We start from the raw sequence: 250000 nt of genomic DNA on the forward strand, positions 1-250000 counted from the left end.
AATTTCAAAACAGATTCAACTTGAAATCATCTGAACGCAGAATAAACTTGATCCCCTTTGCTCTTTCCTCTCCTCGCCGCCCTTTACATCCTCCGCCTCCCTTTTCCCCTCCCTTTCGTTCTGTTTCTCGGAGAGATGCTATCGTTTCTCCCGCAGACTACATTTCTATGGTGACTTCAAAGCTTGTTCTCTAAGTGTTTAGAAGAATGCGATGGAAACAGGAAAATAATGTTCTGATTTCTGTAAACTTGACGACATCTGCTTTTGTTTAGCTCCGGTGCTGTGTGTTCGGGGAGAGGCAGCTCGGCTCCACACTGCTTTAAGTTTGAGACATTTTTCCCACAGTTTAAACAGCACCTCACACGCTGTGCACTGTGGAGTGAGAGAGAGGGGTGAGAAAGAGAGAGAGGAGAGAGGAAGGAGCGGGGAAAGAGAGGGGAAAGAGGGGAAGGAGAGAGGGGAGAGAGAGGAAAGAGAGGGGTGAGAAAGAGAGAGAGGAGAGAGGAAAGAGTGGGGAAAGAGGAGTGAGCGAGGGAGAGCGATAGAGAGGGGAGACAAAGAGAGCGGAGAGAGAGGGGTGTGAAAGAGAGAAAGGAGAGAGGAAAGACGGGAAGGAAAGAGGGGAGAGAGGAAGGAGAGAGGGGAGAAAGAGAGAAAGCAGAGGGGAAAGAGAGGAAGGAGAGGGGAGAGAGAAAGAGAGGAAAGAGAGAGGAAGGAGAGAGAGGAAAGAGGGGAGAGAGAGGAGAGGAAGGAGAGAGAGAAAAAGAGAGGAGAGAGGCGGGAGAGAAAAATGAGAGTAGAGCGAGAAAAAAGAGGAAAGAGAGGGGTGAGAGGGGAAAGAGAGGAAAGAGGGGGAAGAGGGCAAGAGAGAGGGACGAGAGGGGAGAGAGAGGGGAAAGAGAGGGGATAGAGAGAAGAGGGGAAAGAGAGGAAAGAGGAAAGAGGGGAGGGGAGAGAGAGGGGAGAGAGAAAAAAAGGAGGGGAGAGAAGAGGGAGAGAAAAATGAGAGGAGAGAGAAAAGAGGAAAGAGAGGGGCGAGAGGGGAAAGAGGGGCGAGAGAGGAGAAAGAGAGGAAGGAGAGAAAAAAAGGAAAGAGAGGAGAGAGAGACAGAGGAAAGAGGAGAGAGAGACAGAGGAAAGAGGAGAGAGAGACAGAGGAAAGAAAGTGAGGGGAGACAGAGGAAAGAAAGTGAGGGGAGAGAGAGAGGAAAGAGAGGGGAGAGAGAGAGGAAAGAGAGGGGAGAGAGACAGAGGAAAGAGGAGAGAGAGACGGAGGAAAGAGGAAAGAGAGACGGAGGAAAGAGGAAAGAGAGACAGAGGAAAGAGAGACAGAGGAAAGAGAGACAGAGGAAAGAGAGACAGAGGAAAGAGGAGAGAGAGACAGAGGAAAGAGGGAAGAGACAAGAGGAAAGAGGGAAGAGAAGAGAAAAGAGCAGAAAGGGAGAGGAAAGAGGGGAGAGAGACAGAGGAAAGAGGAGAGAGAGACAGAGGAAAGAGGAGAGAGAGACAGAGGAAAGAGGAGAGAGAGACAGAGGAAAGAGGAGAGAGAGACAGAGGAAAGAGGAGAGAGAGACAGAGGAAAGAGGAGAGAGAGACAGAGGAAAGAGGAGAGAGAGACAGAGGAAAGAGGAGAGAGAGACAGAGGAAAGAGGAGAGAGAGACAGAGGAAAGAGGAGAGAGAGACAGAGGAGAGAGAGACAGAGGAAAGAGAGACAGAGGAAAGAGAGACAGAGGAAAGAGAGACAGAGGAAAGAGAGACAGGGAAGAGAGACAGAGGAAAGAGAGACAGAGGAAAGAGAGACAGAGGAAAGAGGGAAGAGACAAGAGAAAAGAGCAGAAAGGGAGAGGAAAGAGGGGAGAGAGAGGAGAGAGCGGAAAGAGGGGAAATAGAGGAGAGGGGAAAGAGGGGAGAGAGAGAGGAGAGGGGAGAGGGGAAAGAGTAAAGAGAGGAAGGAGAGAGGAAAGAGGGGAGAAAGGAGGGGGAGAAAAAAAGAGGAGAGCGAGAAAAAAGAGAAGAGGAAAGAGGGGAGAGAGACCGAGGAAAGAGCGGAAAGGGAGAGGAAAGAGACCGAGGAAAGAGCGGAAAGGGAGAGGAAAGAGGGGAGAGAGAGAGAGGAGGGAGAGGAGAGAGAGATGGGAGAGAAAGAGAGAGGGGGAGAGAGGGGAGAGAGCAGAAAGAGAGGAAAGAGAGGGGAGAGCGCGGAAAGAGAGAGGAGAGAGAGAGGAGAGAGGAAAGAGAGGAGAGAGAGGTGAGAGAGAGCGAGAGAGGGGAGAGAGGAAAGGGGAAAGGGGAGAGAGGAGAGAGGAAAGGGGAGAGAGGAGAGAGGGAAGGGGAGAGAGGAAAGGGGAGAGAGGAGAGAGGAAAGGGGAGAGAGGAGAGAGGAGAAAGAGGGGAGAGAGAGGTGGGAGAGAGGGGAGAGAGGAAAGAGAAAGAGAGGAATGAGAGAGGAAAGAGGGGAGAACGGAGGGGGAGAAAAAAGAGGGGAGAGAGACAGAGTAAAGAGAGACAGAGGAAAGAGGGGAGAGAGACAGAGGAAAGAGCGGAAAGGGAGAGGAAAGATGGGAGAGAAAGAGAGAGGGAGGGTGAGAGAGGGGAGACAGCGCAGAAAGAGGGGAGAGTGCGGAAAGAGAGGAGAGAGAGGAAAGAGGGGCGAGAGAGAGGGGCGAGAGAGAGGGAGGCGAGAGAGAAAGGGAGAGAGGAGAGAGGGCAAGAGAGAGGGGAGAGAGAGGGGAGAGAGGAAAGAGAGGGGAGAGAGGAGAGAGGGGAAAGAGGGGAGAGAGGAGAGAGGGGAAAGAGGGGAGTGGGGAGAGAGGGGAAAGAGGGGAGTGGGGAGAGAGAGGGGGAGAGAGGGGAGTGGGGAGAGAGAGTGGGGAGAGAGAGTGGGGAGAGAGGAGAGAGAGGGCAAGAGAGAGGGGAGAGAGGGGAAAGAGGGGAGAAAGGAGAGAGAGGAAAGGGGAGAGGGGAGAGAGAGGAGAGAGAGGAAAGGGGAGAGAGGAGAGAGAGGAAAGGGAGAGAGGAGAGAGAGGAAAGGGGGAGAGAGGGAGAGAGGAGAGGGGGAGAGGGGAGAGAGGAAAGAGGGGAGAACGGAGGGGAGAAAAAAGAGAGCGAGAAAAAAGAGAGAGAGGGTAGAGAGGGGAAAGAGTAAAGAGAGGAAGGAGAGAGAGGAAAGAGGGGGAACAGAGGGGGAGAAAAGAGGGGAGAGAGGGAGAAAAGAGAGACAGAGGAAAGAGGGGAGAGAGACAGAGGAAAGAGTGGAAAGGGAGAGGAAAGAGGGGAGAGAAAGAGAGAGGGAGGGTGAGAGAGGGGAGAGAGCGGAAAGAGAGGGGAGACAGCGCGGAAAGAGGGGAGAGAGAGGAGAGAGGGGAAAGAGGGGAGAGAGGAAAGAGAGGGGCGAGAGAGAGGGGAGAGAGAGAGGGGAGAGAGAGAGGGGAGAGAGAGGGGAAAGAGAGGAGAGAGAGTGGCGAGAGAGAGGGGAGAGGACAGAGAGGAGAGAGAGGGGCGAGAGAGAGGGGAAAGAGGGGAGAGAGGAAAGAGAGGAGAGAGGAGAGGACAGAGAGGAGAGAGAGGGGTGAGAGAGAGGGGAAAGAGGGGAGAGAGGAAAGAGAGGAGAGGGAGAGAGGAAAGAGAGGAAAGAGAGAGGAATGAGAGGGAAAGAGTAAAGAGAGGAAGGAGAGAGAGGAAAGAGGGGAGAACGGAGGGGGAGAAAAAGAGAGGAGAGCGAGAAAAAAGAGAGGAGAGAGGGTAGAGAGGGGAAAGAGTAAAGAGAGGAAGGAGAGAGAGGAAAGAGGGGAGAAAGGAGGGGGAGAAAAAGGAGAGAGAGAGAGAGAAAAAGAGAGGAAATAGGGGGGAACAGAGGGGGAGAAAAGAGGGGGAACAGAGGGGGAGAAAAGAGGGGAGAGAGACAGAGAAAAGAGAGACAGAGGAAAGAGGGGAGAGAGACAAAGAAAAGAGAGACAGAGGAAAGAGTGGAAAGGGAGAGGAAAGAGGGGAGAGAAAGAGAGAGGGAGGGTGAGAGAGGGGAGAGAGCGGAAAGAGAGGGGAGACAGCGCGGAAAGAGGGGAGAGTGCGGAAAGAGAGAGGAGAGAGAGAGGGGCGAGAGAGAGAGGGGGGAGAGAGAGGGGAAAGAGAGGAGAGAGAGTGGCGAGAGAGAGGGGAGAGGACAGAGAGGAGAGAGAGGGGCGAGAGAGAGGGGAAAGAGGGGAGAGGAAAGAGAGGAGAGAGGAGAGGACAGAGAGGAGAGAGAGGGGTGAGAGAGAGGGGAAAGAGGGGAGAGAGGAAAGAGAGAGGAATGAGAGGGGAAAGAGTAAAGAGAGGAAGGAGAGAGAGGAAAGAGGGGAGAACGGAGGGGGAGAAAAAAAGAGGAGAGCGAGAAAAAAGAGAGGAGAGAGGGTAGAGAGGGGAAAGAGTAAAGAGAGGAAGGAGAGAGAGGAAAGAGGGGAGAAAGGGGGGGAGAAAAAAGAGGAGAGAGAGAAAAAAGAGAAGAGGGTAGAGAGGGGAGAGAGACAGAGGAAAGAGCAGAAAGGGAGAGGAAAGAGGGGAGAGAGAGAGGGGAAAGAGGGGAGAGAGGAAAGAGAGGAGAAAGAGAGGAGAGGGGGAGAAAGAGAGGAGAGGGGGAGAATGGAGAAAGAGAGGAGAGGGGAGAGAGAGGGGAGAGAGGAAATAGAGGAGAGAAAGAAAGGGGAGGGGGAGAAGGGAGAAAGAGAGAGGGAGGAAAGCGAGAGGAAAGAGAGAGGAAATAGAGGAGAGAGGCCGGAGATAGGGGAGAGAGGGGAGAGGGGGAGAGAGGAAAAAGAGAGGAGAGGAAAGAGAGAGAAGAGAAAAGAGGAGTGAGAGGAAAGGAAAGAGAGGAGAGAGGAAAAAGAGAGAGAGGAAAAAGAGAGGAGAGGGGAGAAGAAAGAGAATGAGAGGGAATGAGAGAGAGAGGAGAGAGAGGAGATGGGAAAGAGGGGAGAGAGAGGAGAAAGAGAGTAGAGAGGAAATAGAAGAGAGAGGGGAGGGGGAGGGGAGAAGGTAGAGAAAGAGGGAGGGAGGAAAGAGAGAATGAGAGAGAGAGAGGAGAGAGGGGAAAGAGGAGAGAGGGGAAAGAGGAAAGAGAGGAGAGGGGAAAGAGAGGAGAAAGGAAAGAGAGGAAAGGGAGAGGAGAGAGAGCTGAGAGGAAAGAGAGAGGAGAGAGGAAAGAGAGGAAAGAGAGGAAAGAGAATGAGAAAGAGAGGAGAGGGAATGAGAAGGAGGAGAGAGAGGAGAGAAAGGAAAGACAGGAGCGGGAGAGAAAAAAGAGAGGAAAGAGAGAGGAGATGGGAAGAGAGGAAAGGGAGAGGGGAGGGGAGAGAAAGAGAGGGAGGAAAGTGAGGGGAGAGGGGAAAGAGAGGAAAGAGAGGGGAGAGCGCGGAAAGAGAGAGGAGAGAGAGAGGAGAGAGGAAAGAGAGGAGAGAGAGGTGAGAGAGAGGGAGAGAGGGGAGAGAGGAAAGGGGAAAGGGGAGAGAGGAGAGAGGAAAGGGGAGAGAGGAGAGAGGAAAGGGGAGAGAGGAGAGAGGAAAGGGGACAGAGGAAAGGGGACAGAGGAAAGGGGAGAGAGGAGAGAGGAAAGGGGAGAGAGGAGAGAGAGGTGGGAGAGAGGGGAGAGAGGAAAGAGAAAGAGAGGAATGAGAGAGGAAAGAGGGGAGAACGGAGGGGGAGAAAAAGAGGGAGAGAGACAGAGTAAAGAGAGACAGAGGAAAGAGGGGAGAGAGACAGAGGAAAGAGCGGAAAGGGAGAGGAAAGAGGGGAGAGAAAGAGAGAGGGAGGGTGAGAGAGGGGAGACAGCGCAGAAAGAGGGGAGAGTGCGGAACGAGAGGAGAGAGAGGAAAGAGGGGCGAGAGAGAGGGGCGAGAGAGAGGGGGCAAGAGAGGGGGCGAGAGAGAGGGGAGAGAGGAGAGAGGAAAGAGAGGAAAGAGAGGAGAGAGAGGGGCGAGAGAGAGGGGAAAGAGGGGAGAGAGGAGAGAGGGGAAAGAGGAGAGAGGGGAAAGAGGAGAGAGGGGAAAGAGGAGAGAGGGGAAAGAGGGGAAAGAGGGGAAAGAGTGGGGAGAGAGAGTGGGGAGAGTGGGGAGAGAGAGTGGGGAGAGAGAGTGGGGAGAGAGAGTGGGGAGAGAGAGTGGGGAGAGAGAGTGGGGAGAGAGAGTGGGGAGAGAGAGTGGGGAGAGAGAGTGGGGAGAGAGAGTGGGGAGAGAGAGTGGGGAGAGAGGCAAGAGAGAGGGGAGAGAGAGGAAAGAGAGGAGAGAGAGGGGAAAGGGGAGAGAGGAGAGAGAGGAGAGAGAGGAGAGGGGGAGAGAGGAGAGAGAGGAAAGGGGAGAGAGGAGAGAGAGGAAAGGGGAGAGAGGAGAGAGAGGAAAGGGGAGAGAGAGAGAGAGGAGAGGGGGAGAGGGGAAGAGAGGAAAGAGGGGAGAACGGAGGGGGAGAAAAAAAGAGAGCGAGAAAAAAGAGAGAGAGGGTAGAGAGGGTAGAGGGGAAAGAGTAAAGAGAGGAAGGAGAGAGAGGAAAGACGGGGGAACAGAGGGGGAGAAAAGAGGGGAGAGAGGGAGAAAAGAGAGACAGAGGAAAGAGGGGAGAGAGACAGAGGAAAGAGTGGAAAGGGAGAGGAAAGAGGGGAGAGAAAGAGAGAGGGAGGGTGAGAGAGGGGAGAGAGCGGAAAGAGAGGGGAGACAGCGCGGAAAGAGGGGAGAGTGCGGAAAGAGAGAGGAGAGAGAGGAGAGAGAGGAAAGAGAGGGGCGAGAGAGAGGGGAGAGAGAGAGGGGAGAGAGAGAGGGGAAAGAGGGGAGAGAGAGTGGCGAGAGAGAGGGGAGAGGACAGAGAGGAGAGAGAGGGGCGAGAGAGAGAGAGAGAGAGGGGAGAGAGGAAAGAGTAAAGAGAGGAAGGAGAGAGAGGAAAGAGGGGAGAAAGGAGGGGGAGAAAAAAGGAGAGGAGAGAGAGAAAAAAGAGAGGAAATAGGGGGAACAGAGGGGGAGAAAAGAGGGGAGAGAGACAGAGGAAAGAGGGGAGAGAGACAGGAAAGCGTGGAAAGGGAGAGGAAAGAGGGGAGAGAAAGAGAGAGGGAGGGTGAGAGAGGGGAGAGAGCGGAAAGAGAGGGGAGACAGCGGGAAAGAGGGGAGATTATGGAAAGAGAGAGGAGAGAGAGGAGAGAGAGGAAAGAGAGGGGCGAGAGAGGAAAGAGAGGGAGAGGGGCGAGAGAGAGAGGGGGAGAGAGAGAGGGGGGGAGAGAGAGGGGAAAGAGAGGAGAGAGAGTGGCAAGAGAGAGGGGAGAGGACAGAGAGGAGAGAGAGGGGCGAGAGAGAGGGGAAAGAGGGGAGAGAGGAAAGAGAGGAGAGAGGAGAGGACAGAGAGGAGAGAGAGGGGTGAGAGAGAGGGGAAAGAGGGGAGAGAGGAAAGAGAGAGGAATGAGAGGGGAAAGAGTAAAGAGAGGAAGGAGAGAGAGGAAAGAGGGGAGAACGGAGGGGGAGAAAAAAAGAGGAGAGCGAGAAAAAAAGAGAGGAGAGAGGGTAGAGAGGGGAAAGAGTAAAGAGAGGAAGGAGAGAGAGGAAAGAGGGGAGAAAGGAGGGGGAGAAAAAAGAGGAGAGAGGAGAGAGAGAAAAAGAGAAGAGGGTAGAGAGGGGAGAGAGACAGAGGAAAGAGCAGAAAGGGAGAGGAAAGAGGGGAGAGAGAGAGGGGAAAGAGGGGAGAGAGGAAAGAGAGGAGAAAGAGAGGAGAGGGGGAGAAAGAGAGGAGAGGGGGAGAATGGAGAAAGAGAGGAGAGGGGAGAGAGAGGGGAGAGAGGAAAGAGAGGAGAGAAAGAAAGGGGAGGGGGAGAAGGGAGAAAGAGAGAGGGAGGAAAGCGAGGAGAGAGGCCGGAGATAGGGGAGAGAGGGGAGAGGGGGAGAGAGGAAAAAGAGAGGAGAGGAAAGAGAGAGGAGAGGAAAGAGAGGAGTGAGAGGAAAGGAAAGAGAGGAGAGAGGAAAAAGCGAGAGAGGAAAAAGAGAGGAGAGGGGAGAAGAAAGAGAATGAGAGGGAATGAGAGAGAGAGGGAGAGAGAGGAGATGGGAAAGAGGGAGAGAGAGGAGAAAGAGAGTAGAGAGGAAATAGAAGAGAGAGGGAGGGGGAGGGGAGAAGGTAGAGAAAGAGGGAGGGAGGAAAGAGAGAATGAGAGAGAGAGGAGAGAGGGGAAAGAGGAGAGAGGGGAAAGAGGAAAGAGAGGAGAGGGGAAAGAGAGGAGAAAGGAAAGAGAGGAAAGGGAGAGGAGAGAGAGCTGAGAGGAAAGAGAGAGAGAGAGAGCTGAGAGGAAAGAGAGAGGAGAGAGGAAAGAGAGGAAAGAGAGGAAAGAGAATGAGAAAGAGAGGAGAGGGAATGAGAAGGAGGAGAGAGAGGAGAGAAAGGAAAGACAGGAGCGGGAGAGAAAAAAGAGAGGAAAGAGAGAGGAGATGGGAAGAGAGGAAAGGGAGAGGGGAGGGGAGAGAAAGAGAGGGAGGAAAGTGAGGGGAGAGGGGAAAGAGGGGAAAGAGAGGAGAAAGAGAGTAGAGAGGAAATAGAAGAGAGAGGGGAGGGGGAGGGGAGAAGGTAGAGAAAGAGGGAGGGAGGAAAGAGAGAATGAGAGAGAGAGGAGAGAGGGGAAAGAGGAGAGAGGGGAAAGAGGAAAGAGAGGAGAGGGGAAAGAGAGGAGAAAGGAAAGAGAGGAAAGGGAGAGGAGAGAGAGCTGAGAGGAAAGAGAGAGGAGAGAGGAAAGAGAGGAAAGAGAGGAAAGAGAATGAGAAAGAGAGGAGAGGGAATGAGAAGGAGGAGAGAGAGGAGAGAAAGGAAAGACAGGAGCGGGAGAGAAAAAAGAGAGGAAAGAGAGAGGAGATGGGAAGAGAGGAAAGGGAGAGGGGAGGGGAGAGAAAGAGAGGGAGGAAAGTGAGGGGAGAGGGGAAAGAGGGGAAAGAGAGGAAAGAGAGAGAGGAAAGTGAGGGGAGAGGGGAAAGAGAGAGAATGAGAGAGGAGAAAGAGAGGAAAGAGAGAAGAGAGAAAAAAGAGGAAAGAGGAGAGAAAAAAGAGGAAGAGAGGAGAGAAAAAAAGAGGAAAGAGAGAGGAGAGAAGAAAGAGGAAAGGAAAGAGAAGAGAGAATGAGAGAGAGAGAGAAAGAGGAGAGATAATATGAGAGAGAGAATGAGAGATGAGCGAGAGCGAGACACTTGACTTTTCCTCTCTAACAGTATCACTATGCAACAGCAGGACTGCTGAAAACCCCTTAAGCCTCGGAATAAGGACATTTAAATGATGTTGTAAAGCCTTATCCATTATAAAAAGGGATATGTGTCTATGAAATGGGACATATAGAAAAGGGGAAGCACACTAAGATAGTTCCACAAGGCCTACAACCAAAATAATATACATGGCACCACACAAGCTCCATGTACACAATATGCCAATCAGGTTAGGCAGACCAAATAATTCCATCACAATCTCCCCTCTACTGACTGGGCTAGCATTACAAGACCGCCGTGTACACACACACACACACACACACACACACACACACACACACACACACACACACACACACACACACACACACACACACACACACACACACACACACACACACACACACACACACACACACACACACACACACACACACACACGTGTACATACACAGGATCCGAGTAGCTAGATGGCACTGCAGCCTGAGGGCTCCCTGCTCTTTCCCCTCTTAACTCAATCATACTAAAGTTTCACTCTCGCCCATCCGAGCCTAACTCACTTCCTCTCCTCATCCCTTTCCTTGTTCACCCACCCCCAACACCCCTCAAGCCCGAGCCTCCATCACTCCACAGAAATCAGCCAAATCAGAACCAAACACAAACCATAGAAAAAAACACATTTGGCCACAATATCTACTGAAAACATGGCAAAAAAAGTTCAAATCATCCCAAAAAGGATTGTGTGGCTTAATGACTTGGATTGAAGTTTCTTGGAGATGATTTGGGCATGACATTTAAAACATGCTAATATCAGGTTGAGTTACAGTCGCTATTGGTTGAAAAAAAATGCTCAATTTAGCGGATGCCGGCAGTGACCATTTAAACAAACAGAGCATGAAACATCCAGAGGGGTACAGAACCAAACTAAAGGGCTACGCAAGTCAGGCTAGGCTGCAAGCGAAGGACCGCAAAACCTCATCATTGTTAGCGTCTCCCTTCCCTGTGAGGTTGAACATACGTCCACTCCGTATCTACAGTGGGGAGAACAAGTATTTGATGCACTGACGATTTTGCAGGTTTTCCTACTTACAAAGCATGTAGAGGTCTGTAATTTTTTTATCATAGGTACACTTCAACTGTGAGAGACGGAATCCAAAACAAAAATCCAGAAAATCACATTGTATAATTTTTAAGTAATTAATTTGCATTTTATTGCATGACATTAAGTATTTGATACATCAGAAAAGGTACAGAAACCTTTGTTTGCAATTACAGAGATCATACGTTTCCTGTAGTTCATGACCAAGTTTGCACACAATGCAGCAGGGATTTTGGCCCACGCCACGACCCATCTTCAATGCTCTTACTGAGGGAAGGAGGTTGTTTGCCAAGATCTCGCGATACATGGCCCCATCCATCCTCCCCTCAATACGGTGCAGTCGTTCTGTCCCTTTTGCAGAAAAGCATCCCCAAAGAATGATGTTTCCACCTCCATGCTTCACGGTTGGGATGGTGTTCAAATCAAATCAAATGTATTTATATAGCCCTTTGTACATCAGCTGATATCTCAAAATGCTGTACAGAAACCCAGCCTAAAACCCCAAACAGCAAGCAATTCTGGTGTAGAAGCACGGTGGCTAGGAAAAACTCCCTAGAAAGGCCAGAACCTAGGAAGAAACCTAGAGAGGAACCAGGCTATGTGGGGTGGCTAGTCCTCTTCTGGCTGTGCCGGGTGGAGATTATAAGGGGTTGTACTCATCCTTCTTCTTCCTCCAAACACGGCGAGTGGAGATTAGACCAAAAAGCTATATTTTTGTCTCATCAGACCACATGACCTTCTCCCATTCCTCCTCTGGATCATCCAGATGGTCATTGGCAAACTTCAGACGGGCCTGGACATGCGCTGGCTTGAGCAGGGGGACCTTGCATGTGCTGCAGGATTTTAATCCATGGCGGCGTAGTGTGTTACTAATGGTTTTCTTTGAGGCTGTGGTCCCAACTCTCTTCAGGTCATTGACCAGGTCCTGACGTGTAGTTCTGGGCTGATCCCTCACCTTCCTCATGATCATTGATGCCCCATGAGGTGAGATCTTGCATGGAGCCCCAGACCGAGGGTGATTGACCGTCATCTTGAACTTCTTCCATTTTCTAATAATTGCGCCAACATTTGTTGCCTTCTCACCAAGCTGTTTGCCTATTGTCCTGTAGCCCATCCCAACCTTGTGCAGGTCAACAATTTTATCCCTGATGTCCTTACACAGCTCTCTGGTCTTGGCCATTGTGGAGAGGTTGGAGTCTGTTTGATTGAGTGTCTGGACAGGTGTCTTTTATACAGGTAACGAGTTCAAACAGGTGCAGTTAATACAGATAATGAGTGGAGAACAGGAGGGCTTCTTAAAGAAAAACTATGTCTGTGAGAGCCGAAATTCTTACTGGTTAGTAGGTGATCAAATACTTATGTCATGCAATAAAATGCAAATTAATTCCTTAAAAATCATACAATGTGATTTTCTGGATTTTTTGTTTTAGATTCCATCTCTCACAGTTGAAGTGTAGCAATGATAAAAAATTACAGACCTCTACATGCTTTCTAAGTAGGAAAACCTGCAAAATCGGCAGTGTATCAAATACTTGTTCTCCCCACTGTACTTCCCGAACCTTGCTCTGTTCTCTGTTATAGGACTTTGACACTACACATCCACTCTGGGCTGTTACAACGATGCCGTTTTGTTTACGGCCGCGTTGTATTGTACATGCTCAGAAAGGTTAATGACTAGCAGATGCACCGTTGGTTATGTTCTAGCTGCGATCGGGGGGGGGGGGGTCAGGCGTGTTGTGTTGTAGGGTTCAATGCAACATGCCAGGCTCGCTGCTTCTTGGTGAACAGAACAGAACCCGCCAACAGCCCAATGGAGCAGAGGGTGTTCGGCACCGTGTGTGAGCGCTGTGCACCACCAGTGTTTGGTTGGCTCTGAAATGTATGAGCAACATCATTTCATGCACAAGCGGCAAGGAATCTCACTCACATCTCCCACATTGCTAAGAGTAGGACTGTGTGTGTGCGTGTGTGTGTGTGTAGGCTGGTTTACGCAAGCATCACTCCAACGCAAAGCTGCTGGAACAGTTTCCAAGTATTTGTGTAAGTCTTTTCCACACATCCCCCCAGCGGTTCCTGCTAGAAAAACAGCAAATGAGGGGAAAATAAACGGGGAGGAAAAAGCAGCAAAAACTAATTAAGGTGAGCGACACTGAGTAGAGAAGGACACCCTCCTAGGTAATACCACACAATCCCAGATCAACCCATAGCCCCCAACCCCTACAGTTGAGCTACCTGTGTCGCTCTATGCAATACGGTGAGAATTCCATCTTACCATCTGATCTATCTTCTCAGATCGATCTTCTCAGATCGATCACGGCCACAAGTGGGTCTATTTGCTTCTTGTTTTTTTATTCCTTGATGTGTAAGTGACAGAGTAACACGTCTGGGAGAGTCTGCAAGGGCACACTCTCAACCTGCGGCGAGAAAGCACAGGAACACAGGGTAGGGAAGCTCGGCGCCGACAGGGACACTATTTCTTCGCGGTCAGACTGTCAGCGAGGAGAGGCGGAGGGGTTTGACAGTCAGGGCAGGTCATTTGGCAACCATCCATGTCACGCCCCGTTGGACTCAGGTTGTGTCTCTTAATTGGTCGGGGGGGGGGAGTGACACCCTCCATCAACACCCAACGACTAATAGCCTGGTAGTCATTAGTGCACAAAACGTAGCAAAACGTTTCAGCAATGGAAAAACAAAACGCACGTGTTTCTTATTGAACAGTCCCTCGTCCCTCTCTAAAGTCTATTTTCCTCCCTTTGGTGCCTATTGAATACGACCCTGCTACAAGCCACAGCCCTGGCCATTTATTTCCTGCCACTGCCTCTTGCCGCCCAGCCCGGACCAGTACAATGATGAATGGCCACAAGCTCCATTCAATTACGCCCAAAGTGCGAAGAGGCAGGAACAATGGAGACTGTCCTGGACTGTGCTGCCGTGAGCGCGGCAGGCGCAGGGCCGTCCTGGGCACAGGCCAGCCCCCTCTTGCATTCTTTGCGACAATTTAGGCTAATTAGCATCAACTCCTGCTTCATCCATCATCCTCCTCAAGAAACATAAACCAAGTGTCAGCTCTAGCGTAACAAACAGATCGCCCAGCTACTTAACACAAATTATTCTTACATGAAACGCCGCTTCTCAGGCAACATCCCCCCCCCCCCCTTTAGGCCATCTGGGGCGAACAGAGAGAGAGAGAGAGAGACAGAGAGAGACAGAGAGAGAGAGAACTATTAAAATTGAAGACATATGTTTCAGTCAAGTTCAACTCCCCAGACTAGCTGTGGCTGACGCGGTGACAGTTTCCCCCCATCAGTGGGAGGGGTGTGGGTGTGTGTGTGTGTGTGTGTGTGTGTGTGTGTGTGTGTGTGTGTGTGTGTGTGTGTGTGTGTGTGTGTGTGTGTGTGTGTGTGTGTGTGTGTGTGGTGTGTGTGTGTGTCTAAGGCTGATGGATTGCAACCTGTTGTAATAAAATGTAAATAAAGTGTCCAGGTAAAAGTACAAAGTGGCTGAGCTTAGTCCCCGGATGCTGGAGCTTGGACACCCCCTCCCCGATTGACACCTCTGGGTAAGTTACTGTGACTATAGAGAAGACGGAGTGCTGTCTGTCAATGTTTTATTGGCTTTCAGAAGTACCAGCCATTTTGAGTCAAATGACAATTTGATACAGAGAGAGAGAGATATGACATAATATAAACCTTAATCTTAAGCCTGTATAAAGGCCCACCATACAAGTTATAAAGCATTATATAAAGGCTTGAAGTTTTTTTTAAAGGGAGAGAAAATAAGGAGGGACAAGCTTTGTCAATGTGGTATTAATGACACTCGAGAACTGACACATTAAGACATTTTAAGTGGGCCCAGAAATGTGCCCCTAAAAAAAGAATTGAAATAAATCACCATTTAAAGAACCCAGACATTGTTTGATCAAATTTACAGGGTTTATTTGAATTAAAACTAAAAGGAGCCGGTTGATCACCTGGAAATTCCCCAACAAAATGTAAAACATACTAATACTGTTTAAGAATCAACATTCAAGACGTTGCGGTTTCATTAAAATGCAATTCTACACATATCTTTCAATCTGATCTCAACTCTTACCATCAGTTATGGGGCCTAACTGATAAACAAATGGAAACTAATTGACATGAATTCATTTAGAGTAAATAATGCGTCTTAGATTGAAGGCAATGCAAAACACTGCTGACTCTGCATTGCTGATATGTGTGAATGTACCCGAGGTAGGTTGTGAAAATTATTTGAATTACTATCAAACCCCCTCCCTTGTGTTGAAGCCTTATTTTAAAACGGATTATATAGTTTATTCCCTTCATCAAGCTACAGAAAATACCCTATAATGACAAAGCAAAAAAACTGGGTTATAGAATATTTCCAGATGTGACTCTTGGCATTCAGTCCAAAGAGTTCAATCTTGGTTTCATCAGACCAAATAATCTTGTTTCTCATGGTCAGAAAGTCTTTAGGTGCCTTTTGGCAAACTCCAAGTGGGCTGTCATGTGCCTTTTACTGAAGAGTGGCTTCCGTCTGGCCACTCTACCATAAAGGCCTGATTGGTAGAGTGCTGCAGAGATGGTTGTTCTTCTGGAAGGTTCTCCCCATCACCACAGATGAACTCTAGAGCTCTGTCAGAGTGACCATTGGGTTCTTGGTCACCTCCCTGACCAAGGCCCTTCTCCCCCGATTGCCCATTTTGGCCATGCGGCAAGCTCTAGGAAGAGTCTTGGTGGTTCCAAACTTCTCCCATTTAAGAATTAGGGCCACTGTGGTCTTGGGGGGCCTTCAAAGCTGCAGAAGTTTTGTGCCTCGACACAATCGTGTCTCGGAGCTCTTTGGACAATTCCTTCGACCTCATAGCTTGGTTTTTACAATGACATGCACGGTCAACTGTGTGACCTTATATAGACAGGTGTCTGCCTCTCCAAATCATGTCCAATCAATTGCATTTACCACAGGTGGACTCCAACCAAGTTATAGAAACTTCGAGGATGATCAATGGAAACAGAATGCACCTGAGCTCAATTTCGAGTCTTATAACAAAGGGTCTGAATACTGAACAAGCAAATAAGTAATAAGAGTTCTGGGTTGTGTTTTTTGCAAAAATGTCTAAAAACTTATTTTAGCTTTGTCATTATGGCGTATTGTGTGTAGATTGATTAGGATTTTTTGTATTTAATCAATTTTAGAATAAGGCTGTAATGTAATAAAATGTGGAAAAAATAAAGGGGTCTGAATGCATTCCGAATGCACTACGGCACCAAAAGTATGTGGACACCTGCTTGTCAAACATCTCATTCCAAAATCATGGACATTAATATGGAGTTGATCTCCCCTTTGCTGCTAGAACAGCCTCCACTCTTGATTTGCTCAGTGACCTGCTTCCATTCAGCCCCAAGAGCATTAGTGAGGTCGGGCACTGATGTTGGGTGATTAGGCCTGGCTCGCAGTCAGCGTTTCAAATTCTCCCAAAGATGTTCGATGGGGTTGAGGTCAGGAATCTGTGCAAGTCAGTCAAGTTCTTCCAAACAAAACATTTCTGTATGGACCTGCTGAAACAGGAAAGGGCCTTCACAAAACTGTTGTCACAAAGTTGGAAGCACAGAATTGTCTAGATTCTCATTGTATGCTGTAGTGTTAAGATGTACCTTCAACGGAACTAAGGGGCCTAGTCTGAACCATGAAAAACAGCCTCAGATCATTATTCCTCCTCCACCAAACTTTACAGTTGGCACTATGCATTGGGCCAGGTAGCGTTCTCCTAGCATCCAACAAAACCAGATATTCCGTTGGACTGCCAGATGGTGAAGCTCCACTGCCCCAGAGGCCAATGACTGCGACCTTTACACCACTACAGCCGACACTTGGCATTGCGCATGGTGATTTTAAACTTGGTGCGGCTGCTCGGCCATGGAAACCCATGTCATGAAGCTCCAGATGAACTGTTCTTGAGCTCACGTTGCTCCCAGAGGCAGTTTGGAACTCAGTAGTGAGTGTTGCAACCGAGGACAGACCATTTGTATGCGCTACATGCTTCAGCACTCAACGGTCCCATTCTGTGAGCTTGTGTGGCCAACGCCTTCGCGGTTGAGCAATCGTTGCTCCCAGTCGTTTTCACTTCACAATAACAACACTTACAGTTGACCGGGGCAGCTTTAGCAGGGAAGAAATTTGAAGGTCACTGAACTCTTCAGTGGGGCCATTCTACTGCCAATGTTTGTCTATGGAGATTGCATGTCTGTGTGCTCGATTTTATACACCTGTCAGCAATGGGTGTGGCTGAAATAGCCGAATACACTAATTTGAATGTGTCCACATACTTTTGTATATATAGTGTATACACACACACAGACACGCTTACATTGGTCAATTTTCCATTTCCTTTTTGATGTGATGCAGCGTGTGACATACTCAGCTAATTAGCGAGGACGTTTGGCAGGAGAGGCTTGTGGTTGTTAGAGGGCCGATGGCAAACCTCTCGCTCCCACCAGCACAGCATTGCTTGCTAACTATGAACTCTGCAAACTCACAATGACAAATAAACCCCTCCTCTGCTATGTTTCAAATGACATGGGGCCCTGGTCAAAAGTAGTGTGCCGTGTAGGGAATAGGGTGCCGCTCAACAGCTAAAAATGCCACTTTACAAAAGAACAAAAATGGAGCTAAATCAAAACGACAGTGGGTCATCTCTCTTTCCTCTCGACATTTTATTCCACAGTGAAACGCACCACGGTGAGACGGGGGAAAGATTCACAGAACCAGTCTGACCTTGGTTATAATATTATTTGAAATAATTTTTATTCGCTGGGCTTAATCGAGCTTTCCTGTTGGAATGAGACCAATAGAAAATCCCCAAAAGTGTAAAAGTAGGATTTAAGGAGGTGGCAACTCCAGGCAAGCTAAAGAAAATACAAGTATTTGAAAGCTTTCAAATGTTATTTTAACCCAGGTCTGGAACCAGTTCTGACAGGTATGTAGCCTATGGCAGCATCCCAAATGGCATCCTATTCCCTGCATAATGAACTACCTTTGACCTGAGCCCTATGGGGAATAGGGCCACTATAGAGGGCAGTGGTTCCCAAACTGGGGGTCCAGGTGGGTCACGGGACGACATTGTGTGTTGGAAAAATATACAGTACCAAGTCAAAAGTTTGGACACACCTACTCAGTCAATGGTTTTCTATATTTGTACTATTTTCTACATTGTGGAATAATAGTGAAGACATCAAAACTATGAAATAACGCATATGGAATCATGTAGTAACCAAAAAATGTGGGAAACAAATCTAAATATATTTCATATTGGAAATTCTTCAAAGTATTGACCCTTTGCCTTGATGACAGCTTTGCACACTCTTGGCATTCTCTCAACCAGCTTCATTGAGGTAGTCACCTGGAATGCATTTCATTTAACAGGTGTGCCTTCTTAAAAGCTCATTTGTGGAATTTCTTTCCTTCTTAATGCATTTGAGCCAATCAGTTGTGTTGTGACAAGGTAATGGTGGTATACAGAAGATTGCCCTATTTGGGTAAAAGACCAAGTCCATATTATGGCAAGAACAGCTCAAATAAGCGAAGAGAAACGACAGTCCATCATTACTTTGAGACAGGAAGGTCAGTCAATGCGGACAATTTCAAGAACATTGAAAGTTTCTTCAAGTGCAGTCGCAAAAACCATCAAGCGCTATGAAACCTGCTCTCATGAGGACCGCCACAGGAAAGGAAGACCCAGAGTTACCTACAATCAGCAAAATAAAAGGCCGCCATTCATAAAAAATATATATGTTTAAGCATAAGAACATAGCTGTCAAAATAGGAAATTTGCTTTTTTAATTTTTTAAAACTTATTCTTTGTTCTGCGTATGTTTTTTCCACCTCTTAAAACCTATGGTGGATCGTGACTCAAAAGACACTGAAATTGACGAGTCACAAAGCAAAAAAAAGTTGGGAAACCCCTGATATAAGCAATGGGGTGCCATTTGGGACGCAGCGTATAGAAGAGGAGTGGGCTTAGTTCCTAGCCGAGGTGAGAGTGGAAGATTAGAACAGTCAAGCTCATTCCCGCCAAACCTCAACCTCAGGATGATGAAACACACCGTTTGCCCTTGAGACATGCCTGGCCGAGAGCCAACAATAATTCTCATTCAGTCTTGAATAAGGCAAATATGAGCTCCTTTTTTCTCACTCTTACAGTACCCTAAGATCAACTGCAATGGGAAAAAATGAAAATAAAGGCAAAAAAAATATTATAATCGTGTATCTGTTCCAAATGGCATCCTATTCCCTATACAGATCCCTATGGGCCCTGGTCAAAACTAGTGTACTACATAGGGAATTAGGGTGCCATTTGGGACTTCAACATAGCTCTGCTCTGGAAGGACTAATAAATGAACTGGTTTTTGTCGTTTAGTCAGCTCACTGCTTCACTTGGAATGACGCTCGATTCGACCCACGCGCAAAACACCCATTTCCCTCTCCGCACGCTCGCACACTCCATTTCTTTCCCACCAACCTCAATATTTCATGCAGGTTTTTTTTTGTTGGTATGTCGCTCTTTTTCCGCCCTGTTCTTTTCTGATTGATATCACCAGTGGCGTACCTCAGTTTCGCGAGGCCCCCCCCATAAGGTCTGAAAAAAGCCAAACCCACCGCCAAAACGCCTGTGGGCCCCCCTGTCTCACACACAACATGTTAGGCTTCTGAACACCTCTCTGTCAGCATTCCAAATGGCACACTATTCCTTATTATAGTGCACTACTTTTGACCAGCGCTCTCGCCAAAGGTAGGGGCCTGCATAGGGAATAGGAATTGGGATGCAATCTGACTGAATGACTCTCATATCATTAAACGCAACAGCGGACCACGAGCAACGCAGCCCGCAGGACAATCCAGTCTCTCCTGCTTCCATATTCATGAAACGTCTCTTCCGCTCCTCCCTCCCCCTCTCACTTTCTTCCTGAATAGCTCTATCGGCCAACACTCGCCTCTCCCTCTGTATCGGTGCCATTTCATCCCCCTCTCCCTGTCTGTCTGACCTGGTCCCTGATCTGAAATACTGTTCCCCTCTCGATCTGTCATTTTCTAGCTGTTCTCTGTCCAGCTCCCGCTCAAAATCAGACAGAAGTCTGGGAAGTGGGAGCAAATGCAGAGCACATGCAGAGCACATGACCAATGTGCTTGGAGAAAAGATTCTTAAAGTAAAGAAAATTAACTGAATTTCAAAAGTATAGAGAATTTAATTAAAGAAGAGAATTGTGTATTCCATTTTGAGGATGGGAAATGTGCTCCAGAAAATAAATACTATCATTACTATTACAATAATGTCTTGTGTGTATGAGTACTGTATACAGTGTGCATGTGTACTGTATACAGTGTGTATGTGTACTGTATACAGTGTGTATGTGTACTGTATACAGTGTGTATGTGTACTGTATACAGTGCAGTATGTGTTAAGGACTTAAAAGCACTACTACACTTGCATGCGTGAGCATGTGTTTGAGGAAGGAGGGGGCGTCCTCTGGGCTGACACTTGGGGGGGTGGATTCAGGTGCTGCTCATTTGTCAGAACTTTCAGAGGCAGATTTCCAGGGAAAGAAAACAAAGCCCGATCCATTTCCTCACAAACGGCTCCCCGCGAGCGGGCAGGGCCGTGGAGCTAGGCTGGGGGGGGGGGGATTCCAGAAGAAGGTTGAGCCACCCCAGCCCGAGCCTCGTACCCTAGGACGAGGATGTTTTGGTTAGAAAACACACTCCCTCAGCCTCCTCCCTCTGATTGACCCGGTCCCCTTTCCACTTATTTAGAAAAGTCAACAGCCATCTTATCAAGTCTAAAATGTGTATTAATAATAATTTATGATAAAATGTATAAGTAATACAAGTTTACATTACTCATATGTAAAAAAAAAAATGCATTACAATAATTTATATATTTAGGTAATTATTCTTCTATAACAATATTTTTTAATTTACTGTTTGTTATGCATTTACTTAATTTCATTTAAAAAATGTAATGCAATCTGCCTGTTCAAAAAGAAAAGTTTTATTGTATCAAACTTTGCCAGAAATGTACAACTACAAGGCATAACAATTCCACTTTCGCTACAGATGCATTTCTGAACAACTAGAATATAAAAACAATATTACATTTGGGTACAAAATGTAGATTTGACTAAACAAAACATTTCCTCAAATAAATCAGAACAAAATCAGAGCATAGAAAAGAGAAATGGTCTGTGTAGAACCACGTGACGACATTACCTTTAAGAAAAACCTCGCTATCAACTCAGTCATTTTAGAAAATCATGACGGGTGTGTGTGTGTGTCTAGTGTTTCTCTATGGGTGTGTGCGCGCGCATGTGTGATTATGCATGCTTGCGTCTCCGTTTCGATGCATCCTTGAGTGTGTCAGTCTGCATTGGTGTGGATATGAGCTGATAAATTGGTGGCTGGTGCAGATTGTCCCCTGGGCCCCATATGTTGAGGCTGCTGCAGCACAGAGAGCAGAGAGATCCGTTATGAAATGCACCCCAGTGAACAGCCATTCAGAGGAGAACATAGCACTGGGCTCCACTGAAGTCCGCTTCCTGGGGGGCAGCTAGCCAGAGTGAAGACGGAAAATCCTAATGCAGCAAAGGAAGACGTTTAGTTTGGGAGTCATCACCTCCCCTGCAACAAACACACACACGTACAGTACCAGTCAAAGGTTTGGACACACCTACTCATTCAAGGGGTTTCCTTTATTTGGACTATTTTCTACATTTGCAGAATAATAGTGAGGACATCAAGACTACAAAATCACATCTGGAATCGTGTAGTAACCGGAGCGTTAACCCAATCAAAACATATTTTATATTTAAGATTCTTTCAAGTAGCCACCCTTTGCCTTGATGACAGCTTTGCACATTCTTGGCATTCTCTCAACCAGCTTCACCTGGAATGCTTTTCCAACCGTCTTGATTGAGTTCCCACATATGCTGAGAACTTGTTGGCCGCTTTTCCTTCACTCTGCCGTCCAACTCATCCCAAACCATCTGATCCAGCACTCCATCACTCTTCTTCTTGGTCAAATAGCCTTTACACAGCCTGGAGGTTCTCCTGTAGAAAAACAAATTATAGTCCCACTAAAAGCAAACAAGATGAGCAAAATTTGGACTCATCGGACCAAAGGACAGATTTCCAGCGTTTGTGTGTTTCTTGGCCCAAGCAAGTCTCTTCTTCTTATTGCTGTCCTTTAGTAGTGGTTTCTTTGCAGCAGTTCAACCATGAAGGTCTGATTCATGCAGTCTCCTCAGAACAGTTGATGTTGAGATGTGCCTGTTACTTGAACTCTGTGAACCATTTATTTGGGCTGTACTCCAATGAACTTATCCTCTGCAGCAGAGGTAACTCTGGGTTTTCCTTTCCTGTGGCGGTCCTCATGAGAGCCAGTTTCATCATAGTGCTTGATGGTTGTTGCCACTGCACTTGAAGAAACATTCAAAGTTCTTGAAATGAGCTGAAATGAGCTGTTCTTGCCATAATATGGACCTGGTCTTTTACCCAAATAGGGATATCTTCTGTATACCACCCCTACCTTGTCACAACACAACTGATTGGCTCAAATGCAATAAGAAGGAAAGAAATTATATAAATTAACAAGTAACAAGACACACCTGTTAATAGAAATGCATTCCAGGTGACAACTTTGTGAGGCTGGTTGAGAGAATGCCAAGAGTGTGCAAAACAGTCATCAAGGCAAAGGGCAGCTATTTGGAAGAATCTCAAATATAAAATATATTTTGATTTGTTTAACACTTTTTTGGTTACTACATGATTCCATATGTGTTATTTCATAGTTCTGAGGTCTTCACTATTATTCTACAATGTAGAAAATAGTAAAAAGAAAAGAAAAACCCTTGAATGAGTAGCTGTTCTAGACCTTTGGACCGGTAGTGTATGTACGTACACACATGCACACACACACCTGAACTTAAGTGTTAGGATATAAAATCACCTCCCCCGCGGATCCACATGAAGAACATTTGGAATCTCCCTTGTAAGAGACCAGTCATATTTTCCCCCTTTTGAAGACATTAACATCAATATTTCACCCCGGCCCCATCCAGCCCCTTGACTTAGCGTGTCCCAAATGGCACCCTATTCCCTTTGTCATGCAATGAGGGCCCTGGTCAAAAGTGGTGCACTATAAAGGGAATACGGTGCCATTTGGGACGCAGCCACAATGGAAACGGCGCCTCACCGACCTGTGTGTTCTGTCCTGCCAAAGGCTTCTGGGGGATTCTTCCTATCGAGAAAGCATCTGTCACGGATCTCATCATCGCAGAGGAGAGCAGACCGGCTGAGCAGAGAGGTCTTTAGTAGGCACACGTGCAAACACGAGCGCTCAGTGGTTGGTCAGCCCACTGAGCACACAAAACACTGATAATTTAACCTTGCTCAACCCCCCCCCCCCCCATCCATTGCTCTCTTCCGCCCTCCTTCCTCCTCTCCTCCCTTGTCCACTACTCTTCTTCTCCCCCCTGGACCCAAACAGCTCCTGGGCTCCCTTCCCTGTGTGGTCTGTCCACTACTTCCTAACATACTGATCACAGTGTGAATTCCCGTTGTTGGAAAACCATACAGGTAATAGATCAATATGAACAGAAAACTGGATAGGTTTGGAGTCCGATTAGTAGGAAAGGAAAAGGCATGTAATCTCACATTGTTTGATGTGGATTTGCGAGCCATTGCAAGCCATTGCGAGCCATACCGAGACTTTCCCAGTAGGACACGTCAAATGATGTGCGACTTGACACAGCTGGTGAAGACATATGTGAGCCTTTCAACGCCTCACAGTCGCACAGCAGTAGCTACCGACCGGGACTGAAGATTAGGCGAAAGCCCTTGGAACCATTGACCTGACACCTGCAGCGTAATGGAATGTCTTTTCTCTGTGATGAACTCACATTACACATGGGATGTAATCTGGTGTGACAATACTGTAGTCTTTCAGGGACAAGAAGAGGGGTGAGGCATACCCACGGTGGTACCGCAACAAGGATGGGAAGTCGTTTGCATTGCTTTTAACATTTACATTTAAGTCATTTAGCAGACGCTCTTATCCAGACCGACTTACAAATTGGACATCTTTGTCAGTTGATATACAAAAGGAATAACATTGTATCACATTGACAGCTATACCGCACCCCCCGTAAATCTGTGTGTTTGGAGGCCTCTCGTGATTTTGGCGAAAACTCAAGTCAATGTCATGCCCTGAAAAATGTTAACGGGTGTACAAGTGCGCTCCTGATGCAAAGCAAGTAGTGTTTCGCCATCAACATAGCTCTCTTCTGCCCTCTAGACTCACAGAGAATGTTAGTCAAAAGGGTGACTTGGGTTGCTAGCGTAATGGTTGGCTTATAGCTTATGCTACATTTAAGCTAAGCGTAAACCAAAGCACAGTAATGGTGTAAAAATCTATGGTGTGATTTCCTCCAGACCTTTCAATTTCTTTCAATGTCCAGATTGTAACACACAGCGACTAAGTCTGAATACGGCCTTCAACCAATTGTAACTGAATTCATCCAAAATAAAATGCTAATTTTCATTTTTTCCATTGCAAAACATTTTATAGAGCTTTGCTACAGCCCAGTGCTCTGAAGACAGCCCAGAGGTGAGTCAGTCCAATCACATTGACAGTAGCTGTAAACAATAGGTACAACCCAGTTGGTTACTAACTACTTAAGTTGAATCAATGTACTGATTGTAAGTCGCTCTGGATAAGAGCCTCTGTCAGATGTTTAAAATGTAATGTAACAATAGCTAGAGTACATTAGAGTTGAGTCAGTCCCCCCCCTCTGCCCGAGGGTCCCAGCCCCACCCTATAGGAGACACTGAACACTGGGGAACACAGAACACGAGGGAGGGGTGAAAACCACCGTGACAGAACCTGCTCATTTCCATGACCCAGCAACAGCTTTATATCTTCATATCCAGAGCATATTGGCTTTATTTCACAAAATAAAGCTGAGTCGCTGCCTTTGTCTTCACATGCACTTTCACGATTGTGACATTTGCGTTTGCCTTGATTTCACTGCGAGGCTCTTGCCCTCCTTGAAAGGAAAATGAAATTGTAAACAAATTCCAAATGAGTTCAGTTTTGTTCCTCACTATCAAATGTTACCTCTTCCTCCGCCAACGTCCTCCTCTTAAACCCATGTCATTCTCTACCAACTCAAGATCACACATAATCTAAAGTGTGTGTAAAAGTTGGAGCTTCCCCTAATCAAAGCCTGGTGGCAAGATCCTCTTTGACACACGCAAACAAAAGCTCACCCAGCGACCAGGCACACGGGATATTTTCCCCATGCAGTTAAGGTAAAAATTGGCTCACGGGCACAACAAATCACATTATGATTACTGCACTGGCCCAAACACTCATCTTGATACAGTTAACAAAGGGGGGAGGGAGGGAGGGAGAGGAGGCTGTATGCATGGTGAGAGCTCGTTTTTAAAACGGGATTTACATCTTGGCAGAGGATTACTGTAAAACACATTCTACCATCTTATCCAGAGAAACACACACACACACACACACACACACACACACACACACACACACACACACACACACACACACACACACACACAGGGAAAGTACATGATGCGCACTGACAAACACACAAGAGCACACACACAAACTCACTTTATACACACACACACACACCCCACAGTGCCATGTAATTCAAGGGTTGTTTCTTTTGGGCTTTTTTTGTTTGTGTTTTTTTGAGAGTACTTATTATGTTTATTTATATTTCTGTACTTCCAGTAGAAACAAGGTTTGTAATTATCTGAACTTTAGATTTTTTTGCATCAAATTCAGTTGCCTTAGTTAGATTTTATCTGACACAAAATGTTAAGAACAAACAAAAATCGGCTTTTGGCAATCACATCTATATCTGAACAATCACTGATAATACACATTACAAACTGGTTGGTTTGGCTCCTGGATGCTGACTGGCTGAAAGTCGTGGTATATCAGACCGTATACCATGGTTATTACCCCAAAAATATTTGTGCTAATCTAATTACGTTGGTAACCAGTTTATAATAGCAATAAGGCACCTTGGGGGTTTGTGGTATATGGCCAGGCACTCTGAGTTGCATTGTGCATACGAACAGCCCATAGCCGTGGTATACAGCCGTAGCCATATATCATACTCCCTCATCAATTATTGCTTAATTATACCATGGAATTGTTGAATACTCATTTCTGATTGGCTTGAAGGGCATTCTAGAGAGTGCATTATTTCCCTATAAAGCACGGAATAATTCAATGGCTATCGTTCATTCTTAGCCTACATGTTCTATGTTTGAGCTGCTTTTGAAAGCAAAAGTCAAATTGACAACATTATCGGCATTGTTCAATTCTATTTTTATAGCAAGCTAGGACTGATGGTTTGGTTAACTCACCTAGGAAGTCTGTTTGGTTACCAAGGGGCAATTCCACAATAATGGAATTACACCGACTGAGATTTTTCACTTTAAAATATATGCGCAACAAAAGTTTAAACCATGCAAGTCCGTGCACAATGACTACTTTGAAAAAAAATCTGCACAGAAAATGTCACAAAAACACATTTAGTGGGAGAACCGGCGCAGATGCAAAGTTTGGTAACAGAATTAAGGTAAAATCTCCCTCAGTGTTTTTATGCGACTACGTTTCCCAAAAACTGCTCCGAATGAAGATTGGAAGATGTATGCAGAAAGAACAAGGGTGTCAGCTGTGGAATGACACCCTGAATTTGAAGAAATGCCTTTTGGTTATTGAACTACCGTGGAATGACACCCTGAATTTGAAGAAATGCCTTTTGGTTATTGAACTACTGTGGAATGACACCCTGAATTTGAAGAAATGCCTTTTGGTTATTGAACTACCGTGGAATGACACCCTGAATTTGAAGAAATGCCTTTTGGTTATTGAACTACCGTGGAATGACACCCTGAATTTGAAGAAATGCCTTTTGGTTATTGAACTACCGTGGAATGACACCCGGTAAACGGAATTACATCATGGGTTCCCGATCTGTACTATACAGAAATACATCATTATGGATATGAATATTATTCTCTTCGTGGTGATGTATCCTAAACACAAGGTATAAATATGCAATATTCTTCTTTTGCATAAATTGGCTATTATATTCTATAAATTGGCTATTATATTCTATAAATTGGCTATTATATTCTATAAATTGGCTATTATATTCTATAAATTGGCTATTATATTCTATAAATTGGCTATTATTTTACATTCTACATTCCGGACCAAATCTGAAACAATCATAGATGTCCAAACTTGTGAAATGTAGACATCACAGTGAGGCACAGTGCAGTAGAGCACATCACAGTAAAGGACTCTACTCTAGAGTGCTCTACTGCACTGCACTCAAATATACTTTACTGTTATGTCCAAACTTGTGAAACATAGATGTCTATGATCGGTACAGGTATGTTCCGGGCCAGGGTGGACTGACCCAAATTTCAACATCCGTCAACGTTCAGTGTCGGCCGTTACTCAGTGGGCGAGGACGCTCGTTACAGGGAGGAGAGGGTAGGTATCATGGTAGTCAGAAAGAGCCAGGAGAAGTGAGATTTACTGGAGAGAGAAGAAAGAGCCAGGAGAAGTGAGATTTACTGGAGAGAGAAGAAAGAGCCAGGAGAAGTGAGATTTACTGGAGAGAGAAGAGAGAAAGAGAGAAAGAGAAAGAGAGAGAGAGAGAGAGAGAGAGAGAGAGAGAGAGACCGGCAGAGAGAGGGGTTGTCCAGACTGTTTTCACAGTCTTGCTTTGACCATCAGATGACAGAAAGAGAGAAGAAAAAACAAACTGTTATGAGCTGAACATAACAGTATGCCAATGAAAAGGAGAACAGTACCAGGTGATGCAACTGTGTTCTTAAAAAAACTGTAATACAGATTTGTTAACAGAATTACACGTTTTAAATCACTTAATAATATCAGTAAAAACCTTGACTAAAATCGTTAGGTCTGCCCTTACATGTTACTTCTGAACTTTCATTATTCTCCCTCCTCACGAGGGAGAGAAATGAGAAAATACGTGGGTTTTTGGTAACGGAATTACAAGGCAATGTCTCTTTAAGTCACAGAAGGCAAATCGTTTCTCCAAAATAAATAAGTGTTGATATTAGCTGGCAGGGGTCTTTACGTCAACATGTATTTCTAATACCTTTTAATAATATTTCTGGTAGATGTTGACGAAGACCCCTTTTCCATCTGTTTGACCAGAAATCAAACCTTTGCGTATTACTCATTTTCAGCATGGAAAATGGTTGGAGAAAAAAAATATGACTTCATTTCTTAAAAATATAGACTCTTAGCTTTCATTTGACATTCTCCTATGACCTTCACATTTTGCTGCTCATGAGTCCTTTTAGATGGAAATTCCCCAAGGCAACTACTGTAGCTACCTAGTAAACTCCCTAGCTACTTCAGTGGATGTTGAACACATTCAAACCACCAAATTAACACATTTCTTGTTGCAAATGTGTTAAGTTACAGCCGCGTTAAAAGCAGGATAATCAACTCTGGGCTCTCTGGAAAATAATGAGACTCCGTGGAAGGTTAGTTCCACTCCACCAGCACATCGTGGAACATAGCTTCCGCGTTGTGCATTCATTTCCATAGAAAGCATAGCTCCTTGCTGATTATCCCTTACGTAGTGGTCTCTAGTACAGTATAACAGATGCTACAGATTAGCAAGTTCATTGTCAAATAATAACTCACTTCCAAGGCATTGAGTCTGGTTTGCAGGCTTTGGCGATGGCAGGACAGAGCAGAGGGGATGGCAACATGGATGAAGATCTTGCTATAGACTAGCATCTGAAGTGGAGTGTTCTGTTTTATTAAAATGAAACCCAGCTAGCCGGATGGTGATGATCAGGGCGCGGTGCTGCCAAACACCACTCTTCTCAGGGAGCCTATACAGTACTTATTTTCCATTGTTACTTAATTAAATGGGTTCAGAAACAAAAGACTGGGCCTGCCTGTGCCTGGACAGGAGTGGTCTTACTGAAATATAGAGCTCTTCAAAACACAAAGAACATACGACAAAGACACAACGTGCACACACACACGGGCGTAGTCGTATACACACAGGGGCGCATGCACACACACAGAGAGAAGGGAACACACACTTTCTTCCAGGGTCACTCTAGCCTTGCCCCTTGACTACTTAGACTAAGTGCTCAATTAAGCATAGCTTGTTTAGCCGATTTCCTCATAGTTACCATATGCTGTAGTATGTATGCCTTCACATTTCTATTACAGAGGAATTCACTGAGATGGTCTGGCTGTTTCCTTAACATCTGTCCTCTTCTCCCCATTTACATTACCGGTGCAATTTCTTCAGAATGGAATATATTACTCCCCAAAAATATTTGGTTTCTGTCATTGAGTGCAGCGCTACAAACGGTGGAGTAAGTAGTAGAGGTCGGCCGAATAATTAGGTCCGATTTCATAACAATCGGAAATCGGTCATTTTGGAAGCAAATATATATATATATTTTTACACCTTTATTTAAATCTTTATTTAACTAGGCAAGTCAGTTAAGAACACATTCTTATTTTCAATGATGGCCTAGGAACAGTGGGTTAATTCAGTCTTGTTCAGGGGCAGAACGACAGATTTGACCTTGTCAGTTCAGGGATTCAATCTTGCAACCTTACTGTTAACTAGTCCAATGCTCTTAACCACCTGCCTCACGAGGAGCCTGCCTGTTACGTGAATGCAGTAAGAAGACAAGGTAAGTTGCTAGCTAGCATTAAACTTAAACTAGTAATATTGATTATGATTGATTTATCTAGCGTGTCCTGCGCTGCATATAAAATCGATGCAGTGCGCATTCGCGAAAAAGGACTGTCGTTGCTCCAACGTGTACCTCACCATAAACACCAATGCCTTTCTTAAAATCAATACACAGAAGTATATATTTTTAAACCTGCATATTTAGTTAAAAGAAATCCAGGTTAGCAGGCAATATTAACCAGGTGAAATTGTGTCACTTCTCTTGCATTCATTGCACGCAGAGTCAGGGTATATGCAACAGTTTGGCTCATTGTGAGCTAATTTGTCCGAATTTTACGTAATTATGACATAACATTGAAGGTTGTGCAATGAAACAGGAATATTTAGACTGATGCATGCCACCCTTTAGATAAAATACGGAACGGTTCCGTATTTCACTGAAATAATATGTCTTGTTTTCGAGATGTTAGTTTACGTATTCGACCATATTAATGACCTAAGGCTCGCATGTGTGTGTTATTATGTTATAATTAAGTCTATGATTTGATAGTCAGACTGCTGAGTGATGGTAGGCACCAGCAGGCTCGTAAGCATTCATTCAAACAGCACTTTCGTGCATTTTCCAGCAGCTCTGCTGTTTATGGGGGGGGGGGGGGGGGGGGTAATAGCGTTTCAAACATCACTCGCTCTGAGACTTGGGAGTAGTTGTTCCCCTTGCTCTGCATGGGTAACGCTGCTTCGAGGGTGTCTGTTGTCGTTGTGTTCCTGGTCCGAGTCCAGGTAGGAGCGAGGAGAGGTACGGAAGCTATACTGTTACACTGGCAATACCAAAGTGCCAAAACATCCAATAGTCAAAGGTATATGAAAAACAAATGGTATAGAGAGAAATAGTCTTATAATTCCTATAATAACTACAACCTAAAACTTCTTACCTTGGAATATTGAAGACTCCTGTTAAAAGGAACCACCAACTTTCATATGTTCTCATGTTCTGAGCAAGGAACTTAAATGTTAGCTTTCTTACATGGCACATATTGGACTTTTACTTTCTTCTCCAACATTTTGTTTTTGCATTATTTAAACCAAATTGAAAATGTCTCATTATTTATTTGAGGCTAAATTGTTTTATTGATGTATTATATTAAGTTAAAATAAGTGTTCATTCAGTGTTGTTTAATTGTCATTATTACAAATACATTTTTTAAATCGGCCGATTAAATCAGTATCTGCTTTTTTTGACCTCCAATAATCAGTATCGGCGTTGAAAAAATCATAAAATCGGTCGACCTCTAGTAAGTAGTGGATTTGCTGAGCATGGTTGAGGAGGATGTAATGTCATGCTGACCCAACCGAAGATTATTCACTAGACGTCAGAGAGGACATAAAAAGCATCATTACAATATTATACCCCATACAAAACGTTGTCACTGCACGCTACAGCCACCTCGACTGGATGAGTGCCCTCGTAATAATTGTACCGTGGTAAATGAGACTAGCGATAGTCCAGGGACAGCCTCCCATTTCGAAAAATCATAATTATCCTGCAGATTCTGCTCCTGTGTGTGTGTGTGTGTGTGTGTGTGTGTGTGTGTGTGTGTGTGTGTGTGTGTGTGTGTGTGTGTGTGTGTGTGTGTGTGTGTGTGTGCCTGTATTTGAGAGTGAATGTGTTTAATGCTAACTCTTCAGCATCACAATAAAGAAGTTTCCTCCTACACACTGCATCCTGTGGTCCCCCACTCAGTCAGTGAGGCAGTTCCATAAATCACCTTATTAAGATAACGTCAGCAGCTGGTCTGAGGGTCGTACATTACAGCACAGACTAAATCTCCACTAGACCACCCAACCGCTCTCTCATACACACAACTGCTGATTAAGAGGTAGCCTACGGTCCTCTTTTATGTTGACATTAGATACCTATTGAATGGCACATCATCTTCTTTGAGACAGAAATTGACGACCAAATTACTGCATAGGGCTGGGAATTGCCAGGGACCTCCCGATACGATTTTATCACGATACTTAGGTGACGATACGATATGAATTGCACTTCGAAACGCATCACGATTTTATGTGTATTGCGATTCGATACTGCGATTTTAAACTGTGATTCCATGTTCCAAACATATTGCTCACCATATGTCTGCTGCAGAGGGACAAGAGAGAAAATACGTTTTGATCGGTCATGGAAATAATCCAAATAAGTGTTGAAAACATAATATAATAATAATATATGCCATTTAGCAGACGCTTTTATCCAAAGCGACTTACAGTCATGTGTGCATACATTCTACGTATGGGTGGTCCCGGGAATCGAACCCACTACCCTGGCGTTACAAGCGCCATGCTCTACCAACTGAGCTACAGAAACATGTTGGCTCACCATTTAAAAAGATAATTGAGACCAGAAGGAGAAACACTGGAGTTTTGGTACAGGTATAGCCGACTAGCTAATGTTAACTACCTAGAAAAATATTCACTGAACAAAAAAAACGCAAGAAGTGTTGGTCCCATGGTTCAGGAGCTGAAATAAAAGATCCCAGAAATGTTCCATATGTACAAAAAGTTTCTCTCTCTCAAATGTTGTGCACAAATTGCATTTACATCCCTGTGAGTGAACATTTCCCCTTTGTCAAGATAATCTATCCACCAAACAGGTGTGGCATATCAAGAAACTGATTAAACAGAATGATCATTACAAAGGTGCACCTTGTGCTGGGTGACAAAAGGTCACTCTAAAATGGGCAGTTTTGTCACAACATAATTGGCATGCTGAATTTGTATTGTCCAACAGAGCTGTTGCTAGATAGGGAAATGAACATTAAATTATCATAAGCCTCATCCAATGTCTTTGTAGAGAAATCGGCAGTATATCCAACCGTCCTCACAACCGTAGAACATGTGAACCATGCAAGCCACGGACCTCCACATCCGGCTACATCCATAGCTTATGCCTGCCCATACCATAACCTCACCGCCACCATGGGGCACTCTGTTCACAACATTGACATCGGCAAACCGCTCACCCACACGACGCCATACACTCTCTCTGCTATCGTCCCGGTACAGTTGAAACTGTGATTTATCCACAAAGAGCACAGGTCTCCAGCTTGCCAGTGGCCATGGAAGGTGAGCATTTTCCCACTGAAGTCGGTTACGATGCCTAACTGCAGTCAGGTCAAGACCCCAGTGAGGACGACAAGCACGCAATTGAGCTTCCGAGACAGTTTCTGGCAGTTTGTGCAGAAATTATTTGGTTGTGCAAACCCACAGTTTCATCAGCTGTCTGGGTGGCTGGTCTCAGACAATCCCGCAGGTGAAAAAGCCAGATGTGGAGGTCCTGGGCTGACGTGGTTACACGTGGTCTGCGGTTGTGAGGTCGTTTGGACGTGCCGCCAAAATCTCTAAAACGACGTAGATAAATAAACATTCAAATCTCTGGCAACAGCTATGGTGAACATCTGCAGCCTTTTAGAGTGGCCTTTTATTGTCCCCTGCACAAGGTGCACCTGTGTAATGAACATGCTGTTTAATCAGCTTATTGCTATGCCACATCTGTCAGATGGATGGATTATCTTGGCAAAGGATAAATGCTCTCGAACAGGGATGTAAACAAAAATGCTTTTTGTGCATAATGAACCATTTCTGGGGTCTTTTATTTCAGCTCATGAAACATGGGACCAACACTTTACATGTTGTCGTTTTCTTATTTTTGTTCAGTTGTTCGTGCACACAACATCTTTTCTGGAGGCAAGCTGCCGAAGTCTACACCCCTTCGTCGGCGATTGGTCAACAGTAGGGATTCTTCAATAAAGTCTTTGTCGTCATTCAACGAGAGACGATTCATTTTCATGCCAATTTTTCCATTGAAGAATAATGCATGAAATATCTTAGGTGTAGAATTGCATGACTAAGAGCTCAGAAAAAACATGGAAATTATAGATTTCCTAGATTAATTCAGAACATTTTTAGTAAGTGTATACGGACTACGACGTCTCAAAAACAGACAAATAGTACTATTGCCACTTTTCCTCATTTTTTGAGCGAAGGTCTTTCAAGGGAGTATGCAAGCACATTCGTTCGGGTCAACCAGCCGAACTGAGGGATGCTGACGCCTTAAGACCACAGGGACATATCAAATCTATTTTGGGAAGCACAGGGTCCATGGGGCCATTTGTTCCCATTACCCTTCATGCATGGTTGCAGTCAACTGATTTCTACTGACGTTATGATCCTTCACATTTCCTGACTACAGTAATTAGGGGGACTAGGACAATAAATCTTTTGTTTATTTTTTTAAATGTTTGGTTGTGTTTTAATTGACCCCCCCCTCCCAATTCTAAAATGAGGGGAGTTTCTATCAGTTAGGCTACACACGAAGATGGAGGCAGTATCCCAAATGGGACCCTACTCCGTATGTAGTGAACTACTTTTGACCAGAGCCCATGGTGCTCTACAGTCAGAGTAACATAATGGAATGGCTGCTTCATAAAGGAACAACATCAGAATAATGGATTCCCTCGGAGAGATTTAAATCTTTTAATGAAATCCCTTCTATCCAAACTAAATGTCTTACTGAGAAAGACTTAAATCTACAACAGTCTGTTACGAAGAATGTCGCGTTGGTGTCTGGATAGCTAATTATCTATAGATGGAATTCAGACAATGTGGTGTTTATTAGACACGTCTTTCAGAATTATGTTGATGGTATGTCATACGCCTCAGTAAAACACACACACAGAGAGAGGAAGAGACAGAATATATCACACCACCAGTATCCATCCTTCAACACTGTCATGCTTCATTTTCACCCAGCGCCCCCCCACAAGACATCTGTCAGTCAAAGAAATAGGAACATAAATATCTTCTCTTCCTTCCCAGTCGAAACACCGCCCGACCGTGTGTGTGTGTGTGTTCTGAAGGATGCACCTCTCCCTGCCCTCGCTGTATCAGACGCACAGTCACGCGAAGAGCGCTGGGGGGGTTCGGAGGGCGGTGATTTAGAGAAAACTGCAAAGCAGCACCCCATCCAAAATCAACATTACTTCAAACATGAGGTCATCTAAACATCTGTCTACAGCATGTCCGCCGGGAGTTCAATCAAAGCGCCCGCTACAACATGTACAATTGTTTCTGGAAATAAATATCAGGCCTACAGTAATTCAGCTCTGATTGTGGCAGGCAATCCAATCGCAAACCTGGTCTAGTCTGGAAGTGTAAGGAAAAGGAACGCTCATTTGTAATGGACTCTCTCTTCGTCATCCTCATGGAGTTCCACCACTCACTTTGATTGGTTCTATTTATTTGATTTCCTCCATCTTTTCTTCTTCTTCTTCTTCTTTATTTAAACAAAGTGGGATTTATTTGCCGCCTCATGTTAGGTTCACAGTTTAAAACCAATTCAAATGAAGTATGTTTTAAGTAAGATTCTGACAGTCTACTACATGGACGTCATCTGGGAGTGTATCTAATCATACTTAGGGTGTCTGTCTGATATCGACACGCTCCATTTGCTAAGGATGGATGGTTTACCCAGCCGTTAACGAAAACTGCAAATGTTATGAAGTTACAGGAAATAATCAATACCAGAAACATGAGTAGTTATTCACAGGCAAAGCATTCACTTTTGGGGGCACCTTGGGAGCATCATATCTACTTCTCTTAAAACATCAATATTTGATATATAATTACATTTACATTACATTTAAGTCATTTAGCAGTATTTCTCACATCATACATTCGCAATACTTCACATCAGACAAAAGTCAATGTAATTTTGCAATGTGTATAAGCACGAAAATGATCCTGAACACACACACACACACACACACACACACACACACACACACACACACACACACACACACACACACACACACACACACACACACATACGTTGCCGCTATATGCTACAGACATCCACGAAGTGTTATATTTGCAAGCCAAACTCAGGTTAAGAAACAGCAGAAAGTTATACTGTACCCTCCTGTTGAAAAGTGAAAGAGTAGGTAATTGCTGCCCCATTGTGGTGAAAAGACTGAATTGAAACCATGCCACTTCTCGTTAATTCTTCAGGATTGGTGGGTCCACTGCGGGATGGTTGAGCTAACGTGGGCTAATGCGATTAGCATGAAGTTGTAAGTAACAAGAACATTCCCAGGACATAGACCTATCTGATATTGGCAGAAATCTTAAATTCTTGTTAATCTAACTGCACTGTCCAATTTACAGTAGCTATGATAGTGAAAGAATGCCATGATATTGTTTGAGGAGAGTGCACAGTTTTGAACATGAAAAGTTATTAATAAACAAATTAGGCACATTTGGGCAGTCTTGATACAACATTTTGAACAGAAATGCAAAAACTTTTCCCATACACTACTGCCATCTAGTGGCCAATATCTAAATTGCACATGGGCTGGAATAATACATTATGGCCTTTCTCTTGCATTTCAAAAATGATGGTGCAAAAAAACAAAACAAATTGGCTTTTTCTTTGGATTATATTTTACCAGATCTAATGTGTTATATTCTCCTATATTCATTTCACATCTCCAAACTTCAAAGTATTTCCTTTCAAATGGTACCAAGAAAATCCATATCCTTGCTTCAGGCAGTTAGATTTGGGTGTCATTTTAGATCTTTTTTTTTCTTTAAAGGGCCGATGCCATTGCCACAAACAGCACTGCAGAGATGGTGATGAGCACGATGCAACACTTTCCTCTCACACAGTCAAACACATGTGCAGAGGTTCCCTTCACACTGCTACAACATGGTAGCTATGGGACCAAAACAGCAGAGAAGTTTAGCCACGCACTTCAAGTTTCTTAGTTGTTGCGGAAATTGACCCACTAGTGCCGTTTACTTTGTGCATGTAAGTCACCTTGCGGAGTCTACTTTTAAGTCCATCTATGGGTGAAATGCACTGCCTGCCTCACCTTCAAAAACAACTACATCCCCCACCTCTGAAGAAATATGATGTCAACATCAATCTTCCTCGTTGAACAGAGTGATGATTTAAAAAAATGTCATTGATATAATAGAATATAACTTTATTGTCCATCCAAGGATGGATATTTTCCCTTGGCGTCACCGTACAAGAATAAAGCAATCACATACACAACACACATAGAATCCAGTCAGCCTTGTAAAAACACGTAGAAGACCTGGACACATTCATTCATAACTGGCCACTGCCCTTATCGGAAGGATTATTATTCATCCACTATTGAGGCATCATGATACATACTGTGGGGCTGGCACAATAATCAGATTATTGACTATTAGGGTGGGGTGGGGGGTCCAACTTCCTCTTCAAGTAGATAGGCCTATTGTTTGTTTACCCATTTTTACATGAAAAAAAGTAATGTTGGAAATTTCTCAACAAAGACAGTACTCATTATACGAGTAGTAGGACACTGTCGAGGGGGGAAGCGCCATTTCCCAAAGCTCCAAGCTGTCAAAACCATTCGGGGTGTCACCAAAGCAGTTCTGACGTTTTCGTCTTTTGAGCTTCTAGTCATGAAATCTATGCAGCCTACTCAATCACTTTATTGCTCCTGTTTACAGCCCTCCTGGGCCATATACAGCGTTCCTCACTGAGTTCCCGGAATTCCTATCGGACCTTGTAGTCGGCAAGACGGAGCTGCTCTTCCTCCCGGGGAAGGAGTGCCCGTTCCATGATCTCGCCATCACGGTTGACAACTCCATTGTGTCCTCTTCCCAGAGCGCTAAGAACCTTGGCGTGATCCTGGACAACACCCTGTCGTTCTCAACCAACATCAAGGCGGTGGCCCGTTCCTGTAGGTTCATGCTCTACAACATCCGCAGAGTATGACCCTGCCTCAAACAGGAAGCGGCGCAGGTCCTAATCCAGGCACTTGTCATCTCCCGTCTGGATTACTGCAACTCGCTGTTGGCTGGGCTCCCTGCCTGTGCCATTAAACCCCTTCAACTCATCCAGAACGCCGCAGCCCGTCTGGTGTTCAACCTTCCCAAGTTCTCTCACGTCACCCCGCTCCTCCGTTCTCTCCACTGGCTTCCAGTTGAAGCTCGCATCCGCTACAAGACCATGGTGCTTGCCTACGGAGCTGTGAGGGGAACGGCACCTCAGTACCTCCAGGCTCTGATCAGGCCCTACACCCAAACAAGGGCACTGCGTTCATCCACCTCTGGCCTGCTCGCCTCCCTACCACTGAGGAAGTACAGCTCCCGCTCAGCCCAGTCAAAACTGTTCGCTGCTCTGGCCCCCCAATGGTGGAACAAACTCCCTCACGACGCCAGGACAGCGGAGTCAATCACCACCTTCCGGAGACACCTGAAACCCCACCTCTTTAAGGAATACCTAGGATAGGACAAGTAATCCCTCTCACCCCCCCTTTAAGATTTAGATGCACTATTGTAAAGTGACTGTTCCACTGGATGTCATAAGGTGAATGCACCAATTTGTAAGTCGCTCTGGATAAGAGCGTCTGCTAAATGACTTAAATGTAATGTAAATGTAGTCATAGCAGATAATATTCTAAACTTTGGTGACTTTAATATTCACATGGAAAAGTCCACAGACCCACTCCAAAAGGCTTTCGGAGCCATCATCGACTCAGTGGGTTTTGTCCAACATGTCTCTGGACCCACTCACTGTCACAGTCATACTCTGGACCTAGTTTTGTCCCATGGAATAAATGTGGTGGATCTTAATGTTTTTCCTCATAATCCTGGACTATCGGACCACCATTTTATTATGTTTGCAATTGCAACAAATAATCTGCTCAGACCCCAACTAAGGAACATCAAAAGTCGTGCTATAAATTCACAGAAAACACAAAGATTCCTTGATGTCCTTCCAGATTCCCTCTGTCTACCCAAGGACAAAAATCAGTTAACCACCTAACTGAGGAACTCAATTTAACCTTGTGCAATACCCTAGATGCAGTTACACCCCTAAAAACTAAAAACATTTATCATAAGAAACTAGCTCCCTGGTACACAGAAAATACCCGAGTTCTGAAGCAAGCTTCCAGAAAATTGGAACGGAAATGGCGCCACACCAAACTGGAAGTCTTCAGACTAGCTTGGAAAGACAGTACCGAAGAGCCCTTACTGCTGCTCGATCATCCTATTTTTCTAACTTAATTGAGGAAAATAAGAACAATCCGAAATTTATTTTTGATACTGTGGCAAACCTAACTAAAAAGCAGCATTCCCCAGTGAGGATGGCTTTCACTTCAGCAGTGATAAATTCATGAACTTCTTTGAGGAAAGGATCATGATTATTAGAAAGCAAATTATGGACTCCTCTTTAAATCTGCGTATTCCTTCAAAGCTCAGTTGTCCTGAGTCTGCATCACTCTGCCAGGACCTAGGATCAAGAGAGACGCTCAAGTGTTTTTGTACTACATCTCTTGACACAATGATGAAAATAATCATGGCCTCTAAACCTTCAAGCTGCATACTGGACCCTATTCCAACTAAACTACTGAAAGAGCTGCTTCCTGTGCTTGGCCCTCCTATGTTGAACATAATAAACGGCTCTCTATCCACCGGATGTGTACCAAACTCACTAAAAGTGGCAGCAATAAAGCCTCTCTTGAAAAAGCCCAACCTTTGACCCAGAAAATATTTTTTAAACTATCGGCCTATATCGAATCTTCCATTCTTCTCAACATTTTTTGAAAAGGCTGTTTCGCAGCAACTCACTGCCTTCCTGAAGGCAAACAATGTATACGAAATGCTTCAGTCTGGTTTTAGACCCCATCATAGCACCGAGACTGCACTTGTGAAGGTGGTAAAATACCTTTTAATGGCATCAGACCGAGGATCTGCATCTGTCCTCGATGCTCCTAGACCTTAGTGCTGCTTTTGATACCATCGATCACCACATTCTTTTGGAGAGATTGGAAACCCAAATTAGTCTACACGGACAAGTTCTGGCCTGGTTTAGATCTTATCTGTCGGAAAGATATCAGTTTGTCTCTGTGAATGGTTTGTCCTCTGACAAATCAACTGTAAATTTCGGTGTAAATTTCCATTTTAGGACCACTATTGTTTTCACTATATATTTTACCTCTTGGGGATGTCATTCGAAAACATAATGTTAACTTTCACTGCTATGCGGATGACACACAGCTGTACATTTCAATGAAACATGGTGAAGCCCCAAAATTGCCCTCGCTAGAAGCATGTGTTTCAGACATAAGGAAGTGGATGGCTGCAAACTTTCTACTTTTAAACTCTGACAAAACAGAGATGCTTGTTCTAGGTCCCAAGATACAAAGAGATCTTCTGTTGAATCTGACAATTAATCTTAATGGTTGTACAGTCGTCTCAAGTAAAACGTGAAGGACCTCGCGTTACTCTGGACCCTGATCTCTCTTTTGAAGAACATATCAAGACCATTTCAAGGACAGCTTTTTTTCAATCTACGTAACATTGCAAAAATCAGAAACGTTCTGTCCAAAAATGATGCAGAAAAATGTATCCATGCTTTTGTCACTTCAAGGTTAGACTACTGCAATGCTCTACTTTCCGGCTACCCGGATAAAGCACTAAATAAACTTCAGTTAAGGCTAAATACGGCTGCTAGAATCCTGACTAGAACCAAAAAATGTGATCATATTACTCCAGTGCTAGCATCCCTACACTGGCTTCCTGTCAAGGCAAGGGCTGATTTCAAGGTTTTACTGCTAACCTACAAAGCATTACATGGGCTTGCTCCTACCCCTCTGTCTGATTTGGTCCTGCCGTACCCATGTAAGAGACGCAAACTCGGTCACAACCTTTAAGTCTTTACTGAAGACTTCTCTTCAGTGGGTCATATGATTGAGTGTAGTCTGGCCCAGGAGTGGGAAGGTGAACGGAAAGACTCTGGAGCAACGAACCGCCCTTGCCGTCTCTGCCTTGCCGGTTCCCCTCTTTCCACTTGGATTCTCTGCCTCTAACCTAATTACAGGGGCTGAGTCACTGGCTTACTGGGGCTCTTTCATACCGTCCCTTGGAGGGGTGCATCACTGATGTGATCTTCCTGTCTGGGTTGGCGCCCCCCCAAGTGTTGTGCCATGGCGGAGATCTTTGTGGGCTATACTCGGCCTTGTCTCAGGATGGTAAGTTGTTGTTTGAAGATATCCCTCTCATGGTGTGGGGGCTGTGCTTTGGCAAAGTGGGTGGGGTTATATCCTTCCTGTTTGGCCCTGTCCGGGGGTGTCCTCGAATGGGGCCACAGTGTCTCCTGACCCCTCCTGTCTCAGCCTCCAGTATTTATGCTGCAGTAGTTTATGTGTCGGGGGGCTAGGGTCAGTTTGTTATATCTGGAGTACTTCTCATGTCTTATCCGGTGTCCTGTGTGAATTTAAGTGTGCTCTCTCTAATTCTCTCTTTCTTTCTCTCTCTCAGAGGACCTGAGCCCTGGGACCATGCTTCAGGACTACCTGACATGATGACTCCTTGCTGTCCCCAGTCCACCTGGCCGTGTTGCTGCTCCAGTTTCAACTGTTCTGCCTTATTATTATAATTATTATTGTGTTTTAACTCATCAATCTACACACAATACCCCATAATGACAAAGCAAAAACAGATTCAGACATTTTTGTTAATTTATACCATTTTGAAATATAAAATTTACATAAGTACTCAGAACCTTGTTGAAACATCTTTGGCAGCGATTACAGCCTCAGGTCTTCTTGGGTATGACGCTACAAGCTTGGCACACCTGTATTTGGGGAGTTTCCCGCATTCTTCTCCGATGATCCTCTAAAGCTCTGCCAGGTTGGATGCAGAGCATCGCTGCACAGATTTTTCTCAGGTCTCTCCAGAGAGGTTCGATCGGGTTCAAGTCCGGGCTCTGACTGGGCCACTCAAGGACATTCAGAGACTTGTCCAAAAGCCACTCCTGCATTGTCCTGTTGGAAGGTGAACATTTGTCCAAGTCTTAGGTCCTGAGCACTCTGGAGCAAGTTCATCAAGGATCTCTGTCTACATTGCTCCGTTCATCTTCCCCTCGATCCTGACTAGTCTCCCAGTCCCTGGGTGGGAAAACATCCCCACTGTATGATGCTGCCAACACCATGCTTCACTGTAGGGATGGTGCCAGGTTCCCTCCAGATGTGATGCATGGCATTCCCTCCAAAGAGTTCCATCTTGGTTTCATCAGACCAGAGAATCTAGTTTCTCATGGTCTAAATCCTTTATGTGCCTTTTGGCAAACTCCAAGCAGGCTGTCATGTGCCTTTTCCTGAGGAGTGGCTTCCGTCTGGCCACTCTACCACGAAGGCCTGTATACTGTCTTCCATGAGTTACTGTGCATATCTTGACAGCAGGATAAACGCCTTCACATCAATAACCCTCAAAGCATGATCTCCATGGTCACAAGATTTATTGAGTTGAAACAGTGTGAAACTGAAACAAAGACAACAAATGCCTGCATAAAACAATGTAATTTGTCCTAAAATACAAAGTAGATATGAACTTAACCTGATATTTTGCTCACACGGAAAACTAGCAAAAGCTAGTTTGTAACCTAACATATTGTAGCAATGAAGCTGGTGCTATCCATCTATTCCACAAAGTAAACATACACATCTAAATTCCACAAATAATGCACTGAAACGAAAGATTATTGCAAAAGGATTGAAAATACTCAGACAAAGCTTCCACAAAACAACAAACAGAGCACTCTGAGCTCTCCATGAGGCAACAATGACCAACTTCCTCTTAACAGGTCAAATGACAAGTCATTTTCTAGCTAAAGGAAAATACTCCAGAGCAACAATAGGGGGAGCCAAATGCAAGGTAAGTAATAAGTAAGTACTATAAATAAAAACAGAACAGTCTGATTGGTGGAGTGCTGCATAGATGATTGTCCTTCTGGAAGGTTCTCCCATCTCCACAGAGGAATTCTGGAGCTCTGTCATAGTGACCATCGGATTCTTGGTCAACTCCCTGACCAAGGCCCTTCTCCCCCGATTGCACAGCTAGGCCGGTCAGCCACCTCTAGGAAGAGCCTTGGTGGTTCCAAACGTCTTCCATTTAAGAATAGGGCTCCCAAGTGGCGCAGCTGTCTAAGGCACTGCATCTCAGTGCAAGAGGCGTCACTACTGTCCTTGGTTTGAATCCAGGCTGTATCACATCTGGCCGTGATTGGGAGTCCCATAATTGGCCCAGTGTCGTCCGGGTTTGGCTGGGGTAGGCCATCATAGTAAATAAGAATTTGTTCTTAACTGACTTGCCTAGTTAAATGTTTTTAAAAAAATGGAGGCCACTGTTCTTGGGGACCTTCAATGGTTCAGACATTTTTTGGTACCCTTCCCCAGATCTGTACATCGACACAATCCTGTATCGAAACTCGACGGACAATTCCTTTGACCTCATGGCTTGGTGTTTGCTCTGACATGCACTGTCAACTGTGGTACCTTATATAGACAGGAGCGATAAAATGGCGCCGGGGCAAATGGCAAAAGTTTTACTGGCACGTAACCAATTGTGCTATTATGTAGGGGGTTTTCGCATTGTTTGTAACTTATTTTGTACATAATGTTTCTGCCACCATATCTTACAGAAAAAAAGCTTCACGATATCAGGACAGCGATCACTCACCTCAGATTACACAAAGATGTTTTCTTCAACAAGCAGGAAGCACAGGATGTAATTCGAACACCTGACAAGGCCAACATCCCCGTCATTGGCAAGAGAAAGAGATGCCGGTACAGAGGACACGGAGCAAGGTGCCTCGCAAGGATCCGCAGACGGCGAGTGTGAAAGCTGCCATTACTGTCAGTATTACTTGCCAACGTACAATCAAAGGACAATAAATTACACGAGGTACGATCACGAATATCCTACCAATGGGACATCAGAAATTGTAACATCTTATGTTTCACACAATCGTGGCTGAATGATGACATGGATATTCATGCTAGCGGGTAATACGCTGCACCGGCTAGATAGAACAGCACACTCCGGTAAGATGGGGGGGGGGGGTCTGTGCATATTTGTCAACAACAGCTGGTGCATGAAATCTAAGGAAGTCTCTAGATTTTGCTTGCCTGAAGTAGAATATCTTATGTAAAGCTGTAGACCACACTATTTGCCAAGTGAGTTTTCTATACTTTTCGTGGCTGTTTATTTACCACCACAGACAGACGATGGCACTAAGACACCACTCAAGTCAGCTGTATAAGGAAATAAGCAAACAGGAAACCACTCACCCAGAGGCAGCGCTCCTAGTGGCCGGGGACTATAATGCAGGGAAACTTAAATCAGTTTTACCTCATTTCTATCAACATGTTAAATGCGCCACCAGAGGGAGAAAAATGCTAGATCCCCTGTACTCCACACACAGAGACGCATACAAAGCTCTCCCTCACCCTCCATTTGATAAATCTGACCACAATTCTATCCTCCTCATTCAAATCAAATCAAATTTTATTTGTCACATACACATGGTTAGCAGATGTTAATGCGAGTGTAGCGAAATGCTTGTGCTTCTAGTTCCGACAATGCAGTGATAACCAACAAGTAATCTAACTAACAATTCCAAAACTACTGTCTTATACACAGTGTAAGGGGATAAGGAACATGTACATAAGGATATATGAATGAGTGATGGTACAGAGCAGCATACAGTAGATGGTATCGAGTACAGTATATACATATGAGATGAGTGTGTAGACAAAGTAAACAAAGTGGCATAGTTAAAGTGGCTAGTGATACATGTGTTACATAAGGATGCAGTCGATGTTGTAGAGTACAGTATATACATATGCATATGAGATGAATAATGTAGGGTAAGTAACATTATATAAGGTAGCATTGTTTAAAGTGGCTAGTGATATATTTACATCATTTCCATCAATTCCCATTATTAAAATGGCTGGAGTTGGGTCAGTGTCAATGACAGTGTGTTGGCAGCAGCCACTCAATGTTAGTGGTGGCTATTTAACAGTCTGATGGCCTTGAGATAGAAGCTGTTTTTCAGTCTCTCGGTCCCAGCTTTGATGCACCTGTACTGACCTCGCCTTCTGGATGATAGCGGGGTGAACAGGTAGTGGTTCGGGTGGTTGATGTCCTTGATGATCTTTATGGCCTTCCTGTAACAACGGGTGGTGTAGGTGTCCTGGAGGGCAGGTAGTTTGCCCCCGGTGATGCGTTGTGCAGTCCTCACTACCCTCTGGAGAGCCTTACGGTTGAGGGCGGAGCAGTTGCCGTACCAGGCGGTGATACAGCCCGCCAGGATGCTCTCGATTGTGCATCTGTAGAAGTTTGTGAGTGCTTTTGGTGACAAGCCGAATTTCTTCAGCCTCCTGAGGTTGAATAGGCGCTGCTGCGCCTTCTTCACGACGCTGTCAGTGTGAGTGGACCAATTCAGTTTGTCTGTGATGTGTATGCCGAGGAACTTAAAACTAGCTACCCTCTCCACTACTGTTCCATCGATGTGGATAGGGGGTGTTCCCTCTGCTGTTTCCTGAAGTCCACAATCATCTCCTTAGTTTTGTTGACGTTGAGTGTGAGGTTATTTTCCTGACACCACACTCCAAGGGCCCTCACCTCCTCCCTGTAGGCCGTCTCGTCGTTGTTGGTAATCAAGCCTACCACTGTTGTGTCGTCCGCAAACTTGATGATTGAGTTGGAGGCGTGCGTGGCCACGCAGTCGTGGGTGAACAGGGAGTACAGGAGAGGGCTCAGAACGCACCCTTGTGGGGCCCCGTGTTGAGGATCAGCGGGGAGGAGATGTTGTTGCCTACCCTCACCACCTGGGGGCGGCCCGTCAGGAAGTCCAGTACCCAGTTGCACAGGGCGGGGTCGAGACCCAGGGTCTCGAGCTTGATGACGAGCTTGGAGGGTACTATGGTGTTGAATGCCGAGCTGTAGTCGATGAACAGCATTCTCACATAGGTATTCCTCTTGTCCAGGTGGGTTATGGCAGTGTGCAGTGTGGTTGAGATTGCATCGTCTGTGGACCTATTTGGGCGGTAAGCAAATTGGAGTGGGTCTAGGGTGTCAGGTAGGGTGGAGGTGATATGGTCCTTGACTAGTCTCTCAAAGCACTTCATGATGACGGAAGTGAGTGCTACGGGGCGGTAGTCGTTTAGCTCAGTTACCTTAGCTTTCTTGGGAACAGGAACAATGGTGGCCCTCTTGAAGCATGTGGGAACAGCAGACTGGTATAGGGATTGATTGAATATGTCCGTAAACACACCGGCCAGCTGGTCTGCGCATGCTCGGAGGGCGCGGCTGGGGATGCCGTCTGGGCCTGCAGCCTTGCGAGGGTTAACACGTTTAAATGTCTTACTCACCTCGGCTGCAGTGAAGGAGAGACTGCATGTTTCCGTTGCAGGCCGTGTCAGTGGCACTGTATTGTCCTCAAAGCGGGCAAAAAGTTATTTAGTCTGCCTGGGAGCAAGACATCCTGGTCCGTGACTGGGATGGATTTCATCTTGTAGTCCGTGATTGACTGTAGACCCTGCCACATGCCTCTTGTGTCTGAGCCATTGAATTGAGATTCCACTTTGTCTCTGTACTGACGCTTAGCTTGTTTGATAGCCTTACGGAGGGAATAGCTGCACTGTTTGTATTCAGTCATGTTGCCAGACACCTTGCCCTGATTAAAAGCAGTGGTTCGCGCTTTCAGTTTCACGCGAATGCTGCCATCAATCCACGGTTTCTGGTTAGGGAATGTTTTTATCGTTGCTATGGGAACGACATCTTCGACGCACGTTCTAATGAACTCGCACACCGAATCAGCGTATTCGTCAATATTCCCATCTGACGCAATACGAAACATGTCCCAGTCCACGTGATGGAAGCAGTCTTGGAGTGTGGAGTCAGCTTGGTCTGACCAGCGTTGGACAGACCTCAGCGTGGGAGCCTCTTGTTTTAATTTCTGTCTGTAGGCAGGGATCAGCAAAATGGAGTCGTGGTCAGCTTTTCCGAAAGGGGGGCGGGGCAGGGCCTTATATGCGTCGCGGAAGTTAGAGTAACAATGATCCAAGGTTTTACCACCCCTGGTTGCGCAATCGATATGCTGATAAAATTTAGGGAGTCTTGTTTTCAGATTGGCTTTGTTAAAATCCCCAGCTACAATGAATGCAGCCTCCAAATAAAGTTCGTTCAGAGCCATCGATGTGTCTGCTTGGGGGGGATATATACGGCTGTGATTATAATCGAAGAGAATTCTCTTGGAAGATAATGCGGTCTACATTTGATTGTGAGGAATTCTAAATCAGGTGAACAGAAGGATTTGAGTTCCTGCTTACAAGCGAAAATTAAAGCAGGAAGCACCAGTGATTCGGTCAATAAAAAAAGTGGTCAGATGAAGCAGATGCTAAACTACAGGACTATGCTGGAATGGTCCAAACACACCAAGACAGTTGTTTCTTGGAGTGGCATAACAAAGCCTATTCCCCCTCAGGAAACTGAAAAGATTTGGCATGGGTCCTCAGATCCTCAAAAGGTTCTACAACTGCAACAACGAGAGCATGGTACGACTCATCGCCTGGTACGGCAACTGCTCGGCCTCCGACCCCAAGGCACTACAGAGGGTAGCGCGTACGGCCCAGTACATCAAGCTTCCAGCCATCCAGGACCTCTATACCATGCGGTGTCAGAGGAAGGCCCTAAAAATGGTCAAGGACCCCAGCCACCCCAGTTATAGACTGTTCTCTCTGCTACAGCATGGCAAAAGATACCAGAGCTCCAAGTCTAGGACCAAAAGGCTTCTCAACAGCTTTTACCACCAAACCATAAGACTCCTGAAAAAGTAATCAAATGGCTACCCAGACTATTTGCATCGTCCCGCCCCCACAACCCCTCTTTTACACTGCTGCTACTTTGTTTATAAACTATGCATAGTCACTTTAACTATACATTCATGTACAGTGGGGCAAAAAAGTATTTAGTCAGCCACCAATTGTGCAAGTTCTCCCACTTAAAAAGATGAGAGGCCTGTCATTTTCATCATAGGTAAACTATGACAGACAAAATGAGAAAAAAATAAGAGAAAAATCACATTGTAGGATTTTGTATGAATTTATTTGCAAATTATGGTGGAAAATAAGTATTTGGTCACCTACAAACAAGCAAGATTTCTGGCTCTCACAGACCTGTAACTTCTTCTTTAAGAGGCTCCTCTATCCTCCACTCGTTACCTGTATTAATGGAACCTGTTTGAACTTGTTATCAGTATAAAAGACACCTGTCCACAATCTCAAACAGTCACACTCCAAACTCCACTATGGCCAAGACCAAAGAGCTGTCAAAGGACACCAGAAACAAAATTGTAGACCTGCACCAGGCTGGGAAGACTGAATCTGCAATAGGTAAGCAGCTTGGTTTGAAGAAATCAAATGTGGGAGCAATTATTAGGAAATGGAAGACATACAAGATCACTGATAATCTCCCTCGATCTGGGGCTCCACGCAAGATCTCACCCCGTGGGGTCAAAACGGTGAGCAAAAATCCCCGAACCACACGGGGGGACCTAGTGAATGACCTGCAGAGAGCTGGGACCAAAGTAACAAAGCCTACCATCAGTAACACACTACGCCGCCAGGGACTCAAATCCTGCCGTGCCAGACGTGTCCCCCTGCTTAAGCCAGTACATGTCCAGGCCAGTCTGAAGTTTACTAGAGAGCATTTGGATGATCCAGAAGAAGATTGGGAGAATGTCATATGGTCAGATGAAACCAAAATATAACTTTTTGGTAAAAACTCTACTCGTCGTGTTTGGAGGACAAAGAATGCTGAGTTGCATCCAAAGAACACCATACCTACTGTGAAGCATGGGGGTGGAAACGTCATGCTTTGGGGCTGTTTTTCTGCAAAGGGACCAGGATGACTGATCCGTGTAAAGGAAAGAATGAATGGGGCCATGGATCGTGAGATTTTGAGTGAAAACCTCCTTCCATCAGCAAGGGCATTGAAGATGAAACATGGCTGGGTCTTTCAGCATGACAATGATCCCAAACACACCGCCCGGGCAACGAAGGAGTGGCTTCGTAAAAAGCATTTCAAGGTCCTGGAGTGTCCTAGCCAGTCTCCAGATCTCAACCCAATAGAAAATCTTTGGAGGGAGTTGAAAGTCAGTGTTGCCCAGCAACAGCCCCAAAACGTCGCTGCTCTAGAGGAGAACTGCATGGAGGAATGGGCCGAAATACCAGCAACAGTGTGAAAACCTTGTGAAGACTTACAGAAAACGTTTGACCTCTGTTATATACCCTTTGTTGGCAATGACAAAGTATTGAGATAAACTTTTGTTCTTGACCAAATGCTTATTTTCCACCATAATTTGCAAATAAATTCATTAAAAATCCTAGAATGTGATTTTCTGTTAAACAAATTCTCATTTTGTCTGTCATAGTTGAAGTGTACCTATGATGAAAATTACAGGCCTCATCTTTTTAAGTGGGAGAACTTGCACAATTGGTGGCTGACTAAACATTTTTGCCCCACTGTACATACTAACCGGTGACCCCGCACATTGGCTACCCGGACTATCTGCATTGTGTCCTGCCACCCACCAACCCCTCTTTTACGCTACTGCTACTCTCTGTTTATCATAAAGCTTACAGACTGAATAATTGCAGAAGAGCACTGTCGTCAGATGAACAAATAATAGTTTGACATACAATTCAAATAGTTCAATGTAGAAAAGTGTCTGTATTTTTTTTTTTCAAGGTCCACTGTTTAACATTGTGTCTAGAGTGAAATAGACATTTAAAGACATTGTAACCGTTCTTTGCATAATGCTCAGCCGTGTTATAGTAGTTCGCTAAACTACAGAGTATGCTGTCCATTGAAGTAGTTGTTTCTGGCTCATTTGATATCCAATTCAGAATGAATAATAACAAGGTTTGTGGTAGTTTGAAAGGGTTTAATCCACCTTTGGCCAGGAGTGTTTCCAATTCACATAACCTGACAAGAAAACTCCCAACCCTATAGTCATAGCACAGATTAAAAGGTTAGCAAGCTATCTATAATAATAATAATAATACACATATTTTGACATAGCCTATGAATAGGAGCCTATGAATAGGACCCAGAGTTTTACCTGACCAGATCATTAGATCAGAAAAAACTCCAGGCCCCAGAAAAGACTAGTACACATTTTGCCACACCACTTTGGAACCGGTGGTGCCACCTCTGTGCCTATAACATAAGCTACACACAGAACAAATAGGCTACAATATATAGATTAGAGTGTAAAGAATATTTTCAGTATTTCGGCATCTATTTTTAATCAATAATGAAATCCTATTATTTCAGCCAAAAATGCTTGACTACAATTAAAAGGAAAAATCTACCCAAAACCACTCATTCCTTTCATTTACAGTGTTAAATAACACCAATATGTGGGAACAATATTTTTGTTGTGAACAAATGTTTCATTTTGGCATTATAGTAAGGTTTGTAGCAACATGGAGAATCAGTCTAGTGAGAGTGACTATCACAGTGCTACGTCATACCGGATGGATTTCTGCCTTCTTGAAATGGCAATAACTCAGATAAACAGGGAATCAATAGAAGCATAGTGGGGGTGATGAGGGTGGGGTAGAGAGAATGTCTGCTAATAGAGGAATATTAAAGGCCCAGTGTACTGCTTTAGTGAATAAAATATATATACCGTAATTGCTGGACTATAAGCCGCTACTTTATTCCCACGCTTTGAACCTCGGGGTTTATACAATGACGCGGCTAATTTATGGATTTTTCCCGCTTTCACAAGATTCATGCCGCCAAAAAACTGAGCACAGTCACATGACGTAAAATCGAGCGCGCTCAAACTTCCCATCATTCTGATTACAGTAGTAATTTTGTCACCCTCATCATGGCAAAGACACGGAGAAATGCATATGATGCAGCTTTCAAGTTGAAGGCGATCGATCTGGCTGTTGGAAAAGGAAAGAGAGCTGCTGCACGGGAGCTTGGCCTTAATGAGTCGATGATAAGACGTTGGAAACCGCAGCGTGAGGAACTGACTCAGTGCAGAAAGACAACAAAAGCTTTCAGAGGGAAGAAAAGCAGATGGCCCAAAGTAATTTGCAGCCACTCGACATCAGTTTAAAATCGTGCATTTAAGGTGGCGCTCCTTGTTCAGTGGGAGGCTTGGATGACAAGTGGGGAGAAATCCTTCACTAAAACGGGCCGCATGCGAAGAGCAACTTATGGTCAAGTCTGCCAGTGGGTCCTGACAGCGTGGAGCATTGTCAAAAAATCCACTATCATCAACGGGTTTCGAAAGGCTGGACTGCTGCGTGTTGAAGGGGCAGCATGAGCTCAGCGGGGTATTTGCCTCCGTATGAAAGTGACGAGAGCGACAATGAAAACGATCCAACATCGGATGAAGCAATTCTGAGGCTATTCATCTCCGACACCGAAGGAGATGACTTCAGTGGTTTCAGTGGACAGGAGGAAGATAGTGACCAAGTTAATTTGTTTCAATGTACCGGTAGGCACCTGCGGCTTATAGACATGTGCGGCGTATTTATGTACAAAATAGATATTTTTTTATAATTCAGTGGGTGCGGTTTATATTCAGGTGCGCTTAATAGTCCAGCAATTACGGTAAACAAAATTCAACGCACACTTAACCAGCATGGCTACCACAGCATTCTGCAGCGATACGCCATCCCATCTGCTTTGCGCTTAGTGGGACTATCATTTGTTTTTCAACAGGACAATGACCCAACACACCTCCAGGCTGTGTAAGGTTGATTTGACCAAGAAGGAGAGTGATGGAGTGCTGCAGATGACCTGGCCTCCACAATCACCTAACCTCAACCCAATTAAGATGGTTTGAGATTAGCTGGACCGCAGAGTGAAAGAAAAACAGCCAACAAGTGCTCAGCATTTGTGGAAACTCCTTCAAGACTGTAGGAAAATCATTCCAGGTGATGCCGGTTGAGAGAATCCCAAGAGTGTGCAAAGCTGTCATCAAGGCAAAGGGTGGCTACTTTGAAGAATCTCAAACATATTTTGGTTACTACATGATTACATGTGTTATTTCATAGTTTTGATGTCTCCACTGTTATTCTAGATTGTAGAAAATAGTAAAAAATAAAGAAAAACCCTTGAATGAGTACGTGACTCCAAACTTTTGACTGGTTCTGTACAGTTGAAGTTTACATATACCTTAGCCAAATATATTTAAACTCAGTTGCACAATTCTAGACATTTAATCCTTGTAAAAATCCCTGTCTTAGGTCAATTAGGATCACCATTTTATTTTAAGAATGTGAAATGCCAGAATAATAGAGTGAATGATTTCTTTCAGCTTTTATTTCTTTCATCACATTCCCACTGGGTCAGAAGTTTACATACACGGAACTAGTATTTGGTAGCATTACCTTTCAATTGTTTAACTTGGGTCAAACATTTCAGGTAGCCTTCCACAAGCTTCCCACAATAAGTTGGGTGAACTTTGGCCCATTCCTCCTGACAGAGCTGGTGTAACTGAGTCAGGTTTGTAGGCCTACTTGCTCCGACACGCTTTTTCAGTTCTGACCACACATTTTCTATAGGATTGAGGTCATGGCTTTGTGATGGCCACTCCAATACCTTGACTTGGTTCTCCTTAAGCCATTTTGCCACAACTTTGGAAGTATGCTTGGGGTCATTGTCCATTTGGAAGACCCATTTGCAACCAAGCTTTAACTTCCTGACAGATTTCTTGAGATGTTGCTTCAATATATCCACATCATTTTCCTCGTGATGCCAACTATTTTCTGAAGTGCACCAGTCCCTCCTGCAGCAAAGCACCTCCACAACATGATGCTGCCACCCCCGTGCTTCACGGTTGGGATGGTGTTCTTTGGCTTGCAAGCCTCCACCTTTTTCCTCCAAACATAACAATGGTCATTATGGTCAAACAGTTCTATTTTTGTTTCATCAGGGCAGAGGACATTTTTTCAAAAAGTACGATCTTTGTCCCCATGTGCAGTTGCAAACCGTAGTCTGGCTTTTTTATGGCAGTTCTGGAGCAGTGGCTTCTTCCTTGCTGAGCAGCCTTTCAGGTTATGTCAATATGGGACTCGCTTTACTTTGGATATAGATACTTTAGTAGCGGTTTCCTCCAGCATCTTCACAAGGTCCTTTGCTGTTGTTCTGGGATTGATTTGCACTTTACGCACCAAAGTATGTTAATCTCTAGGAGACGCGTCTCCTTCCTGAGAGGTATGACGGCTGCGTGGTCCCATGGTATTTATACTAGCGTACTATTGTTTGTACAGATGAACGTCGTAACTTCAGGCGTTTGGAAATTGCTCCCAAGAATGAACCAGACTTGTGGAGGTCTACAATTTTTTTCAGAGGTCTTGGCTGAAGCAAAGAGTCACTGAGTTTGAAGGTAGGCCTTGAAACACATCCACAGGTACACCTCCAATTGACTCAAATGATCTCAAATCAGGAGCTTCTTAAGCCATGACATAATTTTCTGGAATTTTCCAAGTTGTTTAAAGGCACAGTCAATTTAGTGTATGTAAACGTCTGACACACTGGAATTGTGAAACATTGGATTATAAGTGAAATAACCTGTCTAAACAATTCTTGGAAAAATTATTTTTTTGTCATGCACAAAGTAGATGTCCTAACCAACTTGCCAAAACTATAGTTTATTAACAAGAAATTTGTGGAGTGGTTGAAAAACGAGTTTTAATGACTCCAACCTAAGTGTATGTAAACTTCCAACTTCAACTGTATATATATATATTTTTTTTGGGGGGGGTGATTGAATTCAAGAGGCGTTGACGGGAGAGGGACTTGCATGCACACATTTTCATAAACCAACAAGCAGCCGCATACTGTATTTTGAAAGGAATCTGGAATGCGGAACCCAATGCGGACAGTAATGTTTTCAGAAGGCATAAAAGGCAAAAAAAAAAGGAGACCATCCGGTACGAAACTGTTTGAATAGTTCAGAGTTCATCACAACAATGATATCACTTCTTGAATGATGTCTACAGTAAAAACAACTATTCAGATAGACATTATGGAAAGCAATATTCCCACTAAAACTGACATTCTACAGTAGGCATGTTGGAAAATTTACTTAAACAAGCGCAGCCGCTTATTCATTTGAACCATTACAACCGATTGTAGACCATATTTCACATACTAAAAGTGTTACTAACCTAAAGTTTGTCTTACCTGCTGATCCACCGGCAATGATCTGGTGAGATGCCTCCCGTAATAAACCTTGCTTTTTGGGGGATGTCATGTTGTTTCGTTAGTCTGCCTGCAAAAGCACACATCACATCAACATGAGTTCACTGACATACCTTCCAGAAAAACGCGATACAAAATCTACAGTAAGTTCATTTCAACGTGGTGAAATACAATGTGTAACTATGACCTAGTGATTTTTTGGGGGGTTGACCAAAATGTCGAGTATGTCCCAAACACGGGCAACTGCAACTGGAATTTCAGGCTATTCAAACTTCGGGTTTACCTGTTAGTGGATCAGAAATGACAGTTTGGGCATATTCATAAAACCGATTCTGTTGAAAAACGTGTTTTAAACGGAAGAACACGAAACGGGGCGGGACCTACCTGAATTTATCCAATAGAAACTCTCTATGGACATATTCTGCCTCTTGTCAATTTCGCTTCGAGCTTAACGTTGACCAGCGCAATAGCAAAATGATGCATTTCCGAGTTGTGTAGCCCATAGAGATAGATAGAGAACTCCTTTGCAACTGTGCAGAATGGGTATCGGGAGGGATCAGCCAATGAAGTTGGAAGTCCCACCCAGTTGGCTACGTTAAAATGGAAGCCCTAAATGGCGCTAAAATGACCTTCTGTCCACAAGAGGCCTCTATCATTCTCTATGGTGTAGCCCTACTCGACAAACTCAATTTAATTTTAACCTTGACGATGGTAAGGTTTCTACGGTAGTGGTGCATGATGTAACAGCATAGCCTACAAGAAAAACTCAAAACATATAATGTATTTGGAAATACACGTGGAAAGATACTCAAATACACTGACTCAAATACACTCCCATGCATTTAACCCATGTATTTGAAAATACTCTCAAATAGGGTTAGTATTTGTTAAGTTACTAACATAGTGTGATACCTAAGCTGTCATGGTGCGGCAGGTAGCCTAGTGGTAAGAGCGTTGGGCCCCGAGCAGACAAGGTAAAAGATATGTCGTTCTGCCCCTGAACAAGGCAGTTAACCCACCGTTCCTAGGACGTCATTTGTAAATAATAATTTGTTCTTAACTGACTTGCCTAGTTAAATAAATAAAACATGTGTGCAATACGTCGTTTTTGTAACAGCCTAAACATTATGAAACTTATATTCGATCAAATAAGCCTCACATAAATTCAACAGTCTCTCCATAGACCTCCATCCGAAAAAGGGCCTATCTCACTCTGACAGATTTTGGGCGGAGTACTATCTTCTTGCGTCACCCCCTCTCTGTAAACGGGTTCAATGGGTATGCCGTCATCATAGTGGGCGTGGCACACGTCTCAAGCGGCATAATATTAAATAATGATATAGTTACATTTGAGGTTAAAGATCTGCTCTCACACTTTTGGGAAAGGGCTTGTGAAGAAAAATCTTATTGCAAGAACTGGGAGCTCTTTAAATTTGAGGTGTCCAAATATCTTAGAAAATATGGTAGTAATCTTGCTAAGACCAGAAGAACTGAGGAGGAAAATGTGATCATTAAGATCACTTCCCTTTCTCAGAGGTCTCCAGCTGACCTCTTGGGGGAGGAGAAGATGGAACTAATTGAGTTACAAAATAAACTGGATAATATATATAAATTAAAAGCAGAAGGAGCCTTTATTAGATCTAGGAAAAAATGGATTCAGGAGGGAGAACAGAATTCATCCTATTTCTTTAGACTTGAGAAATTTCACTCTAAAAATAACACTATCCATATGTTAAACATTGATGGTGTTATTACAGATGACCAAAATTAATCGCTAAATACTGCAGCAATTTTTTCAGAAAATTGTATAGCTCTACGTACTGTCAGGAATCCACAGATATGTTGTTTAACTCACTGAATAATGTTCACTCTATCAGTGATATAGAATCTAAACAGTGTGATGAACCCATCAAAGTTGAAGAGATTATAGAGTCTATCAAACATCTAAAGAACAATAAATCACCAGGTGTTGATGGAATTACATCAGAATTTTACAAATTATTTTCTGAACAAGTAGCTCCCTTCCTATTTGAAGTCTTTTTAGAGAGTATTAAAAACAATGTTCTCCCTCCTACAATGAGTCAGGGGTTAATAACACTGATACCTAAGCCTAAAAAAGAAGTACTGCTCATCGATAACTGGCGTCCAATTTGTCTTCTTAATAATGACTATAAGATATTAGCCTCACTACTTGCAAAAATAATTAAAGAAGTTCTGGATGCAATCATTGATGAAACACAGTCTGGCTTCATGAGGAACAGACATATTTCTAACAATGTCACATTAGTATTAGACGTACTTGACTACTCAGACCTAATAACTGAGGATAGCTTCATATTATTTTTAGATTCTTATAAAGCATTTGACACAGTAGAGCATCAGTTTCTCTTCCACTCCCTTGAGAGACTTGGCTTTGGGGATTTTTTCTGTAAGGCTATTAAGACTCTCTATGCAAATGGTAACAGCTCTATCAAATTGAAATATGGCACCTCACCTAGATTTGAGTTAAAGAGAGGAATTAGGAAAGGTTGTCCTATCTCTCCGTACCTGTTTTTATTAATCACCCAACTTCTTGCAAATTCTTTAAATAATAGTCCTGTACAAGGTATTTCCATAGCTGGTAAAGAAATTATTATAAGCCAGCTGGCTGACGATACTACACTTTTTCTGACAGACGCTAACCAAATTCCCATATCGATCAATGTGATACAATCCTTTTCCAAAGCGTCTGGTCTATTTCTTAACATTAAGAAATGTGAACTCATGGCTGTCAAAGATTGTGTGACACCTTCATATAATGGTATTCCAGTAAAAGAAGAACTTACATATGTAGGCATAACCATTACAAAGGATCAGCAGTCTAGAAGTCTAGAGGCTTACTAAATTTTAACCCTCTTAAAACCCAGAAGAAACTAAATCAATGGCTACAGAGGGACTTATCTTTAAAAGGTAGAGTCCTAATAACCAAGGCTGAAGGTATCTCTAGACTAACATATGGTGCTCTATCTTTATATCTTGACCGTAATATAAGCAAGGAGATAGACCAGATGCTTGTCAACTTTCTTTGGAGAAACCGTACCCATTACATTAGGAAAACTGTTGTAATGAACACTTATGAGAATGGTGGACTGAATTTTCTGGATTTTATTACTTTAAATAATACTTTAAAGATCAATTGGATAAAACAATTCCTAAGAAGACCCACTTCTATCTGGAATTTTATTCCTCATCATCTCTTCTCTACTTTTGGTGGCCTTAACTTCATGTTGTTTTGCAATTATAATATTGAAGTGAAACTTTCTGCTTTTCATCGGCAGATTTTCTTGTCATGGTCCTTAATTTATAAACACAATTTTTCTCCACACAGATATTATATATGGAATAATCGGGATATATTGTATAAAAATACCTCTCTGTTTTTAGAATATTGGTTCAGAAATAATATCCTATTGGTGAGCCAACTGGTAAATGCAGAGGGTCTTTTAGTCAGTTATAAAGAATTCTTATCACTTTACAAGGTCCCTGTAACACCTAAAGATTTTGCAATTATTTTAGATGCCTTTCCCTCAGGTGTTGCTCTGTTATTCAGGAACATGTCAAGACCTGACCCTCAGAGCCTACCTTCTATTGACCCTGTTGACTCAACAGTAGGAAAGATTTGTTTCTCTTTTGGTCCAATCAACAACAGAGCGATACGATCCTTGTTTCAGCAGGATGTTGTATCTATCTACCTTATGTCATGCCTTATTGGAATGGATTTATTGATAATATCTGTTGGAAAAAAGTTTGAATGTTGCCACAAACATACCTACTTGTTAACAAAATTAAGGAAGTTTCCTTTAAAATTATTCAGAAATATTATCCTGCCAACCACTATATGAAGAAGTTTAAGGAAAACATCAACTCAAATTGCTCCTTTTGTAATGATCACCCAGAAACAGTTGTGTATCTTTTTTGGCATTGTATGCATGTAAGAAAACTGTGGCTAGACATCAGTAGGTTTATAATTGAACACATTTATGAAGATTTTACACTATTGTGGAGAGATGTACTGTTTGGATTCTTTACATACAATAGAAATAAGCGGAATCATTTTTATGTAATTAATTTAATTATTCTTTTGGACAAATTTCATATACACAAATGTAAATTTACAAACAGAAAACCACATTTTCGTATCCTACAAAAAGAAATTGAACTGTATTTTAAGACGGTTAAATGCTCTACTAACAAAAAAGCTGTTAGAATTGTAAGTATATGCATGTCCCTTAAGGTCCTTGTGTAATTGTAATGTGATATTGTACCCCCTAGCTTGATTGTCCATTGTTTGTAATCTGTGTATGCTTGTGTTCCCTCATGTGCTTTATGTATTGATTTGTTGTTAATAAAAAAAAACATATACAAAAAAATAATAATAAAAATAAAAAATAAAAATAATAATAGTAAGTAAAATGATACATAGCCTTCTGAGGTAAACAATGCTAAGGCTATGAAAAAAACTAAGAAAGGATATTCAGTGTCTCATTACAACATATTTTGTAATGGGATGTAATTGTGAATCAAAATGACTATTTTCTTAATACTCTCACCTTTTTTAGAATATTGTCCCTGTTACTGTCAAATAATGGAGAATTTTTGGGGGAGGTTTGTGAAATACATGTTTCTTAACAGAAATCAATTTTTTAAATAGGATCAATTTAATTTTCCTCAAATTTGCAATCAGCTAGCTTGATAGTGAAAGCTAGCGTAGCTGGATTTTACTTAGAAAGATATGACTTCACCAACTTTAAAAAACCCTAGCAAGCTATATTCATAATCATACAGGTATATGACTAAAAACGTTTATTTTGAAGTATCTGACTAGGGTGACAATAAAACAGTCATTGGAATTGTTGAGGGGTGAGGGGGTCTTTCTGGTTGCATTCAACAAAATGTCCACTAGAGTTTAATGTTGAGAATGTTGAGCTGATAAGCCTAAATGTATAATGAACTAAAATATAAACACAACATGCAACAATTTACAATGATTTTACTGAGCTACAATTCATATAAGGAAATCAGTCAATTGAAATATATTATTTTGGCACTAATCTATGGATTTCACAAGACTGGGCAGACTGGGCAGGGGCGGAGCCATGGGTGGGCCTGGGACGGCATAGGCCCACCTACTGGGGAGCCAGGCCCAGCCAGTCAGAATTAGTTTTTCCCCACAAAGGGCTTTATTACAGACAAAAATAATCCTCAGTTTTCATCAGCTGGCTGGGTGGCTGGTCTCACACAATCTCGCAGGTGAAGAAACCAGATGTTGAGGTCCTGGGCTGGAGTGGTAACATGTGGTCTGCATGTGGTGGACATTCATGCAGTCAGCATGAAATTGCACACTCCCACACTCCCTCAAAACGAAACATGTGTGGCATTGTGTTGTGTGACAATACAGCACATTTTTGAGTGGCCTTTAATTGTCCCCAGCACAAGGTGCACCTGTGTAATAATGATGCTGTTTAATCAGCTTCTTGATATACCACATCTGTCAGGTTGATGGATTCTCTTGGCTAAGGAGAAATGCTCACTACCAGGGATGTAAACACAATATGTGCACAACATTTGAGAGAAATAAGCTTTTTGTGCATATGGAACATTTCTGGGATCTTTTATTTCAGCACATGAAACATGGGACCAACACTTTACATGTAGTGTTTAGATTTTTATTCAGTATAATTCATGTAATACATTTATAGGCTACACAATTTCTACATAATATAATTATATTAAAGTATGATGATATTAATAATACTAATTCAATATTAATACTAACAATAAATGACAATGATTATTGTTCCACAAAAATAGCTAATTTCCAAAAATATATATTTAATTTGTATTAATTATTTTATTTTATCATTGAAATATAGAAATAACTCATATACGCTCATTTCTCCTTCTTTACAATAAATAATTGTGTCCCATTTTTGCTAATCAAGTTGTCCAAATTTCTCAATATTGGCTGAAAAAATACAATATTTTGTATAGTGTAGTAGAGTTCTTAAGCTATTTAGAATGGTATCATGTTGGGGGTTAAAAAGATGAGAGAGGCCTGTAATTTTCATCATAGGTACACTTCAACTATGACAGACAAAATGAGAAAAAAATCCAGAAAATCACATTGTAGGATTTTTTTATGAATGTATTTGCAAACTATGGTGGGAAATAAGTATAGTTATTTGCATGTCATAGTTGAAGTGTACCTATGATGAAAATTACAGGCCTCTCTCATCTTTTTAAGTGGGAGAACTTGCACAATTGGTGGCTGATTAAATACTTTTTTGCCCCACTGTATCTCACTGGTCATCCCCAAAGCAAACACCTACTTTGGCCGCCTTTCCTTTCAGTTCTCTGCTGCCAATGACTGGAACAAATTGCAAAAAATACTGAAGTTGAAGACTTATATCTCCCTCACTAACTTCAAGCATTGGATGTCAGAGCAGCTTACTGATCACTGCAGCTGTACACAGCCCATCTGTAAATAGCCAATCTAACCAACTACAGTGCCTTGCGAAAGTATTCGGCCCCCTTGAACTTTGCGACCTTTTGCCACATTTCAGGCTTCAAACATAAAGATATAAAACTGTATTTTTTTGTGAAGAATCAACAACAAGTGGGACACAAACATGAAGTGGAACGACATTTATTGGATATTTCAAACTTTTTTAACAAATCAAAAACTGAAAAATTGGGCGTTCAAGGGGGCCGAATACTTTCGCAAGGCACTGTACCTACCTCATCCCCATATTTGTTTTTAGTTTTTTTCTGCTCTTTTTTTTGCACACCAGTATTTCTACTTGCACATCCTCATCTGCACATCTTTCACTCCAGTGTCAATTGTTAAATTGTAATAACTTCGCCACTATTGGCCTATTTATTGCCTTACCTCCTTACTTCATTTGCACATACTGTATACAGACTTTCTATTGTGTTATTGACTGTACGTTTGTTTATCCCATGTGTAACTATGTGTTGTTGTTTTTTGTCTCACTGCTTTGCTTTATCTTGGCTAGGTCGCACTTGTAAATGAAAACTTGTTCTCAACTGGCCTACTGTCACGGCTGATTTCCTCCTCTTCCTCTGAAGAGGTGAAACAAGGATCGGACCAAAATGCAGCGTGGTAAGTGTCCATGGTTTTAATAGGAAAACTCAACATGAACAACTACAAAACAAGAAACGTGAAAACCCGAAACAGTCCCGTGTGGCACAAACACTGACACAGGAAACAATCACCCACAAAATACCCAAAGAATATGGCTGCCTAAATATGGTTCCCAATCAGAGACAACGATAGACAGCTGCCTCTAATTGAGAACCAATCTAGGCAACCATAGACATACAATTTACCTAGATAGGAAATAACCCCATAAACATACAAACCCCTAGACAAGACAAGACAAAACACATAAAAACCCCCATGTCACACCCTGACCTAACCAAAATAATAAAGAAAACAAAAATAACTAAAGCCAGGGCGTGACAGTACCCCCCCAAAAAAAAGGTGCAGACTCCCGCCCCCACACCAAACCCATAGGGGAGGGTCTGTGTGGGCGTCTGTCCATGGTGGCGGCTCTGGCGCGAGACATGGACCCCACTCCACCATAGTCTTAGTCCGCAAAATAATAAAGAAAACAAAGATAACTAAGGCCAGGGCGTGACACCTACCTGGTTAAATAAAGGTGAAATAAATAAATAATAATACATTTGGTTTTTATAACCATTTACATATTCAAATAAAATTATTTGTTTTGGGCTGTATATTAAATACATATGTGCAGTGCATTCGGAAATTATTCAGACCCCTTAACCTTTTCCACGTTACAGCCTTATTCTAAAATGGATTAAATTATTGTTTTCCCTTATAATTCTACACACCGTACCCTATAATAACAAAGTGAAAACAGTTTTTTAGAATTATTGCTAATTTATTTTAAAAAAAAGCAGAAATACATTTTTTACATAAGTATTCAGACCCTTTGCTATGAGACTTGGGCTGCATCCTGTTTCCAAACTTGATTGGATTCAACCTGTGGTAAATTCAATGATTGGACATGATTTGGAAAGGCACACACCTGTCTATATAAGGTCCCACGGTTGACAGTTGCATGTCAGAGCAAAAACCAAGCCATGAGGTCAAAGAAATTGTCCGTGGAGCTCAGAGACAGGATTGTGTTGAGGCACAGAACTGGGGAAGGGTACTGTTAAGGGATTTTTTATATCAATAATATAATAATAATAATATATGCCATTTAGCAGACGCTTTTATCCAAAGCGACTTACAGTCATGTGTGCATACATTCTACGTATGGGTGGTCCCGGGAATCGAACCCACTACCCTGGCGTTACAAGCGCCATGCTCTACCAACTGAGCTACAGAAGGACCATAATGACTAATTATGTATACATTTCAATCAGGACTGATAGATGTATGAATTTTATTTTAATCCTAGTACTGAATATAATGTGTGTAATTATAATCAAGAATTAGAACAATGACTGTCTGTTCCTTGGTAGAAACGAATGAACTGGCTAGAATGCTTATCAACACAGGAAGACCTTGGCTCAGTCATAAATTATATATACTGGTGGGAGTCAATTTAGGAAGGCTTGAGAACTATACTGCCATTGTACCAGAGTGGAGAAGAGATGGGACAGTTCGCAAACGAATGACGTCATTTTCAGTTTATAACCTGTGGTAAATTGTATCGTGTTCAGTACTCTCGAGACATTCTTCTTGCCAATGTCCAGTCTCTTGACAACAAGGTTGATGAAATCCGAGCAAGGGTAGCATTCCAGAGGGACATCAGAGACTGCAACGTTCTCTGCTTCACGGAAACATGGCTTACTGGGAAGACGCTATCCGATGCGGTGCAGCCAACGGGTTTCTCCACGCATCGCGCCGACAGAAACAAACATCTTTCTGGTAAGAAGAGTGGCGGGGGCGTATGCCTCATGACTAACGAGACATGGTGTGATGAAGGAAACATACAGGAACTCAAATCCTTCTGTTCACCTGATTTAGAATTCCTCACAATCAAATGTAGACCGCATTATCTTCCAAGAGAATTCTCTTCGATTATAATCACAGCCGTATATATCCCCCCCCCAAGCAGACACATCGATGGCTCTGAACGAACTTTATTTAACACTTTGCAAACTGGAAACCATTTATCCGGAGGCTGCATTCATTGTAGCTGGGGATTTTAACAAAGCTAATCTGAGAACAAGACTCCCTAAATTTTATCAGCATATCGATTGCGCAACCAGGGGTGGTAAAACCTTGGATCATTGTTACTCTAACTTCCGCGACGCATATAAGGCCCTGCCCCGCCCTCCTTTCGGAAAAGCTGACCACGACTCCATTTTGTTGATCCCTGCCTACAGGCAGAAACTGGTCAGACCAAGCTGACTCCACACTCCAAGACTGCTTCCATCACGTGGACTGGGACATGTTTCGTATTGCGTCAGATAAAAATATTGACGAATACGCTGATTCGGTGTGCGAGTTCATTAGAACGTGCGTTGAAGATGTCGTTCCCATAGCAATGATAAAAACATTCCCTAACCAGAAACCGTGGATTGATGGCAGCATTCGCGTGAAACTGAAAGCGCGAACCACTGCTTTTAATCAGGGCAAGGTGTCTGGCAACATGACCGAATACAAACAGTGCAGCTATTCCCTCCGCAAGGCTATTAAACAAGCTAAGCGTCAGTACAGAGACAAAGTAGAATCTCAATTCAATGGCTCAGACACAAGAGGCATGTGGCAGGGTCTACAGTCAATCACGGACTACAAGAAGAAACCCAGCCCAGTCACGGACCAGGATGTCTTGCTCCCAGGCAGACTAAATAACTTTTTTTCCCTCTTACAGTGCCACTGACACGGCCTGCAACGAAAACATGCGTTCTCTCCTTCACTGCAGCCGAGGTGAGTAAGACATTTAAACGTGTTAACCCTCGCAAGGCTGCAGGCCCAGACGGCATCCCCAGCCGCGCCCTCAGAGCATGCGCAGACCAGCTGGCCGGTGTGTTTACGGACATATTCAATCAATCCCTATACCAGTCTGCTGTTCCCACATGCTTCAAGAGGGCCACCATTGTTCCTGTTCCCAAGAACGCTAAGGTAACTGAGCTAAACGACTACCGCCCCGTAGCACTCACTTCCGTCATCATGAAGTGCTTTGAGAGACTAGTCAAGGACCATATCACCTCCACCCTACCTGACACCCTAGACCCACTCCAATTTGCTTACCGCCCAAATAGGTCCACAGACGATGCAATCTCAACCACACTGCACACTGCCCTAACCCACCTGGACAAGAGGAATACCTATGTGAGAATGCTGTTCATCGACTACAGCTCGGCATTCAACACCAATAGTACCCTCCAAGCTCGTCATCAAGCTCGAGACCCTGGGTCTCGACCCCGCCCTTTGCAACTGGGTACTGGACTTCCTGACGGGCCGCCCCCAGGTGGTGAGGGTAGGCAACAACATCTCCTCCCCGCTGATCCTCAACACGGGGGCCCCACAAGGGTGCGTTCTGAGCCCTCTCCTGTACTCCCTGTTCACCCACGACTGCGTGGCCACGCACGCCTCCAACTCAATCATCAAGTTTGCGGACGACACAACAGTGGTAGGCTTGATTACCAACAACGACGAGACGGCCTACAGGGAGGAGGTGAGGGCCCTCGGAGTGTGGTGTCACACTCAACGTCAACAAAACTAAGGAGATGATTGTGGACTTCAGGAAACAGCAGAGGGAACACCCCCCTATCCACATCGATGGAACAGTAGTGGAGAGGGTAGCAAGTTTTAAGTTCCTCGGCATACACATCACAGACAAACTGAATTGGTCCACTCACACTGACAGCGTCGTGAAGAAGGCGCAGCCACGCCTCTTCAACCTCAGGAGGCTGAAGAAATTCGGCTTGTCACCAAAAGCACTCACAAACTTCTACAGATGCACAATCGAGAGCATCCTGGCGGGCTGTATCACCGCCTGGTACGGCAACTGCTCCGCCCTCAAACGTAAGGCTCTCCAGAGGGTAGTGAGGTCTGCACAACGCATCACCGGGGGCAAACTACCTGCCCTCCAGGACACCTACACCACCCGATGTTACAGGAAGGCCATAAAGATCATTAAGGACATCAACCACCTGAACCACTGCCTGTTCACCCCGCTATCATCCAGAAGGCGAGGTCAGTACAGGTGCTTCAAAGCTGGGACCGAGAGACTGAAAAACAGCTTCTATCTCAAGGCCATCAGACTACTAAACAGACACCACTAACATTGAGTGGCTGCTGCCAACACACTGTCATTGACACTGACCCAACTCCAGCCACTTTAATAATGGGAATTGATGGGAAATGATGTAAATATATCACTAGCCACTTTAAACAATGCTACCTTATATAATGTTACTTACCCTACATTATTCATCTCATATGCATACGTATATACTGTACTCTACATCATCGACTGCATCCTTATGTAATACATGTATCACTAGCCACTTTAACTATGCCACTTTGTTTACTTTGTCTACATACTCATCTCATATGTATATACTGTACTCGATACCATCTACTGTATGCTGCTCTGTACCATCACTCATTCATATATCCTTATGTACATATCCCAATTTGTAAGTCGCTCTGGATAAGAGCGTCTGCTAAATGACTTAAATGTAAATGTAAAATATTCTTTATCCCCTTACACTGTGTATAAGACAGTAGTTTTGGAATTGTTAGTTAGATTACTTGTTGGTTATCACTGCATTGTCGGAACTAGAAGCACAAGCATTTCGCTACACTCGCATTAACATCTGCTAACCATGTGTATGTGACAAATAAAATTTGATTTGATTTACTGATTGATTTTGAGACTGGTCGCTGTCCATTTTATGCAAATAAGGGTCTTACAAATTCTTAGGAGTGGGCAGAGTGTTTAATTGAATTGGTTAAATAAAACATAAAGGAATTGAATTCCTGTAACAGGTACCAAAACATTTCTGCAGCATTGAAGGCCCCTAAGAACACAGTGGCCTCCATCATTCTTAAATGGAAGAATTTTGGAACCACTAAGACTTTTCCTAGAGCTGGCTTCCCAGCCAAACTGAGCAATTGAGGGAGAAGGGCCTTGGTCAGGGAGGTGACCAAGAATCCAATGGTCACTCTGACAGAGTCTACTGGAAAAAAATAGAGCTTTTACGCACAAACCCCAAAAAGTTGGTTTGATTCATTCTGAAAGTTGCCACGTTCAGTTCATCAATGGTAACATTGGAAGTAATGTAGCCTACACTATATTTATACTATGGAGAATAGCATGCAATGGTACGATATAATAAATATACCCTAATTGCCTGCACTGATCATGGAACTGTGTGATGGCAAATGCCAAGTCTTGTACCATGCGTCAAGTTCAGGTTTGAGCGCCATAATGAGCTCCATAATGAGCTCCATAATGATTTATTAAACCTACATGTCCACATTCATTTTTTTACTATAATTTGTATTTGGCCTAGTATCCACTATTACTTGACCCTCAGCCAAAACCACAAGGATGTGACAGTGTTTTACAGAGGAAAGAAATAAAGGTTGGCTGAATCAAACAATGTAATGGAATGATACTAATGCAGGGAAGGGAACAAAAACTAAATGAAAACTTATATATAAATGGTTATTACATAAGGCCGCTACTGATAGCGGCTAATAATATTTAACATAGCCTATAGCCTAGACATTTAAGGAAACAGTTGGGGTATATGATTAAAACATTTGGCATGTCTCTTTGCCTTGTTGACATTTACCCCCATGCATAGGTTCAAGGTCCGAAACGCATAGGGAGAAAAGTGCAGAAAAGGGGGACCAGTTCCATTTATACATGCGCAACTTTGGTCTGAATTTCCCCCATAGGGCCTAAAGCAAAACACTGCTATTTAAAATCATAAAGGCTAAAATAGAGACAAACACAAAAGCAACGTTACGGAATGGCCAAACCTACAACAAGCTATCCTCTTCAACAGAGAGCAAAAACAATGACAAACAATTGTCTTTTTCCTAAGTTGGCAGTGTCCGGTAATTACTATCATTTTTGGTCATATTAGAGTAACTACAAAAACAGGAGGTTTTGAGAAATCATTCAAGAAAAAGAGAAAGATGTATAGCAATGCTGTTGGCAGCAAAACATCATTACCACGTTGACCTGTTTGGATGAAGCAAATCAGAGCAACTACCATCCTAGCTACCAAACCCCACCTTACGTCAACATATGCACAATGCATAGCCTACTGTACATCACACTGGCACATTTGCCAATGTATGTGGATAGTTTGGGTGTAAAATAAAACCAAAAAAACAAGATAAGAACAAGCGTATTGTATTCGCCAGTATGTTTGATGTCTTTCGAAATGTTTCCTAGGTCAAAGCCATGCCAAATTCCATCATACTGGATATAAGCACTTTCAACGTCAACATATTTTCCAATTAGGGTATAAATGTAGGATTATTTCCACATTGAGAAATAATTATGGGGCTCAATGTCCCTTGAAAGTGGAATTGAAAATGTATCACACAAAACAGTTGTGTAGATCGTACGGTTTATTTTACTTTAAACACAGGATCTCAATAACAGCTAAGCACATCGTATATAAATCTGTTTCATTGACTTAACATCCCTAATTCGCAAATCATACTGCATTCATACAGTGTAAAACTGTCAAGTTAAACTATTTAGATACTTTAGACAAAACAAAGTCATTGTCAGTTTTGAATGTTTCAGTTGAAAACCTAACCGGTCTGCCAAACATAATTTACAGCATTAAAAAAAAAGCCACAAAATGCCAAAAATGAAATAAATACAAAAAACAAGTGGTTTGATCCAAAACAATTCAAGTCACTAAATAACATTTGAATATCTGTAATCGTACCAGTCGTATGTGTCTGGTCCTCTCCATGTAATCTGTCCCACCTGGCTGTGTTCTCATGACCTTCCATTGTATTGTCGTAGCGTTGTTCGTTTCAATTTTGGTGTTGCTGTTCCTGTCCATTAGTGTTCTGTATTATGTCACGTTCTACGTTTTGTGTGGCCCCCAGAAAGAACAGCTGCTGATTCTTCAGTAGGAACATGCCACCCAATGAGTTCATACATCTGACAGACATCACACATTGTATTCCATCTCTACTTCTATTCTACACTATAACCCTTAAAAAATATATTGATAACCATTATGTGGTCAAAATGGTTATAAAAACATTGCTTGGTCAGAATGGTACAATCATCACTTGTATTATACGTTATAGAGCTTTGATGGTTCCTCCTCAGATCCTGGCCTGGTGTTTTCTATAAAAGTCAGACATTTTGTTCAATTCTTTGATGAAAAAAAATCAAGTACAATTTGATTTCTTGAATATTATAATTATTTTGTACTGGTTTAATGTTAAATAACGTTAGTCCAATCCATATTAGGTACCAAAGAGCCAGAAGAAATCAACAGTATTTTCCTCTTTTTTTAAAAACAGCTTTTTCCCCCCTTTAACAAAAGACAGTGGATGCGTTGCATGTAGTGGACTAGAAAGGGAATAGGGTGCCATTTGGCATACACTGTCTGGAACAGACAACGGTGGGGGTGTGGGAGAGTTGAGGTTTAAATGAGGAGGGAGAAGCTTATTATTTCTCATTGTATAGCTAATGGCCAGACTACCAAGGTCAACAAGTTGTGGGTGTTGGTCCTTTATACTGATCCCACACTGTAAATCTCATTTTTCAAGGCTCAATTGTTTTTGAAATAGTCCGCAAACGTGAGCATATTTTTTGTAAATTAAGCAGAGGTGAACACTTGTTACAGGAATAAACAACAATCTAAAGACTAAAATACAGACATTCGAAGAGCGACATCTTCATATGAACCACAAACGATATCCTCTCCCACTTCTTCCGACCAACTGTTACCCCTTTTATCTATGGTCCCCTTCCACAAACGACCATCTCCCATTCATCATGGTTAAAAATAAATGTCACGTGTATATGCAACAGAATCCACTCCTGGCCAGAGGGAATGAGGGCAAAATAAAACAATGGCCATTTTCAGGTGTAACATAATGTATGTGGAGCTAAATATCTTCTGTACCACAACTCCCACAATACCCTGTAGTTTCTCAGTCCTGGATCATGTTCAGTAGGGTACACCGTCGCAAAATCGTTTGAAATGGAAAACTAAAATGAGCATTTCTTATTTGACATGTCCAGGTATAGATCCTCCTTGTTTCAGTCAGTTTTCTTCCATTCATTGACTAAGGAACATGACCATGTTTTCCCAGAGATGCACTGGAACAGGGGGTTGATTGTTGTTTCTGTATTCACAGTAGAGTGGGTCCTTTGGTTGTGTAGGTCATGGAGGGAAAGTGTCTGCTATCCACGTCCCACATCTTCCTGGCCTCAGCCCCAGCTTCACGGGGCCCCAGAGGGGAGCAGGGTCCTGGGGACTGGTTCTGGGCCCCAGGGAGGATGGGGGTCCAGTAGTTAATATAGCTGGCCATTAACAGAGTCAACTCCAGGATCTGGGAGGAGAGAAGAGGGAGGGAGGACAGGAGGAGACCGTGCAGGGGAGAGAGAGGAGGAGAGAGCAGAGGACAGAAGGAGAAGGCGGGAGGGGAGAGGAGAAGACAGAGTAAGGAGGGGGAATTGTTTAACCATTTTAAATGATTGAATTTCATTTGATCCAAGGGAGCTTAGATGCCCATATGCTCACATTTAAAAGTTCAGTTTAAAGCCAATGAGAATACCATAGAAATAACATGAGATTGAGCAACCTGTCACGAATACAGCAGGGCCTTATTAGCACGTCCTACAGTAGTAAATTGACTCTACTGTATGCTTAGGCCAGGCATCAACCCACCACAGATTAACAACTGATGGCTCAAACCAAAATCACCTTTTAAAGACGATTTCAGTGAACTGGTCATTTATTTGTGTTTCTTTGAATCGCTCCATTTGGCTCCTCTGAGGCAGAAATAGATGAAATAAAATCGAGGATCAACCTGCTTTCTACATCTGCCCAAGGCAGTGGAGGGTAACCTTGCTATTATATCACGTAATATGAGATTTTATCCAAAGCTATTTAAGGTATAGTGATGTGATCCCTGTGCGAAATTGAACCCATGACCCTCTGGTTGCTGCTTGTGGACCGCGCAACATAGCAGGAGCTCACCAACTTTTCACACTGGCTTTCGGCACGGTAAGATCCTATTGACTGACTGAAAGTTGGCAGAGCTGTTGTGGTCCATGACGATAATTATCCACTAATTGTTTTCACTGACCACTTGCACTTGGCCAGAGGTAAAGCCAAACTGTCAGTCTTACCTATAGAAATACACTGAACATTAATATAAACGCAACAGGTAAAGTGTTGGTCCCATGTTTCATGAGCTGAAATAAAAGATCCCAGAAATGTTCCATATGCACAAAAAGCTTACTTCTCTCAAATGTGGTGCACAAATTGTGCATTTGTCCTTTGCCAAGAAAATCCGTCCACCTGACTGGTGTGGCATATCAAGAAGCTGATTAAACAGCATGATCATTACACAGGTGCACCTTGTGCTGGGGACAATAAAAGGCCAATCTAAAATGTGCCCCGTGGTGGCGAGTTGGCTATAGTATGGGCAGGCATAAGCCACGGACAACGAACACTATTGTATTTTATTGGATGGCAATTTGAATGCGCAGAGATACCGCGACGAGATCCTGAGGCCCATTGTTGTGCCATTCATACGTCGCCATCACCTCATGTTTCAGCGTGATAATAATGCACGACACCATGTCGCAAAAGACCTGTACACAATTCCTGGAAACTGAAAATTTCCCGGTTCCAGTAGCGGTACATGGGTAAAATCACTGGGGAAGCCAACCCAGAAAAAATGCCATATTATAACCTATGTGTTGTGATAAATGCATTGTTTGCTCTATAACCTGTTAATTCATATGCCTTGCAACCGTGATATACACTACCGTTCAAAAGTTGGGGGTCACTTAGAAATGTCCTTGTTTTTGAAAGAAAAGCAAAAAAAAAAAATCCATTAAAATAACATCAAGTTGATCAGAAATACAGTGTAGACATTGTTAATGTTGTAAATTACTATTGTAGCTGGAAACGCCTGATTTTTAATGGAATGTCTACATAGGCGTACAGAGGCACATTATCAGCAACCATCACTCCTGTGTTCCAATAGCACATTGTGTTAGCTAATCTAAGTTTATAATTTTAAAAGGCTAATTGATCATTAGAAAACCCTTTTGAAATTATGTTAGCACAGCTGAAAACTGTTGTACTGATTAAAAAAGCAATACAACTGGCCTTTTTTTAGACTAGTTGAGTATCTGGAGCATCAGCATTTTTGGATTCGATTATAGGCTCAAAATGTCCAGAAACAAAGATTTTCTTCTGAAACTCGTCAGTCTATTCTTGTTCTGAGAAATGACGGCTATTTCATGCGAGAAATTGCCAAGAAACTGAAGATATTGTAAAACGCTGTGTATTACTCCCTTCACAGAACAGCATAAACGGGCTCTAACCAGAATAGAAAGAGGAGTGGGAGGCCCCGGGTGCACAACTGAGCAAGAGGACAAGTACATTGTCTAGTTTGAGAAACAGACGCCTCACAAGTCCTCAACTGGCAGCTTCATTAAATAGTACCCGCAAAACACCAGTCTCAACGTCAACAGTGAAGAGGCAACTCCGGGATGCTGGCCGTCTAGGCAGTTGCAAAGAAAAAGCCATATCTCAGACTGGCCAATACAAATACATGATTAAGATGGGCAAAAGAACACAGAAACTGGACAGAAGAAGATTGGAAAAAAGTGTTATGGACAAACGAATCTAAGTTTGAGGTGTTCGGATCACAAAGAAGAACATTTGTGAGACGGGCAGAAAAAATGAAAAGATCTGATCTCAACCCTATTGAGCTGTTGTGGGAGGTGCTTCAGGAAACTTGGGGTGAAATCTCTTCAGATTACCTCAACAAATTGACAACTAGAATGCCAAAGTTCTGCAAGGCTGTAATTGCTGCAAATGGAGAATTCTTTGACACAAGCAAAGTTTGAAGGACACAATTATTATTTCAACTACAAATCATTATTTATAACCTTGTCAACGTCTTGACTATATTTCATATTCATTTTGCAACTCATTTCATGTATGTTTTCATGGAAAACAAGGACATTTCTAAGTCACCCCAAACTTTTGAACGGTAGTGTATAGTCTAATAGGCCGACACAATAAGAAGACACAGTGGCAGAATAAATTCAACCACAACATTGTTTCATCACAAAACCGTAGAGCAACCTCTGTCTGGTGAAGGCCACAATTCATATTGCATGTAACAAACAGTTACATGACCTACAGCATGGTCAAGCATGTTAATGTTTACGACATTTCAGACCACTAAACAACTAACGTTATTTGATTTACAACCACGGAGAATTACTGCAAGTCGCAAAGAAAACAGGAGCTGCCTCCACTAATTCCAGCACCATTTCAACTATGCTCAGTCGAATACAGTGACAACTAAAAGATACCAAAAACAATTGAGTCCAATCAACGTAAGCTAAATATGTGGCTGTCCATGTTTCTGATTTCTGTGTGCATTTGTGTAAGTAGAAAAAAACATGTCGACTCACACTACTTGTATGGCCAATGCCATTCTCCTCTCTTTCATGTTGACAAAATGGTCTCTATCAATCTGTCACACAGTACACGCTTTTATTTTTGTTGTCGAAGGCTACCTGTCAAAAATGTTTGGTCGCTAGCCTAACTTCCTTTCATTGGCAACGTTAGCTAGTTAGCATTTGCCTTCTACATCTAGCTACATATTGAACTTCCATCCTCTCAGGCCAGGGGCACAATATATGAATTTATGATTGGATCAGAATTACCATTATAATCATTGGCCAGTATGGATAATTAGTAAGTCCAAATCCCTATCTCCTTCCATGGCTAATATAGGTAAGTGCCAATTTTACCAAGCTAGCTAGCCACTGGAGGACAACAACACAACGAGATGCAACAGTTCAATTTGTTTCTGTCCATGACGTATGCTCTCAATGCAATTTGATAGGAGTTACGCCAAATCCAAGATGGCTTCCCTTATAACCCTTTTTTTTGGTGGGCCAGGATCATTCACAGTTGAGCTCGCTCAGTTTAGCTCAACGCTGATTGGGTATTATTTTATACTTTTTTTTGTCAAGGGATCCCAAATGCCCGCTGGCTTCCCTTGCATTCAATGCTACGGGTGGCAACAATGTCATACTCATTATGACCAGACAGCATCAGATAGATGGCCTACACATATAGAAACAGAGGGCCGCTGTTTTGCTCACTCGGACGCGTTCTCCAGTGAGATACATTCAGCATTTAAGGAAAATCATGAACCACAGGGAGACGAAAGATTAATTATTTGGTACATTTTGGGGGGAAGCCTGTCTTCCTTGGCATACATGAATACAAACCACTAACCAGTTCTTCCATAGCCTGCATACTCACCAGAAATGTCACCCATTGAGCATGATTGGAATGCTTTGGATCGACAGCGTATTCTAGTTCCCGCCAATATTCAGCAACTTCGCACAGCCATTGAAGAAGAGTGGGACATTCCACAGGCCACAATCAACAGCCTGATCAATGCTGCATGAGGTAAATGGTGGTCACACCAGATACTGACTGGTTTTCTGATTTACTCACCTACTTTTTGTTAAGGTATATGTGACCAACATATGCATATCTGTATTCCCAGACATGTGAAATAAACCTTGGGTTTAGCAATAGAGACGACTAGGTATCTTTACCTTGGGTTTAGCCATAGCGAAGACCAGTTTCTCCACACTCTTCTTCCCTCCACCCTGCTCTTTGGTCTGGCTCACTACCACCATCAGGTCGTCACGGCAACCGCCAAAGGTGATTACTGATTGGTAGGAGTACATGACCAGAAGGTCCTGTAAAGGAATGGATAATTTATTTCAGTTGTTTAAATACAGTACCAGTCAAACGTTTTGACACAGCTACTCATTCCAGGGTTTTTCTTAATTTGTACTATTTTCTACATTGTGGAATAATAGTGAAGACATCGAAACTATGACATAGCACATATGGAATCGTGTAGTAACCATTAAAGTGTTAAACAAATCTAAATATGTTTTAGATTCTTCAAAGTAGCCACCCTTTTGCCTTGATGACAGCTTTGCAAACTCTTGGCGTTTGATGTCTTCACTATAATTCTACAATGTAGAAAATAGTCTAAATAAAATAAAGACCCTTGAAGTAGGTGTGTCCAAACTTTTGACTGGTACTGTCTGTATGTGAATAGGAAAACAAATTGTACTCTTTTGACTTTGATGTCTCTGACCGTTTCACGTTTGGTTTGTTCGGTTCAGTAGTGTAAAAAGCCCTTAAAAGGAAAATACCACTCAAAAACAATATTTTGGTATTTGTTTAATTAGTCCACTGTTGATACTGTCCCAAAATGATGATGCAAAACACATCATACTGTGACACTTTCTGTATTTTGAAAGTTGATTGCTGACATGCAAAACATTTTGGGACTGTATCAACAGTGGACTGATGAAACAAGTACCAAAAGACAGTTTTTGAGTGGAATTTTCCTTTAAGTTATCTGTCTCATCTCTCTTCCTGGTACAGGCCAGAGGATCCTTTCTTTGGGAATTGTTTTTTTATTATTGTTTTCTCAAGAGGCAAATTGAGCATGAACCAATGAAGCAGCCAGACATAATTTCTTATGCTTTATTGTGTATTTTCCTTATTTTCTCCCTAAGAACTAGTAAATGTATTGGAGCACGAACGGACGCCAAACCAGAAATGACAGAGGAATACGGCTAAGATAATTATAGTGTTTTAAGTTTAACATTGTTTATATCTCAGTCAGCATTTTGATCTCCGGGTAGACCCAGATCTGGTTTCATATACTATTTGAAATCTTTCAAATACTTTGGCCCTTTTCTCTAGACTGCCTTAAGAACCAGATGGGTGGGATTTGCACTTTTGTGTCATTTTCATTGGTTTTATAAAACCAGGCCAGGTTAATCAAGCCCAGCTTAAGTATTTCAAATGCTTTCAAATAGTATTTGAATTGAACCCATGTCTGGTAAAATTGTAGGCCAGCAGTTTCTGTTTCCCTGTGGGGATCTGGTGTTTGAAACGCTGCAGTAGAAAATCATTCCAGACCAGTAGATCAACAAGCTTCTGCCCCTGTGGTCTGGCAACAGGCAGACTGGTAAAGAGAGAAGAGAAACCCCAAACCTTAAGTGCTCTGAATATAAACTAAGATTGTGCCCGATTAAAAAAGGAATTAGAGAATACCAGCATAAAGCTTTTGGTTGGATTCTGAAAGGTTGTTGTCTTAAAAAAAAAGTGTAATGAAGGTAATTAATGGTTGAAATATGATGTCATTATCTGTTCAAGAGCTTTCTTCTGATGGTGGTCCTCTGACCACTGGCTGTGGGTACTGAAGCAACGAAACACGCCCCCCCCTTGTGGCCACTTTTAGTACCAGTAATGCCACATGGTTGGATTACGGTTAATAATCACTTACTCCATGGTAAATGAGCTAAGGAAGCAGACATATAAACATGTAGATAAACACACACTTACCATGGTATAGTCAAGCACACACAGTCCATCCTCATTGACGGCTAGCCAAACCTGGGACCGCTCCACAGACGAGGGAGGTATAGGCTGCAGACAGAGACGGAGGAGAGACAGATGGTATACAGAGACAGTAGCTCAAGCCTAAAGTTTTTTGTTTTAATGTCACATGCACAAGCACAGTGAAATGCCTTTTCTTGCCACCTAAAACCCGACAATGCAGTAATCAATGTCAATGTAGCGCTAAAAATAACATAAGGTAGAACCAAAAACACACAAGAAAAAAAAAGAAGAATGCGAGAAGCTACACTACGTGACCAAAAGTATGTGGACACCTACTCATCGAACATCTCGTTCCAAAAATCATGGCCATTCAAATGAAGTTGGTCTCCCCTTTGCTGCTATAACAGCCTCCACTCTTCTTGGAAGGCTTTTCCACTAGATGTTGGAACATTGCTGCGGGGTCTTGCTTCCATTCAGCCACAGGAGCATTAGTGAGGTCGGGCACTGATGTTGGGCCTTTAGGCCTGGCTCAAGGGAATTGGAAACACAGAGACGTCTAGGATGTCATTGCATGCTGTAGCGTTAAGACTTCCCTTCACTGGAACTAAGGGGCCAATTATTAGACCATTATTCCTCCTCCACCAAACTTTACAGTTGACGTTGGGGCAGGTAACGTTCTCTTGGCATCCGTCAAACCCAGATTTGACAGCCAGATGGTGAAGTGTGATTCAGCGTTCCAGAAAACGCTTTTCCACCACTCCATAGTCCAATGGTGGCGAGCTTTATACCACTCCCGCCGATGCTTGGCATTGGGCATAGTGATCTTAGGTTTGTGAAACTCCCAACAAACAGTTGTTGTGCTGACGTTCCTCCCAGAGGCAGTTTGGAACGTGGTAGTGAGTGTTGCAACGGAGGACAGACGATTTTTAACGCGCTACGCGCTTCAGCACTCTGCGGTCCTGTTCTGTGAGCTTATGTGGCCTACCACTTGGCAGCTGAGCAGTTAGCCGTATCCACTTCTAGACGGTTCCTACATGTTTCCACTTCACAATAACTGCACTTACAGTTGGCCGGAGCAGCTCTAGCAGGGCAGAAATTCTACTAACTGACTTGTTGGAAAGGTGGCATCCTATGAAAGTGCCATGTTGAAAGTCACTGAGCACTTCTACTGCCCATGTTTGTCTATGGAGATTGCATGGGGGTGTGCTCAATTTTATACACCGATCAGCAACGGGTATGGCTAAATAGCTGAATCTACTAACTTGAAGGGGTGTCCAAATACCTTTTGTATATGCAATGTCAGTTCCAGTACCATATTTACAATGTGAAGGGATACTGGAGTGATAGAGGTAGATACTGTATGTGGGTGACTAGGCATCAGGTGTCACGATTGTGTGGAAAGACGGACCAAGGTGCAGCGTGATTTGAGTTCCACATATTTATTTAAAGTGAAACTTCTAAACTTAACAATAACCACCTACCGTGAACAAACGTAGTGCTACATGCACTCACTCAAAAAACAATATCCCACAAAGCAGCTGGGAGAAAGGGCTTCCTAAATATGATACCCAATTAGAGGCAACGATTACCAGCTGCCTCTAATTGGGAACCATACAAACCAGCCACATAGAAAATAAATGACTAGAACACCCCCCTAGTCACGCTCTGACCTAAACACCATAGAGAATGGAGGGCTCTCTATGGTCAGGGCGTGACATCGGGATATATGATCAAATCAAATGTATTTTATAGACCTTTGTACATCAGCTGATATCTCAAAGTGCTGTACAGAAACCCAGCCTAAAACCCCAAACAGCAAGCAATGCAGGTGTAGAAGCATGGGTAGCAGCAGCGTAAACTATGATTGTATGTGTGTAGAGTCAGTATAAATGTGTGTGCATGTTATGTGTGTGTTGGAGTGTCATGGCGTGCGAGTCCTGTGAGTATGCATAGAGAATAAAGTACAAGGGTCAACTCAGACAGAGGGTAGTGCATACGGCCCAGTACATCACTGGGGCCAAGCTTCCTGCCATCCAGGACCTACCAGGCGGTGTCAGAGGAAGGCACTATAAATTGTCAAAGACTCCAGCCACCCTAATCATAGACTGTTCTCTCTGCTACCGCACGGCAACCGGTACCGGAGCGCCATGTCTAGGTCCAAAAGGCTTCTAAACAGCTTCTAACATCTAATCAAATGGCTACCCAGACTATCCCCCCCCTTCCTTTTACACTGCTGCTACTCTCTGTTGTTATCATCTATGGATAGTCACTTTAATAACTCTACCTACATGTACATATTACTTCAACTGACCGGTGCCCCGCACATTGACCGGTACCCCCCAGTATATAGTCTCGCTATTGTTATTTTACTGCTGCTCTTTAATTACTTGTTAATTTTATTTCTTATTCTTATCCATATTTTTCTAAACTGCATTGTTGGTTAGGGGCTCGTAAGTAAGCATTTCACTGTAAGGTCTACACCCGCTGTACTGGCACGCAATGTGACTAATAAAATTTGATTTGATGAAAATCTGTTAGCTATTTAGCAGATTTATGGCTTGGTGATAGAAGCTGTTCAGGAGCCTGTCGGTGTCAGACTTGATACACCGGTACCTGCTCCATGTATATCGGTGCCACTAGCGGTTTCAATAGGAATGGGCTATTGTCTGGGTAAATACTGAAACACTTGGCCTTCCAAAAAGAGGAAAGAGGACAGAAACATTATTTGATTATAGAGAGACCTTCCACGTCACTGGAGACACAGATTCAGCAAAAGCTGGAAACATACAGCACAGATACACTATGCTGGACCCTTGCAGTAGAATTCTCGTTCAGGAACGCGGTAGAGGTTGTTCAGTCTACTTGCATCCCCACGTACCTTAGCACTGAAGAGCTTGGCACCGAACAACGGCCACTTCCTAGCGACGGTCAAGTAGATTCTGACACACTCTGAGGCACTGCAGCCACGCAGGACTGACCACTTAGTGGCCAGGCACTCTGATAGGTCTCTGAGGGGAGTTGAAGAAATAATTAGTCTTGTCTGTGTCTGTATAGGCATCTTTATCTGAGTATAATGTGTGCACGTGGCCAGTATTGCCCGAGTTGACCCATGCTGCAGTCCTGTTAGTAGCGTTTGTGGGGTAGAAGCCTGTGTCTTACTTCATCTGTGTGTGAGGGTAATGCATCACCTGAGCTGGTCGTGCGTATGGGCGGATTACCTGAATTGGTCCATGCTGCAGTCCTGTTTGTAGCGTTTGGGGTAGAAGCGCTCCAGGGCCTGTACGAGGATCTGTTGGGTTTTGGGCTGAGGAGAGTTGCAGCTAGGGGAGTTCTGTTGGGCTTTAGGCTGAGGAGAGGAGCTACTGCTGGGGGAGAAGGGAGCCGGACGGTCCAGGTCACCATGCTCTACCTGGGGAGGGAGAGGGTGTGATTTGTAATAAAAACACATTTGAAGTCAATCGTATTAGACCATTAATAAAAAATAAAAAAACCTTTGGCGTGATGTGCTTCAGTTCCCATAATGCCCCTCTCCTTACCAAAGCACTACCAACCTGAGCCATGAGAGCAGCCACTTCCAGAGCCAACTCCTTGTTGACGGGGAAGTGTCCCTGGTGGACCTCATCATTCACCTGGTAGGCCAGCAGGAGGCGCTCACGGTCCATTTCCCCTTTAGCCTGGGCCCGGAAACACAACCTACACAACAGACATCACAATGGTTAACGCATGATGTGTGTGGCACTGAGTGATACGTTATTTGTAAAAATCAAAATCAAACATGGTCTGGTCTGCACCTCGTCATCCATTTTGGGTGTCAACAATGAAACACATCAAGGAACTAAAACAAGGCAAAGCCTACCTGCTCTTGTATGTCAGACGGACGATGCGTGTCCCCTCATATTTCCCAGGATGCAGCTCTTTCAGGGCCTGTTCCCACTTGGAGATGACATCACAGATCTGTTGGCAGAGGTGAGAGTTAAAAGATCAATTAGTTAATTGTCTTCTACTTTGGAGCCAGGAGTTTTCCTGACTGTGCAAACTGACCAGGCAGACCCATTGACAGATACAGGACTCACTGTGGATCAAACCTGTTATAATATGGACGTGGAAAATTGAGTGCTTCCACCATTTTAAAGTAGTCACGTGGGTGGGGATTCCTACGAGTTGGGCGCAATCAGCCAACGAAGAAGAAGACAATTGACTACTTTACAATGGAGATATCCTCAATGGCGCTGCCCATGCTGTCACAGATGCTATAACGGCACCGATAAAAAGATGAGTCCTCTATCTATCTCTACGGGCAGACCCTGCTCTCTTGTACATTATTCCCTGTTCCCTGTTCTGATTCCCGTCTACCCGTCTGTTTACAGCCTTATACTTAGTTGCGGGCACTAAAAGGTTTGATTGTGCGGTATTAGAACAACTGCCACAATGCATGTGCAGGTATATAATCAGAGTATGTTAGTCCACACTGACCTTGACGCTGGGCTGTAGGCAGTGCTCCAGGTCTTTCCCTGAGGGGTCGTCAGTGAAGAGGGCGAAGCCAGACAGGTGTGGTTTCCTCATGCCCACCCTCTGGGTCAGGGTGCTCAGGAACTCGTCTACCGTAGTGGAGCCATCGAAGCCTACAACCTAGAGGACGGGTGACTTCTTAAATGATTGGGCGTAACAGAACGTGTGCTTTTTCATAGTTTATTGTCCAGTGGTCTGCACTTTGTCAACGTTTTGTATGTGCCTCTCCATCTTTCTGACTTGGTAGGTGTTTGATTGTTTGCGTGCTAGTTGGCTGCGTGTCTGCGTTTAGTGGGTTACCTGGTAGGTGTTGTTCATAAAGTGGACAGGGATGCTGAAGGGTAGCGAGTGGTGGTAGGGATTCCTGAGTAGGATGGACAGGATCTCCATACGTGACGGTTTGGCCTCTCGCTCCCCGTTCTGTAGGGTACGCTCCACAGACCTCTGACAGTACACTGCATACTTCCCCACCTCACTCCTACACACACACACACACACACACACACACACACACACACACACACACACACACACACACACACACACACACACACACACACACACACACACACACACACACACACACACACACACACACACACACACACACACGGGGTCATCAACAATGATCATACTCTTCTGTAGTTGGATTATCTTTGACAGTGGATTATCATTAATTGATTGGTTTCGTGTGTGTGTGTGTGTGTGTGTGTTCGTGCATCGCTGTGTATACCTGGGGTCTGCATGACGCTGCAGATACTGTCTGAGGTACCACAGGAAGTGTTGCTGAGGCAGAAAGAGAGCCACACACACAGACAACAGCTGCCAGCACTGAGGAGAGGAGAACACACTATTCACAACAACTCATACAACACTAAAGCAACCAAGCATAACATTTAACAAGTGACAGGAAGATCTGCTCACCAGAACCAAACTGTGCTAACTCGGATATATGCTTACCAGATAGTGCTTTTCGACACTTAGTGGATGTGTAACCAGGCCAGCCATGCTGAGAAGTGGAAAGGGGTTCCGGTCTCTAACATACCTGGGTGAGGGAGTAGTTGTGTGGCGTGCGTCGGTTGGTCTGCTTGATCAGCTGACAGTACATCTCGTTCTGGAGCTCGGAGTGCGTCAGGCACACCTGCAATGCATTCTGGGCAAGGGATGTGTGGTAGTCGATGGAGGGAGACTCTACCAGCACGTTGATGAATAGCTGACAGGACTGAAGAAAGGAGGGATAAAGAGGATAAAGAAGGTTTTACTTGCAATGATTGTGATACATGTAAACTCAGCAGAAACACAAATGTCCTCTCACTGTCAACTGCGTTTATTTTGAGCAAACTTAACATGTGTAAATATTTGCATGAACATAACAAGATTCAACAACTGAGACATAACCTGAACAAGTTCCAAAGACACTGAATAATGTATCCCTGAACAAAGGCGAGGGGGAGGGGTCAAAATCAAAAGTAACAGTCAGTATCTGGTGTGGCCACCAGCTGCATTAAATACTGCAGTGCATCTCCTCCTTATGGACTGCACCAGATTTGCCAGTTCTTGCTGTGAGATGTTACCCCACTCTTTCACCAAGGCACCTGCATGTTCCCGGACATTTCTGAGGGGAATGGCCCTAGCCCTCACCCTCCGATCCAACAGGTCCCAGACATGCTCAATGTCATTGAGATCCGGGCTCTTCGCTGGCCATGGCAGAACACTGACATTCCTGTCTTGCAGACCCTGGGCACCTTTCTTTTGGTGTTTTTCAGAGTCAGTAGAAAGGCCTCTTTAGTGTCCTAAGTTTTCATAACTGTGACCTTAATTGCCTACCGTCTGTAAGCTGTTAGTGTCTTAACGACCGTTCCACAGGTGCATGTTCATTAATTGTTTATGGTTCATTGAACAAGTATGGGAAACAGTGTTTAAACCCTTTACAATGAATATCTGTGAAGTTTTGGGGATTTTTATCTTTGAAAGACAGGGTCCTGAAAAAGGGACGTTTCTTTTCTGCTGAGTTTATGTGTTGAGGAACAATATAATCAATGTATTTAAGGGTATAAGCAAGGGGTAGAATCGGTAGTCTTGAGCACATAATGAGTAGTTACTTTGGATGTATTTTAAGAAGGTTGATTTGTAGATCAGTGGCTCTGTGCAGTCAGACCGCGAAGTCAATCTAAAACACCTGCAATGATATGTCAGCATAATACCACCTTCCTACCAGCAGGTGGAGGCAAATACATACGGTTGTGAGACTACCTAACTCAGGTAGAAAATTGTAATGAAACATGCCGCAACATGATGGTGTTTCCTACTTGGAGACTGATTACTATTCTAATGAAACCAAGTCAGGGTGCAGCCGTCAAACAAGCCTGTCATGTCATGGCTGGAGGGCAACAAGAGAATGTTCACCATCAGGATCAAGGCACTGTATAAATGAATATTGTGAAAATGAAAGGGCCTTTCACTAACCCAGTCGTGTCGGATCAGGGACTATACTTCAAAGATGGGGAGGACAGAAGAGAAGGGTGCATGTTCAAAGTATTTGAACAGGAACAGAGACTTTAAAGGGTTGCGAGTGAGCTCAATTCATCCATTCCTCTATATATGGAACACCAAATCAGACAAAGCCACCCGAAATGTGGGGCAGAGGGAAAGCTCAGTAAAGCATAGAGAGAAGGAGAGGGGGGAGGCGGACTGGGCGGCCGGGTTGAACAGAGAGGAACAGGATACATCGAGATCAAGGTCCATCCTCCTCCAGATCCACTTTATTACCCCCGTCCCTGTCCCACTCCCTTCTCCCAACTACTCCTCACATTCACCGTGCTGTCTGTCTGTCACACTCCCTCCTCATTCGATTACATCCATCTACCGTCCAACAAGGACAAGTACTAGAAGAAAGGGTCCATTCAATCAGATGAGATGATCACCCCCATTACCGCTCTAATGAGCCCGAGACTCCTACTGTGAGGCTTTGATCTCTGAGCGACGGTAGGGTAGAGGGCCATGGAGTAGGGGGCCATGAGAGGAAAAGGAGGGATGCCTCAAACAGACAGACAGAATGGCTGGGAGCCTCAGTCAGAGCAGTAGACATGAATGCAGCCAGGAGAGGTGAAAGAGAGGAGGGACGTGAGGAAATACAAAAAGGAAGAGAAAGCAAAGGGACTGAAAGAAAGGAAGGAAGTTGGAAGCAAAGGAGAGGAGGAGAGAGAGATGAAGGGACCAACCTTGAAGAGTTTGAGGGCTTCAGTCTGCAGAGCTTCAGAGGGTAGCGTGGTGAGAGGGGAGCGCAGGCCGTCTTTACAGAAACATAGAGACTCACTCCTCCACAACGCAGAGTCTGAGAACACAATCGCACGCACACACACACACACACACACACACACACACACACACACACACACACACACACACACACACACACACACACACACACACACACACACACACACACACACACACACACACAGAGAGAGATTGGGTTACAAACTCAAGTGGTGCAACAGCTGACCAGGAACAGCCCTACTAGAGCCCAGTCATAAACACTGTCTGCAGATTGACGACTGGATAAAGACGTTTCAATAGTCAGTCCTCCTGGTTGAAAATAACATTAAAGAGCCCCTGACTAAATCCTTGGATCCTTGGCATCTGATACAGATCTTTTAAGGTAAACTGCTGTTAGTCAGTAGCCCTCTCATGTGTCATATTTTGTGATGTCAGACATACAGACTGATTGATTGGATGGCTGACTGACCGACTGATTTGGTGACTGCAGATGTCTTACCTGGGTCACCCTCTACGTCCAGTAGGTTCCCGACTAGTTGCTCGTACTCTGTGCCCACCTTGAAGCTGGCACTGCTGCCCGCTGCCACCGCCAAATGATACAGCCAGGTGTCCTGGACAGGAACGAATGGGAAAGAATAGAGATAGGTAAGTGCCAAAGTGTGACCGTGTATTATGTTTAAACATTAAGGCCGGAGGGGGTGTGGTATATATTGCCAATATACCATCGCTAAGGGCTGTTCTGGATACAGCCCTTCGTCGTGGTATTTGGCTATATACCACAAACCCCCAAGGTGACTTATTGCTATTATAAACTGGTTACCAATGTAATTGGAGCAGTAAAAATAAACATTTTGTCATCCCCATGGTATACGGTCGGATATACCACGGTTGTCAGCCATTCAGGGCTCGAACCACCCAGTTTATAATATGGAGGTAGCTAACTGCCAAAATGAACTGCCTGAATGACTACCGGCCCGTAGCCCTCCCATCTGTAGCCATGAAGTTCTTTGAAAGGCTGGTCATGGCTCACATCAACACCATCATCCCAGGAACCCTAGACCCACTACAATTCGCCTACCGCCCCAACAGATCCACAAATGACGCAATCTCTATTGTACTCCAAACTGCCCTTTCCCACCTGGACAAAAGGAACACTTACGTGAGAACGCTATTCGTTGACTACAGCTCAGCATTCAACACCATAGTGCCCTCAAAGCTCAGTCATAGACTGTTCTCTCTGCTACTGCACGCAGTAGCGGATGCCCACGTCTAGGTCCAAAAGCTTCCTTTAACAGATTCGACCCCCAAGCCATAAGACTGCTAAACAGCTAATCAAATCGCTACCTGGACTATTTGCATTGACCCCCTTTTCTACTCTGCTGCTACTTGCTGTTTGTTATCTATGCATAGTAACTTTAACCCTGCCTACATGTACATATTAACTGAATTACCTCGACTAACCTGTACCCCCGCACACTGACTCGGTACCGGTACCCCCTGTATATAGCCCCGTTATTGTTATTTTATTGTGTTACCTTTTTCCACTTTAGTTTATTTTATTTTTTATAAATGTTTTGAGCAAATATTTTCTTACTTTTCAAACTATGCTGCATTGTTGGTTAAGGGCTTGTAAGCACACTTGTCACGGTACGGTCTACACTGTTGTATTCGGCGCATGTGACAAATCACATTTGATTTGATTTGTCTGTGGATTGCGATTTACATTTGAGTATTGTGTTTCCTGTTTACAAATATTGTGAGTTGCACTGTACTTATTTACATAATACTGGCACTTATCTACCTCCATAGGAAGAGTTCATAGGTTAGGGTTAGTGTGGAGTTTTACTTGGCGCCTATTAGCATATAGGTGAGGGGGTGTGTGGGTAATGTAGTTTTAGAGTGCTGCACATTCTGTTGCTTGGTGCCTATGAGCAGGTAGGTGAGGGGGTGTATGGGTGGTGTAGTTTTAGAGTGCTGTACCTTCTCTTGCTTGGTGCCTATGAGCAGGTAGGTGAGGGGGTGTATGGGTTGTGTAGTTTTAGAGTGCTGTACCTTCTCTTGCTTGGTGCCTATGAGCAGGTAGGTGGGGCTCTGCTCTCTGGGGTGCACCACTAGGGTACAGTGGGACGACAAGAAGCCACGCCCACTGGCCTCGTAGTCCTCGTCCGAGTCACATGACCTGTCCACCTCCTCCACCGCCGCCTCGCGCATCCGCAGCTGGCCTAGGGGGAGCTGACACGCACACACACATTAGGGAATATATTCAAATATGATATAGAGCAGAGCCAACCAAACTAGGGTGATGTCTGATTTGGCCCTCCAGGACCACTAAGGGGCCCCCGACCAAAAAAACAAATACATGTGCTAGTGCATCAGCAGTGTTCCTCATGTTATGTCAGTCACTGACAGTCAATCAATTAGCCCATGTCAGCTAACATTTTCTAGATAAGTTAGTCTAGCCAGCTATCTAAGCCTCGTAGTAATCATTTCTGAATTACTGACCGGGCACCCAAAGCGTGTGCCCAGGGGTCCTGACCTCCAGGGGGCCCCCATTGATTTACTTTCTTAGTCACTCTCACTCAGATATCATTTGAACATGGCATAAGTCATGGCAAAATATGTAGAAATGCAGGGAATTAGCATCAAAACTGCAAAAACAAAACTCCATCCCATGGCAAAATATGTGGAATTGCAGGACATTAAAGGTGCTACTCTACACATAGGACTGTTTAGAATTTTTGCATTTCAGAACATGTCCATAATATATCAGCAGTAATAGTGGAATGATAGTGTTTCACAGTATAACTTAGCCTCCATTGTTGTGATTGGCTGGGATATTCACCTATTGATTTCTCCCGCCGGAGTGGCGTCTGTTGTCGAAATGGGAAAGCTGTTCTGACTATGTGGCTGTGTTATCTAGTGGAAATAACTCATTTCCTGGTTGCTAGAATTCTAAGCTTTTCCCTCAATTTCAAAACAAGCACTGAATGGTGTAGTGAAAGGAAAGGGGGATACCTAGTCACTCAACTGAATGCATTTTCCACATTTAACCTCTGAATCAGAGAGGTGCGGGGGCTGCCTAAATCAACACCCACATCATCAGCGCCCAGGGAACAGTGGGTTAACTGCTTTGCTCAGGGACAGAACAACAGATTTTTATCTTGTCAGCTCAGGGATTTGATCCAGCAACCATTTGGTTTCTGGCCCAGATCTCCTACCTGCCATATTATCTAAACCGCTATGAAATATATTTTCAACAACTGAAAATATTGTTTTTGAAGCTGGTGGACCAAAAGTGCTTCAAACAGCCATAGTAACACATTTGTTTTGTTATTGGAAAGATATTTGACAGCGATTTAAACAGCACAATGATTCCTTACACTATTCAGTGCTCGTTTTCTCACAAACTGAAAATGAGCGAACAGTGTGGAATTTTAGCAACCAGGAAATGACAGAGACTTTCACTAGATAACCCAGCCACAAAGTCGGAACGGTTTCCCATTTTGACAACGGATGCTGCTCCCGCGAGAGAAATCAACAAGCGAATCACAACAATGGCGGTTAAGTGATACTGTGAAACACTATCATTCCACTATTAGCGCCTGATACATTATGGACATTTTCTGAAATTACAATGCAAACATTATACAAAATCCTGTGTGTAGCACCTTCAACTTGAACGCTACAGTTGTTTTTAGTTTTATGAACATAGAAACGTTGTTGCAGTTTCTATACTATAATTGTAAAAATGTGAATAAATCTTTAATACTGGTAATCAGAGTGTCAAAATATATGGCTACAATTTGATTCATGTTTGAAGTGTAATTGTATGATTACATTTTTAAAAAGCTATTGATTCAAGACCCTAAAAAGCTATTGCTTACCTTTTATTTTTCTGAATAAATGTGTAGAAATATTTTGCTCACCCTTTATTGTTCGGCCTGCCCCCCACCAAGCCCAAAAATGTGAGCACCCCTGATATAGAGACAGGCAACAATTGAGGACACTTGAGGGTAAGTTTATGAGGAGAAAGGGAAGAGAGTACCTTGTCATCCTGGTTCCTGTAGTAATAAAACACCTTGCTGACCAGAGAACACCACATCAGCTTAGAGTGACCATGCTTCACCTAGAGGACAGAGAGCGAGAGGGAGAAAGAGAGTGAGAGAAAGAAAGAGAAAAAGAGAGCAAGGAGAAAGTACTGAGGGTCATACACTCATTAACCACTGACTGTATCGCATATATCTCCTTTGAACACCAGGTGGCACTAGAGAGTGGGTGTGTATGTGTCTGTGGATTCCTGGCCACATGTCATCATGACTCATAATCCCAGCTGTACATCTCTTCATCGGGGTCAAAGGTCAAATATGCAGCGAGAGAGGTAGTGAACCAACAGTACATAACTATAGAGCTCTGAGGTGTACAACGTCATCGTGTCGAGATCAAAGCCTATTTAAAGGAAGAGCAGAGGGAGGTTTCACCTGTCAGTCAGCCATAACAGACACCCCTCTGATGTTAGAAGGTTGCCAAGCCCCCTGTATTAACCATACTGACAGATACACCTCAGTGGAGAGAGACAAGAAAGAGCCAGAGGGGGATGGAGTGAAAGGGAGGATATCACTCAAACATTCCATCATACCCTGACCAGTAAGGGGTGCTAACCATAGCCGTGTCCCAACGCAAATGAGCTTTCCAGCAATCTTGCCGAAAGTGAAAGCCTTCTGTCAAACTGTGACTTGCAGTCGAAAGAATGGTTCGTTTAAACGTTCCTGTGTCCCAGTATGAAACATATGGTGGATATAACAGGTCTCTCTCTCTATGTTGGGCGAGAATAGCTGTATTGTTCTGTATTGTCTCCCGTTAAAAAGACAAGTTAAAAGCTTCCATGACAACTGTGTGTTTGAAAGGATCGCCTGAGCAAGGCTGTGTCCAGAATCTGTGATCTACAAACCATCCTGCTTTACATTCCCAATGAACCGCCCATCATGTCATCAAGATAAGTCATTCTGTACCTCGCCTTGCTCAAGCCAATCCCCTTAAACGTGCTGCCTGTTTCTCATCTCCATAACCCTCATATCTTAGGCCCCACCTCCAGCCTAGTGATGCATTGACCCCTGACCTTAGTGAGCCAGCCCTTCACAGTAGGTTTGGCTGCAGTGGTCTCCATTGGGACGGGGCTGCTGGCCTGGACCTTGAGAATGTTCTGTAGAACTCTGATCCACTCCTCTAAGATGTTGGGAGAGTCAGCCGTCAGGTAGAACGTCTTCTTCTCCGTTATCAACTGATTAGAACAGGAGATGGAGAAAATATGAGAGAAATGCATTATTGAGTGTGAATGCATGCCGGTGAAAGTGTGCCTGTGCAAGCAGGTAGGCACAGACACGTACCTGTAAGCAAGCACACACACACACACAGGCGCACAAATCAAATCAAATACAATTTCATTTTTCACATGCTTCATTAACAACAGGTGTGGACTAACAGTGAAATGCTTACTAATGGGCCCTTCCCATCAATGCAGAGAGAAAGGAAATAGATCAATCATTTTATAAAGTGAAACACGTAATAATAAAAGTAATAATAAATACACAATGAGTAATGATGACTTGGTTATATACACGGGGTACCTGTACTGAGTCCATGTGCAGGGGTACGAGGTAATTGAGGTATAAATGTACCTATAACTAGGAATAACGTGACAGACAATAAACAGCAGCGTCTGTGATGAGTCAACAAAGTTTGTTCAAAAAGGGTCAATTCTGATTATCCGGGTAGCTATTTGGTTAACTGAAGCTGTTTAGGGTTCTGTTGGTTCCAGAATTGGTGCATCGCTACTGCTTTCCAAGATAACAGTATATGACTAGGGTGGCTGGGGACTTTGACAATTTGTAGGGCCTTCCTCTGACACCACCTGTTATAGAGGTCCTGGATGTCAGGGAGCTTGGCCCCAGTGATATACTACCCTCTGTGATGCACTCCCCTCCGTAGAGCCATGCGGTTGGATGCCGAGCAGTTGCCATACCAAGCGGTGATGAAGCCAGTCAAGATGCTCTCAATGGTGCAGCTGTAGAACTTTTTGATGACAAATATTTTCAGCCACCTGCGGGATAAGAGGCCCTCGTGCCCTCTTCACGACTGTGTTGGTATGTTTGGATCATGTTGGTATGTTTGGATCAGCTCTTTTGTCTTGCTGACATTGAGACATTGAGGCAGAGGTTGTTGTCCTGGCACCACACTGCCAGGGGCCTGTGACCTCCTCCCTATAGACGGTCTCATTGTCGTCGGTGGTCAGGCCTACCACCGTTGTGCCATTGACAAACTTAATGATGGTGTTGGAGTCGTGCACGGCCATGCAGTCGTGGGTGAACAGGGAGTACAACAGGAGGGGAATAAGCATGGCGTGTCAGGAATAAGCGTCGCGTCAGGAAATCCACGATCCAGTTGCAGAGGAAGATGTTCAGTCTTAGCTTAGTGATGAGCTTGGAGGCCACTATGGAGTTGAACGCTGAGCTGTCGTCCATGAATAGCATTTTCCCATAGGTGTTCCTTTTGTCCAAGGAATGTGGAGTGCAATAGAGATTGCATCATCTGTGGATCTGTTGGGCCGGTATGTGAATTGGAGTGGGTCTCTAGGGTGTCTGGGATGATGATATTGATGTGATCCATGACCAGCCTTTCAAAGCACTTCATGGCTACAGATGTGAGTGCTACGTGGCGATAGTCATTTAGACAACTTGGCGTTTTTGGGCACAGGGACTATGATGATCTGCTTCAAACATGTTGGTATTACAGACTGGGTCAAAGAGAGGTTGAAAATGTCAGTGAAGATGCTTGCCAGCTGGTCAGTGCATGCTCTGAGTACGCACCCTGATCCAGCCTTGTGAATGTTGACCTGTTTAAAGGTCTTACTCACATTGGCTGCGGAAAGCTTGATGATAAAATCATCCAGATCAGCTGGTGCTGTCATGCATGGTTCAGTGTTGCTTGCTTCGAAGCAAACATAGAATGCATCGAGCTTGTCTGGCGGGCTCAGGTCACTGGGCAGCTCGCGGCCGGGTTTTCCTTTGTAACCGTGATAGTTTGCAAGCCCAGCCATATTTGTCGATTGTCAGTGCCAGTGTAGTAGGATTTTGATCTTAGTCTTTTATTGACACGCTGCCTTCAAATGGTTCATCGGAAGGCATAGTAGGATTTCTTTAAAGCGTGCGGGTTAGTGTACCGCTCCTTGAAAGTGGCAGCTCTAGCCTTTAGTTTAGTTCAGTGCGGATGTTGCCTGTAATCCATGGCTTCTGGTTGGGATATGTACAAACGGTCACTGTGGGGATGACATCATCAATTCACTTATTAATGAAACCGGTGACTAATGTGGTAAACTTCTCAATGCTATCGGCTGAGTCCCGGAACATATTCCAGTCCTGGAGCTTAGCATTCACATCATCGGACCACTTCTGTATTGAGCGCGTCACTGGTACTTCCTGTTTGAGATTTCCTTTTAAGCAGGAATCAGGAGGATAAAGTAATGGTCAGAGAGAGCTTTGTATGCATCACTGTATGTGGCGTAAAGGTGATCTAGAGTATTTTTCGCCTCTAGTTGCACAGATGACATGCTGGTAGAAATGAGGTAAAACGGATTTAAGTTTTATCTCACTGGCCTCTAGGAGCATCGCCTCTGGATGAACATTTTGTTGTTAGTTTTTGGCCCTATACAGCTTGTTGAGTGCGGTCTTAGTGCTAGCATCGGTTTGTGGTGGTAAAAAGACAGCTATGAAAAATATAGATGAAAATTCTCTTGGTAAATAGTATGGTCTACAATTTATCATGAGGTATTCTAACTCAGGTGAGCAGAGCCTCGAGACTTCCTTAATATCAGAGATTACGCACCAACTGTTGTTAACAAAGAGACACACACCACCCACCTTGAGCTTACCCGACGCTGCCGTTCTGTCCTGCCGATGCATAGAAAAACCAGCTAGAACATGATCCATGTCCTTGTTCAGCTAAGTTTCCGAGAAGCAAAGGATATTACAGTTCTTCAGGTCCCGTTGATAGGATAGAGCTTGTCCAGCTTGTCCCGTGTGATTGTACATTTGGCAACACTTACTCGCCGCCATTCATCGGGGTGCCCACATGTTCATCAGTGTACCCACATATTTATCAGGGTACCCACACGTTCATCAGGGTACCCACATATTTATCAGGGTACCCACACGTTCATCAGGGTACCCACACGTTCATCAGGGTACCCATACGTTCATCAGGGTACCCACACGTTCATCAGGGTACCCATACGTTCATCAGGGGACCCACACGTTCATCAGGGTACCCACACACTGATCAGGGTACACACACATTTATCAGGGTACCCACACATTCATCAGGGTATCCACACATTCTTCAGGGTACCCACACATTCATCAGGGTACCCACACATTCATCAGGGAACCAATACGTTCATCAGGGGACCCACACGTTCATCAGGGTACCCACACACTGATCAGGGTACACACACATTTATCAGGGTACCCACACATTCATCAGGGTATCCACACATTCATCAGGGTACCCACACATTCATCAGGGTACCCACACATTCATCAGGGTACCCACACATTCATCAGGGTACCCACACATTCATCAGGGTACCCACATATTCATCAGGGTACCCACACGTTCATCAGGGTACCCATTCGTTCATCAGGGGACTCACACGTTCATCAGGGTACCCACACACTGATCAGGGTACACACACATTTATCAGGGTACCCACACATTCATCAGGGTATCCACACATTCACCAGGGTACCCACACATTCATCAGGGTATCCATACATTCATCAGGGTACCCACACACTGATCAGGGTATCCACACACTGATCAGGGTACCTACACCGTTCATCATGGTACCCACATATTCATCAGGGTACCCACACGTTCATCAGGGTACCCATACGTTCATCATCAGGGTACCCACACACTGATCAGGGTACACACACATTTATCAGGGTACCCACACATTCATCAGGGTATCCACACATTCACCAGGGTACCCACACATTCATCAGGGTATCCACACATTCACCAGGGTACCCACACATTCATCAGGGTATCCATACATTCATCAGGGTACCCACACACTGATCAGGGTATCCACACACTGATCAGGGTACCTACACCGTTCATCAGGGTACCCACAGGTTCACCAGGGTACCTACACGTTCACCAGGGTACCCACACATTCATCAGGGTACCTACACGTTCATCAGGGTACCTACACGTTCATCAGGGTACCCACAAGTTCATCAGGGTACCCACACATTCATCAGGTTATCTACACGTTCACCAGGGTACCCACATATTCATCAGGGTACCCACATGTTCATCAGGTCAACCACACATTCATCAGGGTACCCACACGTTCACCAGGGTATCCACACGTTCATCAGGGTACCCTCACGTTCATCAGTGTACCCACAAATTCATCAGGGTACCCACAAGTTCATCAGGGTACCTACACGTTGCCCCTATATCGCCGTCTCTTTCCCTTCCGAGTGTCAGAGACTAGGAACTGATCCGGAGTGACCAGTATGTCCTGTGCCGCCGACTCATTGAAGTAGAAATTGCCATCCGAATCTAGGTTAGTGATTACTGTTCTGATTTCCAGAAGCTCTTCTTGGTCATAGGAAATGATGGTGGAAACATTATGCAAAAAAAACACACAACATAACAGAACTGGTCAGGAGCCCAAAAAAACAGCCGCTATACATTCCAGCGGCGTTCTTCACACGGATGCACGCCACGCGCACACGCACGCACGCACGCACAGCAGACACACAAACAAACACACCAGATCACCAGATCAGTACAGATGAGAATCAGCTTTAGAACACAACATTCCATTCCCTGCAAGGCTATCCCTTATGATGTTAAGCCCCTCTAGAGGAATGCTGCCCTTTCTCTTTGACCCAGTTTGGTAATGGTGGTAGGTTAGTGTGTGTGCATGTGTACGTGTGTAGAGGTCCTCTCGGAACCAGAATTTTATTTTTGGTTTTCAGTCCCTCTTCAATATCACTCACCTGGAATGTCTGTGCTCCTTCTCCACGGACGATCCTGCAGGAGGAGTTCAGCTCCATCTGACCCTGAGGCTTCCGTATAACGTCGCTCTGAAAGACCACGAGGAAGACCATTAGGAGTTGGCAATACAGCTCAAACAGATCTGGGACCAGGCTATTGTTGAACTACTTCTGTCAGAAAAGCACATAGTGGTGACGTGTGGGCGACTCACGGGAGACTTGTAGTAGAGTATCTCTCCGTTCCTCAGGATGAACCAGCGTCTTTTCCAAGCCTTCACCTGACTGCCCATCTTCAGCAGGTACCCTGACTTCTCTAGCATCTCCTGTATGGTCACCTCCAGCATTGTTATATTGTATGGTATGGTATGATTTTGTTTAATTTTTGCATTGTATTGTAGGGTAAATGGACACTCACGGGCTCTCGCAGGCTCTCACAGGAGTATGAGGATGTTCTCTGGACTTTGTGCTCCGGCTCAGAGTAGTCAGAGTCCAGGGAGTAGGCATCAGGTGGGATGGCGTAGTCACTCTCAGAGCTGATGGACGACATGGACACACCTGGAGAAATCAAAGGTCAGAGGTCAACAAATTGACAGACAGGTGACTCAGATGACCGACAGCTGACGGACTTATTGACATACTCTCAACTGGTCCTCAGGATGTTGCTGTATGGTCCCTTAGATGCTTAGCTAGCCAAGCACTCATTTAGTACTAGTTTAGTATTAGTTTACATGTAAGCAGGCCTCCATGTGTAACTCTGTGTTGTTGTCTGTTCACACTGCTATGCTTTATCTTGGCCAGGTCGCAGTTGTAAATGAGAACTTGTTCTCAACTAGCCTACCTGGTTAAATAAAGGTGAAATAAAAAATAAATAAAAAATAGAGAAGAACCATAGCTTGTTGGTCCCTGGTACAGTACAAAAAAGTTGAGAAAACCTGTAACTACACTATATATAACAAAAGTATGTGGACACCCCTTCAAATTAGTGGATTTGGCTATTTCAGCCACACCTGTTGCTATCAGGTGTATATAATCGAGCACACTGCCATGCTATCTCCATAGACAAACATTGGCAGTAGAAGGGCCTTACTGAAGAGCTCAGTGACTTTCAACGTGGCACCGTCATATGATGCCACCTTTCCAACAAGTCAGTTCGTCAAATTTCTGCCCTGCTGGTGCTGCCCCCGTCAACTGTAAGTGCTGTTATTGTGAAGTGGAAACATCTAGCGCACAGAACAGGACCGCCGAGTGCTGACGCGCGTAGCGCGTCCTCGGTTGCAACACTCACTACCGAGTTCCAAACTGCCTCTGGAAGCAACGTCAGCACAATAACTGTTTGTCGGGAGCTTCATGAAATGGGTTTCCATGGTCGAGCAGCCACACACAAGCCTAAGATCACCATCCGCAATGCCAAGCATCGGCTGGAGTGGTGTAAAGGTCGCCGCCATTGGACTCTGGAGCAGTGGAAACGTGTTCTTTGGATTGATGAATCACGCTTCACCATCAGGAAGTCCGACTGACGAATCTGGGTTTGGCGGATGCCCGGTGAACGCTACCTGCCCCAATACATAATGCCAACTGTCAAGTTTGGTGGAGGAGGAATAATGGCCTGGGACAGTTTTTCATGGTTCGGGCTAGGCCCCTTAGTTCCAGTGAAGGAAAATCTTAATGCTACAGCATACATTGACATTCTAGACTATTCTGTGCTTCCAACTTTGTGGCAACAGTTTGGGGAAGGCCCTTTCCTGTTTCAGCAAGTCCCCGCAGCAATGTTCCAACATCTAGTGGAATGCCTTCCAAGAGGAGTGGAGGCTGTTATAGCAGCAAAGGGGGGACCAACATCCATATTAATGCCCATGATCATGGAATGAGATGTTTGACGAGCAGGTTTCAACATACTTTTGGTCATGTAGTATATGTTTCTTCTTCTGTCAGGGACCAACAACCGATAGTTATTCCTAGTTGGAAGACCGTTTACATTAAAATAAGCACCGGAGAACAGACTAAATCAGGGTCAGTGAACTATGAAGGATAACAACGCTGATGTAGCAATGCTCACCCCTCTTGACGGCGCGGGGGCTCCCAGGGGTGCTTCCCTTCCTGTCTGGGCCAAGGGTGGAGGTCCTGAGGCTGGCCAGAGAGCCACTGTCGTCCTCCGAACCAGAGTCATCATCATGCAGGGGCACACTGCTGATCTGAGTGGCTTTCTGCAGACACACACACAGGAGAGACTTTTAGATATTCCTCGGCACATACCACAGTCCACAGGAAGTCGATATGTCCTTGTCAGTCTGTCACAACTCGAGCTACTGTAGAGTATGGTACTTACCCCTTTGAGTGTGGTATACACGGGCACACTGATATTCTTGTAAATCAGGTGAGTGAACGGTCCTGTGGAGGGGTACTGCGGTAAGCTGGATCCTGCGGAAAGCACGAGATGTATGTGATCCAGAGAGAACGCAAAGGTGATAATTCTAGCTGTGTGTCTTACTGCGTGTAAGTCCCATTGTTTCATCACAGCCGATGGGGGGGAAAAAAACAAGGTTTCCGTCCTTACACATCTCTTCGGAGAGCTCATAAAAGCTTCCCGGATCGCACCTGCACAGGTGTTACTTCGCCCGGTCTGCTGAGAGGATGTTACCATCAAAAGGAGCACTGACAGATCCCATACTGTAACCCCCCACAGACACAGGGAGTCTTTTCCAACATAAGCAGGGTAACTCACCTCGTCCAGGACCTCTGGCTCCTGCAGTCGCCTCTGATACTCTCATCCCCGACTTGGCCACAGCATAGATACGGCTCTCCTGTAGAGCACATAGATCAATGTGCAAGCATGAGTGTGTGTTTGTGTTCCACAGATGTGGTCAAAGATATTGGCAATAGAGCTCTCGCTCTCTCTCTCTCTCTCTCTCTCTCTCTCTCTCTCTCTCTCTTCTTACCCTGAAACTTACCACAGGTGAGATAGATTAGCAGTTGACAAGAATCACTTGCCTCCAACCAAATTCATTTGAATGATAAATTATTAAGTCATTTATTTTGAACTTTGAAGTGAAAAATCTCAACTTCAGTTTGCAATATTTTTTTTTTTTGGGGGGGGTCCTGTGCACATGTAAATAAAACAAATAAACATATGAACAATGAAAGTTTTTTCAATTCCAACTTATTTTAGAAGACAGGGTGGCAGGGTGTCAATATATTTGACCTCATCTGTATAACAATACTTTGGCTGCTCTCAGCCACTCTACAGGAACACACACATACACAGATATGAGACAACTGCAAAAAACACTTAGAAATACAGCATATATTACATATTACTCGTTACATTTAACAAAAGTAACGCATTACTTTACAATATTACTTGGTGTGGAAAGTAACATGGCATATTAGTTTGCGTTACTTTCATGAAAAAAGATAAGTTACTTACTAACGCAGGTTTGATCACTAGCTTCTTTTATCTGTGGCGCTGCTTTCCTGTGCTAGTCTACAAGTACTGCATTATATATATCTATATAGGGGCTGTTTAATTAGCCATAATATACTGTAAGCCAAACATCTGGACAGATTTCCTATCTTTTCATTCAAAATGTTTCTCTCGAGCCACTAGTTCTGGTTAGAGACCACACACTTGACACTAGACGGGAAAGCCCTGCTATCACAGAAGTGATCCATGGCAATGATCAGCGGTGCGTCCTCTATACATTTATATGGACAGCACCTGTTACGACATTTCTCTCCAAACAGCCCTTCTCCGCTCGCTCGGGAACTTAAATGAGGAAACAAGTCGAGATCGGATCATGGAAACACAAAGCGACTGTAATAATATTACCCAACTTGAAAAAGTAACACGTTACTTTCCTCCGTTGCTCATGAAAGTAATCTGATTACTATATTGATAGTGATTCCTTTTGTAACGCGTTACCCTATTGATTCCTTTTGTAACGCGTTACCCTCGACACTGATCTTACCCAGGAAGGGAACCGGTGGAGAGGAGGGGTGGGGGGTTTCAGGACATCTGGGTCCAGCAGTTCCAGATCCTCAGCCAACCTAACAAACACTTGTTCCTCGGGAGGACCTTTGTCCCCGGCCCCCTCCACCACCCCCTCCATACCGTCAGGCAGCCCGTCATCTATGTCTGTCTCTTCCAGGACATGGTTGCAGTTGGAAGGGGACACAGGGCTCTACAGGGTGCAGAAGATGCAAATACAACAAACAAATGCTACAATTGAAACTACATCAAGTGAGTGAGGTCAGGTCCTCTTTTTTGTCCCGTTGTTACGTGACAGACGGTTGACTTCAGGCACCCTCTCACTGTTTTTGGACAACAGGATAGAGTTGAGCAGGCTCCCTCTCTTTACCTGGGTGCTGGAGGCCATCATGTTTATGGGGACATTGATGTGGTGCAGCCGGTCCAGACCTCCAGGCTGGGGCTGGCTGTAGTGTTTCTTCACCAGCTGGACGCTATCGCGGGGGGTCAGGGGCGTCCGCAACTGTTAGTTCACAAATAAAGATGACATGACTGATTGAAATTTGATTGATAGATTGATGTGGTTCAAGTTCAACTAAGTTTATTAACGGGTTTTACATCCCAGAGCGGCCATCGCACATAGGTACAGTCAAACAGTGCAGGAATTCTTGAAAGTTGGGACAATCCTTGTCTGATTTTGTAACATTATTTGAGCTTAAAAATTACATTTAGGGCAATTCTATAAGGGGAAAGATTTGTTTTTAGAATGTTCAAAATGTTTTCGATAGTATTCATTTCCATGTCGGCTCTATGCCTGGAAATGCCCTTGTCCGAAGCAAAGGATCCCAATTCTCCCCCCAAAAGGTGTTTAGAATTCTAGAAACGGCCATTAATGAATATGAACTGAACTCTCTAACTTTAAGCAATATTTTTCTCGTCAGATGTGTCTAAAATCCTAAATGAAATCAGGAATGAGCAGGGTTCGCTCCCCCTTAAGTACCCCTTGTTCATGTCCTCACTACATGTCATGCAACAAGATCACTCAAGGTCTGTAAAGTTCTCTTCGTGCCATTTAAAAAAAATCACCATGGTTACAAGCATAAACTGTCAACTCCAGCTCCGGATAGATTAAGATAAAATAGAATTTTGGTTCAAATGTGTTGATTTTAATGAGGTTTTAGTCATAACGCCACTCTACATTGACACTTTGTTTTATGCCACTTGAAATGAAGAAGAAAAATGACATTTTTGTCAACTCTGTAAAATACAAACCCTGTCAGGTTTTTGCTTAACTTCAATTCTGTCAGATTGCTGAAAGATCTGAGAGAATGGTTCAGTTTCACTGGGGATTTTAACAAATGCTTATTTTCAACTTTTATATTTAGAGGCCAAAATGTGTCTGCTTTGAGTATTTGTTGTCAACTCCGTCACTGATGGCTAACCCCCCTAAGATCTTTTTTTACCACTGTTCCGCAACATATGCTTAAACTATTGAAGTATTTGCTGTGCTTGATCTGAGGCAGAATGTTTGCTTTATAAATGTTGATTCAAGTTCTGAATCTAGAAAAACATGCCTAAATACTCATTAAATTAGCCCTGGAGCATTATATACTGAGTGTACAAAACATTAGGAACACCTTCTTAATATGGAGTTGCACCCCCCTTTCGCCTCCAGAACAGCCTCAATTTGCCGGGGCGTGGACTTTACAAGATGTTGAAAGCCTTCCACAGGGATACTGTTCCATTTTTACTCCAATGCTTTCCACAGTTGTGTCAAGTTGGCTGGATGTCTTTTGGGTGGAGGACCATTCTTGATACACACGGGAAACTGTAGAGCGTGAAAAACCCCTGCAGCGTTGCAGTTATTGACACACTCAAACCGGTGCACCTGGGTACCTACTACCATATCCCGTTCAAAGGCACTTGAGTCTTTTGTCTGGCCCATTCACCCTCTCAATGGCACACACACACACACACACACACACACACACACACACACACACACACACACACACACACACACACACACACACACACACACACACACACACACACACACACACACACACACACACACACACACACACACACACACACACACACACACACACACACACACACACACACACACAACCCATGTCTCAATTGTCTCAAGGCTTAAGCATCCTTCTTTAATAACCTGTCTCCTCCCCTTCATCTACACTGATTGAAGTGGATTTAACAAGTGACACCAATAAGGGATCGTAGGTTTCACCTGGATTCACATGGTCAGTCTATGTCAAGGAAAGAGCAGGTGTTCCTAATGATTTGGACACTCAGTGTATAGGCTATTAAACAATACAAAAATACGTATTTGTATTCAGAGATTTGTATTACATATTAAGTTAGACTTATTTGTATTACATATTAAGTTAGACTTATTTGTATTACATATTAAGTTAGACTTATTTGTATTACATATTAAGTTAGACTTATTTGTATTACATATTAAGTTAGACTTATTTGTATTACATATTATGTTAGACTTATTTGTATTACATATTAAGTTAGACTTATTTGTATTACATATTAAGTTAGACTTATTTGTATTACATATTAAGTTAGACTTATTTGTATTACATATTAAGTTAGACTTATTTGTATTACATATTAAGTTAGACTTATTTGTATTACATATAATGTCAGAATTAAACAATCAAGGCCTATGTAAATGTAAAATGAAATGCCTTTTATGGTGTCTGACGGAGAATTAGGAGGTTGTTCCTTTACATTGTGTGATAGCCGATACTTTGGTCTATCAAAATACATACAGTATTTCAAATGTTGTTAATATTAAGAAACAATGTGGGGGGAAAAAGTACAGATCGTTCCGTTTTCCAAGAATCCCCGAGTCACAAGGAATGTACGACACAGGTGCACAGATACAAGCAAGGGAAAGAGCACTGTAATGACAGGTGATTAAGGGCCACTAGTTAGGAATGTAGAACGTGTCACACCTTGGGTAAGGTCATGCTGGTCCCAGGATGGGAGGGTAGAGCCAGGGTCTGGGCGGTGGTCTGGAAGGGGTGGGAGTTAGACGGAGAACGGCAGAGGAGAGGGCTTTTAGGGGTGGAGGTGGGGGTAGGGGTGTCAGGGATACCGGGACCCCCGTGGGTTGTTTCATAGGTGGAGGAAGAGGAGGAGGAGGAAGAGGAGGAGGAGCGGAGACTTTGGCAGCGGAACTTGCTGCTGAGCTCGTCCGAGGAGTGGTCTCTGGGAGTAGCACCACCTAGTGGTTGGTCTTGACCTCGAGTGGTTGGAACAGGACTACCAGGTCCAGCCCTAGTCTCCCTGCCCCTGCTGCCCAGACAGGGAGTGTTTGACAGGGTTACTGTCACTGTGCCGTGGCCTGTTGTGTCTCTGTCCCCTCGGTCACCGCTCCGTTTACAGGGCTGCTCTGACCTGTCCCCTATGCCTGTCTGTCTTCCCCAGCTTGTATCCTCCTGGACTGGCGGGGTCCCTGGACATCTTGGGGGGTATAAGGGGCTGCAGGGTACCTGGTGGGTGTCTGTGGAAGGAGAGGTGGGTGGTCCAGGAGATGAAGGGTTCTCCAAGATAGCTATTGAACAAGAGGGGAAAATATAGTCAATCTAGCGACACAACTGCAGCTTTTGGCAATATCACAACATGCTCTGTAGAACATAGGCCAACATACTATCAAAGTGACATAGGGTGTTACTATCAAAGTAACATAGGGTGTGCTCCATGGCTCTGTGCTGGGCCCCCTTCTCTTCATAATCTACATACTCCCACTCGGACAGATCCTTGTAGTTGTTATTGCGGGGAAAACAGTTGACTAGCAGCTGGCAAGCATCCAAGGCCACTGGGCGAGGGTGTCTGTCTATTAAAACAGAGTGTGGCACTCTCAGAGAGTATTCTGGGTAGATCAACTGAAGTTCCCATGAGTTTTGTACAGCTGTGGTGGAAGGAGGATCACCTTGGAGTTTGTCCTGGAGCATCATGATCTGTTCTGCCTGCTTCAGGTTGGACACCTTCAGTTGCTGGTTCTCAATCTCCATCTGAAGAACCGTACAGAAAGAAGATAACAAAGAGTAGACGTTCTGAGTGAATTGTTCTCATTGTCTCTATCAACTGATCATGACCCTATGTTTGTGTTACAGTTGAAATAATGGCAAAGAAATCTGTGACTTGGCTGGTCCATATAGGATTTACATGTACTGTAGACGATGCCAGTATTGTGATACTGAAATGTTCCTTGCCAAAAAGAGAACATACAAAGCAGGCTAAACTCGGATGGTCCTTCAAAAACAAAAATGTATCTGCATTATAATCCACATAATAATTCAAATGTCCTGTTGCTGGAGGATCTTTTTCCTCCAAACTGTGTCGAAAAGACGTCCTACATCTGTACCGTGCAAAGTAAACAAATGTGACACTGGGTGACGACACAAGGCTGTTTTTTCCCTACATTAGGACTATTTTCCTCAGGAAATTAAGTCCAATTCACGTTTTGTGTCCTTTTCTTCCTTACTTCATAGTATTGTGATACACACTGGTATCGTGACAACAATACTGCATGCTGTATTTGAGCTTACCTCTCGTAGCTTGAATGTAACCCAGTCTTTGATTTTAGCAGCCTTCTCCTCAATGATCTTAGCCTCCTGGGCTCTGACTAAGATCTATAGGCCAAGAAAACAGGGCTTTAGGGTTAGTCAGGGGTTTATCAAAACCCACATCATTATGAACATAAATGGACATGTATGTTCCTTATCTATGGTTGCTTCTCAAATGGCACCATATTCTCTATGTAGTGCACTGCTTTGGACCAGGGGCCATAGAGCTCTGCTCAAAAGTAGTGCACTATATAAGGGATAGGAAACCATTTGTGACTCACCCTATAACTTCCATACCTGTTTTTCCAGCTGCACCTCTAATCTCTTTATCACAGCATCTTTCTCCTGCACCTGATTGGTCAGCTCCTGGTACCTTCTGTACAACGAGTTCTCTGATTCGCTGGGTTGTAGCATGTTTGCAGATTTCAGCTTCTCTTCCATGACATGGACCTGTAATAGATCATTAACTACAATAGGATGACATGCTCACAGACTCGCAAGGCAGACGGGAATAAGCGGGCTCTTTCTCTGACTCTCGGTAGAGGAGACAAAAAAAGTAGAGCCTCGAAGTTTATACGGAGCATAGTTGCGGAACTTAGAGGAACGAGAGCGAGACAAAGACAGAGGAAGAAGGTGAAGGAGAGAGAAAGTTCTGAACATCTCTTTTGACTTGTGTGTAGTGGAGACGAGCCTGACTCTGGGCAGACTGTTGCTGCAGCGACTTGAGGCGACTGAAGCTTCTCCAGTAACTGAAGCCGTGGTTTTAAAGCTCTGCCGTACCCGTTTCTCGGCGCTCTCAGCCCGTTGGTCAGACTCTGTAACCCTCTGCTCCAGCTCTTGCATCTAGGGGACAAAAAGGTTGCCATGGTTACTCCTTCTTACGGGTCAGCTGTGTCAGTATGGGGTCCAAGAGGGTCACTGGAAAATCCTGTGTGTGCGTGTGGTTGTGTAAGAGAGAGTTTGCACTGTCCTCCTTTTGAGGGGTAACTATTGAGCCTCCACAATCACAATTGTTAGCTCTAGTGCTTACACAAACTCAACAACTCAACTCAGAGACGCTGCCATGCACAGGTTCAGACAAGACACATCTTGCAATGTAGGCTAACACACACACACACACACACACACACACACACACACACACACACACACACACACACACACACACACACACACACACACACACACACACACACACACACACACACACACACACACACACACACACAGCTCTATAGACCACAAACAAACACACACTCTGTTAACAAATGCACACACACACACACACACACACACACACACACACACACACACACACACACACACACACACACACACACACACACACACACACACACACACACACACACACACACACACACACACACACACACTCTGTTAGCTCTATAGACCACAAACAAACACACACTCTGTTAACAAACACACACACACACACACACACACACACACACACACACACACACACACACACACACACACACACACACACACACACACACACACACACACACACACACACACACACACACACACACACACACACACACACACACACACACTCTGTTAGCTCTATAGACCACAAACAAACACACACTCTGTTAACAAATACACACACACACACACACACACACACACACACACACACACACACACACACACACACACACACACACACACACACACACACACACACACACACACACACACACACACACACACACACACACACACACACACACACACACTCTGTTAGCTCTATAGACCACAAACAAACACACAACAAATACACACACACACACACACACACACACAGCTGTGGGGGGGTCTGGGAGAGAGGTGAGCGGGGGTAGAGGAGGGAGGACCCTTGGTTTGTCAACCTTGTGAAAGTCATTGCACGATACCAATTCAACTCAGACATTTCTCTTCACAGCATGCAATTCTACTGAACAATAAAACCTTGAACATTATCAGGCACGTTCATCAGAGGGTTTTCAGGAAACACTGAACCTAACTTCATCCTATAGTGGAGGGTGGTCCCGAAATTGCCATACACTGAGCTCATCAGAGGGGGCTACAGTCTGTGTGTGTCTGTGTATTTTTTGGTTTTACTATCCTTGATGGGACCTCACAATGATCGTAAAACAATGTAACGGTGGGGACATTTTGACAGTCCCCACAAGGAAAAAGGCTAGTTTAGGCTTAGGTTTAGGGTTACAATTAGGGTTAAGGGTTAGGGTTTAGGGTTAGGTTTAGGATTTGGAGTTAGGTTAAGGGTTAGGTTTAAGGATAGGGGTTAGGGAAAATAGGACTTTGAATGGGAATCAATTGCTTGGTCCCCACAAGGATAGTGTGTGTGTGTGTGTGTGTGTGTGTGTGTGTGTGTGTGTGTGTGTGTGTGTGTGTGTGTGTGTGTGTGTGTGTGTGTGTGTGTGTGTGTGTGTGTGTGTGTGTGTGTGTGTGTGTGTGTGTGTGTGTGTGTGTGTGTGTGACAGGAGTCTCGGAGGAATTATCTGTGGTGAGATCAGATGTTTTTACATTTCTAGAGGACTGGTACTTAGACACTGGAGCATGATGAGCTAAACATAGAGCACAACGATTGAGATACACGTCAGTTAAAGCTTAGCTGTGGAAACCTCGCAAAGACTGCCTCGACCTCTGACATTAATACTAGAATAAGGATACGTTTTGCCCATATACAGTTGAAGTCGGAAGTTTACATACACTTAGGTTGGAGTCATTAAACCTAGTTTTGGTAAGTCGGTTAGGACATCTACTTTGTGCATGAGTGATTTTTCCAACAATAGTTTACAGACAGATTATTTCACTTGTAATTCACTGTATCACAATTCCAGTGGGTCAGAAGTTTACATATACTAAGTTGACTGTGCCTTTAAACAGCTTGGAAAATTCCAGAAAAGGATGTCATGGCTTTAGAAGCTTCTGATAGGCTAACTGACATCATTTGAGTCAATTGGAGGTGTACCTGTGTATGTATTTCAAGGCCTAACTTCAAACTCAGTGCCTCTTTGCTTAACATCATGTGGAAAATCAAAAGAAATCAGCCAAGACCTCAGAAAAGAATTGTAGACCTCTTCAAGTCTGGTTCATCCCTGGAAGAAATTTCCAAATGCCTGAAGGTACCACGTTCATCTGTACAAACAATAGTATGCAAGTATAAACACCATGGGACCACGCAGCCGTCATACCGCTCAGGAAGGAGACGCGTTCTGTCTCCTAGAGATGAACGTACTTTGGTGCGAAAAGTGCAAATCAATCCCAGAACAACAGCAAAGGACCTTGTGAAGATGCTGGAGGAAACAGGTACAGACGTATCTATCTCCACAGTAAAACAAATCCTATATCAACATAACCTGAAAGGCTGCTCAGCAAGGAAGAAGCCACTGCTCCAAAATCGCCATAAAAAAAGTCAGACTACGGTTTGCAACTGCACATGGGGACAAAGATCATACTTTTTGGAGAAATGTCTGATGAAACAAAAATAGAACTGTTTGGCCATAATGACCATTGTTGTGTTTGGATGGGGAGGCTTGCAAGCCAAAGAACACCATCCCAACCATGAAGCAGCCTCATGTTGTGGGGGTGCTTTGCTGCAGGACGGACTGGTGAACTTCACAAAATAGATGGTGTCATGCGGTAGGAAAATGATGTGGATATATTGAAGCAACATCTCAAGACATCAGTCAGGAAGTTAAAGCTTGGTCGAAAATGGGTCTTCCAAATGGACAATGACCCCAAGCATACTTCCAAAGTTGTGGCAAAATGGCTTAAGGACAACAAAGTCAAGGTATTGGAGTGGCCATCACAAATCCATGACCTCAATCCTATAGGAAATTTGTGGGCAGAACTGAAAAAGTGTGTGCGAGCAAGGAGGCCTACAAACCTGACACAGTTACACCAGCTCTGTGAGGAGGAATGGGCCAAAATTCACCCAAATTATTGCGGGAAGCTTGTGGAAGGCTACCCGAAACATTTTACCCAAGTTAAACAATTTAAACGCAATGCTCCCAAATACTAATTGAGTGCATGTAAACTTCTGACCCACTCAGAAGAAATTAAAGCTGAAATAAATCATTCTCTCTACTATTAATCTGACATTTCACCTTCTTAAAATAAAGTGGTGATCCTAACTGACCTAAAACAGGGAATTTTTACTGGATTAAATGTCAGGAATTGTGAAAAACTGAGTTTAAATGTATTTGGCTAAGGTGTGTGTAAACTTCAGACTTCAACTGTATGTATGTGCACTGTTTTTGACCAGGGCTTACAGGGCTCTGGTCAAAACTAGTGCACTATATAGGGAATATGACGCCATTTAGGAAACAGATTTAGTCACTCACGGCTGGATTAACACTGACTAAATCTAGGGGAGAAGGGGGGGAACAGAGGGAAGGAGTGGGCGTAGGGTGTTAGTGGTTAGTGGTGAAGTGACTCTTCACCTCAAGGTCAAAACCTTGAGAATGAGTCCAAAGAAAGGCATTACTGGCCGAGTGAGAAAGGAGTCAGAAAAGTAAACAAAGTCTTCACCACACATTAACCAGTAGTAAAAAGCATATGGTTAGCTTATAGTCACAAGTCTCTCAGGAAGATTTTAAGCAGGCAAATATGACAACGAGGGGACATAGGAGGTACTTATAAAATGGAATGAACATTAAAGTATCTGACACATCCAAGTAAAGCTTACTACAAGCTCTATGGAGATCTATTAAGATTCAGAGCATAGTCCTGTCTGGTCCAGCGATGGTGGGTTTGTGCCTATAGGTGACGTTGTTGCCGGTGGTGTCTGGTGAGGACCTGCCTTGTAACAGGCCTACAAGCCCTCAGTCCAGCCTCTTTCAGCCTATTGAGGACAGCCTGAACACTGATGGAGGGATTGTGCGTTCCTGGTGTAACTCGGGCAGTTGTTGTTGCCATCCTGTACCTGTGCAAGTGTTTTTATACGTGGTCTGCCACTGCGAGGACGATCAGCTGTTCGTCCTGTCTCTCTGTAGCGCTGTGTTAGGCATCTCACAGTACGGGCATGGAAATTTATTGCCCTGGCCACATCTGCAGTCCTCATGCCTCCTTGCAGCATGCCTAAGGCACGTTCACGCAGATTAGAAGGGACCCTAGGCATCTTTCTTTTGGTGTTTTTCAGAGTCGGTAGAAAGGCCTCTTTAGTGTCCTAAGTTTTCATAACTGTGTTATAACCTTAATTGCCTACCGTCTGTAAGCTGTTAGTGTCTTAACGACCGTTCCACAGGTGCATGTTCATGAATTGTTTATGGTTCATTGAACAAGCATGGGAAACAGTGTTTAAACCCTTTACAATGAAGATCTGTGAAGTTATTTGGATTTTTACAAATTACCCTTGAAAGACAGGGTCCTGAAAAATGTCAGTTTCTTTTTTTTGCCGAGTTTATATACTCTCCGGCGTTCAACATACTTTTGTACTCGCTGAAAATTGAGACGTGCCGTATCATCTCTGGGGGCAGTGTTGTCGTTTGGTTCCTTGATCTGATCTCCAGTATATCTGATCATCAGAATAGCCAAATATAATCCCAGCGACAGTTCAAACAGTAAACCAACCAAAAATAATCCAAGTATTAACTAAGAAGAAGCTACTGGAGCCAACTAGCTAGCCATGTGCTTTTTTTTCTCCGTGAACAAAACATGATGATGTTGTATTTTTAGCTGATATGGGAATAAATACATAAGCAGCATGGGATAATGTTTTAGGTTACACCGGCAAGGATACAAATATTTGCCAAGGCATATTGTTTTAATTATAAATCGTATTATTTCACATGGAGATGTGGGGAGCTAAAAAGGCTAATGTTTTTAGCCAGTCTAAAGCCAGCTAGCCAGGCTGCCAGCTAGCTACTACTAGCTAGTGAAGTGACTCTTTCACAAAATAATATGACAAGAAGAAAAACCTTTGCTGTCGCCACCTTTTGAATGTGTATGCCGCTCACGAAATCCCACTTTACCCACGCGAACGCACGTGGATCAACGGAGTGGAGCTTGTAGTAACCTTTAGAAAACAAAGGAGGTCAGAGCAGGTTAGAAGTTGAAGGAGCTGGGAAAGGGAATCAACTTGAGTCACGGGATTGAAGGCTGACATTACTGTGTTTTGTACGTGTGTATGTGTGCTTGTGTGTGTGTGTGTGTGTGTGTGTCTGTGTGTGTGTGTGTGTGTGTGTGTGTGGGGGGGGGGGGGTCCACTGACCAGGCATGAGACAACTACAGTACAGTATCTCAAGTATCCAGCAACTGTTGTTCACTCTGACTGACTTCAGAATCATCTTTCTGCTACAATTTAATACATATTTCACCAAGTACCTCAACCAAGTTACTTGTAAGAGCATAGAATCTAAGATGAATATATGTATTACATGTTTATTTAAATGCTTAGTATTCCTTTGTGTGGAAGATAAAATAGCCTAGATTTTCTTTTCAAAATGGAGTCTTGTGTTTCGAAAGTTGAGCTGAGCGGAGTTGTAAATGCTGTAAGGTTGGAAGGTGGGTCGGGTGATGGTATAGTACTCCTCTCCTCTCTTAACACTGAGGAATCCAGAGGGGCTGATAGTATCCAGGGAGGGAGGTGGACAGAGAGAGTGGCAGACAGGATAACCGACTGGACGAGACACAGTGGGTCATCTCATCCACTAACAGCTGATAGCTTCGTCATAGACAACAGCGCAGTTAACATACTCCTGCTGCAACTATCTGAAGAAAATCTGGACATGAGTAAAGAAATAGAGAAACTAGGTCACTTTTGTAACCTCGGTTCTCTGAGAAGATGAGTGAGATGCCCCACAATGGGATTTGCTGATAGGAGGATCACTACAAGAAGAACCAATAACACAATGTCTGTCGGAGACCCTCTGGTTATTCTCAAGCATGTCTCTCTTCTTTGCCCTCTTGCTAGCAGAGAAATGCACTGGGACATCTCACTCATCCTCAGAGTACAGGGGGTTACAAAAGTAACCTTGAGTTCTCTTTCAAATACTCATTTTGATGACTCACAATGGGTTATGGCCGACTCTCGCATCACAAACATGTTCTCCCGAAGCCAGGGTAGTCCCAACAATATCACCCCTCAGAGCAGTGGTGTCGTGGAGGGTATGCGCAGGTATACACGGGGTACCCACTTAATCTTTCAGTGGGCGTTGCGTATACTCACTTCTTAGTCCCCACAATGTGTGTCGAAGTAGTGTAGGGGAGGTCTACGATTAATAAGGCTGATGGAACAGATCAGAATGTTTCGCTCTGACCTATTATTTATTCACATTTTAGGCCCAGCGAAGTGAACGCGGCGGTAGGCCAACACGCAAATGTTCCAAAATAACATTTGTGGGAAAACACCGTTCTTAAATGCACTCTCTGCACACGCGAGCGGTTTCATGAACAGAGATGGAAGGATCTGTTCTAAATTTAGAAAGAGGGGAGATCTAAAGATGCAACAGCTATCATGGGTTGATAATATGACTAAGATAATACCTTTGGCTGCTAGACAATGAAAGAATGTTGAAAGGAAACCAATAGTACAGGAGAATGCATATGAGGAAGTCTGTAAAATAATTGCATCCACGTTTCTATGGTGGGATTTTGGCTATAGGCTACTTTGAAGCAACGTAAGACATGCCTCATTATAGGATGTAAAACGTCCAGGTTTCAAACAATTAGCGACGCTAATATAGCGACGCTTATGACAGAGGGAAAGGCTTCCCAAAAACCTTCTCAATGAAATTTTAAATAGCTACAAAGTCGCCTATGCCTAACTGGCAAAATGATATCATGATGATTTGCATCAATCCAGTGGCCATTGGTTTTGGAAACGACATCTCATGTGCTACAGAAACACCGCTAAGCAAACAGCAGTGCCTGTGCACTTGAATTGAAGGGTAATTACACACGCAAAAACAAATCTACATTTATTGGATTTTTCCCAGACCTCAAAAATGGTCTCCTGATGTTTTTCTATTGACGTGTGACTTTGAGAGCAAAAACCTGAAAGAAATGTGAAAAATCAGAAATCTATCAATTTCTCCTGACTCAGTTGAGTCTCATTTACTGTATCTGTTTAGGCCTACTATTTACCTACTTGCACAGTACAGCTTGGGTTGTTGGCCTGACTCTGAAAGACCAATATGGGATTTATAACTGTTTCTCATAAGAACTTTCACACAGGATGCCTTTCCTTTTTTTTAAAAGCTAAATTGAAGTGTACCCACTTCTCTAGGCACCACTTCACCACTGCCTCGGAGGCTTTGTCACCGAGGACAGGATGCACCAACAAAGGTGCAGTGACATCCAGTTGGTAAAACCTCATAAATGTGTGAGAGGTGGCCCAACATGCTGTATCGCAAATCTCTCGCAAAGAGATGCATTTGAACAGGGCCCAAGGAGATACCTCCAGTGGAATGAGCCCTCAGGCCGTCCGGGGTCCATAAACCATTGGTATTATAAGACAATTATAATAGCCTCCACTGTCCAATGGAATAGCCGTTGACGAGAGAAGCGCCGACCCTTGTAGGGAGGTGCCCAAGAAACGAAGAGTTGCTCTTGTTCTATCCAAGTAAGTGTGCAAAGCGTGTTATGGACACAAACTGTAGAGACAATTTTCCTCCGTAGAAGAGAAGAGTGGCGGGTGGAAACCAAAAGCCAATTAAGTAACCCTTGGATAACCCGGGGCAAACTGTAGGCACGAATTGGGGACGGACAGTGCGTGCAGCTCACTCACTCGCTTTGCAGGTGTGCAATCAGCAAAGCAGTTTTAATAAGGGAGAGATATGTAAGTCCGCTCCCACATTTAGCACGCCTGAGACAAGTCGAGTGTAGTGAGAGCAGGTCTGCTTCATAGAATAATATTGACAGCTCATCTGTGTAGACGCAGAGAGCGAGCGCCACCCGGGCAGTTGATGCATGCCAAATCAAATCAAATCAAATTTCAAAATCAAATCAAATCAAATTTTATTTGTCACATACACATGGTTAGCAGATGTTAATGCGAGTGTAGCGAAATGCTTGTGCTTCTAGTTCCGACAATGCCGTGATAACCAACAAGTAATCTAACTAACAATTCCAAAACTACTGTCTTATACACAGTGTAAGGGGATAAGGAACATGTACATAAGGATATATGAATGAGTGATGGTACAGAGCAGCATACAGTAGATGGTATCGAGTACAGTATATACATATGAGATGAGTGTGTAGACAAAGTAAACAAAGTGGCATAGTTAAAGTGGCTAGTGATACATGTGTTACATAAGGATGCAGTCGATGTTGTAGAGTACAGTATATACATATGCATATGAGATGAATAATGTAGGGTAAGTAACATTATATAAGGTAGCATTGTTTAAAGTGGCTAGTGATATATTTACATCATTTCCCATCAATTCCCATTATTAAAATGGCTGGAGTTGGGTCAGTGTCAATGACAGTGTGTTGGCAGCAGCCACTCAATGTTAGTGGTGGCTATTTAACAGTCTGATGGCCTTGAGATAGAAGCTGTTTTTCAGTCTCTCTGTCCCAGCTTTGATGCACCTGTACTGACCTCGCCTTCTGGATGATAGCGGGGTGAACAGGCAGTGGTTCGGGTGGTTGATGTCCTTGATGATCTTTATGGCCTTCCTGTAACAACGGGTGGTGTAGGTGTCCTGGAGGGCAGGTAGTTTGCCCCCGGTGATGCGTTGTGCAGTCCTCACTACCCTCTTGAGAGCCTTACGGTTGAGGGCGGAGCAGTTGCCGTACCAGGCGGTGATACAGCCCGCCAGGATGCTCTCGATTGTGCATCTGTAGAAGTTTGTGAGTGCTTTTGGTGACAAGCCAAATTTCTTCAGCCTCCTGAGGTTGAATAGGCGCTGCTGCGCCTTCTTCACGACGCTGTCAGTGTGAGTGGACCAATTCAGTTTGTCTGTGATGTGTATGCCGAGGAACTTAAAACTAGCTACCCTCTCCACTACTGTTCCATCGATGTGGATAGGGGGTGTTCCCTCTGCTGTTTCCTGAAGTCCACAATCATCTCCTTAGTTTTGTTGACGTTGAGTGTGAGGTTATTTTCCTGACACCACACTCCAAGGGCCCTCACCTCCTCCCTGTAGGCCGTCTCGTCGTTGTTGATAATCAAGCCTACCACTGTTGTGTCGTCCGCAAACTTGATGATTGAGTTGGAGGCGTGCGTGGCCACGCAGTCGTGGGTGAACAGGGAGTACAGGAGAGGGCTCAGAACGCACCCTTGTGGGGCCCCCGTGTTGAGGATCAGCGGGGAGGAGATGTTGTTGCCTACCCTCACCACCTGGGGGCGGCCAGTCAGGAAGTCCAGTACCCAGTTGCACAGGGCGGGGTCGAGACCCAGGGTCTCGAGCTTGATGACGAGCTTGGAGGGTACTATGGTGTTGAATGCCGAGCTGTAGTCGATGAACAGCATTCTCACATAGGTATTCCTCTTGTCCAGGTGGGTTAGGGCAGTGTGCAGTGTGGTTGAGATTGCATCGTCTGTGGACCTATTTGGGCGGTAAGCAAATTGGAGGGGGTCTAGGGTGTCAGGTAGGGTGGAGGTGATATGGTCCTTGACTAGTCTCTCAAAGCACTTCATGATGACGGAAGTGAGTGCTACGGGGCGGTAGTCGTTTAGCTCAGTTACCTTAGCTTTCTTGGGAACAGGAACAATGGTGGCCCTCTTGAAGCATGTGGGAACAGCAGACTGGTATAGGGATTGATTGAATATGTCCGTAAACACACCGGCCAGCTGGTCTGCGCATGCTCGGAGGGCGCGGCTGGGGATGCCGTCTGGGCCTGCAGCCTTGCGAGGGTTAACACGTTTAAATGTCTTACTCACCTCGGCTGCAGTGAAGGAGAGACTGCATGTTTCCGTTGCAGGCCGTGTCAGTGGCACTGTATTGTCCTCAAAGCGGGCAAAAAAGTTATTTAGTCTGCCTGGGAGCAAGACATCCTGGTCCGTGACTGGGCTGGATTTCATCTTGTAGTCCGTGATTGACTGTAGACCCTGCCACATGCCTCTTGTGTCTGAGCCATTGAATTGAGATTCCACTTTGTCTCTGTACTGACGCTTAGCTTGTTTGATAGCCTTACGGAGGGAATAGCTGCACTGTTTGTATTCAGTCATGTTGCCAGACACCTTGCCCTGATTAAAAGCAGTGGTTCGCGCTTTCAGTTTCACGCGAATGCTGCCATCAATCCACGGTTTCTGGTTAGGGAATGTTTTTATCGTTGCTATGTGAACGACATCTTCGACGAACGTTCTAATGAACTCGCACACCGAATCAGCGTATTCGTCAATATTCCCATCTGACGCAATACGAAACATGTCCCAGTCCACGTGATGGAAGCAGTCTTGGAGTGTAGAGTCAGCTTGGTCTGACCAGCGTTGGACAGACCTCAGCGTGGGAGCCTCTTGTTTTAATTTCTGTCTGTAGGCAGGGATCAGCAAAATGGAGTCGTGGTCAGCTTTTCCGAAAGGCCACCACAGTCGTATTGGACCTTTCTTTTTCTTTGATATTTTTCCTTATTATTTTGTCTTTTTTTATTTTTATTTACCCCATCTCTCCCCAATTTCATGGTATTCAATTGGTAGTTAGTTACAGTCTTGTCCCATCGCTGCAACTCCCGTACGGACTCAGGAGAGGCGAAGGTCAAGAGACGCGCGTCCTCCGAAACACAACCCAGCAAAGCCGCACTGCTTCTTGACACAATGCCTGCTTAACCTGGAAGCCAGCCGCACCAATATCTCAGAGGAAACACCGTACACCTGGCAGCCGTGTCAGCGTGCACCGCGCCCAGCCCGCCACAGGAGTCGCTAGAGCGCAATGGGACAAGGACATCCCTGCCGGCCAAACCCTCCCCTAACCCAGGCGACGCTGGGCCAATTGTGCGCTGCCCCCATGGGTCTCCCGGTCGCAGCCGGCTGAGACAGAGCCTGAACTCCAACCAGAATCTCTAGTGGCACAGCTAGCACTGCGATGCAGTGCCTTAGACCACTGCGCAACTCAGGAGGCCCTAGGATGTGACAATTCTGAAGGAAAGGCTGAAAGTGTTTCAATGAAAGGAACAATGTCAGCAGTTTGACGCAGTTTATAATAGCATGGCGTAACTGTGGGGACCCCAATCCGTATACTGGTCTTCCTTTGTAAAACTGTGCCGCCCCACACCGTGAGTGTGCCTGTTATCACCACTTTCCTCATTGATACTAACCGTAGGGGAGTGCCTGAGTCGAAGATCGAGAGGCTTCTCCAATGTCGGAGAGCCGAGAGTCATTCTGTGGTCACCCTTAACTTTCTATTGAGGTGTCGTGGTGTGCACAGATGCTGGGCAGATACCCAATGCTGGAGGTCTCTCATCCTCAGTAGTCTTAGTGGTACTATGGAGATGGTGGGCGCCATCAACCCCCAACACTCAGTCCCCTGATTACTCGGGGGTGCTAGAGCTGTCCAACACACTTGCTGAACGTCCGTGGAGCGTGTGCTAGCCCGAAGGAGACAACAAGATATTTATAGGCTGTGCCCTGAAAGGAAAACCTGAGAAGCGTCCTGTGTGCTGGTAGAATGCTAATGTGAAAATAAGCATACGGAACATGAGCTTCCTCCAGTTGTGTAAAGCAAAATAATGTAAAGTAGTTCTTAAGTAGTTTTTTAGGTAATGTACACTTTACATGACTATTTATATTCTTAACAACTTTCACTTTTACTCCACTACATTCCTAAAGAAAAGAATGCACTTTTTACATTTTTCCTGACACCCAAAACTACTTGTTACATTTTGAACGATTGGCTTGGTCCGCGGTCAAAACCACTGTTACCCATCCTGCATCCCTAAATGGTTGCGTTGTTCGACTTTGGGCTGATATTCTCTCATGAACGTAATGCAGTGAGGCTCAACCGGTCTGTCTAGTTAACACAAACAAGTGAATGTAGAGAAAGAGGAGAAAGGTAAAAGCTAAAAAAAAAAAAAACTATAAACCTAGCTAATTAGCACAATGTCAGCTGGAGAAAGCATGTGCTTTCTTTGTCTCTCAATGAACAAAGCGTTGCTCTTGACAGTCGAGCTGTGAAGCTAGGTCAGTCAGTCTACTCAACACGTCACGAGGGAAAGTGGGTTGAACTAAATGAGAGAGGAGAGCTAGCATTTTTACAGTCTGGCTAGGAAAGCTAGTTTGGTGGTTTAGCTGGCCTTGCGGCAATGGTTGCTGCAACATTTTTCCATAAAACTGAGCAATTTTGATCGATTTTTTTGGGAATCTTCCAATCAGAGAACAGATATTGGTCATGTGATGAGTCTGCCATTCTAAAATACATGGCAGATGTTTTTGAGCTGAGTTGAGAGAAAATCAACTCCTGTTTTGGAGTGAATATGTTGGCCATTCACTTCTCAAATGTTTCCTCATTACAATATTTGATAATGATGCGTTAATATACTGTACATAATGTATTCAGTTCGTCATGTTTCACTGACAAAAATATCCAGGCTGGGGTGCATGCTAATCGATTAGCATGCTAACCTAAACTCATTGGGACAAGCTGGCAAATTCACTAGCCTTTTTTGTATGTTTAAAGGTACAATACATAGGATCTTTGCTTTGGAATTTCTGAAAATGTTCAAAATATATATATATGAAGTGTCTGCAGTAATAGTGAAATGATAGTGTTTCACAGTATTGAGATATTTGCCTATTAATTTCTCCCGCCGGAGCAGCATCTGTCAAAATGGGAAAGCTGTTCTGACTTCTTCTAGTGGAAATCGCTCGGTCCTTTTCTGGTTGCAAAAATTCTATACTGTTTGCTCAATTTCAGTTTATGTGAGAAAACAAGCACTGATTAGTGTAGGGAATCATTGTAACATCTAAATCGCTGTGAAATATCTTTTCAAATACAAAAAAAATATATATATATATTTTTTTACAGCTGTTTGAAGCTGGTGGACCAAAACTAAAAAGTAAAAGGTTCATGCACCTGCAGGAACCCCTCTTCATACTTATAGTGGTCCATTTTTAAGCTAGGCCTACAGTACACAGGCAGGGGCGGGGGCGCGGGCGGGGCGCGGGCGCTCCAGTACAGTAGGTGGTATTGCCACATGCAGGAACCCCTCTTCATACTTATAGTGGTCCATTTTTAAGCTAGGCCTCCAGTACACAGGCAGGGGCGGGGGGGCGCGGGCGCTCCAGTACAGTAGGTGGTATTGCCACATGCAGGAACCCCTCTTCATACTTATAGTGGTCCATTTTTAAGCTAGGCCTCCAGTACACAGGCAGGGGCGGGGGCGGGGGCGCAATCACAGGCTTTTGAGAAAGAGAGCGAGAATAACCAGCGGTGGGGCGACTGGCAGGGAAGGACTCGCCGCTTTTGCCACTCAACCCGGTCTGTCTCCCTGACAGGAGTTGTGTGATTGGTTCCTCCTGTAGTGATCCGCCTATCAGGGAATCCCATAGTGAGACATCCAAACAAGTATTTGAAAGAGGACCTGGAAATGCAGCTAGCAGTAAACATACATCTAAGAATACTCCCATGAATGTATGCCTGCATTCTACACCTTTTTTGCAGACCCTCAGAAAGCTGCTGCTGGTCTGTAGGTTAGCCTTACCTGCAACTTATACTCTATTGTCTTAATACCAAAGAGAGAGAGAGAGAGAGAGAAAGCGCAGGCTGTTCTTCGCCAAACTCCAACATCCATCTACCTCGGTGTTTCAGCTGCAACTGACTACAGTATAATCATTAACCCAGTGATATGGCTGTTAATGGTTAGTGAGAGCCATTGTTACTGTTGATGGTTTCGTGAAATGTTGGCTCAATCATTAAGTGGACATCCAGAGGTCAACATGTTACATGAGGAAAGATAAACAAAGGGAAGATGGGTGTGAGAGACAGAGAACGAGTCCTTTCTCTCTAATCTTCCAGTCCAAAAGCTTATTTCAGATCTCTTCCCAAAGTCCAGTGAGACCTAATTTGGTTGGAGAACACAGCTTCTAGTCTCCTTTGCACTATACTCATCCTATGTTTTTAGGCTCCACACGTTTGGTTCCAGTACTATAAAATCAACAAACTAACCCAACAAATCATGTTTATATGTGCAGTGCACTCAGAGCCAGTAGCCTTTTGCCTTCTATAGACTTCCTCTCTGGGGTGGCCATTGACCTGCATCACATGATAGAGCACACGTCTCCACTTCTTAGGGCCATTAGGAAGACATTCATAGTTACATGAATTTCTTCCTAAGTCCACATGTCTCGTGTTTACTTACTGTAGCCAATCCATCACTAATAGAAAACAGCTCTTCTATAAAGAGCAAACGAGGCATATTTCACACACACACACACACACACACACACAAGGATGGTGGGTGGAGGTCTGTGTTGTTTCGGAGTGTGTTCTCTCTGGGGAGGGGGAGGGTGTTGAGTGCTAATCGGCCATGTTATTGCTGTTTGGAATGATTGCCTCACACCCCTGCCACACACACGCGACACCGACAGACAGACAGAACTCGCAGACTGGGAACCGACCGTCTGACCTGCCAAACAACACACAGTGATTAACACACACACACACACACACACACACACACACACACACACACACACACACACACACACACACACACACACACACACACACACACACACACACACACACACACACACACACACACACACACACACACACACACACACACACACACACACACACACACACACACAAGGATGGTGGGTGGAGGTCTGTGTTGTTGCTGAGTGTGTTCTCTCTGGGGAGGGGGAGGGTGTTGAGTGCTAATCGGCCATGTTATTGCTGTTTGGAATGATTGCCTCACACCCCTGCCACACACACGTGACACCGACAGACAGACAGAACTCGCAGACTGGTAACCGACCGTCTGACCTGCCAAACAACACACACACACACACACACACACACACACACACACACACACACACACACACACACACACACACACACACACACACACACACACACACACACACACACACACACACACACACACACACACACACACACACACACACAGAGAGTGAGAGTGAAGGTAGAGGACTGATAGGTTGACAAGAGACAGAAAAGTAAATCCTACAGAGGCCACTGGGCAACAGAGAGACTTTATGATCTTATCATTAATCCTAAATTTGCCCTGTAAACATCCGGCTGACTGACCTACAGCAGCAGGAGGATAAGGGCTGAAACTTAAAATGACAGTCCTCCTTACCAAAACAATGCAAATATACTTGGTTTTATACTCCCTTACAGCTAGCAAGAAGCAGCCCCAGAGCAAAATGACTTTCAAAAGGTTGCTTAAGAACAACGTTACTCCGAACACTAAGCAAGTGACTAAATAATAAATGATCTCTGCCTTTTTTGTTGCTCCAACAATGTTTTGCCTTGAATTAGTGTTTTTGGAAGTTTTTCTTGGTTAGCCCTTTTTTTTACATACTCTGAACATTATTAGAATGTTTTGAAACAAGCAAGGAAAAATGTTTGTTTCATGGTACAATTAAAAATGTTAAGAACTATCCCTCGTAAATGTTTCTATACTGTTTCTGGAAGGATTTTATAAGGAACTTTCTCAGAACACTTACGCAGGAGGTTGGTGGCACCTTCATTGGGGAGGACGGGCTCGTGGTAATGGCTGGAGCAGAGTCAGCGGAATGGTATCAAATACATGGTTTCCATGCGTTTAATGCCATTTCATTTGTTCCGTTCAAGCCGTTCTTATGAGCCGTCCTCCCCTCAGCAGCCTCCCTGATACACACACACACACACACACACACACACACACACACACACACACACACACACACACACACACACACACACACACACACACACACACACACACACACACACACACACACACACACACACACACACACACACACACACACACACACCTGTATTTTCCCTCAGGCACTCATTCACACAAGTCAGCAGTTTACTTGCTTTCATGCAGGGCTGTTTGGAACAGACAAGGAACAGACAGTTAACCATTTTTTGCTACACAGAGGTCAATGCAGCATGACAGAGTCTAGAGGACGACAAAAGCACCAAAGGGAGAGACAGAGGGATAGGAGGAGGGAGGTTGTAGGTGTTCATTCACAGGTAGTCTTTTGTGTCAGTGTGGCAACTGGCCAAGGAGGAATACTCAAAGAAAATGTTCTTGAACCAGCCGGTTCTACTAAATCAACACAAATGATCATCATCATAGCATAACCAGATCCCACACGGTCTGTGTCTGTTGGCTGTATAATGGTAAACAAACGGTGCATTTTGGACATAGTACAGTTCATTCATGCACAGCCAAATCAATGTCAGGTCAAAACACACACTGGCAAGGCTGCCCCGTGGGTGGGAAACATAATCTGGTACTTTATGTTATGTGATGACAGAATCATGTAGATTTGGGTACAACTGTTTGTTCTTTTCCATCAGACCAGTGTTTCTTTATCCTGGTCTTGGGAACTCAAATACAGCTAAGTGCACAGTTTGTTTTTGCCCAAGCACTACACAGCTGATTCTACTAATCAAAGGTTTGATGATGTGTTGATTAGTAGAATCAGGTCTAGTGCTAGGGCAAAAACGCTGCCTTAGACAGTACAAAGTAGCAACGGCACGTGATGGTGGATATACTACATTAGCCATGATGCCCCCCCTCTCTCACCTTCTCAGCCAGCAGCTCTCGGATCTTCCCCGCCTGCAGACGGAACCTGAGCAGCTGCATCTCCAAGGCAACGCAATGCTTCTGCCAATCCACGCTGCCGGCTCCTCCTACAGAGCCTGCTCCCGCCCCGCCGCTCTCCAAGACGTCCGCCATCTTGACCGCTGACCGACAGAACTCGCAGACTGGTAGCCGACCGACTGACCCGGACCTGCCAAACAACACACAGTGATTACAGTTTTTCGATTGCTAAACGACAGTGGACACAACTGGAGTCACGTGCAAAACTCTAACTACAGTCTGCACAGCAGCAGTTCATGTGGACCAAACTCTAGTTCGTTTTTCATTGCTTGAACACAGTTTTCAAAACTCTACACACTTATCCCATGTCTTTAAACACAACATGCACAACACTGTGGATTTACAGCACTTTGTTCAAATGCTAACACACTGCTGTCAAAACTGTGACCCACACATTCAAAACGGAATAGATTTCAGCCTTGTGCCTTTCAAACACTGCTGATTGCAATTTCAGCTGAAAGGCTAAGCAGGTATCTTGTTTTAGACTTGTTAGTGAACACACACACATATTACAGTATATATAGGTAGAGCTCAGAAAGACTCATTTTGGAAATGGAACAAGGAAGATGAGTTCGTGGAGGGAGAAGGGTGGCAGGGAGAGGGCGGATGCGTGGAGGAAGACAAAGAAGACAAAGAGCTGTTATTTCAGATGAAATAAGGGCTACACTTATAGACCATGTCGTGAACCATGGTCTCTCATTGAGAGAGGCAGGGTTGAGGGTGCAACCCAATCTGCAAAGATCCACAGTGGCATCTGTAATGCGAATTTTCCATCATGCAAACAGGTGAGAGTTACATCCTTACAGTAAATGAAAACATTACAGGAATCTATTTTGTATTGCAATTATATAATATTTACACAGATATATATTACAGTAAGTTTGACTGTAAAATATATTTTTACAACAGGACCCAAAGGCTGCCCTCAACAGGGGGAAGAGGAAAAATATTTTCAGATGCGCAGGGGAGATTCAAGATAGAGTGCTGGCTGATAATGATATATTTGAAAATGTTAATTCTGTCAGCACAACAACTATTGCTTGAGTACTAAAGAAACACCAAGTTACAATGAAACAGTTATACACTGTACCGTTCGAGCGAAACAGTGAACGGGTAAAAGAGCAAAGATACCAATATGTCCAGGTAAGACGTCTGAGGTTACGTACACAGCTATACAAAATATTTACAGTAAAAAAACACTATCATTTCTACAGTAAAACTGTGCACTTACTGTTTTTCAGAGAGTAATGGAGGTGGAAGCACTGGAAAGACAACATTCATTTGTATTTATCGATGAAGCTGGATTTAACCTTGCCAAAACACGGCGCAGAGGAAGGAATGTTATAGGTCAAAGGGCCACTGTGGAGGTTCCAGGCCAAAGGGGGGGAAATATCACCATGTGTGCTGCAATGGCCAATGATGGTTTGCTTCTCAACACACCACTCATTGGCCCATACAACACAGAAAGGCTTATAGCTTTCCTAGAACAGCTCTATGCTCAGCTAGTGCCAGCAGAACAGGGGGAGCCAGTAAAAAAAAAAAAGTTTTTGTCATAGTTTGCGATAACGTTGCTTTTCACCACTCTGCAGCTGTCACAGATTGGTTTGCAGCACATCACAGGTTTATGGTTTTGTACCTGCCTGCATATTCACCCTTCCTCAACCCAATAGAGGAGTTTTTCTCTGCCTGGAGGTGGAAAGTGTTTGGTCACTACCCACATGACCAAATGTCTCTTTTGGAAGCCATGCGTGCCGGATGTGAGGACACGAGTCCAGAGGACTGCCAGGGATGGATAAGGCACTCCAGAAGGTTCTTCCCCAGGTGCATGGCAAGAGAAAACATTAGATGTGATGTTGAAGAAAACCGGATTAGCAGGATTAGCCCCTCAATTATTTGTTTGAATTACAGTATGTACTTTTAGTTTCTACCTTTTTTTCTCATTACTGTAATTCCGTAAATTACTACAGACTATTGAAGCAAACTGCTAATTTTCATTTACCTTAAAGAATTGTTATGTTCTAAAAAATGTAATATATCATGTGAAAGAATGTCACTCTTTTCTTTGAAGAAAATATTACTTTGTATGAAGTCACTGAAATTGTTCAAACTGTAAAGATTAAAAGTTTGTATTTTCTGTATTGGTGTTTGATGCTAGCGTTTTTACTCTCAGTGTGTTCTGAGTGACAGTGTGTGTTATCTCATTGAGGGTTGTGCATAGTGTTTGGCTGCACTGAGCGTGTTTTGAGCCATGTGTTAAGAGTTGTGTTGCTTGGAATGAGTTTTGCAGGTGATGTGAACTGTTTAGCTCAGGTGACTGTTGGTAGTGCAGACTGTAGTTAGAGTTTTGCACATGTGACTCCAGTTGTGCCCACTGTCGTTTAGCAATCGAAAAAAACTGTAGCACACACACACACACACACACACACACACACACACACACACACACACACACACACACACACACACACACACACACACACACACACACACACACACACACACACACACACACACACACACACACACACACACACACACACACACACACACGACATTACAAATGCATATTAAGCAGACACAACACATAACACCACATCTCTCACACAAAGAGATATCAAGCGTCAGGCCACAGGAATGGATGAGTAGATAGCTACAGATGGAGCTTCTCAATAACACTGCAGGACTAGCGTTGGGGTAGCTACAGATGGAGCTTCTTAATAATACTGCAGGACTAGTGTTGGCGTAGCTACAGATGGAGCTTCTCAATAAAACTGCAGGACTAGCGTTGGGGTAGCTACAGATGGAGCTTCTTAATAATACTGCAGGACTAGTGTTGGGGTAGCTACAGATGGAGCTTCTCAATAACACTGCAGGACTAGCGTTGGGGTAGCTACAGATGGAGCTTCTCAATAACACTGCAGGACTAGCGTTGGGGTAGCTACAGATGGAGCTTCTTAATAATACTGCAGGACTAGTGTTGGGGTAGCTACAGATGGAGATTCTCAATAACACTGCAGGACTAGCGTTTGGGTAGCTACAGATGGAGCTTCTAAATAACACTGCAGGACTAGCGTTGGGGTAGCTACAGATGGAGCTTCTTAATAATACTGCAGGACTAGTGTTGATGTAGCTACAGATGGAGCTTCTTAATAATACTGCAGGACTAGTGTTGGGGTAGCTACAGATGGAGCTTCTCAATAACACTGCAGGACTAGCGTTGGCGTAGCTACAGATGGAGATTCTTAATAATACTGCAGGACTAGTGTTGGGGGTACAGCAAGATCACCCGTGGTACAAGTCAGTATTCGACGTCCATCCATGTCTGAGGACATTGGGAGATGATGTGAAAACCAGACACTTGGGGCACCAGTGAGTGCTGTTCCTTTCAAGCAGGTTTTGCTAGGGTTTTGAAGGGATGGTTGAAGGGATGGTGGATCGGTGTGTAAGCGTCTGCTTCTGTTTCCAAAGGTTGCATGTTCAAATCCAGCGATAGTTGTTTTTAATATATTTTTGTTTTATGCCTATCCAAACCTTAACTTAACCATTCAGAGTTAATGCCTAAACTTAACCTTAAACACTTTGAAATTTGACGTTTGGTACAACCTCTACATTTTACGTTTGGACAAACACGAATGAACTTCTAATTCTGACGTGAGCCTGTGAGAGATTGTTGGGGGGGGGGGGGGGTAATGACTGTGGGTAATTTGAGCTGGATCCTGCTGGATCATGATCGAGCACCTCTCGTTTTCGTCCCTGAACCTATTTGCCGGGATTCGGTACCTCTTGTGGCATGAACAATTTTTTTTCACTGAGAGGTGAAAATCTGAATAAAAGCGAATGTTGATGTAGATTTTCAGCCCGTTCCTGATATTGTAAGAATTGATTTGGGTTGGTCGGCCCGGGTTTATGGTTTGCACAACATTGTAGCCTAGAGACCAATGTGTGGCCATTGCTGTGGTGAGAGAGAGAAGCATGCCTGCAGCCTATCTCTCACAGAACTAGAATGAGATGAACGTTCTATTATCTCTCTCCCTCTCTCTGTTCTGATAGACATGAGCCTGCAACTACCATCTCTCTATAGAATCCTAGCTGTGGGAATGGTACTGCAGCACCACTGATCAAATGAAATACATTTGCCAAATGTATAGAATTACTGCTGTCTGTTCAGAAAGAAATGTAATAATTCAGAATACTACACCGGGAGTAGAGGCCTATAATTTAGCCACGGAAGATCAATTGGTTTTTGTTGTTGTTGTCTTTTATTGCCTAGCTGTGGATTGTGTGTATCCCAATCACAAGGTCACATAGTCTACAGTCCAGAATGGCGGAAAATCTGTCAGTGAACAGAAGGTCTGGACAATATGGCCAAAATATCATATCATGGTATGATTGACAGTATGACGGTATTTGACAGTATTTTATGTTTTTGATTAATAAAAGTTCTAAATTTGCTTTATGAGGAGTGTGTAGGGTGGCAACACATATATTCTAAATGATTTCAATGGGTCTGTCTCCATTCTGATTGTTTTATACTGTTCAATTCAACTTCAACCTAAAATAATTTCCTGCATTTCCACCAATTTCTGCATTTCCTGCACTCATTTGAGATCATTTCCACACTGCCACGATATGGGCAAAAATACGAGGCCTTATTTTTAACCAAATGTTGCAATTGTGATTTGAACTTTTGGAATCGTGGAAATAGAAATCAATTCTATAGTTAGTTAACTAATAGTGGGCACTTTGAATATAGTGCTGTTTGACATGACAACGAATGAAAATGCCATGGACGAGTTATTGTGACAGGGTAGGAACCAAGGTGATGATCAGTGGACTCTATAATCTTTGGCTATATTAAATCTTCATTTATATAGGCAACATAATCATGCTTTGCCTATTGCTCTTTGATTTAGAATATACTGTTGCACAAACAACATGCTAGCCAGCTAACTAGCGATTATCATTAGTGGCTAACACAATTTAGCTAAACTTGCAAAGAAGATACAAACTAGCTGTTTGCAGATGTAAGAAACACAAAGGAATGTTGTAATTATAGAATGCCTGTGGATTTATATTAGGATCAAAGTAGAAACAGCCTCGTTGTCATCAACATTGTTGCATGTGCTGCATTGACCATGCAGACTGAACGCAAGTGTCTCGTTGTCAAGCAACAACAAACGCGCTTCTTGAGTGACGGGGGCGGGGTTAGGTCTGTGTGGAAAGCGGCATGGAGAGAGAGAGAGCGGAGAGGGATGACTCAAGTAGCGGTGTAAACTATAAAAATGGACGTTAAACATGGCGCATTACATTTACCAAACCAAACATTAAAATGCCATTGTTGAAGGTAAAGTAAAAACCCAAACCGGTCCGTGCATAAATACCGGTTGTTTCAATATGCTTTGTGTTGTAGTCACGACAGACAAAGATAGATAGTTAAGCAAACTTTACTAGGCATGTTGTCAACCAGCACATGAATGAAGTAAGTAACAACTGGTTTCCGTTTCCTGTGTATCATCAATATGAGTAACATCAATATTGCTACATGTTCTCTTTTTTTCCTTTTTTTCCAACAAGGGGAGACTCCACCTAACTTTGGATTGTAAGTCCATGTCTGCAATAAACTGGAATGTGAACTGAATGTTTGTTTACGGTCTCTGACTGTCTATTAATTATTATCACTTTTTACCTTCACACAAATTCTTTCAGATGCACAGGTCTTCGGATGGCCCTACCAGACCTTGCGTGGGGAGTGTTGATTACATCAGGAGGTGCTTGACCTGAGATGTTTGGATCTTCTTGTTGAGGTGCAGCGTTCACCTCTAGGTTGTGTTCAGCACCCTGCTGGGCGTCAGCTGGTGCTCCGATTACTGGCTCTGTGCCAGGCTCCTCAACAGTGGGGAAATCCTCCTCTATTTCTCTGCTCTTCCTCAGGTGACGCCTGTTCGTCCTGAAGACTTGTCCCTGTTCTGTCTTCACCTCGTAGGACCTTTGCTCCACAGGTCTGACTACTGTGGCCCTCTGCCACCACTCTTTCTGTCCTGTGAGTGGCTGAACTCTCACCCAGTCATCTCGTTGCAGCTCTGTGAGGTCCTTAGCAGAGGTGTCGTAGTACTTTGCCTGTTTCTGCTGTCTTTCTTTGAACTTCTCCAGCTGACAGTTTGCCATCCCCGGTCTCAGAAGATTTTCACTCATTATAAGGAGTCTTTGTACTATTACTCTTCCCATGAGCACCATTACAGGGCTGCCATCTGTTCCTTGTGACGGGGTATTTCTGTGATCCAGCAGGACCAGGTATGGGTCAGCACCTGCTCAGTTTTTCAGTTATTCGCTGTTTTCACTGCCGATTCCACTTTCCCATTACTTTGATGGTATCCTGGAGACGATGTTTTGTGTGTAAAGTCCCAAGCCTTGCTGAAACTTTGTAACTCGTCTGACGAGTACTGGGGACCATTGTCTGAGTAAAGGATGTCAGGTATCCCATAGCGTGCAAAGTGTGTCTTCAGTTTTCGAATGACCGTTTACAACTGCGTGTTCTCCAAATGGTCCACTTCCCAGAAGTTGGAGAGATAATCAACTGTGACCATGTCGTCTCTCTCGTTGAACTGGAACAGGTCGGTCCCTACCCTATTTTTTCCCCAGGGACGCTCTGGTGCTTCGTGTGGCCCCAACGTTTCTTGCCGCTGCTTCATACCTCATGCAGTGCAGGTGCTACATTGTGCCAGTTATGTTCTCAGCTGTGCATTCATGCCTGGCCAGTAGACACACTCGTGAGCTCCTCTCAGACACCCCTCTGTTCCTATGTGTGACGAATGGATTCTCTGCATTATCTCTGACCTGAGGGCAGTAGGCACAACGACTCGCTCACCTCTGAAGATAACACAATTTTGCACACTCAGCTCATCTCTGTTGTGAAAAATACATGGCTACTTCCAAGGGTACATGTCTATTCACTTCAGGCCACTCCTGCAGGATCACATTTTTTCAGTGTCTGGAGCTTCTGCTCCAGCTCAGTGGCTCTCTGCATGTGCTTTCGTCTCTCGCTTGACACAGGGAGGTAGTGTATCATATTAATTGATTCCACTTCGACCTCCACAGGGCCTCTGTTGGCTTGTTCTGTGAGGTACGCCCTGCTCAGGGTCTCGGCCAGCACCACATGTTTTCCCGGAATGTATCGGAGACTGACCTCGTAGTTTTGGAGCCTCATGAGCATGCCTTGTAGTCTTCTTGGTGCGCTGTGGAGAGGCTTTGTCATGATGCTCTCTAGAGGTCTTGTGATCTGACTCCACGTCCACAGTTCGTCCATGTGTGAACTGGTGGAACCTCTTCATGCCAAACACCACTGCAAGCAGCTCCTTCTCTATCTGTGCATGCCCCTTTTCAGTCTGTCAGGGCTCTGCAAGCAGCTCCTTCTCTATCTGTGCATACCTTTTTTCAGTCTGTCAAGGCTCTGCAAGCAGCTCCTTCTCTATCTGTGCATACCCTTTTTCAGTCTCTGTCAGGGCTCTGCAAGCAGCTCCTTCTCTATCTGTGCATACCCTTTATCAGTTTCTGTCAGGGCTCTGCAAGCAGCTCCTTCTCTATCTGTGCATACCCTTTTTCAGTCTCTGTCAGGGCTCTGCAAGCAGCTCCTTCTCTATCTGTGCATACCGTTTTTCAGTCTCTGTCAGGGCTCTGCAAGCAGCTCCTTCTCTATCTGTGCATACCACTTTTCAGTCTCTGTCAGGGCTCTGCAAGCAGCTCCTTCTCTATCTGTGCATACCCTTTTTCAGTCTCTGTCAGGGCTCTGCAAGCAGCTCCTTCTCTATCTGTGCATACCCTTTATCAGTTTCTGTCAGGGCTCTGCAAGCAGCTCCTTCTCTATCTGTGCATACCCTTTTTCAGTCTCTGTCAGGGCTCTGCAAGCAGCTCCTTCTCTATCTGTGCATACCCCTTTTCAGTCTCTGTCAGGGCTCTGCAAGCAGCTCCTTCTCTATCTGTGCATACCCTTTATCAGTTTCTGTCAGGGCTCTGCAAGCAGCTCCTTCTCTATCTGTGCATACCCTTTTTCAGTCTCTGTCAGGGCTCTGCAAGCAGCTCCTTCTCTATCTGTGCATACCCTGTCGCGTCCCATGGGAGTAGAGAACGTGGTGAGATAGCTGGATTCCTCCTCCAATACCACATGCCAAAATCCGTTTTTTACATGACAAACAGAGAACACGCGTGCCCTGTTCAGATCTGGCAGCGTGTCTTCAATAGTGAGAAGTGGGTAATGGCTCCCCTTGAGCGCCTTGTTGAGAGGTTTCGGATCAATACACACTCTTAGTTTTCCAGACGGTTTCTTCACTACAATCAGGCTGCTAATCCAATCTATGCTTTTTTCAACTGCTTTAATCATCCTTCTTTTCTCTAGACCACTGAGCTCCTCTTTGAGTGGTTTATATAGTGCTACTGGCACTCTTCTCTTCGGCAGCTGGACGGGCTCCACTCGCTCATCCACTTCCAGCTTCAGTTTGCCGGGTAAGCATCCATCTCCCTGGAATACATCAGAGTAGTCCTCTTTAATTGGCTCTTTAGTCCAGGATCCTGTTCTTTTCTCGATGGCCAGGATGTTGTGATGCTGCACAGTAATCAACTCCATTGCCTGGATAGCCTTACTGCCTAGAATGGGCCTGTGCACATTCTTGTTGACTACCATGAACTCCCCTCGGTAGGTTTTCGTATTGCGTGGATTGATCGCTTTAGGTGCGCACTGCCCCAGTGGCGTCAGAGTACACTTGTTGTACATCACCAATACCCGACTGCAGGGCTCTAGGTGACTGGCTTTTATGAGGTTTGCAGGGATAACATTACAACTAGCACCACAATCTAGCTGGAATCTGACTGACTTTTTGTTGACCAGCATGGTTGCAAAGAGAGCTGCACTGGGGGTCTGTGGTTTTCTCCTGCACCACGTTGATGCTCTCTGACTTTGGCCCGAGTGTGATGCACAGAACACCGTCAACGCTCTCTGAGTCAGCTGATGCATTTTCCATTGCCAGGACTATTGTTTCTCTTGCTGGTCCCTACCCTTTTGCAAACTGTAGAGAAGTGATTGTTTTTTCCACAGGATTTACATTTCTGTCCATATGCTCTCCACTGTATAATGCTCTGTCCCTCTGTAGGGTCTCCTCTCCCTCTCGGTCTCTCTTTCTGTGTTACTGCATGCACTGCTACAGGGCCCTGTACATTTATGACTTTAGCTCTCCGTCTGGGCAGTCCTGCAGCTCTTCCAATCTGTATGCCTTTCTCTAAACTGAGATCAGTCTCTCTGAGTAAGAGCTCTCCTAAGTGTGGGTCACACGTGCCACACTCAATCCTGTCCCTGATAAGAGAGACTGTGATTACTCCAACGTTGCAGGTGTCCACTAGAGTCCTCAATTCAGTGAGATATTTGTCTAAACTCTCATCTTGATCCCGGCTTCGCATCAAAAAATGATCTCTGTCAATTGTTTCATTTTTTTTCTCCGTGGATCACAAACTGCATCCAGTAATGCAATTACTTCCTCAACAGAGAGAGATTGTCTTTTGTAATGCCCACACATAGGGTCTCACAAATCTCTCTGCCTTTTCCCCCAATGGGATAATACAGTAGCTTCACTTTGTAGTCCTCCGGGTTTTTCTCTCATTGTAAGAGCCATGTACAAATTGAATTCCTCTTTCCATCTTTTCCAGGTCAGTGCTAAATCACAATACAATACAATCATCAAAGTCTAGAGGTTTCAGTGCATTTTCTATGGCGATTTACTGGTTGAGTGGAACGTCGGCTACTCACGAATCTGCTTGTGTCCAATAGCCGGCTAGCTTTTAGCACGGAGTCTCTCACGATAGCCAGCTAACGTAGACGTTCGGCACGATGACTAGCCTGTAAAAGCTGCACTTTTTCAAACTGCCGCCTGGGATGTATTCTTCATTTACATCGATGAGATCCAGGTTCTTCTGAGAACCGCTGTCACCCTGTTTCAATATGCTTTGTGTTGTGGTCACGACAGACAAAGATATATAGTTAAGCACACTTTACTTTACTAGGCATGTTGTCAGCCAGCACATTAATGAAGTAAGTAACAACTGGTTTCCGTTTCCTGTATAACATCAATATTGCTACACCAGTATATAGTCAAATACAGAATGCCGCCCAGCCCTAGTGAACAGCATGCAGCCAAGACAGGCCTTCACAATATTTCAAATACAATCGCGGGGGGAACAGGTTGGAAAGAAAATAGCTCCCCTGCTGAAAATAGAACAATCTAATCTGTCTGTTCCAAAATATCCTATCAACTTCCAAATAGGCATATTGAGCCAACAGCATTGTTTAACAAGAGAGAGAGAGAGAGGTTTTTGGCACGAGCACATCGTCATCTCTGGTGCGTGAGCTGCGCATCATTGGGTGAGTTAGTAAGTAGTCTATCTTTGGTATGTGTGTGTGTGTGTGTGTGTGTGTGTGTGTGCGGCTCGCCTTGCTCCCTCAAACAATCCACATTTTTTCATGAAAGTAACGCAAAGTAATAGAACTAGTAATATAGCGTGTTACTTTCCACACAAAGTAATGTTTTAATGTCACGCATTAACGAGAAATATGTAATATGTTACTTTCAAGTAACTAATCACAACACTGAACAGGACATTATTATTATGTGGATTATATTGAATTATATTATATTGACATTCAAGTAAATAAATTATTTGTAAGAGTTAATCCAGTCTGACATTTTAAAGTGGAAATTACAAACTTTAGAAGCCTTTTTAAACCTTGAATACAATACAAGATTGCATTTCCTTTCTGTACAGAAAAATCCCTGCAACAATAGGATGATCAAATTAAGATACAGCATCTTTTGCTAAGCAAAATCATGTGAAACCCCTCTGAAGATCTTATGGAAATAGTTTCACCTTACAACTCATCCTCACTTCACTTCCTATGACTCAGTGGGGCAATGTGAGAAAAGAAAAACACTCACCTCTCAGCGATGACTTCATTAAATAAAAGCTTCCTCATTGAACCTCAAACTGTCTTTAGCTCTACACACAGCAGGCCCAGGCCGTGCTTTTTTAACTAAATGACCTAATGCCTCGTAACACAGTCCCTGTGCCCCAGTCCCTGTGTCAGTCCCACACCAAGATCTCCATAGCTTTAGTATATGTGCTGCCAAGGCCTAGCGCAGCCTGGCCATGCAAGGCCTGTATTCCACCCCCACTCCCAGCCCCCAGCTCTCCCCAGCTCTCCAAAGTCAGACCAAGGCAATCCCTTCTTAATTACAGGGCAGGAGTGAAACGGGATCCAGGCCGGTACAATAGTGTTTCTACAAGCATGTCACCTGTGCAATTAAAGGTGAAAAAACTCTAGAACAACTTTACTCCACACACATACAAAGCTCTCCCTCTCCCTCTCCCTCTCCCTCTCCCTCTCCCTCTCCCTCCATTTGGTAAATCTGACCATAACTGTATCCTGCTGATTCCTGCTTACAATCAAAAACTCAAACAGGAAGCACAAGTGACACGCTCAATATGAAAGTGGTCTGATGAAGCGGACGCTGAGCGACAGGACTGTTTCGCTAGCACAGACTGGAATATGTTCCGGGCTTCATCCGATGGCATTGAGGAGTTTACCAGATCAGTCTCCGGCTTCATTAATAGGTACACCGACGACATTCTCCCCACATTGACCCTATGTACATATCCCAACCAGAAGCCATGGATTACAGGCAACATCCCCACTCAGCTCAAGGCTAGAGCTGCCACTTTCAAGGAGTGGGACACTAATCCGGACACTTGAAAGAAATCCCGTTATGCCCAGGCAACCTGTCTAAAAGACTATCGCCCCGTAGCACTCACGTCTGTAGCCATGAAAGGCTGGTCATGGCTCACATCAACACCATCATCCCAGACACCCTGGACCCACTCCAATTCGCATACCGCCCCAAAAGGTCCCCAGATGACGCAGTCTCTAATGCACTCCGCACTGCCCTTTCCCCACCTGGACAAAAGGAACACCTACGTGAGAATGCTGTTCATCGACTAGAGCTCAGCGTTCAACATGCATATCGGCCTCGACTGCGTCGTACCCCTGCACATCAACTCGGCACTGATACCCCGTGTATACAGCCAAGTTATCGTTACTCATTGTGTACTCATTCCTTGTGTTATTATTTAGCCTTATTTATTTGTTTGACTATTTTGCCATTTTTTGTCTTTCCGCATTGTCGGGAAGGGCCCGTAAGTAAGCTTTTCACTGTTAGTCCACACCTGTTTTTTGTGAAGCATGTGACAAATAAAATGATTTGACTAGTTCTCATTTTTTCTATGGCCAGACGGACACTCTAGCATGTTTATTCATAAAGGCTCAAGCGGGAATTCAATGGGGGAAAAGTTGATTATAGTAATGATAGCAAAGTGTTGAATGTCTAACTCATAAAGACAGACACAGACAGACAGACGGACGGACAGATGAGAAGCCATCCAGTCAGCCAGCCAGAGAGCCAGACAAACAGATAGACAACCAGCCACTTAGCTAACCAGCCTGCCGGCCAGACAAACAGATGGCTGCTGAAACTGAGCCAGTTCTCTCTGTACTCTCTGCAATTAGCCTGCTCATAAGTGTAGGGTTAGCACCGGCTAGCAGGCTAATTACAGAAGCCATATATCCAGAGGTTCCTCTGGCCCACCACAAGGCCTAGACCCTGGTCGAGTGCTGGATGGATCTCTCTGGAGGTTTAGGAGAACCAGCCAGGCAAAGGCAAACACGGTGTGTAAGGGAGGAGAGGTCAGCAGGAGTGAAAGCAGACAGCCATGCTAGACCCTGCCAGCCTAGCATAGAGCTGGCCTGCTACGGTACGCCCAGCTAGCTATGGCCAAACCAGGCCAACCCTGGTATGGTAGGCCCTGCTAGTCCATTCAGGCTAGACCAGACCAGGCCAAAACATCCCTGCTATGGTAAGCCCAGGCCAGGCCACCTCCACCAGTACGCTAGCTAATGGGTGCAAACAAACCATTTGCTGGTTAAACACTTTCAGCACGACCATGCTAATTTTCCATGGAACAATTAATTTAGTTCCTTTAGCACTGCATGTTTGTTTAACATAGGGGGTAGAGAGTGGGCCAGGGTTGGTCCCCTCTCCTCTCCTCTTGCTGCAAGGAGCCTGGGCTGGGGCCTTCCCTCCCTGGGCCTTCCCTTTCTGGGCCTTCCCTCCCTGGGCCTTCCTTCCCTGGGCCTTGTCTCCCTTGGTCCCTGTCTAGGCCTTCTGTGGGTCTTCCTTCCTCTGCTCCCTTCTTCTCCAGCTGGGAGACCTTGAAACACCTACTGAGTTGAGAAAACACTAGTTGTCTGGGGGATACTGGACTAAAACCCTGCTGCAAGCAGTTCTCTGGAACCAAGATATACACTACCATTCAAAAGTTTGGGTTCCCTTAGAAATGTCCTTGTTTTTGAAAGAAAAGCTATTTTTTTGTCAATTAAAATGATATCAAATTGATCTGAAATACAGTGTAGACATTGTTAACGTTGTAAATGACTATTGTAGCTGGAAACGTCTGATTTCTAATGGCATATCTACATAGGCGTACAGAGGCCCATTTTCAGCAACCATCACTGTGTTCCAATGGCACGTTGTGTTAGATAATCCAAGTTTATAATTTTAAAAAGGCTAACCCTTTTGCAATTATGTTAGCACAGCTGAAAACTGTGGGCTGATTAAAGAAGCCTTCTAAGGAGAGTTGCAAAGAAAAGGCCATATCTCAGACTGGCCAATAAAAATAAAAGATTAGGATGGGCAAAAGAACACTGGACAGAGGAACTCTGCCTAGAAGGCCAGCATCCCGGAGTCGCCTCTTCATTGTTGACGTTGAGACTGGTGTTTTGCGGGTACTATTTAATGAAGCTGCCATTTGAGGACTTGTGACGCATCTGTTTCCCAACTAGACACTCTAATGTACTTGTCCTCTTGCTCAGTTGTGCACCGAGGCCTCCCACTCCTCTTTCTATTCTGGTTAGAGCCAGTTTGCGCTGTTCTGTGAAGGGAGTAGTACACAGCGTTGTACGAGATCTTCAGTTTCTTGCCCATTTCTCGCATGGAATAGCCTTTATTTCTCAGAACAAGAATAGACTGACGAGTTTAGAAGAAATGTATTTGTTTCTGGCCATTTTAAGCCTGTAATTGAACCCACAAATGTTGATGCTCCAGACACTCAACTAGTCTAAAGAAGGCTAGTTTTATTGCTTCTTTAATCAGAACAACAATTTTCAAAAGGGTTGCAAAAGGGTTTTCTAATGATCAATTAGCCTTTAAAAATGATAAACTTGGATTAGCTAACACAACGTGCCATTGGAACACAGGAGTGATGGTTGCTGATAATGGGCCTCTGTACGCCTATGTAAATATTCCATAAAAAATCAGCCGTTTCCAGCTACAATAGTCGTTTACAAAAAGGAACAATGTCAACACTGCATTTCTGACCAATTTGATGATATTTTAACAGACAAAGAAATGTGCTTTTCTTTTCAAAAACAAGGACATTTCTAAGTGAACCCAAACCTTGGTACGGCAGTGTACATGTAATCTACATATGAGATACACTGACTCAGTAACTCTGAAAACGTCTGGCTCCATGACAATGGCTATTGACTGAAATGTTTGGCAATAATCTGAGCATGATGAGCTATGTGCAAAAATTGACGTGGCTAACTCACTGCTTAAACATTTTGGACAATGTGTGTGTGTGTGTGTGTGTGTGTGTGTGTGTGTGTGTGTGTGTGTGTGTGTGTGTGTGTGTGTGTGTGTGTGTGTGTGTGTGTGTGTGTGTGTGTGTGTGTGTGTTTGGTCGGAGGGCTTGTGTTGGTCTTTAGTGCATAGAGAGCTTGCTAGTTGATCATATACTCAACCACTACCTCTTCAATTAACCATTTCAAACACACACTCCTCAGCCAGCCATATCTCTTCAACACTGGTAAGCGCACGCACACACACACACACACACACACACACACACACACACACACACACACACACACACACACACACACACACACACACACACACACACACACACACACACACACACACACACACACACACACACACACACACACACACACACACACACACACACACACTACACGCCCACACCCACACCTCTCTCTCCCTCTCTCTCACTGTCACACACACACACACTCACACACACACCCTCTCTCTCTCTCTCTCTCTCTCTCTCTCACTGTCACACACAAACATACACACACACACACACACACATGCATACACAGTGCTGAGCATGCAGCTGGGGTGATGTAATAGATTAGGTGATTGGACCGATGATGGGATGATATCATCCCAGTAGACATTTCAAATCCCCACTGTCTTTTAACCAGAATGACTCAGATCAGGGAGGACCAAGTGTCTAAATGTGTGTGCGTGTGTGTGTGCGTGTAATAGAGAAAAATAGACAGAAAACAACACAAGGAGAGAGTTATGTTTATAGATGTGGAGTGGTCAGGGACAGGTTACATTACATAGATATATCCAGTATGGTCTTCCTGTCTGGTTCACATAACTATCTAGGACAGAGTACCCCCCCCCCTTCCCCCTCACACACACACGCACACATACACACACATACACTCTTGTTTAAAACTATGACTCAATGTTTTGGTCTCAGTGCCTCACTTTACCACCAAAGTAGCTACAGTATTCCATTTAGATTAGCAAGCAGAAGGGAAAGATTACACACACACACACACCTTTTATGGGGTTTCCTTACTTTGTTTTTGAGTGTGTTCTTAAAGAGGTTTGTTATTGGAAACAAAATAAACACTAAGCTATAGAGATTTAAATGACCAGCCTTTTACTCTAGACGTCTAAACAGAAGCGTGCAACTTTACGGTGAAGTGAACATGGTATTAGAGGTCGACCGGTTAATCGGAATGGCTGATTAATTAGGGCCGATTTCAAGTTTTCATAACAATCGGAAATCGGTATTTTTGGACACCGATTTTGCTGATTTTTAAATTGTATTATTATTTTTTATTTTTTATACCTTTATTTAACTAGGCAAGTCAGTTAAGAACACATTCTTATTTTCAATGACGGCCTAGGAACAGTGGGTTAACTGCCTTGTTCAGGGGCAGAACGACAGATTTTCACCTCGCCAGCTCGGGGGATCCAATCTTGCAACCTTACAGTTAAGTCCAACGCAATAACGACCTGCCTCTCTCTCGTTGCACTCCATGAGGAGACTGCCTGTTACGCGAATGCAGTAAGCCAAGGTAAGTTGCTAGCTAGCATTAAACTTATCTTATAAAAAAACAATCAATCATAATCACTAGTTAACTACACATGGTTGATGATATTACTAGATATTATCTAGCGTGTCCTGTGTTGCGTATAATCTGACTGGACATACGAGCATACAAGTATCTAAGTATCTGACTGAGTGGTGGTAGGCAGAAGCAGGCGCGTAAACATTTATTCAAAAAGTACTTTCGTGCGTTTTGCCGGCAGCTCTTCATTTTGCTTCAAGCATTGAGCTGTTTATGACTTCAAGCCTATCAACTGCCGAGATGAGGCTGGTGTAACCGAAGTGAAATGGCTAGCTAATTAGCGCACGCTAACAGCGTTTCAAAAGTCACTTGCTCTGAGCCTTCTAGTAGTTGTTCCCCATGCTCTGCATGGGTAACGCTGATTTGATGGTGGCTGTTGCCGTTGTGTTGCTGGTTCGAGCCCAGGGAGGAGCGAGGAGAGGGACGGAAGCTATACTGTTACACTGGCAATACTAAACTGCCTATAAGAACATCCAATAGTCAAAGGTTAATGAAATACAAATGGTATAGAGGGAAATAGTCCTATAACTCCTATAATAACTACAACCTAAAACTTCTTACCTGGGAATATTGAAGACTCATGTTAAAAGGAACCACCAGCTTTCATATGTTCTTATGTTTTGAGCAAGGAACTGAAACGTTCCTTGCACTTTTACTTTCTTCTCCAACACTTTGTTTTTGCATTATTTAAACCAAATTGAACATGTTTCATTATTTACTTGAGGCTAAATTGATTTGATTGATGTATTATATTAAGTTAAAATAAGTGTTCATTCAGTATTGTTGTAATTCTTATTTATATTACAAATAAATAAATAAGAATTGGCCGATTAATCGGTATCGGCTTTTTTGGTCCTCCAATAATTGGTATCAGTATCAGCGTTGAAAAATCATAATCGGTCGACCTCTACATGGTATACTGTCCAAATCCCAACTTTAGTGGTTTTATGAATACAGCTTTATACACATTATGCAGCTCAAGGGTCTGTAACAGCTGTACATTCAAAGACTGGCATGTGCAGGGGCACCTAAGAGCCAATGTAGGACCCCCCTTTCTTCCTATCCCCTCTTCTCGTCCCCTCTTCTCTCCTCCTCTCCTCCCCTCTTCTCCTCTCCTCCCCTCTCTCCCCCTTTCTTCTCCTCCTCTCCTTCTCTCTCCTCCTCTCCTCTCTTCTATTCCTCTCCTCTTCTCTCCTCCTTCTCTCCTCTCCACCTTTCTCCTCATCTCCGCTCCTCTCCTCCTTTTCTCTCCTCCCCTCCTCTCCTCTCTTCTCTTCTCCTCCCCTCTCCTCTTCTCATATCCTTTCCACTTCTCATCTCCTCCTTCTCTCCTCTCCACCATTCTCCACTCCTCCTTCTCTCCTCTCCACTCCACCTCCCATCTCCTTCCTGTCCTTTCCATTATCCTCTCCACCTCTTCTCTCCTCCTTCCCTCCTCCACTCCACTCCTCCTTCCCTCTCCACTCCACCTCTCATCTCCTCCCCTCCTTTCTTCTATCCTCCCCCTCTTTCCTCCTCCTCTACTTTCCTCCTTCTCTCTCCTCTCCTCCTTATCTTCTCTCTTCTCCACCTCTCCTCCCCTTTCCTCTCATCTCCTTCCCTCTCCTCACTACCTACCCCCTTGTCCTTCTCTCCTCCTCTATTCCTCCTCCTCTCCACCTCTCCTTGCCCTCCTCCTCTCCTGCCCTCTCCTCATTCTCTCCTCTCCACCTCTCTCCTCCTCCACCTCTCCTTGCCCCCCTCCTCTCCTGCCCTCTCCTCATTCTCTCCTCTCCACCTCTCTCCTCCTCTCCACCTCTCCTCTACCCCTCTCTCCTCGCCCCCTCTTCTCCCTCCCTACCTCTATAGGAAGCTGAGTGTGCAAGCAGGGTAGTCTAATGACAGGCTCTCTGTAAACTGACCACACTCATTATCAGTCTCTGCCGTAAATACAGACCAGGGCATTGCTGTCCCATAGCGGAAAACACACACACACACACAATCCTGTCTCCCCTCAACAATGCATGACTAACTACAGGAGAGGAGGGAGCAGGACTGTGCTGTGGGGAAAACGTTGCAGCAGTGTAAACGTAATCCCCAGCTCGGACATACAGTAGGGTAGAGGCATATAGCAGCGCATGCCTTGACACCGGTCCTCGATCAAAAGCTCAACACGGGGAACTAGGTGTGGAGTCTGAACTGGCCTGATAAGTGCACATCTGCCGTGCTTGGGATTCTGTCTGTACCGACTGTAGCCTACATATTTAGAGTTAGAAAGAAAAGGAGGAAAGAGATGAAATACCGTCATGGTTAATACCCATGTCATAAATAAGACTATGTATGATTTACCACTCCGACCAAATAGATGCTACTGTACTGTACATACCACATGATCCAATTCCACTCCGATCAAATAGATGCTACTGTACTGTACATACCACATGATCCAATTCCACTCCGATCAAATAGATGCTACTGTACTGTACATACCACATGATCCAATTCCACTCCGATCAAATAGATGTTACTGTACTGTACATACCACATGATCCAATTCCACTCCGATCAAATAGATGCTACTGTACTGTACATACCACATGATCCAATTCCATCAAATAGATGCTACTGTACTGTACATACCACATGATCCAAGTCCACTCCGATCAAATAGATGCTACTGTACTGTACATACCACATGATCCAATTCCACTCCGATCAAATAGATGCTACTGTACTGTACATACCACATGATCCAATTCCACTCCGATCAAATAGATGCTAGTGTACTGTACATACCACATGATCCAATTCCACTCCGATCAAATAGATGCTAGTGTACTGTACATACCACATGATCCAATTCCACTCCGATCAAATAGATGCTACTGTACTGTACATACCACATGATCCAATTCCACTCCGATCAAATAGATGCTAGTGTACTGTACATACCACATGATCCAATTCTGATGGTGGAAAAGGCTGAATTGCCAACACCCAACCGAATGCATTTAGTGTGGAAGTGGCAGTACAGGACAGATGGTAGGCCACTGTCCCTGCTGCCCTTGGATAACACCTGGGCTGTTTAGGTATACATGTATTCATTAGTATGACCATTATTATGGATGCGAATGTGATACACAGACAGTTGGCTACCTGGGGAGAGATACACACCAAAACACTCCACAACACAAACACGCAAACATGCATGCGCCCACACACACAGAAACGGCAAAAGTGTGTATGTTTATTGCATAAAAACACCATATTCTGTATATCTTCTTCTTGCATGCCAAGAGGATGACGTCAAAGTGACATTGCTGGTGTGATATTGTCCAAGAATGGTCACATGCAACGCACAGGTGTGACACACACACACACACACACACACACACACACACACACACACACACACACACACACACACACACACACACACACACACACACACACACACACACACACACACACACACACACACACACACACACACACACACACACACTGGACTATAAACCACCATGAAAACGTCTATAGCAAAGTATCAATGCTCAATCCTAAACTCGTGTTGCATTTCTCTTCTAACGATGTAAAACGAATAGTAAGACTATAATAGCGCAAACTAGTAATAACTACTGTAGGTCCCTGTCAGAGAGCATGAATCAAAGCGGATGAGCAGTATGCTACAATCGGAAATAGACAACAACTTACGCGTTGCTGCTTCTAGCGGACCTATTTCTAACACCAGTACCTCTCACCTTGTGACTTTGTAGTCCTGCAGTCAGTCCGCTCCCTCTCGCTCTCTCTTGCTTCACGTAGCCTAGTAAACTCGCCCTGGTAAATCACATCACGCTGCAATTAACACTCACTCTCTGACTGTATTCCTAGCCTACTTATTCCTCTTCTTTCAACGTTTCATGCTGAAGTATCGTCCGGTATAACCCCGGTTGTCCGTGTCTCTCATGCACGTAGAGAGACTGAGAGAGTTCAGGGGACTGTGTCACCGTGCCGTGGATCCCGATTCTCCAGTCCCTAAATGCATCCCTTATTCCTTTAAAGGGCCAAATGCAGGATCAGATTTCGCAGGGAGTCAAGCCCACTTGTGCCAGGAACTATGGTAGGAACTGCACAGGATATTGCATCAGAGCTCAACGCTGATTCTATTTGAGAATTGATTGTGTTGTAAGTGGTAGAAAGCTTATTACTATAGTATAAACAGAATATGAGAGGATGATCCGTTTTTCGGATCGAAACGTTCTCAATAAGTCGTCGAATTGGGAGCTTTAACAGTGTGCGGCCTTCTTGTTCTATACTGGTATTCTTTAATAGGCCAGCACCTATGTTTTTAATGATGATTGATGATGGTTTAAGTGTGTGCATTTGACTGCAAACGTTTCAATAAACTAGTAGTAACCTGAAATATTTCACGAATCAGTAGACTGTATTGTTTTGTTTATAAGTCTGTCCTCTGTGAGTATCCAGTATAGCCTTATGTCTTATTTCTGTTTATAATCACCTCAAGTTTTACTGGAAAGAAAGATTTTAGACTGTGGTGTGAGAGTGAACTATTAATGAATCATTAGCCAGGCTGTAAAAGTTTTGTGAGGGGATAATCAGGCCTGTTTTTGACCTGGGTTTCTACCGACTAAACACTACTTTGTTCCACCTCAGCGTCAGATACACACGGTAGCCTACAATACCTGCCCTAGTTCAGTCGATCTACCTGGTTTCAATGGTTTTAAGTCTGATATGAGATATTCACTGGTTTGTCAACAAATGTCGTTCCATCCGCAGAGCTGATGTTGAAGAGGTTTAATTCCATATAGATACATAAGCACATAGCAGTTGTCTTCAGTGAGTAAAGCGATGGTAGCCTGGTCCCAGATCTGTTTGTGCTGTCTTGTCATCACCTGTGGTCATTGTCATGTTTTGACACAACATAGGGCTGGCTGTCCAGGACAAAACATCTCGTAGAAGCCCATGACAATGACCATAGTAGTTGGCTATAGAGCACAAGCAGATCTGGGACCAGGCTAGAGCAATCTGGAAGTGTTTAGATTGTTGCATTGCGTGTGTAACAATGTTGCTTCCGTCCCTCTCTTTGCACCATACTGGGCTTGAACCAAGGACCCCTCTGAGCACCTCAACAACTGCCTCCCACGACGCATCACTACCTATATCGCTTCAAAGACCTCCGCAAGGGGAACAACTGCTTCAAGGTCTCAGAGCGTGTGACGTCACCGATTGAAACACTACTAACACGCACCGCTAACTAGCTAGCCATTTTACACCGGTTACACGTGTGTGATATACCCAAATAATTCACATAATTCACAGTTTAGGTGCCATAAGTGAAATATACAAATGCCTAAATCTACGCTATTATAAAAGACCAGCTAAAATCAGGATGACACACACACACACAGTTTTTATGGGCTTATGACCTGCAGTAAAGAGCACAGAGTGATGAGGTCACTACCAGCCGCGCACACACATACATACTCACACACACACACACACTAGTGCTGAGCGATTAACCCGAAATGTTGGTTATTTTTCCGTTTTTAAACAACTAATTGATTCAATTAGTTTAACCAACATTGGTTAAATTATTTATTAATTAAATAAATTATTTATTATTATTCTTCTTCTGTGAGCTAGATGAGCAGTTTCTCAAGAGATAAATCAGAACTGTGTGATGTAGCAGGGAGTTGTAGTTTCCGACAGTTTCCGACAAGCCAATATTCGACATAGTTTAGCAGAAAATATGGTAATTAACTACAATGACCATAATCCATTGCACGTGCGCCCACTTGTCGGGTCTGCGTGGAGCAGACACGGAGACGGAGACGGAGAGAAGAGAGAATGTGCGATCAAGAGATATAAAAAGCATTTGCTTCACGAGGTATCTCTACCTGAGTGATTGATACTTGGTATTCAGCAGTCATGAAATAATGACTTACTTCCTTCGAAGAAGTAATTGTGATTTTCTCAGACAGCATAGGCAGCATGTCATGTTTTGTCATATATTGTCTTGTCCTTGTGCTTTCCCTTCTGTTCGTTTCCCCCTGCTGGTCTTATTAGGTTCGTTCCCTTTTTCTATCCCTCTCTCTCCCCCTCCCTCTCTCTCTTCTCTCTATCGTTCCGTTCCTGCTCCCAGCTGTTCCTCATTCTCCTAACTCACTCATTTACTCTTTTCACACCTGTCCCCTATTTTGCCCTCTGATTAGAGTCCCTATTTCTCCCCTTGTTTTCCGCTTCTGTCCTTGTCGGATCCTTGTATGATGTTCGCTGTGCTGTGTCCTTGTCTCGCCCTGTCGTGTTTTGTCTCCTTCAGATGCTGCGTGTGAGCAGGTGTCTTAGTCTGCTACGGTCGGTGCCTTCCCGAAGCAACCTGCAGTCAATGGTCGAGTCTCCAGTCTGTCCTCGTTACTACGAGTGGAATTAAGTTTTTTCCTGTTTTGTTTTCTTCTTGATTTTTCCAGGATTATTACTTTTGTCATATACTGGAATAAAGACTCTGTTTTCGTTAAGTCGCTTTTGGGTCCTCATTCACCAGCATAACAGAAGGATCCGACCAAGAATGGACCCAGCGACTACGGTTCTCGTAACACTGCCGTCGAGATCCAGGGAGCTATGCTCGGCAGACACGAGCAGGAATTGTCTGCTGCTCGTCATGCCGTTGAGACCCTGGCCGCTCAGGTTTCCGACCTCTCAGGACAGTTTCAGAGTCTTCGTCTCGTGCCACCAGCTACTTCCTGGTCTTCCGAGTCTCCGGAACCTAGGGTTAATAACCCACCATGTTATTCTGGGCAGCCCACTGAGTGCCGTTCCTTTCTCACCCAGTGTGATATTGTGTTCTCTCTCCAACCCAACACATACTCAAGAGAGAGCTCGGATTGCTTACGTCATTTCACTCCTTACTGGTCGGGCTCGAGAGTGGGGCACAGCTATCTGGGAGGCAAGGGCTGAGTGTTCTAACAATTATCTGAACTTTAAAGAGGAGATGATACGGGTTTTTGATCGTTCAGTTTTTGGTAGGGAGGCTTCTAGGGCCTTGGCTTCCCTATGTCAAGGTGATCGATCCATAACGGATTACTCTATAGAGTTTCGCACTCTTGCTGCCTCTAGTGACTGGAACGAGCCGGCGCTGCTCGCTCGTTTTCTGGAGGGACTCCACGCTGAGGTTAAGGATGAGATTCTCTCCCGGGAGGTTCCTTCCAGTGTGGACGCTTTGATTGCACTCGCCATCCGCATAGAACGACGGGTAGATCTTCGTCACCGAGCTCGTGGAAGAGAGCTCGCATTAACGGTGTTCCCCCTCTCCGCATCGCAACCATCTCCTCCCTCCGGCTCAGAGACTGAGCCCATGCAGCTGGGAGGTATTCGCATCTCGACTAAGGTGAGGGAACGGAGGATCACCAACCGCCTTTGCCTCTATTGCGGTTCTGCTGGACATTTTGTCAATTCATGTCCAGTAAAAGCCAGAGCTCATCAGTAAGCGGAGGGCTACTGGTGAGCGCTACTACTCAGGTCTCTCCATCAAGATCCTGTACTACCATGTCGGTCCATCTACGCTGGACCGGTTCGGCTGCTTCATGCAGTGCCTTGATAGACTCTGGGGCTGAGGGTTGTTTTATGGACGAAGCATGGGCTCGGAAACATGACATTCCTCTCAGACAGTTAGGGAAGCCCACGCGCATGTTCGCCTTAGATGGTAGTCTTCTCCCCAGTATCAGATATGAGACACTACCTTTAACCCTCACAGTATCTGGTAACCACAGTGTGACCATTTCCTTTTTGATTTTTCGTTCACCTTTTACACCTGTTGTTTTGGGTCATCCCTGGCTAGTATGTCATAATCCTTCTATTAATTGGTCTAGTAATTCTATCCTATCCTGGAACGTTTCTTGTCATGTGAAGTGTTTAATGTCTGCTATCCCTCCTGTTTCTTCTGTCCCCTCTTCTCAGGAGGAACCTGGTGATTTGACAGGAGTGCCGGAGGAATATCATGATCTGCGCACGGTCTTCAGTCGGTCCAGAGCCAACTCCCTTCCTCCTCACCGGTCGTATGATTGTAGTATTGATCTCCTTCCGGGGACCACTCCCCCTCGGGGTAGACTATACTCTCTGTCGGCTCCCGAACGTAAGGCTCTCGAGGATTATTTGTCTGTTTCTCTTGACGCCGGCACCGTAGTGCCTTCTTCCTCTCCTGCCGGAGCGGGGGGTTTTTTTGTTAAGAAGAAGGACGGTACTCTGCACCCCTGCGTGGATTATCGAGGGCTGAATGACATAACGGTTAAGAATCGTTATCCGCTTCCCCTTATGTCGTCAGCCTTCGAGATTCTGCAGGGAGCCAGGTTCTTTACTAAGTTGGACCTTCGTAATGCTTACCATCTCGTGCGCATCAGAGAGGGGGACGAGTGGAAAACGGCGTTTAACACTCCGTTAGGGCATTTTGAGTACCGGGTTCTGCCGTTTGGTCTCGCTAATGCTCCAGCTGTTTTTCAGGCATTAGTTAATGATGTACTGAGAGACATGCTGAACATCTTTGTTTTTGTCTACCTTGACGATATCCTGATTTTTTCACCGTCACTCGAGATTCATGTTCATCACGTTCGACGTGTACTACAACGCCTTTTAGAGAATTGTCTCTACGTGAAGGCTGAGAAGTGCGCCTTTCATGTCTCCTCTGTCACATTTCTCGGTTCTGTTATTTCCGCTGAAGGCATTCAGATGGATCCCGCTAAGGTCCAGGCTGTCAGTGATTGGCCCGTTCCAAGGTCACGTGTCGAGTTGCAGCGCTTTCTAGGTTTCGCTAATTTCTATCGGCGTTTCATTCGTAATTTCGGTCAAGTTGCTGCCCCTCTCACAGCTCTTACTTCTGTCAAGACGTGCTTTAAGTGGTCCGGTTCCGCCCAGGGAGCTTTTGATCTCCTCAAGAAGCGTTTTACGTCCGCTCCTATCCTCGTTACTCCTGACGTCACTAAACAATTCATTGTCGAGGTTGACGCTTCAGAGGTGGGCGTGGGAGCCATTCTATCCCAGCGCTTCCAGTCTGACGATAAGGTCCATCCTTGCGCTTATTTTTCTCATCGCCTGTCGCCATCGGAACGCAACTATGATGTGGGTAACTGCGAACTGCTCGCCATCCGCTTAGCCCTAGGCGAATGGCGACAGTGGTTGGAGGGGGCGACCGTTCCTTTGTCGTTTGGACTGACCATAAGAACCTTGAGTACATCCGTTCTGCCAAACGACTTAATGCACGTCAAGCTCGTTGGGCGTTGTTTTTCGCTCGTTTCGAGTTTGTGATTTCTTATCGCCCGGGTAATAAGAACACCAAGCCTGATGCCTTATCCCGTCTCTTTAGTTCTTCTGTGGCTTCTACCGATCCCGAGGGGATTCTTCCTTATGGACGTGTTGTCGGGTTGACTGTCTGGGGAATTGAGAGACAGGTTAAGCAAGCACTCACTCACACTGCGTCGCCGCGCGCTTGTCCTAGTAACCTTCTTTTCGTTCCTGTTTCTACTCATCTGGCTGTTCTTCAGTGGGCTCACTCTGCCAAGTTAGCTGGCCATCCCGGCGTTCGAGGTACACTTGCTTCTATTCGCCAGCGGTTTTGGTGGCCTACTCAGGAGCGTGACACGCGCCGTTTCGTGGCTGCTTGTTCGGACTGCGCGCAGACTAAGTCAGGTAACTCTCCTCCAGCCGGTCGTCTCAGACCGCTTCCCATTCCTTCTCGACCATGGTCTCACATCGCCTTAGACTTCATTACCGGTCTGCCTTCGTCTGCGGGGAAGACTGTGATTCTTACGGTTGTCGATAGGTTCTCTAAGGCGGCACATTTCATTCCCTCGCTAAGCTTCCTTCCGCTAAGGAGACGGCACAAATCATCATTGAGAATGTGTTCAGAATTCATGGCCTCCCGTTAGACGCCGTTTCAGACAGAGGTCCGCAATTCACGTCACAGTTTTGGAGGGAGTTCTGTCGTTTGATTGGTGCTTCCGTCAGTCTCTCTTCCGGTTTTCATCCCCAGTCTAACGGTCAAGCAGAAAGGGCCAATCAGACGATTGGTCGCATATTACGCAGCCTTTCTTTTAGAAACCCTGCGTCTTGGGCAGAACAGCTCCCCTGGGCAGAATACGCTCACAACTCGCTTCCTTCGTCTGCTACCGGGCTATCTCCGTTTCAGAGTAGTCTGGGTTACCAGCCTCCTCTGTTCTCGTCCCAGCTCGCCGAGTCCAGCGTTCCCTCCGCTCAGGCGTTTGTCCAACGTTGTGAGCGCACCTGGAGGAGGGTGAGGTCTGCACTTTGCCGTTACAGGGCGCAGACTGTGAGAGCCGCCAATAAACGTAGGATTAAGAGTCCTAGGTATTGTCGCGGCCAGAGAGTGTGGCTTTCCACTCGTAACCTTCCCCTTACGACAGCTTCTCGTAAGTTGACTCCGCGGTTCATTGGTCCGTTCCGTGTCTCCCAGGTCGTCAATCCTGTCGCTGTGCGACTGCTTCTTCCGCGACATCTTCGTCGCGTCCATCCTGTCTTCCATGTCTCCTGTGTCAAGCCCTTTCTTCGCGCCCCGTTCGTCTTCCCTCCCCCCCGTCCTTGTCGAGGGCGCACCTATTTACAAGGTACGTAGGATCATGGACATGCGTTCTCGGGGACGTGGTCACCAGTACTTAGTGGATTGGGAGGGTTACGGTCCTGAGGAGAGGAGTTGGGTTCCATCTCGGGACGTGCTGGACCGTTCGCTGATTGATGATTTCCTCCGTTGCCGCCAGGATTCCTCCTCGAGTGCGCCAGGAGGCGCTCGGTGAGTGGGGGGGTACTGTCATGTTTTGTCATATATTGTCTTGTCCTTGTGCTTTCCCTTCTGTTCGTTTCCCCCTGCTGGTCTTATTAGGTTCGTTCCCTTTTTCTATCCCTCTCTCTCCCCCTCCCTCTCTCTCTTCTCTCTATCGTTCTGTTCCTGCTCCCAGCTGTTCCTCATTCTCCTAACTCACTCATTTACTCTTTTCACACCTGTCCCCTATTTTGCCCTCTGATTAGAGTCCCTATTTCTCCCCTTGTTTTCCGCTTCTGTCCTTGTCGGATTCTTGTATGATGTTCGCTGTGCTGTGTCCTTGTCTCGCCCTGTCGTGTTTTGTCTCCTTCAGATGCTGCGTGTGAGCAGGTGTCTTAGTCTGCTACGGTCGGTGCCTTCCCGAAGCAACCTGCAGTCAATGGTCGAGTCTCCAGTCTGTCCTCGTTACTACGAGTGGAATTAAGTTTTTTCCTGTTTTGTTTTCTTCTTGATTTTTCCAGGATTATTACTTTTGTCATATACTGGAATAAAGACTCTGTTTTCGTTAAGTCGCTTTTGGGTCCTCATTCACCAGCATAACACAGCAGCTCTATAATGATGAGATGATGACATGAAATGAAATAATAGAGTATTCTAACAAAGCACATGTAATACACACAACAACTGAATAATTCGATTTTTTTTCTTTTTTTTTCGCCTTTATTTAACCAGGTAGGCTAGTTGAGAACAAGTTCTAATTTGCAACTGCGACCTGGCCAAGATAAAGCATAGCAGTGTGAACAGACAACACAGAATTACACATGGAGTAAACAATTAACAAGTAAATAACACAGTAGAAAAAAAAGAGAGTCTATATACATTATGTGCAAAAGGCATGAGGAGGTAGGCGAATAATTACAATTTTGCAGATTAACACTGGAGTGATAAATGATCAGATGGTCATGTACAGGTAAAGATATTGGTGTGCAAAAGAGCAGAAAATTAAATAAATATAAACAGTATGGGGATGAGGTAGGTAAAATTGGGTGGGCTATTTACCGATAGACTATGTACAGCTGCAGCGATCGGTTAGCTGCTCAGATAGCAGATGTTTGTAGTTGGTGAGGGAGAAAAAAGTCTCCAACTTCACTGATTTTTGCAATTCGTTCCAGTCACAGGCAGCAGAGAACTGGAACAAAAGGCGGCCAAATTAGGTGTTGGCTTTAGGGAATATCAGTGAGATACACCTGCTGGAGCGCGTGCTATGGGTGGGTGTTGCCATCGTGACCAGTGAACTGAGATAAGGCGGAGCTTTACCTAGCATGGACTTGTGGGTCTGTCGACGAATATGTAGCGAGGGCCAGCCGACAAGAGCATACAGGTCGCAGTGGTGGGTGGTATAAGGTGCTTTAGTAATAAAGCGGATGGCACTGTGATAAACTGCATCCAGTTTGCTGAGTAGAGTATTGGAAGCTATTTTGTAGATGACATCGCCGAAGTCGAGGATCGGTAGGATAGTCAGTTTTACTAGGGTAAGTTTGGCGGTGTGAGTGAAGGAGGCTTTTAGATTTGATTTTAGATTGGAGATTTTTGATATGAGTCTGGAAGGAGAGTTTACAGTCTAGCCAGACACCTAGGTACTTATAGATGTCCACATATTCTAGGTCGGAACCATCCAGGGTGGTGATGCTAGTCGGGCGTGCGGGTGCAGGCAGCGAACGGTTGAAAAACATGCATTTGGTTTTACTAGCGTTTAAGAGCATTTGGAGGCCACGGAAGGAGTGTTGTATGGCATTGAAGCTCGTTTGGAGGTTAGATAGCACAGTTTCCAAGGACGGGCCAGAAGTATTCAGAATGGTGTCGTCTGCGTAGAGGTGGATCAGGGAATCGCCCGCAGCAAGAGCAACATCATTGATATATACAGAGAAAAGAGTCGGCCCGAGAATTGAACCCTGTGGCACACCCATAGAGACTGCCAGAGGACCGGACAGCATGCCCTCCGATTTGACACACTGAACTCTGTCTGCAAAGTAGTTGGTGAACATATTCTTTATCCCCTTATACTGTGTATAAGACAGTAGTTTTGGAATTATTAGTTAGATTACTTGTTGGTTATTACTGCATTGTCGGAACTAGAAGCACAAGCATTTCACTACACTCGCATTAACATCTGCTAACCATGTGTATCTGACAAATACAATTTGATTGGATTTGATTTGCTTTGCACCAGGCAAGGCAGTCATCAGAAAAACCGAGGCTCCTGAGTCTGCCGATAAGAATATGGTGATTGACAGAGTCGAAAGCCTTGGCAAGGTCGATGAAGACGGCTGCACAGTACTGTCTTTTATCGAAGGTGGTTGTGATATCGTTTAGCACCTTGAGCGTGGCTGAGGTGCACCCGTGACCGGCTCGGAAACCAGATTGCACAGCGGAGAAGGTACGGTGGGATTCGAGATGGTCAGTGACCTGTTTGTTGACTTGACTTTCGAAGACCTTAGATAGGCAGGGCAGGATGGATATACTGTAGGTCTGTAACAGTTTGGGTCCAGGGTGTCTCCCCCGTTGAAGAGGGGGATGACTGTGGCAGCTTTCCAGTCCTTGGGGATCTCAGACGATATGAAAGAGAGGTTGAACAGGCTGGTAATAGGGGTTGCGACAATGGCGGCGGATAGTTTCAGAAATAGAGGGTCCAGATTGTCAAGCCCAGCTGATTTGTTCGGGTGCAGGTTTTGCAGCTCGGTGGATGAATGATGGTTGCTAAATGGTAAGCAGCAATGGGCAGTCACTACCATCATGTGACTTTTATTCGTTTATGTATTCTGTGTTGTTACAGTATTCAACCCTCATAATGCATAGTGCATTTAATGTCCCCCCAAAAATATTTAACCGAAATCCAACCGACCTCAAAAAGCAATAATCGCAAGCCTGCGGTGGCCGCCTGCGACTGCCCCAATAATCACACACACACACACACACACACACACACACACACACACACACACACACACACACACACACACACACACACACACACACACACACACACACACACACACACACACACACACACACACACACACACACACACACACACACACACACCTGTATATACAACACACACACGGTCAATGTGGTAGGTGTAAAGAAATGGAACATTAAATTACATGTAGTACAGTAAAGCACACAAACACACTTCTGTAACACATATTCACCGAGTATACCAAACATCAGGAACCCCTGGCACTGATTGTGTTACACCCCTTTTTCCCCCAGAACAGCCTCAGTTCGTCAGGGCGTGGACTCTACAAGGTGTTGAAAGTGTTCCAAAGGGATGCTGGCCCATGCACTCGCTGAATGGCACACATACACAATCCATTTCTCAATTGTCTCAAGGCCTGAAGATCCTTCTTTAATCTGTCTCCTCCCCTTTATCTACACTTATTGAAGTGGATTTAACAAGTTACATCAGTAAGGGATCGTAAACTTCACCTGGATTCACCTGGTCAGTCTATGTCATGGAAAAAGCGGGTTTTCTCAATGTGATGTATACTCGGTGTATAAAGTCTTTATTAAGTCCTCAGAACATCATGATTGATTCTTTGAGTGTACTGTATATGGTATATATGTACTTGTGTCTGAACAGAGCTAATGTACTGTGTTGCTACTCTCCCCTCTGCTACTCTAAACATTCCTTATTTTAGCCAGCACTCATCAGCCAGCTCACCAGTCCTAATCTCTCTCTCTCTCTCTCTCTCTCTCTCTCTCTCTCTCTCTCTCTCTCTCTCTCTCTCTCTCTCTCTCTCTCTCTCTCTCTCTCTCTCTCTCTCTCTCTCTCTCTCTGTCTCTCTCGCTCTCTTTGCCTCTTTCTCTCTCAGCCCATTGTTGGTATAATAGCTCAGCCGCTGGTTTATCACTGGCTTGTGTCTGTCTGTTGGGGCTGCAGAGGAAATGTTCAGAGCACTATCTAGGGCCCTGGCTGGAAAGGAGAGTGGCTGGATGGCTGGCCTGGCCTGAGCTGCACAATGTGCTCCAGTGCTCCCAGTCACAACAATGTCTGCCTGTCAGGCCTACAGGGTTTACATCATGGGTCATCAACTGGATTCAGCCGCGGGCTGATTTTCTTCTTGAGCGAATGGTCAGGGGGCTGGAACATGATAAAAAATAATTTGACCTGATGACCAAAAGTATGTGGACAACTGCTCCTTTAACATGGGCATTAATATGGAGTTGGTCCCTCCTTTGCTGCTATAACAGCCTCCACTCTTCTGGGAAGGCTTTCCACTAGATGGTGGAACATTGCTGCGGGGACTTGCTTCCATTTACCCACATGAGCATTATTGAGGTCGGGCACTGATGTTGGGCGTTTAGGTCTGGCTTGCAGTTAGTGTTCCAATTCATCCCAAAGGTGTTCGATGGGGTTGACGTCAGTTCTTCCACACTGATTTCGACAAACAATTTCTGTATGGACCTCGCTTTGTGCACTGCAGGGTTTTGTCATGCTGAAACAGGAAAGGGCCTTCCCCAAACTGTTGCCACAAAGTTGAAAGCACAGAATCATCTAGAATGTCATTGTATGCTGTAGCGTTAAGATTACCCTTCACTGGAGCTAAGTGTCATAGCCCAAATCATGAAAAACAGCCCAAGACCAGTATTACTCCTCCACCAAACTTTACAGTTGGCATTATGCATTGGGGCTGGTAGTGTTCTCCTGGCATCCGTCAAAACCAGATTTTTTCAGTTGGAATGACACATGGTGAAGCGTGATTCATCACTCCAGAGAATGCGCTTCCACTGCTCCAGAGTCCAACACCACTCCAGCCGATGCTTGGAATTGCACATGGTTATCTTAGGCTTGTGTGCGGCTGCTCGGTCATGAAAACCCATTTCATGAAGCTCCCGACAAACAGTTATTGCTTCCAGAGGCAGTTTGGAACTCGGTAGTGAGTGTTGCAACCGAGGACAGACGATTTTTATGCGCTACGCACTTCAGCACTCGGCTGGTCCAACCATTTCATGGCTGAACCTTTGTTGCTCCTAGACATTTCAGCTCTAGCAGGGCCGACATTTGATGAACTGACTTGTTGGAAAGGTGGCATGCTATGACAGTGCCATGTTCAGTATGGGCCATTCTACTGCCAATGTTTGTCTATGGAGAATGCATTGCTGTGTGCTCAATGTTCAACGGGTGTGGCTGAAATAGCCAAATCCACTCATTGATGTCCACCTACTTTTAGACATGTGGTGTATAATATTTTACGAAAACATAATAATTTCAAACCTTGCTGACATTTGTATAATATCACATTTATCTCTATTTTTGGGGGGAAACTTAGGGAGCCAAATAGAATCAACTGTGGGACAAATTCCATTTTGGGGCCATTTGGGGAACCCTGGTTTACGTGGTCTGCCCTCTCTGCTCTAGAGTTGCAAGTGCAGTAAGGGAGTCAGCATTCTTCTGAGACAAAAAAGTTTGGAAGAGTTCGTGCATATATTATGACCACATTTTGTGACATTTTTTGTTAGTTTTGGACTTCGGAATCCGGCTGCTCGGGTGCAAGCCGAAGTCGGTAAGAGAAGTGTACGCCCCTTCGTAGGTGATTGGTCAACAGGAGGGATTCTTCGATAAAGTCTTTGTTGTCATTCAACGACAGACGACTCGTTTTCATGGACATTTTGTCCATGAAGATAAGATCTCCTCAGCAAAAATATCAAAATTTATGAAAGATTTCTTGAGTTATTTTAGATCATTTCAGACTATTTTGAGGAAGTGTATACTAGCTATACCACTAACATTGAGTGGCTGCTGCCAACACACTGACTCCACTCCAGCCACTTTAATAATGGGAATTGATGGGAAATGATGTCAAATATATCACTAGCCACTTTAAACAATGCTATCTAATATAATGTTTACATACCCTACATTATTCATCTCATATGTATACGTATATACTGTACACTATGTCATCTACTACATCCTTATGTAATACATATATCACTAGCCACTTTAACTATGCCACTTTGTTTACATACTCATCTCATATGTATATTCTGCACTCAATACCATCTACTGTATCTTGCCTATGCCGCTCTGTACCATCACTCATTCATATATCTTTATGTACATATTCTTTATCCCCTTACACTTGTGTCTATAAGGTAGTAGTTTTGGAAATGTTAGCTAGATTACTTGTTGGTTATTACTGCATTGTCGGAACTAGAAGCACAAGCATTTCGCTACACTCGCATTAACATCTGCTAACCATGTGTATGTGACTACTGACTCAATAATCCATGCTTTCTGGGAATGCCTTAAAGTCTGGAAGTTGTGGGCGGAGCTAGAAAGTTGACGGTCTGAAGTATGACAATGTAAACACACTTTTAATCCGTCTGTCTGCATATTTCAAGACATATGGGGGTGTAGTGAGGGGGTGTAGTGAGACACCCAATGGGCTGGACGATTCTCTTCTCATCACTCGTCCTGAGAAACATATACTAAAACGTGGAAACGAATCAATCCGCCACCGTAAACATAATGATTTTATTATTATTATTGAAATATTGAAAGTGCTGCAGAGAGAAACTAAAAGGTGCAGTTTCAGGCCAGGTGGTGGAAAGTGATGGGGGTTGTGTGCTAGTGGCTCTGGGCAGGGTGTGATGTCGTTGATGTTTGCACGACGTTGCCGTTTGCATGCGTCTGTGGACTGTACTAGACCAGGACTGAAGAAAGACCAGGAAACCTTTATACTACTGAGCCAGTAGTATCACCCAGTTCGGCGCCCATTCATTGGCTGTCAACGCCAGTGACCTGGATTGAAAGGAAGATTGTGATTGGCCACAACAGGTTGCAATATTGGAGCCCCTAACCTTGCCACAGCTTTTTATTGTACAACCTTGGCTCGTCCATGTCACCATTTCACGTGTTGACTAGTTGTTTGAAGACTGGAGAGCTTTTCTTAGTTCGGCCAACAAATAGGTCTGTTTTTCCCTCTTGATGTCCTGGGAGCCGTGCTACTGCCATTTGGCCGGGCAGAGGGAACCACAGCCAGAGAGGAGTGGAACAACATGATGGAAACTCACTATAAAAGGAAAATAAACAAAATCCCATTTTTACAGCAGCAACGTGAGGGAGGACGACACACAGCTGAAGATGAGAGGAGAAAAGGAGGAGAGAGAGAGAGAGAGAGAGAGAGAGAGAGAGAGAGAGAGAGAGAGAGAGAGAGAGAGAGAGAGAGAGAGAGAGAGAGAGAGAGAGAGAGAGAGAGAGAGAGAGAGAGAGAGAGAGAGAGAGAGAGAGAAGCACTGGAAGAGAAGAGCTTCATTTGACTAAAAAAGAGACAGCAGGCAGTGTTCATGAATGATGTTATTATACCTCGGACCAGAGGAATGAGTTGAGTAAAATACAACGACATTATTTGCTCCTGTTGCTTTGTGTTACACAAAGTATGTTCAGGTTGTTTTGCATTGTTGTTGGTGACTGTGATGTACTGAAAAGGTCTAATAAAATGTTTGAAAGAAAGGGGGGGAAACCGTTTTTCTTTTTTCTTTCTGTCTTTAAGACAAGGCCATTAGCTTTACCTCTCCCTCGTTGGCTCTGTCTTTCCCCTCCTCTTCTCCCTCTTCCTTTCCTAGTAACTCTGTGTGTGGTCTGTTTAGCTGTGGTGTTGTGCTGGAGCTGACGAAGCAGACACCTGCGGGTGAAGGCTAGTTAGCGTTACTGTGGTCGATGGCGTTGCAATGGAAACAGGGAAAAAAAAAATCTACCCTCTTAATCACAATATGTATACTGTATAATAATGTTAGAATCATATATATCATATTCAATATTCACATCCCATGATTCACCATTGCCATTTTGTAACAGGGTTTATAGTGAGTGGTTTAGTTGGCTGTGTTCACATTTTCAACAAACTCATCTCCCCACCAGCCTGTAAAATCCACTCTGGTCAAGTGAGTATGAGTGAGACGTAGGCCAGCACATGGTGGCAGTGGGTGCAGACTGTGTGTGTGTGCACTGTGTGTGTGTACGGCGTGTGTGCGTGTGTTTGTGAGCCTGTAGCACAGTGGCTTCGGATGCAGACCGTGTGAGTGTGGCGAGACAGTGATCTTTAAATCACTGGGGCTAAAGGATCGGTGGCTGTTCATCTACTGTACGTCACACAACAATGCCTTTCGGGAGAGGCTTCATTTTACAAGGCGTGATGCTCCGGACGTGTGTGTACAGTACGTACACGTGTGTTTGTTTGTCTGAGTACAGTAATATGCGTCTCCTTGCGGTTTTCTCGATGATGACAGTATAAAGATCTAAACTACAATGCACGCTCTCATCTTGTGGATTCTCTATGTGAGGAGGACTAACCAGAAGAACCCCATGCAGGCAACATGTTTACACTCTGTTGGTCAGTGCTGGCCTCAGTGTGTGTGTGTGTGTGTGTGTGTGTGTGTGTGTGTGTGTGTGTGTGTGTGTGTGTGTGTGTGCGTGCGTGCGTGCGTGCGTGCGTGCGTGCGTGCGTGCGTGCGTGCGTGCGTGCGTGCGTCGACTTCAACCATCCACAGCTGATCCAGGGACCACTAGCCATAATTGTTGAGCTGTGTTTTCCATCCTGCTTGGATCTGTAAAACTAGCCACGTTCACAGCACGCTGTCAAGAAGACAGACAGAGGCTGGGGCTGTTGCAGTAGTAGGCTACTACAGCTCGTGCAGTGCTCAGTTAGTAGAAGTGTGGCAATGCCAAGGTCATGGGTTCATTTCCTTCATCGATCACATACACACACTAAATTGTATGCCCTTATTGTACTTTCAGTTGCATTATAATTATAGATGCAAATTCTAAAAAGGAAGGAAGCTCGTCCTAAATATTTTCCGGGCAGGGTGTTCTTCTTCTTCCTCCCTTGGTTTTACAGATGGACTAACCAAATCATGGTGTTGTTTTGCTGACTGTCAAAACAGACTGAAGGAGCTGAGTGAAAACATCCGCTTGCACACATCGGATCCACAGGCATCGGGAGATCTCAATCACTCATGGTGTTTCCCACAGACAAGACAGACTGTGTGTGTGTGTGTGTGTGTGTGTGTGTGTGTGTGTGTGTGTGTGTGTGTGTGTGTGTGTGTGTGTGTGTGTGTGTGTGTGTGTGTGTGTGTGTGTGTGTGTGTGTGTGTGTGTCAAGCAGCGCGGCGGTACTGTGGACAGATGTGATCTGTCTACACACAACATGCCGTCTGTTTACTTTGGGAAATACCACAGAACGGGAGAGAAGAAGGGATAGAAAGAGAGAGATGGGAGGAAAGAGAATGGAGGAGACGGGGTAGAGAGGGAAAGAGGGAGAGGGCATGGGGATAGAGAATGAGACTGTCGTGTGTGTGTGTGTAACTATCTGTGTGACGGTAGAGGTGTAAAGCCCACACAGACATCCACAAGACAAGGGAGTTACAGAGAGGAGGAGTGTTGAAGCAACACCAGGCTGTCTTTTGTTGCTGTCAGAGGGAGAGAGACCCACCGCAGGTTCCTCATGTGACTTCTCTACTTCTAAGGGACAGCGAACCGGAGAGCCAGGTCCGACTTGTCCAGAAAACAACACCCCCTCACTTCCTCCCCTCTACTCCTTTGTGAGTCATCAGGTGTCACATTCATGTCCCCGGGCCAGCTTTCTTCTGAGGTGAACAGGAGATGAGCGGTGAGCCCTGATACCCGGGGTGATGTCATAGACAGACAGTCAATCGCCTTGACAGTGTTCAGCTGAAGACAGAGATCGAGCTTGCAGGCGGAGAGAACGGAGAAAGACGGGGGAGAGGAGGAAAGAGAGAAATAAGAGAGGGGAAGGGTGGAAGAATGGGAGAGGAGGAAAAGAGACAGAGGTGGGGGGGGGCTGAGCTGGATTTCGTGGAGCGAGCTGAAAAACAGAGGGGTGTGGGTTTTAGGGTTGTAAGGCTGGAGGGTTGTAGGGCTGGAGGGTTGTAGGGTTGTAGGGTTGCAGGGCCGGAGGGGGGCAGAGTGATGACTATACCAGACACAGACAGAGGAGAGGGAATAGAAAACAGCAGAGGAGAGAGGAGGGAAAAACAGCTGTACAGTACAGAGTTTTATAGACAAACACAAACCCATACCACTCAATCCGTGGTGCATGCGAGCGTGTGCCTGTGTGTATGTGTGCGTGTGTGTCTGTACACACTCTCTGGCCTTCCTCAGTCGCTGGCTTGTTTATGTAATGAATGGGTGTTTCCCTCTGTAGTGATCTAGCCAAGGTTAAACCCTAGCACTGTGCTAAACCACAGGAGAAAACACACTTCTGCCCTGGTCGTTAGACTCTACTGTGAGATTCTGCAGTGCGATATTACTGTTAGTTTCTACTGTGAAATTCTACTGTTATGTTCTATTGTCACAGTAGGTGTTTTCCTGTGTTTATTGCGACCACATTGTGCACATTCGGCAGCACTGGCCTTGGCTCGTTGAGGTCCTCGCTTGAGACTCAAGCCGTTCTTCACACCTTTCTTGTGTTGGTGGTAACCCAGAGCTTTGTGCAAAGAAAATAGTGAGTTATGCATTAGTATCTGGCGTTCCTATTGGTCTTCGTGAGCATGTATCTGGGGGATGACAGAGGGGGGAATCCTTTCAACAACAACAACAAAAACATCCCTCCATCCAATTGAATTGATATCAATAGTACTAGATCATAGATTTGTGTTGTCACCTCCCAGTTTTAGAAGCGTACTGGGTGACACTTCATTTGGATGGTCAGGATTTTCCATCTGTAGATGCTCCACAGACGGTCATACTATCAACAAACTATCTGCTGGGAAGCAACCGCTTGGTACGGTTGCGGTTAGAGTTAGGTTTAGAATAAGGGTTAGGGTGAGGGTTAAGTTAAGGGTTAGGGTGAGGGTTAAGTTAAGGGTTAGGGTGAGGGTTAAGTTAAGGGTTAGGGTGAGGGTTAAGTTAAGGGTTAGGGTGAGGGTTAAGGGTTAGGGTTAGGGTTAGGGTGAGGGTTAAGTTAAGGGTTAAGGGGTTAGGGTGAGGGTTAAGTTAAGGGTTAGGGTGAGGGTTAAGTTAAGGGTTAGGGTGAGGTTAAGGGTTAAGGGTTAGGGTGAGGGTTAAGTTAAGGGTTAGGGTGAGGGTTAAGTTAAGGGTGAGGGTGAGGGTTAAGTTAAGGGTTAGGGTGAGGGTTAAGTTAAGGGTTAGGGTGAGGGTTAAGTTAAGGGTTAGGGTGAGGGTTAAGTTAAGGGTTAGGGTGAGGGTTAAGTTAAGGGTTAGGGTGAGGGTTAAGTTAAGGGTTAGGGTGAGGGTGAGGGTTAAGTTAAGGGTTAGGGTGAGGGTGAGGGTTAAGTTAAGGGTTAGGGTGAGGGTTAAGTTAAGGGTTAGGGTGAGGGTGAGGGTTAAGTTAAGGGTTAGGGTGAGGGTGAGGGTTAAGTTAAGGGTTAGGGTGAGGGTGAGGGTTAAGGGTTAGGGTGAGGGTGAGGTTAAGTTAAGGGTGAGGGTGAGGTTAAGTTAAGGGTTAGGGTGAGGGTTAAGTTAAGGGTTAGGGTGAGGGTTAAGTTAAGGGTTAAGGGTTAAGGGTTAGGGTGAGGGTTAAGTTAAGGGTTAGGGTGAGGGTTAAGTTAAGGGTTAGGGTGAGGGTTAAGTTAAGGGTTAGGGTGAGGGGTTAAGTTAAGGGTTAGGGTTAAGGGTTAGGGTGAGGGTTAAGTTAGGGTTAGGGTGAGGGTTTAAGGGGTTAGGGTGAGGGTTAAGTTAAGGGTTAGGGTGAGGGCTAAGTTAAGGATTAGGGTGAGGGTTAAATTAAGGGTTAGGGTGAGGGTTAAGTTAAGGGTGAGGGTGAGGGTTAAGTTAAGGGTTAGGGTGAGGGTGAGGGTTAAGTTAAGGATTAGGGTGAGGGTTAAGTTAAGGGTTAGGGTTAGGGTGAGGGTTAAGTTAAGGATTAGGGTTAGTAGATAGTTAGTTGAAATGCTACTGATAGTCTGCAGATGGACTATCCAAATGAAGTGTTACCCCATAGTGCCCCCTGCTGTTGACTGAATAAACTGAAGGAAACTAACCACAAGAGTCCGCCAAAATAGAACAAACTATTTATATACATATATATTATACATTGAACAAAAAGATGAACTCAACATGTGAAGTGTTGGTCCCATGTTTCATGAGCTGAAATAAAAGATCCTAGACATTTTCCAGATGCACAAAAATCTTATTTCTCACAGATTTCAGTGAGCATTTCTCCTTTGCCAAGATAATCCATCCAACAGAATGAATGGGGGGGGGGAATCTTACGTTTCATTCGACTGCAGGCCTTAAGATTATCTTGGCAAAGGAGAAATGCTCCCTAAAATCTGTGAGAAATAAGATCACTGTCATCCAGGTACTTCTCTGTCTAATGGACATTACATCAGTCAAACGTCTTGTCATCTAGTGTTTCTAACGTTGCACTTTCGGTGGTTAGAGATCATAATTTCTGTGGTTAGAGATCATCATTTCGGTGGTTAGAGAAAATCATTTCGGTGGTTAGAGATCATCATTTCTGTGGTTAGAGATCATCATTTCTGTGGTTATCATCATTTCGGTGGTTAGAGATCATCATTTCGGTGGTTAGAGATCATCATTTCGGTGGTTAGAGATCATCATTTCTGTGGTTAGAGATCATCATTTCGGTGGTTAGAGATCATCATTTCGGTGGTTAGAGATCGTCATTTCGGTGGTTAGAGATCGTCATTTCGGTGGTTAGAGATCATCATTTCGGTGGTTAGAGATCATCATTTCGGTGGTTAGAGATCATCATTTCGGTGGTTAGAGATCATCATTTCGGTGGTTAGAGATCGTCATTTCGGTGGTTAGAGATCGTCATTTCGGTGGTTAGAGATCATCATTTCGGTGGTTAGAGATCATCATTTCGGTGGTTAGAGATCGTCATTTCGGTGGTTAGAGATCATCATTTCGGTGGTTAGAGATCGTCATTTCGGTGGTTAGAGATCGTCATTTCGGTGGTTAGAGATCGTCATTTCGGTGGTTAGAGATCATCATTTCGGTGGTTAGAGATCATCATTTCGGTGGTTAGAGATCGTCATTTCGGTGGTTAGAGATCATCATTTCGGTGGTTAGAGATCATCATTTCGGTGGTTAGAGATCATCATTTCGGTGGTTAGAGATCATCATTTCGGTGGTTAGAGATCGTCATTTCGGTGGTTAGAGATCGTCATTTCGGTGGTTAGAGATCGTCATTTCGGTGGTTAGAGATCGTCATTTCGGTGGTTAGAGATCATCATTTCGGTGGTTAGAGATCATCATTTCGGTGGTTAGAGATCCTTTGAATTGTGCGGTGGGGTTGTAGGTATGTTACATTTGGTCCCGTTTTTGAAATGAGTTCTTAAGAGAGTCTAAGCCATTAGGAGCGGGGGATTCCAAGCTGACAAATGGAATTGTTTTAAGATGGTCATACCAGGGATCATTTGGCTATTTGATTTTGAATTGTAGGACTCCTTCCACAGCAGATAAAGATGGCTGCCATAGGCAGCTGCGGTGGATTGAATTGACGGATGTTGATGGGGATTTTTTTATTATGTTACTTAAATTGATGCAGCGGTGCGTCAATAGACTCTAGGGGGGTTAAATAAAAGGCCCGTCGTATTCTTGAGAATCCTACAGTGAAATAACTGACATTACACATTTACAGCAGCTGTTGGTACAGAATGTGTTGAGCAGCTTTCAAACAGTTCCTTTAATAACCAAACATTCCGGTTCAACGTTTTCGGAGGCAGATATAACAAAAGAGTCAATAACACCAGTTACACATGTCTATAACAGTTACACATGTCTATAACAGTTACACATGTCTATAACAGTTACACATGTCTATAACAGTTACACATGTCTATAACAGTTACACCATGTCTATAACAGTTACACATGTCTATAACAGTTACACATGTCTTATGAGATTCTCAACCCCCCCCCCCTTCCTTCCTGATTTCTCTTATTTGACCCAACACACACCAACAGCAGATGCTTGAAGAACCTAGACCCCACTAGCTTCTTCAAGTCCCCCCCACACAGTCCCCCTTGAGACACAGCAAGAAGGAGAGACAGAAGTGCCTGTCTATAAGAAGACAGTTAGTGAGAGAATCTTTGAAAGGACCGTTAGACAGTTAACACGACAGCCAGCGTCCGTTTCAAGTGCAAGCCTCAAACTGCCCCCCCTCACCCCCCACCCCCAGAGGGGTGGAAAGGTCATGACCCCTGTATCGACCTCCCTGGGGCATTTTCATATCCTTAAAGGAAAGGGAATAAATGAAGAACACTCTCTCTCTCTGTCTCTCCACCCCCCACTCCCTTTTGCCCCTCCCACCAGTAACGGTCTTCCCTCTCCTCTCTCTCCTCTCCTCTCCTCTCCTTTATCTCTCCCTCTCCTCTCCTCTCCTCTCCTCTCTCTCCTCTCCTCTCCTCTCCTCTCCTCCTCTCCTCTCATTTATTCTCCTCTCCTCTCATTTATTCTCCTCTCCTCCTCTCCTCTCCTCTCCTCTCCTCTCCTCTCTCTCCTCCCTCTCCTCTCCTCTCCCTCTCCTCTCCTCTCCTCTCCTCTCATTTATTCTCCTCTCATTTATTCTCCTCTCCTCTCCTCTCCCTCTCCTCTCCTCTCCTCTCCTCTCCTCTCATTTATTCTCCTCTCCTCTCATTTATTCTCCTCTCTCTCTCTATCTCCTCTCCTCTCTCCTCTCCAGCTCTTCTCCTTCCTCTCCTCTTTCCTCTCCTCTCCTCACCTCTCCTCTCCTCTAACTCTCTGTCAGCCTCTCCTCTCATTTATTCTCCTCCTCTCTCCTCCCTCTCATTTATTCTCTCTCCTCTCTCTCCTCTCCCCTCCCTCCTCTCTCTCCTCTCTCTCCTCCTCTCCACGCTCAGATCTCCAGCTGCCCAACCAATGGAAGGCTGTGTTTGTGAGTATCTCACGTCTCCGTGTGGATCTCCTCTCCAGAGTCTCCTCCTCTCATTCCTTCCCTAAGTAATCTCCTGGAGAGGCTCCTCTCCTCTCCTCTCCTCCTCTCCTCTCTCTCCTCTCTCTCATTCATTCTCCTCTCCATTTATTTCTCCTCTCCTCTCCTCTCCTCTCCCTCTCCTCTCATTTATTCTCCTCTCCTCTCCTCTCCTCTCCTCCCTCTCCCGGCTCCTCTCCTCTCCTCTCCTCAGCGTCTCTCCTCTCCTCTCCTCTCTCTCCTCTCCCTCCTCTCACTCTCAGGTTTATATCCTCTCCTCCTCTCCTCTCCTCTCCCTCTCCTTTTTCTCCCTCTCCTCCTCCTCTCCTTTCTCTCCTCTCCTCTCCTCTCATTTATTCTCCTCTCCTCTCTCTCTCATTTATTCTCTCTCTCTCCTCTCCTCTCCTCTCCTCTCATCTCCTCTCCTCTCCTCTCCTCTCTCCTCTCATTTATTCTCCTCTCCTCTTCCTCTCCTCCGGAAGGTCTCCTCTCCTCCTCTCCTCTCCTCTCCTCTCCTCTCCTCTCCTCTCTCCTCTCCTCTCCTCTCCTCTCCTCTCCTCTCCTCTCCAGCTCTTCTGCCTTCATAGGGATTTGAGTCCACATTCTCCACAGCAGCTGTGACTAACTACTGTGTCAGCCTGGTGGGATGGAGAGATGGGCAGGGTGGTCACAGCATACACACAAACCCTCCGCGCCTCCCTCCCGCTGAGCAGGAATGTTGTCACCGCGCCCGTTTCAGCGTGCCAAATCTGCTCTGAGTTACCGTGGGTCCCCCAAACCCAGAGGAGAGGAGACCGAGGTGAACAGATTACACATACACACACTAATGCAGACACGTACATCCACCCCAATCCAAAACATCGAGCACCACGCACAGATCTGGAACACAGCTGCCCAACCAATGGAAGGCTGTGTTTGTGAGTATGCGCGGACACGTGCATGCGTGTGGATTCAAATGGGCCAGAGCAGAACCAGAGTGAGAGGAGGGAGGACTGGGCCCATACCACTGATCACCAGACCCCTGCCTCTCCATTATAAGTAATTGAGACCAGGAGAGAGATGGAGAGGTCAGGGCCGTACAGTATGGGGATCAGTGGGATGCATCCTCACTGGAGCACGGAGATTCCACACACCAGTGTGGGTTACTGAGAACTAGAATGTTCTCATGGGCAGGAGAAGGCCAGCAGAGCGCGAGAATTCCATTGTGATTTCATTACCATTCCCTTTTCTCCCGAACTTTAGAATTGTGAGTGAATCGGGAAATGAAACGGAATCTTATTTTGAACTGCAAGTACTGGTCCAGACCTCCTGATTCCCCACTACAGCCCTGACCGATACAGGCCCGGCTCCTGACACAGCCCACCACCCAGCGTAGCATAGGCTACTCAACTCTTCCTTACACAGTCAAGTCAGGTTTATATACAGTGCATTTCGCATTGGTCTCAAGGCACTTTATATCTTTTTATTATACTGTATATACTATACAAAAAGAGTGACTTGACTGAGGGCATATTACTCTGTGCTTTGGGTCACGGTCATCCTCTGTGGTGGTATTTCTTGGCTAGTTGTTCTAGTTGTTTTATAGCAGTAGGTGTTGTTCTTAAATGTGCCTGTACTTTTCTTCTCTGAGAACACCACTGCTGACACAAAGGGGGTGTGGTGGATTTCAAAAATCTTCCGGTGTAGGATACGCCTGAGTATTTCTATTCCGGAGGAGGAGGCAGTGGAGGAAAGGATCAAACGTGAATTGACAGTCTCCTACATATGGCGGTCACTTATCGGTTCCTGGGGCACCGCGAAGAGGTCGGAAGAAGGAGTCGAGGAGAGAACAAACTCTCCGATTGAGCATCGCCCAGACTGTTGCCTGCCTCTTCCAACAGTGTCTATCCCAATTTAAGAAGTGAAGTTGTAGTACTGGCTCTATCCAGCAGGGGCCACTGGTGCTCTGTCTCGCTCTCCCAGGGGGTTGACAAGGGAACCATCTCTAGGTTCCAGCCTCTCCATCCTAGGCAGGTAGTGGTTGGAACGCAGTTATCAGTGCTCGCTTGGCCAGTGCATTCTGCGTTAAACACCGCTGCTCCCAGGAGCACTCCCTCCCTCTCTTTTCCCCTCTCACTGAATGCAATAGGGAACAGGCGCGGGTTGTAATTACAGTAATGAATGATTGTACTCATTGTGTCATTCTGCGCGTGTCATGTGTTTTCACTCTTCCCCAACCTGTTTCCGATAGATGTGAAATCTAATTGTATTTGTCACATGCGTCGTAAACAGCAGGTGTAGACTAACAGTGAAATTCTTACTTACGGGCCCTTCCCAGCAATGCAGAGAGAAAAATATTAGAAAAAGAATAACACAAGGAATAAAATACACATTGAATAACTTGGCTATATACACGGAGTAACAGTACCGAGTCGGTGTGCAGAGGTACGAGGTAAATGAGGTTGGTATGTACAGTACATGTAGGTAAGTCAGCATTTCACTGTAAGGTCTACCACCTGTTGTATTCGGCGCACGTGACAAATAAACTTGGACTTGATTTGATTTAAAGTGACTGGGCAACGGGATAGATAATAAACAGTAGCAGCAGCGTATGTGGTGAGACAAAGTGTTATAGTCCATTCAATGCAGATGAGCTATTTGGCAAGGTTAGCTATTTGGCAAGGTTAGCTATTTGGCATGGCAAGGTTAGCTATTTGGCAAGGTTAGCTATTTGGCAAGGTTAGCTATTTGGCAAGGTTAGCTATTTGGTTCCAGACTTGTTACATCAGTATTGCTACCCATGTGGTGGCAGAGAGAACAGTCTATGACTTGAGTGACAATTTTTATGTGTGTGTGTGTGAAGATTACTTTATGATTGATATATTGGGGCACAGAAAAATACCTCTGGGGCATACACGTGTGTCTGGAATGTGTGTGTGTGTACCGTATCATACATCTACAGCTAAGTATAACAGCTCAGCCTCTCTCTCTCTCTCTCTCTCTCTCTCTCTCTCTCTCTCTCTCTCTCTCTCTCTCTCTCTCTCTCTCTCTCTCTCTCTCTCTCTCTCTCTCTCTCTCTCTCTCTCTCATATATGGGAAACATATGTTTACATTGCCAAAGCAAGTGAAATAGATCATTAAAAAAAGTGAAATAAGCTATTCAAAATGAGCATTAAACACACTCACAAAATGTTGTGTATTTATAGTGTTGCAATGATGTGCAAATGTGCAAAATCAACCTAAATATAGATATTTACTATAGTGTTTGTTCTTCACTTGTTGCCCTTTTCTTGTAGCAACAGGTCACATATCTTGCTGCTGTGATGGCACACTGTGGTATTTCACCCAATAGATATGGGAGTTTATCAAAATTGGATTTGTTTTCAAATTCTTTGTGGGTCTATGTAATCTGAGGGAAATATATGTCTCTAATATGGTCATACATTTGGCAGGAGGTTAGGAAGTGCAGCTCAGTTTCCACCTCATTTGTGGGTGCCCATAGCCTGCCTTCTCTTGAGAGCCAGGTCTACGCCTGGCGGCCTTTGTCAATAGCAAGGCTATGCTCACTGAGTCTGTACATAGTCAAAGTTTTCCTAGATTAAGGGTCAGTCCACTGTGTACTCTCTGTTTAGGGCCAAATAGCATTCTAGTTTGCTCAGTTTTTTAGTAAATTATTTTTGTTTTCTCATGATTTGTTTGGGTCTAATTGTGTGGCTGTCTTGGGGCTATGTGGAGTCTGTTTGTGTTTGTGAACAGAGCCCCGGGACCAGCTTGCTTAGGGGGCTCTTCTGCAGTTTAATTTCTCTATAGGGGATGGCTTTGTTATGGAAGGTTTGGGAATCACTTCCTTTTTGGTGGTTGTAGAATTTAATGGACCTTTTATGGATTTTGATAATTAGCGGGTATCGGGCTAACTCTGCTCTGCATGCATTATTTGGTGTTTTATGTTGTACACGGAGGATAGTTTTGCAGAATTCTGCATGCGGAATCTTAATTTGGTGTTTGTCTCATTTTGTGAATTCTTGGTTGGTGAGTGGACCCCAGATCTCACAACTATAAAGGACAATGGATTCTATAAATGATTAAAGTATTTTTGCCAGATCCTAATTGGTATGTTGAATTTTATGTTCCTTTTGATGGCATAGAATGCCCTTCTTGCCTTATCTCTCAGATCGTTCACAGCTTTGTGGAAGTTACCTGTGGCGCTGATGTTTACGCCGAGGTATGTATAGTTTTTTTGTGTACTCTAGGGCAACTGTGTCTAGATTACATTTGTATTCGTGGTCCTGGCAACTGGGCCTTTTTTGGAACACCCATTATTTTTGTCTTACTTACTTACAGATTTACTGTCAGGGCCCAGGTCTGACAGAATCGGTTCTAGGTTCTAGGTGCTGCTGTAGCCCCTCCTTGGTTGGGGACAGAAGTAGCAGATCATCAGCAAACAGTAAACATTTGACTTCAGATTCTAGTAGGGTGAGGCCGGGTGCTGCAGATTGTATAGTGCCCTCTCCAATTCGTTGAAATATATATATGTTGAAGAGGGTGGGGCTTAAGTTGCATCTTGGATTTCTTAATGTTGTATGTTTTACCCCCAACACTATATTCAATCAGTTTGTATAGCAGACCCTCATGCCAAATTGAGTCGAAAGATTTTTTGAAATCAACAATGCATGAGAAGACCTTGCCTTTGTTTTGGTTTGTGTGTTTGTCAATTGGGTGTTCAGGGTGAATACGTGGTCTGTCGTACGGTAATTTGGTAAAAAGCCAATTTGACATGTGCTCAGTACATTGTTTTCGCTGAGGAAATATACGAGTCTGCTGTTAATGATAATGCAGAGGATTTTCCCATTTTCCCACTGAACGCTCTAAGAGACTCTAGGTTGAGGACAGTGATAAAGTAGTCTACAGTACTACTGCCAAGAGATGAGCTATTGGTGTACCTACCATAGGAGTCCCCTCGAAGCCTACCATTGACTATGTACATACCCAGTGTCCGACAGAGCTGCAGGAGTTGTGACCCGTTTTTGTTGGTTACAGTATGTTGTCGTAGTTGTGTCTAGGGGGGCATATGGGGGAGTGAGTGCTGTCACCTCCAGGTAGGTGTTTGTCCCCCTGTGTGCTGAGGGTTTTGGGTTCTTGTCTAGTTCTGGCATTTAGGTCAACACAGACTAGCACATGTCCTGGGCCTGAAAATGTCCTTCATCTAGGATGTCATCGTTAAAGTAAGGGAATTCTATTGGGGGATATAGGTAGCGCACACGAGGACATTTTTCTCTGTTGAGATCATTTCCTTATTCATTTCTAGCCAGATGTAAAATGTTCCTGTTTTGATTAATTTAATAGAGTGGAATAGGTCTGCTCTATATCAAATTAGCATACCCCCTGAGTCTCTTCCCTGTTTCACACCTGGTAGTTTGGTGGTTACTAGCTATCTGTAACCTAGAGGGCAACCAGTGGGTCTGTCTCCTTTATGTTTCTTGCAGGATGACAATGTCTGTATTTCTGATTTCTTTGATGAAGTCTGGGTTCCTGCTCTTTAGGTCAAAGGCCTAAAGAGGTAGATGACCTTTAGGTAGATGACCTCAGACCTTATATATTCCAAGACGAGATAGTAAAAGCGTCTTGGAAGTGTTCCATAGTGTCTAGTGTTGTTTTTGTGTGGTTTAGGTACGGACCATCACAGTAGGTGTGAGCAGAGCATGTTGAGCATCTGATACATACCTTTTAGTTCGCAGGATGGGGCTTGGGCTGGTGTAATAGCGGGGGTTGCTGTCATGTTAAGGTCCATGCCACAAGGGCGGGGGGCATGGGCAGGGCAGGTGTGGCCAGGGTTTGCTTGGGGTAGTCTTAGCTGGCTAGGGTGTGGCTGGTGATGCTGTGGTCTGGGTGGAGGTCCTCTTGGCGTGGTTTCTCTCTGTGCATGTCCTTCGGGAGGGGGTCTTGCAGGTCTAGGAGGGTGTCTCGCTGGTCTGGACAGGGTGTCTTTTGCTCTGTTGCTCCTGTGTGAGGTGCTGGGGCTGCAGCTGAGGGTGACGTCCTTCAGAGTCCTGGCAAAAGAAGAAAAAAAAGAAATAAGAAAAAAAACTGAAAACCTGAGTGTGCATCACTATTCACCCCCCCAAAGTCAATACTTTGTCCAGCCACCTTTTATAGCAATTACAGCTGCAAGTCTCTTGGGGTATGTCTCTATAAGCTTGGCACATCTAGCCACTGGGATTTTCGCCCATTCTTCAAGGAAAAACTGCTCCAGCTCCTTCAAGTTGAATGGGTTCCGCTGGTGTACAGCAATCTTTAAGTCATACCACAGATTCTCAATTGGATTGAGGTCTGGGCTTTGACTAGGCCATTCCAAGACATTTAAATGTTTCCCCTTAAACCACTCGAGTGTTGATTAACAGTATGCTTAGGGTCATTGTCCTGCTGGAAGGTGAACCTTCGCCCCAGTATCACATCTCTGGAAGACTTGAAACAGGTTTCCCTCAAGAAATTCCCTGTATTTAGCACCATCCACCATTCCTTCAATTTTGACCAGTTTCCCAGTCCCTGCCGATGAAAAACATGTTCTCGGGGTGATGAGAGGTGTTGGGTTTGCACAGACATAGTGTTTTCCTTGATGGCCCAAACGCTACATTTTTGTCTCCTCTGACCAGAGTACCTTCTTCCATATGTTTGGGGAGTCTCCCACATGCCTTTTGGCGAACACCAAACGTGTTTGCTTATTTTTTTCTTTAAGCAATGGCTTTTTCTGGCCACTCTTCTGTAAAGCCCAGCTCTGTGAAGTGTACGGCTTAAAGTGTTCTTATGGACAGATACTCCAATCTCCGGTGTGGAGCTTTGCAGCTCCTTCAGGGTTATCTTTGGTCTCTTTGTTGCCTCTCTGATTATTGCCTTCCTTGCCTGGTCCGTGAGTTTTGGTGGGCGACCCTCTCCTGGCAGGTTTGTTGTGGTGCCATATTCTTTCAATTTTTTTTTACAATGGATTTAATGGTACTCCCTGGGTTGTTCAAAGTTTCATATATGTTTTTATAACCCAACCCTGATCTGTACATCTTCACAAATTTGTCCCTGACCTGTTTAAAGAGCCCCTTTGTCTTCATGGTGCCGCTTGGTTGGTGGTGTTGCAGACTCTGGGACCTTTCAGAACAGGTGTATATATATATATACTGAGATCATGTGACAGATAATGTGACGCTTAGATTGCATACAGGTGGACATTGCTGAACTAATTATGTGACTTCTGAAGGTAATTGGTTGCACCAGATCTTATTGAGGGGGGTGAATACATACGCACGCACCACTTTTCCAGTTAAGTTTTTTTTAAACAAGTTATTTTTTTTCATTTCACTTCACCAATTTTGACTATTTTGTGTAAGTCCATTATATGAAATCCAAATAAAAATCCATTTAAATTACAGGTTGTAATGCAACAAAATAGGAAAAATGCCAAGGGGTTGAATACTTTTGCAAGGCACTGGTTCCATTATGTTTTTAAGCACAGTCTCGTGAAATGCTTGCATTCACCTGCTGTAAGGTGGCAGTGTGAAAGTATTTTCGAGGTAGCAGGGTGGAGATTACCACATGTGCGTTGGGGAAAGTGGAAGAAGCTTTTTCAATCACTCCCTTGAGTGCTGTTGTCATCCTTAATTGCTGGGCACTCAGGTCATTCATTTGTGCCTGTGTGAATTATGATGTGGCTGGGGGACCCTAGTCTGTCCTCTGACAATAGCTCCAGGACATGCCTTGTGTTTGGGGACCAGGGTTTAGCCACTTTGTGTTTGGGAAAAGTTTATCCTATTGAATGTATTTGCCATTTGAGTCAATGAGGAGCACAGTCTCTGGCTTTTGTGTGTCCTCAGTGGATGTGTGTGTGGGGGGGGGGCTGTTAGGAGGGGGTGGGGTCTGTTGGGTTCGGGGATTGTCCTGCTCTCTGTCACACCTCAGCTTTCCGACCTCGTCCTTCAGTGCCATCTGTACCTCTTTAGGTTCTCTTACCTCAGTCCGTAGAGCAGCCAGCTCTCTGACAGCCGTCCATCTCCACCTTCTGCCTTTCAGGTCTTGTTGGGGGGAGTTTGTTGTGCTAGTCTGTTTTGTGGGCTTGTTCTGTCTGGATTGTGTGGACTAGCTCTCTGAGCTCCACCATGTCTCTCTCTGAGTTCCACCATGTCTCTCTCCAGCTCTCTGAGTTCCACCATGTCTCTCTCTGAGTTCCACCATGTCTCTCTCCCTTTTCTCTGAGTTCCACCATGTCTCTCTCTCTTTTCTCTGAGTTCCACCATGTCTCTCTCTGAGTTCCACCATGTCTCTCTCCAGCTCTCTGAGTTCCACCATGTCTCTCTCCAGCTCTCTGAGTTCCACCATGTCTCTCTCCAGCTCTCTGAGTTCCACCATGTCTCTCTCCAGCTCTCTGAGTTCCACCATGTCTCTCTCCAGCTCTCTGAGTTCCACCATGTCTCTCTCCAGCTCTCTGAGTTCCACCATGTCTCTCTCTGAGTTCCACCATGTCTCTCTCTGAGTTCCACCATGTCTCTCTCTGAGTTCCACCATGTCTCTCTCCAGCTCTCTGAGTTCCACCATGTCTCTCACTGAGTTCCACCATGTCTCTCTCCAGCTCTCTGAGCTCCACCATGTCTCTCTCTGAGTTCCACCATGTCTCTCTCCAGCTCTCTGAGTTCCACCATGTCTCTCTCTGAGTTCCACCATGTCTCTGTCCAGCTCTCTGAGTTCCACCATGTCTCTCTCCAGCTCTCTGAGTTCCACCATGTCTCTCTCCAGCTCTCTGAGTTCCACCATGTCTCTCTCTGAGTTCCACCATGTCTCTGTCTCCTGAGCTCTCTCTCTGAGTTCCACCATGTCTCTCTCTCTGAGTTCCACCATGTCTCTGTTCCAGCTCTCTGAGCTCCACCATGTCTCTCTCCAGCTCTCTGAGTTCCACCATGTCTCTGTCCAGCTCTCTGAGCTCCACCATGTCTCTCTCTGAGCTCCACCATGTCTCTCTCTGAGTTCCACCATGTCTCTGTTCCAGCTCTCTGAGTTCCACCATGTCTCTCTCTGACTTCCACCATGTCTCTGTTCCAGCATCTCTGAGTTCCACCATGTCTCTCTCTGAGTTCCACCATGTCTCTGTCCAGCTCTCTGAGTATCACCATGTCTCTCTCTGAGTTCCACCATGTCTCTGTCCAGCTCTCTGAGTTCCACCATGTCTCTCTCTGACTTCCACCATGTGTCTGTCTGAGTTCCACCATGTCTCTGTCTGAGTTCCACCATGTCTCTCTCTGAGTTCCACCATGTCTCTGTCCAGCTCTCTGAGCTCCACAATGTCTCTCTCTGAGTTCCACCATGTCTCTCTCTGAGTTCCACCATGTCTCTCTCTGAGTTCCACCATGTCTCACTCCAGCTCTCTAAGTTCCACCATGTCTCTCTCTGAGTTCCACCATGTCTCTCTCTGAGTTCCACCATGTCTCTCTCTGAGCTCCACAATGTCTCTCTCTGAGTTCCACCATGTCTCTTTCCAGCTCTCTGAGTTCCACCATGTCTCTCTCTAGCTCTCTGAGTTCCACCATGTCTCTCTCCAGCTCTCTGAGTTCCACCATGTCTCTCTCCAGCTCTCTGAGTTCCACCATGTCTCTGTCCAGCTCTCTGAGTTCCACCATGTCTCTCTCTGAGTTCCACCATGTCTCTGTCCAGCTCTCTGAGTTCCACCATGTCTCTCTCTGAGTTCCACCATGTCTCTCTCCAGCTCTCTGAGTTCCACCATGTTCCACCATGTCTCTCTCTGAGTTCCACCATGTCTCTCCACCATCCCAGCTCTCTGAGCTCCACCATGTCTCTCTCTGAGTTCCACCATGTCTCTGTCCAGCTCTCTGAGTTCCACCATGTCTCTCTCTGAGTTCCACCATGTCTCTGTCCAGCTCTCTGAGTTCCACCATGTCTCTCTCCAGCTCTCTGAGTTCCACCATGTCTCTCTCTGAGTTCAGCTCTCTCTCTGAGTTCCACCATGTCTCTCTCTGAGTTCCACCATGTCTCTGTCCAGCTCTCTGAGCTCCACCATGTCTCTCTCCAGCTCTCTGAGTTCCACCATGTCTCTGTCCAGCTCTCTGAGTTCCACCATGTCTCTGTCTCTGAGCTCCACCATGTCTCTCTCTGAGTTCCACCATGTCTCTGTCCAGCTCTCTGAGTTCCACCATGTCTCTCTCTGACTTCCAGCATGTCTCTGTCCAGCTCTCTGAGTTCCACCATGTCTCTCTCTGAGTTCCACCATGTCTCTGTCCAGCTCTCTGAGTATCACCATGTCTCTCTCTGAGTTCCACCATGTCTCTGTCCAGCTCTCTGAGTTCCACCATGTCTCTCTCTGACTTCCACCATGTGTCTGTCTGAGTTCCACCATGTCTCTGTCTGAGTTCCACCATGTCTCTGTCCAGCTCTCTGAGCTCCACACCATGTCTCTCTCTGAGTTCCACCATGTCTCTCTCTGAGTTCCACCATGTCTCTCTCTGAGCTCCACAATGTCTCTCTCTGAGTTCCACCATGTCTCTTTCCAGCTCTCTGAGTTCCACCATGTCTCTCTCTAGCTCTCTGAGTTCCACCATGTCTCTCTCTGAGTTCCAGCTCTCTGAGTTCCACCATGTCTCTCTCCACCATGTCTCTCTGAGTTCCACCATGTCTCTGAGTTCTCTCTGAGTTCCACCATGTCTCTCTCTGAGCTCCACAATGTCTCTCTCTGAGTTCCACCATGTCTCTCTCTGAGTTCCACCATGTCTCTCTCTGAGTTCCACCATGTCTCTCTCCAGCTCTCTGAGTTCCACCATGTCTCTCTCTGAGTTCCACCATGTCTCTCTCTGAGTTCCACCATGTCTCTCTCTGAGTTCCACCATGTCTCTCTCCAGCTCTCTGAGTTCCACCATGTCTCTCACTGAGTTCCACCATGTCTCTCTCCAGCTCTCTGAGCTCCACCATGTCTCTCTCTGAGTTCCACCATGTCTCTCTCCAGCTCTCTGAGTTCCACCATGTCTCTCTCTGAGTTCCACCATGTCTCTGTCCAGCTCTCTGAGTTCCACCATGTCTCTCTCCAGCTCTCTGAGTTCCACCATGTCTCTCTCCAGCTCTCTGAGTTCCACCATGTCTCTCTCTGAGTTCCACCATGTCTCTCTCCAGCTCTCTGAGTTCCACCATGTCTCTCTCTGAGTTCCACCATGTCTCTGTCCAGCTCTCTGAGCTCCACCATGTCTCTCTCCAGCTCTCTGAGTTCCACCATGTCTCTGTCCAGCTCTCTGAGCTCCACCATGTCTCTCTCTGAGCTCCACCATGTCTCTCTCTGAGTTCCACCATGTCTCTGTCCAGCTCTCTGAGTTCCACCATGTCTCTCTCTGACTTCCAGCATGTCTCTGTCCAGCTCTCTGAGTTCCACCATGTCTCTCTCTTTGAGTTCCTCCATGTCTCTGTCCAGCTCTCTGAGTATCACCATGTCTCTCTCTGAGTTCCACCATGTCTCTGTCCAGCTCTCTGAGTTCCACCATGTCTCTCTCTGACTTCCACCATGTGTCTGTCTGAGTTCCACCATGTCTCTGTCTGAGTTCCACCATGTCTCTCTCTGAGTTCCACCATGTCTCTGTCCAGCTCTCTGAGCTCCACAATGTCTCTCTCTGAGTTCCACCATGTCTCTCTCTGAGTTCCACCATGTCTCTCTCTGAGTTCCACCATGTCTCACTCCAGCTCTCTGAGTTCCACCATGTCTCTCTCTGAGTTCCACCATGTCTCTCTCTGAGTTCCACCATGTCTCTCTCTGAGCTCCACAATGTCTCTCTCTGAGTTCCACCATGTCTCTGTCCAGCTCTTTGAGCTCCACAATGTCTCTCTCTGAGTTCCACCATGTCTCTGTCCAGCTCTCTGAGTTCCACCATGTCTCTCTCTGAGTTCCACCATGTCTCTCTCTGAGTTCCACCATGTCTCTGTCCAGCTCTCTGAGTTCCACCATGTCTCTCTCTGAGTTCCACCATGTCTCTGTCCAGCTCTCTGAGTTCCACCCTGTCTCTGTCCAGCTCTCTGAGTTCCACCATGTCTCTGTCCAGCTCTCTGAGTTCCACCCTGTCTCTCTCTGAGTTCCACCATGTCTCTGTCCAGCTCTCTGAGTTCCACCCTGTCGCTCTCTGAGTTCCACCCTGTCTCTCTCTGAGTTCCATAATGTCTCTCTCTGAGTTCCACCATGTCTCTCTCTGAGTTCCACCATGTCTCTCTCTGAGTTCCACCATGTCTCTCTCTGAGTTCCACCATGTCTCTCTCCAGCTCTGTGAATGTATCTCTCTCAGTGATAGAGGAGCAGTGCAGTTGTGGGACCTGGGTGTGTTCAGTGCTGGAGGGGGGTTGTTTCAATTTCCTCCAGTATTTGGAGTTTCCACTCTGGGCCAATATCCTCTCTCTTGACATAGTGGTAGTGTGCTCTTATAGCACTGTGCCATGCCAGGGGATGGTCTGTGTGGAAATGTATAGCGCTCAGCAAATAGTGTCTCTGAATTGTCCTTGAGGAGCTTTTTTTTGTACTTATTCCTTTTACCCCTTTTTCTCCCCAATTTCGTAGTATCCAATTGTTTTTAGTAGCTACTATCTTGTCTCATCGCTACAACTCCCGTACGGGCTCGGGAGAGACGAAGGTTGAAAGTCACGCGTCCTCCGATAACACAACCCAACCAAGCCACACTGCTTCTTAACACAACGCCATCCAACCCGGAAGCCAGCCGTACCAATGTGTCGGAGGAAACACCGTGCACCTGGCAACCTTTGTTAGCGCACACTGCGCCCGGCCCGCCACAGGAGTCGCTGGTGCGAAATGAGCGCCCTTAACCATTCCGCCACCCGGCAGGCGCAGGGTTATTTTTAATATCCATGTGGTATTGTAATAACCTCTGGACAGGGAGAAGCCATTGGGGCTTCCAAGGCCTCTGGATTTGTCTGTGAAACTCTCCTGCCATTGTTGGGCTCAAGAGTTTTCACACATCAGACTTCAGTGCTAATTGAAGGGTCTGCCAGGGCTGTTCTGTCCTAGCAGCTTGTTTACAGTAGCTTTACATAACAAAATTACCATGAGATTATTGTCCTTTCATTTTTGGCTAGTAGCTTCGGACTGAATATTACTCACTCAGTTTTGTGTTGGAGGGTACTTCCAGGTTCCACTGTGTTTCTTCTGCAGGTTTTGGTTTGATAGAAGTTTTTTTTCCTTGATAGTCCTTGTTAGTAATAGTCCATTCAGGTCATTTTGTCCAAAATCAAGGTTTTAGGTATAGAATTTTGATTTGGATTGAAGGTTTTAATGTTGAGGTTAATATGCTGTATAAGTCTTTGTGTAAAAATGTTAAGTTTATCTACATTTATCCAAGTCTAATTCAATCTTTTTCGCAGAACTCACTCACTCACTCACTCACTCACTCACTCACTCACTCACTCTCTCTTTCTCTCTCTCTCTCTCTCTCTCTCTCTCTCTCTCTCTCTCTCTCTCTCTCTCTCTCTCTCTCTCTCTCTCTCTCTCTCTCTCTCTCTCTCTCTCTCTCTCTCTCTCTCTCTCTCTCTCTCTCTCTCTCTCTCTCTCTCTCTCTCTCTCTCTCTCTCTCTCTCTCTCTCTCTCTCTCTCTCTCTCTCTCTGTCTCTCACACACACACACAAATAGCTAAATAAACATTTAAATCCCAGTCTAATAACATATCAGCCCCCCCCCCACTTCTCTCTTTCTCTCTGTTGTGGGTCAGATATGCCCTTCTACTTCTCCTCCAGGGGGGTTGAACAGTACCTGTCAGTCGGAGAGGGTTAGAACAAACACATACACACGCACACATACACACGCCCCTGAACTTTGGGGGTCAGGAGCTGAGGGACTTCCTGTCTCCGCCCCCCCCCCCCCTGAACTCCCAACAATAACAGAGAAGGATGGAGTGAAGGAGAGAAACCCAATGAGGCTGACCTCCAACTCTACACTACAGTTCACTGAGAGTTGAGCCAGAGACGAGCTTTCCTTTAGAGAGCCAGAGTTAGGTCTGCGGGGGACGGTTAGCGTAGCTGTAGCATGAGCCTGCACATTACTACTCTACGGCATTACAGCAAGGCAAGGAGAAGGATGAACAGAAAAAGAGAGGACAGAGAGAAACGGAACTGCTGTCCAAATCAGCCAATAGCCTCTATCAACGTGTTCAGAATGCAAAATATAGAACCACAATATCTGTGGTAAAAATAGTAACAGACCAAAGAGGAAGTTGAGTGGAGGTCACTACACGGTGGGTATCCCACATTGGCATGACAGATCCACTGTGTGTGTAGGAGTAAGCTGTGAGTGGGGATTGCCACTGGGAAACTGACGTGGTACTGTCGATTGACTTTAGCTCAGTAGTAGGCTAGAACAGTATGCGAGGGACTGTACTGTAAGTTCTGAGTGAACAGTCAGTAAACTGATTATTTCAGGGGGGGGGGAATAATCAGAGAACCAGAGGCCCACACTCCTCTACACAGGGTCTCTGGCACCAGGCCTCTAATAGCCCACCTCATTGTGAGAAGGACATGAATCAGGTTTTTAAATGATGTTTAAATGAAACACCCCTGCTAATGGATGGAGTGTTTCTGGTTAGAACACAGACCTGGTGAACACTCAGCTCAGCTCAGCTCAGGCAGGGAAGGAGAATATTTTAGGCCCCGAGTGCAGGCTATATAGCCAGCAGGCCTTGCTGTATCCACTCACATCCAGTCCCCCCCCCCCCTCCCCACTACCTCCTTGCCTCCATATCTCCCTGCATCCCTCTCGTTCCCCATCCCCCATCTCATCACTATCACATCCAGAGCCCCCTCCCACTCCTTCCCAGTCCCTGCAACCCCCCCATCCCCATCCTCACTTCCCAACCTCCCCAGCCCAGGTCCTCAGCAGCCCAGGGAGTGGGGAACGAAGGAGAGAGGCGTGTAAATCTGGCCTCCTTCGGGAGAGCAACAGGCTCAGGAGAAAATAAATCTGCCCCAGTTCATGGTGAGTTCAGCCAAGCTACAGCACTGAGCTAGGCTGAGCTGAGTGAGCTCCTTCTGAAATCTCACCATTCTCTATCTCTCTATCTCTCTGCCTCTCTCTCTCCCGTTCTCTGTCTTTGTCTCTCTCTCTCTCTCTCTCTCTCTCTCTCTCTCTCTCTCTCTCTCTCTCTCTCTCTCTCTCTCTCTCTGTCTCTCTCTGTCTCTCTGTCTCTCTGTCTCTCTCTCTCTTTCTGTCTCTCTCTGTCTCTTCTCTCAGCACTTCAGAATAAGCATGCCCAGAGTGATGTCATTGTTATGATAAGGTCCTTATTGGTAGAGAAGGGACAGTCACACAGCGCTGTGTCTTGTCTGGTTTGGATACAGACCGAGGACAGCTTGTGCGTGTGTCCCAAAGGACACCCCGTTCCCCATATAGTCCACTACTTTCAACCACAGCCCTGTGGGCCCTGCTCAAAAGTAGTACACTATATAGGGAACAAGGCGCCATTTGGGATGGGCCCCTTGACTCAGCCAGTCTGTACAGCAGCGTCATGCTGTTCCTGTGCTTGAGGACTTGAGGTGGGAGACGGGTAGCCGACAACATATTAACCACAGCTAATGAGATCAACCACAATGAAACGTATTGAAACAGGTGCTTAAACAACATAGAGAGTATATGACTCACTGACTGTAGTCCTAATGTCACCGTGATACAGCCGTTAACGGGAGAGAGTAGTGGACAAGGTTTTAGTCGAACAAACATATTCTCCGGTTGCTCCGGAGACGAGCGTCTGCTAAGTGACTCATTTACGTCAAATGTGATGTAATGTCAAATGTGTTGACTCCAGAGTATATCAGTGTTGACAGTGTGTTGACACTGCTAAGCCCTCTCTGCTATTGGCCCCTTGTTTATCCGACAGAGATGAAGTGATAGTGTAAAGGGGTGGAAAGGAGAGACAGAGACAGAGTTTACGGCGGAGGCCTGGGGAGTGAAGACATGATGAGGACTTCCAGGCCACTGTGAAGGAGACAGATGTGTGGACGCCGTAGACTGCTGGGACAAACAGGACCGTCGTCCATCATGATCCCCGTCACCTTTGACTTATGACACACACACACACGCACGCACGCACACACATGCCCTGACCTATGACAGCATAGTCCAGCACCATCTGAGAAAGAGATCTGGCCAGAGAATGTGTTTCCCTGCACGTCTTTGAACAGTGTGTGTGTGTGTGTGTGTGTGTGTGTGTGTGTGTGTGTGTGTGTGTGTGTGTGTGTGTGTGTGTGTGTGTGTGTGTGTGTGTGTGTGTGTGTGTGTGTGTGTGTGTGTGTGTGTGTGTGTGTGTGTGTGTGTGTGTGTGTGTGTGTGTGTGTGTGTGTGTGTGTGTGTGTGTGTGTGTGTGTGTGTGTGTGTGTGTGTGTGCGTGTGTGTGTGTGCGTGTGTAAGAGCTTTCTTCACCAATGAACACTCTGCTATCACAATTAGTTCCTTCCAACACATTTCCGTCTCACTATCCCACTGGACAGAGTGTTGAAGCACAATGAGCTCAATAAACACAATTTGGTGAGAAACTCTTTCCGTAAAAACCCAGAAAAAAAGCCATTTACTGTGTTCGTTCCCCAGTCTACTGTTTCAGGGTGACATTGGGGAAATCACTCCTATGTGTGTGATTATACCATAGAAATCTAAATTGACTATATTTATCTAGTCATTGTAGTTGACGCGTACTCACTATTAAACACAACATCTGTACAATGGCACCATAACACGGACATCTTTACACGTGCATTGTAGACTGAAGCTCTAAAATCCACACTAAAATCCACACAATGCCCTTCCTAAGGTGTGTGTGTGTGTGTGTGTGTGTGTGTGTGTGTGTGTGTGTGTGTGTGTGTGTGTGTGTGCTGCCCTTCCTAAAGCCTACAGTTCATAATCCTTCAGCAACCAGGGGGAGGAGGACTAGAGTTTATACAGGGAGTGGTAGGGGTTTTAGATTACACTAAGGCTGTGATTATATGGTCGCTTGTCAGATAAACACATACACACACACACACACACACACACACATAAACACATACACACACACACACACACACACACGCACGCACGCACACACACACACACACACACACACACACACACACACACACACACACACGCACGCACGCACGCACGCACGCACACACGCACTCACGCACGCACACGCACGCCTGTATTTTCCCTCAGGCACTCATTCACGCAAGCCCAGTTCACTCACCAGGACAAACCCCACTCATCCTAATAATCAGCTCATTAGGAATAGATCAATAGGCCTGATGACAAGTCTCTAAGCCAGAGGACTCAGTCCTGACAGGCCTGAACATAATGCCCTTCTTAAACCTCACAGCAAATAGCCCTGGGGTAAAGGGTCAGCAGAGCTCAGGGTTGGTTGACCCTGGTGGGTGGGGTGGGTGGGGTGGCTGAGGTGTCCGTCTGGACCTGAGAGGGGGGCTTTGAGTCTCTGGAAGTCCCTGGTCAGAGTCGCCCCCTCCCCCCCGGCTGCTGGTGGGCCAGCTGAACAAACAGAGCAGGTCTGAACAAGGCTGTGCTTCAGAGCTTCAGTCAGACCATGGAACGACCTAGGCCTGCTTGTAGACCTATAGCCTAGACCCAGGACAGGACAGCACGGGGACAGGGGTTTGCTTTCTTCTCCAGGGACACTGCAGAGGCTAGAGCTGACCCACAAAGCTGACCCATCCCCCCTGCAGTCTCTCTCTCTTTTCCTCAAAGCAAGAAGCCTGGTCTGTCTCTGCTCTGTGACTCCATTTAACTCTCTTCTTCTTTAACATTACCCTCCTTCTCTACCTATCTGGTCTTCTCCTCCTCTCTCTCCTATTCCACAGTGTCTCCACAGTTCCTCCTGATTCCGCTGGGCTTCAATCCGATATCTTTTGTGTCTCCCTCTTATGTTCAGCACCGTCTTTCATGGCCACGGTCTTAATCATCCCTTGCTCCTCCTCTTCCTCCTCTGACTGAGAATACCTGTAAATGACCATGTAAACGTTCACAGTTCCCAGTTGGGTTTGGGACACGTATGGGAATGTATCGAATGGAGGGTTTGACAGCTACAACAGACAAAGGAAGTCACGTTGTTCTCGTTCTTCTGTGGCCTGTCATTGATCTGCCATGCAGGTCAATCACTGTGTGATGTGATCTGACATTGCGTTTGCTCCACTTCTTGCAAAACAGGGGTACTGGTACAACGCACACACACACTGACACACATACAGGGAGCCTTCTTCTAGGCAGTGGGGGGCATGTGCTCTGTTAATGAGTCGTATAGATGAAAGGTTTTGGTCTCCTCACATATAAGCAAACTGAACCAGTGGTGCCGTTGTTAGACGCTGCTAGATGGTTGACCTCTCCTGTCTCTCACTGGGCACATTGTGTGTGTGTGTGTGTGTGTGTGTGTGTGTGTGTGTGTGTGTGTGTGTGTGTGTGTGTGTGTGTGTGTGTGTGTGTGTGTGTGTGTGTGTGTGTGTGTGTGTGTGTGTGTGTGTGTGTGTGTGTGTGTGTGTGTGTGTGTGTGTGTGTGTTGCTGTTGTTATTTGGCTGACCTCTCCTCCTCTCACAAGTCACATTGTCCCTCGACAGATCCCCTCCGACAACCTGTCAATAACCACCCCAGACCCACCCTGTCCTGCCCAGTCAACCAATCACTAACCTGTATGGGTTGCCGAGAGGGAAAGTCCCGACCCTGGGGCCTGGCTTGTCACAGAAGGTTGCTTTGACCTCTGTACTTCTCTGTGTTCCCCATAATAAACGAAGGCTAAGAAATGACATGGATTGTGTTGGTATAATAGAGGTATCAATCACTGTGGTTTTGATAGTGCATTACTGCTATATCAACGAGACTGCGACAGCGAGTGGATAAGTCGCCATTACCCTTCGTTCTATTGGCGAACGTGCAACCACTGGAAAATAAACTGGATGAGCTCTGTACTATCCTCTGTTTCACAGAGTCGTGGCTGAACAAGGACATGGAAAATATAAATCAGCAGAACAGAACAGCTGTGTCCGGTAGGCTGAGGGGAATGTCTCTTTGTGTCTCTTGGTCAACAATTGTTGGTGCGCGATCTCCAGTATTAAGGAAGTCAAATCAAACCAAACTTTATTAGTCACATGCGCCGAATACAACAAGTGTAGACATTACCGTGAAATGCTTACTTGCAAGCCCTTAACCAACAGTGCAGTTCAAGAAGGGTTAAAAAAATATTTACTAAGTAAAGTAAAAAAGAATAAAAAAGTAACACAATAACATAACAATAACGAGGCTATATACAGGAGATCTCGGTACAGGGTACAGGTTAGTTGAGGTAACTTGTACATGTAGGTAGGGGTGAAGTGACTATGCAAAGATAATAAACAGCAAGTAGCAGCAGTAAATCAAATGGAGGGGTGGGTTGTTAATGTAAATAGTCCGGTGGCCATTTGATTAATTGTTCAGCAGTCTTATGGCTTGGGGGTAGATGCTGTTGAGGAGCCTTTTGGTTGTAGACATGGCTTGGGCTTTCCTCTGACACTGCCTATTATATAGGTCCTGGATGGCAGGAAGCTTGGCCCCAGTGATGTACTGGACCATACGCACTACCCCCTGTAGTGCCTTACGGTCAGATGCCGAGCAGTTACCATACCAGGCGGTGATGCAACCGGTCAGGATGCTCTTGATGATGCAGCTGTAGAACTTTTTGAGGATCTGGGGACCCATGCAAAATCCTTTCAGTCTCCTGAGAGGGAAAAGGTTTTGTCGTGCCTCTTCACAACTGTTTTGGTGTGTTTGGACAATGATAGTTTGTTGGTGATGTGGACACCAAGGAACTTGAAACTCTCGCCCCGCTCCACTACAGCCCCATTGATGTTAATGGGGGTCTGTTCGGCCCGCCTTTTCCTGTAGTCCACAATCAGCTCCTTTGTCTTCATCCTCACATTGAGGGAGAGGTTGTTGTCATGGCACCACACTGCCAGTTCCCGGACCTCCTCTCGATAGGCTTTCTCATCGTTGTCGGTGATCAGGCCTACCACTGTTGTCTTCAGCAAACTTAATGATGGTGTTGGAGTCGTGTTTGGCCACGCAGTCGTGGGTGAACAGGGAGTACAGGAGAGGACTAAGTACACACCCCTGAGGTGCCCCAGTGTTGAGGATCAGCGTGGCAGATGTGTTGTTGCCTACCCTTACCACCTGGGGGTGGCCCGTCAGGAAGTTCAGGATCCAGTTGTAGAGGGAGATGTTTAGTCCCAGGGTCCTTAGCTTAGTGTTGAGCTTTGAGGGCACTATGGTGTTGAACTCTGAGCTGTAGTCAATGAACAACATTCTCACATAGGTGTTCCTTTTGTCCATCTGTGGATCTGCTGGGGCGGTATGCGAATTGGAGTGGGTCTAGGGTATCCGGGAGGATGTTGTTGATGTGAGACATGACCAGCCTTTCAAAGCACTTCATGGCTACCGACGTGAGTGCTATGGGGTGGTAATCATTTAAACAGGTTACCTTTGCTTCCTTGGGCACAGGTCTGCTTGAAACATGTAGGTATTACAGACTCGGTCAGGGAGAGGTTAAAAATGTCAGTGAAGACACTTGCCAGTTGGTCCGCACATGCATTGAGTACCTGTCCTGGTAATCCATCTGGCCCCGCAGCTTTGTGAATGTTGACCTGTTTAAAGGTCTTGCTCACATCGGCTACCGAGAGCGTTATCACACAGTCATCCAGAACAGCTGGTTCTCTTGTGCATGCTTCAGTGTTGCTTGCATCAAAGCGAGCATAAAAGGCATTTAGCTCGTCTGGTAGGCTCGCGTCACTGGGCAGCTCGCGTCTGAGTTTCCCTTTGTAGTTAGTAATATATTTCAAGCCCTGACACATCCGACGAGTATCAGAGCCGGTGTAGTAGGATTCAATCTTAATCCTGTATTGATGCTTTGCTTGTTTGATGGTTCGTCTGAGGGCATAGCGGGATTTCTTAATAGCTTTGAAAGCAGCAGCTCTAGCCTTTTGCTCGTTGCGGATGTTGTCTGTAATCCATGGCTTTCGGTTTGGATATGTACGTACGGTCACTGTGGGGACGACGTCGTCGATGCACTTATTGATGAAGCCGATGACTGAGGTGGTATACTCCTCAATGCCATTGGATGAATCCCGGAACATATTCCAGTCTGTGCTAGCAAAACAGTCCTGTAGTGTAGCATCTGCGTCATCTGACCACTTCCATATTGAGCGAATCACTGGTACTTCCTGCTTCAGTTTTTGCTTGTAAGCAGGAATCAGGAGGATATAATTATGGTCAGATTTGCCAAATGGAGGGCAGGGGAGAGCTTTGTATGCATCTCTGTGTGTGGAGTAAAGGTGGTCCAGAGTTGTTTTTCCTCTGGTTGCACATGTGACATGCTGGTAAAAATTGATTTAAGTTTGCCTGCATTAAAGTTTCCGGCCACTAGGAGTGCCGCTTCTGGATGATAATTTTCTTGTTTGCTTACGGCCTTATAGAGTTGGTTGAGTGCGGTTTTAGTGCCAGCATCGGTCTGTGGTGCTAAATTAACGGCTACGAATAATATAGATGAGACCTCTCTTGGTAGACAGTATGGTCTACAGCTTAGCATAAGGTACTCTACCTCAGGCGAGCAATACCTCAAGACAAGTAGACACACACCCCACCCCTCATCTTACCAGACGAAGCTTGTTCTCTGTTCTGCCGGTGCATGGAAAATCCCGCCAGCTCTATGTTATCTGTGTCGTTGTTCAGTCACGACTCATGAACATAAGATATTACAGTTTTTAATGTTCTGTCGGTAGGATAATCATAACCATAGGTCATCAATTTTATTTTCCAATGATTACACGTTAGCCAGTAGAACGGATGGCAGTGGGAGTTTACTCCCTCGCCTACGGATTCTCAGAAGGCAGCCCGACCTGCGCCCCCCTTTCCTCCGTCTTCTCTTCACGCAAATGACTGGGATTTGGGCCTGTTCCCGGGAAAGCAGTATGTCCTTCTCACCGGACTCGATAAAGGAAAAAGCTTCTTCCAGTTCGAGGTGAGTAATCGCTGTTCTGATGTCCAGAAGTTATTTTCGGTAGAGATGGTAGCAGCAACATTATATAAAACATAAGTTACAAACAACGCAAAAAAAATAACAAAATAGTTGGTTAGGAGCATGTAAAACATCAGCCATGCTCTTTGGCGCCATCTTAACATCTCGAGGTTCACATGGTTCTGCTCAACTGTGTTAGAATACCTCACGATAAGCTGTAGACTACACTATTTACCAAGATAATTTTCATCTATATTTTGCGTAGCTGTCTACATAGCGTCACAAACTGCTGGCACTAAGTCCATACTCAAAGAGCTGTATAATGCCATAAGCAAATAAGAAAATGCTCACCCAGATGCAGTGCTCCTAGTGTCCGGGGATTTTAATGCAGGGAAACAATATCCATTTTACCTCATTTAGAGGAGTCAAAAACTCTACTCTACACAGAGACTCATACAAAGCTTTCCCTCGCCCCCCACTTGGCAAATCTGACCATAATTCCAATTCCAGTTTGCAAGCAAAAACTCAAACAGGAAGTACCAGTGATGCGCTAAATATGGAAGTGGTGTGATGAAGCGGACGCTAAGCTACAGGACTGTTCCACTAACACAGATTGAAATATGTTACGGGATTCATCCGATGGCATTGAGGAGTTTACTATATCAGTCATAGACTTCATTAATAAGTGCATCAATTACGTAGTACCCACAGTGATCGTACCTACATATCCTAACCAGAAGCCATTACAGGCAATATCCACACTGAGGTAAAGGGACACAAATCCGGACGCTTATAAGAAGTCCGGCTATGCCCTACGACGAACCATCAAACAGGCAAAACTTCAATACTGGACAAAGATCGAATCCTACTTCACCAGCTCTGACGCTCGTCGGATGTGGCAGGGTTTACTTTCATGGATTACAAAGGGAAGCCCAGCCGCAAGCTGCCCTGTGACGCGAGACTAGCAGATGAGCTAAATGCCTTCTATGCTCGCTTCGAGGCAAGCAACACTGAACCATGATTAGAGCACCGGTTGTTCCGGACGACTGTGTGACCAGTCTCCGTAGCCGACGTGAGTAAGATCTTTCAACAGGTTAACATTCCCATACTCAGAGCATGCAGTATTCACTGATTCACTGAGACCACCATAGTCCCCAGGCCTAAGAACGCCAAGGTAATCTGTCTAAATGGCTATCGCCCGTAGCACTCACATCTGTAACCATCAAATGCTTTGAAAGGCAGGTCATGGCTCACATAAACACCATCATTCCAGACACTCTGGACCCAATTCTCATACCACCCACATAATGCTATTTTGCTATTTTCTTTTACAATACATCCCTCCGCTATGATGTCTTATGAGGGTACTGAACCTCCCAATTGTAACATTTCTACCAATATTGCTCTAAATATAAGAGTGTAATGGTATTTCCCATTGACTGATCATAGTTTTTCAGAAGCCCTAATAATGCCCTAACAATCTGCCTCAATTCATTTTTAAATGCATTGTATCCACGTCTCTTTCCCTGTGTGTTGTCTCCAGACATGTTTCCTCTCCAGAGGGCAGTTTATATGAGCATATAAGATTTAAAGACACTCTACATGTACACATGTATCTTTACACTTTACATGTATCAACCCTCAGCTTTCTTGGAGTTCTGTCTGTCACAGCACCCACACCACACCCTAAGGTGCTGTGACACCCCAGACATAATCACGGCTGACAAATGGGCCACACACAGTATCAGGCGTCTCAGAAGGATATTTATAAGATAACAAAACAGTGAGACTCAGAAAGCCCGATCTACACCTAACCCTAAGCGTCTACCATTAAAACCAGAGAAGCCCCTATTTACCATTACAACCAAGAAAACACCACGTGTACGTTTGTTAACCATTTATTGGAAAAGATAACAATGCATCGTCTTGGCATTAGGGCTCTGGCTCCTTCAGGGTAGCTCACTGCCAGAGCAAAGCATCATATGCAAATGATCATATAACCACAGCAGTGAGCACGATATGCTAGTACCCTGAACAAAGAAACACAGAACCCAGACAGATGAAGGCTGGGATGCTGGTGGGATATCAGAAATGGCAAGCATAGCGAGCAGCAGCTAGTTACAGCAGCACAGCAGCGCGTGACGTCCGGCATTGAGGAAGCACGTGTAGAACTGGTCAACTTAAATAAATTGCATGCATGGTGCAAAATCAGCTGATGCATTCACACTTGGTTTTCCCTTCAGAACTGGCTACGCTTAATTTATCCATAAGATTCCCCCTCTGGTTTCCTCAGCCTTCTTATCTGTGGAGCACAGATTATAGTGTGTGTGTGTGTGTGTGTGTGTGTGTGTGTGTGTGTGTGTGTGTGTGTGTGTGTGTGTGTGTGCGTGCGTGCGTGCGTGCGTGCGTGCGTGTGTGTGTGAATCAGATGCTTGTGGCTCACCAGGCCTACATGTTGAGTGAGCGAACAGCACAGTGCCTTGATTGAAGACCGACGGACGTCAGCAACACATGCACGCGCATACACACACGCTCACACATGCACACACCAACACGATTGTGAAACTAATGTATGAAGGAAGTGCCCGAGCCAGGGCTGCACATTGAGACAGGAAGTCAGGGGTCAGAGGGAGCTGGGTCTGCCCGGATGAAGCAGGAGCAGCCAATTGTCCATGTCATCCTGTTTCAGTGGGAGCGTCTGGTGAATACACAAAAGTCTTCGCAGGAAACACATCACAAACACAAGGTCTTTGTGCACTCTGATGTGTCTCTGGAAAGCTTGAAGTGACACAATTCTAGAGTAGCACAAGTGGGTCTCTCACTGGGCAAAACATGAGTACGATCATGTAGCCAGTGCAGGGACTTCATGCAGCCCAACATTCTTAGCTATGCCCCCTGTCCGTAAATTGGAGAATTTTGCATATTTTCCCTGCAATCTAGAGCCATAATCATCGTGCTTAATTCTATGTCAAAAAAATGTCTAAGCAAACCTCTTGAACTCCTGACTGGTGTTTATTTTTTTACAGAAACTAAATATGCTTCTCTGCATCTCTGCTAAAATCTGGGTAAAGGTTTTATTCAGTACATTATTGCTTGCTTTTCTAAAGTCTTCCCTAGCAAACCAAAGTTGGTTCGGTGAAAGTTCCCAGAACAATCGTTAGGTCGCGGCAAATGTTGTCATAATACAAAAACTGTCCAATCGTGGTGATGATAGCAAAATGTTTGTATAAACCATTGCACCCTAAAATGTATTTTTAATCATCCACACAACCGGATAGTTTTCTTGTTTTGGGAACACATCTCTTGTGATGTCCCCACAATGTTTTTACCAGACTGTTCACACAACCTAATGAAACATTCTGGGAACCTTAAAAGAACAGATTAAATGTGTTCTAGTCCTTGCAACATCAGGCGAATGTTTTATACAAACATCCTATAATCATCACCACGACAGACCAGTTTTTTTGTTATGCGAACATTTGGCGCGACCTAACAAATGTTCTAGGAACTTTCACAGAACCAATTTTGGTTCGCTGGTATTTTTGGGGTATTTTATTTGGATCCCCATTAGCTGTTGCAAAAGCTGCAGCTACACTTCCTGCATTACACACACAACATGAAACATAATGCAGAACTTTAATAGACAAGAACAGTTCAAGGACAGAACTACATACATTTAAAGAAATTACAAATTCATATTTTTTTTAAAGGCTCACAGAGCCTACTTATCAATACATACACACAAACTATCTAGGTCAAATAGGGGAGAGGCGTTGTGCCGTGAGGTGTTGCTTTATCTGTTTTTTTTAAAACCAGGTTTTATGTTTATTTGAGCAATATGAGATGGAACAGAGTTCCATGCAATAATGTCTCTATATAATACTGTACACTTTCTTGAATTTGTTCTATATTTGAGGACTGTGAAAAGACCCCTGGTGGCATGTCTGGTGAGGTAAGTGTATGTGTCAGAGTTGTGTGTAAGTTGACTATGCAAACTATTTGGGATTTTCAACTCATGAATGTTTCTTATAAAAAGAAGAAGTGATGCAGTCAGTCTCTCCTCAACTCTTAGCCAAGAAGAGACTGGTACGCATGTCTCCTGGTAGCGCCTCCATACTGTGGACACTACGCTGACAGACACAGCAAACCTTCTTGCCACAGCTCGCATTGATGAGCCATCCTGGATGAGCTGCACTTCCCGAGCCACTTGTGTGGGTTGTAGACTCCGTCTCATGCTACCACTAGAGTGAAAGCACCGCCAGCATTCAAAAGTGACCAAAACATTAGCCAGGAAGCTGATTCCATTTGCACAACAGCATGTGACATTTATTGTCAATCAGTGTTGCTTCCTAAGTGGACAGTTTGATTTCACAGAAGTGTGATTGACTTGGAGTTACATTGTGTTGTTTAAGTGTCCCCTTTATTTTTTTGAGCAGTGTACTATTTTAGGCCCAGCATTTGGAACTTTGGCTTTCCTTGATATAGCCACAGTTTTGTGATCACTGCATTCAATGGGTATGGATACAGCTTTAGATCAAAGTTATACAGTATTAGTAAAAATGTGATCTATACATGTGGATGATCTTGTTCCTGTATTGTTTGTAAACACCTTGGAAGGTTGATTAATAACCTGAACCAGATTACAGGCACTGGTTAAGCTTCGTCTTGAGCAGGCAGCTTGATGAAAACCAGTCAATATTCAGGTCCCCAAGAAAGTAAACCCCTCTGTTTACATTACATACACGATAAAGCATTTCACACATATGTTTTAGATACTGACTGTAAGATCTTGGTGGCCTATAGCAACATCCCAAAAGAAAAGGCTTTAGATGTGCTAAGTGAACCTGCAACAACAACACTTCAATAACACTTGACATAAGATATTCTCTAAGCATTACAGGGATATGGCTCTGAATATATACAGCAACACATCCCCCATAAGCATTTCTGTATCTTCTATAGATGTTATATCCTTGAATTGCTATTGCTGTATCATCAAATTAAACGTCTAAGTGAGTCTCAGAAAAGGCTAATATATGAATGTTATCTGATGTTAGTAAGTTATTGACTTTATAAACATTATTTCTAAGGCTACATATATTAATATGGGCTATTTTCAGCCCTTTCCTGGGTAGCCTATCAGAGACAGACATAATATGGAAAAGAGTAAACAAAGCAAGATAAAAAACAAGTACATACAGCAGTCCATTAATCAATGGTGTGTGTGTGCTGTGGGGTTGAAGTTACGAACTAAGCTTGGCTTTCTCATCCTTTTCAGGCTTTTGGGAGGGAGGGTGGACAATGAGCCTGATATGCAGGTGAGTGAGGACCCAAAAGCGACTTAACAGAAACAGAGTTTATTCAAGTCCAAACAGAAAAATAACAAATCCTGAATCCTTAACAGGAATTGTCCAAACGGGGATAACAGAAATCCTCTAGTTCGTAGAGGGGAACAACAGGATTAGCGGCCACAGACTGCAGGTCTCTTCGGGTAGGCGCAGGCCGTAGCTGACAGAGACACCTGCTCACACGCAGCATCTGATGAAGGCAAAAACACGACAGGACGGAACAAGTACACAGCGAACAGCAAACAAGGATCCGACAAGGACAGAAGCAGAAACAGAGAGAGAAATAGGGACTTAATCAGAGGGCAAAATAGGGGACAGGTGTGAAAGAGTAAACGAGGTAGTTAGGAGAATGAGGAACAGCTGGGAGCAGGAACGGAACGATAGAGAGAGAGGGATAGAGAGAGGGAAAGAACCTAATAAGACCAGCAGGGGGAAACGAATAGAAGAGAAAGCACAGGGACAAGACATGACACTCTATGACAAAACATGACAGAGCCTGTCATTGCGGATGTAAGCAATGTCCCCACGTGCTCTGGTAGCTTTCATGGCTGGGATGAGTTCTTTCCTCTTCTGGAGCCCAGCTTCAGGATAGTCCTTGTTGAGGAAGATATATGTTCCTGTTAAGTTCTTGGCTCTTTCCAGAACAGCCACCTTGTCCTTGAACCTCAGGAACTTGACCACTATCGGCCTGGGCCTGTCACCTGGGCTGGGGGAGTCCTGTGGGTGCACTCCACCTCAATCTCCCAGTGGTCCAGCTTCAATTTCTCAGAGATAATTTCCCTCACTTTGTCCTCAGACTCCGTCCAGACTCCATCCACAACCATGTTATTCCACCTTGATTGTCCCTTGAGATTGTCCCTTATCCGTCATTATCATGGATTCACACTCAGAACTGATGTCCTCTCTCAATGACTTACAGATTGCTGTCATCTTGCCGTTTTCCTGTTTCACCTCATGGAGCTGACCCGGGGAGAACTGCAAACTGTTCTTCAAGTCCTGGACCTCTCTGGTCAGGTCGTTTATTAGTTGAATCGACCAGTATTTGGACAAAACACTTGAAGCTATTTTCTTGTTGTTGTAATAACTGTGTGTTGAACTCTTTTTGTCTGTTTAAAGAAGTTCACCTGTGATAGAGAGACTCCACTGTCCTTAACGGTACTACCGCCGGCTTTTATCTTTGTCATGGTAGCTAGCAACGTAGTTTACGCTGTTACTCCTCGCAGTTCCAGACAGTGCAGGTCATAGGGAAGATTGAACACAATAAACAGCAGGGATCTAGACAGCCACAAACCCGGAACAATCCCCGGTCCCAGACACAATGGCTAACCTTGTCGCGGGCTGACCAATCGGAATCCACGCTTCAAGATTGTTTTGATCACGCGGACTGGGATATGTTCCGGGTAGCCTCCAAGAATAATATTGACACATATATTGATATGGTGACTGAGTTTATCAGGAAATGTATAGGAGATGTTGTACTCACTGTGACTATTTAAAACCTACCCAAACTAGAAACCGTGGATAGATGATAGCGTGAACCATCGCATTTAACCATGCATGGTGACTAGGAATATGGTACAAAGTATAGTTTTTTCTTCCGTCAGGTAATCAATTAGGAAAAATGGCAGTATAGATACAAAGTGGACTCGCAATTCAACTGCTCAGACACAAGATGTATGTGGCAGGGTCTAGAGACAATCACGGACTACAAAGGGAAAACCAGCCACGTCACGGACACCGACGTCTTGGTTCCAGACAAGCTAAAAACCTTCTTCACCCGCTTTGACCACAGTGCCACCGACTCGGCCTGCTACCAAGGACTGTGGTCTCTCCTTCACCGTGGCTGATGTGAGTAAGACATTTAAACATGTTAACCCTCGCATGGCTGCAGGCCCAGACGGCATCCCTAGCCATGTCCTCAGAGCATGCGCAAACCAGCTTGCTGGAGTGTTTACAGACATATTCAATCTCCCCCTATCCCAGTCTACTCTCCCAACATGCTTCAAGATGTCCACCATTGTTCCTATACTCAGTAAAGCAAAGGTAACTGAACTAAATTACTATCATCCCGTAGCACTCACTTCTGTCATCATGAAGTGCTTAGAGAGACTCATATTCACTTTGTATGTTGTCTACCTCACTTGCTTTGGCAATGTTAACACATGTTTCCCATGCCAATAAAGCCCTTGAATTGAATTGAATTGAATTGAGACTAGTCAAGGATCATATCACTTCTACCTTACCTGACACACTAGATCCACCCCAATAGATCCACAGACGATGCAATCGCCATCGCACTGCACACTGCCCTATCCCATCTGGACAAGAGGAATACCTATAGCTCAGCATTTAACACCCTCCAAGCTCATCACTAAGCTTGAAGCCATGGGTCTGAGTCCCGCCCTGTACAGCTGGGTCCTGGACTTCCAGATGGGCCGCCCCATCTGGAAATCTTCACGTTCCACGGCATACATATCACTGACAAACTGAAATGGTCAACCCACACAGACAGTGTGGTGAAGAAGGGGCAACAGGGCCTCTTCAACCTCAGGAGGCTGAAGAAATTTGGCTTGGCACTTAAAACCCTCACAAACTTTTACAGATGCACAATTGAGAGCATCCTGTAAGCCTTTATCACCGCCTGGTATGGCAACTGCACCGCCCACAACCACAGGGCTCTACAGAGGGTGGTGCGGTCTGCCCAAAGCATCACCAGGAATGTCACAAGAAGGCCAAAAAGATCATCAAGGACAACAACCACCCACCACTGTTCACCCTGCTATCATCCAGAAGGCGAGGTCAGTATAGGTGCATCAAAGCTGGTACCGAGAGACTGAAAAAAAACAGCTTCTATCTCAAGGCCATCACTGTTAAATAGCCATCACTAGCACATTAGAGGTTGCTTCCTTATATACATAGACTTGGAGTCACTAGCCACTTTAATAATTTTTACAATTTTGCATTATTCATCACATATGTATAAACTGTATTCTATCCTATTCTACTGTATCTAAGTCTATGCCGCTCTGACATTGCTCACCCAATATTTATATATTCTTAATTCTATTCCTTTACTTTACATTTGTGTGCATTGTTGTGAAATGGTAAAATATTTCTGTTAGATATTACTGCACTGTTAGAGGTAGAAACACAAGCATTTTGCTACACCCACAATAACATCTGCTCAACACGTGTATGTGACAAATAACATTTGATTTGATTTGAAGAAACCCCGCTAGTTTGATAGGTAACTAGCTAGTAGCTAGGTTAGCTGCTACGCCAATTAGCTACTCAGACTCGGATTTGGTCGGCACGATCACTGGACGGAGAGTAGCAGTCCCAGAAACTGATGCCAAATGCTTTCTTTGGGGTATCTGTACTTTACTATTTATATTTTTGACAGCTTTTACTTTCTAAAGAAAATTATGTACTTTTTACTCCATACATTTTCCCTGACACCCAAAAGTACTCGTTCTGAATGGTAAGCAGGACAGGAAAATTGTTTAATTCACCCACTTATCAGGAGAACATCCATGGTCATCCCTACGGCCTCTGATCTGGTGGACTCACTAAACACACGTGTTTCATTTGTAATGATGTCTGAGGTTTGGAGTGAGCCCCTGGCTATCCGTACATTTTTAAAACAAAAAAAATGATGCCATCTGGTTTGTTTTATATAAAGGAAGTTGAAAATATTATACTTTTACTTTTGATACTTTAAAGTACATTTGAGCAATTACATTTACTTTTGATACTTAAGTATATTTAAAACCAAACACTTTTAGACTTTTACTCAAGTATTCTTTTACTGGGTGACTCACTTTTATTTGAGTCATTTTCCATGAAGTAATCTTTACTTTTACTCAAGTATGACAATTGGGTACTTTTTCTGCCACTGTCAGTCCGTTCTCTGCCCTCCGCCCTCTCCATCCATTTAACAGCACAACAACTCCCAATGCCAGCGCCTCGGTAAATACTCACCAGCTGGGCACAATATGAAGAAAATAGCAGAAAAAGCAGAAAGCAGAAAGGAAAAAAAAAGTGAGGGGGGAAAGAAAGGGAAGAAAAGAAGGAGAAGAAAAGAAAGGATTAGTACGCTGGTGGAATACAACCTTCTCCAAAGCTGGGCAAGGTATTGGCAGAGGGCCGAGAGGGAGAGACAATACACTGCACTGCAGGTCCAGGTCTCTTTACAGACTCACTGGAGCTGTCTTTTCTAAAGCGCTTTACTGAGAAGGCGGATAGTGGGGCATTGGGGCGGTAGGGGTATTGGGGCAACAGAATTATCATTCCTGTCCAAGCAAGGCCCAGTGTGTGCGTGTGTGTGGTTCATGTACTATAGACATGTCAGCCTGTGCTGCTCTATTGTGACTGCATGGGGCTACAGTACATGGTGACATGCCCCTCCAATATTCACAACACCTCAATGGGGTTACAGTACATAAGCCGTAACAGCAGGACATGACCATGACAATATTCACAACCCCTCAAAGAGTAACAGTAAGAGTAACACAGCCCTGATCAGAAGAGCTACAGTTGTCCTTGTCTCAGATAGTGAAGCTCCCAACATCCCTGTTCCCAGCCTCCTCCCACCTGAATCCTCCTCACCACTAGCCATAACCATGCTACCATTTGGGGTACAGCAATATTTTGTCTCGTCATCACTCTCTCTCTCCCTCACTCCCTTTCTCCAATTCATTATATTTTCATTCATTTTGTCCCATTTCTTATTTCCTTTCTTCTCCTCCTCCTCTCCTCTCATTCTCTCCGCCGTGGTGAGTGGAAGGTCAAGGCTCAAACTGAAAATCAGAAACAGGGAAAAAGAGGAGAAGAAGGAAGGATGAGGAGGGGGAGGGGAGGGGAGGAGTCACCCCTCGGACATCAAAGGCTCTGTCCCATTGTGAGGCAGTACAATGGAAGCTGTTGCCATAGCAGGGAGTGGGCTGGGGGGGAGGGGGGTCTGACCCCCTTGCTGGCCAACTGACAGCCCAGTGGGGGGTGATTAATTGGAGGAATAAGGAAGGGTGGGGGTGTGTACACTACAGTCGAGTATAGTTGTCCGGACGAAACTCTCTCAGACCCCCTGTTCAGTCGAGACTCAGAGCAATATGGGGACACTGACTGTATATGTCTCATTTAGGTTTAGGCCTACGTGATTCCATAATGAAAATATGCGCTCTCGGAGGGCGCAGCGGTCTAAGGCACTGCGTCTCAGTGCTAGAGGTGTCACTACAGACCCTGGTTTGATCCTGGGCTGTATTACAACCGGCCACGATTTGGCGGCACACAATTAGCCCAGTGTCGTCTGGGTTAAGGGAGGGTTTGGCCGGGGTAGGCCAAATAAGAATTTGTTCTTAACTGACTCGCCTAGTTAAATAAATGTACAATAAATGATGGACTCTCATACTCAACTCTTTCCATGTATGGACATAAATCTATTCTAGAGGTTGATGGTGCCAAATATTTTTACAAGCCTCATCCCCTATTTATTTTCTCTTTCTTCTTTCTATACTTCTCCTTGTTTCTCTCGTGTCGTGGTGATTCTTTTTTTTGTTGCCATCCTTTGCGTTAAAAATGTGACGTTAGAGAGGTGTTAGCGAGGGCTGGGGCAACCCCCTCATACCAAAGCTGCAGAAAGGGACAGATAGGGCAATGCTGAAGCTTGCTGCGTACAAACCTTTGCTAAAAATTCCCCCGGAGATCCCCCAATGAAGAAAGAATCGGCGATTGGCTCCGAGGGTGGCGTGTTCAATCCCAGATAAAAGAGGTTGACCTACAGGCCGTTTGAACCAGATTTTTTACAAACGTAAAGTTTTTGTTTCCTGCTTTTACATTCTTTCTCTCCTACTTTTTCTCTCCACCTCTGTCCTCTCTTCCTCCCCCTCTCACCGTCTCCCCCTCTCACCGTCTCCCCCTCCCCCCGTCTCTCCCTCTCTTCCCTATCCCCCTAAGCCAGAGGGGCTTACCTTGTGGGGTTGATAGGCGATGGCGAGTGGAGAGTAGTGGACAAGCACTTTCACGGCTGAGTTGGGAGCCATTAACCCCCATACAGAGTCTCTCTCTCTCTCTCTCTCTCTCTCTCTCTCTCTCTCTCTCTCTCTCTCTCTCTCTCTCTCTCTCTCTCTCTCTCTCTCTCTCTCTCTCTCTCTCTCTCTCTCATATATATATATATATATATATATATATCTCTCCCTCTCTTAATCTCCTGTGACAGATTCATTGTTTACCAAATCCACCGAGGATCCTGGGGGATGACTGCCCGGCGCCACTCCGTTCCATTAACCTTTGACCTCAATCCTAACGCAGAACAGCGCTATGGGTACCGGAGCCAGAGACAGGCGAGATGTGGTGGACCCTCGCTGACACAGAGACAAAGTCCACCTGGACCACTGACAGTCCTCACCTACTAACCTAAACCTGGCAGAGACTGTTATCTCGGACATCACTCCATCTCAACTCTGTGCTGACCCCATATCAAAGCGTTTAATATCTGAGCATCACATATACTGAAAGTATGAGTATTGTATTGCAGTGGCACACAGTCAACAGTAGTTGGCAGCATATGCTGTTGCAATTGTAGATATTTGTGATCCCTGCTGTACAAGTGCTCATTGACAAGGTAGTGGAGAGGAAACCCATTGGGCACACAACGTCATTTCAACTTGGATATTTGAGTAATATTTGGTTGAGACATTGATCAATGAGATTACAACCTATATTCACCCACTCAAAAAGGCAGCCAAAAGTTAGTTGAAAACCGAATGCGTTATCACCATGCTTTCAACCATCTTACAATCACAACCAAATTCCTTTTGAAAAAACAATGACAGCTTTCTGGTTTAGTTGCCACCCAAATGTCTATCACTGCACTTTCAACCATTTAAAAGCGCAGCAAAGTTCAAACGGGGAATAAAATGTCAGATATGTTGTTTATTTATGAAAACAGATTCATGTGCTTCATCTAAATAGCGCAACCAAATGACCTGGATTGCAGCTGAGATTACACCGAGACTCCGCTGATCCGTGACGACCTACGCATGATGCTATCTTGAAGATCTATGTTGAAGAATGGGACTAAATCAAATCAAATCTTTAAATGCAATTGAACTATTGTTTGGTTTGATTTTAGTCCTATTCTTTCACGTAGATGTATTAATTGAGATGAGAGTCTTGAATCCAACATATTAGTTATTCATTTGTAGGCAAACTGGAATTAGAGCTGGACTTAGTCAGCGGGAGAGACGGAACTATCCACGCACATCTCCTTCAAATGTTGATATTTGGTTGCGTTGACAACCGAACAAAATAAAATATCATAAAATATCATTTTTAATCGACCAGAGCTTGAAAACCTAGACCTATTGTATTGTCTATTTGCAGTTGAGTTCTGGATTGATTTGAAACAATAGCTCTAGATGACTTTGAACATGCTATGTAGGCCTAAGTAGCATCGTTAATGATGATGTTCCCATTTCATTTGCGCTGTTAAACTTTCTCTTTGAATGACTTCTATAGCAACCGTGAATCTATTTCCCGTTTAAGTCGAGATCTCTCAGCAGTTTCTCCTGATAGCACATTGGTAATAGTCAGTGGCAAATACATGATCGTAGCTGAGCAGGGCTGGGATTGGTTAAAACACGGGATGGGAGACCAAAGGAGGTGCTGCACAGCATAGATGTTTTATTTCTGATAGTGGATATAAGGTTGAAGATCTGACCTTTTTTTAAAGGTACAAATTCAACATATTTTATATAAGGTTGGTCTATGTCGAAATTTGGTTACCATGATGACATTATCCTGTGGTTGAAATTTCACCCTCAAAACATCCGTTGACGACTTTTTCAATGTATATTCCCTGTAGATCCCACGTCACAATACGTTGACAAAGGACATTGACACAAGTTGATTAAACCAGTTTGTTCCCTGTGGGAAATGTATTTCCTAGAAGCGGTAGCTTCACGTAGATTTGATTTGGTAAACTTTTCCCACAGCGTTCTTCTCTCCCGTACAACAGAAAAATGACCTCATCTCACTGGTTCAGTGAGCAGCCAGGTCGCTCAAGATCCAGTGTGAAAATCAATATGGGTCCAGGTAACTCTTTTAGTCCACCATGTTGGCTCCGAGGGTGGCGTGTTCAATCCCCAGTCTATCATTTCTAATGTTTCATGTTTTAACCCTCTGTCCAAAACCTTAACCCTTTACTATAACCGCTTTGGAACGCACGCCCCAACTTAAAACCATTCCAAATGTGAGACTCCTCCACATGGTTGTCTTGGTTTGATATAATCCTTCTTTATCCGGTCTCCTCCCCTTCCGCTACACTGACTGAAGTGGATTTAGCAGGTGACATCAGAAAAAGGACCTCGGCGGGGGAGAGAAATACCCCAATTCTTACGCATGAGTAAAAGTACAAATACTTCAATAGAAAAATCACTCAAGTAAAAGTGAAAGTCACCCAGCGACATACTACTTGAGTTGAAGTCTAAAAGTATTTGATTTGAAATGTACTTAAGTATCAAATGTAAATGCAATTGCTAAAATACACTTAAGTATCAGTAGTAAAAGTATTAAGCAAACAATATGGCACCATTTTCTTGTTAAAAAAAAAAATGTATGGATAGCCAGGGGCGCACTCCAACACTCAGACATCATTTACCTATAGCCAGGGGCGCACTCCAACACTCAGACATCATTTACCTATAGCCAGGGGCGCACTCCAACACTCAGACATCATTTACCTATAGCCAGGGGCGCACTCCAACACTCAGACATCATTTACCTATAGCCAGGGGCGCACTCCAACACTCAGACATCATTTACCTATAGCCAGGGTCACACTCCAACACTCAGACATCATTTACCTATAGCCAGGGGCGCACTCCAACACTCAGACATCATTTACCTATAGCCAGGGGCGCACTCCAACACTCAGACATCATTTACCTATAGCCAGGGTCACACTCCAACACTCAGACATCATTTACCTATAGCCAGGGGCGCACTCCAACACTCAGACATCATTTACCTATAGCCAGGGGCGCACTCCAACACTCAGACATCATTTACCTATAGCCAGGGGCGCACTCCAACACTCAGACATCATTTACCTATAGCCAGGGGCGCACTCCAACACTCAGACATCATTTACCTATAGCCAGGGGCGCACTCCAACACTCAGACATCATTTACCTATAGCCAGGGGCGCACTCCAACACTCAGACATCATTTACCTATAGCCAGGGGCGCACTCCAACACTCAGACATCATTTACCTATAGCCAGGGGCGCACTCCAACACTCAGACATCATTTACCTATAGCCAGGGGCGCACTCCAACACTCAGACATCATTTACCTATAGCCAGGGGCGCACTCCAACACTCAGACATCATTTACCTATAGCCAGGGTCACACTCCAACACTCAGACATCATTTACCTATAGCCAGGGGCGCACTCCAACACTCAGACATCATTTACCTATAGCCAGGGGCGCACTCCAACACTCAGACATCATTTACCTATAGCCAGGGGCGCACTCCAACACTCAGACATCATTTACCTATAGCCAGGGGCGCACTCCAACACTCAGACATCATTTACCTATAGCCAGGGGCGCACTCCAACACTCAGACATCATTTACCTATAGCCAGGGTCACACTCCAACACTCAGACATCATTTACCTATAGCCAGGGTCACACTCCAACACTCAGACATCATTTACCTATAGCCAGGGGCGCACTCCAACACTCAGACATCATTTACCTATAGCCAGGGGCGCACTCCAACACTCAGACATCATTTACCTATAGCCAGGGTCACACTCCAACACTCAGACATCATTTACCTATAGCCAGGGGCGCACTCCAACACTCAGACATCATTTACCTATAGCCAGGGGCGCACTCCAACACTCAGACATCATTTACCTATAGCCAGGGGCGCACTCCAACACTCAGACATCATTTACCTATAGCCAGGGGCGCACTCCAACACTCAGACATCATTTACCTATAGCCAGGGTCACACTCCAACACTCAGACATCATTTACCTATAGCCAGGGGCGCACTCCAACACTCAGACATCATTTACCTATAGCCAGGGGCGCACTCCAACACTCAGACATCATTTACCTATAGCCAGGGGCGCACTCCAACACTCAGACATCATTTACCTATAGCCAGGGGCGCACTCCAACACTCAGACATCATTTACCTATAGCCAGGGGCGCACTCCAACACTCAGACATCATTTACCTATAGCCAGGGTCACACTCCAACACTCAGACATCATTTACCTATAGCCAGGGGCGCACTCCAACACTCAGACATCATTTACCTATAGCCAGGGGCGCACTCCAACACTCAGACATCATTTACCTATAGCCAGGGGCGCACTCCAACACTCAGACATCATTTACCTATAGCCAGGGGCGCACTCCAACACTCAGACATCATTTACCTATAGCCAGGGTCACACTCCAACACTCAGACATCATTTACCTATAGCCAGGGGCGCACTCCAACACTCAGACATCATTTACCTATAGCCAGGGCGCACTCCAACACTCAGACATCATTTACCTATAGCCAGGGGCGCACTCCAACACTCAGACATCATTTACCTATAGCCAGGGGCGCACTCCAACACTCAGACATCATTTACCTATAGCCAGGGGCGCACTCCAACACTCAGACATCATTTACCTATAGCCAGGGTCACACTCCAACACTCAGACATCATTTACCTATAGCCAGGGGCGCACTCCAACACTCAGACATCATTTACCTATAGCCAGGGGCGCACTCCAACACTCAGACATCATTTACCTATAGCCAGGGGCGCACTCCAACACTCAGACATCATTTACCTATAGCCAGGGTCACACTCCAACACTCAGACATCATTTACCTATAGCCAGGGGCGCACTCCAACACTCAGACATCATTTACCTATAGCCAGGGTCACACTCCAACACTCAGACATCATTTACCTATAGCCAGGGTCACACTCCAACACTCAGACATCATTTACCTATAGCCAGGGGCGCACTCCAACACTCAGACATCATTTACCTATAGCCAGGGGCGCACTCCAACACTCAGACATCATTTACCTATAGCCAGGGGCGCACTCCAACACTCAGACATCATTTACCTATAGCCAGGGGCGCACTCCAACACTCAGACATCATTTACCTATAGCCAGGGGCGCACTCCAACACTCAGACATCATTTACCTATAGCCAGGGGCGCACTCCAACACTCAGACATCATTTACCTATAGCCAGGGGCGCACTCCAACACTCAGACATCATTTACCTATAGCCAGGGTCACACTCCAACACTCAGACATCATTTACCTATAGCCAGGGTCACACTCCAACACTCAGACATCATTTACCTATAGCCAGGGGCGCACTCCAACACTCAGACATCATTTACCTATAGCCAGGGGCGCACTCCAACACTCAGACATCATTTACCTATAGCCAGGGGCGCACTCCAACACTCAGACATCATTTACCTATAGCCAGGGTCACACTCCAACACTCAGACATCATTTACCTATAGCCAGGGTCACACTCCAACACTCAGACATCATTTACCTATAGCCAGGGGCGCACTCCAACACTCAGACATCATTTACCTATAGCCAGGGCGCACTCCAACACTCAGACATCATTTACCTATAGCCAGGGTCACACTCCAACACTCAGACATCATTTACCTATAGCCAGGGGCGCACTCCAACACTCAGACATCATTTACCTATAGCCAGGGGCGCACTCCAACACTCAGACATCATTTACCTATAGCCAGGGGTGCACTCCAACACTCAGACATCATTTACCTATAGCCAGGGGCGCACTCCAACACTCAGACATCATTTACCTATAGCCAGGGGCGCACTCCAACACTCAGACATCATTTACCTATAGCCAGGGGCGCACTCCAACACTCAGACATCATTTACCTATAGCCAGGGGCGCACTCCAACACTCAGACATCATTTACCTATAGCCAGGGTCACACTCCAACACTCAGACATCATTTACCTATAGCCAGGGGCGCACTCCAACACTCAGACATCATTTACCTATAGCCAGGGGCGCACTCAACACTCAGACATCATCATTTACCTATAGCCAGGGGCGCACTCCAACACTCAGACATCATTTACCTATAGCCAGGGGCGCACTCCAACACTCAGACATCATTTACCTATAGCCAGGGGCGCACTCCAACACTCAGACATCATTTACCTATAGCCAGGGGCGCACTCCAACACTCAGACATCATTTACCTATAGCCAGGGGCGCACTCCAACACTCAGACATCATTTACCTATAGCCAGGGGCGCACTCCAACACTCAGACATCATTTACCTATAGCCAGGGGCGCACTCCAACACTCAGACATCATTTACCTATAGCCAGGGGCGCACTCCAACACTCAGACATCATTTACCTATAGCCAGGGGCGCACTCCAACACTCAGACATCATTTACCTATAGCCAGGGGCGCACTCCAACACTCAGACATCATTTACCTATAGCCAGGGTCGCACTCCAACACTCAGACATCATTTACCTATAGCCAGGGTCACACTCCAACACTCAGACATCATTTACCTATAGCCAGGGTCACACTCCAACACTCAGACATCATTTACCTATAGCCAGGGTCACACTCCAACACTCAGACATCATTTACCTATAGCCAGGGGCGCACTCCAACACTCAGACATCATTTACCTATAGCCAGGGGCGCACTCCAACACTCAGACATCATTTACCTATAGCCAGGGGCGCACTCCAACACTCAGACATCATTTACCTATAGCCAGGGGCGCACTCCAACACTCAGACATCATTTACCTATAGCCAGGGGCGCACTCCAACACTCAGACATCATTTACCTATAGCCAGGGTCACACTCCAACACTCAGACATCATTTACCTATAGCCAGGGGCGCACTCCAACACTCAGACATCATTTACCTATAGCCAGGGGCGCACTCCAACACTCAGACATCATTTACCTATAGCCAGGGTCACACTCCAACACTCAGACATCATTTACCTATAGCCAGGGGCGCACTCCAACACTCAGACATCATTTACCTATAGCCAGGGTCACACTCCAACACTCAGACATCATTTACCTATAGCCAGGGGCGCACTCCAACACTCAGACATCATTTACCTATAGCCAGGGGCGCACTCCAACACTCAGACATCATTTACCTATAGCCAGGGGCGCACTCCAACACTCAGACATCATTTACCTATAGCCATTTACCTATAGGGGCGCACTCCAACACTCAGACATCATTTACCTATAGCCAGGGGCGCACTCCAACACTCAGACATCATTTACCTATAGCCAGGGGCGCACTCCAACACTCAGACATCATTTACCTATAGCCAGGGGCGCACTCCAACACTCAGACATCATTTACCTATAGCCAGGGGCGCACTCCAAAACTCAGACATCATTTACCTATAGCCAGAACAGACATCATTTACCTATAGCCAGGGGCGCACTCCAACACTCAGACATCATTTACCTATAGCCAGGGGCGCACTCCAACACTCAGACATCATTTACCTATAGCCAGGGGCGCACTCCAACACTCAGACATCATTTACCTATAGCCAGGGTCACACTCCAACACTCAGACATCATTTACCTATAGCCAGGGGCGCACTCCAACACTCAGACATCATTTACCTATAGCCAGGGTCACACTCCAACACTCAGACATCATTTACCTATAGCCAGGGTCACACTCCAACACTCAGACATCATTTACCTATAGCCAGGGGCGCACTCCAACACTCAGACATCATTTACCTATAGCCAGGGGCGCACTCCAACACTCAGACATCATTTACCTATAGCCAGGGGCGCACTCCAACACTCAGACATCATTTACCTATAGCCAGGGGCGCACTCCAACACTCAGACATCATTTACCTATAGCCAGGGGCGCACTCCAACACTCAGACATCATTTACCTATAGCCAGGGGCGCACTCCAACACTCAGACATCATTTACCTATAGCCAGGGGCGCACTCCAACACTCAGACATCATTTACCTATAGCCAGGGTCACACTCCAACACTCAGACATCATTTACCTATAGCCAGGGGCGCACTCCAACACTCAGACATCATTTACCTATAGCCAGGGGCGCACTCCAACACTCAGACATCATTTACCTATAGCCAGGGGCGCACTCCAACACTCAGACATCATTTACCTATAGCCAGGGGCGCACTCCAACACTCAGACATCATTTACCTATAGCCAGGGTCACACTCCAACACTCAGACATCATTTACCTATAGCCAGGGGCGCACTCCAACACTCAGACATCATTTACCTATAGCCAGGGGCGCACTCCAACACTCAGACATCATTTACCTATAGCCAGGGTCACACTCCAACACTCAGACATCATTTACCTATAGCCAGGGGCGCACTCCAACACTCAGACATCATTTACCTATAGCCAGGGGCGCACTCCAACACTCAGACATCATTTACCTATAGCCAGGGGCGCACTCCAACACTCAGACATCATTTACCTATAGCCAGGGGCGCACTCCAACACTCAGACATCATTTACCTATAGCCAGGGGCGCACTCCAACACTCAGACATCATTTACCTATAGCCAGGGGCGCACTCCAACACTCAGACATCATTTACCTATAGCCAGGGGCGCACTCCAACACTCAGACATCATTTACCTATAGCCAGGGTCACACTCCAACACTCAGACATCATTTACCTATAGCCAGGGGCGCACTCCAACACTCAGACATCATTTACCTATAGCCAGGGGCGCACTCCAACACTCAGACATCATTTACCTATAGCCAGGGGCGCACTCCAACACTCAGACATCATTTACCTATAGCCAGGGTCACACTCCAACACTCAGACATCATTTACCTATAGCCAGGGTCACACTCCAACACTCAGACATCATTTACCTATAGCCAGGGTCACACTCCAACACTCAGACATCATTTACCTATAGCCAGGGTCACACTCCAACACTCAGACATCATTTACCTATAGCCAGGGTCACACTCCAACACTCAGACATCATTTACCTATAGCCAGGGTCACACTCCAACACTCAGACATCATTTACCTATAGCCAGGGGCGCACTCCAACACTCAGACATCATTTACCTATAGCCAGGGTCACACTCCAACACTCAGACATCATTTACCTATAGCCAGGGGCGCACTCCAACACTCAGACATCATTTACCTATAGCCAGGGTCACACTCCAACACTCAGACATCATTTACCTATAGCCAGGGTCACACTCCAACACTCAGACATCATTTACCTATAGCCAGGGTCACACTCCAACACTCAGACATCATTTACCTATAGCCAGGGTCACACTCCAACACTCAGACATCATTTACCTATAGCCAGGGTCACACTCCAACACTCAGACATCATTTACCTATAGCCAGGGTCACACTCCAACACTCAGACATCATTTACCTATAGCCAGGGGCGCACTCCAACACTCAGACATCATTTACCTATAGCCAGGGTCACACTCCAACACTCAGACATCATTTACCTATAGCCAGGGTCACACTCCAACACTCAGACATCATTTACCTATAGCCAGGGGCGCACTCCAACACTCAGACATCATTTACCTATAGCCAGGGTCACACTCCAACACTCAGACATCATTTACCTATAGCCAGGGTCACACTCCAACACTCAGACATCATTTACCTATAGCCAGGGTCACACTCCAACACTCAGACATCATTTACCTATAGCCAGGGTCACACTCCAACACTCAGACATCATTTACCTATAGCCAGGGGCGCACTCCAACACTCAGACATCATTTACCTATAGCCAGGGGCGCACTCCAACACTCAGACATCATTTACCTATAGCCAGGGGCGCACTCCAACACTCAGACATCATTTACCTATAGCCAGGGGCGCACTCCAACACTCAGACATCATTTACCTATAGCCAGGGTCACACTCCAACACTCAGACATCATTTACCTATAGCCAGGGGCGCACTCCAACACTCAGACATCATTTACCTATAGCCAGGGGCGCACTCCAACACTCAGACATCATTTACCTATAGCCAGGGTCACACTCCAACACTCAGACATCATTTACCTATAGCCAGGGTCACACTCCAACACTCAGACATCATTTACCTATAGCCAGGGGCGCACTCCAACACTCAGACATCATTTACCTATAGCCAGGGTCACACTCCAACACTCAGACATCATTTACCTATAGCCAGGGGCGCACTCCAACACTCAGACATCATTTACCTATAGCCAGGGTCACACTCCAACACTCAGACATCATTTACCTATAGCCAGGGGCGCACTCCAACACTCAGACATCATTTACCTATAGCCAGGGGCGCACTCCAACACTCAGACATCATTTACCTATAGCCAGGGGCGCACTCCAACACTCAGACATCATTTACCTATAGCCAGGGTCACACTCCAACACTCAGACATCATTTACCTATAGCCAGGGGCGCACTCCAACACTCAGACATCATTTACCTATAGCCAGGGGCGCACTCCAACACTCAGACATCATTTACCTATAGCCAGGGGCGCACTCCAACACTCAGACATCATTTACCTATAGCCAGGGTCACACTCCAACACTCAGACATCATTTACCTATAGCCAGGGTCACACTCCAACACTCAGACATCATTTACCTATAGCCAGGGTCACACTCCAACACTCAGACATCATTTACCTATAGCCAGGGTCACACTCCAACACTCAGACATCATTTACCTATAGCCAGGGTCACACTCCAACACTCAGACATCATTTACCTATAGCCAGGGTCACACTCCAACACTCAGACATCATTTACCTATAGCCAGGGGCGCACTCCAACACTCAGACATCATTTACCTATAGCCAGGGTCACACTCCAACACTCAGACATCATTTACCTATAGCCAGGGGCGCACTCCAACACTCAGACATCATTTACCTATAGCCAGGGTCACACTCCAACACTCAGACATCATTTACCTATAGCCAGGGTCACACTCCAACACTCAGACATCATTTACCTATAGCCAGGGTCACACTCCAACACTCAGACATCATTTACCTATAGCCAGGGTCACACTCCAACACTCAGACATCATTTACCTATAGCCAGGGTCACACTCCAACACTCAGACATCATTTACCTATAGCCAGGGTCACACTCCAACACTCAGACATCATTTACCTATAGCCAGGGGCGCACTCCAACACTCAGACATCATTTACCTATAGCCAGGGTCACACTCCAACACTCAGACATCATTTACCTATAGCCAGGGTCACACTCCAACACTCAGACATCATTTACCTATAGCCAGGGGCGCACTCCAACACTCAGACATCATTTACCTATAGCCAGGGTCACACTCCAACACTCAGACATCATTTACCTATAGCCAGGGTCACACTCCAACACTCAGACATCATTTACCTATAGCCAGGGTCACACTCCAACACTCAGACATCATTTACCTATAGCCAGGGTCACACTCCAACACTCAGACATCATTTACCTATAGCCAGGGGCGCACTCCAACACTCAGACATCATTTACCTATAGCCAGGGGCGCACTCCAACACTCAGACATCATTTACCTATAGCCAGGGGCGCACTCCAACACTCAGACATCATTTACCTATAGCCAGGGGCGCACTCCAACACTCAGACATCATTTACCTATAGCCAGGGTCACACTCCAACACTCAGACATCATTTACCTATAGCCAGGGGCGCACTCCAACACTCAGACATCATTTACCTATAGCCAGGGGCGCACTCCAACACTCAGACATCATTTACCTATAGCCAGGGTCACACTCCAACACTCAGACATCATTTACCTATAGCCAGGGTCACACTCCAACACTCAGACATCATTTACCTATAGCCAGGGGCGCACTCCAACACTCAGACATCATTTACCTATAGCCAGGGTCACACTCCAACACTCAGACATCATTTACCTATAGCCAGGGGCGCACTCCAACACTCAGACATCATTTACCTATAGCCAGGGTCACACTCCAACACTCAGACATCATTTACCTATAGCCAGGGGCGCACTCCAACACTCAGACATCATTTACCTATAGCCAGGGGCGCACTCCAACACTCAGACATCATTTACCTATAGCCAGGGTCACACTCCAACACTCAGACATCATTTACCTATAGCCAGGGTCACACTCCAACACTCAGACATCATTTACCTATAGCCAGGGGCGCACTCCAACACTCAGACATCATTTACCTATAGCCAGGGGCGCACTCCAACACTCAGACATCATTTACCTATAGCCAGGGTCACACTCCAACACTCAGACATCATTTACCTATAGCCAGGGGCGCACTCCAACACTCAGACATCATTTACCTATAGCCAGGGGCGCACTCCAACACTCAGACATCATTTACCTATAGCCAGGGTCACACTCCAACACTCAGACATCATTTACCTATAGCCAGGGTCACACTCCAACACTCAGACATCATTTACCTATAGCCAGGGGCGCACTCCAACACTCAGACATCATTTACCTATAGCCAGGGTCACACTCCAACACTCAGACATCATTTACCTATAGCCAGGGGCGCACTCCAACACTCAGACATCATTTACCTATAGCCAGGGTCACACTCCAACACTCAGACATCATTTACCTATAGCCAGGGTCACACTCCAACACTCAGACATCATTTACCTATAGCCAGGGTCACACTCCAACACTCAGACATCATTTACCTATAGCCAGGGTCACACTCCAACACTCAGACATCATTTACCTATAGCCAGGGTCACACTCCAACACTCAGACATCATTTACCTATAGCCAGGGTCACACTCCAACACTCAGACATCATTTACCTATAGCCAGGGTCACACTCCAACACTCAGACATCATTTACCTATAGCCAGGGGCGCACTCCAACACTCAGACATCATTTACCTATAGCCAGGGTCACACTCCAACACTCAGACATCATTTACCTATAGCCAGGGGCGCACTCCAACACTCAGACATCATTTACCTATAGCCAGGGTCACACTCCAACACTCAGACATCATTTACCTATAGCCAGGGTCACACTCCAACACTCAGACATCATTTACCTATAGCCAGGGTCACACTCCAACACTCAGACATCATTTACCTATAGCCAGGGTCACACTCCAACACTCAGACATCATTTACCTATAGCCAGGGTCACACTCCAACACTCAGACATCATTTACCTATAGCCAGGGTCACACTCCAACACTCAGACATCATTTACCTATAGCCAGGGGCGCACTCCAACACTCAGACATCATTTACCTATAGCCAGGGTCACACTCCAACACTCAGACATCATTTACCTATAGCCAGGGTCACACTCCAACACTCAGACATCATTTACCTATAGCCAGGGGCGCACTCCAACACTCAGACATCATTTACCTATAGCCAGGGGCGCACTCCAACACTCAGACATCATTTACCTATAGCCAGGGTCACACTCCAACACTCAGACATCATTTACCTATAGCCAGGGTCACACTCCAACACTCAGACATCATTTACCTATAGCCAGGGGCGCACTCCAACACTCAGACATCATTTACCTATAGCCAGGGTCACACTCCAACACTCAGACATCATTTACCTATAGCCAGGGGCGCACTCCAACACTCAGACATCATTTACCTATAGCCAGGGTCACACTCCAACACTCAGACATCATTTACCTATAGCCAGGGTCACACTCCAACACTCAGACATCATTTACCTATAGCCAGGGTCACACTCCAACACTCAGACATCATTTACCTATAGCCAGGGTCACACTCCAACACTCAGACATCATTTACCTATAGCCAGGGTCACACTCCAACACTCAGACATCATTTACCTATAGCCAGGGTCACACTCCAACACTCAGACATCATTTACCTATAGCCAGGGGCGCACTCCAACACTCAGACATCATTTACCTATAGCCAGGGTCACACTCCAACACTCAGACATCATTTACCTATAGCCAGGGTCACACTCCAACACTCAGACATCATTTACCTATAGCCAGGGGCGCACTCCAACACTCAGACATCATTTACCTATAGCCAGGGGCGCACTCCAACACTCAGACATCATTTACCTATAGCCAGGGTCACACTCCAACACTCAGACATCATTTACCTATAGCCAGGGTCACACTCCAACACTCAGACATCATTTACCTATAGCCAGGGGCGCACTCCAACACTCAGACATCATTTACCTATAGCCAGGGGCGCACTCCAACACTCAGACATCATTTACCTATAGCCAGGGGCGCACTCCAACACTCAGACATCATTTACCTATAGCCAGGGGCGCACTCCAACACTCAGACATCATTTACCTATAGCCAGGGTCACACTCCAACACTCAGACATCATTTACCTATAGCCAGGGTCACACTCCAACACTCAGACATCATTTACCTATAGCCAGGGTCACACTCCAACACTCAGACATCATTTACCTATAGCCAGGGTCACACTCCAACACTCAGACATCATTTACCTATAGCCAGGGGCGCACTCCAACACTCAGACATCATTTACCTATAGCCAGGGTCACACTCCAACACTCAGACATCATTTACCTATAGCCAGGGGCGCACTCCAACACTCAGACATCATTTACCTATAGCCAGGGGCGCACTCCAACACTCAGACATCATTTACCTATAGCCAGGGTCACACTCCAACACTCAGACATCATTTACCTATAGCCAGGGTCACACTCCAACACTCAGACATCATTTACCTATAGCCAGGGTCACACTCCAACACTCGGACATCATTTACCTATAGCCAGGGTCACACTCCAACACTCAGACATCATTTACCTATAGCCAGGGTCACACTCCAACACTCAGACATCATTTACAAACGAAGCGTGAGCGTTTAGTGAGTCAGCCAGAGCAGAGGTAGTAGGGATGACCAGGGATGTTCTCTTGATAAGTGTGTGAATTGGACTATTAGTCCTGCCACAATGTAACGAGTACTTCAGGCTAAATGTACGGAGTAAAAAATACATCATTCTCTTTAGGAATGTAGTAACGTTAAAGTGGTCAGAAAATATAAATAGTCAACCAAAGTTCAAATACCCCGCCAAAAAATGACTTAAGTAGTACAACAAAGTATTTTTACTTAAGTACTTTACATACACCACTGAACAAGGAATCACAGCTTTCACCTGATCAGTTTATGTCATGCAAAGAGCAGGTGTTCCTAATGTTTATTTCACTCAGTGTAGAAGACACTAGTCCATGTCTTCATAGTGTTCGTATGGGGCAGGACTTGAACGTTTAGCTAGGTGTGTGAGTGTGCACTCAGCCTTACAGTGTGAACGTAGATCTGCTCAATCATGGGGAGCGACAGAAGAGCTCGTCCCTCATTCAGCAGCACACTGGTCTCTTCCCCTTCTCCCTCCCCCTTCTCGCCTCCTCCTTTCCCTCCACAAGGATTATGGTAGATAGACAGGACAGGAACACACACACACACACGCACACGCACACACACACACACACACACACATACACAGAAATACACACTTAACACCCTACTTTTAGCCAACCATGTTTGAGTTTTCTACAGATTTTCAGGAACGCAGTGATGTCTCTCCGTTGCCAAAAACAGAACTATTTACCCCACAAGATGACGCAAGTAGTGCCCTGCAGTTGACCCAGTCTCCACTCTATCGAGATCTGCTTCAGCACAACACCAGAGTGCTGCGCTCATCAAGAGAACAACACAAACAAGACCTGTCTTCTTCCAATACATCTTCTCCATGAACTAACCTTAGACAACCATCAGTCTCAAACATAGCTATCAGAGTAACCTAACCTCTATTGAGCTACTTTGGCCACCAAACCAGACCAGTACTATTCCCACCATATTCCAAATACCACACCAACCAACCACACGTCCAAAGTAGCTCAATATACCTCCTCACATCTTCTACACTGGCTTTATAAGAGGCTGATAAACATGAACAATATGTACATTCAAAAAGCTGGACATGCATGTACTCACACACACACACACACACACACACACACACACACACACACACACACACACACACACACACACACACACACACACACACACACACACACACACACACACACACACACACACACACACACACACACACACACACACTCCCCCAGCCAGCCGCTTTCCACAAATCATATACAAATGTTTATGGCTTTTTCCACAAATAAAGAGAACGACAGAAACAGAGGGGGGAAGGGGTTTAGGAAGGCTGTTGGACACTAGGCAGGGTTCTGAGCCAACTAGCACTCCTCACTGCTTATAATCTGCAGTCCCAGGTGTGTGTGTGTGTGTGTGTGTGTGTGTGTGTGTGTGTGTGTGTGTGTGTGTGTGTGTGTGTGTGTGTGTGTGTGTGTGTGTGTGTGTGTGTGTGTGTGTGTGTGTGTGTGTGTGTGTGTGTGTGTGTGTGTGTGTGTGTGTTCTACAGTCCTCACTGCTTATATTTTCCAGTCCCAGGGGTAATGCTGTATGGCCAGCTGGATCACATTGGCAGGAGTTGAGTTAGTGAAGAGAGAGTGATGGTGGAGGTACGTGCATGGGCCTTACATGGTCTGTGCTAATTCGCATGCACACACACATACACACACACACAATGAAGAGGAGGGAAAACGTTTGCAATATATCAAGGTCGAAAATAGGGAAAATAAAAACTGTTGAATGCAAACTGTTGCACTGTTGAATAGAAAGAGGAGTGGGAGGCCCCGGTGTCCGTCGATCCCACTCCAGAGTACAGGCCTCTGTGTAAAGCTCATTTCTTCAACGATAAACGTGAATACGACCATCACCCCTAGTGAGACAAAACTCATCAGTGAAGTGCACTTTTTGCCAATCCTTTCTGGCCCAGCAACAGTGGGTTTGTGCCCATAGGCGATGTTGTATCCGGTGATGTCTGGTGAGGACCTGTCTTACAACAGGCCTCTTCCCCCGAACCCTACCACCCCTCCATTTCCCCCTAACCCTACCACCCCTCCACTTCCCCCTAACCATATCACCCCTCCACTTCCCCTAACCCTATCACCCCTCCACTTCCCCCTAACCCTATCACCCCTCCACTTCCCCTAACCCTATCACCCCTCCACTTCCCCCTAACCCTACCACCCCTCCATGTCCCTCTAACCCTACCACCCCTCCCCTAATTGGACTAAACCAATGGACAACAATATTTAGGCTTTTACTTCCAGTTTATACATACTATATACATTTTACAGACACAGTATATTTTACAATCGTTGACTTTTTGGGGATGTCACTTCTTGCCATTGTGGCGCGGTAATGCATAATTGGTCATAGGTTAGAGGTTAGAGGTTAGGTTTAAAGGTAGACGTAGATGCACCAAGTAAACAGTAGTATCTATTTCCGCAATGACCAGCAGCGTTGAAGGGCGATGCTAAACTTCTCTGCTGGTTTGTTCTCGTAGCGACCACGCTGTAGCAGGATGAAGCGCACCCGTGCACATGTGCAGATACTCTGTGTAACTGCCTGAGAGCAAAGACTTGCATCTCAATGGGCGCGTTTGAGCTCATCACTTTTGTCAAAGTCCATCGTCACCGCCTTTGAAAGTGTGACGCATTCTGTGGTCCCCCCCAAAAAAATTGTGCGACTTGCGCTGACATGACAACCGCATGCCCAAAAAAATCACCGCATTGCCCAAAAAAATCATGTGATTTAAAGGTCATGCTTTAAAAAGGAAACTGCAGTCGACTACAAGTGTCAGCAGTTGCTCTTCGCCAAGTTCATCCTCCAGCTATCGCCTGCATTGTGGGACGCTCTATTGTCAAGCAATCATCAGTTTTTTATTTTGCCTGACCAAAGACTTGACTAAAACAGCAACATGCAGTATTTGCTGTGATTTATGTGTACATGGATACATACGAATAACCTTGACTAACCTGTACCCCCGCACATTGATTCGGTACCGGTAACCCCCTTTATATAGCCTCATTATTGTTATGTAAATGTGTTGTGTTTCTTTTTGCATTGTTGGTTAAGGGCTTGTAAGCGAGCATTTCACGGTCAGGTCTACTACCTCTGTTGTAGCAAATAACATTTGATTTGATTTGAATAAATGTGATATTTGAGGCTTCTCTCACAAATTCATTGTGCAATGTACACATATTATATTATGATTATAGTTTGTGAGAGTGTGATATAGAGGTTGGAGCCATGTTCATTTGAACGTTATAAATAAAAGCTTTTCTAAATAATGGCAACACTGCCGTGTTGATCTGAGACACATTAGAGTCCGAATTTCGACTGTCACAGATGCACCTCCTTCAACTTCACTCTTCGATGTTTGTCCACAGTCGGTTGCTTTAGCCTTACCACTAAAACCCACCCAATATCTGAGGTGCTGCTTGTGGCAATATCATGCCCCTGAGTCTACCTTTAAATTCTAAAGTAAATCTCAGTAAATGTGACCTGCCAGATTCAGAAGCTTGAAAACCCATTAGAACAAAGCTTGAAAACCCCATTAGAACAAAGCTTGAAAACCCATTAGAACAAAGCTTGAAAACCCATTAGAACAAAGCTTGAAAACCCATTAGAACAAAGCTTGAAAACCCATTAGAACAAAGCTTGAAAACCCATTAGAACAAAGCTTGAAAACCCATTAGAACAAAGCTTGAAAACCCCATTAAAAACCCCAGTACTTTTTTTCCCCTTATAAAAAATCTAATTTAACATAAATCATGCTTTTTATTTTATTTTAGTTTGTTTTTGAGTAAAAGATAATAGTTGTTAATTACTTTATTTTAATTTACAACATTTTTTTTCATCATTCATTTTTGTTTTAGTTTCAGTTTTACTTTACTATGATAATATTCATGAGCAGGGTGTGTGTGGAGGGATGAGAGTTTTAGGATGAGCAGGGTGTGTGTGGAGGGATGAGAGTTTTAGGATGAGCAGGGTGTGTGTGTAGAGATGAGTTTTAGGATGAGCAGGGTGTGTAGAGATGAGAGTTTTAGGATGAACAGGGTGTGTCTGTAGAGATGAGAGTTTTAGGATGAACAGGGTGTGTGTAGAGATGAGAGTTTTAGAATGAGCAGGGTGTGTGTGGAAAGATGAGAGTTTTAGGATGAGCAGGGTGTGTGTGGAAAGATGAGAGTTTTAGGATGAACAGGGTGTGTGTAGAGATGAGAGTTTTAGAATGAGCAGGGTGTGTGTGGAAAGATGAGAGTTTTAGGATGAACAGGGTGTGTGTAGAGATGAGAGTTTTAGAATGAGCAGGGTGTGTGTGTAGAGATGAGAGTTTTAGAATGAGCAGGGTGTGTGTGGAAAGATGAGAGTTTTAGGATGAGCAGGGTGTGTGTGGAAAGATGAGAGTTTTAGGATGAGCAGGGTGTGTGTGTAGAGATGAGAGTTTTAGGATGAACAGGGTGTGTGTAGAGATGAGAGTTTTAGAATGAGCAGGGTGTGTGTGTGGAGGGATGACAGTGTTAGGATGAACAGGGTGTGTGTAGAGATGAGAGTTTTAGGATGAACAGGGTGTGTGTAGAGATGAGAGTTTTAGGATGAGCAGGGTGTGTGTGGAATGATGACAGTGTTAGGATGAGCAGGGTGTGTGTGTAGAGATGAGAGTTTTAGGATGAGCAGGGTGTGTGTGTAGAGATGACAGTGTTAGGATGAACAGGGTGTGTGTGTAGAGATGAGAGTTTTAGGATGAGCAGGGTGTGTGTGGAAAGATGAGAGTTTTAGGATGAGCAGGGTGTGTGTGGAATGATGACAGTGTTAGGATGAGCAGGGTGTGTGTGTAGAGATGACAGTGTTAGGATGAGCAGGGTGTGTGTGTAGAGATGACAGTGTTAGGATGAACAGGGTGTGTGTGTAGAGATGAGAGTTTTAGGATGAGCAGGGTGTGTGTGGAAAGATGAGAGTTTTAGGATGAGCAGGGTGTGTGTGGAGGGATGACAGTTTTAGGATGAGCAGGGTGTGTGTGGAGGGATGAGAGTTTTAGGATGAGCAGGGTGTGTGTGGAGGGATGAGAGTTTTAGGATGAGTAGGGTGTGTGTGGAATGATGACAGTGTTAGGATGAACAGGGTGTGTGTGGAGGGATGAGAGTTTTAGGATGAGCAGGGTGTGTGTGGAGGGATGAGAGTTTTAGGATGAGCAGGGAGGGATGAGAGTTTTAGGATGAGTAGGGTGTGTGTGGAGGGATGAGAGTCTTAGGATGAGCAGAGTGTGTGTGGAGGGATGAGAGTTTTAGGATGACCAGGGTGTGTGTGGAGAGACGAGAGTGGTAGGATGACCAGGGTGTGTGTGGAGAGACGAGAGTGGTAGGATGACCAGGGTCTGTGTGGAGAGACGAGAGTGGTAGGATGACCAGGGTGTGTGTGGAGAGACGAGAGTGGTAGGATGACCAGGGTGTGTGTGGAGAGAAGAGTGTGTTAGGATGAGCACAATGACAGCCTACCACTGCCAAACCCGGACGACCCTGGGCCAATTGTACGCCACCCTATGGGACTCCCAATCCCAGCCAGATGTGGTACAGCCTGGATTCAAACCAGGGACTGTAGTGACGCCTCTTGCACTGAGAGGCGGTGGCTTGAACCCCTGCGCCACTCGGGCCACATTGAGCACACCCTCACTCACATCTGCTTTGTGTTGTTCTGTTATGGGTTGTCGGAGCCGCAACGCAGAGGAATGAGTCTTATATGGAAGGATGGGAAAGTGTCCGTCCATCCATCCACAATCACATAACTCCTGTCACTGTGTCTAGTCTGTTTACATGACATGACACAAATAGAACAAGCCGTTGAACGTCTCCTCTCGCGGCTTAACAGGTAGTGGCAGGAAGCCTAGTGGTTGGAGCGTTGGGCCAGGAACGGAAAGGTTGCTGGATTGAATCCCCGAGATGACAAGGTAAAAATCTGTCACTCCACCCCTGAACAAGGCAGTTAACCAACTGTTCCCCGGTAGGCCACCCTTGTAAATAAGAGTTTGTTCTTAACTGACTTGCCTAGTTAAATAAAAATGAGGGCCAGGGGACTGTCAGGCCAGAGCTGGCTGACACTTGTCACTGTGCTTATTGTCTACTGGTCTTTGATCTTTGTCTCACAGTAGTGATGTAGAGGCCTTTTTTGGATATTGAACAAGAATATCAATACTATTAGTCATAGACTGTTCTCTCTACTACCGCACGGCAAGCGGTACCGTAGTGCCAAGTCTCGGACAAAAAGGCTTCTCAACAGTTTTTACCCCTAAGCCATAAGACTCCTGAACTGGTAAACATGGTTACCCGGACTATTTGCATTGTGTGCCTCCCCCCCAACCCCTCTTTTACACTGCAGCTACTCTCTGTATATCATAAATGCATAATCACTTTAACTATACATTCATGTATATACTACCTCAGTTGGCCCGACCAACCAGTGCTCCCGCACATTGGCTAACCGGGCTATCTGCATTGTGCCCCGTAATCCGCCACCCACCACCCGCCACCCACCACCCGCCAATCCCTCTTTTACGCTACTGCTACTCTCTGTTCATCATGTATGCATAGTCACTTTAACCATATCCACATGCACATACTACCTCAATCAGCCTGACTAACCGGTGTCTGTATGTAGCCTCACTACTGTATATAGCATCGCTACTGTATATAGAGTCTCTACTGTATATAGCCTCTCTAGTGTATATAGCCTCTCTACTGTATATAGCCTCTCTACTGTATATTGCCTCTCTACTGTATATAGCCTCTCTACTGTATATAGCCTCGCTACTGTATATAGCTTCTCTACTGTATATAGCCTCGCTACTGTATATAGCCTTGCTACTGTATATAGCTTCTCTACTGTATGTAGCCTCTTTTTCACTGTCTTCTTACTTCTTACTTACTTCTTACTTCTTTTTATTACTTTACTTCCCTATGTTCACCTAATACCTTTTTTTGTGCAGTATTGTAAGTCAGCATTTCACTGTAAGGTCTGTTGTATTCGGCGCACGTGACAAATACACTTTGATTGGATTTGATTAGTGAAACACCTCCATTTATCCTGGCTCTTCTGAGGAGTGTGTGTAGATTTCTGCTGGTTCACCTGGTCCAAATTGCTTTACACAACTGGCCTGTATTGGGTTAAGGCCCAGTAGAGCGCCATGCACATGGGAATAGCTCATCTGGGCAGTGAACTTAAGACCCCCTGTGAATGCTATACTACCACAGCCCTGGTCACAGTCCTGAAGCTATGGTCATGGTTATGAGCCTGTGGGGTCATGGTTCCGGAGATATGGTCGTGTTTCTGGTCATGGTTCTAGGATTACGGTCATGGTCCATGCTATGGTCAAGCACCTTTTTCTCCAGACCCTGAGTCTGGATGATGTCTCAAACCAATATAACGGGCTCAGGTGTTGCGAACCACATACTTCCTATGTGTACAATTAGAAAACAGAAACATTATGTTTGTGTGTGTGTGTGTGTGTGTGTGTGTGTGTGTGTGTGTGTGTGTGTGTGTGTGTGTGTGTGTGTGTGTGTGTGTGTGTGTGTGTGTGTGTGTGTGCGTGCGTGTTTGTGTGTGTGTGTGTGTGTGTGTGTGTGTGTGTGTAGTTTAAGCTGTATGTGTGTTTAGGTGTAGAGTTGGATATAGGGTGTGGTAAAACACCCACATTCATATTTTGGGAATAGAAAGACATCTGTTTTATCTAAACCAGGAAACGTGGTATTGAGCTAATTGAGACTCCCCATGGATTGGATGGACGGAGCGATGTGGCTTATGGTCAGACAGACCGAGAGACAGACAGACAGACAGCTCTCCCTTCATCTCATCACACAGTTCCCTGTTATCATTGTGAGCACTAAGAGGAGCTGTGATCCATCTTGTTTTTAAAAGGTTTTGAAGAGATGGGAGTGTTACAAATTGGCCTGGATGATATGTTTAGGAAAAGCTGTGTTCCAGTCGGGTCGTAATTATCCCATCCAGGACTCGTAAATCATTGGATCAGAGAGCAGCGATCAGAGGAAAGCACGCTGCTTCGCTCTGCTCCGCACCAGATGTTGTTGCTGGGGAGGTGCCACCTTGGGCTTCTAGCCCCTATTCCTAACTTGGTAGTATAGGATACATGGACACACAGTCTTGCAATGCAGTAGCCTTCTGACTGGGGCTAATCTCTCTGTGAGAGCCTAGGAGATAGATAGATAGAGAGATAGAGAGAGATTTTGTTAAATAATTGGGAGCGATGCAGCACATCTGGGCCAGGGTGTTGACACAGTCAGGGGTGCTGCACTCCACTCTGGTCTGCTTTCACATCATCCACCAGAAATTCTTGTGCTCCTGAGCTCAATCCTCAGTCATTAGCTCACTGCTAATGCTCTCTGTGTCCTGGCCTGCAAATACCTCTCACTCTGTTTGGGTGCTCTATGGAGAGAGGGATGGGGAGGGAGAGGTGTGGAAGGAGAGATGTGGATGGAAAGATGGGAAGGGAGAGATGGGGAGGGACAGAGAGAGCACAGAACAATCAGTACATAGGAGTATGACTACGCCACAACCTGACAAAGACAAGTATAGAGAGAGAAGGAGAGAAAGAGAGAGAGAGAGAAAGAGCGAGAGAGAGAGAGAGAGAGAGAGAGAGAGAGAGAGAGAGAGAGAGAGAGAGAGAGAGAGAGAGAGAGAGAGAGAGAGAGAGAGAGAGAGAGAGACAGAGAGAGACAGAGAGAGACAGAGAGAGAGAGAGAGAAACGAGCGAGAATTAACAGATTTGAGAGAGAGCTCACTCAGCTCAACAGAACAACCGGAAACTCCTACATACCTCTACACCAAATCCTACCTGGAATCATACATCCTACACCCAATCCTACCTGGAATCATATATCCTACACCCAATCCTACCTGGAATAATATATTCTACACCCAATCCTACCTGGAATCATACATCATACACCCAATCCTACCTGGAATCATACACCCTACACCTCATCCTAACTGGCATCATCATGCACTATGCCAGTGGTGGTCTGAGATTAATTATAACAAGAGAGGTTATAAAAGGCAGATGCTAGTCTAATGCTTCAAATGTGCCATGTGTGTGTTGCTGCTTGTTTGTGCTTCATAGCGAAAGCATTTTCAGAGACACTGCCAGAGCCAAGCATTACAAATATTATCTCCATCATTTAATATATGAGCACATGTTGAGTCAAGCTGCGGTAGAAAAAGTTTATTTTAAGACCCATAACTTATCATTGCTTGTCTTCATTAGAACATTTTAATACAACACTTAAACTGGGGATTTTTCTCATACCCTCTTGAACTACTGCATATTTCAGAATAGAAAACAACCCAATAACTCTATGTACATCATCCAGTCAATAACAACAATATCTATATTGTGAACAATCTCATTGTGTACAGGTAACTGCCAAAATAAAGGAAATGAGGGATACAAAGTATATTGAAAACAGGTGCTTCCTGTGGTTCCTGAGTTAAATAATAAATTAACGTGGGGTCATGATTAGGGTCATGATTTGGGTCATGTATAAAAATTGCTGGGCAGGCCATTAATTTTGGCTATCATGGCTATACCTCCATGGGATTACAATTCCCTCATCCACATTACATGAGTAGTCGATGAATCGTTCGATGGGCATGAAAACAATGTAAACCATATGCCATGGCCCTCACAGTAACCAGATCTCAACACAATTGAACACTTCTGGAGTGACACCTGAGACAGGGTTGTCCACCACCATCAACAAAACACCAAATTATTGAATTTCATTTTTTTTTATTCTCCCCAATTTCGTGATATCCAATTGGTAGTTACAGTGTTGTCTCATCGCTAAAACTCCTGTACGGACTCGGGAAAGGCGAAGGTCAAGAGTCCTCGGAAACACAACCCAACCGAGCCACACTGCTTCTTGACACAATACCCACTTAACCCGGAAGCCAGTCGCACCAACGTGTCGGAGGAAACACCGTACACCTGGTGACCGTGTCAACGTGCACTAACAAGGACAACGCTGGGCCAATTGTGCGCAGCCCCATGGGTCTCCTGGTTGCAGCTGGCTGCGAGCCTGGACTCGAACCCAGAATCTCTAGTGGTACAGCTAGCACTGTGATGCAGTGCCTTAGACCACTGCACCACTCAGGAGGCCAATGATTGAATTTCTAATGGTAGAATTGTGTCACATCCCTCCAATAGAGTTCCAGACACTTACGGAATCTATGCCAAGGTGCATTAAAGCTGTTCTGGCTCGTGGTGCCCCATCACCCCATTAAGAAACTTTATGGTGGTGTTTCCTTTATTCTAGCAGTTACTTGTACATCATCTAATCTATTCATTCCAGACTGTAGTCCTCAGATAAACTTTAATAGAGTGATTCTATTGACCAATAACTATACGCCACCACAATATAAGAAGCTTTATGTAATAACTCAATACAAACAGTGCTTGTTTTTTGTTGCTGTTTAACAGTCAACTTCCTGTGAAGTGCCTGAAGTCACTCCATTATCGTAAATCTAACTCTATGATGCTATGACAGAGTTTCCGACCTTACGATTTTGAGGCCACTCACTCAGCCCTTTTATCTTTGCCGATTGACCACAAACTTTGTCCGACCGTAGCCAGTCAACTGTAGCCAGGCGACCGGTCCGGCAGGCTCTCCAACCTGAAGAGCAGCATGTATGTGGGAAACGAATGAATCAGGAGAAATTAGATCCATCTATGGGGAATATACTAAAATAAACCCCTCTGTTCTACCATATCGGGCCTTGTATAAATAAGATATCACCGCAGGCACCGTGCACCATGGGAAATAGCCCATCCATTCCAGTAAACATCAGCCAACAGAGTTCTGGCAGGCCGGTTAAGCTCGCAAGAGAGGAGAGGGAGAAGGAGGAGGGGAGTGGGAGTAATGGGGAAGGATGGAGGAGAGGATGGGGGAGCAAGGAAGGGAGCTGTGAGAGGAGTAGAGAAGGGAGCTTGAAGCAGGGCAAGGAGCAGGCCAGAGAATGGAGAAGGGAGAGCAGGGAGGAGATGGGAATAAGGAGGAAGAGGAGACCAGGAATGGGAGGTTCTGTATTGGAATTAACAAATAAATACATTTCTTTTTCCCAGAGAGGGTGATATGTCCACACACAGCCTCCCCCTCCTCTCCTCCTCCTCCTACCCTATGAAAATAAATAGAGCCAGGCAGAAATAGCATAGTTCAAGCATCACTACAGGAAATTATCCAGGCTTGATGGTATAATTAGGGACATTATTTTCTTAACATTAGCATTTTAGTGAGCCCCAGCCACATTCAACATCCTCCTCTGCCTGACCCCCTTCGGCAAGGAATAGTGCTATCCGGTATCCTCTGGACGTCCATACCCTAAAACCTAACCCCCTACCCTTACCCTAACCCTAACCCGAACCTGAACCGTAACCCTTACCTTATCCATTTTAAATGTCAACTTCAATGGCGTAGGGACGTCCCAAGGTTTCTAGATTGCAAGGACCGTTAGGCTTACCTCTAGGTTTGCTGCCAAACACTTGTGTTTCAGTAAAATGTGACATTCAACATTCAAGAAACAAACGATACAACAAGTAGTAGTCAGTTACATGCACTGTACTAAAACCTACGTGACCTTTTGAGTAACAGCATCGACATCATTTTTTGTCTTTCCACCTCTGAGAACAGTAACAACACAACAAGGTCACAGTAATACAACATGTTGTCTGGGGGTTTTAAAGAACCGTAAAACATTCTGGCTCATTGTTTTCCAGAAACTCGTTTTGAACTGTTTCTGTCATTAACAGGTTCCCAGAGGAAGTAGTGGAGGACTATTTAAACTTACCAATGAGCCTGTCTGGCCCTTCCTTTAATGTAATGTAACCTCCACCACGGCCTATGCAATGAGGGGTGGTAATGCTCTGGGCAACGGGTTTGAGTGGTCCAGGTGGAATTTGGTTCCTGGTCCTGCGTCATCATTTTCAAAGCATCAACTCTTGTTGTGATTTAGCGTCTTTACCTGGTAAGAACATAGTTTTATCTTGTGTATAGGGAGCACCATTGTGTTGCACCAACACAGTCCCAGATCTGTTTGTGCTTTCTTGCCAACTCTAATGCGGTCATTGTCACGTGAAATAGCCAAACGCCATAATTGGCAAGACAGCACAAACAGATCTGTGACCAGTCTGGTGTTGCACCAGGAGAGGGTCCAGGGAAATAGACGAGGGAGACAAAGGATACACAGAGCTGCTGCTGTCGCCAGAAACGTGTTCTAGAACAACTTTGTGACCGGCAGATTCCATCTCTGAGTGTAATGACCCTGAGTTATAAGACTCACTTGGGTCTGAGGTTATGAAGTCTGATGGCATCACAGAGGTCAGAGGGCTGTATGAACTGGTTGTTTTTAGGCTTATTCAGTGGTGTGAAGTACTTAAGTAAAAAATACCTCAAAGTAGTTTTTGGGGAATCTGTACTTTACTTTACTATTTATGTTTTTTTTGACAACTTTTACTTTGACTACACCACATTCTTAAATAAAATGATTTATTTATTTTTTACATTTTTACAAGTCGACTACAAAATCGACAATGAAATGCTCTCTCTCCAGGCTGGCTGGCTAGCTAGCTAGCAAAACCTAGCAACACACAATCATACCAAAGGGAATGCAACCCCGTGAATTGAGGATATGGTATCGCATACCCCCTGCCAGAAACCGTGTAGCTTTGAACACTGCGAGGTGGAATGGAGGAATGTTCCTTCATCTGAGCCACATCTAAAACATAGGGAGGAGATATCTGGGTTGAACTTGTGCAGTCTAGATGGGGTGATATAGTGCTCTTTATCTGGAGTTCAATGTGGATGTAACACCATCCCTGCATAGGTCACTCCATAGATCCTCATCAAGATCAATACCCAGATCTTTCTCCCATCTAAGTCAGGGTTTATCTAGCCCAGGCAGTGTTAGTCCTGACATAAGAGCATCGTAAACACGGGAAATGGTCTTGAACAGTGGTTGGTCTGCGTGGCAGAGTTGTTCAATAGGTGACATCTTAGGTAGGTTCCATTGTCCCTTGAGAGTCACCCTAATAAAGTTTCGTAGTTGTAGGTAGCTAAAGAAGTCCCTGTTAGACAAGTGATATTTCTGTTTCAGCTGATCAAAAGACATAAGAACTCCTTCCTCATGACAATGTTCCAGAAGAGTGATCCCCTTATCAGACCATGGTCTAAAGTTACTATTCTGGAAAAACATAGGGATCAATCTATTCTTCCAGGAGAAAGGAATCCCCCTCGTCCGAACAGCTCATGCAGTTTTCACCATGCCAGGGCAGAATGTATGATTAAAGGGTTGTCTGTGATGGTTTTTATAGATTTTCTGTCCCATTTGTAAAACAATTCTGCCCCAGTGTCATCATTTACCTCAAGCTTTTCAATGTTCAACCATGAGGGAGAGGGACCATTGTCAAACCTCTGAGCCAGAAACCTAGACTGTGCAGCCCAGTAGTACATTCTAAAATTGGGGAGGTTTAAGCCCCCTTGACCGTAATCAAGCGTCAGTTTATCCAGGCCAACCCTAGGGGTTTTGCCGTGCCAGATAAACCGTCTGGTCAGCTTGTCGAGAGAGGAAAAGAATGCTGCGGGAACAGGGATAGGGAGAGATTGAAACAAATATAGAAATCTGGGAAATAATTTTAATTACATTGATTCTACCCAGTAGAGTGAGAGGTAAGTCCATCCATTTACAAACGTCACCCTCCACCTTTTGCAACAGACTGGCCAGATTGGGTTTATAGAGGTTGTTCAGATTACCATCCACCATTATGCCCAAATATGTGAAGCCCATAGGTGACCATCTAAAAGGAAACTTGTGCTTGATGGTATGATGGTCAAAGACAGACAACGGTAAGATTTTGCTTTTATCAAAATTGACCTTATTTCCAGAGAAAGAACTATAACAACTGTAGTAGGATCTGCAAGTGAGAGAGGGAGTGTTCTGGGTTTGTTAGAAATAAGATAAGGTCATCTGCAAAGAGTGATAATTTATGGGTATGGGGGCCCACCTCAAAGCCATGTATGTCAGGGCAATCAGCCAATGGTTCGATGGCGAGGGCAAAGAGGTGGGGGCTAATTGGGCAACCTTGTCTGTTCCCCTATAAAGAGGGAAAGAGGAGGAAGTAATCCCATTGGTAGCAATCCTAGCTTTAGTAGATTTGTAGAGTGATTTTATCAAATTTACAAATACGGTACCTAAACCAAACTTTTCCAAGAAGCGAAAGAGGTATGGCCATTCAACCCTATCAAAGGCCTTTTCAGCGTCGAGGGAGACTGTGACACCAGGTATTTTGTTTTTGTTAGCAAGGTGAATTATATCAAAGAATCTTCTGAGATTATTGGAGGACAATCTATTAATTATGAAGCCAGTCTCATCTGGGTTGACCAACAGGGGAAGACATGACTCCAGTCTCTTAGATAGCATCTTGGTGACCAGTTTACAATCTGTGTTAAGGAGAGCGATCGGTCTATAGGAGGCGCATTTATGCGGGTTTTTCCCTTTCTTGTGGATTACAGTAATCTGTCATGCAGGTGAAAGAGGACCCAAAAGCGACTTAACAGAAACAGAGTTTATTAAAGTCCAAAACGGAATAACAGAATTCCTCTAGACTTGTAGAGGGGAAAACAACTGGAGAAGCGGCCACAGACTGCAGGTCGCTTCGGGTAGGCGCAGGCCGTAGTCGACTGAGACACCTGCTCACACGCAGCATCTGATGAAGGCACAAAACACGACAGGACAGGGTGATACACAATCACGGCAAAAACACGACAGGACAGGGCGAAACGCAATCACGGCATGGTGAATACAATACAAGGAACCGACGGGACAGGAACGGATCATAAAGGAATAAATAGGGACTCTAATCAGGGAAAGGATCGGGAACAGGTGTGGGAAGACTAAATGATGATTAGGGAATAGGAACAGCTGGGAGCAGGAACGGAACGACAGAGAGAAGAGAGAGCGAGAGAGTGAGAGAGGGAGGGGGAGAGAGAGGGATAGAACCAAACAAGACCAGCAGAGGGAAACGAATAGCATGGGGAGCACAGGGACAAGACATGACAATAAATGACAAACATGACAGTACCCCCCACTCACCGAGCGCCTCCTGGCGCACTCGAGGAGGAATCCTGGCGGCAACGGAGGAAATCATCGATGAGCGAACGGTCCAGCACGTCCCGAGACGGAACCCAACTCCTCTCCTCAGGACCGTAACCCTCCCAATCCACTAGGTATTGGTGACCCCGTCCCCGAGAACGCATGTCCATAATCTTATGTACCTTGTAAATAGGTGCGCTCTCGACAAGGACGGGAGGGGGGGGGGGAAGACGAACGGGGGTGCGAAGAAAGGGCTTAACACAGGAGACATGGAAGACAGGATGGACGCGACGAAGATGTCGCGGAAGAAGCAGTCGCACAGCGACAGGATTGACGACCTGGGAGACACGGAACGGACCAATGAACCGCGGAGTCAACTTACGAGAAGCTGTCGTAAGAGGAAGGTTGCGAGTGGAAAGCCACACTCTCTGGCCGCAACAATACCTTGGACTCTTAATCCTGCGTTTATTGGCGGCTCTCACCGTCTGTGCCCTGTAACGGCAAAGTGCAGACCTCACCCTCCTCCAGGTGCGCTCACAACGTTGGACAAACGCTTGAGCGGAGGGAACGCTGGACTCGGCAAGCTGGGATGAGAACAGAGGAGGCTGGTAACCCAGACTACTCTGAAACGGAGATAACCCGGTAGCAGACGAAGGAAGCGACCAGAGCGTATTCTGCCCAGGGAGCTGTTCTGCCCAAGACGCAGGGTTTCTGAAAGAAAGGCTGCGTAGTATGCGACCAATCGTCTGATTGGCCCTCTCTGCTTGACCGTTAGACTGGGGATGAAACCCGGAAGAGAGACTGACGGACGCACCAATCAAACGACAGAACTCCCTCCAAAACTGTGACGTGAATTGCGGGCCTCTGTCTGAAACGGCGTCTAACGGGAGGCCATGAATTCTGAATACATTCTCAATAATGATTTGTGCCGTCTCCTTAGCGGAAGGAAGTTTAGCGAGGGAATGAAATGTGCCGCCTTAGAGAACCTATCGACAACCGTCAGAATCACAGTCTTCCCCGCAGACAAAGGCAGACCGGTAATGAAGTCTAAGGCAATGTGAGACCATGGTCGAGAAGGAATGGGGAGCGGTCTGAGACGACCGGCAGGAGGAGAGTTACCCGACTTAGTCTGCGCGCAGTCCGAACAAGCAGCCACGAAACGGCGCGTGTCACGCTCCTGAGTCGGCCACCAAAAGCGCTGGCGAATAGACGCAAGAGTGCCTCGAACACCGGGATGACCAGCTAACTTGGCAGAGTGAGCCCACTGAAGAACAGCCAGACGAGTGGAAACAGGAACGAAAAGGAGGTTACTAGGACAAGCGCGCGGCGACGCAGTGTGCGTGAGTGCTTGCTTAACCTGTCTTTCAATTCCCAGACTGTTAACCCGACAACACGCCCATAAGGAAGAATCCCCTCGGGATCAGTAGAAGCCACAGAAGAACTAAACAGACGGGATAAGGCATCAGGCTTGGTGTTCTTGCTACCCGGACGGTAAGAAATCACAAACTCGAAACGAGCGAAAAACAACGCCCAACGAGCTTGACGGGCATTAAGTCGTTTGGCAGAACGGATGTACTCAAGGTTCTTATGGTCTGTCCAAACGACAAAAGGAACGGTCGCCCCCTCCAACCACTGTCGCCATTCGCCTAGGGCTAAGCGGATGGCGAGCAGTTCACGGTTACCCACATCATAGTTGCGCTCAGATGGCGACAGGCGATGAGAAAATAAGCGCAAGGATGAACCTTATCGTCAGACTGGAAGCGCTGGGATAGGATGGCTCCCACGCCTACCTCTGAAGCGTCAACCTCGACAATGAATTGTCTAGTGACGTCAGGAGTAAGAGGATAGGAGCGGACGTAAAACGTTCTTTTAGAAGATCAAAAGCTCCCTGGGCGGAACCGGACCACTTAAAACACGTCTTGACAGAAGTAAGAGCTGTGAGAGGGGCAGCAACTTGACCGAAATTACGAATGAAACGCCGATAGAAATTAGCGAAACCTAAAAAGCGCTGCAACTCGACACGTGACCTTGGAACGGGCCAATCACTGACAGCTTGGACCTTAGCGGAATCCATCTGAATGCCTTCAGCGGAAATAACGGAACCGAGAAAAGTAACGGAGGAGACATGAAAAGAGCACTTCTCAGCCTTTACGTAGAGACAATTCTCTAAAAGGCGCTGTAGAACACGTCGAACGTGCTGAACATGAATCTCGAGTGACGGAGAAAAATCAGGATATCGTCAAGATAGACAAAAACAAAAATGTTCAGCATGTCTCTCAGAACATCATTAACTAATGCCTGAAAAACAGCTGGCGCATTGGCGAGACCGAACGGCAGAACCCGGTACTCAAAATGCCCTAACGGAGTGTTAAACGCCGTTTTCCACTCGTCCCCCTCTCTGATGCGCACGAGATGGTAAGCGTTACGAAGGTCCAACTTAGTAAAGCACCTGGCTCCCTGCAGAATCTCGAAGGCTGATGACATAAGGGGAAGCGGATAACGATTCTTAACCGTTATGTCATTCAGCCCTCGATAATCCACGCAGGGGCGCAGAGTACCGTCCTTCTTTTAACAAAAAGAACCCCGCCCCGGCCGGAGAAGAAGAAGGCACTATGGTACCGGCGTCAAGAGACACAGACAAATAATCCTCGAGAGCCTTACGTTCGGGAGCCGACAGAGAGTATAGTCTACCTCGAGGAGGAGTGGTCCCCGGAAGGAGATCAATACTACAATCATACGACCGGTGAGGAGGAAGGGAGTTGGCTCGGGACCGACTGAAGACCGTGCGCAGATCATGATATTCCTCCGGCACTCCTGTCAAATCGCCAGGTTCCTCCTGAGAAGTAGGGACAGAAGAAATGGGAGGGATGGCAGACATTAAACACTTCACATGACAAGAAACGTTCCAGGATAGGATAGAATTACTAGACCAATTAATAGAAGGATTATGACATACAAGCCAGGGATGACCCAAAACAACAGGTGTAAACGGTGAACGGAAAATCAAAAAGAAATAGTCTCACTGTGGTTACCAGATACTGTGAGAGTTAAAGGTAGTGTCTCAAATTTGATACTGGGAAGATGACTACCATCTAAGGCAAACATGGGCGTAGGCCTGTCTAACGGTCTGAAAGGAATGTTATGTTTCCGAGCCCATGCTTCGTCCATGAAACAACCCTCAGCCCCAGAGTCAATCAAAGCACTGCATGTAGCACCCGAACCGGTCCAGCGTAGATGGACCGACATAGTAGTACAAGATCTAGATGAAGGGACCTGAGTAGTAGCGCTCACCAGTAGCCCTCCGCTTACTGATGGGCTCTGGCCTCTTACTGGACATGAATTAACAAAATGTCCAGCAACTCCGCAATAGAGGCACAGGCGGTTGGTGATCCTCCGTTCCCTCTCCTTATTCGAGATGCGAATCCCTCCCAGCTGCATGGGCTCAGTCTCAAAGCCAGAAGAGGGAGATGGTTGCGATGCGGAGCAGGGAAACACCGTTGATGCGAGCTCTCTTCCACGAGCCCGGTGACGAAGATCTACCCGTCGTTCTATGCGGATGGCGAGAGCAATCAAAGAGTCCACATCTGAAGGAACCTCCCGGGAGAGAATCTCATCCTTAACCACTGCGTGGAGTCCCTCCAGAAAACGAGCGAGCAGCGCCGGCTCGTTCCACTCACTAGAGGCAGCAAGAGTGCGAAACTCAATGGAATAATCCGTTATGGACCGTTCACCTTGGCATAAGGAAGCCAGGGCCCTAGAAGCCTCCCCACCAAAACTGAACGGTCAAAAACCCGAATCATCTCCTCTTTAAAGTTCTGGAATTTGTTAGAGCAATCAGCCCTTGCCTCCCAGATAGCTGTGCCCCATTCTCGAGCCCGGCCAGTAAGGAGTGAAATGACGTAAGCAACCCGAGCTCTCTCTCTAGAGTATGTGTGGGGTTGGAGAGAGAACACAATCTCACACTGCGTGAGAAAGGAGCGGCACTCAGTGGGCTGCCCGGAGTAGCAAGGTGGGTTATTAACCCTGGGTTCTGGAGGCTCGGCAGGCCAGGGAGTAACAGGTGGCACGAGACGTAGACTCTGGAACTGTCCAGAGAGGTCGGAAACCTGAGCGGCCAGGTTCTCCACGGCATGGCGAGCAGCAGACAATTCCTGCTCGTGTCTGCCGAGCATGGCTCCTTGGATCTCGACGGCAGTGTAACGAGCGTCTGAAGTCGCTGGGTCCATTCCTTGGTCGGTTCCTTCTGTCATGCAGGTGAAAGAGGACCCAAAAGCGACTTAACAGAAACAGAGTTTATTAAAGTCCAAAACGGAATAACAGAATTCCTCTAGACTTGTAGAGGGGAAAACAACTGGAGAAGCGGCCACAGACTGCAGGTCGCTTCGGGTAGGCGCAGGCCGTAGTCGACTGAGACACCTGCTCACACGCAGCATCTGATGAAGGCACAAAACACGACAGGACAGGGTGATACACAATCACGGCAAAAACACGACAGGACAGGGCGAAACGCAATCACGGCATGGTGAATACAATACAAGGAACCGACGGGACAGGAACGGATCATAAAGGAATAAATAGGGACTCTAATCAGGGGAAAGGATCGGGAACAGGTGTGGGAAGACTAAATGATGATTAGGGGAATAGGAACAGCTGGGAGCAGGAACGGAACGACAGAGAGAAGAGAGAGCGAGAGAGTGAGAGAGGGAGGGGGAGAGAGAGGGATAGAACCAAACAAGACCAGCAGAGGGAAACGAATAGCATGGGGAGCACAGGGACAAGACATGACAATAAATGACAAACATGACATAATCACTGCTTGAGAGAAAGATTCTGGAAAGCAGTTGTCTTCCCTGGCTTTTTTAAGTACCTCCATAAGGTAGGGGACCAACAGCTCCCTAAATTCTTTATAGAACTCTGGAGGGAAGCCATCCTCCCCAGGAGATCTATTAGAAGGTAAGGATTTAATGGCCTCCAACAATTCAGGAACTGAGAAGTGTTCACTCAGGCGCTCGCCGTCTTCCTTTGACAGGCATGGGAGGTTGAGAGTGGAGAGAAAGGAGTCGATCTCTGATAGATCATCGCTTGATTGGGAAGTGTAGAGGTCTTCATAGTATTTCTTAAAAGTATTATTAATTTCATTAGGGTCGAAAGATATTTCATTAGTAAGAGTTTCTAAAGCATTAATTGACCTCTTTACTTTCCTCTGCTTTCAGTTGCCATGCCAATATTTTTTGAGATTTCTCTCCAATCTCGTAATAACGCTGTTTTGATTTAGTGATGGCCCTCTCAGCTTGATATGTGTTCAGGATATTATATTTCAGTTTTTTATTTACCAAAAGCCTGTATAGATCTTTAGTCGGGCCTCTTTGGTAGGTTTTCTCTAGCTCTGAGATTTCAGATTCAAGGGCACTCTGTTCCGCACCTTGTTTTCTCTTCAGCCCTTTAGTATAGGAAATGATCAGTCCCCTCAGATAGGCCTTCAATGTGTCCCAAAGAATGAAACTGTCAGGAGCGGAGGGATTGCTTGTCAAAGTGAAAATATTGATCTGCTCTTTGATGAATGCACAAAATTCAGGTTGCTTTAGGAATGTAGAATTTAGTCTCCATCTATATGCTCCATTTACCTTGGTAGGAATGGAGATTGATAATACCAGAAGAGAATGGTCACTAAGCAATCTGGGGAGATAGTCGATATCTAACACTCTATGAAACAGTTGTGTCGATAGTAAAAAGTTATCTATGCGTGTGTGTGTCTTGTGTGGGTGTGAATAAAAAGAGTAGTCCCTATCCTGTGGGTGCAACTGTCTCCAGATGTCTAGTAAATTGAGATCTTTCATGAATGACATGGTGAGCTTGCCGGCTTTGGTAAGAAGTGAGGGTTTATCAGAAGACCTGTCAAGAACTGTATCTAAACCAAAATTAAAACCTCCTCCAACCAGTAGCCATCCTGGTGGTGCTTGAGCGACCTGAAGGAAGACATTCTATATAAACATATGGTCATCAAAGTTAGGAACATAAATATTCAATAGGGGTCCAAGACTCTGAAAACATATGCCCCTGCACCAAAACAAACCTGCCAGAGGGATCAGAGATGGTGTTGTTGACGCAGAAGGGGATGTGTCTACTTATCAAAATTGCAGTTCCTCTTGCTTTGGAGTTAAAAGAGGACGCAAAAACTTGTCCTACCCATTCCCTCTTCAATTTCTTGTCGTCACTGGCTGTAAGATGTGTTTCTTGTAAAAACACAATGTCAGCCTTTAATTTCTTAAGGTATGTATAGACTCTTTTCCTTTTAATCGGGCTGTTAAGACCTTGAATGTGAATGTGACATATTTTAGTGGATTAAGCATAGGTTGGGTTTCAAATATGTAAATGAATAGAAATCTATCATATGCAGATAGTTAGGAAATGTTTCAACTTTGGTTTGAACACTGAAGTGACCTATGTGTCTCTTTAGGAAGGAAACAATTAACATAGAAAAAAGAAAAGAAGGAAAATCTCACCCACCCCGATTGTCAGACTAAAACAACAATCCCAACAATCAAACATGAATACACTTGTAGAGATACGTTGCTGCTCGCTTTCCATCTTGCTCTTACTAGCTAAACCTTGGCGTAAACTAAAAACCTGCGAGCTCTCTAAGTTGAAAACAAACGTTGTGAATAGACATTTATGGCTGAATATTTACTGCCCACGGTAAGGGCTGCTTGAGTCTCTTTTCGAAAGATTAACATAAATGGTGGGGGTTGGGGGGGCAGTGGGCCTAAGACCACTTATTTGCTTCGCCCAGTGGATATGGACTAAACCAAAATATACTCTCCTGTAAATATAACAGAACTCACCCCGGAAAAATACGGTTAGTTTAAAATTAATTACAAATCAATTATAGTGACCGGAAGATATCAGCAGTTCAGTAACGATAAGCGATCAATAAGCGAAAACAAACAAACTGCATCTTATCCCCCAGAGAGACCGTCCTGGCTCAGACACTGTGCACTTCTCCCGGTGTGTTGAAGAGATGGCTTCGGCCTTTATACTGAACTTTCATCCGCGCAAGGTGGATTAGGTAGCCGATGATGTTCTTCTCCTTCAGTGCTTTGGCGGCAGGTCTGAACTGCTTGCGACGTCTGGCGAGATCCGCTTTCATATCCGGGAAAAGGCTAACCCTCTTGCCATCGATGGTGATGTCCCCTTTGGCTCTTGCGAGTTGCAGTATCTTCTCTCTGTCTTGGAAACGGAGGAACCTGATCATCTGGCCGGGGTTTCGGCGCTGATGTTCTGTGGGCGCATTCGATTTCCAATGGCTTGGTGAAGTTGATTGTGCCTAGGACATCCGGGATCCATTGAGTGAAGAAACGGACCGGGTCACGGCCCTCGCTGTCCTCTTTCAATCCCACCACACGGATATTACTACGTCTACTCTGGTTCTCCATCTGATCTACCTTGTTTTTGAGGTAGGCATTGTCCTTTTGCAGTTGTATCAGAACCTGATCATGTCGAATGATGGTATCTTCAACTGTGCTAATGCGCAACTCTGCCTCAGTCATTCTCAAAAGGAGATCATTCATGGAGGATTTCAGGTCGTCAATGGAAGAATGAAGTTCAGCCGATTTCTTATCTTATCAATTTTCCTAGAAAGACCTTTGTTACCATCCTGAATTTCCTGGAGGAGAGTAGCCAGCATGTCGGCAGGCTCGCAAGTCTAAGTTGTGAGGGCTAATGCTAATCTTGCTAGCTGTAGCGTTATCGTTATCTTGGGAATCAACAATGTTTTGGTCGTCCTTCTTGCCTCTCGGTCGGAGGTCCATGGCTCTTTGGGAAGGTAAGTACTTGACAATTTATCAGCCGATGTTAGAATATTGTTTCAACGTTGTTATTTAGATAATAATAGAATAACTTTGAAGAGCTCGGTTTGTCAACGTCTGCTCAGCTCTGCGGCATCACGTGCTCCCGCAATCTCACCATGTTTAACCTGCAGATCGACGTGCCTCACAGAGTGGAGTCCAACGTTCACATCGGCAGATATACTTTGAGGAGATGGGAAACATTGCCCATGCTACATCAATGAGCTACGCAGTGCATTCTGGGCAATGCTGGGACAAGGAGCTCTCTCATTCAAAGAGTGAATGGGAGTTCATTGGGAGCTAGCTCAAAAACCCAACATTAGCACTAACTTAATCAACAAGAAGTACATTACAAATATTTTCAGAGATGTGAGATCATTAACTTGTAACCCCCAAATATTTATTGGGGGGAAAGCGCAGAGAGAGAGTGGCTGAGTCAGGAGTCAGACCTGAGCCTACTCTCCCTGTTAATCGTGAAGAGCAGTTGCAGTGGGAGAGGCTGCACCACTTGGAGAATTGGACATGGGAGGAGGAATTAGACGGTAAAGGACCTTGGGCTCAGCCTGGAGAATATCGCCGTCCCAAGGAAGAAATAGAAGCGGATAAAGCGGAGAGGCGCAGGTATGAGGAGGCAGCACGGCGACACGGTTGGAAGCCGGAAAAGCAGCCGAATTTTTTTTTGGGGGGGGGGGCTAGAAGGGAGAATAGTTATGCCAGGTAGGAGACCTGCGCATACTCCCTGTGCTCACCGTTGGGCTAGAGAGACCGGGCAGGCACCGTGTTATGCTATGGAGCGCACGGTGTTTCCAGTGCGGGTGCAGAGCCAGGTGCGGCACATACCAGCCCTTCCTATTGGCCGGGCTAGAGTGGGCATCGAGCCAGGTAAGCTTGGGCAGGCTCGGTGCTCAAGAGCTCCAGTGCGCCTGCACGGTCCGGTCTATCCAGAGCCACCTCTACACACCAGTCCTCCGGTAGCAGCTCCCCGCACCAGGCTTCCTGTGCGTGTCCTCGATCCAGTACCACCAGTTCCAGCACCACGCACCAGGCCTCCAGTGCGCCTCGCCTGTTCAGCGCAGCCAGCGCTTTTCTCCTCTCCTGCGCTGCCGGAGTCTCCCGTCTGCCCAGCGCCGCCAGTGCCGCTAGTCTGCCCAGCGTCGCCAGTGCTCCCAGTCTGTCCAGTGCTCCCAGTCTGCCCAGCGCCGCCAGTCTGCCCAGCGCCGCCAGCACCGCCAGTCTGCCCAGTGCCGCCAGTCTGCCCAGCACCGCCAGTCTGCCCAGCGCCGCCAGTCTGCCCAGTGCCGCCAGTCTGCCCAGCGTCGCCAGTCTGCCAGGATCCGCCAGAAGTGCCGGTCTGCCAAGATCTTCTAGATCGGCCGGACGGCCTGACTCTTCTAGTTCTGCCCGACAACCAGGATTTACCGGAGCCTACTACCTACCTGAGCTTCATCTCAGTGCTGGGCTTCCTCTCAGTCCCGGGCTTCCCCTCAGTCCCGGGCTTCCCCTCAGTCCTGAGATGCCCCTCTGTCCTGAGATGCCCCTCTGTCCTGAGATGCCCCTCTGTCCTGAGATGCCCCTCTGTCCTGAGATGCCCCTCTGTCCCGGGCTGCCCCTCTGTCCCGAGCTGCCCCTCTGTCACGAGCTGCTCCTCAGTTATGTGGGGATCTGGGTGAGGACTATTGGGCCATGGTCGGCGGAGAAGGTGGATTATCCCAGGACGCGAAGGGGAGGAAATAGGACATTTATGGAGTGGGGTCCACGTCCCGAGCCAGAACCGCCACCATGGACAGACGCCCACCCGGACCCTCCCTATGCTCTTGAGGTGCGTCCGGGAGTCCGCACCTTAGGGGGGGGGGGGGTTCTGTCACGCCTTGGTCATTGTATTTTGTGTCTTGTTATATGTTTGGGTAGCCCAGGGTGTGACATGGGTTTATATGTTGTTTTTCGTATTGGGGTTTGTAGTATTTGGGATCGCGGCTAATTAGGGGTGTTGTATAGGCTTGGCTGCCTGAGGCGATTCTCAATTGGAGTCAGGTGCTTATCGTTGTCTCTGATTGGGAACCGTATTTATGTAGCCTGAGTTCGCTTTGTATTTTGTGGGTGTTTGTACCTGTCTCTGTGTAGTAGTCACCAGATAGGCTGTAATTAGTTTCACGTTTCGTTTGTTGTTTTCGTATTTCATTTATTTCATGTACCGTTTTCATTAATTAAAGTCACGAGTAACCTACACGCTGCATTTCGGTCTGACTCTCTTCTTACAACAGACGAACGTCGTTACAAGTATTGAAATCTGACATGCATTATACACGTTTTCACGATCTAAAAGTCGCGTTCCTATTAACTTCCAGTGTAGTGAGAGTGACTTTATCCCAGTGCTACGTCACACCGGTCGGATTTCTGCCTGCTTGCTCCAGTAACTCCAGATACACATAAAAGCCTAAAATGACTCAGAGAATTGATAGAACACCACTCAGAGGTGCACAAAAGCAATATATCATTCAACATGGGTGAGCCTTTTCTTTCACCTCTTTGGGCTAAAAGGGCAGTATTTTCACGTCCGGATGAAAATCGTTTACTCACGTAGTAAAAAGTACTACTTTTACTTGAGTCATTTTCTATTAACGTACAGTATTTTTGACTTTTACTCAACTATAACAATTGGGTACTTTTCCCCACCACTGGGTTTATTATGGAGATGTACGCTCTGTGCAGTCTGCACTTTCCATTTAATTCCGGCAGGAACAAAGCCCCTTGTTACAGTAAATCAATCAAGTGACACACTTACAGAAGATGCTTGGATGCCCTGTCGTGTATGCAGCTGACTAATTCCTATGTGGGCATGCATGGGTTAAATGAAAACGTCTGTTCTGCTCTGAGCTGTGCCTGCACGTGTACATTACGTACGTGTACGTGGGCCACGTCTAAAGAGACATCAAAGACCCGGAGAACATCTCACCTCCCCTGCTTGTTCCACATACAGCAGCGGCAATCTACAGTCTTGGTTTTAAGACACCGGAACTCTGGTTGGATGAGACGTTAAGATGTCTGCTGCAGAAGACGCAAGACACAAGAACATCCTACACACAACATCCTGGCCCCATTTCTAACACACATGCATTGCACACAGACACGCACACGCAGAAATACAGACTTGTGTACATAATTACATACATGGCGTGTCTCTTAACCGACAACCTAGATGAAGACTGCAGTGGCAGTGAGGAAACTGTGATATGATTAGCTACAGTGGTTGGGCTACTGAGAATTGTTGGTTATTGTACTTCACCTTACCTAAGTAAAGCTTGTGGTCATCCTATGTATCATGTTGTGGGTCAGTACTGTACTGGGTGGAATATTTAGGTTGTTTTTTTTACGTTACCTCGGAAACCGACCATTCCTAATTAAAGCTTGTGGTCCTATATTTATTATACTGAACAAAAATATCAATGCAGCATGTTAAGTGTTGGTGCTATGTATGTATGTATAGATTTACCCCCCCAAAAAATATATGGGGGATTGGAAATGATGCAGACAATTACGTCGATGGAAGCTACAATCTATCTGCAATATTAGAGCTGATCCACCCCCTAAAAACACACCAAAAAATTGGTTGGCCCTGTGTTTCATGCGCTGAAATAAAAGATCCCAGAAATGTTCCATACGCACAAAAAGCATATTTCAAATTTTGTGCACAAATTTGTTAACATCCCGGTTAATGAGCATAATCCATCCACCTGACAGGTGTGGCATATTTTTTTTATTTTACCTTTATTTAACTAGGCAAATCAGTTAAGAACAAATTATTATTTTCAATGATGGCCTAGGAACAGTAGGTTAACTGCCTGTTCAGGAGCAGAATGACAGATTTGTACCTTTTTGGCCTCGGGGGTTTGAACTTGCGACCTTCCAGTTACTAGTCCACCACTCTAATCACTAGGCTACCCTGCCGCCCCAAGAAGCTGATTAAACAGCATGATAATTACACAGGTGAACCTTGTGCTGGGGACAATAAAAGGCCAAAGATGTCTCAAGTTTTGAGGGAGTGTGCAGTTGACATGCTGACTGCAGGAATGTCCACCAGAGCTGTTGCCAGAGAATGTTCATTTCCCTACCATAAACCGCCTCCAATTTCGTTTTTGAGAATTTGGTAGTACGTCCAACCAACTTCACAACCATAACCACGCCAGCCCAGGATCTCCACACCTGGCTTCTTCACCTGTGAGATTGTCTGAAACCAGCCACCCGGACAGCTGATGAAACTGAGGAGTATTTATGTCTGTAATAAAGCCCTTTTGTGTAGAAAATCTCATTCTGTTTGGCTGGGCCTGGCTCCCAAGTGGCTGGGCGCATGCTCTCCCAGGGCAAACCCATGCGTGTGCCCCTGCCCAGTCATGTGAAATCCGTAGATTAGGGCCTAATGAATTTATTTCAATTCACTGATTTCCTTATATGAACTATAATCATTGAAATTGTTGCATGTTGCGTTTAGATGTTTGTTCAGTATATATCAGAAGTGGGTCTGAGAACATTTGGAGGCTTCTACTTTCCACACTGATGTGATGGAGCAGGAAGTGACATCACTTCCTGTTATTTGTTTTGAGTTACTTGCCTCAAGACAACCACAGGAAACTGAGAGTGAGTCTTGTTAGGATCTGAGGACATTTGGGGGGGCTTCTACTTTCCACACTGATGTGATGGAGCAGTGACATCACTTCCTGTAACATGCCTTAAGGCAACCACATGAAACTGAGAGTGAGCCTTGTTAGGGTTTCACAGCAAACCTATTGTTATTCTTAGATAAAACATTTCCTTGATATGGTCAATTAACTCAAGCATAGATATATAACTTTTTTCTAATTTGGCACACAGAAACTAGAGGCCTTGAGTAACTTGGTCAAAAAGAATGGCACATATAAGCAGTCTCACATAAACCCCCATACCCACCCCCCCATTTGACCTAGAGACTTGAAACCTTGTATGTAGGTGTCATTCCTCATGCTGAACAAATTTCCCTCAAGGACCCATAAGGTCTGTCAGGACAGATTTTCCTCAATCTTGGACATTTTTGAAAACCTAAATTCTTTAAATTTATTCTCATGAACCATAAGGCTAAATAACACCTTTCTGTACTGTATGTAGGCCCATGGTACATCTCTTATTAACTTAATTTGGGAAAAGCTAAGGGATTGAGATGGCTCTCTGCTAAATTGTAATTATTTCTCCACTATGGCCTATTTATTACCTTACCTCCCTAATCTTACTCCATTTGCACACACTGTATATAGATTTTTATATTGTGTTATTGAGTGTACGTTTGTTTATTCCATGTTTAACTCTGTGTTGTTGTTTGTGTCGCACTGAATATTTTGGGGGAATAAATCAGGAAATCTGATTTTACATTTAAATCCTTTTATAAACCCACTCCACAACGGCCTATCAACTTGAAACTTGTTGGGGTCATCAAATACATTACCATGAAGAACTATGTTAAGTTTAACATTTATATCTTCAAAAATATAAGGAAATTATTAACAAATCACTTTTTGACTATGTAACAATTGTAACGTCGTTCTTCTGTTGTAAGAAGAGAGTCAGACCGAAATGCAGCGTGTAGGTTACTCATGACTTTAATGAAGATAATCGTGGTACATGAAATAACTGAATAAATACAAAAACAACAAACGGAACGTGAAACCTATTACAGCCTATCTGGTGAACACTACACAGAGACAGGAACAAACACCCACAAAATACAACGCGCACTCAGGCTACCTAAATACGGTTCCCAATCAGAGACAACGACAAGCACCTGACTCTGATTGAGAATCGCCTCAGGCAGCCAAGCCTAACTAGACACACCCCTAATCATACACAATCCCAATTAATACAAACCCCAATACGAAACACAACATATAAACCCATGTCACACCCTGGCCTACCCAAACATATACCAAAAACACAAAATACAATGACCAAGGCGTGACAACAATTCAATTTTGACCACAAACAATTCTTATTATAGACTAAAAGTCAGATTTCACTCCAGATTTGGTCTTGGGACTTGGTCAATAGTCCCCAAAGAGTTTGAGAAAATAATGTTGATGCATTCAAAGATGGCCACGCTATGCCAGTAGAATATGCTAAAAATACTTCTAAAATACTTCTCATAACACCAAATGTGGAATGTAGGCCCATGGTACATGTTTCAACTTCGCAAAAGCTAATGAATTGGTCAAAAGACGTCTGAGATATTATATAATAATGTAATACTAAAAATAACAAGGTAGGAAAGAAAAAAAAACACATGAGATATAAAAATCAGAAATGTGTGTTCACTGAGCAACTCACCTGACTTGAGCAACAAGACATTGTTGTGAATTGTGTGCAGTTAGGTAAATGATCTACAATTATTGCATTGACAGGAATCACTGTGTCAATCATTTATCAATGTCTGATGCTTCTTGAAGCTCCTTCAGTACTTTAGAATAAGTATTGAATAGAATAGAACTTTATTAGAACGTTTTACCCACTCATAACAATAACCACGGGAGTTGGCTAGACAACACAGTCAGATCTGGGACCAGGATAATAGGTTTTATACATCCTCTCTCTTTCATTGATAACCCCCAGCATGGGAATGCAAGGCCAGGCTATAAAATACAGCATTTAATAGATCACCTCAGTCATATAGACGGTTAGTCATAGACAGCTCCATATAGATAAGATGCACTGTAACAAACTGACCCGGAGTCACACAATGAGAGGATATGAAACGTAAGTAGCCGTGAACCTGCCATTCTGCTGAGGCTAGATACCACCGTCAGTGACTCAGTTCTCACCGTCGATCACGCAAGCACCGGCTGGCTAGAGAGTGTTTCTGATTAGGGACTTTAAGGAGTACTGGGACCACAGGACAGAGAGACAGAACGCCAATAGGGAGAGAGGGGACGTGTTGTGAAACACTGTGTGTTTACCCTGAACCCAGAAACTCTAGAGGACTGAGATGAGTGCCATCTAAGGTCACAGGCTGAATGAGTCAGTCACAGTTGTCAGTCATTAATGTGACACACAAGCACGCACACACACACACACACAACACTAAAGTAACCTAACAAGTAACAATCGATCAATCAAATGGCCTATTTACGTCAGCAGATGTCACAAAGAGCTATACAGACATCCAGCCTAAAACCCCAAAAGAGCAAGCAAATGCAGAAGCACAGTGGCTGTAAAAAGCTCCCTAGAAATGCAGGAACATACTGTAGGAAGAAACCTAAAGAGGAACCAGGCTACGACGGGGGGGGGCCAGTCCTCTTCTGGCTGTGCCAGGTGGAGATTATGAGTACATGGCCATTAAGGCCAGAGCGTTCTTCGAGACATTCAAACATTCATAGATGACCAGCAGGGTCAAATAATAATCAACAGGGGTTATAGAGGGTGCGATAGTTCAGCACGTCAGGATTAAACGTCAGTTGGCTTTTCATAGCCGAGCAATCAGAGGTTGAGAAGGGAGGTCCGAGAGAGAGAGAGAGAGAGAGAGAGAGAGAGAGAGAGAGAGAGAGAGAGAGAGAGAGAGAGAGAGAGAGAGAGAGAGAGAGACAGACAGACAGACATGTCCATTAAGTCCGTTTAAAACAAATATCCAAGTTCCAAATCCAGTGGTGGATTATTTTTAGCTTTTGTTCTCTAGGTCACAGACTTCCAAAATCAACATGGAGGGTCACTGTGCCCCTTCTCCCTGACAGCACAGCCAGGCCACATGAGGACACAGTGAGCATGGTGTCAAGGAACAAAGTCTGGACTGGATGACCCTGGCGACCCCCAGGGTGATATGGGCTAATTGGGGATGAAGGCCCAAGAGAGGTGAGCGTATGAGCTCGCTCTCTCGCTCTCTCTTTCTCTCTCTCTGTCTCTCTCCCACACACGCACACACACTCACACACCGTGACATTATTTTGACAAGCAGCTAGGGGACCACACATTAGAGAAATCCTAGCATCAGATAATGACCTGCATAGAGGAAGTGGGCAGAAAGGGGAGTTCTGTCAGGCTTAAAATAGATTGACCGAGACGCAGAAACATTATACAGTGTTTCTATGGGGGGGGGGGGGGTGACGATAAAACCTCTCCTACTTCACAACATTACGAAAACAACTGGTACACAGCTGTGGGTGACAACCTTACCTGATTTGAGTGTGTACATTTGAAGTGTTTACAATTCTACTCTGTCCGACATCATCATATTGCCATGGAAAAGCATCCTCTTTAGGAACAGTGAACATCTGAATGGGATCCGCGGGTGACACCTTCACTTTTGTGCCCAGCGTATCAAGGACATTAACATCCCTTCAGTGGGACTCATCAACATGTTGAGACATCGTAGGGATCAACAGTCCAGCGCAGTTCACCCTTTCATTCTACAATGCTGAGTATTTGCCAACACATGGGAGCATGGAGGAGGAAGGAAGTAAGGAAGGAAGGCCCACCCTTCCCTATTTCCTAGCCACGAAGCCCCATACACACACACACACACGTTCGTTGAATGGAGGAGACCAAGGTGCAGCGTGATGTGAATACATTCTTCTATTTATTAATAACGAAGAAACACTAAACACACTATACAAAACGAACGTGTCGCTATATATAAACAAGTGCAGACAGGCAACTAACCATAGACAATAACCCATAAAATAACCCTAAATATGGTTCCCAATCAGAGACAATGATAAACAGCTGCCGCTAATTGAGAACCAATCTAGGCAACCATAGACATACATAACACCTAGACTAGTAAACACCCATTGACATACAAAACCCCTAGACAGGACCAAAAACATCACCCATGTCACACCCTGACCTAAACGAAATAATAAAGAAAACAAAGAATACTAAGGTCAGGGTGTGACAGTACCCCCCCCACACACACACACAAAGGTCCCGGCCGCACACCTAAGCCTATATGGGAGGGTTTGGGTGGGCATAACTACGAGGTGGCGGTTCTGGCTCGGGACGTGGACCCCGCTCCATTTCTGATTCGTCACACTTACTTAATGTCTCTGGAGCGGGAACGCTAACCGCCGAACACGGACAAGAGGACGTCACGACTGATGGTCGAGTCTGGAGTGAGTGGCGCCTCTGGATTGGAGGGAGATTCTGGCGGATCCGGTCTGCGGCCCGTCGTAGGAGGTTCCGGTCTGTAGACTGTCGCCGGACGCTCTGGACTGGGTACTGTTGCCGGACGCTCTGGACTGGGTACTGGTCGCCGGACGATCTGGACTGGGTACTGGTCGCCGGACGCTCTGGACTGGGTACTGGTCGCCGGACGCTCTGGACTGGGTACTGGTCGCCGGACGCTCTGGACTGGGTACTGGTCGCCGGACGATCTGGACTGGGTACTGTCGACGGACGCTCTGGACTGGCGAGGCGCACTGTAGGCCTGGTGCGTGGTACCGGGCTGGGGATACGCACCTCAGGGCGAGTGCGAGGAGCAGGAACAGGGAGTACTGGACCCTGGAGATGCACTGGAGGCCTGGTGCGTGGTGTTGGCACTGATGGTACTGGGCTGAGGACACGCACCTCAGGGCAAGTGCGGGGAGCAGGCACAGGACGTACTGGGCTGCGGAGGTGTACCGGAGGTCTGGAGTGTAGAGCTGACACAACCCATCCTGGCTGGATGTTTATACTTGCCCTGCAAATGCAGGGTGCTGGCACAGGACGCACAGGGCTTTGCAGACTCACAGTACGCAGAGCCGGCGCAGGATATCTTGGTACATGGAGGTATTTATTTCACCTTTATCTAACCAGGTAGGCAAGTTGAGAACAAGTTCTCATTTACAATTGTGACCTGGCCAAGATAAAGCAAAGCAGTTCGACACATACAACGACACAGAATAACACATGGAGTAAAACAAACATACAGTCAATAATACAGTATAAACAAGTCTATATACGATGTGAGCAAATGAGGTGAGGTAAGGGAGGTAAAGGCAAAAAAAGGCCATGGTGGCAAAGTAAATACAATATAGCAAGTAAAACACTGGAATGGTAGATTTGCAGTGGAAGAATGTGCAAAGTAGAAATCAAAATAATGGGGTGCAAAGGAGCAAAATAAATAAATAAATAAAATAAATACAGTAGGGAAAGAGGTAGTTGTTTGGGCTAAATTATAGGTGGGCTATGTACAGGTGGAGTAATCTGTGCGCTGCTCTGACAGTTGGTGCTTAAAGCTAGTGAGGGAGATAAGTGTTTCCAGTTTCAGAGATTTTTGTAGTTCGTTCCAGTCATTGGCAGCAGAGAACTGGAAGGAGAGGCGGCCAAAGGAAGAATTGGTTTTGGGGGTGACGAGAGAGATATACCTGCTGGAGCGTGTGCTACAGGTGGGAGATGCTATGGTGACCAGCGAGCTGAGAAAAGGGGGGGACTTTACCTAGCAGGGTCTTGTAGATGACATGGAGCCAGTGGGTGTGGCGATGAGTATGAAGCGAGGGCCAGCCAACGAGAGCGTACAGGTCGCAATGGTGGGTAGTATATGGAGCTTTGGTGACAAAACGGATTGCACTGTGATAGACTGCATCCAATTTGTTGAGTAGGGAATTGGAGGCTATTTTGTAATTGACATGGCCGAAGTCGAGGATTGGTAGGATGGTCAGTTTTACAAGGGTGTGTTTGGCAGCATGAGTGAAGGATGCTTTGTTGCGAAATAGGAAGCCAATTCTAGATTTAACTTTGGATTGGAGATGTTTGATGTGGGTCTGGAAGGAGAGTTTACAGTCTAACCAGACACCTAGGTATTTGTAGTTGTCCACGTATTCTAAGTCAGAGCCGTCCACAGTAGTGATGTTGGACAGGCGGGCAGGTGCAGGCAGCGATCGGTTGAAGAGCATGCATTTAGTTTTACTTGTATTTAAGAGCAATTGGAGGCCACGGAAGGAGAGTTGTATGGCATTGAAGCTTGCCTGGAGGGTTGTTAACACAGTGTCCAAGGAAGGGCCAGATGTATACTGAATGGTGTCGTCTGCGTAGAGGTGGATCAGAGACTCACCAGCAGCAAGAGCGATCTCATTGATGTATACAGAGAAGAGAGTCGGTCCAAGAATTAAACCCTGTGGCACAGCAGACCCTTCGATTTGACACACTGAACTCTATCAGAGAAGTAGTTGGTGAACCAGGCGAGGCAATCATTTGAGAAACCAAGGCTGTCGAGTCTGCCGATGAGGATGTGGTGATTGACAGAGTCTAAAGCCTTGACCAGATCAATGAATACGGCTGCACAGTAATGTTTCTTGTCGATGGCGGTTAAGATATTGTTTAGGACCTTGAGCGTGGCTGAGGTGCACCCATGACCAGCTCTGAAACCAGATTGCATTGTTTGTTGACTTGGCTTTCGAAGACCTTAGAAAGGCAGGGTAGGATAGATATAGGTCTGTAGCAGTTTGGGTCAAGAGTGTCCCCCCCTTTGAAGAGGGGGATGACCGCAGCTGCTTTCCAATCTTTGGGAATCTCAGACGACACGAAAGAAAGGTTGAACAGGCTAGAAATAGGGGTGGCAACAATTTCGGCAGATAATTTTAGAAAGAAAGGGTCCAGATTGTCTAGCCCGGTTGATTTGTAGGGGTCCAGATTTTGCAGGTCTTTCAGAACATCATCTGACTGGATTTGGGAGAAGGAGAAATGGGGAAGGAGTGGGCGAGTTTCTGTGGGGGGTGCAGTGCTGTTGACCGGGGTATGAGTAGCCAGGTGGAAAGCATGACCAGCCGTAGAAAAATGCTTATTGAAATTCTCAATTATGGTGGATGTATCAGTGGTGACAGTGTTTCCAATCTTCAGTGCAGTGGGCAGCTGGGAGGAGGTGTTCTTATTCTCCATGGACTTTACAGTGTCCCAGAACTTTTTGGAGTTAGTGTTGCAGGAAGCAATTTTTTGCTTGAAAAAGCTAGCCTTGGCTTTTCTAACTGCCTGTGTATAATGGTTTCTAGCTTCCCTGAACAGCTGCATATCACGGGGGCTGTTCGACGCTAATGCAGAACGCCATAGGATGTTTTTGTGTTGGTTAAGCGCAGTCAGGTCTGGGGAGAACGAAGGGCTATCTCTATATCTGTTCCTGGTTCTAAATTTCTTGAATGGGGCATGCTTATTTAAGAAGGTTAGGAAGGAATTTAAAAAAAATACCCAGGCATCCTCTGCTGATGGGATGAGATCAATATCCTTCCAGGATACCCCGGCCAGGTCGATTAGAAATGCCTGCTCGCTGAAGTGCTTCAGGGAGCGTTTGACATTGATGAGTGGAGGTCGTTTGACCGCTGACCCATTACGGATGCAGGCAATGAGGCAGTGATCGCTGAGATCTTGGTTGAAGACAGCAGAGGTGTATTTAGAGGGCAAGTTGGTTAGGATGATATCTATGAGGGTGCCCGTGTTTACCGCTTTGGGGAGGTACCTGGTAGGTTCATTGATCATTTGTGTGAGATTGAGGGCATCAAGCTTAGATTGTAGGATGGCTGGGGTGTTAAGCATGTTCCAGTTTAGGTCACCTAGCAGCACGAGCACTGAAGATAGATGGGGGGCAATCAGTTCACATATGGTGTCCAGAGCACAGCTGGGGGCAGAGGGAGGTCTATAGCAGGCGGCAATGGTGAGAGAATTGTTTTTAGAGAGGTGGATTTTTAAAAGTAGAAGTTCAAATTGTTTGGGTACAGACCTGGATAGTAGGACAGAACTCTGCAGGCTATCTTTGCAGTAGATTGCAACACCGCCCCCTTTGGCAGTTCTATCTTGTCTGAAAATGTTGTAGTTTGGGATGAAAATGTCAGAATTTTTGGTGGTCTCCCTAAGCCAGGATTCAGACACAGCTAGAACATCCGGGTTGGCAGAGTGTGCTAAAGCAGTGAATAAAACAAACTTAGGGAGGAGGCTTCTAATGTTAACTTGTTGCGATGAGCAATCCCGTATCCGGGAGCGTAATTTTAGCCTCAAGCTCATTACCATAACGCAACGTTAACTATTCATGAAAATCGCAAATGAAATGAAACAAATATATTGGCTCTCAAGTTTAGCCTTTTGTTAACCTCTTAAGACTCTAGGGGCAGTATTTCATTTTTGGATAAAAAGACGTGCCCGTTTTTAGCGCAATATTTTGTCACGAAAAGATGCTCGACTATGCTTGGAATTGATAGTTTTGGAAAGAAGACACTCTGACGTTTCCAGAACTGCAAAGATTTTCACTGTGAGTGCCATAAAACAAAATCTACAGGCAAAACCAAGATGTTTGAGCGACCAGGAAATCAACATGATTTCTGATGGCACGTTTTCCATGATCGCCTTACATGGCTGTGAATGCGACAGGAATGAACGGACACTTTCTATCGTTTCCCCAAGGTGTCTGCAGCATTGTGACGTATTTGTAGGCATATCATTGGAAGATTGACCATAAGAGACTACATTTACCAGGGGTCCCGCACGGTGTCTGTGTGGAAATTGGTGCGCAAAAGTCACCTACCAGTATTTTTCCATCCGAATCTGAGAACAATGCAGGCTTCCAGGAACGGCATTTCAATGAAGAGATATATGACAAAACACCTTGAGGATTGATTCAAACAACGTTTTCCATGTTTCAGTCGATATTATGGAGTTAATTCGGAAAAAAGTTCGACGTGTAGGTGACTGAATTTTCGGTTAGTTTCGGTAGCCAAATGCATAGTAACAAAACGGAACGTTGTGTCCTACACAAGCATCTTTCAGGAAAAACTGGACATCTGCTATGTAACTGAGAGTCTCCTCATTGAAACATCTGAAGTTCTTCAAAGGTAAATTATTTTATTTGATCCCTTTGCTGGTTTTTGTGAATATGTTGCGTGCTAAATGCTAACGCTAAATGCTAAGCTAGCTATCACCACTCTTACACAAATTATTGATTTTCTCTGGTTCTAAAGCATATTTTGAAAATCTGAGACGACAGGATTGTTAAGAAAAGGATAAGCTTGAGAGCAGGCATATTTATTTCATTTCATTTGCGATTTTTAGAAATCGCTAACGTTGCGTTATGGTAATGAGCTTGAGGCTATGATTACGCGACCGCATGCGGTGTGGGTCGGCCTAAGAGGTTAACAACACTGTCATCTCAGATTTTCAAAATATCCTTTTCAACCATAGCAAAACAAGCATTTGTGTAAGAGTATTGATAGCTAGTATAGCATTAAGCCTAGCATTCAGCAGGCAACATTTTCACAAAAACAAGAAAAGCATTCAAATAAAATCATTTACCTTTGAAGAACTTCAAATGTTTTCAATGAGTAGACTCTCAGTTAGATAGCAAATGTTCCGTTTTTCCAAAAATATTATTTGTGTTGGAGAAATCGCTCCGTTTTGTTCATCACGTTTGGCTAAGAAAACCCCCAGAAAATTCAGTCATCAAAACGCCAAACTTTTTTCCAAATTAACTCCATAATATTGACAGAAACATGGCAAACGTTGTTTAGAATCAGTCCTCAAGGTGTTTTTCACATATCTATTCGATGATATATCATTCGTGGAAGTTTGGTTTCTCCTCTGAATCACATGGAAAAATACATGCAGCTGGAAATTATGCACTAATTTCGATGGAGGACACCAGGTGGACACCTGGTAAATGTAGTCTCTTATGGTCAATCTTCCAATGATATGCCTACAAATATGTCACAATGCCTTGGGGAAACGACAGAAAGTGTAGGCTCGTTCCTGGCGCATTCACAGCCATGTAAGGAGACATTGGAACACAGCGCCTCAAAAATCTGGCTCACTTCCTGTTTGAAGTTTCATCTTGGTTTCGCCTGTAGCATTAGTTCTGTGGCACTCACAGACAATATCCTTGCAGTTTTGGAAATGTCAGTGTTTTCTTTCCAAAGCTGTCAATTATATGCATAGTTGAGCATCTTTTCGTGACAAAATATCTTGTTTAAAACAGGAACGTTTTTCATCCAAAAATGAAATACTGCCCCCAGAGTTTCAAGAGGTTAACATGCATGAAACCAAGGCTATTACGGTTACAGAAGTCATCAAAAGAGAGCGCCTGGGGAATAGGAGTGGAGCTAGGCACTGTAGGGCCTGGATTCACCTCTACATCGCCAGAGGAACAGAGGAGTAGTAGGATAAGGGTACGGCTAAAAGCAATAATAATTGGTCGTCTAGAACGTCTGGAACAGAGAATAAAAGAGGTTTCTGGGGGCGATAAAATAGCTTCAAGGTATAATGTACAGACAAAGGTAAGGTAGGATGTGAATACAGTGGAGGTAAACCTAGGTATTGAGTGATGATGAGAGAGATATTGTCTCTAGAAACATCATTGAAACCAGGAGATGTCATCGCATGTGTGGGTGGTGGAACTAATAGGTTGGATAAGGTATAGTGAGCAGGACTAGAGGCTCTATAGTGAAATAAGCCAATAAACACTAACCAGAACAGCAATGGACAAGGCATATTGACATTAAGGAGAGGCATGCTTAGTCGAGTGATCAAAAGGGTCCAGTGAGTAGAGAGGTTGGTTGGGGTCACTGCGATTTAGACAGCTAGCCGGGCCATCGGTAGCAAGCTAGCATAGGATGGAGGTCTGTTATTAGCCACCTTGTGCGTTTCCGTCGGTAGGATTAATATATAATATAGTATTAGTGGGGTTCCGTGTGGTAGAGGGGATGAATCCAAATCACACAAAAAACAAACAATAGATATAGTTATAGAGGCCCAAGAAAAAATAAAATAGAAAAAATAAAAAAATAAATTATCCGATAGGTCTATTCAGATAGCAGCCGTTAAGACAGCTAACGGTTAGCGGACCGCAGATGGGCGTTCAGGTAACGTCGCGACGGAGGAGCCAGCCGGATAACTCCTTCAGGTAGATAACGTCGGTAGTCCAGTTGTGAAGGCCCAGTGGGGCTCCGCGTTGGCAGTAAAACGGGTCCAGATAGGTGATTGTAGCCCAGGAGTGATTGATGGAACTCTTCAGCTGGCTAGCTCCGGAATAATTGATGTTTGCTCCGGAATCGACGAAAGCCGATAGTCACACGGATAGCAGCTAGCTAGCTGTGAGATCCAGGTATGAATGTCCAGAGTTAGCTGTTGAAATCCAGGGACATGGGAGAGAAAAATAGGTCCGGTATGTTCCGTTCCCGAGCCGCACAAAACTGGCGATAGATTTTCAAGCTAAAGGATAGCTGATGACCACAAACCGTGGTTAGCTGAATACTAACAATTAGCCAGTAAAGAAGCTAACTAGCTTCTGATTAGCTTCTGATTAGCTTCTGGCTAGCTTCTGGATTGGCTTCTGGCTAGCTTCTATGGAGGATTACAGATTTGAGGTAAATAATACTTTCTTTTTTTATAAAAATAAATTGGTGAGGCGGGTTGCAGGAGAGTGTTTTGAAGATGAGTTTATGGAAAATAAAAATATATATATAAAAAGGTATGCGGGGGAAAAAAAGTTGTAAATATATATATATATATATGGGACACGACAAGACGAGGACAAAAGACGTCTGAATTGCTATGCCATCTTGGAACAGATGAACAGGTATACTGGAGACCAGGAGCATGGAGGTATACTGGAGACCAGGAGTGCTGAGCCGGCACCCTCCTTCCTGGCTGGATGTCCATTCTAGCCCGGCAAATGCGAGGAGCTGGAATAGAGCGCACCGGGCTAGAAATGCGCACTGGAGACACAGTGCATTCCACCTCATAACACGGTGCCAGACCAGTAACACACTCCCCACAGTAAGCACGAGGAGTTGGCTTAGGTCTCCTACCTGACTCAGCCAATCTCCTCGTGTGCCCCCCCCCCACAAAAAAAAAAAAATATTGGGGCTGCCTCTCAGGCTTCCGTGTACCCTTATATCGTCACCGTTCCTCCATTCTCCTGTATCCCTCCTTGTACTGTTCCATAGAATCCCAAGCGGGCTCTGGTACTCTCCCTGGATCGACCACCTCTCTATCTCCTCCCAGTTTGTCACCCACTCATCCTTCTCCCGGGTCCATTCTTCCACAAATCGGTGTTCCTCCTTATCACGCTGCTTGGTCCTTGTTTGGTGGGTTATTCTGTCACGTTCGTTGAATGGAGGAGACCAAGGCGCAGTGTGATGTGAATACATTCTTCTATTTATTAATAACGAAGAAACACTAAACAAACTTCACAAAACAACAAAACGAACGTGAAGCTCGTTATATAAACAAGTGCAGTCACAGGCAACTAACACATAGACAATAACCCACGAAATACCCAAGGAATATGGCTGCCTAAATATGGTTCCCAATCAGAGACAACGATAAACAGCTGCCTCTAATTGAGAACCAATCTAGGCAAGCATAGACATACATAAACACCTAGACCAG

At 45.2% G+C, this 250000-nt stretch overlaps 1 protein-coding gene and 1 long non-coding RNA gene across 3 annotated transcripts; both read right to left on the bottom strand.

Annotated features, from left to right (window-relative positions):
* Window positions 1-20308: 20308 nt before the first annotated feature.
* Window positions 20309-53539, bottom strand: LOC124002207. Its single transcript, XR_006832948.1, has 3 exons — window positions 53429-53539; window positions 53224-53311; window positions 20309-20910 (listed from the first exon to the last, which is right to left on the bottom strand). It is a non-coding gene; the product is annotated as an uncharacterized LOC124002207 (long non-coding RNA).
* A 13726-nt stretch (window positions 53540-67265) lies between these two features.
* plekhh1 (pleckstrin homology domain containing, family H (with MyTH4 domain) member 1) lies at window positions 67266-139516 on the bottom strand. 2 transcript variants are annotated; one of them, XM_046308283.1, is made up of 31 exons: window positions 139209-139514; window positions 119070-119277; window positions 102150-102212; window positions 101667-101819; window positions 101352-101435; window positions 100733-100814; window positions 99753-100354; window positions 97148-97279; window positions 96758-96970; window positions 95515-95593; window positions 95119-95210; window positions 94849-94996; window positions 93208-93347; window positions 93005-93115; window positions 92796-92882; window positions 87842-88003; window positions 86771-86851; window positions 84778-84957; window positions 83225-83336; window positions 82668-82780; window positions 80492-80668; window positions 80180-80277; window positions 79747-79924; window positions 79411-79566; window positions 78794-78891; window positions 78489-78630; window positions 78156-78346; window positions 77816-77945; window positions 74941-75024; window positions 73122-73268; window positions 67266-68842 (listed from the first exon to the last, which is right to left on the bottom strand). In XM_046308283.1, exons 2-31 carry the CDS (start codon window positions 119220-119222, stop codon window positions 68642-68644), a joined length of 4389 nt encoding a protein of 1462 aa, XP_046164239.1. In that variant the 5' UTR covers window positions 119223-119277; window positions 139209-139514; the 3' UTR covers window positions 67266-68641. The 2 variants fall into 2 exon arrangements, 1 of the variants encoding a protein (XP_046164239.1); XR_006832793.1 differs by having other exon boundaries at window positions 68817-68842; window positions 73122-73237; window positions 139209-139516.
* Window positions 139517-250000: the final 110484 nt, after the last annotated feature.

Source organism: Oncorhynchus gorbuscha, linkage group LG17 (assembly GCF_021184085.1).
Source record: "Oncorhynchus gorbuscha isolate QuinsamMale2020 ecotype Even-year linkage group LG17, OgorEven_v1.0, whole genome shotgun sequence".
Taxonomy (NCBI): domain Eukaryota; kingdom Metazoa; phylum Chordata; class Actinopteri; order Salmoniformes; family Salmonidae; genus Oncorhynchus; species Oncorhynchus gorbuscha.

Excerpts from the sequence above, each read along its gene's own strand:
- plekhh1 (XM_046308283.1), bottom strand. The coding sequence starts at position 119,222 with ATGGCGGACGTCTTGGAGAGCGGCGGGGCGGGAGCAGGCTCTGTAGGA. Across the intron at positions 92,883-93,004 it reads TACTCTACTACAAGTCTCCC|AGCGACGTTATACGGAAGCC; the intron begins GTGAGTCGCCCA and ends GTGGTCTTTCAG. Across the intron at positions 86,852-87,841 it reads TGAAGGGCTGGCTCACTAAG|GTGAAGCATGGTCACTCTAA; the intron begins GTCAGGGGTCAA and ends TCTGTCCTCTAG.